Here is a 288,358-nt window from a genome sequence, read left to right on the forward strand (position 1 = left end):
ACAGTATGTGGAATTGTTGCCACCTGATACTTACTTTTCAAGTAAGTACCTTGTCAGGGTGAAGAGAAAATAAGAATCACTACTTTTGGCAAAAAATGTCCATACTTACCTTAAAATTAGAACTCTAAAATATGATAAAACATTGCAGGAATTTTAGTCCTCTTGGGAAAAAAATCAGTCATTTCCCAGCATCAATCAGAATTAAACTAATATTCATGCAAATATTAGAATCCAGGTGAAATATTTTCACCATATTCTGAACATGACTTGTGCTGAGGCTGGTTTTGCAGCTGGGAAAGCCTTTAGGGGAGCTTTGAACTAAACAAGAGTCTGCAGTATTCTCATTTGATGATATACGCATAAAAATGCTGGGAAATTTGAATTAGTTCTGAACTTGATTGAAACTTCTAATTTCCATTTCTCAGGCAACATTTTAATATAAAATTTATGCCTATGAGGCAGAAACTTTTTATAAATGCTATACATCATGGAATTTGCAAATTGACTCAGGAAAATACTTGGCATCTTGTGGGAAGATTTCACACTTTGTTTACACAACACCTTCATAATGTGCTTGCTGAAGCTTGCTAGAGAGGCAGAGACAGTAAAAATAAAAATTATCATCACCTTAGAGTCATTCCTCTTGAACTTTTTATTTCCTTTTCAATAAGGCTATAGTCACCACTTTAGTCAGTGCAATTGACTGTTTGCTAGAAACTTTGATCTGCTAAGTCACAACTACAACCAAAGCTAGCTGCATGATTTATTTGATTTACACTAGAGAGTACAGATTTTTTTTTTTTACAAACCACCACTGAATATAATAGACTATAGCTATGCCACTTTTGCTAGTTCTGAGCACACCTGCTCAGAAATATGAAAATATAGTTACTAGAATTACAATATTTCTGCCAGTGCGTAGCTGTTACAATAACTTCCTTCTCATCACCTGGATCATTGCTTCCATCACTGATAACAAATAGGGGCTTCACAAAATGGCCAGCAGCTCTATTAGTGCAATTGACAAACCATTTTGTCCAGATGCAGAAATATTGGCAATGTTACTGTCCAAGATCATGGCTTTGTGAAGTGATCAAGTACCTGTTAAAGGAAAATTGTGTTTTACAAGGAAAATAGAAAGCAATATCTTAGTCTCAATAACTGTCCAAAGTGAAAAGTGGTTTTATCATCCTAGAAATAAAAGGGTATACAAAAGGAGAGTACTGTCTTTAAATCAGAAGTAAAATAGCACTCCTAAAAATGGTGGCAACTGCAACAGAACTCTGAATCCTTTTCTGTTTCACAGTGGTCAGTAGAGGAAAGGGAGTGTTTCCTATGTTCACATCCATGAATCTTTTGTTAATATTGCTACTGCTATTTGTGCTGTGTAATGAAAGTCACTGATTTCTCAAGGTTTATTTGCTACATGGGGTGAACCCATGCTTTATTAATTGAAAACTCAAGAGATAAAACACTATGTCAAAAGATTACTTGTAGAAGACAGTAGCAATTGAAGAAAATAATAGTTTGAAAGCAGATTCTGATGGAGATTTTTGTGCCTCTGCTAGGATTGAGACAGCATTCTATTTTTTGAGGTGTTTGAAAATTGCCTGACCACATCTTTTTTATATATCATTGCTATTATCTTGATCACAGAATCATAGAATATCCTGTGTTGGAAGGGACCCACAAGGATCATCAAGTCCAACTACCGGCCTGGCACGCGACCGCCCCAAAACTGTACCTGTGAACATTGTCCAAATGCTTCTTGGACACTGCCAGGCTGGTGCTGTTACCACTTCTCTAAGCAGCCAACCACTCTCTGAGTGAAGAACCTTTTCCTAATATCTAAGCTAAATTTGTCCTGATACAGCTTCATGTTATTTCTTCTGCTCCTGTCACCAAAGATCAGTGTCTGCACCTCCACACCCTCTTATGACTAAGATATAGATTGCTATGAAGCCTCCCCTCAGTCTCCTCTTCTCCAGGCTGAACAAAGTGTCCTCAGCTGCTCTGCATATGGCTTCACCTCTAAGCCCTTCACAATCCTCTTGGCCTTTCTTTGGAAACTCTCTTACAGCTTTATACCTTTCCTAAATTCTAGCACCCAAAACAGAACACAGTACTTGAGGTGAGCACTCCACTGTTCTATGCCCACACAAGCTATAACACTTTTTTGTTTCCCTGACCCCTGATAAACAGAGGAGTATTCCAATAGCAAGTTCTTGTATGAAAGATGTTCCTCTCCTTTGCTTTTACTTTACTGAGATCATGCTTTCCACAGTCATTCTACACTCCAAATCTTGATTTTACTGAAGGGAAATAATGGAAAAGAAAGTACCAGAGGGAGAGCTAGAGGAAAACAAGTTTAATTATTAAAGCCCCTCTTGGGTCTGTGTCTATTCTAGTAAATTAAGCATTACTAGGGACACTTCTTAGGAATAGAACATGAATATTCTAGGAAGTTTTTTCTCTGGCAAAATTTGTTCTAATCCAGCTAATATTTTCCCTAAAATCGTCAGGTCCAGTTCACATTTCAGGGATATTTCTGTTTACTAAAATAGGTATTACTATGTCATTTTGAATTATGAGTCTGTTGCTTCTCAGGGTATCCTTCAATCTTTGTGCCTGCCAGGCTACACCCAAGGCCTCACTAGACACAAGCACTATGCTATAGAAGTGATTTTTATTAAGAGATGGCAAAGCTGCCTTTACACCTGTTTTTTTGGTTTTTTTTTAATCATGCAAGATGCTAGACTCAATCCAATATGATTTTAGAAGGCCTCCAGATGAAATATCAAGGACTCTGTACACAGGGAAACAGCACAGGATACATACTTGGCAGGTTCAGTGCTAGTCACAAGCGTAGAGTAAAATTATCTATTAGGGTGGTATATATATAAGAAAATAAATAAGAAGCATTGTAGATAACAAAAGACTTAAGATAACAACTTAAGAAATTTGCTGACCGATGAGGAAGATAGTGGGGCAACCATCAATTACAAATAAATAACAAAACTGGGGAATATGAAGAAAGATTAAACAGCTGTGGGATGTTAATTTGGAAGGATATAAAGTTGGATATGGTTGGAATTGTTTGGCAATATCTTTTAAGCAATCTTGCACCTGATGAAGACAAACAAGAAAAAAAAAATGTTTTTCAGGCTACCTGCATATGCCTTTTGCTGTCAAAGGAGAACAACTTGTTTCTGCTAATGCTGATTAAAGAATGCCCAGACAAGAAAGACTGAGCTTCTTAATAGTACCCTTCATATCAAAATAGTGTGAACATTGGTTGCCTTTCCCAAATGGAGGACTTAGGAATGGAGACCAATACCAACAACTTTTTATAATGCATACTGATCTCAACTTATTTTGTGGTCAAAAGCATCCATTGATTTTTTCTCTCAAGTAAGATGCTCCAACACTTAATTCAGCCTATTCCAAGTTGCCTAAACCGGGGAAGGGTAAAGCAAGGCAGCTGGGCAGTGGGATCCCTTGATTTTTTCAAGACTAAAGAGATTCTCTACTCATATGATGATACTGCTTAATGAAGTAAATGGTCCTAAATTTAGCTTCCCATTCTGAAAACATCTGTGCACTTCTGAGTCAGACAACAGGACCATGAGCTTCCTGGTTCCTGTCATAGTCCTGATTAAAAAAAGGCTCAAATTACATTGAGTAAGGATGCTATTGGTAGGGTGTGGGAGGTACTATTTAAATTTTGAGCCTCATAGTACTTTCTTGAGCTGAAATTAAACACTGCACCATCACTTCTGCTTAGTTATATATTTGCTTAAAACATGCATAGCATATGAAGTGACACTGAGTGTAATCTTGAAAAATTGTATGTTACCTTGCATGAACCCCAGAGATAGCTGAGAAGATCAATATTTTCCAGAGGAAAAGAAATTAAGGACTAAGAAATCTGAGTATTTTAAGAGTCAGGAAGTTTCCTTTGCAATGTAAACAATGGCTACCATCCCAATTGCGACTGCTGTTCTCTTTTACAAAATTATCTGTGTTCTTATTCTGAGTTTTCCTGCTAGCTATTTTAACTTCCAAAGTTGCTACAAGGTTATTTTCACATTTGATTTAGTAAAATAGATAGTAATAATCTGTGTTCAACATACACTATGACTTGGTAGTCTCATAGTATGTTTTTTCCATGATAAAACTGGTATGGCAGAAAAAATATTTGATTTTCAATTCCAGAGGAACTATTTGCTTCTATTCAAGCTGAAAATAAAATCCAAAGCTGCTGTTAGGTAAGCTGGGAAAAGTTCCTTGAGTATTCTACATTTGCTAACATAGTGTTGAAAAAAAGATGTTTAGAGAGTCATGGAAACCCTTTCCAGCATCCTACAGAAATTAATTTTCTTGGTGCTGTGTTCCTCACTGACTAAATTCAGCCTGAACATAGGGACCATGTTAAGAATAAATGCCTCACTTTAGGATCTATATACATGGAAGAAGATCAATTAAACTTATGATCTGTTCTTATCTGTTGTTGGGTCAACCTGATGGTTAGTGGTTAATTTGAGTGAAAAATATTGCCACTTCATTGCCACTCAGTATTTCTTTAAAATGAACAAATAAAATTACTTTTTCCATTTTCTTGTACATAAGGGGATGGAAAATGCGGTCATTTCCCATTAAAATGGAGGATGTGTTAACTTCAAACTTAGAACCAACATCAGTAGCATTCTATAAAGGGCCTTTTTTCTTTAAAAGTTTAGATATCCTGTTTCGGAAGGCGTATTTCAGTTGTTCAGAACATCATTTTTAAACTGCTGTTTTCTCTTCACTTTTCATTCAGTTTGCGTCATTTTTTCACCTTTAATCTCTGCCCTCTTACATGCTGCTGTTAGAGCCCTACTTAATAAATATGTAGAATTCCTATCAATTTCAGTGGGACTTCCTCCTGCCAAGGCTTCATCAAAGTTTTCAGTGTAATCTGTAATATATACTGAAATTAAAGAATATCAAATACACAGTTTCTGCCTGTAGTGTGTGTTCCACTGTGAAACAAATATATGTACTATTACCAAACATGCATAATTGTTTTATTTTGCCTATTTTGCATTTTATTATTTCAGAACTCCACAGTGACCTCTTACAGAAAAAGCAAAAGCACAAGCCAAAAAAGAAATGCTGTAAAATGAATGAGAAACTGCAATTCTGAAAGATTTTTTGTAATGCTAGAAGTTCAGTAATTCCACATCAAAGTATTCAAAATACACAGGTTACAAAAGGTACATTTAAAGTATATAAAATACACACAAATAAGAGCTATTTAAAGTAATGGAGATACTCATTTAACAGATTTTATAAAATGATTACTGAACAAAACAAGTTGCAGTTGCTCTACATTAAAGGCAAAAAATGTCACAAACTTTATTTTGAAAGGCATTCCTTACATCATTCTGAATGAAGGAAGTTCATGGGTCACCATATTTTGCGTTGCATCTGATGGTAGAATTTGAATAAAAACATTTTTCAAGCCAGAAAATTAATGTGACAGACCTAATCTCAATATTATTACATCCTAAAGTCATCTGAAAAGAAAATATGATATTTTTATCTATCTCTTAAGCTTTTTTACAATACTACATAGAGCTGCCTTGTAGTGGAATTCCTAGAACAGGGGAAGTCATTTTATGAGGCAAAGTAATCACTTAGTGTTTGCTGAGAAGCATTATAAAATGGAAATATCTTACAAGCAAGATTCTTGGTTTACTTACTGACATAGACAATCTAGTTATTTCCCACATTTTGATTGATTTTGTTGCTTTTCTCTTGCTAAGAAAAACTGCAAGTGGGATTATTTTCAGCTGTATTGATATAAGAGAAATATAGTTTATCTGCGAAACAAGTGAAATATACTTTCTTCAGGAAAAGGAAGAATCTTTTCCCAGTGCAGATATAGTTTCACTGCTTCCTGGGTGGCTTTTTGCCTGCATTAACATTTCCCTGCCAAGGCAGAATACCAAGATTTTCAAAATACAACCGTACTGTCTACATCCCCATGGGTTTTTCTATCTTGCTTTAACATAGTTTGGATCACTGCCTGCCCAAATTCCCTCTAGGTCTCTAAGTCCTTCTCTTGCTGCCCATATTGTGTCTCAAGTATGAAAATTTTACATGATGGCAAACTTTAAAACATGCCAGAATCATGGTGCCTCCTGTGGCCAGCTGAATTCCCTACTAAAGTTTGGTGAACCAGAGATTTTATTCCACTAGGACCCTCAACTAATTAATGGCCATGATCATTCCAGATCAATCAGGTGGCAATTCCCTTTTACAGAAATGTCAGCTTGTCTCAGGGCAAAATCTGTTCAACTTTGTTTTGTTAAGATTAGACAGGAAATGCAAACTGGTACATGATGAAATACAGTTCTTATGTGCAATCTGTTTTACCTAAATGTCAAGGCAATCGGTCATTACAGGTGTATTCAAGGACAGCAGGTAGACACCCCTCCTCCAGAGGCATCTTTAGATATCTTTTACAAAATCTTCATGTGGGATTGAACCCTGGTGTTAAGGACAGAATAAAGGCAGAAAAGTGTCCTCATCTGAACTGGTTCTGTTACAATTCTGAATAATCCCTCCCAAGGATGGATAGATTTTTGCTCTCATCTTTTACATAATACCAGTCTAGCTCAAGACCTAATAAGAAGTATAATAGGCACAAAAAGTAATCCTTCTCTTGGTTTCTCTGAGCTTCAGAATTAGCTAGCTCCACTCTTTAATAAGAAGTCAGTATCCCTTGACACTACAAGTCTTTTAGTTACAGCTTTAAAGATCTGTGTTTGAGAATTGGCCAGACACAAGTCAGCAACATTATGTGTCTATTTGGCTGTCTATGTACTTGCTTGATTAGCAAATACCTTTTGCTACCTCTGTAGGCTCTATTTTTTGCAAGGGACTTGAAAACACTTTGAAACTGTCGTCTCATTAAGGACTAAACAATTTACTTCTGAAATCCTTTGTGCTGGAAGTCCCATATGAGGAGTAACGCATAGTTGCCTTGACAAAATCACATTATTTGCCTCCTGTTTAAAGACTGTATATCACTATTAAGTTATCATTTGAAGATAGTAAGACTAGTTAAACTGCTCATCTTAATATGTGTGTACAATTCTCAGCAATCAGTTTTGTTTTTTTTTTTCTGTGTAAATCTGTCAGGAAGAAATTTATGCTCCTGAGGGCAAAGAGACTCTCAGTAGAGGGCAAAGTGACTCTCAGTAGCTGTACATCCCGCTGTGTATTTAGTGTGGGATTACCTCAGCAAATGCACTTCTTCCATGACTAGGACTGGTGTTAAGATAAAAAACTCATTTCAAATAAGATTTATAGCTATCTGCGAAATTAAATACATTTAATTTTATGAGGGTGGTAGAAAACCTGTTTCTAAAATTTTGCCATTATGACATTAGGCAGATCGACAGCCTTGACTTGAGGATGTTGAGTGGCCAGTGAAGCAGAACCATGCCAGTCATTGACCTAAAACCAAAACTTTGTCAGCTTGGCAGGATGGACCTATAAAAATTCCTTTTAGGAGAGTATAATAATTTCTTTCCTGCAAAACTCACCTGTACACTCAACATTCAGACCAGAATAGCCTACCGGGTTCTTGGTGTACTCACAGCCTTTGAGTTTTGTTTTCTGCTGTCTTTAAATGTGTTTTTCATTAGGTGGTATGGGAAATTGATGAATGCACTTCCCAGATTACATAGGTTACACCTTTGAGAAATATGATTGTAAAAATAATAAAATACTAGTTTAATAAAAAAGCTGTAAACAGAATAAATCCTCCCCTGCTCCCCAACACATTTTTTTTAATTGAGCTGAGCAATTCATAAACAAAGATGTCTAAAAAGAGAAATTAAAATCTTAATTGTGAATGTTTATTTTATTCCAGTCGAACCAAGTTCCTTGTCTCTGAATTCATTTACTAAATGCAGTTTTTATAATTCAGTATTAAAGACTATTTTCCAGGAGAGACCCTGCATTCACTATGCACTAAAGCAATATTGAAGCATTCATATAGATTTCGGCTCATCAGAACTTCAACCTCTGGGAGGTTTCACCTTCTCCAGTTATGCTGAGATTGTGCAAAACAGCAGTCAAATAACACAATTCTGGACTCCAGAGACAGCACAGTCCTATAGGACCTATGGAACAATTTTATGTCAGCACAATTTTTTTTCTGAAGCACTGTTATCCAGAGCTCTCTGGCAAGAGCTAATGCTTTCTCAGTGTCATTAGCTCATCATGTTCCAGACACCAGAGCCTGTCTTGAGAACTGTGATAATAATGTTCTGCAGCCTTTTTCGTGCACCTATTCTGACTTCTGTCAGTCATCAGTCTCTCTGGACTACAGCAACCTACTGCTGGAAAGGTGGCAATTGAGGTCTCTCAGGCTGTCAGTCTGTTCTCCCTCTTACAAAAGGCACCCCTGGGGAGCACTGAGTCACACAAACCTCCATCCTGACGCCAGATGTCTGGAGCCATTTGCAACGTTTTCATTCTTGCCCTCTGAACTTTCACTATACATACTAAAAGCATTCCTGCTCTATGGTCACACAAGGTTTGGGGGCCATCAAGGGAGATTTAATCATTTCAATGATAGCTTTATTGTCTGATGTCATGACACCCATGTTTTCTGGAAAAATGAAAAAATGAGGGATCCTAGCAACCTCATCTTCCTAAATGAATCAGATTTCTTAACAGTTCTGAATGCCCATATGAGTCCTGAGAAACTGTCTACCCCATGCTGGAGGGATAAGCCCTGGACTGCTCAGGTCACATGGGTTGTTCAGCCAAACATTATCTGCTTAAGGATAGAGGGAGGGGAAATGTGCATTTGGCCATCTCACTGTACAGTCTGGGAATGACATTATGTTCTATCAAATCCAATGATATCAAGCCAATTTAATTCTGCCTTTTCACTCTGCAAGGAAGTGAACTCTCTACCCAGACTATGCTCATTAAGAGCAAGTACTTAAGCTACAATTTTTCCTCCCTCCATTATCTTCTGCCAACAGTCACAGTACCCAGAATGTCATAAGCTCCTGATGCATTTCCCTCTTAGAGGAATGTAGGTTGTACCAGAAAATGCAGACATTTTTCAAATGTCCCTTATAGTGGTTTAACAATACTCCTATGATCCTTTCTCCCAGTACAGCTAGGGCTACAGCTACACATTTTAGCAAGCACTTTGCATTTTCTCCCCATGCATTTGAGAGAGCACTCGTCCTTGTTTGCTGACCTGTTGCTTCAAAGTTTGCAGTTTATTTCATAACCTGCTATTCCCATTTCAAGCCAAATCCTTGAAATGAGCATGTGCTATGTACACACTCACCACTAGGACTCAGCAGCACCAGCATGGTCATTAACTTTTTGTGTGTGTTTTTTACCCATCACTACTTAAAGCTGAGCTGACAACCTAATGCATCCTCTGACCTCTCCACGAGTAGAGACAGAAGCCTCAAGCAAATTCTGCCCTTTGGTACAAATCTGCTATATGGTGTTGAGGTCCTCATTCACAACTGAGAACTTTAACTTGGGTTTAGGATCACTTTACCATTTTTGGGATGCTTTGAGCTCTTCCATTTGGTAACCAGAAACCAGAGAGAACTTCTTGAGATGGAATTATGACTACATCTTCAGCCAAACTCAGGTTGTAATCTGCTGTCCTGTAGACACTCTTCCAGCAGAGGTACGGAGATATAAGATAACAGTGATGTTGCCAGCTGACAAGGAGAGACTGCTTCCTTCCACACATTGTCTCATCATTTGTTGCCTGGCTTAACACTCTGCCCTGGTTTGCTAGCTTCCCAAATCAAGAAGAAAGACACAGATGTCAGCTGCAACTGCAACCTAAGTGGATAGCTGCCTTTTAAAATTATGAAAGGACACTATCTGCAAGATAAAATTGTTTCAGCATCTGGGACACCTGTAATCAGCACTATTTGTACTAGGTCATGCTGGTTCCCTTCACCTCTTAAATCTGCAAAAGGGAATGGGTGATACTTGGTTTACTGTAGATCCTTCTAAGGGTCCTGATTGCTGTTCTGCAAAAGAATATTACACTACAATACAAATTAATCTGTAATCGACAATTTCTTCTATCTTAGGGAGTACAGAGGCTCCATAAAATGCATATGATCCAGAAATGAGTGTCAGCTGTGTAGGTTGGTGCCACAAATACCAGCAACTCCCTGCATTGTGCATAGAGGCCAATGTAGAAGAGAACTCTTATTGCATCTACACAGAATCTGTGTAACATTTTTATGATAGCATCCTCAGCAATAAGACACACTTCCACACAGGCTAATACATGCAGGTTTGCAACCTAAGCTGTTAAACTTTAAAACTTTCTTTTTCAATGGGTATAAAGTATCTTTTGCTAATTTATAGGATTTTTATGTATCTCATGATCTTGTTGAAATGAAACATATTTTTGCTATGAAATTTTGTTATTATTCTATGAAAGTAACCTGAAACTAAGATGGTTTTATTATGTTGCCAAATACAGTTATCCTGATAAGGCTTGTCATAGCTTGGACATTGGTAGGTAGGACATAAAGTGAATAACCAGGTCAATAGCATAGCATCAAAAGACAACAGGCTCCTGTGTAGCAGAAAGACAAAGGTACTTTCTAAGAAGCTGCATACTATCCAACAGAAAAGAAGAGTAGATGCCCAGGGGATTGTTCAAAGGATTTTTTCTGCACAAATCAGTAAACAAGCACATTTATTACCAGTGCAAATTACTAAAACATAGATTCTATTTTGCTATACACATATATTATATGTGATCATTAGCAACAGTTTCTGCTACCCCTATCTTTCTTTTGCTTTTGTCTTGCTCACCTAAAACCACACCTCTTATTGTAATGGTGCTGTAAAATACTGACAGCTGAGACCTTTAGACTATGGTGCTGAGGGTTTCTATCATTCTTGCAGAGCTGTGGGATGGGCTGCACTGTGCCGAGGCTCACAGCAAGAGTGCCTCGCATTATCAGCTCTTCACACATGCAAGTTTCAACCATCCTGCTGTGCTCCTCATCTGGCAGCAGAGAAGGATACTGGTAGTTAGCCTTTCTAGGCTGGAACCCACTGACTAGCGTGAAGTTGTCTCAAGAAGATTGTTATATGGGTGGCATTATGTTATTTTCTTCAGAGGCACCTGCTCAGCCATCCACTAGGCAAATGAATGTATATCAAACCACAGAGAGCTCAACTTTTGTTAATTAATTCAGCAAAGACAATGGGTAAATGTGTGACTAATTTTGTGTGTTTATTCAAGAGGTAGAAAAACTTCAAGGTAGCCAAAAAAGAAGACTGCAAACTCTGATAAAGCTCCAAAGGTAAAAACTCTGACTTCTTACATTGCATGTCATCGGGTGTAGTTACATTTATACCTTGATGGAGGCATACCCAAAGTAAATACCAAAACTAAGAGTGCCACTGTGACAAGCACTATGATGGGGGAAAATGCAACTTTTCAATATGGAGCAGACAGTTAAATATCCAGTATGTATTGCTAGATGCCAAAAATCCCAAGCATTAGCAGATGTATAAAAATTCTGAAAGAGAGCCGAACTTAAAAATAGCAACTTGACTTCCAGAGTGATCTAAAATATGTGATAATCACATTGCTCATAATGTGTAATGGAGAAACTTGAATGCACTGGCTAACATCACATATGTATCACTTTAGGGATTAGTGAAGCATCAGAGTATCTAAAAGAATTATCAGAGAGCTTATACATGCATGCCTGTTTAAATGTTTCATGTTTACATGGTGTGATATCATTATTGTCATTGTACTGACAAATTCATACGTCAAAAAATATAATGGCTGCTGTTACTTCATTAACATAAACAGTCTCTGTCATGTTTAAAGCAACCTGTTCAATGCTTTTTCTATATAACAATAAATAACATTTATAACATCTCTTTATAACAATAAATAACATTTGTTATTTTTTAATAATAAATATTGTCATATTAATTTGTCCCCACAAAATTCTAATTGGTTTCTATTTGTCTATCACCCTAATTGTTCTTGTTAAAAGCCTTTGAAAAACCAGTAGGTACTTTAAAAGATAGCAGTACAATGTTATAAGATACATTCAATAAAGAGAGGACCTGGAGGATGTGCAGTGACATGTGTGGTTTAAAATGTCCTTCAGTTACACTTCCATGTTTTTCACTTCTTTTTAAGGAAACAGGAAAAAGCACAGGGAGGGACTCTAAACTAAACATTTTTCATTTTGGAAAAATACAGAATAAAGTAAGTGTGCTGTCTGTTTTAGAGATTTTTATGAGGTTTTTTTCAAGATACGAGAAAAGGTAAATGCAGAGTTTCCAGAAAAGAAACTTACTTACACACACCTTCTACAAACACTGATTGTGTTGTACTGATATGTTCACAACACCTTCAAGAATGAGTAAATCAATATGAAGCAGATCTACTCAAGAACAGCTGGAATGACTGGAGGAGTGCAGCCTCTAACATTTGATAACAAATTAAAGGAGCTAATCATGTGTAACCACAAATAAGAATATGTCAAAGACTATTTTGCTCTGGAGTACAAATAGGTGAATAAAGGGTCTCACCTACTAACAAATGTAAGTGTAAATTACTAATGACTAACTTTATTTCTGTAATTAGGAAAGTCTGCTAAGTATTCAAAGCCAATAGGCTTCAGAGAAAAGTTGTAATTAACAACAGGATAGAAAAAAGTACATTTAGTATTGAACTGGATCTTGGTCTTAGAATTTACTAACTTAAAGCAGTGCGTATCTTAAAACTTAAGAAGCAATGCCCTATTGAAAGTAAATTAATCCTAAATTTAGCTAGACTCTTTGTAATTAGACAGTTTGACACAGAGTTACAAGACATACCCAAGTCCTTAGTGCAAGGTGCAAGTAAAAGTACATATTAAACCAATGAACTTGATCAGACAACTCCTTGGCAAGCCTATTTTAAAGATCATTAATGCCTTAGAGAATGACTGTGGATAAGTTTCACACATTCTCATCATGCACTCTACTGCATATTGTACTTTAGTGACTGATAGAGCTTATATCAGTAAGCCCATTTTCTCAATAAAAGGGATGCAGTTATGGGAAAAGGTTAAACTACATATTTCAAGGTTGGCTGAGTTTTTAAAATTGAAAGACCTATTAACAATAAGATAATTTCCCAGCAGTTTTGGAGAAGCAGATCTCAATAATAAATATGGAAGGAATCACAATCTCTTATTTAGAAAGTAATGAATTTTCTGCATGTCTCTGATGGTAATGTGATGAGGCTTTCAGTGTTCTGGGGAGGGAAAGGTGTAGAAGAATTTTTGGTTTAATTTCATTGTTTTCATTCCTTTTGATGTGATCTGACAGGTGGGAAATAGTGGAGCATTAGTCACTGAAATAAGAGCTGAGAGGGTACCAATATAGTTTCTATGTCTTATGGATGGAAAATGGAAAACTCTACGACTGTTTAATAGCCGCCATGTCTCTCTGTATTATTCAAAACTTTCATCCATCGTTAGAAACAGTCTTTCAAAGTTCTGTTTTGACTAGAGTTTGCAATAGGGGCTGCTATTCAGTCTAGGTGTATGCGATTATTCATTGCAGTTGAGCCTTCAGCTGAGTTAAATGAAGTGCACTTAAATGCTCCCACTTCCCCTGTCATTAGCTGCTCTACGGCAGCCTCTAGTTAGGTCCTATAGATCAATGTTTCTCAAACTGCGGGCTAAAAAAGAGCTCAAAGGGGATTTCCAACTGTTAGACAGCAACAGTCAGCAGCAGTTCAGTTCCCTAAGTCTTCAGTAGATCTTTTTTCACAGTAGTGGAGAATAAGGAAAACATTACATACTGGCTGCACACATTTATTCTATCCAGGAAACTGCTAGCTACCTTTGGCTGCTGTCAGTGCCTAATTTCCATCAGAGTAGAGTACATAATAGTGGGTTTTCAATCTCTTGCTGTAGAAGAACTGATCTGTTATGAACTCTGGTGATTATACTAAAACAGTAAACTGCAGATTCTTGACATATTGTATTGAGTGTGGATTCTAGTGCCAAAAGGTTTGGGAAGCAATCTGGTCTTTAAATTATTCTTGGAGAGAGTGCAAGGCTTTCTCAGTACTACTTTCACCACCTGGATGTCTCAGGAGTCATTCAGATTACTCCACATTTCTATTTGAGTATTCAGAAACTCACTTTCCTTTTTTGTTTAATTTTCTTCCAATTTTTTACAGCACACTTCCCCTACACAAGTTTCTTTGTTTCAGCGTGCTGCAAATAGACCACCCTCCTTGCCTCACAGGGCACCGCAATCTGCAGGATTGTAATATGGTCAGGATCTTCTTTCCTGCTTGGAAGTGAGCTCAGTGACATGCGATCTTATTCTTTGGTCACCTGTGATTCTGTCAGTAAGTGTATTGACATTTTGGTGAGAAAAGCAGTGCACTGCACTGCTTCCCCAGGAAATTTCCAGGCTGGGATGACCAGTTCTGCTTTCTTCTCTCTGGTGATAAATCCCACAGTGTAGGTTTCTCTTTCTTTCCTCTAACTGCATTCACCTGGCACATTAGCCTGCAACTCCAAGCAGACACCAAAAACAGATATGTCTTTAACCATCATGTTGCAAATGAGAATATGCTCATAGCACAAAACTTCTTGAATTTTAGGCCTGCAGCTATTAACACGATGAAGCACAAGGTGAAACTAGTACTGCCTGCAAAAAGAATAAAAGTCTGTGAGGGAGTGTGGCTTGTAAGATAATCTGTTGTGACTAATAGGAAAAGGTGGAGAGAGATGGTCCTTAATTACTCTCCCTGAAAGGAGCCACCTGTGGGTTGAGCACAGCGTGTCCCCATTAGAAAGCAATCACAGTGGGAGCAGGACACCTGCTTCACTGCTGTCTGGAACGAGATCGTTTGTCCTCTGCCAAGACCAAGACCTGAAACAGTATGGGGCATCTGGGGACGGCAGAGGGATTTGAATCAAACTAGTTCCAGATGAAGCTGCGAGGTTAGACGTGGAGTGCTAGCAGAGCAGCAAACAGAAATCCATCACCAGCACTGGCAGAGTCTGCCGGAGCTGAGCTGTGCTCTCCGCCATCCTTCAGGCTCCAAACCTCAGCATGTCTTTCCAAGGGCTTGCATTTGCTTAACCTCTGGTGCCCATCAGTCTTTGTACTGTGGGCATGCTGGTGCTGTAGGTGGCAGCCAAATGGGGGGAGGAGGTGTGAGCATGATCATGGTACAGCTTTACTAGCGTTAGAAGCAGAAAGAATTGAGAACCAGCATTAGGCATTTATGAGTGTCAGCTTCATTCTATCCAGGGAGTTGATTAATGCCCTAATTATCTCAACACAGCAGGATTCCTCTAGGATTCTCCCTCCTGCAGCTGAATAGCTTTCACATTATTTCAAGGTTTCCTGTTTAGTACTAGAATTTAAAATTATATTTTTTTCCTCTGTCAAAGAGGAGGGTAAAAACCTTAAATCCATGCTGAACATAAAAGATTCCTAAGAGGTTCTCTATATGCATTCAATAATTCTTCTAATTGTTCTGCCACTGAGATCTAGGATGGATCTCAGAGGTTTTTCTGAAATAGTCATACTGCTTTTTTATCTCATTTGAAAAACATGGAGTTTTCCTTCTGAGGAATTTTACCATTTTCCTCATATTCAAGCTTGAAGATCTGAAGATTCTATTATTCTTTATTCTTTATTATTTTCTAGCATTGGCTAGAAAGATTTAGGGAACATGGGAAAAAGCTTTTCCAGGTTTCCTTTTTCTTCACGTTGGCAATTGTGGTACTTCATTCTTGCAGTCTAGTTTCAACATTCACACTATTGTTTTGGATTACAAATTTTTTTCCAAAAGTTTTCATTGCCCTTTTCTGGACATGGCACAGAAAACTGTCAAAGATAAGTTGTCCTTGAAGACAAAGTAATGCAACGTACCAGTCTGGATTACAGGAGTAAGGAAAATGGCCAACTTCAATTTTTCAGTAGGGCAGGTTATTTCAATATTTTTTTGTTTAAAAAATTCTGCTTAAGCTTATCTTCAGGGGTTTTTGGGGGTTTTGTGGTTTTTTCCACTTACAGTGAGATAAAATGAGAGTCCAGATATCACATTTTTCTTTCTTGCAGATGAAGATGTACAGTACTGAGAACTGATTTTGACTATAAACCTTCCATATGGCATAAATTAAACATAAATTATTAACTTCCAGAAAACAACTAAAGCAGATATTGAGCTCTTGAAACATTTATTCGTTTCCAAATTACAGTAGTTTTCACTATTTTTTGCTATTTTTTTCTAATTTGAATCACTATACCAGAGCAACCCTTAAATTAAAGAAAAAAAATCCAAAAACCCAAAACCCCTAAACAAAACCCACAACCCTCCCAAACAAGCAGAAAACCCCACAAAAAAACCCAGTAAAACCCAAGCAACCCACCCCCTCCACACACACACACAGCCCCACAAAACACTCCAAAACCACAAAGATTAAGAAAAAAAAGGTACCAATTTTTTACCCATGAAAAGGTGCAGAATAATAGTTCCTCACCTTAGGTTATTTGGCCTGTGTCCTCTTCTGCAATCTTGTTTTACAGAGTACAATAATGACATGAAGGATTATCAATCACTTTAGGGTTATTAATCACTGATCACAACTAATCTTTTATAACTTATTTTGATGTGGTTTTCAGAATTAAAAAAAAAAAAAATTTGTACTGATTAATTTTGGCTCCAATCTTGACTTTACTCTTCTGACAAAAGACTGATGGGAGTACCCAGAAAGGTACAACAGCAAATTGTGAAGCAGGTAATGGATTATTGTAATAGTTGCTGATACCAAAATTGATCTAGATGTACATCCCTGTTTCTTTGGGGTGCCTGAACTGTCAGAAGCATCTGATCACTGTAGTTTATCTTTCAACAACTTCTCTTTTTGGAAATAAAGAATTTTTCCTGTTTGTAGAGATATCCTGAACACTTACAAAACCAGTCCTGTGTTTGGATTAGCTCCTCAAAAGTCTGCCCAATAATTCATAACTAACTCCTGTTTCACAGAGAATCTCAGTTTCCTCTAACAGATCTTCATTTTCACTGAGCTTAATTCCTTGCTTACTACTCCTTCATTTTCTATCCCCCAAGTTGTTTTTCATTTCTCAGTGGGGCACTGCTGATTAAGAGCTCCCCTGTGAATCCAATATAAAACCAGCCTGTCTTTCTAATTCCCTCTTCAAACAATCCTTAGATTATTCTTAAAAATTGCTGACAGTATTTGACATTATAACCAGCAATATTAAATGCATGGAATTCATTTTTCTGTAGTTTGTATGTTTAAGGTACAACAGAAGCCATAATGCTGTTCTTGTGACCATTCCTGCCTATCCCTCATATATTTGAAACAGAACAGTAGCCTACAAGCAATTATGTGCAAAGAAGAAAGAAAAAGATCACATTTTTATCTCCAGCACCTACATCATTACCCATAGCGAGGGTTTCTATTCAACAATGCTGAAGCTCCATTGATAAAATACAGAGATGGAATTTCATCAGAGCTAGGACAAATATTGATTCAAGCAGACAGATCCAGGCTGCATCCATCAAAGGCATCCTGAATAGGACAGAGACGTGATAGAGCAATTCCCTGCATGGAGCCCTTCCAAAAAGACTGGTGACTGAAAGCCACTGCCCTCAAGGCACAAGGAACAGACCATCATGCAGGGACTTTAAAGCACTTACAGAGCAGACACTGACCAAAACCCTCAAAGTTAAGGGCTCAGTTACAGCCCTGAAGATTGCGAGATGGGGAAAACCGACTGGCACAGATGTTTAGAACAGATTCAGCATCAGGGCAGAAACCTCTTCATCAAGCTTTGCCTTTTAAATAAATTTTTCTATTTAATAAGCTCTACATGTGCTGCCTTTTCACTCAGGCTGAATTCTTTATCCCCCAAATCTCTCTAGCTCTCAGCCAAATCTCTTTCAGGTTATGAGGAGCACCTGCTTGTTTTCTTGTTGCAAGTGTATTATAACTCACTCTAGTTTCAAGTCTAGAGGCCTCTGCAGCCCTCAATAATGTTCTTTTCCTTACTATGGCATTGGGTGATGCAAGCCATAGGCTGAAGAGGAATGAAAGGATAATATGGGGATGAGACTGCAAGCTTAGTGCTGGGGAACTGAACCAGAACAGGCATGCAAAATATATACAGCATTAACTAAACTGCTAATGGAAACACTTTTTGGCATGTGCTGGGAATTGTTTTGAAGCATTCAGATACATCAAACTAGAGCCAGAGATTGCTGTAACGTTTTATAAGCAATTGTCTTTCTTATAGACAGGAATTGGACACTATTTAATTTACTAGTTTAGAAAGAGCCTAGTTTAGGAAGAGCCAGAGGAGGTGGATCATGCTTAATTTACTCTGAATATTTGATATTCTTTGTTGCTGACACATGATGGTTACTGGTGAGACAAATCAGATGGTATCCTGGATTAAATGGTCTCTAATTGATAACAAAAACTACTTTTTGGGTTGAATTTAAAACTCCTTTTGTAAACATTCATACTGCTAATTAATACCTTGGATATCACTTTTCCCCTTCATGTAAATGGCTCATAAAAGTTTTATAAACTATTTGTCATTTTAAAGGCATGATTGTTACATAACTTGTGTACGGTGCCAGGCATGATAATTCTGCATGTGGAATGCTGCAGAATCTCTTCACCATAGCAAAGAACCAGATGAAATTTCACACCCAGAATACAATGAGAATTCTGCCTGTCTTCAGCAGCTTGGTTGTCAGAAGTTGCACCTTAATTCAACTAAAAAAAAAGTATACAGGTGGATTTTTTAAAGTTTAGTAGGACTGGCTGACATGATTAAAGTTTAGCAATGGGAATCAGTATATTGCTGAACCAGGGCCTCAGGGGATATAATGGGACTTCCTTGATTATTTGTCTTTATGTATACAGATACTGTAGATTGTTCATGACTTGTTTGCCCTGCTTAACAAGAAAGAGAGGATAAATTCCCATGCTAGAGATCTTTTGGTTTGATGTAGTACACACTTTATTACCTAAGTTCTTGCAATAATTAAAATGTGTATCAAATGCACAAGCCGGGTAAGGTTTTCTTTTTCCTTTTTCTTCTAAATGCATGAATTGGTTAAGCAATGTTTCTGTACTTTAATTAGACAGTAGAAATCTATGAGATTGCCTTCATTTGGCTTTCAGCTGTTTACTTTGTGTCAGTAAAATCCATATACTTTAAAGGAGATCTCAACTATAATTAAAAGTGTTATTGAACTAAACACAATTACCAATGTTTATCTCATTATGTAATGCTGTTGGCACAAAATGCAGAATTCAAATGTGCTTTCTCTTTGGCATTGTTGTTTTGCAGAGTTTAAAACAATGCCTGTAATTTAATCAGGTAATGAAAAATACTGTTGTCAGTCTTGGGAAAATTTGGTGCCCCTTAAGTTCACATTTTAAGCTATACTCTAGGTATTGACGCATGTCGAATTTCAAAAAGCACAGAACTTGGAAATTAGACCCAAAGATATTTTTCCCCAGTACATCTTCTACTGGAATTTGACATATGGAATTTTTATTCATTTATACAAAAAAGACAAAAAAAAACCAGGTAATTTTCTGGCTGCTAGAAATGTTTCACCGAATTTTGCAATGCGAATTGATATATATAATATCGTATGATGCACTAAGTTCTTTTAAGCTCCAGAAATCCATAAAAGCACTTGCATGACAAACATTTAGGTATATACAGCAAGTAGAAGTCAGGCACCTGTTCAAGATTTTCTTCTTTCCTCTTGTACTTATAATGCCAAGAACTATAACAGATATTAGATAATATGTAAAATACATAGAGTTTTCCTCTAAATTAAAATTTCTTTATTTTCTAGCTAGTTTATTGTATGCAGAATCTCCAGTGACTGGAAGCATTAAATTCCAGGGACACATGTCTAGCCAAGGTCTTCTGTAGATGCATCCGTTGGAGACTATCATCCTGATGGGGACCTGCAAGATTTAGTTTCCCTCAGTATCTTCTCCCCAATCTGTTCCAGTGCTCAGGTTTGGCCTGACTCATTCCAACTTTCTCATTTCTTGGTTATACCTCCTCTGTGTAGCTGGGATGTTACAGCAGCCAGCGCAGCCCACACTGGACCCTTTTCCTGTGCAACAGCCCATTGCACAGCAGTGCTAGGTACAGGGAAGGTTAGGACTTAGGCAGACAAAAGATAATCCCCATAAGAGCATTTCAGTAGCCTCTTTGTCTGGTCATTTGGCAGAAGAACCAAATGAACTTCCATTCAAGTCAGTCGTGAGATCTTGAGTCAGACTTAAGAAAGACATGCAGACTCAAGCCTTACCTCACAGGAATTCTGGATTGCACTGCACACCTGCACAAATACTGGCAACAACTAAATTCTGTTCAGATATGAGAAAGGAAAAGGTAAATTTTTCTCTCATATTTCTCAAAATTTTTACTTCTCTTACAGCTGCGCTAATTTTTTGCTCATAGGTTGTTAGTCCTGACGATGTTATGTATGTCTTCACTGCCCTAAGAGACCTTAAAATTGACTCTTAGAGAGTGGCCTTTATGAAATAAATTAGTCACTCTTACTCAGCTGTGCATAGTGCAGGTAAGGACTGGGGTTGAAAGATTGTAGAAGTAGATTTAGATTTTGATTAACTAAGCTCAAAACATTTCGAGTTCAAGAAAAATGAAACCTGGTGGAAAGAGAGTTGAGAACAAAAGGTGGCCTTTTGGGCACTGGCAGTTATATGTACTGCAGAAAGTTTTCTCACAAGTTACCGACTGCCTTAGCTTGATTTTATGATGATACTTTATTCCCTGATTGTCTGCTTTATGCCCAGAAATGGCTGCTGTAGCTTTAAGATAAACCCTGTATCTTTAAGCAGTGGGATGGGGAGTGTTGGGCTCCTGCCTGGTTTTTGGTTCAAACTCTCCAGCATGCTCGGACTGCAGCATCAACCAGGATGTCACATTATTCCTTTTGTTGGATTAGTTTTCTTGATAGCTTGGAGCAAGAAGTGTTGGTTTGGGGGTTTTTTTATTATTTTCCCTAGCCTAGAGGCTGTGCCAGGAATCCTTTCCATGGCTTTTTTGTTTTTTTTCCTGGAACTATTTCAGCTTTGCTTTTCTTTTTGTTTTTTGCCTGTCCAGGGAGCTGGTGGGGAGGCCATCCTGAACTGCGACCTCGGAGATGCTGAACCAACACAAGAAAAGACACCAGAACCCACCAGCTCCTCTGCTGTGAGGAGGAGACTAGTGCCAGAAAGGTTCCCATCTATTCTGCCCAAGCAGCTGTGTGAACTCCTGGTCCTCAAAGACAAAGAGGGCAGCTGCCATCTTTGCCCCCTGGCCATGCAGTCTGGTGGAGGATGGGGGTTAAGGTTTAGAAATTTCAATAACTAGTATTTATTCAATCCTTTTCTGTGCCTTTTGGGCACCCTTTTTGTTTTGTGGGTATTTTTTTGTTGTTGTTGCTAATAAACCATTTGGGTTTTTTTTCACTTTCACACACTGGTATTCATTTCCCTCATGGGCAAATGGGATTATTTGAGCCCTTCTCTTTAGAGGAAAAACTCATTCCAAGGCAATTTCTCCTAAAATTTTTCTCTCAACCAAGACACTGACACACTCCAAAAGAGGCCATGCTAGCAGTGACACTTGGTTTCATAGGCCAGCCACAGCATGAGAAAATATCTCTTAGGAGAGAAACTGTTCTCAGCTCAAAGTCAGTAGTAATCTTGAACTGAAGCACCTATAAGATAGATAGGTTATACTGTTTTCTTTACTAATGTATCTCCAGAGCTGTGCAGACGTGCTGAACTTTATTAAAGGACCTTTGTTAACATGTCTCAATGGCCTATATTAATTGCTATATATTGTGTAAAGGGCGGACTATCACAGCAAGCTGAAATCTTACAGAATCATCTGCATCATTTCTCACTCGTATCTTATGTATACTTCAAGTGTCAGCAATACAACAGCCCCCCAAACAAGGAAAAGATAGATCTGCAACTTGTGGTAATGGACAGCCCTGAAAAACAGATTTGAACTGCAGATACCAGGGAGAAACTTCCATGTCTTACTCTCTCTCCTTCATCATCACAAAAGCTGAAGCAAACTCAGAAGCTTCTAATGCCATGAATATTTGTGCATGTAGTTTCAAATCCATTTTTATCCCAAAATGCTGTAGTGGCAGTTCTCACCCTGGGAGTGTGTAGGTACATCTGATACATCATGTCAAACCATTTTCAGATACCATGTTTTCAGGCTCTTGGAGAAATGGGCAAAGGGTATTTTTAGGGCTCTCTGGAGACATCAAAACAATATATCACAATTGGAAATTCTTCTTGCTAGACCATCAATTCTATGTATTTTGTGTATTTACTTTCATATGTAGCACTGGGAATTGGGTTTGGGTTTTTTTGTTTCTTTTTTATTTCTTGACATGGGATTTCCAGAACAACTCTTCACTTTTCCTTTATCCATTTTCAAACATCTGTGTATTAATTGAGTTCATTGAACCCTTCTGCACAATTTGAGAATTTATACAAAGTGTTTATTGTGAGAGAATAGTGATATTTTTCATATTTAATAATACAAATTCACGTGTGTATCCTGACCATCCCTTTTTTAGATTCAGTTTAGATGCACTGCTATTCAAAATATGATGCCTTTTCTCTGTTTGGGACTCATTATCCTGCTTGGTTTATGCTCCTGTGGCTACTACTAGTTGTTTGTGAAGCATTCCATTATTGTTACATAAGTCTTTGGAGCCTCATAGGTAATTCATACATCATTCACTTGTTCCCTGTGAAAATGATACTTTAATAAACATTCAAGAAATTTAGAACAGTGTATCTCTTTTGTGAGAAATGGATTGAAATAGTATTTGTATTTGCAAAAAAGTATACTTCTGCTGATGTAAACTGAAATAGAAGGTGGGATTTTGTGACTGTGGTTTTTAACCAGTAATTGAAATTATCATTAAGGCAACTTGTGAATGTATGTCAGGGACTTACTCATATATCAGGGACATTTTTGAGATCTGTTTTTAAAGTGGATTTAATACTTTGATAAATAATTTGTTTAAACTTATGAAATGCATGTTATGTTGTGTGTGTATATGTATGTATATATTCACGTTATAGAAGACTTCAGAGTGACTTCATCTTTTATGAAGATAAGGCTGATCATCCAAGCTACCTTTCTGAGAGAATCTGTCATGAAGTTGAATTTGTAAGGGCAGGTAGCTTGATCTGAAGTCTTTAAATTGTGCAGAATTAGAACTTCTCTTGCTTCTTCAAAGTAAATCTTACCAGGGAAGCTGAGCCACTCTGGTACCAGCAGGGAGGGGTCTTGCCCAGATGCTTTAATGGTGCCTGCTGGAAAAAACAAACACCAAAGACATTGCTTTATAAATCTTTGAGCCTGTACTTTTGTCATAAGGTAGTCCCATTACTAGACAGTGCAAGTGTCCCTCGACATATTTCTCATGTGGGACACACACAGTGCTGAGCTCCTCAGCCCCATTCAGGTCAAGGTTAGGGTTTAGAGAACCTCAAACTACAGCTGCAGGGAGATTGGGCTGCAAAAGGGATACCAGGGGGATCAAGGCACTGTACAAACATTGCTCCTTCTCATATATATTCTTTTTTTTTTTAAATTATATATACACGTATGCTCATATATAGTCATATAGCATACTAGACATCTCAAGCTGCCTCTAGGGTATGTGTTAGCTTTAGGGTTCAGAGAACCACAGTCTATAGCTCAAGGTGCATTGTGACTGCAAAAGGAATGCCAAGGGGTTTGAGGCACTGCACCAACATTGCTCCCTCCACAGCTTTCCCATCTGGACCACCCAAGATGCTGGTGACCTCAGTCTCTGACCCCAGCTGACATTGGGTTTGTGGTTAGAGTTCAGAGAGCCACTGTGCCTACAACTGCAGTGACCTGGGGGCTGCAAAAGGCATGTTTGGTTTTCTCCTTCTTCCTTTTGCCCATATTCATTCTACTGTTATTTTCACTCTATTCAGACAGTCAGTAACTTCAGCTATTGCAGGTTTTATGCATTGAGCTGAGAGGACAGCTTTTCAAGATGGACACGTGCAGATATAAGTAAACCTTGGAGACATGGTAGAAACTCAGGGGAAATAGCAATAATCATAAGCATTAAAACTATTACGCTTTTCAAACATGGTTTCTTCTTCACTGCCTTGCCCTGATGTTTCACAGCCTGGGAATTATTAATGAAGGCAGACCCTGTGTTCTATTTCACCACTAACTAAGCTACAGAAAGGCAGGATTTGGAAGAAGGCCAGTACAGAAATGCTTTTAGTGCCAGGGAAGAAAAAACCCTGGACAGTTGCTATTAAGGAAAAATGGTTCCTAATATAAGGTTACGTAGTGGGCTGGTTCCCTCAGCAATTTGCTGACTGCTTTCAACTTTCACACGTCAGTGATAATAAAACATGAGTGGTGTTGAAATAAAGGTTCAAAATAGCACCACAGTCTTTTTCATGAACAGAAGTAGCAGAAAGGCAATAAAAGATTTAAATAAGGGATGGATAGTGCTGTATAATTAGAGACATAGATTAAAAACTGCAGTGAAAGTCAGGAACTACTTCACAAAAAATAGCCAATGGAAAAGACCTTTTCCTATATATATATATTATATAAATACTTTACAATTTAATTAAAGACAATATCTTTACAGCCATCTATTTATTTATCTTCTTCTTTGCCACCTGTGGAACAATAAACCTTTGTCCTCACATGCTTGTGGGAATAAGGGGAAAGAAGTAAAGGCCCTTTGGGATGAAAAAAGAAACAAAAAATTACCACCCTCAAGACAGATATCATCAAACTATAACCACTTTCTTATCCAGTTTGACCTTGGAAGACAGACAAATGTGTTCTATAGGATACAAGGTACAATGTTTTTACTAGTAAGAATTTCTTTTTAATATAGTCTCTCTACTCATGATGCTTTAAAAACCTCAATTTGCTGCGCAGAAACAAAAATCAGTATCAAGTTTGGAGGAAGCAGCACTTCAAAAATAATGAGCAACTTAGCTACATGGTCCATTCACCATGTTGCCATCTGAGGGGCTATGAGTCTCCAAGTTGGAACTTTTTTTGTGGCTTTAAAATGAGCATATGGGAATTAGGATGCTTATCCATCTGTCCTGCCCAAAGGAAGCTCAAGTAAAGTACAAATTGACTCACAGCTGTATTCTTTGAGATACTTGTTTATTCAGATTTTTAAAAGTCTCAGAACTATGGCCCAGGAGTATGGCTCACAAAATACAAAAACAGATTGCTGTTTAGCCTATTGGCTCCAAGATTTTTTATCATACTGGGAATTAAGTTTAAAGGGTCTTTCTTCAGTTAAACCCAGGCCCAAGGGCTGTTCAGCTGCCTTTACAACATCCAAGCAGAGTATCCCAGTGCTGGAATGGTCAATAGTAGCAGAAAACCCACCTTTGTGACTTAGTATTTCAAAGTGGGAACAACAGAGATGGAGCAACTTGGAGCTTTATTTGTGCCCACAGCTAGAAAACTCCTGAAGAAGGAGATGGAGGTCTCAGTGTTGACTGACTCACCTAGAAATTAACCCAGGTAAAGGACTAGACATGCACAGAGCTAGACGTAGGACTTGATATTTAGGATATTGACTATAATAGCAGGAAAAAAAATCCTCAATCAGAAATAAAGAGCCACTAGAGAAATAGATATGCTAAGTTTATATGCAGGATGCTGACATTGAAAAGCAAGTGTTTCCAGATTGTAAACTCCTGTCAGGCACATCAGTAGGACTCCATAAAAAACCTGTGTTTGTAAAGAAATAATCACACTTTTTATTATTTTTTCTTTTTCCTGTCTTGATAGGGCTAAGAAGACTATGACAAACACTGAGATACTACAGTCATTGACAAGGCAGATGTGTGTGCTTCATGATGAAAGTGCAATATCCTAATTCAGACAGATCATGCCATAGAACCTAGAAATAACAATAGAGTTTTGTTTTGTTATTGGGACACTAGCTGTGAAGAAGTTTACTGCACAAACCAGGTAGTGTCTGACACTTGAGAACCTTTGGTATGGATGCAGGTCTTCCTTGGTAGCCAATGAATTTTGTGTATTTGTCCACCTAGACTCTTCAGATACCAGAAGCAGGAGGAATTACCAGGGAAGTATTGACATACTATGTGAAATTAGATTCCTTTCCATTCATCAGATTATTCTTAACCTACTTCATCCTGCAAACTGCTAAATGACTTAATTGCAAAAAAGTGATGAAGAGTGTTTTTAGATGTTGAAAGTTGTCCAGAAGTCTCAGTAGAAGCCTAGAAAGCAGAGGAAAGAATCTGTTACATAGTAAAAACACACTAATGAATGTTGGATTAGTAATTTTAGCAGAAGCATTGAATCCACTGGTGTATCTATTAGATTTTTCTCTAAAATGTTTCAATTAGCCTTCTACTGTGCAAGCACTATTCTAGGACATGCAAGATGACAGATTTTTATTCTGTACTTTAGATCCAACATACCAGAATTAGATATGGTTTTAAAATTCTGTAATTGTTTAAGTTTCTATTTCTAACAGCTCTTTTTTTTGTTGTTATCTATAATAAAAATTGGTCTGTTACATTTCTACAGAATGATATGTATTATATGTATTATATGTAAAACAATGATATGAATTCTATATTATATTATATGTAATTTGTTTTGAATGATAAGACATTGTCAAAGACTTCCTTTACTTTTAAAAATATTGCCTTGTGTTTGGTTGACAAATAAGCTATGCATAACATAGCCTGTTTAAATCATGTTGAAATTCCTATAGGATGTACCTGTCATAGAGTTCTTATATTTAATGGGCATAGCAGGAGGTACCCAGCATGGATATTAGCCATGTTCAGATGTTTAGTTTCTTCACTATATTTCACACTGATTGCTGTAGTTTGCTATAGTTTGTGAGAAATGTGCCCTCTCTTCTATTTTTACCCTTTTTCTGTTCTCAAAGTATTAGTTTCTTTTAAAAAATACCACTTCATTCAACATTTACATTATGATAGTTTTGATCTCATACTCAGTCTTTTAACTCTTTATGGATACAAGGGCAGGGAGTGGCAGATTCTGGGGAGGAGATATGGGGTCCTGGGCAGGATAAAGGAGTCCTAGGGGAGGGGGGCAGGGACAGGAGGGCCTTGGATGTCCCAATGACCTCAAGGCGCTAGGGAAGTGGAAAGTCCTGCAGCCACTCTGTTATGGGCACCTATGGCTTCTAGCCAATAGGAGAAGAAAATCATCACCAGAGCTCATTGATCTTCGGGACGTGGTAATACCAGAGTGCTGAGTGACAAAGGCACAGTTTTGGCAGAATAAAAGGATGTTTGATTGGGTGTGCAGAAAAACTGAAGCAGATAATTTCCTGATGCAGGCTCTTTGTATTCATTTTAAAACATATGGATGCTGATTAGTAGCTGTAATATCCTAATGTGTTACAGGATCTGCACCATAAATCCAAGATGTAAGTAAAGATAAGTAAATGCTACTAATTTAATTTACTTTTTCTTTTTAGTATTATTTTTGCTACAATTCCTGTCTATTTTTAAAAAGGGAACTTGAGTTTTTAATCTGGAGAGAGCTGTCTTGGTGTGGAAATGATTGAATTTTTCATAGACTGGGAAAGACATTTTTCAATACCTATATGAAAAATTTGGTTCACATAAATATATCAAGCTCCAAGTACTCAGCATTTGCAATCCAGATCCCCTAAAGATCAGAATGAGTTGACAAAATGAGAGTAGGGTTTTCTTTACAGCTTGGTTATATTTGCATTCTTGCATTTCAATCTTTAGCATAAATTGATTTATATTTGCAATATTTTCTACTTTCTAAACCTAGGATTATTGGGGTATGAATATTTGTTTTATTTTAAATAAGCTAAGATTTTTAGGTATCAAATTGTTCTTTCGGATACTGTCTATTCAATTGCGTGATCCGCTGTCTCACCTGACCTGGGGAAGCAATTGCTGTTTTCGTATGAATTCAACTTCTTAACGTAGGCAGGAGCTTTTTCTTATCCATATTTCAGTATTTGCCAGAAATTTGATTGATATTCTACAAATAGAAAAAAGGAACAATTCCTGAATTGAAAACCATACAGTGTTTTTCATTTTCCCAGAGTCTGATAGCATTTCCCATTAGCTGAAGCATCTTCTTTTCCTTTAGCAAAAAGAAAGATAGTATAGTGGCTACCCCTCCTTTCTCCTTAGATTGACCTTACTAATACACATTGGCTCATTAATTAATTTTCTTTGCTAATTCTGTAACTGCGTCCAGGCGATGCTTTCTTCTGGAAAGTTGCTGTTGTTTCTCTTTGCTGCTGGCATCTAACAATTCTTGTAACATTACTGAGGAATGCAGACCTGCCAAGAAGCAATAAAGGTGTCAAATGGTAGTTCCCAATACCAGCTGCACACACATGTAATCCTTCATAGTCCAACACATTGCCACCTACCTAGCCAGCGCCAGAAATTTTTTACCTTTAGACAGTTAACACTTCATTCTCTTTCAATAATTTCTCAGGCTTGGATATACTCAGCTTGGTTCATACTCTTGGGCAGAAAAATAGTGGTCATATTTAAAAGATATTTTTAAGAGCATCGTTTAGTGCCATGCCAAAGTGGAAGACCCGTACCATAACTCAGCAAATGTTTCATTTCAAATAGCCAAGCAGAGGGATTTAGAGCAGATTCACTTCTCAAAATTATTTAGTGGTTCTATTCATAAATAATATTTAAAACCTTTAGTTGCTGAAGTGGAAGGATTAGGTAGGTTTAGTGTCAGTAAATATAGGAATGTAAAATAATACAAATGTATACTTGTCCTGTGTCAAGTTTAAAATTACTGTGAGCAAGTTAAAACCCTACAAACTTCTTTTATTGCAGTTGAAGCATTATATAACAACAGATTTTAATGTTTCTTTATCTCTTCTCATTTGTTGTACTATGCACATAAATATTATGTAAGATATAAGAGCCTATCTATAGTAACTTTCAAATTATTTATTATGTCAAAGTCATATTTGTTCGTACAGCCTTAACTTAAATAAATTGTCAAAAAGGCACCCAGCACTTGATGCTTTTTTATTAACCAAATCATATTTTCATTTTATTTAAGGCCCCTGCTTCTGTAAGTGGATCTGAATACATGTAGATTAAGATAATCAGAAAACTTTACGTTGTTTTATTTCTCTACTATTTGTACATATAATACTTAAACTCACAATTTAACAGTTTATTTCTCTTTCATATTCAATGAAACTTAAAACAAAATTTACATGAGACTAAAATTTACATGAGACTAAAACTTCACTGAACTAGTGCCTATGCAATGATCACAGGATCAAATTGAGGTGATTCCACTAGCAGATATGATAGTTCATAGCTGGTAGGAAGAAGACCCTATGAAAGGATATGCTTTATTTACCTTTTCCATTTCACTATGATCAAAGATTTCTCTTCTATGTTTCTGATGCCACAGATGTAGAATTCAGGCACTTTATATAAAAACAAAAACCTAAAGCAGACTTTGTGTAAGGCTCTGCGTGCTCCCAGAGGACACACAGGGAAGGGCGCCCTGCCTCTGGTGCACTTGCTGTAGGCTGGCCCTGCTCCTGCTTACAAATCTATGCAGATCAACAGGGACTGGAGAAGTGATTGCCAGGAAGCACCTTCAGGCTCAGCATTTGGGAGGCAAGACAGCTATGGGCAGCCTTACCAGAAGCAGAACGATGCTTCTGAGTTATGAGGAAGGGATTCATGGAAAGGCTCAAGCAATTTGACTCTATGTGACCAACACTGCAGAAGCTAGAAAAACAGACAGTCTGCTTTATTGCGTTATAAATTCAATATGAGAACCTTTGTGTCAAAATTTTGGTTTTGTAAATTATAAATGGGTATCTTTGTGCCAAAAATTCTCAGGAACACCTTATGTAAAATAAAACTGTGAGTTTTTATCTGACAGTTTTTGGTCTAATATGCTGTAGTTCATCTCTTCTATGGGTGCCTGTGATTTTCAATGTAATTATACCATAAATATCTCAAAATAAAGGCAGAGGGTAAACTCAAGGGGAAACTTTTGAAAGTTATGCAGTTTTGTTGCTAATTCCTGACTAGTTAATGGCATTTAGAATTATTTTTTTTTTTAATTATTGTTAATGCAAATACTGATTTGAAAGTTCAGAACAAATGTAATATATTTCCCAGTAGTAGATGTGGTAAGCAGAACCATGGAAACTTATTTAAATAGTAAACAGTGTTTCATTGGATATTTTTTTAACAAATAAACATTTTTCGGTCTAATTGACTGCATTTGCACTTGCAATATTACTCCTGTTGGTTTGAATTGTGGTTTTGAAACAGACAGTAGCTAGTAACTCAAAGTTCTTTTAATGAGTTATACTGAGGATTTCCCCTCTTTTTGTGTGTTTACAGTTATTTGGAAGTTTTGATCATGTATAAATAATTGTGGACTAGCTTAAAACTGTGTTATAAAGAAACCTAGCAAAGTTTATCTTATGAAACATGCCCCAAATTAGATAAATTAGAGTTTATCATCAGAGAAATCATCAACTTAAAAATATTTGATGAAAGAAACCAACCATTGCTGCAGAAATTGCAGGGGACTGTTCTGTAATGATCACCCCTTTCTTGTAGGTTGTACTGCACTATCTCTTTTCTCAGTTTAAAGTCATGTCACAGGGAGAATGGAGATATTGTGAAAACTAAACTCTCTTATTAGCTCTTCCTGGGGATGATTTAATTTGTATCTTTTTTTGAGATAAATGTTGCATTAAGTAAGCTTATCTATCAGAATTAAATTCTCTTTTGCAATAATTTTTTTAATCTTCATCCAATGTGATTCCTAAAGTCATTCACCATAAAAGAATTTCATTCCAAGTGCCTGAACCTAGTTACAATTTGCAGTTTGCTGTTTTTCAGTAAATCTTATCCCTCAGCCTTTTCATACGTACTAATGGAGAAATGAGATGCTGATCTCAAGAAAGGCATCATATTTTTCACAAAGCTTTGGAAAGTGAACTTAGAATTCCCATTTTCTAAGAGCTTCATTCATAGTAGTTTAAAAAGAAAGGTGGGAAGATGTCTGGAAGTGTAGATTTTCTGGTTAATTTTCTATTTTGACTCAGCAGTAGGACAACTAGGTTTTTAGTAAAAATGACAGCTTTTTGTTGTTTTTTTAAAGTTTTTGGTTTCTTTATCTTTTTATTTATCTATTTCCTATTAATTGCTTCTCCCCCCTTTCTTTTTATTTTTTTCCAGAAGAATAATAACCATAAAATCTGATCCATATTTTGCATGAATTTTTTGGCATTGGAAATATAACTGTCTTTACAACAGGATTTTTATGTGAAGTAAACTTTCTAATCAGTATCAGTAAGAGACAATGCCCTGGTGCAGTTAAAATGATCTTTAACACATTTAAAGAACTTACTCAAGAGAATGTTGGCCAAATGATGTGTTTAAACACTGTGGCCAGAGATTAATGGATTTCCATCTCTGGCTAAGAGAAAAGATCAGGAGACATGCCAGAAGCCATCAGCCATAGTTGTTATCAGTAATACCCTTTCCCTTTGTGTTGCTGGAGGTAGAAGGCAGAGGAGATAACATGATAACATTGAAGTGAATCATGAGGGTAAACTTCTTTTCTTTTCTTTTCTTTTCTTTTCTTTTCTTTTCTTTTCTTTTCTTTTCTTTTCTTTTCTTTTCTTTTCTTTTCTTTTCTTTTCTTTTCTTTTCTTTTCTCTTTTCTCTTTTCTCTTTTTTCTTTTTCTTTTTCTTTTTCTTTTTCTTTTTCTTTTTCTTTTTCTTTTTCTTTTTCTTTTTCTTTTTCTTTTTCTTTTTCTTTTTCTTTTTCTTTTTCTTTTTTCCTTTTCTTTCCTTTTCTATGTTTTTTTTTTATTTTATTTTTCAACCTGAAATCTGTAGGGTACCTAAAAGAGATATTAAAACCCCAGGTGAGTTTTTACTCCCTGAAAGGTGCAAGAAGGTTAAGAAGAATGTCATTAAGGTTTTAGGAGCTGTGGGGCTAATGCTGAAAAGAAGAAATACCTCTTTAGAAGCAGAAGGAGCAGGTGTGAATCTTGGGGGTCAGGGCAAATCTGTATGGAATGCACTTCTTAGTGCAGCTTCTGCAGGATGTCTGAGGAAAGCACATCAAATGAAGGTCCCACAGCTGTCCAGATGCTTGCAGTTGACCTCCCAGGTGGACCAGGGCTGCTGCGATGGAGATCAAGGGAAGCCAGCAGTACAATTGATACCTCTGTGTGAGAAAGCACAGCATTGCAGTTTTGGCTCCAAAAAGTTTTTACAAGCTGTTGCCAGGAGGGAGATATGCTAGTGGAACTTCTAGCAGGTCAGTGCAATTTGCCCTGTGATGGCTGTACAAAGACTATCCAGAGTAGGGAGCAAGAAACAGCCTGGCTATTGCTTCTGTAATTGATACATACTTTTGAGACTATAAATAAAAAAAAACTTGTCCAAAATATTTTGTAGTTATGTAATTAAATAATCCTACAAATAGATAGGTCCTCTTTGTTGTTAGAGTGGGCAGCTATACTTCATTAAATGAAACTTACTAGTGAAGGGCTTTTTTTTTTTCTTTTTCTTTCTTTCTTTCTTTCTTTCTTTCTTTCTTTCTTTCTTTCTTTCTTTCTTTCTTTCTTTCTTTCTTTCTTTCTTTCTTTCTTTCTTTCTTTCTTTCTTTTCTTTTCTTTTCTTTTCTTTTCTTTTCTTTACTTTTTTCTTTCTGACTCCTGAATACAAATTTATTGTCACAAACTGTGATATTTTTAAGGTACAGACACAAATTTTGCAAATAGTAGTAGTAGTAGTAGTAATAATAATAATAATAATAATAATAATAATAATAATAATAATAAGAAGAAGAAGAAGAAGAAGAAGAAGAAGAAGAAGAAGAAGAAGAAGAAGTTGCACAGAATAAGGCTCTTTATTGTTTATATCTGTTAGCCATGTGGTCTGACTCTGGGTCAGAGAACTTGTGTGGATTAAGAGCAATGCATCATTCCAAAGTCTGGGGCAAAGTTTTTGATTGTATTTCTCTGACTAATAGATGATTGTCAAAAAAAAAAAAAAAAAACAAAAACATAAAAACCCCACTGCCATCATGATCCTCCTGCTACCATGACAGCTCTAATGGCATTTTTTACAGAATACTTTATCTTCATTGTTCTGCAAAAATGTAGACTGGGAAAATTTGATTGTGTGTAATTGCCTGGAAACCTGAGTTTGACTTCTCTCACTTACCTGAAGAAATTCATTATATGTTTTACATTGACCTTTATAGTTTCCCACTAAGAAATAGATTCCATTCATTAATGCTTTGTGTCTTTGGAGAATCTAAATTGTTGTTTTAAATGTAATTCAGGAGCAGACTGAGAGAAGAAATCTTCTCTTGCCCTTCTATTATCAAAAACCTTCATAAGAGAAGTAAAAGAATGGCATGAAATGCCACTAATGAGGTTAGTTGACAGTTTAGCATTAAGAATAGAGAAAGATATCTGTTCCTGAGCATGAACCGTAGAATGCAGAAAATTAATTGTTGAATTAATTGCCTATATTTGAAAGGTTGGCATCAAACCATTCATTCCTACATATTGCTTGGCGGATATAAATTACTAAAAAGTCTCTGTAGGTTGTAAATAAAGATCTCATTCAAAACTCTAATTTTTCTCAAATGTGATAATGATGTCTCTGAAGGAAGAAGGTTCAATTTCCTTTCAGAAATGCTAACAAAAATACATAAATACATAATCATGATTTTTTTCATTCCTCACTGTCTTAGAATTGGTATATTCCTTATATATGATGCAAAATATAATTTTTTTCTAAATACTCTTTTATATACTTAAGTTATTTTACTCTCTTAAAGTAGAGTAGGTGTACAGTGGAGTTTAGCTGAGTGAATATAGTCTGCAGAGATCTAGGGTGAAAGATCTAGGGAGATATCCTACTCTCAAAGAAAATTTTTGGAGCCTGTAATGTGTTTAATCAAAATGAGTAGTTAGAGCATAGCAATTATTTGCCTTCTCTGAATCTTAAAAGTATTTCCGTTCTGCAGGTGTTTTCATTTTGCATGGCAAATTGAAAAATTCCTTTGACTAAATTGTCTCCAGAAAAACTGTTTTGACTCTTGGATTTTCTTGGGTAGCTTCAGAAAGTTCTTAATGTATAGTCTTATTTTCTACATCCCATTTGTTTTCTTTTTTGTTTCTTTTTTTTTTCCCTTTTTTTAATGTGTTTGTATGCTTTTGTTATGATAACTATGAACAAAAAAATTAGAGCAATTTTCCTTTCAAACTATTATTCCTTATGCAGTTAGAATTCATTTTTTTAAAGTAATTGTTCTGAGTACTAGGTTTGAAATGCCTTACTTGAGACATATAAGTATGTCTATTACAAAGGAACTATGAAAGAAAATCTACTCCCTATAAAAAGGCCTGCTTATGCAACTTCGGGTTGCATGCCAAAGAATCTGGCCATTCCAGCATATAGGTTACATGTGAAAGTTCAAAACCCATCCATTCTGAAAGCTTCCTCCTTCAAATGCAGCATAAAAATTTTACTGTGTACCAAGTAGAAGAAAATTTGTTCACAGTATAATTCTTCCCATCTAAGTAATCAGAAGATGATAGAACTGAAGTGAGCATGCTGATGATGGAATGTAAAAAATTAGGATCTGTGGCCTCTGGACAACTGCAAACCTTCCAGGATACATGTCTGGTGTTCTGCTTGTTGTCAAATAAACTCCAACATCTGATGTTCAGCTGCATCATATCACCAGCTGTCTCACTCCCTTTTTCCTCTCTCTTGCCCAGCTCCCTCTTTCTCTGACTCCCTATCCCCAGTTCCCTCCCACTCTCCTTCTTCCTCTCTTTCTCATTAATTTTCCTTAGGAACACTTAATACTTCTTATCTATTTAAATTGTATAACACACCTGGAACTAGGAATTAGAGGGTTAGAAATTACTTGGAGGGATTTCAGTAAAAGGAGTACAGAAATAATTGGGTAACAACACAAAAAAGAGACATTAAATATTTACTATTTGCATATCATTGCACTTGGGGTATTTTCCCCACAATGAGGTTTAAAGGGACTGTTCAGAATTGTGGGGGGTAAAAGCAAAGGATTGTAGGTAAAAAATCTTAAAATAAGACATGAGACAGATTTGCATTGGTTGGCTTTACTTACTTTTTTCAGTATCATACTGCTGGTATGACAAGCAGGGAAGAGAGAGGGAGAGAGGGAGTTGTTTTCCTTCACAATGCAAATGAGCACCACAGTTAGGTGTCTGTTCTGATCTGCTTTCTGGAGAAGCAGATCCTTCTTCTTCCCTGACTCCACAGAGCACCTCATGAGTTTCACTCTGCATCTGAGTTTGGTGCCTAAACTGATGTCTAAAGATGCATGTTGGAAAGATTTTTTTCATCAGGAACCACCAAGAATACAGAAGATATCAGAGCAATGAAAAGCTATCCCTATTCTTGAAAAACAGGATTAAAGACAATCAATTGATACCTTTAATCTGTTTTTGTGTATTTATGAATTTTACACTCTTACCATTGATTTAGATGAACCCCTCAAAAACAATACATAAAGTTTATGTAATTATTATATTTTGGCTAGTAACTATCCAGTATTCATTGGTAGTTCTCAGCAGCAAAACAAGATATTCCTTGTTCTGTTGCATTGCTAAGTAGGGAATGGTAGCACTGTTGGAGCTCAGGGAATGGCTGGGCATCAGTTGTTTGGCAGGGAGCAACTGTTTTCATTTGTGTCACTTGTTTTTCTTGGACTTTATTCTATCTCTGTTGTTTTCATTTTCCTTGCAATATTATTTTCATCATTATTATGAAAATATGAGTTTTCTCACTTTTAAACATTCAACTCTCTTCCCCCATCCCAGTGAAAGGGAGTGAGCAATGTGAGTGGCTATCTGGTGTTTACCCAGTTAGGGTTAAACCACAGAAAAAGAAATATGGCAATCAGCACTATGCAAAAGAAAAGGTTATGCTTACTGTTCATCTATGCATGATGATGCAGGGGAAAGAAGACTGCAAAAGTGAGAAAGCATATTTATATTAAGTAGATTCAGCCACAAAGAAGAAATTATTGGATTGTAAAATTCCTTGTAGAAAGCTACGTGAATTTTTTCATTCATCAGAATTACTACAGAGGTTCCTGTTAATCTTTCAGACATCTCTATGGATGTGAAGGATGTCACGTTAGGATTAGGAAAAAAAAGCAGCTACAAGTGAGAAAGTAAGGAAAAGAGATTTTATTTTCCTGCTTTTGCATGAAATCTTCAGAAACTTATGATCTCTGTGTTCCAAAATGTATTGACTGGACTTCGGATGTGGAATGTGTTGAGAAAATATTGTACAATAAAAACGTTACGGCAAAAGGAACAAAACAACAAAAAAAATAGTAGCAAGATTGAATTGAGAGACTGACACTTTGAAATTGAAAGAAAACCCATGCCTCATCATTGCTTGTCTTGAGAGTTTTGCCTGAAGCAACTCTCGAGGGATCAAGGATGAATTCGATCTTTCTGATATTTTTGCTTTGTATCCAGCATTGCATCTGACATGCACAGGTACAAATTAGAGAAGAACTACAAGTTTTATCATGTTAGTGTTAAGAGCATATCAGAGGAAGACATCTTCAAAAGAAATTTGCCAGATCTCATTTGGAGTGCTTTTGATCTATGGAATATCTTTTATAATTTCCTTTTAAAAATATTAATCAAAAAATAATTAGTTTCTGAAACTCTTCTGTCTTTATGGGTTTATTATTTTTCCATCTTTCTTTCAGCATTCTACGCAGGACTCACTTTCTCCTTAAAAGATAAATTCAGTTTGCTTACTGTGAGAACTACTAGAAACAGATTGATTTGTTCCCATCACAGCTTTTTTTTTTTTTTGGAAAAACAACAATTTCATTGCCCTCAAATAAAAAACAACATTTCGTTGCCCAATTTTTTTTTTATAATTTGTGCATAAAATTGCAAGCTTTCTGTTTTAGTTTCAAAGAGATTATAGAATAATTACAGCTTTTATCAGTCATTAGTGGCCATTTTCTTACATCAGTGACTACTTTCTGTTTGCAAATTGATAAAATAGAAGCACAGTGCATATCTACTTCGTGAAGCTGGGTTGGGGTCCCTTCAGGATTTTGGATCCTAGTTTAAATGGTGTTTCTTTTTTACTGTCAAAAAATGGAATTCCTCTGCACTGTATTTGTGGTAGCAGTAAAGCCACAATCCAAAGCATATTTGGAATTAAGAGGATTGTCTATTTTTTTCAGGAGAATAATTCTTAGGCTTACAATAAATACTAATAATCTGCAAAAGAACAAAAACCTCGTTTCTTGCTTCCAGCTCCACTGAAATGTCTGCTTGGAAACAAGTTATTGTTATTCAAAAAAACAGGAATTAAGCTCTCAGGTTGTGAATATATGAAATGGAATTTTTTCTAGTCAATTGCACTACTTATATATGCATATTCTTCCATAATATGTTAGTGATAGAAATATGTGTTTGTTTCTTTCAATAACTTTAAGAACTTCAGAAGAAGGGGTGAAAAAATTATGGTTTATACTAGTTCATGCATTAAGAGTAGTTACTGATTTAGTTCCTTAATCCTTGGTATGCTAAATCATCCAACAATAAATTACTTTGAATTAGAATTCTAGCTTCAGATTTTGGATCCACCTTTTATTTATTTTTCATGAATACACAAAACATAATGTCAGAATTTGACATTATTGAAACACAATCAATATATAATTCTTCATTAACATTTTAACTCAAATTTTAGAAGGCAAAACAACCATTTCAAAGTTTAATTTACATAGTTCAATAGTGTTCACTCACAACACTTTTGTACAAAAGCCTTTTTCTAGAACTTCAATTGGAATCAGCTTTATACAATTATTTTCTGTCCGTCTTCTTCTTTCTCACATTTTAATTTCAGCTGCCATCATGAAATCAGACCCATTTGTAGTCATTTTGATTTCTGCGTGACTGAGATCTATCTTTGTTTGACATTGTTCATATTAAACTTCCTGCTCATTTATCCCTGAAATATACATTTTGTTCATCTTTTGAAAGGACTACCAGTCTTGAGGGGGAAAAAATCAGAGTTAAGTTCTGATACAATACTTTAGTTACTCATATGCTTTTTAAAAGAAATGCCAGAATTTGGTTTCATTTAACGTAGAGCTTTCATACACAGGAAAGGTAAACTGTATAGAGAACAAAACAGTTTTTATTTATATGTGTGTAGTGGAGTTTTGGAAAATTAAGTTTCTTGTGCTTGTATACACGTAAACTCACAAGGACACCTTCAAGATTTAGTGTTAATCATACAAGAGTCAGTGATAAAAAAATGCATAAAAACAATACATATTTTTTCCACTACCAACTTAGTTATTGGCAAAGATTTCAAAAGCATCCTATCTTGATCTAGACATATTGTCAGATAACATCACTAAATAACTGTGCTTAACAGCCTCTTTCTTTTTGTATATCCTGGAATCTATAAAGTGTAACTTTTCCACTTACATATTTAAAATTATCTTTCTCTTTGAAATTGTCATTTCCAAATGTTTTTGCATGTTCAGACACAAATATAACTCATTTTGAAAACTTTTGTTTCAAATATGGTTCATAATCCAACACACAAATTCAAGCTGTTAGTTCATTTCCATTGACTTATATTTAATTAGGATAAATCTTATAGTATTCAGCTTCTAAATGATGAGAAATGTCAGATTCTGTAGCATCTTTACAGTATGGAAATGAAGTGTGATAGCAAGCCCTGGAATAGCCTATTTTTATTTGTAAGGTATAAGTGAATATATTTAGAAGATGACAGAACAACAGCCTACAATGCATAGCACTTAAGGATGAATTCCAGTTAGACCATAGGCCTGATTTAAATAATTCTGTAAAGTTGAGAATAAATTAGGTAAGCAAATCTGTTCTATAAACCAAACTGTTTCAGCAGAAGCAATATGTACTGTGCCTGTTTAATCAGGTATATTTATTTGCATATGTATCGCTCTTTTGAGAAAGGGAAAAAAAAGGTTTTTACTGCAAATGTCCTACTTTTCCCCTCTCCTCCCTGTATGATAAGTTTGTATCCAGTTTACAGCTGGCATGGATGAGCTTCAAAAGAACGACGCTGGGGTCAAACTCTGTGACTATGTGCCTTGTTCTGTCCCCACACCTCCAACCTCCACACATCCTCTTCCAGCATGGAGAGAGATTGCCTGGGAGATTGCCTGGGAGATTGCCTGTGTCCAGGATGTCATCACTTCCCTATCAAAGGAGGCCTACAATCTGGGTATACATCCAACACGGCACAAAATGATACAACTGGGTTATAACAAAGCTACATATTAACTAATAAATATATTCTGTACAATAACCAGATGTTTGATTTCTTTCTGTTCTGATATGCTCTCTCCCCCAATCTACACTTGTACAGTATCAACAGGGTTTTTACTTTTTTCAAGGTCCTGCCTAAATCACTTCCAAATCTCAGCCTGTGAAGACATTTTTCTATTACTGATGGTGGTTGGCGAAGGAATATTAGACATGTTCAGTCCTTCAAATGGAGGGGAAAAGGGAAAAAACTGATGGTCTCAGGTCCTTTGACACCAATATTGTCCCTGATGATCCATATGCAGAGACAGTGGGAGAGCTCAGTCCTGCACAGCAATGGCCACCACCAATGGATACCTGGGAGGATGATGCCCAAAGACCTGTCAATGGGACTGTCATGTACTTTTGTGTCACCTGTAGTAGCTCCACTGGCACTGTGGCAGCACAGTACTGCATGATCCTCCAGATGTAAATATTGCTCTCTTCCACACCTAGTAGCTTTGAGTACTTTTTCTGGACAAGTTCATGAGTTGTCAGGTGTTGTGTTGTCTTTTTCTCCATAAGGTACCTACTTTATCTGCTGCTGCATGCTCTCAAGGAAGGGTATCCTAGGAATGGGTATCTTGGCAGACTTTTTTGCCCTTCTCTTGCCACAGCAGAGAAGGGCTGAGAGTGGAACTGACAGAAAGGGAGGTTTTGTCACTATCAGAAAATCACTTTTAAAAAAATGAAAGTAAGTATTTAAATTCTTGAGAGCTTCTAGATGTTTTCCTGCACTGAGTTGCTGTTAGCCATTCCTCTCACAATCCCAGGGACCCTGCCCTTCACCTTGTCAAACCTGATACAGTTGCATGGTGGAAACCATCCTGCATCTTTCACCCACTTAATGGGCCCTGTCTGGTACTTTTGTTCTGCAGTCTGCCTCTTTCACATTTATCTACTAGAAGGAGCTTTACAGTAGTTCACAGGACCCTGGGGACCTTCTTGTGCCCTGGAAATCAGCAGACAAGGGTTGTGCTCCTGGTAAACCTCGCTTGCATTAGGGTTAGAGAAGATTAGTGTCATGATCTGTGGCTGGAGATGGGATTGCTGGTTAAGGTAGGTGGATTTGTATTAGGGAATGGTTTCTAAACAGGTATAAGGGAAGAAACTGGATAAATGAATGGTCAATTGACACAGTGGTTTCCTCTTAGCAACCTCTTCCCCTGCTAAGTTTGGGGATTCAAGCCTGTTGGCTAGCTGAGTCCTCGCACGTCCTCACATGACATCTGTCTTCATATAGTGACAAGATAGACAAGCAGATCCTGGTATCTCATAACTTTTCCTATCTTCAGAAGTATCACTACCTTCAGCTCTTTGAGCATCTCTTCACCATCCTGGCTGCCCCCCTGCCAAAACGACCAGAAAAGGAACAGAAAATCTTCTACTCTTCTGCTAATTGACTATGTGCTGATGGTGTATCTTGAGATGCAGGCCCAGCAGGTCCTCCTACCGTGTGTACCCAAGAACTGAATCAGAACTGGATTTTTATTTTATATTTGCATGAATAGATTTCAGATTTGTATTAGCATTATTCAAGATTTATATTAACATTTCAGATTTGTATTTACATTATTCAAGAACCAAAATCACATGGAGTGAATGGGGATAAAGAGCTCAGATATTCAAATTATTTCCTTTTCAGACTGTACAGAGCTCTGAGGTAAGAATTTAAAGTAGGAAACACCTTAAGTAAAATAAATTTAACTATTTGAACAAATAAGTTATTTAATTCTTGTCTTATGCACACAGATTTCCCACTTCCTAGGCTGTTTGCAAAACCTCAGGACATGGCAGATTTAAAAACAAATATACAAATACTATTGTATTTTTTAGGATCAATGGAAGGTGTTCAGGATTTCCTAATTAAACTCCATTAATCTATTGTATAAGTTATATATATTTTAAATAAACATGCTTCCAAACAGTACACATCATGCCAACAAATTCAAAATCTGTTCCTTTCAACAATACACTTATTCCAAACAAGTTGTAAACTGATGATTGCTGCAATACTATTTTGTCTTGGCTGAAAGAACATGCCCGTAAGAGCTGTCTCACACTATGAACACAGCATATGAAATATCACACATTACATCATTCTAAAGAGTCCTTGTTCACTCTCTATGGCTTCGATCTCTGCTAAAGGGCAATCTTCTGAGACAATAGATTGAGTTCCGACTGAAAATGAATAGTAGCAAAGCAATATCCTGACCAGTTAAAACATAGAACTGATTCTTTGAAAAGGGTGATTTTACACAGTTGAAAACAGGGACAAAATCAAGTGGGAGTAAATACTAAAACATAAAAGCATGATTTATGATTGGGAATTATTTAAAAATACTTTATGAAATGTCAAAGCCTCCCAGAATTTTATGGTCATGAAAGAGTTCTTCAGTAAAATAACCACCTTAGTTAAAATTAGATGTGAAAATGGCAATAAAAACATTTTTTACAAAACTACAACATGCAGAAAAAGAGAAGCATTCAGAAAAGCCCAAAAAATTCTGGAATGCAGCACTACAGCCTATGTATATCCTTTAGAATTAATAATAATAAGAACGAATTTTATAAATTTCATGAGAACAAATTCAATGTAAAAATAATATCAAAATCTGATATTAACTAAAAGTGCTAAAATGTCTAAGCAAAATTCACAAATCATACAAATATTACATAAATATTCTACTTTGGTCCTTAAAAACATACAGAAAAGGAGAAAATAATGTGTCAGTTATAAGAAAGGTGTAATATCTAGAAGCTGAGAGAGCTGATAGCCAGCAATATCAAGTAAATGAGACCTAGGTCTCCCTTCAATAAGTACATAGGCACATGACTCTGGCAGCTCTGAAAAAAGCAACTAAGCTCTCTATTGAGAGCAAAAGAATGGGTCAGTCATCATGGAATAGAAATAAGAAAAGCTGTAAGTTTGTATGATTAGCTGGCTTAAATCACGTAATAGAAACTTTATCTCAGCAGCATCAAATCCTCTGGCACATCAAGGTTCTACCCAACACTATTGAAAAATGCCTTAGATTTCACTAAAATAGTGTCAGGGTGAAGTTTGGGGTGTTTTTTGACATATTTTTGACATATTTTTCAAGACCCTGTAAAGCAGCTTTATTTTTAAATCGTGTTTGGAGAAGTGACATAGTAAGAGTTAGGTGGCAATATATGACTACTTCCCAAACGGTGTGCATGTTTTATATAATGGCAGTTTAGTGTCATAACTGCAAATTATTTCTGTAAGGAAGCTTTGATTAAGAATCTGCCTCCTTTTTGGTAAACATTCTAATCATTAGGGTACCATTTTATGTAATTTTTCTCTCTTCTTACTGCCCAATTGACCTGTCATTATTTTATGCAAAGATACAAGCAACTTGACCTCAGTGCAATTTCTACAGTAATGATAAGAGTTTATTCCTTACAGAAGGATGACTTTGTTTACTGTTTTTAGGGAAGGAAGCTTTGTCTAGGCCTATACTGCTTAATAAAATAGGCTCAGAAAAGAATTTCTAGCTCCCAAGGTTCAGTGAGTGCATTGAGCTCACATCCATAAGATCACTTTCTCATTGCGTGCCCAGTGCTGGGTGGGCGTTCACCAGATTGCCATGAAAGCCAGTCTCTTACTAAAAAATCAAACTGTAGAAAAACCTTGAAGCTAAACACCTGTGTCCTGAACTCCACCTGTTCAGGAAGAGCCAAGAAATTGGCAGGTGCAAGGGGTCAGGGGACTGCTACTTCATGGGTAAACATATGAGTGGAGCTGATATTGAAGGTTAAAGATATTAGGAAAGTTGGGAAGTTTTGAGGGAGAATATGTCATGGATATTTGCCACATAAGACAATCAAAGCCTAAGAGCATAGCTTTCATTCAAGCAGTATGTGGTAGAAAGTGTTTCTCTTCTGTACAGTAGCTTATGTGCCCTAAGATGGATCCAGAAAGGATCAAGGGCCCCTTTGTAGCCATGTATGGCAGGAATATTCCTGCTTGGAGGGATGTATGTGCAAGCTGCACTGGGAAAGATGTATGAAAATTAGATATAAAAGAGATGTACTGCTTTTTTCTTAACCCAGTAATATCAGTATCATAGCTAATGTGATCATGTTCCCCAGAGATATACTGCAAAAACATTTCTGTTCGTGATGGCCCTTTTTTACAGAGAGAAGGCTCAGTGATGGTGACAGGTGAAAAATGGAAGCAAGATGCCATATAAATAGACATGAAGTGGAGACTTTTGGCAGACAGGATAATTAAACTCTCAAACAATTGTGCTGGAACATACTATAGATTTTTTAAAGACTCTTCAATGAACTACAGCTTTAAACAACTATGAGCTTCATACAGAAACTTCTAGATAAGGTGGTCCAGCATCTAATAGGCAATTAAGCTGAATATATGACCCTAAAGGTTCATTTAGGTTGTAAAAGCTAGGAAGGTGCCTCTTGAAACTTCTTACTTGCATTCAGTGGTCAATTTTCATCATGCTTGTCAGTCAGTGAAGGTGGAAAATTAAACTGCCCCTTTATGAGAGTTTTTTCCTCAACACCTCAGAATTTTCCACATTAGAATTGTTGGCTTCTCTACAGTCTCCTTGTTCTCTCTTTTATATCAGAGCTTGATAAAAGGATAGGTAATGTTGCTCCATCTCTCTTTGACCCCATCATCACAGGTTTATAATCATTCTTGCCAGCCTAGGGGATTAGAAGTGATCAGCATTTTTGTGGCTTGCAACAGTTGAAACACACTTAACAGTTAACACACACCTAACTCTTTCCCTGTATTTTTTTTATAAATACTCTCACTTTTATTAACAAAAATGTTAAATTGACTTAAAGCTACTGAATCTGATAATTTCTTCCCATTGGATCATGTCATAATTAGGCTGGTAACATGAATAGAAAAATTATTCCTTGTATTTCAGTTTTGGTTGTTATTCAGAGTTTTTATTCAAGCATGAAAACTTCTGTTAGGTATCTAAATGTCTCCTCCCTGAGCAGATGAGTGATTTTAAAGGTTTGTAGATGCTTGAGACACATTCATTCTTTTAAGCTGTGCTTATCAGTATGCACAACGATATAAAATACAAGCTATTTCCAAGGTTCAGCTAGTACCCCACTATATACAGTATAAAAAATTCTTCTCAACCTTCTGACTGTGATTTCATGGCTTTACACTCATGGAGGCCAATGGTATGTTTCCTTCTGAAATAAAAGTCAATGACAGGGGTGGTTGTCAGCATAACAACTTTCTGCAGGAGAAAAGCAGAAAATGCATCTTTTGTTGAGTATAAATTCCAATACAGAACTCCTCATCTATCATCTCTTCAGCTGAGGGCTCGGACCACTTAATGATTGCTCCACTCCATATTCTTCAGCCAGCCACCATAGTTTGGATGCAGTCCTGGAAGCCTAGTTAGTAAGGAGAAAAGATCGTAACATGAGATTTCCAGAAACAAGTTCAGGACTGAAGTTATTGCTGCAGCTTCTTTTCTCTCTCTGTTCTGTTTTATCTATTTATGTGAAACAGCTGGCTGAAACCATCTTCTTAGCGCAGTAAGACAAATATGCAGCAGCAGCTTCACTGCTGCAAATTCATTGTAGTGTAAATATACCATTGTTCAACTTGTTTTCTGGTAGTACAATGATGTTTTCTACCTCAAGGTGCCTGGTGTCTTCTAGTAACCCTGACTAAATCTCAATGAATTCTTTTATGTCATATCTTTTTTACACTAACAGAGGTTAATTCTCGAGGAAGTTCTCAAGTATATGCACAGCTAAGTTTTACTGCAGATTAAATTCGAGTGTATTGACAGTGCAGGCCTTGAAAATGATCTTAAGAGATTGGTCATTAGAGCAGTGGTCAGAAACACTAATCATCTGTGTCTGTCTTGTTCACAAACTCCAAGTTCAAAGGCAGCTATTGGTCTCCAGGGAATACTTAAATGTTGCATTGGAATCATAGTGGCTGAGGAATTACATTTTCTTCTCAGCCTGTTACTATTGCTAACCCAAATTCATTAAAGCATTCAAGAATAAAGTGGAAATCTACCCTCAGAAGTTGTGTTCTGGTGTCTTTTATAAAATTGACATGTAAGAACTGTGTCTGAAGTCCAATCATGGAGCCACGCAGAACTTACTGTATCTGCTTTATTTTTGTAAATACATACTTTGTTAAGGTGAGGGATAAATAATGTTTAAAACTATTCAATATATTTAATATTTGAACCATTTCTGAAAGGTTGATACCTAAGCAATTCCCCCATACTTACATTTCTCCCATCCTTAATTAAGACTGAGTTGTTTGCAAATTCTCTGACCATGATTCGACACTGCAAATTTGATAGCTGAAAAAAATATGGAAGAAAAACCACAGGCATACTAGAAGAAAATAGAACTTATTCTATTGCACACTGCTCCATAGTATGAAATATTAATCTTGTAAGTTCTTTATAATACAAATTGCTTGTGTTTCTTCTATTCTTCTCATAACAATAGACATTTTTAAGTAAGTCCACACGTGATTCTGAGCATTTATTTTCCATTTTACTGCTATTCTCAATTTTCTCTGCAGGCATCTACAAGGCATGCCACACATTTTCTGTCTTCTGCTGTGAGAATGCAGTAAACATGAACAAAAAACTATGGCACGTTTGCTCTGTATTACTGATCGTTGCATGATTTTTTAAGCAAAAGTAACCTGAAAAATGAAATGAGATTTGAAACTATAAAAATTACAACATACTTATTTTCAAGGTCCAGTTGTTTCTGACATGCTAAGCACTTGCTAAGATACCTAGGAACTTAGTAGTTATTATAGCTTACACTCTTTGGTTAGCAAAAATAATTTTACAGTTAAAAAAATAAATTTGTTCCATTTATTTGCACACTTAAGGGCAAAAGCCAGCTTGAAATTGTATTTTGGTATTTTATCTACCTATGTGAATTGCACAGCTTGCAACTCAAAAGTTAATGAACCACACAGGGCAGTTAGAAACCAATGGTCCGTAGGAACTTTAATATATTGTACATACAACCATACAGTTCCTCCTAATTCATTTATTTTTTGTTCTCTCAAGTGAGGTATTTCTGCATTAAACAGAATCTAAATCAGCTGTGCATACACAAACTTGGAAATATATTTTCAAGTAAAATAATGAAATAGATGTAGCCTAGCTGGATGTTAAAAGCATGCACATGTGAATTCAGAAGCATGCAAAAATGCAATGCATTGATATGATGCAAAAATACTTTTCTGCTTGTGTTCTCCCCTTCTGTCTTAAGACTCAAACATCCAACTACAAGCCATGTTGAGCAATATGTCCCAAAACAAGGATATCTCCCTGAATGCCACGAAGGGCTGGAATAAAACTGAACTGCTAATAGCTGATGACAGCTGTTTGCCTGCAGGTTTAATAAATCCCTGAACGGATGTTTCTTGGTGTCTGCTTCAAAACCTACTTGGCCTTCAGAGCTGACAGAGTAGCATCAATGGGAATATTACAACTGAAAAAAAGCAGTTCCAGCATACTAATGCAGACTGAATAAATCTCATTTCAGCAAAAGAGTTACAATGAAATCTTGCAAAAATTTCAGAGATAACCTGGTTTTAATACAAAACCATTTTGACTTTGGAAGGATCTGAATGACCATAGAGTTTTTAATTATGTTTATTAAGCAAATGCATCTTTAAAAATACTTTAAAAATTCTATCATATATCTATCAGTATGTGTGAGCTTACTGAGAGAAGCAATGGAGTTAATGTGCAGAATAAACAAGTGGTATGGAAATACAAAGAATTCAAAACTTTCTGATGAAAAAATTCCAGTTATAATCCAAATGACAAAAACAGAAGACAAGCATGGTAAGTTTGTAAGCCAAGATCTTCAGATTCTTAGACCATAAAGTTTTGAGAGAATTCTTACAGATCTACCAAAGTAGATAGCTAATAACAACATAGTATAAAAAAAAAAATCAGAGGATAAAGAAAGAAATACAGTAAAGTACTATACAACAGGTCTCTAAAAAGCAGTTTGACACATTTTGTAGAAAGGTGTTTGTAGACAGGTTTTAGCAACTCACAATCGCTGCTAAGACTGTTGAGCCAACACAGAATCAAAAGGAATGAATCAGAAGTAGTGTTAAATGGCTGATTTTAGGAAAGACAATGCTGCACACTACATGCACTTTGATACAGAAATATAGTAAAGAGATATTTCTTTGCTACCACAAAATTAGGTCATTCTCTGAGTAAAACAAAATATACATACATACGTACATACATGCCCACACACATACATGAATACACACACACACATACATATATAAAAGGAATTTTAGTGGTATTTCCAGTCCAGGGAATGATTAATTCAAATGTTGGCTGACACCAGTATATGCAGTTGCGTTGTTCTTAGTTTAATTCCTGATTAATCTTTGGGACAAAGCTTTAATTGCTATGCTGAGTGAGAGTATTCTGACTTACAGCAGCTGACACGTTACTGCATTTTTGCTCAAGTTTTCATTACTTTGCAATTAATAGTTAGCAATTAGTTAGCAATTAATAGTAGATGCAATTTTTCGTTTTTGGCAAAATGGGACAGCATTTTTGTAGAGTCCAACCTAAGTATTAACAGAGCTCTCAGCTGTTCTGTATTTTTTACTTTCATTTTAGAAAAATGTAAGGAACTTAGATTCTCAATGCCTTGTCTTTTATTTGCATCCTATTCTTTCAGCTATTTTACACTTCAAAATAAACCCAAGTGAATATAGTACAACAATTCACAAGCAGAAATGTATGGAATCTCATGAAAGTTGTCTAAGTGAGGACAAGATTTATTGTCCACATATTTTGCTTGATGAGTGAAGTACAAAGAGATCAAACTATCTGGCAGTAGTTCTGAATAGCAACAGCAGTTTGAACTCAAATATGATTTGCTGTATAGAGACTTTTAGACTGAAGATACTTTTGAAGAAACGCCTTACATAGAATATTTTTTAAATTTAAAGATTATCTGTTACTTTTAGAAAAAGAGATAAAGATGAAAATGGAAGTGGATTTGGAGAGTTTCAAAGAGGAAACAAAGCCGCAATAAATTTAGGCGCTGACATTCTACTTGAGGAACCAATTGTAATTCTGATTTAGTTCTGAATTTGTGACCAGAGCAGGAATGAGGTTTTCACAAAAATGTTGAGCTATGAAACTGGGACTGAAATTGCTATCTGATTTTCTTCTAGATATTTGCTCATACAGTGCAAAGACACTGTGATAGACTGAAATGTTGATGGTTAATGTCACAAACAATTGGCCATTTCCAAAGCAAAAGGGTGCTTTGCTGATGATGTGCAAGGAAATATCCAGGTGCAGAGGGGGTGTACACTCACCACTGGAGCTACAACCTGTGTTTTGAGCCAGATAAGGGAAGAGGAAGATAAGACACAGATCCTGCAAAATGAGGTCATGGTTTTTATCAAGCCAGTGTTCTCCCTTACAAAACTGGCTCCCTGTAAATCTCCCTGTACACCCCAGGGGAGGTATTGGGACATTTATACATAGACTTGAGGGTGTTCATCCCTTCTGATGAGGCATGACTGGCTAGACTAGGCTGGCATGAGAGGCAGTGGTCATGTCTTACAAGGGGTCATAAACCATCACATCAAAGATCCCTGATTATACACACATATCTGGGCCCCTCCACCAGAGGACTGCGCATGATCCACACTGTTTTAAGTGTTAAACTCCTCTCTTCAGGTGTTCCCACATGAACACGAGCATTTATTAACCCACTGAAGTTTGTGTTTCATGGACTTCTCCCACATCTAAAGTCTTCAACTGACATCAAAATTGGAACAATCAAGGCTTATCTTTGGGTCCACAGGTGGTGATAGCTTTCCTCTTTTCTATCCTTCTGCTCTTATCCTTTCTTTCTCTCTCTTTCTCTTCTGAATACATTTTCTTCATTGTTATTTTTATGGTTCTATATTGCTATATTTCTACAGACAATTAAAAAAAGGGCTGCATACCTCATTTTCACTGTAACCAAATTGTTCTTAAATTGACCCTACGTGTGTATATATATATATATATATATATATATATATATATATATACACACGCACATATTTATATGAAGGCACCATTCCTTCAGCATCACATCACTCTAATCTACCTCAAGAGATCTATTATCAAGCACAGTTGCCCTTACCTTCAGGGGCAGGTTGTAACACACAAGCATTTCAGCTTTAAAAATCAGGAAGAACAGGGCAAGGAAAATGTAGTACCTTTGAATTTATGTATGTACCAAGGCTTTCTTCAACACAAATATACTAAGTTCACTGAAATTATAGATGCCACAAGTTGCTTACTTGTGGAAAGATTAGGTGAGTTGAATCTAGTTTAATACTGTTTGATTTCATTTTGCTTCCTTGCACATAAAAACAAAGATTTTCTTTTCTTACAGTAGTACACATATTGGGTATTTCATATTATTGAAAAATGTCCAATCCGCTCATTTTTAACCAATGAAAAATTACAGGGATGTAAGATGACCAAAGCAAACCAAAACCAACAGAATTTCTACTATTTTGACTGTGAGTCAATCATTAGTAATTGGTGTTTAAAAAGTCAGTCATGCCATGGCTACATTTTGTGCATAGTGTTTCACGACGATGATGATGATTTCATTATACAAACTTTCTGGTGGTTATGCAATAAGAATGATCCACTAACGCAGTAGAAAAGCTTTTCCCAACTTTTGCTCCCAAATCTGGCCTGGACCCCCCCTTTTCTAAGAGAAAAGGGAAAATTAGCTCATGATACCAGCCTCCCTCCTGTGTCTGTGCTGGGAAACAGAGCTTAGGAAAAAAAATATCAACTTCAGACTTTCTTTTAGTGGATACTACATTTTCTTAGATGGGAGATTCATCCTCAATGAAGCACAAAGGACTACAGAAAACTTCTTGACCTACTGTCCAAAGTAGGTGAAGAGGTGCAGCATGTATGTCAATTAAAAAGGAGGAGAAACATTACCCTGCTGACCAGTGCAAAAGGGCACATCAGTGGATTACTCAATCCTCAACCTGTCAGTCAATTAAGGTCACTAGATTTTGAAGTGCTGTTCACTGCATTAAAGAGTACAAGGCTTACATGCACTTGCTCACTACTTTAGATACAAGGTACAAGGACATCCTTCTAGTTCTTTCCAGTTTTCGTATCCACGTTTTCTTCAGTTTTTGTATCCTTGCTTAGTCACAGCTGAAATATCCAAATCCACAAAACTAGGTATAAGCACTCTAATAGAAAAAACCCCACAAGGAGAAAGGAATATACAAAAATTTCTGCTGCCACATAGCTGAAAGCATTGCATCTTTGCTGATTTAGAATCCCTGGGTCAAAGAGGCTAGCCTGCAATACTCCTTCAGATCTTGGCCAAGTAGGCAGCACTCAGAAATAAGAAGGGTAAAGCATTAGACATACTGCAATGAGGTAGGGGAACTTTCTCTTACTGCCTACCTCATTGTTGACTTTTGAGTTTTGTATTCCAAAAGGCAGGACCTAACAATTACATCTCAAGGGGCAATTTTAAATATTACATGGATGTCTTTATGTAGAACTAATAAATATAAACAGAAATTCTCTGGATGAACTTGATTTATTTGGAGAAAAAAAAAAAAAGTTGCATCCTTTTCCCAAGATATTTATTAATTATCTTGGAATATTTTTTTCTTCAGTAGTCAATTTCTAAGGAAAATCAGTTGCTGATTTTCAGCCTTTTTAATTAAAAAACTTCAGGTGAAGGACATAATTGCTAAGTCAAGCAGTGGAATTTTTTTTTTTTAATCAGTTTCTAGAAATAAAGCTGAAGGTGCCTTAAAAAGTACACAATAAAATAGGAAAATATGGAAAAAAACCCTCATTTTCCAAAGCCTTTTCACAGTAATATCACTCCAAGCTAATTGTCTCAAAAGTAAAAAAATAAAATGTAATTATTTAATGACAGTAAATAAGAATAAGATGTTGCTATAATCAATGTCAAGAGAATGGACTGATTTGAACTTTCTTGAAGAAGAAAGTGTATAAAGAATATTAAAAGATAGATAAGCCAACCTATTTTACTTACATGGAGGATGTCTGTGTGTATGTATTAAATAATGGGTTTACATTATTATTCTATCCTAGGGAATGGAAATCTCTTTCAGCCCTTGAACATATTCCATGTATTATAATTTCCATGGCTTCAGACCTTGAAGACTTTTTTTTTTGTTCTTGGTATGAAATCCTACCTGCACAGAAATCTTCAACAAAGTTCCCATTGCCTCAAACTCTTTGAATATATGTATATTACACAATGAAGGAGATGTAGTCTGGAAATACCATAAGGGTCTTGGGAAAAAAGAATCCTAATGGTATTGGACCCTTGAGATAAGTGATAGTCGATTTGGGGTTTTTTGTTTGCTTGTGTACAATTATGCCTGAAGAACTATTTTTATACTTTTAGAATCCCTTTTGATGAGCACCTTATCTGTCAGACTGATCTGTCCAAAAATGCTCAAGCCAACTGTAAGCTTGTTTTGTATTCCTTCATCTTTGTATAGATGTAGAAATAATGGAAATAACCACTTTTATAATGAAAATGTCCACTCTTTTGGCAATTGTGGAAGTGCAGCTGTATGTTTGAAAGTTTACATATAAGTACTCTGAAGTTTACCTTGTCCTTGAGATGACAGTATCTAATAAAATATCTAATAAATAAATACCTAAAATAGCTAATAAATATTTTTCAGGTGAACAGACTTTTTTTTGCTTTTCCTCCTTAAATAGTATGAAGAACCTACAATGTTGTATTTTTCTTTTGAAGTTTTTTTGGACTTGCAAAAAATTTTAAAGAGCATTTGTTGTCTACATGTGCATATTCTTTTTGGTTGTTAAATCAGCTGAAATGATATTCAGTTACACAAGAACTTAAATTTCAAGACTGACGAAGCTGATTAAAACCTATTCAATCAGGCTGTAGTGTGATCAAATTTGGTCTGAAAGGTCAAGGCTAAAATAGCTTCCTATTTCTCCATCTGATGTTTATAATCTCTTAGGTCAAATCCATCTGAGAGGAATTTTCCTTACACAGAATGACATGCATAAGGAATGAAGAGGGTGGTAGATTTGCTTTTATGAGGAAATGCAAATGGGGGATTGGAGTATGATTTTGTTCTTCAAGATAAGCAAAGCAAGTGAAAAGGAGAAAAAAACTGAGATACTCATGGGAGGGGGTGGGAAGAAAATAACAAAACTGAAAAAAAGGGATAGACAGCTGGTTAGACCAGTTATTTGCATTTTTTTTTTGTATTTTGTTTCTTTTCTTTTTATTTGAAATAATCTGTTTTTCTTTATATCTATCTTCATAAATATTCCACCATTTTGCCCTCTGTTTTTTTTTTCCTTCTGCATTTTTCATGCCCTTTTGTCAAAAGCTATGTCATTTTGAGAGGAAAAATCTAGTCTAATCTATGCACCTTATTTTTCCTGCCTAAACAAGGAGCTCCTGGAAAATGAAGTCCTTGAGGGTCTTGAACAGTTTGAACCTTTCTTTGATCACTAATATTGGAAACATATTTAGCACTGAGTATTAACCTAGTAATTTACCTGCTAGGAATAACAGTTTGACCATTAAGGACAGGAAAGATTTTTTTTCCCCTTTTGTTCAGTGTAAATATCAATATTTATCCATGGGTTTTTTTTTTCCTGCATTTGTCATTTTTGTAATGGCTCATTACTGTACCCACATCTATTTCTGCCTTTTCTTGGAATTTTTTGTCTCCCTCTCCTCTCCTCTCCTCTCCTCTCCTCTCCTCTCCTCTCCTCTCCTCTCCTCTCCTCTCCTCTCCTCTCCTCTCCTCTCCTCTCCTCTCCTCTCCTCTCCTCTCCTCTCCTCTCCTCTCCTCTCCTCTCCTCTCCTCTCCTCTCCTCTCCTCTCCTCTCCTCTCCTCTCCTCTCCTCTCCTCTCCTCTCCTCTCCTCTCCTCTCCTCTCCTCTCCTCTCCTCTCCTCTCCTCTCCTCTCCTCTCCTCTCCTCTCCTCTCCTCTCCTCTCCTCTCCTCTCCTCTCCTCTCCTCTCCTCTCCTCTCCTCTCCTCTCCTCTCCTCTCCTCTCCTCTCCTCTCCTCTCCTCTCCTCTCCTCTCCTCTCCTCTCCTCTCCTCTCCTCTCCTCTCCTCTCCTCTCCTCTCCTCTCCTCTCCTCTCCTCTCCTCTCTTCTGTTCTTCTCCTTTGAAAGGAAGAAAAAAGCATTGACGCAAACTACACAAATAATTTTTAAATAATGGATATTTCCTATATTGTCATACCTGATTTTGTCTGCAGTGAAACTTTTAAATTTATCCACAAGCATAACTGCAATTTTCCTGTCTATCTTGATCAGAAACAATGAGCAGTATGACGGTGAGATGTTTTAATGTTCGCATTTGCATGTCAATTTTGTAATTAAGCATTTGTAAATTCACACTGAATACTTTTAGAATTAGGATCAGGAATGCTCTCCCTAGGCTATATGGCTCCAGCCCCCCTCCTTGGAGGGACTGCCAAATGTCAGAGAAGTCTGTTAACAACAGCTGAGCAGATCCATGGGACTCCTCTGCTTTGCCAGTAGCTTAATCCCCTGTGCAACATCTTTATCTGGATTTGTGTGAGACACCACTATTTAGCATTCAGTAAGTAGAAAAGGCTGTTCTCCTACAGTGATGACCTCCCTGACCTACTAGAGGAAACCAAAAATTACACTGATCCATTAGAAAGATTAAGACAAAGACAATAATAGCTGCTGTGATTTATCTTTCTGTTTTTATGAAAAGTTCACAAGTTTGCCAGAAATGACAGACAAGAATAGATAATCTCTGCTTTTTATCACTCAGATCAGACAACCTTAATGTTACCAATGAAAAGACAAATGCCATGCTTCTATTTGTGGAGGCCGAACAAAGAATAGATCATTCTTTTTCCCCTAGGAAACATAAAGTTAAAATTCTTTACTTTGAGGACCAGAGTAATAATTCAAGTGACATTTGGCAAGGTGAAACAAATAGACAGTTATTATTACTAATGTACATCTGTTTCAGTATTTGACACAGACAAGGTCAGAGAGCACTGACCATTTCCTCTACAGAAATTTTGCGGTCAATCAGTGTATGTAACTTTCAGTGAAATCTTTACTGATACAGGGATTTTGTAGGTGATATTAACAGCAAAATTAAATGAAGCTTTAATTTTTTATAATTCGTTGGAAATTTATTCATCCTTCTGTCAAAGCAATGGGGTCTGATTATAGAATTATCTGCTGCAATCATCACACCTTTGAGCAATATCAAGGCTGAGTAATTAAAAATAGCAAAGCTGTGCAAATAATTTACTAATAAAGATGAAATGATGAAGTTTTGTTTTAACCCACATAGCAAAGAGGTTAAAAAATGTGACTAAATGGTTTGGGATTTTAAGGGGGAGGTTGCTGAGTTTTGGGGGTCGTGTTTGTCTTTATTTTTAATATGCTGCAGAGATATGAATTTACATAGCTCAAGCCCAAGGGACATGACACCCTGCATGATGGAAAGATCAAGGAAGGAAAAGTTGGTATTAAACATGAAATCTCATATAGTCCCAATCCAATTCTTCTCAGGACTATATGGGAACAAGGAAATATTGGTTTGTGGTAATTTTTTAGCATTAGAAATAATCTTTCAGGTTCTATCAAAGGACAGACCATTAATCTATTGCTCTTTCTTTAAAATGTAAGAGCCTATAGTTATTCAATAAAATAATGTGCTTGAGTACGTTACTTTGTTAATGTTTTTCATGCAGTGTTCACCAGGATAATTTACAACACTAATAGTTTAATTGCTGAATAAGTGAGGCTGGGAAGTCTAATCCAACCCTTCTGCTCAAGGTCAGCTAGAGCAGAATTGCCCAGGACCATGTTAAGTTGTGCTTTAAATGTCATTGAACATAAGACTAAAATCTCTCCAGGCAACCTGTTCCATGTACTTTTGAATATCAGCACATATTATATACTGATTAAATTCTCTACTCCTGACAGTATGACTGAGATGGATCTGTGCCTGAATCCTCTTTTTTCATTTTGGTACTGGACACCTACTTTCAAGAATACGAAGAAATTTCAGGAAAATACCTTATACCTCAGTTAATAGTGAGACAACTACAAAAGACAGGCATTTACTAGCATAGTAGAAAACCTGAGGACATTCTAAATTTTATTTTTATAAAATAAAAATAAATACTACTAAAATGCTCTGTGTGCATATATATCTGTATTGGTGTTTCTTTTTTGCAGAAAAAAAACAAATCAAAACGCAATGCACAGTAATAGATAGCAGAGAACTAGTTTACAAGTCACTTAAATTTGTTGTTGCAAAAAAATGAACATAGTTGACCAGAATAACTTTAGACAACAATGCTTTAAAATATTATCCTTTTGACTTCTTGTGTCCTGGTTTGACCATTTTTTGAATGCGGAATGTAAATAATGGGATGTGAATAATTCATAGAATGACAGGATTGTAGAATGTCTTGTACTGGAAGGGATCTTAAAAATCTTTTCATTCAAACCCCCTCTTCCATGGGCAGGGATATCTTAAACTGGATCAGATAAGTGGTGCAGGGCCCCATCCAACCTGGCCTTAAAGACTTCCAGGAATGGGGCATTTGTTCCAGGGCATTGCCACCCTCACAGTAAAAATTTCCTCCTGATATCTAACATAAACATAAACATACCCTCTTTTGGTTCAAAGCCTTCATCACTTGTCCTATCACTACATGACCTTGTAAAAAGTCCCTCTCCACTTTTTTATAGCTCTTCTTTAGGTACTGGAAGGTGCTCTAAGGTCTCCCTGGAGCCTTCTCTTCTTCAGGCCAAACAGCCCCAATACTCTCATCCTGTCTTTATAGGTGAGGTAATTGCACTAAGCATTCTGAGAGGAGTAAGTTGAAAAGGAAAAAAAAAAAACAACTTCTGAGTAACATTCTGTGATTTCTACCTAATTATTCTCTACTGAGTTCATAAAAGCACTCTCCTGTGCATCATTGAACTTATTTGTTTGAGGAAGAGGCAATAAGAAACAGTAAGAATTACAGATTTTGAATATTGGTTTTAAGAGAAAATGCAGAGATTAAAAAACCCTAATGAATTCTCTGAAGACTCCACTGTGCACTTTTTCTTTACTTAATCTTCCATAGCCAAGAAAATTGACAGAAATAGCAACCCAAAACTACTTTTGTATAAAATAGATCTCCTCAATAACATTTCTATTATAAATTTTCACTTACAACACCATAAATAACATGAACACATGCTGTACATTACACAGAATTGGTATGCATTTTCTTTATCTCCTTACTACATCATAGAGGGAAAAAATCCTCACTTTGGAAAATAATGTATAGCTTTTAGCACTCAAAAGTTAGAGTGATTTCTCACTTCTGTGAGCAAAATAATTCTGAAATGTTGAACACTTTAGAAATACATTTTTACTTTATGATGATAGTACTTTAAAACAAGCAAGAGGGAGGCATGAACTTAATTCCAGACATGTTTGTTATAATGTAGAGGGGTTGCATGTAAATCCAAAGATGCATGCTAATAAAAAAATCACAAAGGATTTGGGGTTTTTCTTTGCCTGATTCTGTGGTCATGGGAAAAAAAAACAAAAAACAAAAAACAAGTCCTTATTTGTTTGGCCTGTTATTCATAGTACAGGAAAACAAAGAGCTAAACCATCTCCTGCAAGGCACTTTTATTCAGTCTGAGACATATATAGCAGACAGTTCCTGTCTGTACAAACAAGGAAAAAAGTCCTATTTAAAGCACAAACTGTTCTCATGATCCCAGTTTTCAATCTCTCAATTCACACCAGAGACAGACAAATTTTTGTATCCAGTAATAATTCTGCAGAATGTCATAAGGATTTTTTGGTTCAGACCCTGCTAACTTTTACATTCACAAGCTCATTCAATCAGAAAGATTTCTTCCTGTCCTACTACACAATGTGTTCTTGATCATAAATGAGCAATCACTGAAAGCATTGAACAAAATCTTCCCACGGAGGGTGTACTTCAGTGTTGCCAATGAACCATGCTTGAGAACCACTATTATATTTTTGACACCTTTATGACTGCTGCTAGAGAAATCAGAGCTGTAAGGCATCATTGAGTTAAGTTAAAACATCCATCCTTATGAGAGGAAAAGAATGGGGGGAAAAAGGCCTGTCCAGTGTGTATCACAGAAACAACTTTGCATCCTTTGAAGCTGAAGCATCTCTGACACTTACTAACCCTGGTTCTCAGTGATAATGAGTACCACAAACATGCCAAGGTTCAATGGAACACAGAGAATGGAATATTATTCTATTGTTCACAACATTATACTCCCTGTTTTTCTGTATGTGGGATGTGGGATTAGCCAGCAATGTAGGCTTTTTCTGTCCTCAACACCATCATTCATCAGTGTGGGCACTGCACAAATGTAACACGGCTGCGCCATCCCCCCACTTAGCAGGATTAATGGCCAACCCTGAACAACTGGAATGTGCAGGCAACCTGACTGCAGACTGACTACATTTGTAAACAGCTTGTACACAAGGTAAATTACAGGATTCTCAAATTATTTCTGAGAACCTTGTATTGTGCCTCCAAAAGAGACTATTGAAACTTCTTCAACTATTCTGTCCCCTATGCATGTTCTCCAGGTGACCATTTATTTTTCTTGTCTTTTCAAAATCTTTTCCTCCTATGTTCTTCATACCAGCAGTAAAGAGTGAAGGTGAAGGATGATGTCTGAATTAGTGCTGCTGTTGAAGACTATTCTTTAAAAGAGCTGTGAAAGAGACTTGCTCAAAGTATGAAATATGAAACCTAGAAGATAATTTAAGTGACAGGCTCCAACTTTTATGGAGGCAAATGGTCTCCCTAACTTTTCATATAATGAAATGGTCTTTTATTAAAAACAAAAGATATGTAATCTTCAGATATTTTTCTAGTTGGGCCATGCAGTCTAGACAGTTGCTTTGATTTCCTTCTTTGAGTTCAGGGAATTGGTTGAAAAAAGTGTCAGATTAATTGAAGTCTATTACATAATATGATTCATTTGACACAAGTTCTGTTTACAGTCTTTTTTTCTCCTAAGAACTCAAATTTTTCTCCATAAGATTAAAAGATCAGTACTGGGACAAGTACAGTTAAATGTCTTCATCAATGATAAAGATAATGGAATCAAGTGCATACTTAGCAATTTGTCTGATGACTCCAAACTGAGTGGGGCAGTTGACACACCTAAGTGATGGGATGCCATCCAGAGGGACCTGGACAAAATCAAGAAGTGGGTTGAAAGGGAATTTCATGTGGTTTAAAGAGACCAAGTGCAAGGTACCACACCTGGGTCAAGGCAATCCCCTCTATCAACACAGGCGTGGGGTTGAATGGATCAGAAAAGAAAATATTTGCATATAATAAATGCTAGACTACAAAGTCTCACCTGGTTTTGACTTTGTTCTAGAAGCCCTATTTATGAAAAATAAAGCCATACCTAGAACATACAATGTCTTTGTCTCCTGACTCCAACATTAAGGTAAATAGGCCTCAAGCTGACTTTTTTTTGTTGTTGTTTAAAGGTAATCCCTTTAGATGAGCATTGCTAGCTTCCCAACATTGACTGACTGAAGATTCTCAAGCAACCTTGGTGGCTCAGTTTAAGGAAGTTTAAGCTACAATGCTTGCACTTTATATTTGGAACAGATAAAGGGATTTATAGCAACAAAGATTTTTCTGATATCCTCATCCTGAATCTTTGTAAGCACAAAAACTTACTTTTTATTTTAAAAAGAAAAAAAAAAAGATGTTTGAAGACACAAAAGATGTATTACACTTGCACTGTCCTGTAAGCTGCAGTTTCTTATCACAAAAAGATTTATATCCCATGATCTCAAAGATGCATTGTTTTTTATAGATGCTATGGCAGCTGGGGAGAAGGGAATGGCAAATGGTTTTCCACCTCTGTAAAAGAGAGATAACTGGTTTGCTAAGTATTTTTGTGTGCAAAGTAATGGATCATATTAATCATGTCCACACTCAAAGTAGAAATTTAAGAGGGCTTTCACCTGATATATAATCAATTGAACTTTGTCATTGAGTGGTAAGACATACATGAGTTTGTGTGTGTAACTGTGTATGTGCTGATATACACATATTCACACATGGATTTGGAAGAAAGAAGGAAAGGGAAAGAAGAAAGTAAGGCCTCTCTTCCAAGTTTTTTTATTCTGTTCTCTAGGAAAATGTTCACCTGCTCATTGTTCTCTCAAAACACTGAATCATTTTAACAGGAACAGAGTCTTGCAGTATATTAACTACATGCTCAGCATCAAACCTCATTCAGCCTCAGAATGATAAAGGGTTATGATGAAATCCTTTCTTTCAGCACTGTGCAAGCTTTCTGCAGGTATTTTTTTTCCTGTAAACCTCAAAGTGTTTTACTAGGCCTTGAAGAAACCTGTCTGACAACAATTTCACATACTTCCTTCTCAATTAGCTGCAAAGGTGCATTGGCTGGGTTTTTTTGGTTGGTATGGTTTTGGTTTTTTAATTGCAACTTTGAAGTAATTGGGGAATAGGTTCAGGGATGTTCACCTGATTATCTGAATGTAAAGAAGAGTTGTCCTGCTGTCACTATAACTTCCAAGAAGATTCAAGAATAGAAAGAAATTTAGGATCTTTGGAGACACACATAAACATTTCAGCTATGAGACTTCATTTATTCCACTTCCCTCCTATGACAAAATAAGTCTCTTCTGTGGTGTTAGCAGAAAAAATGCAACTATTTGCACCAACCGAGCAATCTTTACAGTCATCTTAGATTAAGGAACACTGCCTCAAACTGCTTTTAGGAAGTGAGATTTGTAGCACCTAGCTGAAATCTTCAAGGGACACTTGACGAGAAAAATGCTTTTTCAGGCAGTGCATCACGTATTTCACATTTCTCACATATAGAGAACTGCATTTTATACTAAAATACAAAGGATTACTTTGAAAGCAGCTTGATTTAAGTTTTGTAGGAAACTAAGTAAAAAGCCTGATGCTACTAGCTTTTTTGTTTTCTCTTCCCTTCAGACCCACACTGGAGTTCTGTAAATTTATATGCTATATATTTGTATTGTGCTCTGATGGGTGATTTTTTTTCTCTTCCTCCTTGTCTAGTCACTAGCTTTTAGATTAAAAAAGCACAAATAGATACATAGAAGCTGTGAGTCAGAGCTTTGTCTAAGTACAGCTGAAAATTAGTGTTCCCAAAACTGCCCCCAAACAGAAACAGAGAAAAATAGAAACATGTTAAAAATACTTTGTTTTAAAATAGCTCTTTATGTTTCAGGAGACTAGAGTGGGGCAATATATATTACTTCTTTTATTTCCAGAAGTATAATTTATATTCCTATAGAGACAATCCAGCAAAGACCTCTGGAAGGTGAGATAAGCAAGTGACATTTCAAAATAAGGAATAGATTTGAATGAAGGGAAAAAATTATAAATAATAGGGAATTAGCCTTTTAAAACAGTTTGACTTACTAAGAAGAGAATATAAAATACATTGGAGTAAATGTCAAAACTTATCTGAACAAGAGATTATCTTATGTGAGCTTGATAGTATGACCCACTCAGTTGTTAAAGTCCCTCTAAGGAACAATATCATGCCTTATTGTAGTGATATAGCCAAGTGAGAACCAATCAAAGTTAGAGTATCTGTGTAAAAGGATGACTAACCTGTGTCTAAGGTTTGTGATCTATTTCTATATGCAGAATTTGAAACCAACATTCCTCATAGTAATATTGTTGCTTCCAATTAGACATTTACAAACTGTCTTTGACAAATTTACATGATGAAATGCAAGAGAATGGTGTGTGAACACATCATACACCACATCATGCTACTGAATTGTCCCTGTATTATCACAGTATTTAAGCTATTGTTTTAATTATTAATTATTGATTACATGAACAGCTTCTGCTTGCTGAAATACATCTGCTTGCTGAAATAAATCCCTAATATAGTAAAAGTTTAAAAATTGGTTGTATAGAGAGGTTTCCTTTCCACATTTTGTTGTGTTTACAACCTTTGCCTCTGTCAGAGATCAGGCATACTAGTTACACCTTCCACTTTGAATATAAATAATATCCAATCATAAAAAATATTATGGGGTTTTTTTCTATTATTATAATACCTTTACAGCTACATCTAAAATTACTCTTGTTCTGAGGCTGGTGGTTTTGCTTGGATTGGTTTTTTCCATGTTTTTTGTTTGTTTCTTTGTTGATTTTTTTGGAGGTGTTTTTATCTTTGTTTGTTTGTGGGTTTTTTTTGGGGAGGGTAATGGGATAGGATAGTCTTTGCATAATTTTATCATTATTACTTACTGAAATAAATTGAACTGTAGAGTTATTATATACTTCAACATTAAGTTTACAGGACTATTACCCATACAGCTGAATTCTGCTTTTGCAGATACAAATACTTGCAATGTGCTTTCTTCTATGTACGAAAGTCATCCAAGGAACCGAATAGGTTTGAGTTAAGCACATACATTATATTTCCTATGCTATACATATACATATGGAAGATATTTGCATACAATTTTAGAAACAAACTTAGATGCAATTTAATACAAAATGTTTGATTTGAACTGCGACTTCATACTCTTAGTACAATGTGTTTAGCGAGAAAATGCTACCGTGTCATTAAAAGGTTGCAAAAGCATTTTCATGTTAAAATGGGATTTTTCTTCCTCCTAAATTACTGAAACATTCCATTTTTGAGTTAAATTTATGCATTTGCTTGAAGGAAATGAAGGAAAGATGGTTGAGATGCTGTATATTTAATAAGGTTAAAAAAAAACACATTCTCTAGGCATGCCATGCAATAAGCGTAAACTCAGGAGTGGGGCTTTTAGTACTTTTGACCCCAGGGTATCTGAAGAAACTGATGTTTAAAGATCAGATAGCTTTGGGGCTTTAAAAAAAATTTATTCTGACTCATGTCATGAGAGTGCACAGTTGATTATGCACACTGATTAATTACATTGACTAATTTATTTAAAGCATAATCTAGAATTATGTTTTAATACTTCTTTATTGTAGATAGCTTGTGGTACAGGTTATCTGTGGTTCATAGAATCCAAACAAATGTTCACATTCCTTCTGAGACAAAATGTACCTTTCTAAAACATTTTCCAATCTTCATATATTTTTTACAAAGAAATATCTTTCAGTGTTTATGTCTGCCGAGAATCAAAAATAACTTTAGAGCTTCATACTCAACAGATTTTGCCACTTGGTATCCTAACTAAATTCAGTATAGCAAATTGCAAGCATCTTCTCTTTATACCTTAGTTTTTTCTCACCTGTGAAGAGCAGACATTAAAGCCTTTTTACGAGACATGTGAAAGTACTACCTGTGATAGTGCTCATGAAAATACTTAGATGCCTGAATGCTGATTGTTCAAATCACACTCCTCTAGTTGGAAAAAAATCCATAAATTTAACTATTCTAGAAATCTTTAAGTAAAGTAATTAAGTATTTAGATAGATGATTTCAGAATACGTAGAATGCACTAAAAAGCCACAAAATAGTAGATATGACCTACAGTCAAAATACTTCACAAATCAGAGTTCACAACACAGAAAAGATAATTTTTTTTTTAAGGAACTCTTGGAGCAAAACTGTCTTCTCCCCAACAATACAGGAAATCAAAAGGCAAGATGGAAAAAAGAGAAGATGTCCATATAGCTGGAAATGTAATAGTGCACTACTAAAAGAATGGACTGAAAGAATTTTTTTAGGAAACCAGTCCTAACACTATCACTAACAGGATAAACACTTGTTGATCAGCAAGAGTTAATTAATCTGTGGAAAAAAACAAATGTTCAATTGGATTATGCAGCATAATCTCCATGACTCTTTAGGATCAGGTAGGTGTGTTTAGCAGAGACATCTCTACTTTAAGTTTTATAAGATTGTCTGTGTCTGATCTCCTCTGGTCCCTTCTGGTGACCGTATTTACGCCATATTTATTATGTTTTTATGTGTTTGGCCTTTTGTTCTAAAGACCTTTAAGTGAAGAGAGGATTTCTCTGTGGTTTTAGTGGGTGGAGAGGTTTTCTCATCCTAAGGGTGAGATTTATCTTCCCTAAAATGCCTAAAGGCCTCTGAAGCTAATATTTAATGCAAGTCAGTCATTAAGGGTTCTTTTATCATCCCAGAGGAGAGATTTACCTGATTTTAGACAAAGTTTGGAAACTGGATAGGTAACACAGATTCTGGAGATCTTACTTGCTCATTGACTGAAGACGAGTGTGATTAGATGGCATTTTAGTGTAGATGCTTAACTTTCCAGTGTTTGAAATTATGACATTATGAATTTTGATTGAAATTATGAAAGTCTTTTTGTGGAGTTGTCTGAATAGATATTTGGGATCACAAAGGACAAGACTGGGTCGACATCCATACCGAGAAGCTAAATGTGCCATGAAATGGCTTTTCTTTCTGAAGTCTTCTGATACAGAAGAATCTGCACTCACACGAGGGACTAACAAAGAGACTAACACGAGAGAGGTTTTATGCCAGAATAAGTGCTCAAAAACCCACCAGCCCACATGTTTCTCTAACTGTTCCTGTAACCCTGTCATTTGCTGCTGATAGGAGACATCGTCCCACTGCATCAGTACCAGCACTCAACACAGACATGGTGTTGCAGAGGAATTATAATCAAGCAATGGTTGAACTTGGCAGGAAGCTCATGTGATGGAAAGTGTCTCCACAACTAAAGGTACAGCCTTGGTTTCCAGCTTGAAAGGTCAGCTGTTTGAACTGCTTGTTCAAGCAGTGCCATGTAGAGCAGAACCATGCTCAGATGGTTTTGGTAGATAACTAAAGACGGAAACTCTACATCCTCTCTGGTCAGCTTGTGCAGGTGCTCTGTCACCATCACAGTGAAAAAGTGTTTCCTTGTACTCAGAGACATCCTCTTGTTTCTGGTTCAAGACCTTTGAAAATGGTTCTGTCACTAGGCATCCCTGAAAAAAGTCTTCTCTATCTTCTTTGCACCATCTTTTCAGGTATTTATAAGCATTCATAGAAATCCTTGAGTCCTTTTGTTTTGGTGTGACAAATAAACCACTCAAAGAAAGAAAGTGGATATTCTCAGTTCAGTCGAAGAAAGAACACAAACAATTTCTCCCAGGCTAAGCCCAGGAATCTTAGACAAAAGAATTCGAACAGTCACTATCTCTCTTTCTGTAACCATTGCTTATAGTTATGGCTCTCCACAGCATGCTATTCATGTCACCAATAATGTGAGACGTTTCTACTTTGAGACCAATCTGGTCCCACTTACTGAGTGAGACTATAAAGCTCGCAACTTTTTGCTAATAAAGATTCTTCTTGAGCCTTCTGATCCACCTGGAGACTGGAGTCTTTCTTCCCGTCCCTGACTCAACAGTGTCAACTGACCACAGCTAATACAAAGGACACAATGTTTTCCCAATACAAAGGGGACCAAAACAGCTACAACAATTTAGTGGATCAACAGCTGGTACAAATATTAATCCCCGAGTTCATTAAAACAGTGTGAATATCTCCTTGAGTTGCCAAGACCAGCATGAGAGGAAGAATATATTCCTTTCTGGTGAAAGAAGACACACAGCATTGTGGCATCGAGCATATTCTCTGATACAGTAGTGAGAGTCACATTTGCATTGTGATTGAACTCTGTATTGCAATTGCTGTCATTTTCTATGGGTAACTTAAATTTGCATTGTATTTTCACAAGCAGTAAAACAGAAATCCTGGGTGACATCAACATTCTTCAGATAGGTAAATCTCATATGAAATATCATACTCCGCATTTCTGAAATACCTAAAATAGCCTGGTTAGAGGACTCTGACACACGGCTAAACAGCCTCAGGTCTCTTTCCCTTTCCTTACATGAGAGGTTGCCTAGTTCCTTCATCCTTAATAAATATAGAAAGCTACAGTGCAGTAATGGAAGCCAGGAGTTTCTCAATCAAATTTATATATTGATGGTTGACTGCAGTGATATGAATTGATCAGACAGGCTGGATGATAATCAGTCCCTGATGCACAGCTTGAGCTGAGGACATTGGCAAACCTTTTTAGTAGCACTGGATGCAGAAGGCTCCTTTATGTCTACCCTGGCATCACTCCCATTTTGTGATCTGGAAACAGAGAAGGGAGAGACAGGCATTGCATGTTCTAGATACAGGTTGTTTGGAAAAGGCTTTGGCACAAAAAAGTGAGTTTACATTCATAGAAGTATTTTGTTGATCGGATTACTTTTAGAATTAATGTAGCATATCAAAAATATGCTACATTATTTAAACTTGTCTCATTTGATTTCTACATTGTACTAAGTTCTGTTCCATTTTTATATAGTTATTTTCTGTAATTTAATTTCTAATTATGTAATATTAGCTTTGCATATTTTTCTAATTTCTAAGATAAGAAAAGCAACATAATTAAGTTATAGCTCCCTATAATAAACAAATCAATCAACACACTTATCGCAGGAGTTTTAATACATTTTAGTCAGGTAAATGAAAGTACTTTTGAAAGTATCTAAGACTTATTCTTCTCACAGGTATTGTGTGTTGTACACCCACATTATGTGTGATAAAAAAGTCAGAGATTAGACTTTAGATTAGATAACCCTAAAAATTATCATGTCTTGTTCTATGGGTCTACTTTCTATACTGTGATTTCTGAAAGCTTGAAAAATATTTTTCCTGGGGAAAGTTAGTCTCAAGACAAGAGTCTTGAGAGAATTTTGGATAATTTGTACAAGACAAATTATCCAAAATTCAAATCCAAAAAGCAAATGCAATCAATGATTTATGCATTTTGCTTAAAGAGACAAAATGAAATGGGGATGGTGCATTGTTGCAGTAATGAGTGATGCAGAGACCCCAGGCAGGTGCAAAGGAGTGCTCTTAATTGCCAAAAACCCGGACTTTTTAAGCAGTTAGCCTGTTTACAGTTTTAAGCAGTTGACCAGTTTACATAATTTTAAGGCACAACAAGCCCAAGTCCACCAACCACCATGCACCACGATGTGGACACGCGGCAGTCACACAGCATGTCTCTCACGTCTCTCACCTCTCTTTACCCCTATTCAAGCCGAGTCACTCTCCCATATTTTCCCTCTACTTAGCCTAAGTTACAGGCTGGAGCCATGCTACAAGGCCTTCCCTTACATGTTGCTAACAATTCCCCCTTCTTTGTTTATGCATTCCACAGCTAAAACTGCCTGCGCTGGTAAAGCCATTATCTAATCAAGATTACTGTTGATCATTCATTGCACACGAGATAAAATACATGGGATTTATCCCGCAATGATTAAGAACATGCCAAAGATAACTATGCCATACATTTCTAAGTGTTTAAGCCATGCCCCAAAGCCAAGGTTGTCGAGTCATGAAGACACCCCCCCTTAAATCCCATTCCCAATTGTATGCTATACAACTGAAAATAGGAAAGGTAAAGTTGGAAGAAAAATAGTAAGATTTTCTACTAAGTTCGGGAAGAAAGAAATTATCTCGGAGAGAATGAATCAATGAAAAGCAGGAATTGCTGCAAAAATTCTTAATGCAGTGAGTCAGGAAAGCTTAATTCATATCAAAATAATTACTTCAATTTAGGGAATTGAGGCACTGAAAGGCCTTATTTCCCTGAGAATCAAGTCATAAAGAAATAAGCACTTTAAAAGTTTTAAATGCAATTACTGTATCATTTTCATACTGACGTTATGAGTTTCCAGTTTCCATTAAATATCAACCTTCGAGAAACTTAAGTTTAGGAAATTTAAGGGAAGGACTCGATGTAATTTTAAAGAAAACTAGAATAATGTAGGTTCATTTTCCTGGATGGCGGGAGCAAGGAGTCTTACAATACTTGCTCCAGCACTCTGGTACTACCCTGTACTACCTGCAGCTGGACTGAAGTTACTTTCCTCCCTGTAGATATTTTCCCCAGAACAGGAGCACAGCAGCTACTCTGAAAGATAAAAAAGGAGGTAGGATTTTTTTAATTGGAAATTACTGTTTTTCGCCAAGGTAACTGTCCAATCTCAGATTTTTTGAAATTAAGAAGAATCTTGACTGGGATATGCAGTAGAATAGAGGACTGATAACCTGGAATGAGTGAAAGGATGCCCAGAGAGGTTAACAAAGCCAGTTGCATGAGGAGCATACTGAGGTCAGAAGATTTACACATTAAAGATTTAAACAGAACAGAGAGGGAAATGGAAATTCAGAACTGATTGTAAAACAAATGCAAAATGGGAAGAATGTCTCTGCTTTTTCGAAAAAGTATCAGGACTGTCATATGAAATGGGGAGTCTAGCTGTTTGAACCATCTCTAAATCAATCCATATTTTTGGGAAGATATTTTGTCTGTTGTAATTTAGAGAACAAAATCTCAGGATATCCATCCTCAGTATCAAAGACAAACAGATATATTTGAAACTACTCAGCAAGACTTAAGAAAAAGAAAAGGATTTTCCTTGTGTCATGGGCATTCCTCTCTATGTTCTTGTTTTCCAAAATAGAGTCTCGTTCTTTACGTAAGTCTGATGAATCCCTGAACTGTGTCAGATGTTTTATGATAATAAACTTATTTCCTGAACTATCTTGCAATTATTTCCAGGAATTCCACAGCCAAATGGAACATTATTGAATCATATGACACAGACTAATTTCTGCAGTCTTCTATCTTTGTTTACTTCTGCTTCAAAAAGAAAAAAACAGACACACAGAATCATCCCTAGCTTTCTTAAATTCCACATGTAGTAAAACAATGAATGCAGTACTGAGATTCAGCTTTTTTACGACTCAGCTTTCTCAAATGCTGGTGCCCTAAATATTACTTCTGTTCTACTTTATTGTGCGACTCTTTCTGAATGTGAGTATGGATTATTCATCAGATCCAATTTGGTATAGGAAAACATTCTTCTTTCTGGAAAAAGTGTCAATCTCTTTGAATTAAATATGTATAGGGAGAAATATTTTGTGATTTCAAGCTTACAGTTCCTCTTTGGAATTCCACTTACAGGAAGAGGTTATAGTTTGTGTTTTGTTCTCTTGTTTTACTTTTCTAGCTACGTAACTGTTCAAAAGCCGGATGCATACTAATCTGTAGGAAAAGAAAATAAATATTGGGGTTTATTGAGAAGACATGCAAACCAGAAGGGCAAGATGAACAAATTTAACTTTTACTTCCCTGGCAGCTGGAAGCAAGCAAGAAGTTAATTAAAAAAAAAAAAAAAAAAAAAAAAAAAAAGCCACACTTCATATTTGCAAGCTACTCCATACCTAAAAATAGATAGGGTAGACACATACTTTTTCTTTCTCAGACAACTTATTGAGAAGAAAAATCTTTCTCAGAATCATGATATGAAAGGGAAAAGGCACGTATATTGCATTCTTTAGTAAAATGTATTTCTTCTGTATATTCTCCAGAATTTTGCAAAAGGTTTCCACTTTCAGATACATAGTAGCTCATAAATTTGACAACTCTGTATCTTTAGAGCAACGTGAAATATTGAGCATTTTCATTTTGTGGTTTACCATTGAATATAGGATCAGCACAGTTTAAGGACTTGCTACTTACATTACACCTCCAGTGAGTAGATATTGCAACCTTGAGAAACTTATTGATCTCTTCCTGAAATTATTCTTTTTCCAGAAGGAAAAGGAACTTCAAGAGGGAGAAGAAATCTGGTATTCCTTTATTTCTGTTATGAATCAAACCAGCAAATTTAGAAGAAATTTAATGTATGAAAGAACACTACAACATCAGAGACACTACTCGTCACCATACTATAGTGCTTGTAAGAGCTCATCACAAGAGAAGTTCACCACAAAATGAATATTAAATATACTTTGTAAGTGATATCCTTAAGAAAAGTATATAAACCTGAAAGGATCTCTTTGGGATTATTGTCATCATTCTTCTTTCAAGACACAGATATCATAAGAATAAGAACTGACCACTAACTTCATATAAATCTGGTAGAAAAATGCCCCAAGAGAAATGCTTGATTAGTCAGCTTAAGATGACCTTCACTGAATGTGGAGACCTTGGAAAAATATATTGGAAAGAGGAAAGGAAGAAGAAAGAAAAATAAGTTTAGCTTGCACTTCCTGGGCCTTCTGCTGTTTCTCTGAGTAGTGATGAATGGCGTTTATGGGTAAGACCCAAGCTTTCCCAGCAGTCACGGATGTGTCCATACCAGAGGCTAAGGGTGAGGTTAGGAAATACCTGGTGCTTTCTGTGACTGATTCCCGTTCTTGTAAGATGCATGACAAATGCAGGCAGTTTCTAAGGGTGAGACATTCATTCCTGTGTCTGTCTGTCAGCTCCTGGCATAAATAAATCAGGCATACTGGATCCTCACAAGGAGTTCAATGGATCACTGCACTAGATTTTGGAAGAAAGTTTCTCCATATTGCAATATGCTGGGTGGCCTTTTTCTGTTTTGTTCTTGACATGCACAGGGCTTTTCTAGAAGATTTATGTTGTGATGCTGCAATTCTGGCAGATGATATCAGTGATTTAGGAAGGACCTGTTGGGGACGTAAAAGCTCTCCACTCTTAAACTGAAAAATCAATACTGGTGCAAGTCTACTGGGGATTTCTGGATGATTTATTCTTACTAATTATCAGTGTTGGAACCTCTATTTCCAGTTGTTTCCATGGCTGAGATTTCACCTAGTGTTTCCACATATAGAAAAACATGACTAGTAGGAAAATAGCTAAATGTGATGGTTGTCTACTTAGCATGCATTGTCTACTTAGCATGCAAAGGATCTGAACAGCAGAGGTGGAAAGACAGAACGTACACACACAATAAAGACCAAACAAAAACTAATTTAAAGGACAGAAAATTAATATTTAACACTTCTCTAATTCTTAACCCTGACTCGCTGTGACTATGTCTATACAGATGAACACTGCTTAATATCTATCCATCTCACCCAGTTTATAGAATATTAACTGGACATATCTTCTCAAAAGCCATAGACAAAATGAAAAACAAATCAATATTTCTTAAAATTAGTGGCAGCAGAATTCAAATTGTTTAGAGAACAGTCATGCAGCTAAGTACTTTCTGATTCAATTTACTGAATATTACGTCAAAACTTATGTGCATTTCCAAAATTGTGCTGGAAAGCTATAATGTAAAATAACATTTTTGTGGGGGATGGTTTTTTCTTTGTTTTTATACTTTTTTTTCCTTTTTAATCCATGGACTGAAATTAAATCAATGGTGGAAGGTTTTTTATTTAATTAATGTTACAACATGGAGTTCCTGGAACAAAAATTTTCACAATGAAATACCTTAATGTAATAACTAAGATAAAAGCCCAGGAGTGCCTACAATTTAATATTGAATTACATTTTTAAAAGACAGCCATATGTACTTTTCTTTTAAACTTCAATTTCTTAACAAATAAACAGATTATTCACAGTTTTCTGGGAAAAATCAGAGGCATCTTCCACTCTTTCTTGAAGACTGACTCCATTGCATTTCCAAGTTATAATTGCACAAAGAACTGTGTGCTGAAGAGAAAAACTGCTAGGTTCACACAGTCTAAACCAAGCAAGCAAATTTGACTTAAGAGTAGTAGTTCATAAGCCTTGATGAGGGTAACCACAGTTCTGAGGGAGCTGGCTGATGTCATTGTAAGGCAACTCTCAATTATTTTTGAAGACACCTGGATAGGTGTGTGAGGAATAGAAAAAAGAAAATGTCACTACTATCTTCAAGAAAGGCAAAAAGGAGGATGTAGCAGGAAAATACAAGCCAATCACATAAATCTTGTTTCCTGGGTAGGTGACAGAGCAGCTAATCCTGGAATTTATTCCTAGAGAGATGAAGGAGAAGCAGGTGATGAGGAATGGTCAATCTGGCTTTACCATGGGGAAGTTATGCTTCACTAACTTAATCATAGAATCATAGAATCAATGAATCATAGAATCATTTAGAATGGGAAAGGGTCATTGAGTCTGTTAACCTAACACTACCAAGCCCACCACAAAATCATTTCCCTAAGCATCCCATCTACACATCTTTTAAATATCTCGAAGGATGCTGACTCCCCACTTCCCTGGGCAGCCTGTTCCAGTGCTTTATAACCCTTCCAGTGAAGAAAATTTTCCTTATCCTCAACACAGACATCTTGGATCTGTTTCCTCTTTACCTGTACATTGTTACTTGTGAAGAGACCAACCCCCGCCTCACTGAAACTTACTCCCAAGTAATTGTAGAGAGTGATAAAATCTCCCTGAGTATCCTTTTTTGCAGGCTAAGTAAATTCAGTTCCCACAGATGTTCCTCTTAAAATCTGTGCTCCAGACCCTTCAACAGCTCTGTTGACCCTCTCTGGAAACACTTCAACACCTTAATCTTCTTGTACTGAAGGGCTTAAACCTGAACACAGGGCTTAAGGTATGATCCTACCAGGGCTGAGTACAGAGGTCCTATACCTGATGGCTGCACTAATTTTGATCAAACCAGGATGTCATTGTCCTTCTTGGCCACCTGGGCACACACTGGCTCATATTCAGCAAGCTGTGGATCAGCACCATTTTCCTCTCAGCAGTTTTTCAACCACTCTTCCCCAAACCTATATTGTTGCTTGGGGTTGTTGTGACCCAAGTACAGGATACTTGATAGCCTTCTATGAAAAAATTACTTGTCTGATAGGTGAGGGCAAAACAGTGGATACTCTTTACTTGGACTTCAGTCAGACCTGTGACACTGTCTGGTAAGATCCACTTAGAGAAGATGATAAAATACTGGCAGGATGAACAGTGAGGTTAATTGAAAACCATCTAAACAGCTAGAGCCTGAGGGTGGTGATCAGTGGCACTTCTGGAAAACCTCAGTACAAAAGAGATATGGACATACTGGAAAGAATTCAACAAAGGGCTACCAGGACCATTAGGGGATCTGAAGCTTCTGGCATATGAGGACAAGAAGAGACAACTAAGACTGTTCATCCTGGAAAAGAGAAGGTTTAGGAGGGTGAATCTCATCAATGTATATAAATATCTTAGGTAAATACCTAAGTGAACAGTGCAAGGAAGACAGACCTCTTTTCAGAGGTGCCCAAAAGCAACTGGCACAAACTGAAACACAAAAGGTTCCTTCTCAACACAGGAAACACATTTTCACTTTGGCAGTGGTAAAAGTCCAGCACAGGTTGCCCAGAGAGGTGAAATCTCCTTGTCCAGGGACATTTAAAAGCTATTTGAATGTGGTCCTAGGAAATCTGCTCTAGATGGTTTTGCTTGAGCAAGAGGTTGAACCCAGTGACCTTCAGAGTTTCCTTACAAGATTCATCATTATGTGATGCTGTGGTGCTGTGAAAGTAGTTTCTTGAATTATTAGCAGCAAATAACTGACAAGCAGCCTATACACAGGAATTTCAAGATCAGTATCTGAAATATACTGATAACTAATGCTACAGAACACTTAAATACCATTGGCAACCCCATGCAAGTTTCTGAACATTTATTGTAGATAATTCCCAAAAGCTCTAATCCCATAGGCTCACTCACACATAAACACACTCATAGCAATTGTGGGAACAGGCTCTTCTGCCTTGGTAATCCCCTTGGAACTGTTTGATCCTGAGGGTTGTCTTCCTCTTCAGCATTGTCAGCCTTGAGGCATACACCACCATATATAGGCAGTTTTACAAGGTTAAATGGAAAGGTAAGATCCTGTTCTTGTCCCACCATCTGCTGCTGCTGAGGCTATACATGAAAGATTGGAACATAACAACTACTGACAACGTTCATCCCTTATTGCATCTGTGTGGTAGCCTGTCACAGCTTACATAGCCCCAGTGAAGTAACTCTTCATAAAAGGGTATATTCCACAAATAAATCATGTGACAGCTTTCCTTGTTTTAATCAAAAATGAGCACTTTAACAGAACACATAAAGTGTATATACTACAGGACTATTGCTGGAATCAGTAAACAGCAGCAGGAGCAGTAGAGACAGCAGCAGCAGTAGTTTTCAGCTGCCTGAGACTCATGTAAGCGAGGTCCAGGGTAATATGATTCCACTGTATTTTCTAAACTCCTGGGGAGAAGAAAGATGACAAATTCTCAAGGCCAAGGTAGAAGCAGCTTTGATCATCCCTCTCCCTAATGAGGTTTTTAATAAAACATCCTATGAAAAAATTGTGCCCAAAAAACCCTCTTATACTATACCTTTTTTATCCCTGCTATAAGTAGGGTTAAAAAACTCTTACTTATACTTCAAGATCAAGCTTGTTTTCTTGTTGCCATTGCCTGACTTGTATCAAAGCCATGGAAAGCAATGTTTGAGCCTCACCATGTACCCTTGATCAATAAACTCAAAAAGAATTTGAAAGCAGTCTATAGTGGTAATTTTTAACCCGCTGCAAACCCATCAAGGCCAAAATCCTATAGCTTGGGATTCAATCTAGTGGGACTGCTAGAGGTAAAAGTTATTTTTCTGTGCTGAAATTCTTAACCATAAAGTGCCACAATCCTGAACTGCAGCTTTACTGACCCCTGTCCTGGAAGCCAAGGGCTTTGTGTCCTTTGTCCAAAGGACACTACGGCCAACAAATTTAGTCACCTCCAAAAGAGATCCACAGAGCCAGAGTGTTGGAAGTGTTGGGACACAGGCAGGTAGTTGGAACAACCACAAAACCACAGCTGAAATTTAAAGAGCAAATTTGTTTCACTACCCTGCTAACCAGAGGATCCCAGGGGTGATATATAAATGGCAACACAAGCACCATCAGGCTCAGTCAATCCTGATGGGGAGGTGGGCCTGCTGCTTGCACAAATTCATGTAGATATTTATCCTCTGAGCCTTTTTATGATCTCTGAGCTTTGATCTTCTCTCTCCTAAGACAGGGAGCTCAAGCATGTCCATGAGAGCGCCTCCAAATCTCTCCAAACATCCATGGTATCTTTACACAAAGATTTTACTTCTCAAAACAGAGGATAAACAGCAGTAGGCATGCTATATTGAGTTTTCCACACTGTTATTCTCCAGGCTTTGGCATTCTCAGCTGCAAGGTCACTTGAACAAATCTACCATCCTCCTCACCACTCTTCTACTTTTAATTGCTTCCTGCCAACAGGGATGAAACAAGTATTCAGCAGAGAGAACTGCTGATTACTTTCAATCTTATTGTTCTTGAGTTCTTATTGTTCTTGAACCGGCCTGGATTGAGAATGCAGCAGGAAAGACTTCCCTAGGAGTCCATTTTCCAACCCTCACAGAAGGGTTCTGGCAGATTTTTTTATTTTTTTACAGCCTTTATGTAAAACATGAAGACAATCTGTCTGGGTTTTTTGGTTTTTTCCCTACACAACGACAGAAGCAGTTAAATTCACTCACTCAGGATATGAGGCAGCCAGATGTAATTACTCCTGCAAATTTCCAAATGCTTGAATAGATATAGATAGCAATAAAATGTTATAGAATAGATATGAATATAAGAGGAGCAACACAAGCTGTGACTGTAGGACTGCTCTGAAGGTGAAGAGCCTCTCTGGTCTCTGCTACTATCAACAGAGTGAAAATTAAGCATTCAAAAGATGCAAACTCTGACTCGTCCCAGCTCTCCTTTCCCCATCTGAGGCTTCAAATAAGATCACTGGATGAGTAATTCCATGACTGCACATTTAGGGGCTTGTATAACACCCCTCACTCTCCAGAACTACTGAAGCGTCTCTGACTCTTCAAAGGATGCTGCAAAGGAAGGGGAGGTTGAGAAGTTACTCTGGGCTCTGAAAGCACATCTCTATATGTGATTTTAAACTGCCAATTTTTAAGACAAATTTAGTACTAAATCACTATCCCCTGGTCATAAAGTTTCTGGGGACAAATACAGAATCAGCAGATGTGCCAGAGAATGGCATGCTTTTATTCGGATTCTTCAAATTCCTGCATCAGAACTATGTACTTCTCATCCATGCATGTTCTGGAGAAAACAGATTTGTAGGGGAAATATTCTTAAATGTTTTTAAAACCTGGAGACACAGTAGTAAAGTCTGTATGCTACTCATGCTTTGGCTTCCTCCCCACCAGATATCAGATATACAAAAAAGCCTGACAAAATATATAGAATCAGAGAATCATAACATTGTTTAAGTTGGAAAAGAACTTTAAGTTCACCCAGTCCAACTGTTAACCCAGCACTGCCAAGTTCACCACTTAACCATGTTAACTCAGTGCTCCATGTACACAAATACCACCAGGGATGGTGACTCATCAACTTCCTCAGGTTTGAAAGCTCTTTTGATGAAGAAATTTTTCCAAATAGCTGATCTAAATAGATATGAAGCTGTTTCTGGATCTCTCCCAAAGATGTTACACATCGGTTTATATTCCAGAGTCTACACCACTTCCAATACTATTTCATTTCACAAGGCCAAAATGGAATTATGTAATCACAGATATGAGTTTCATTTTAAAAACTAAATGAAAGGTTTCACTGCAGTAGTCTGCAATTTGGAAAAAGATACATGTCACTAGTAAAAAGATAATAGCGTTTGGTGAGAAGCATTAGGCTAATCTGATTAAACTTAACTTTATTGGTTTTAAGAAGTAACATAAATCATTTAATCCTTCTCAGTAAAATAAGAGTGATTAACCCAACACTGTGTGTTGATGGCTTTCTAATCTATTGTTCACAGAAACAAGTAAAAAGAAAAGTAAAATTAATTTTTTTTTAAGGTTACCTGTCCAAAGATATGTTTGAAAAATACCTAGGAAAGTAATCATCTAAATTCTGGAAAATATTAGGTAAGACTGATACTTTCCTTGCAGTTTAGATAAATATTTGCCACTTTATTACACTTCTGTCTGACAGTGGTACTGCACTGTAACTATGATGGATGATAGCTATCTATTTATTTATCCACTGGGAAATATAGACTTACCAAATTGCAGTCCTGGGACAGGGAAAGGAGCAAAAATGAAAATTCAAGAACTTTATCAAATGTTCCAAGCTTCTTTTTTTTTTTTTTTTTACAACTCTACATTGGCATGGGACAAATAGAAAATATATGAACAAACTCGAAACACATATAATTTAAAAAGATCTGGTTTTGTAATGGATCAGATCAATCAACCTGGAAATTTTACCTTACAGAAAACAAGCCAAGCACAACAGACTGTGGGAGATGCTATGGCAGTGTGAGAAGTTCACATTCAAAGCATCACCGTAATGTTAAAACTTAGAACACAAAACTAAAATGTAACCCCCCCCCCCCCCCCCCCCATCTTCCCCAGCATCATCCCCAAAAACCTTTCAGGGCATTCAAAGAGACAGTCAGCATCAACAAGCACAGGAGGATTGTTGAAATAGGAAGAAATAGGAAGAAAAAGCTCAGAGAGCTCTGGACAACATATATGTGCCACTGGTATGTTGAATTGTTTATATATATAATAAAAGAGAAATCTTGGATATTTTTCATGGCAAGCTACATTCCTAAAATTCTTGTGTGCTAGTTAGAAATGTTTTTAATTAGTACAAATTACTTATATTTTTCATTAAATTAGCGAACACTCAGCATCAAGACCTCAACTGTTTACAGGAAAAGAAGGGTAGTTGCAAAACGAGACTCCTTTCCAGGGGAACAAAGGGCCCAATATGAAGACTGGACACAACTCACAGGGAAGTCTGCTGTCTCCTAGGAGCATGGATAAGGGACACTGGAAAACTCTCTGGTCCACCAAGGCTCTCTGATAACTATCCACTATTAGTTGTTCTAACTGGCAGCAATGAAATAAAAAAGACAAGTTCAGGGGCAATCAAAAGAGACTTCAGGGCCATATATGGATTGGCAGAGGGACCAGGAGCACAGGTAGTGATTTTCTTCGTTCTTCCATGAAAAAGGAATTCCTATTGATAGGAATAGGCAGACCTATCCAGTCAATTCATGGCTCTGAGGTTGATGTCAATGGAAAAATTTTGGGTTTTTTGACCATGGAATGATCTATTTAATACCTGCTTGACTGATATCTGAAAGGATGCACGTCTCAGAGGAGAAAAAGAGTTCTAGCTCATTGACAGAACTGTAAACTAGTTTGGAAGGGGAGAAGGGACAAAACCAGGCTTGCCAGTTAAGAGTGATGGCATGATGTGCCAAAATTTGAGGAAACAAGAACTGATGGGATCCCTAATCGTATCTGGTTGGAAGTTTAAGATTACCATTATAATTAAAAAAATGTATATATTTGTTTGTACATATGTATATATGCACATACATATATACATATACATATACATATACATATACATATACATATACATATGTGTGTATACATATGTGTGTATATATGTATATATGTGTGTGTGTGTGTGTGTGTGTATATATATATATATATATATATACATACACACACACGTAGCTTTGTATTCAGACATGAAACACCACCATCCACCATCCACAATCAGAAAATCTAGAATCCTTCTAGAGGTACTCACCTACAGACTCATGGGTAAAATAGAGAGGAAAAAGTAGAGAAAGAAGATATTAGCATACTATAAATGCATTTCTTGACATATCTGTGTCTTGACTTCTCTCAAAGAATTGGTTCAGGTTTTGGTTGTTTATACGGTTTTATTACCAAATAAATTTTATTCAGGTTCAGAATTGGTTTTTTGTACTGTTTTATTACTAAAGAAAACAACACTACTTGTTCCCATTACAGCTTTACCTACAATCATATGTGTGTCTCATTTCCCTTTTTTCTGTTTTTTATGTCCCTCTGTACCTGCTAAAATATGTTGATGGATACATTGTATACCATTAAAAATCATTGTCAATCTGTTTATAGACACATTCTGGCTGGTTATACTTATTTCTTCCCTATTATTTCAGTTTTGTTGCTTTGTAAGCTCTTTAAAGAAGAACAATTAACTATTTGGAATTCAAACCTGTATGAATTGGTGCTGAAGTACCAACATAATACATAACAACACCATAATATTCATTATATGTTTACTATTAAGAGAGGTCTGAACAGAACAATGTGTATCTTTTTTTCTCCATAGAGGAGTTAGTTAGTTAGTTTAAAAGAAGAAAGTAATAATTTGGGGTGAAAAATGATATCAAAAATAGAGACTTTTCAATTGTGATGAAGTTTTTTTTGTGGATACATTTATTTCTTTTGTTAGATTTCTGCCTTCAGACAGATGTGTGAGAAAAACGCATAAAACAATGTTAAAATACATTCAAATGCTATTTAATTTTTCAGTCAGGTTTTACTTGCACAATCTGTAACTGCTGGAATGTAATAACAGTTGTTTCCTACTAAGCTCCCTAGATCAAAAACCTTTGCAAAAACAGTCATTCCCAAAGATGTGTTACAACTTATTCTTTGAACAAAAGATTCTTTTTGTTGAGTTTATCATATGATCATTTAAAAGGCATAAATTGATACAGCATGTTAAAGATCTGAAATTAAGTCTGCAGACAGACCCCCTGTGAGGACTGTAAATGAATTCCAGATAGCTCTGCTTAACAGCTTAGTTACCAGTGGGGTCTCAGTTAAGTTAGAATAAAAATTCTTTTTGTATTGTTCAGTAAGGAAATGTAAAATAAGTTTTACTTGATACTTTATGCTCATTTTTCTAAGATAACTTACTGAAGATTAGGAAAAAATTACAAGTCCAAATTGAGCCTGATTCTTCTTATTTGGCCAAGGAAGAGGCTTTTGACCTATCCCAACCAGCAGTGCACAGGCTGAGCCACAAGAAGGGTTATGAAGCGGTCATCAGCAGGGAGGCAGCAGCCGGTAGCTACCTGTATCCCAGGCTTTAGTGATGTGACTTCTTGATTAGCCGAGTTTGGACATCTCCAATGAAAGAATAATAACTTCAAATTCTTTTTTACTTTGATTTTTCCTTATGTTCTAGCTATTTTTCTCCAATGTGTAAAAGTGAAACACTTTTTTCCATTCTCTCTGATTTTTTGCTACCTCATAAACTTCTTTCTTATTAAAACTGTTGTACCAGATAGCAGAGCTAGATTATAAAGCAAGGCTTATTAGGTGAACACTTAATGTGATCAAACCCAAACATTTTTTGGGAACAAATTTGGCAGTAGAGAGGACCCTCCAAGACATCATTTATCTGCTAAAGTGGGTCCTGTCATAGAAGCGGATTGTGGTCTCCTGTTTATCCTTCATGGGCTGCTACTCAGAACAGGAGTGGGCTGTTTTCCTCCTGTGAAGACTGGGGTGCAGGAAATACTCTGAGAGTAGTGCATATCACAGAATCCCAGAATCATTAGGGTTGACAGGGGGCCTCATCTAATGGACCTTAGAGATCATCTAATCCAACCCCTATGCCAAGGTAAGGTAAAGAAATTCCTCCTCATGTTGAGATAGAGCTACTTGTGTTTTAGTTTATGGTCATTGCTCCTCATCCTGTCACTGCACACCACTGAGAAGATTTGCACTTCTCTTAACACTCACCTTCAAGATATTTATTTGCACTAATAAGACCTTTCTCTCTCTTCTCTAGACTAAAGAGGCCCATGTCCCTCCATCTCTTCTCATATGAGAGATGCTCCAGATCCTTCACTGTATTTGTTACCATCCACTGGAGCCTCTCTCTTTAAGTCTTTTACTGAGGCCCAGAACTCCACACAATATTTCAAATGTGGCCTTATTCAGGCCAAGCAGAGAGGCAAGATCAGCTCCCTGCACCCCCTGACTGCCTGCTTCCTGCTGCACCCCAAGGTACCAGTGGTCCTCCTGGCCACCAGGGCACTGCTGGCTCATGGTCAGCTTGCAACCCACCAAGACTCCCAGGTCCTTCTCTGCAGAGCTGCTCTCCAGTAGGCTGAGCCCCAATCTGTGCCAGTGCTTGGGGTTATTTCTCCCCAGGTGCAGGACCCTGCACTGGCCCTTGTTGAATCTCACTGGGTTTCTCTTTGCCCAACAATTCAGCCTATCTAGGTCCTGCTGAAGGGCAACACAGCCTTCAAGTGCATGAGCCACTCCCTCCAGTTTTGTACCATCAGCAAATGTGCTCAGGTTCTACCTCTTTGTCCAGGTCATCAATAAACAACTTGAATAAGACTGGAGCCAGTATTGAAACACCCCTGACTACACACTTCCAACTTTTGCTTTGCTGATCATGACACTCTGAGGTCTGCCATTCAGCCAGTTCTTGATCCACCTCACTTTCCTTTCACCTAATTGCACTTCTTGAGCTTACCTATTGGGATATCATGGGTGACAGCGTCAAAAGCCTTGCTGAAGTTGAGGGAGACAATACTCTGAGCTCTGTAATACAGATACACCATGAAAGACTACAGAAAGCACAAAGACTATCCAATAATTTCATGACTGTTTTGTTTTTTTCCCGAAAGGTTTCAGTAAAATATCCTGCTCTTTGTAGCAGTGGTTTGTGAGACTGTAGAAATCTGGCTGAGATTGAGAATTTCACATTGAAATGTCAAATCAGAAAAGGTACCTCTATGCATTAGATTAAACACTATCTTGTCCCTCTCCACAGCATTTTCACTGTTTATAGCCTCTTCCTCCTCTCAAATGATGACTTTTAATTTGACTTGTAGACAGTTGATTTTTTTTCCCGGTAAAGGGAGTCCAGCTGCATCATTCAAGGTAAAAGTCTTCATTAGGGAACAAGGGTTTTGTCAGGTGATGTAGAGTGGATGTCAAAACATCTAAGAACAAACTCTGGTTATAACCATATGTTCCTAAAATAGTTCCAAATTCTGACTTAGTGCATAATAAGGAAATGGGTAAGACCAGTAATATAACAAAGCATGTTCAGTATGCATGTTATATTTGCATGCAATTCATGAGGACAATTGGTTTAGGATGGTGACTTGGCTCAGTGAAGGATGAATTTTTCAAACATTTATTTTTTTTTAACTCTTCTGATGACACTTAAAAATGTAGTTAGTGCAATTATCCAGCAAAAAATAATTCATAAATATTCTGAAGCACTTTTAGATTTGCATTACACATGTGACAGTCAACTTGGCTGTAGAATAACCCTGTAAATTCTTCTAATACCATGATGTGTAAAACATCACAGCGTTTCACATCTACAGAGGAATGGATGCTCTGTGGGACTCTGCAGCCAAGCTTTGCTTTCAAATTTTGTTATACCTATGCACTTGTTATACCTTTAGCTAGCTTACCTATGGTTTCCTTATAGTTTTGATAATCTAATGCATAATTTGTATTTTCACTTAGTATATTTCTTCCTTACATCTATATAGAAACAAGATAAATCCAGAATTTGCCTTTCCATCAATGCTATGGATTTCTCTGTGACCTTGAGAAAGAGACCTTTGTTTTACATCATCCACTTGTGTAGTAAGTGTAATAAATATTACATATATTCAGGAGAAATTCAGGAGAAAAAAAAATATTTTAAACTCAAAATAAACTTTGAATTGTCGGGATTCTTTTTCCTCCTATGATTTTACAGCTCCATGAGTGACATGGCATCTGAAACAGAAACATGGCTATCATGAATAACAACCAGTATGAACATCTGTGATGAATTCAGCTTTTAAGGTTGAATTGTGAAACTGACAATTTGACCGACCTCAAAGATCAGATAGCTTTGCTTCTCATTCTGGATTATATTTCTCTTACAGGCAATGAGAATTGCAAACTGAGAATATGGAAATAAAATGCAATACACATTTTTTTATAACATAAGTAATATAAATTTAAACAGTCTTAATTGCACATACATTAGTAATGACTGCAATTTGATGTGGATGTTCCCTGCAATGAAAAACATTTTTGTGAAGTACTCAGTGAATTATGCACATTATTGAGCATATTCTATAGTTTTGTGTTAATCTTCAGGGCAACAAAAAAAAACAAGTCAATTATTTCTTGCAAATCATTTGTTCAGATGATTTTCAGGCTTTCTAAAAATGTAAATTCTGATATTTTACAAGAAAATTTTTTTTCCAATGTATTTTTATCTTAGTTTTACATGGCATAGAAGGACTTGAAGTGTATTACTTACAATCAGAGCTGTAAATAAGAATGTGGAGATAAAGATACAAATGGGTAAATGAGCAAATAATCACTCAAACTTATCCTATATACATAACTCAAAAGTTGTGGGTTTTTTTTCCTTAAATCAGGTTAATGATGGCTATTGAAGTGTACCTACAACCTTTAAAACTTTCTGTAGTTATGCTGAAGTTACTAGTCCCTTGTTTATCCCTTTTCAGCGGTTAAATGGACTTTCTGTTGGGCTCTAGAGTACAAACAAAGTACAGCCACACTTTCTGAAAAAAATTTAGAGATTCTTTGTGCTTTTCTTTCTAAATTCTTGAACAGTTGGACAACACCTAAACCTTACTTCAGGTGCAGCCGCAGCATGTCTCCAGCCCCCAGCTCTGAGATCTGGGTCCCTTCCAGAGCTACATACCATCATCTCTTCCCTGAAGGAAAAAGTTTGCATAAGGATAGTGTGTAACTGTGTATTAACTTAATGTGGAGATGTGGCATCTGGCTGGGGGACAGAGAAGCAGACTCTTTATACCTCAAAGAACCTGCAGAATTTGAGAAGCAGAGGATAAAACTTTCACTGTGAAGAACCAGAGAAAACACTGGGGAAGAGCAAAATGTAAGGACTGCTATTGTCATCAGGATTTATAATGTATGTTACATATAATTTATACACTTTTTAAATTTTCCAGTATATACCTCCACATTTGTAACATATTAGCCAGTACATAGAAACAGCAAATACCACGTTTCTTTGAAAATTTGCGGACTATTCAAAATCTTTTGGTAATTGGCTGGTGTGAATCTTTATTCAATTAAAGGCAGAAGAGTACCAAGAAAAGAAGAGGACAGACAATTTTATATATCACTTTGTTTAAATAAAATCAGAGGACTAAAAAAAGGATCCTGTATATAAAAGGATAAAGGATCCTGTATAAAAAAGACAGAGCTTGCCAGACACATTGATAGAGCTTGACAGAGCTTGGAGGAGAGACGTTTTTGTAAAACTCTGATAAGGTAGAAAGACAGAATTAACCCATCCTTGTAATGAATGTGGACAGCTTCTGTATCTCTCTTTTGTTTTTATTGTTATCTAAGATTTCAAAATAATTACAAAATGAGGATCTGAAAATTCTTTATAGCTATTGCTTTCCTCTCCCTTTTGTATTTAGAATGAAGCTGCCAGCTCAGAGTATGTTCCCTTTGTAAACCTTCTGAGTTTGCTTCATGGGTGTGCACAAGAGACAGATTTAAAAATTTCCTATCTTACAGGGTAATTTTAATTAACATTGCTGTAATTTGGGACAGTCATGCAATATTGGTAATGTGATTATAATTATTATTCCTTTCTTTATTTGCCACTGAAATGCTGTCAACATATATCTCTCACTAAATGCACATGGCAAGCACATCCTGTCCCAAAAGGCTTTTCACTTGAGCTCCTACCAGCTTTACTCACCCTGCACATCACATTTATGCAAAAGGAGTCACCTTATTATGAAGTGATGCCTCATGGCAAGGATGCAGATGATGTTGAAAACCTGCAGCAGCTGAAAAGCCTGCTTGGTGAATGAAAAATTGGAGACTCCTAACTCATGCTGTTCCCACTGTTGTTTTTGGTCTGCTTTGGGAGTGAGTAGTTTCCCTCTCCCTCAAAATGAGCTGCCCTCTATCCATTTCATTCCACCTTTCTCTAATGCCCACAATTTCCTGATAGCTGTGCGAGCAGCCTGGGAGCCCTGTGCGGCACTGGGCACCACGCATAACACCTCCTCTGTGTAGCAGGGAGGGCGAGCAGCAACTGGCCAGGCAGGAGTGGCTGCAGCACCCTAGCTTCCTGCTGATGGGGATATTTAGACCAAAGTCAACCATTCTCTGAAGAAATTATCAGTGAGGAAGCTGACAATCAGCTGATGGCAGCGTGCAGCAACCTGTGGGACCTCCACCCCAGAGTTTGGGGGAGCAGGAGATTTCCCACCAGCATTTTGGTGGGTTCTGGACAGCTGCAGGGCCATATGCTAGTTTGGAGAGGCCTTGGAAACAGGAAAAATGGGGCAATCCATCCTCTATGGAGAAGGAACTGGGGTCTGTGAGCCATACCTGCAGTGAGGCTGTGTGCGAACAGGGGGAATGCAGAGCTCTGAGTGCACCTGTTGGATCAGAGCCTGGGTGGAAAATGCTAGAAAAATGCTTAAAAAATGGGTTTACTAACATTTTGTAAGAGTCTTGTAATCTGGTTTATCCACAGAATTGCAGAAATTGATTTTGAAACTATTGTTCACTGACTGTTTGCTAATTATGTGCTATTCATAGATGCAGAAATCAAGTTTTGATGTTGACTGGAGTCAAAGCATGTAAGCTGAACATTTTTTCCCTGAGATTCATGGCATCTCAGTGAATAACCTGTGATTTCTGTGACAGTTTTCTTTCTCATCTTCACCAAGCCCTTCCTGTTTTATTGAAGTCATGCTAAATCTCTTTTTGACTTCCTCTTTTTAAAATAATATGAGTTGAAGGTACCATCAAAAGGGCTTTTTGTGCAATTTGCAAATACAAGTCCCTTTTGAGAAAGTATACGCAGCTATGTAAGTGGATGTCAATTTCCACTTTTTCTAGATGTGGATAGCTAGGATATTCTGTCTAAAAAGATGGTAGCTGGATGTCCCACCAGGTATCCTGTTCCTTTAAACGCTTTCTTTCTGTTTTCCCAAAGGAGCTCCATACTCCCTGAGATGATGCAAATGAGAGAAACATGGAGAAAGAAGCATATGAGCTGAAATTTAGCAAAAGCTTTTAACATTTAAGTATCACCTTCTTGTATGACCTGATTATACAGTCACAGAAATGTCTTATTGTCAGAGACCTGCCTAAAAAGAAGGTCAAAAAAAGCAAATAATTTTTTCTTGTGGGTGAGAAAGGTACACAGTCACATGTGCAATTTTGTGTGCATCTTGGTAAAAGTAGTCTGCAAGTACATGTTGCAAGTCGTTCTGCAAAATAGAACATCCATACTTGCTCCAAATACACATTTAGCAGCTAAAAATGAAACCTTTTCAATTTTGGTGTGTGGAAACTTTTCACTAGCTCTCTTTCCAATTGTACTCCTGGGATAACATTGCTTGTGGGTCAATCTTTTTCACTTAAAGCACAGTCTACAATATGTATGCATATACAACAGTTCTCAGATCCCCAGACCTTGACAAACACATTTACTTCCAAAAACAAGGCTGTAGATTTTTCAGTGAGGCCTATGTCTGTGACAAATTTCAACTGTCAGACTATGGCAATTCCAGGAAATAATGCATAGCTTTAAATATTGATATGTTTTTGTTACTTATCCATTTCTATAATGAATAATATATGCTGAAATTCCCAAAGAAAAACAAAATGTAGGAAATGCCAGCCACATTGTCTGAAGTCCTCCACAAGGTTAAAAGTATCTGAGGCGGGTTTGAATGACAAATTTTGTCAATACTGCTATGGCACTTAAGAAGAACTCATGGAATATGCATATTTAACACATAAGCCCTGTGTTTTTCCAGGGGTAATTTATCTCTATTTCTGAGAGTACTTCCACATTAGCAAAAGATTGATCTTGTTAATGTGATCTACAACAGAGAATGTTACATGACACTTTATCACCAATGATGTATTAACTGGAGACTATAACCTGAAAATAATGAACACAGGAGTATAATTCCACTACCGCGTCATAAACTCTAGAAATTATTTTACTTTTCTCTGCAAGAATTGAGGGGTTTGTGAATTTAATTGCTATGCACTGCTTAGGCCTACATTTTATTTAACCTTTCTCACATGTTTACCTTCATTGACTGCTTGCTGTGTTTGAATACCAAGAGAAACTATTTAATCCACTCAAATATTTCCATTAGATTCTCTTTCTAAGTGGCACTATGGACAATTACACCTCCTAGTAAGGCAGGTACTCATTGTTAGAACAATGTCTGTTGTTACTGGAGCACAAAATAGTCTGTGTGGCTCATGAATTGAGCCAGATTCAAAAAGATTTTTAATAGCATTATAGTTCTTTAATGTTCATATTAAAATTTTTTTCCATTACCTAAGATCTGAGATAAATCCATTTCAATAAACTCACTGATACACTGAATAAGCCTAGAGTCAAATCTCATTTCTCTCTCTACTTGTTTGGATTTCTGATAGGGTTTTTCATGTTATTATGTTTTCTTTTGCAAGGTCCTTTATACATTTTCTGAGTGCTGTTATCTAACAAAACAATCTTTAATTTGCAAAGCATATCTAGCATTTTTTCTAGTGGTTTACTCTTCTTCTCCCTTCTTTTACAGAAGGCTTTGGACCTCTTCAACATGAAAGAGTTTAATGGTGAAAAGTCTCTAGATGCCTAGTGATGATGACAGCTGTTTTGTGATCTTAGAGAAAATTTTCTCCTGCTCAATTGCCACATTGCAGACATCTCACACCGAGAAAATTAATACTTATGACGAGAAATAGTATGATTCTTTCTATCCAGATGTACTTCATGAAGAGAAGTAATTAATTACTAAAAAAACTTGTGACTTCAGCTTCACCCCAAGGGTCTACTCCTTCTTAGGCCATCTCAGAAAAATTATGTTTCCTAATAATAGTGACATAAGGATGTCTAATCCTTTTCATTTCTAGAGGCTTTAAATTTTATTTTAGCAGCTTTGAATACTCCAGGTTTTTCTTTTCCCTTTTGAATTGGGCAGATCATTCTGATTTGCTAAAAAATTACATTGCAATGTCACAACAATATCTTTCCCGGGTTCTTTTCTGGTTTTGTTTTGGGGGGGGGTCATTTTTTTTTAAATGCTGAATTACAGAAACCTCATATGTTCTTACCTCTGAAAATACAGCACTGCCATTACATATTATTTTAAAAATTGAAGCCTGTTGGAAACCAGTGCAGGCATAACTCAGGTCACAACATAGAAACATTGCTGCAAGGTATGCACTGTTGTGTTTTTGGTTTTTTTTCAAATATATGAGAAAGGAAACAATGATAATCAGAAAGAGTGAAGTATGTTTTAGCGTAGGTGACAGATAATGAAGTTTTACATTGGCTTTTCCATGGAATGTTATTCCTTCTGGGGGATTGATGTGTGATTATAATTACACCCCATGAGAAATGGTTTCAAGCTTGCAATCTAGTTTGCTTTGTGTTTGTCATTTTGCAGCTATAATTTTAGGAGGCTGTGTGTTTCCTGTGACTGTTACACTTAGAATAAATTACATAGGTGGAAGAGAGATGCACTGTCAGTGCTCCGTGAAGAGTAATTTGCCTGGTATGGGCTCACAAGGCATTATCTTACAATGTTATAATTAATCAAGTACCTTCTGGCAAGTTAGTGTCAGCTGCAGAGCAAAAGACTTCTGTCACGTCATGACTTGCTAGTCCTCATTAGCTGTATAATAACCTTTAAAATTGCAGGGGCAGACTGACATTACTCAAACAACATAGGTTTTTACCCCTGTGTGCACATGCTCAGCTAAGACCTAGTCACTTCCATAAATAGGTACTTTGCAGTATTAAGAAAAGATTCATAATCTGGCCCCTTAATTATTAGCTTTTTGTCCTGAAAGGCATGGTTGTTCTGAATTGCAAATTTTATTTCTCTTGTTTCAGAATATTTAAGTGCTTATTGGTGCAGAACAGCAAATTACTGAATGAAGTAATTGTAAGAAATATACCTGCTTTTTACCAGAAAAAAGTGGTTTCATGACTCACCCACAATTTAAATGACTCCACAGTGTACAATAATATGTACTCAGGTAAGACTTCAGCTCAGTATACAACAGATTACATCTGACCTGGAGAACATTACTCCACAGCAAACCCGGGAGGGTTATTGACAATAGATAAAGAGTGGTGAAAATCAATCACACCACACAATAAATTCCCATGACGTGAATAGTAAGGGTAAAGAAATTCTACATCTGCATCTGAGCAACACATCTGAACAACACATCTGAACAACACATTTGAAAGAGATGCACAGGATGAAAAAAACCTGTATTAGAAAAATCACTGCCAGTGCTTCCTTCTTTTCTTGAGCAGAGAGAAGTAGCAATCATGCTGCAAGCTTTGAGCGTCACAGCTTAATCTTTGCTCTCTCTTTGATTTTGGATGCTTTCATTTTCTCATGCGCAAATAAAAGCATCTTGAGGTGATCTGAGAGGCATATTAAGGGCTCTTTATGAGAAGAAATGTTCAAGATTATGAAAACATGGTGTTCTGAGGAATATTAAACTGGATCTCAAGAACAGAGATGTATGAAATCAGAAGATATTTTCAAAAACTTTTGTCAGTAATTTTGTCTGGTTGCCAGTTAATCACTAGAAGGATGTCGCATTTTTGCTTTCCAGGTGCTCTCTAAAGGGACAAAGAAAAAAAATTAAAGAGAAGAGCAGTGTATTTTGTGAAGAGGAAAATGAGAGAATTAAATCACAGTGAGGTATGTGTGCCTAGTATTTGTTTTCTGATTCTCTTACATGTGTCTGTGATAGCTCTTTCATTTTAATGAGCTTCATCTTTCCTGTTTTCCTACAGTCAACGACAGGATTTTTCCAGTGCAGTATATGGGCCACTTGTAAGAAGTATGAAGAGTGGCACTCAGACCACCTGTGGCGTGGTGACCAGAGAATCACCAGGACAGAAGAAGGTCTCTGCTACTTCACCTGAGGAAAGATGAGCTGCAACTGCCTTTCCTCACCCACTGCAGACTCAGCTTTATGCTGTATGTGTGAATGTGTATGAGAGTGCCTGGGAGCTTCCCTCATTGTCTTTGAGGAGGTGATGTTGCACTTCAATGACACCAGGACAACTATGGGAGCTCCGACACTGGAGATGACTTAGCACATTTTAATGGGATTTTTGCATAAATATTTCAAGTTGCAGTTCAACTCAAGCTTTGTAATAACAAGAATGTCAGAAGGGTTTACACACACACACACACACACACACACACACACACACACACACACACGCACACACACAAAGCAGCAAACATCACAGTGCAATTCATAAATACTGTGCAAAGCTATTTTCTGAACTGCCTCTTTATGTAGATAAAAATAACCCAGGTCTATCCTGAGAATCTAAACACCAGAGGTCAACTAAAATAACTCAAATTAATTCCCTTGTTATGTGCTTTTAAGACTGTTGTTCATATCATAGTTTTCAATGTTTGATGTTTGCAATGTCGATCCTGCAGTTTTATTAACTCTCAATACCACTGGGTGACTAAAAAGTAAAGCAAGAACTGAGTGAAAGAGAAAAATGGGATTGAAGGAGGAAACAGTGTTAGTATTCATAAAACATGACAATCATATAGCCAAGAGAGAGCCTTTCAGAGATCACAGCCTTGGTATATTTATTTTCTTCAAGTTTATATGCTGGAAATTGAGGTAGAACAGAGTTAAGTACAGGGGCAAGGCAGGTTAGCAAAAAGGGCATAGGTCATCAGTGACAGAAAGTATCTGGAACATTTTTAACCACTTTTCCTCATCTGTTTCTAGGAAGAGAATGTTTAAATTACTTTGTTCAATTTACAGTCTGGAGAGCATATAAGTACACATTGATGGTTACTTTTTCTCCTTTCTTGTATTCAATACTTTTCTGACAGGGTTTTTTTTTTCCATCAGCCCAAAGCAAATGTTTGATTCTTATATAGGTTACTTAAACAATTAATGCAAATATTTTCATTTTTCATGACATAACATCTGTATTCTTCTTTGTTTTAGGAACCATTTACTTGTTTCTCTTTTGTTCTCTCTTTTTAACTAACCCTGATAACACATAGTGTTTCTCTTGCTAGAGGACTAAATTCAGAAAAGTTTCTGAAATAATGTCAGTATAAATTCCAGAGTAAATTTAGCAAATAGAATTGTTCATTTTTTCATCATAAAAATCTACAGAAGAAAAGAGAAGAGAATTGCAAAGTATCAGGTGAGGAACTGTTTTTGCATTCAAGTTATGAAGCCACTCTTATTTCATTGATAAACAAGAGCTAAAAATTTAAAAATCTCTACAAATAATGAGCTAATGGAATGGAGGCCCCCCCCATGGCATACAAACCAGCCAATGTGATGTGAAGTTATCTTTGAGTTGTGAGGATTTTTTTTAATCTTTCTATGTGTAGAGGATTTGTTCTGTATATAGTACACATCACACCACAAATGGCTTGCAGCACCTAGATTTATGCAGCAGTTTTTAATTTCTTATGTCAAAACTAAAAATTATGGCAATCATGGGAATTTTATCACTGATTCTATGATTTTGTGATCAACCCTTTTGGATGTTAATCCTTTGGTAAATTTTTTCTGACTGGAGTTGGTTTTTTTTTTCCATGAATAAGTAGATAATTTCCATAATTGTATATCAACAGACTTGTACTCAATTTGGAAAGTCTGATAGGTTCGCTGTTGTGTTCACCTCAAAATCTGTGGACTTTTTCAGAATGTAGCACAGGTGGAAATTGTCCACTTTTTGTGCATTAATATTATGTGACACATGATGCGATTACTGAAGTATTTAAAATTCTGTCCTGAAGTTTTTCATCCAGTACATTGATGGTTTCTATGTTACTTCAATGTAGGTATTAGCAAAAAGATTCTGACAATTCTATCTCAGTAGAAGCAAACAAAACACAAAAAAAAACCAACAAAAAAACATTTGCTGCATTAACAGAAAACTTTGTATCACTGATTTTGCCATGAAATGAAACTGAAATCTCATGTCACTGTACAACAGAACAAGACTATATACTTTGCTCACAAGATGCTCTCAAGATGAGCCTTACTTTTTCTCATACTCTGATGGAATAGTCTGCACCATCCCTCACCTGTGTATAGACTAACTTCGTATTTTATCAAGCTGAGCTGTAGTGGTCTGTGCTCTCTATGACAATGTTCAGTCTTCTCATTTGATTCATTTCACTGACAGAGAGCAGCTAGGAAGGACTTGCCTGTGTAGAAGACTGAAGATCTCTTTTTGCCCCACAGCCTTCTGCAGAGATTTTAATTTCAATCCTTTCCTTTCCCCATAAACGCTGGACTTTGAAGTGAACTTTTTAGATGCTAATGCTATGGAAGCTCCTTCTGTGGAGGTTAAGACTAATATTAATTTTATTCACAATAAGATACACTGGAGGAACCTGGAAGGTTTAATTCAGATTTGGTTAATTCAGAGACTGAGAAGTTTCAACCAATTACATGGGAACATTTTTCAGCGGAGGGTACCCTGGCTTTGGGCTGAATATTGTTTGCATCTCTAAACTGTAAATCTTATGCTTATGTACGATCCTTCAGAAAGTCTAAATCCCTTTACTGAATCAGAACTATCCTCAGTGTTCACACTGAGAGAATACCGTGAAAATATACTTGCTGCATGCTCCAACAGGCTGGTGACTAAAAGAGCAGAGCGGAAATTCACGGATTTAAAGGAATGTCTAAATATTTCTTGATGTTGCAGAAGCAGCTAAATTTGACGATAATTAAATAAAACATGCCATCTTTAATGTTGGCTTTTTTCAATGTCTTTCTGACTGTAAATTTGCAGGGAAAGAGGATATATATGGTAAAGTTGTCCAAGTCGGTAGAAAGAAGCTGATATGCCCATACCAATGACACACACAAACTCTAGTTTCATATTTTTGTGATTAAACTATACCTGTGTTTTCTACCTACATTTTATATAACATACTCAGTCTTAAATATTATTTGTCTCTTCCATACAACTATTGTAGATAAAATAAAACAACGTTGAAGTAAATTTGAATCAACTAGACATAATCACAGATGCAAGAAGGATAGTATAGAGCTAAAGTAAAAGAAGACTGAGAAAATCCTCAGATTTAAATATAATTACATCAGAATTCAACTCAGATTGTGAATATCCAACCTGCCATTGTTGGTCAAGGTCACTGTTCTCACAGATTAGATAGGTATTACAAGGAGAGATATTTTAAAATTGGTCTGCCATATTAAAATATTAAAAGCTGAAGATAAAATCCCAGCAACTGGAAGTCAAAAGTGAAATAGTTCTAGAGAACTGTAAGTATTACATATTCTAAGCACATATAGCAAAAACAGAGCAGTAAGAAAAAAATGCAGAGAACAAAACACACAATAGATTAGCCATCTAACTTCTACTTATATCTGATATATTACAACCATTTTTTTATAAAGCAAAAAATTAAAGTATGGCAAAATAAACTGCTATATTTCTTCTGTTGTATTTATCTGCAAATCAATATCTTGGCACTGCAAAGCAATGAAAACCTCAAAATCCCTTGATTCCACCATGACCAGAAAGCAGTCCCCGCTGACATCAGTGGTTGCCAGTCCATTAAATGTTTTCATGCTGTGCTCCTGAACCTAGCCAAACCTGAGGCTGAACTCAGCACCAAGGTGTAATTTCCTCCATCTGATTGTCTAAATAAGCAGCTGTACAATCTGCCTCTTGTGTGACTTGAAATCATTAAAAAACATCTTGACATGTCCAAGACATTTATACGTTTTCAAATATTGGTTTATCAAAAAAAAAACAGCTCTCAAGATCTATACTATATCAAAGAATGGACTGTTTTGAGATCTCCTAATTTTTTCTGTCAGTTATGTTCATTTATGAGCCTGTATGTAACTGCATCTGAAGAAGGATTGTAGACTGGAAACAATATTTTACTGATTTCTGAGCCTGGCTTTTTATAGGGCCTGAAGAGATGGAAAGCTGTTAGTTTCAGGACTGAAACTAGGAATGGTAATGTTTTCTTGTAAGTGTCTTTATCAAGCAAGAAGGACCAGTGCAGCCATTCAGATGATCTTATGAGCCTCACATAAGCTTTGCATGCTATTCTAGATAGGGAGAAAGATACTCATGGGTGGTAGAACAGGCTCTATCTGTTTTGGCTCAAAATGTTGATTTTTCAGTCAAGTAGTGAATTTCATTTTAATGGTGCAAAGATATTTCCTCCATCCAAATTAGGGAGAGTACATGACAGAATGGTTATGAAAACCAACTCTTCTGGAAAGTGTAGGATGTCATACAAGTAATAAAAAATCCCAATCTGATCTGCTGCAGCATTAGGCATTTTATTATCAGTGTAGTTATTCTTAGTGTAGTGGAAACTACAGGAAAGCTAATCTCTTTAAGCAGGTTTATGGGACTTCAACAAATTTGTTGAACGCATAATTTCCTGGAGGAGAAAAACTAAAAATGTAATTGTTTTGTTGAATCCTTTTCCAATAGTCCACTTCAGTTTTGGTATTTCTGATTTCTTGTTCAATAACAAGATACCATTTAATGATTGCAGAAGAAATACAAAGATTTTATTTTAGGTAAACACAAAGAAAAATGCTTTCCTTTTCTAAAATTTCCTTGAACTAGCTATCTTTGATCAATACCTTCTTTTTTATCAGTAACAGCAAGCAGTCAAAATCAAGTATTCACTTGCCACTACCCACCTCAAGTCAAATATTTCTTCCGTGACCTGTGGGATATTGGCACATTGGCTGCTGCAACGCTATTTCATATTGACTACATTTGAGTGAATAATTTAAAAATAATATAGTATTCCTCTGAGTTAGTTTCTTTCCCTTCTGCAACATGTCCATATCCCTGTCATTCAGATGTATTTTTTATCTGAATACATTTTAATGTATCCATATGCAATTGAGCATCTTCACTTGAATGCCATTGAAGGCTGACCTGCAGACACTCTTGAAGACTTTCAGAGACCAGTCTTAAAGCTTTGATATGCTTATTACGTGGTCATGGGAGCACTTACCTACTAGCTGATCAATAACTTTGTCACCTATTTTTCTACTAATCCAGCTTCAGAAAAATCAGGTTTCTAATTAAACGTAGAATAGCCCTTTCTCACCTAACATTGCCCTGTTTTTTTATTACAAATTCAATGGGCCAAGACTTTGTGAAGCGCCTGAACAACCAAATTCAAGGACTTTCTTAAATTCATGAACTTAACCTGCCTTTCCATTAGACAGTCCTACCCCATTAGGTGTTTAAAATATATCCAGAGATTGAAAATATACAAATTGAGCCATCGATTTCAAGTAAGAACATCTCTGTTTTACCTGTTTCTCATGATGGAGCTAAAACTATTTTCTCTCAAAAACACCTGTTTCTTTCATCAAGTTTAATACAACTTTACACTTTCATTCTATGCACTAAACAAGCTAAAATGTTGGGGTAAGCCAGGATAACTGTGGAAATTGGACATTGCTCAATAGCCAGAAACTTGGAAGTATCAGAAAAAGAATATGATAGAAAAAGATCAGTGTTCAGAGCAATATTCATTCTGTATTCTCAACACAAATCTTCTTGTTTTCCTAGTTTGAGTCATCAGGGTAAAAGATGGGGTCATTTTATAAAAAGCATTCCTTGCTTGAATACTGCTTTTTAGCCTGAAACAAAATGGGGACAATGTCAAGCCAGCATACACTGTGAGTGCAAAATTGTTTATCTCACTTCTTTTTGCTTTTAAAACAGAATAGACTTGCAGCTGTCTGTGGGGGGAAAAGAATTCTTTTTTCATAGATAGAAATCCTCTTTTCATAGACTGAGGGAGCACTCTGTAAGAGCAGTGAAGCTACCAGAGGTCAAGCAAAATGCGATATGACCAACTGCTTTTGATTTTCTAAAGTATGCTTCCATAGTGCTAACAGAAAGATTGACTGTGTTTCATTACATCTGTCAGTCATTCCTTTGAGTAGTAAGACACTACAACCATATTCTTTACAGGTATAAAAAATATTTACACTACTGAAATCTTAAAAAAAAATCAGTTCAAAACATCTGTTTTAATAGTGCTAGCCTTTGACTCCACTAGTCTTCAATATGTATTTACTTCCCAAGTTCCACTTGATCTTTTACAAGCTGCATTCATATTCATACCTTTTGACTGAGACTGTGTGATTTAGACACCATAAATGCTTTCTGCACTTCCCTGGTGAGTCAGTAGGCTTATTTTCTGCCAAGTGACCATTTTCTTTAAGCACAAGCAAAATGGAAAAGTTATTTAATGAAATAAATATTGATGAAAAAAACAAAAACAAACCAAATCCAAACCAAACTCTAAAACCAAAACAAAAACCAAACCAAACAAAAATATAAATTAATAATTTAATAATTTTCTTACTAGATGAAGACTGGCACTTTCTAAAGGCTTTTTAAAAGAAGAAATTAGCCTCCATTACTGCAGAAAGCCCCAGTTATACTGGCTTTTATGAAACTTCCCCTCCCAAAGTGAAGCCAGAGACAGAGAATGGCCCTTCCATGCAGAGAAAATTGTATCAAAGGTCTCAGCACTTGATGCCATTCCTCCCAAATTTGACTATTCAAACATCTTTAGGCAATGTCTTTTACTCAAGTCAAATCTCCAAAAGTGAATGTCAATATCTCCAAATTATCAGAACAGCACATTGCAGGGCAGGCTTTGGGCTCCTCCTCAGCACGTCACCTCGATGTCTGTTTGAGTTTGGTGGTAAATTTTTGGGAGCATCGAGGGAGACAGATCTTCCATCCAGTCAAAGTTCAGTGTAAAACTAATTCCTATTGGCTATTTAGTTATGAAATAGCTAATAATGGCCATGCCTCCTGTCTCATTTTTTAAAAGTTTAGGAAAGACCTTCAAGGCTTATATTTCATTTTTCATGGTAAACAAATTATACAGATTAAAAACACCCATAAGCAACTTACAGAAATGGCAACCTTTTGCCCTGCATCTCATATTATCCTATATTTTGTTTCCCACAGTTTTCTGTTTTATTTCATTAACTCTAACATTAAATAACTTCTATATTTTCTTATATTTATTCTGAAATACCAACAGTATTTCTGTTTTGAACCAGACTTGAATAATCTTTTCTTCTACTGAAGATAGAAATTCTTATGCTTTCATATCAAGGTTTGTTTCAATTAAACCACCCTGAGGTGTGAAAATACTTGTGGAATTTAGTACATACAGTTTCACTAAAGGCAACATTTTTTGTTATGTCCTATCTCAAATATATGAGAAAAAAAAATTGAGGTGTCTATCTGAAGAAGCAAAGGCTGCAGGATAGTCCATTAAACTCCTTCATTATAAAAAAATGGCAGGTTTTCAGTATTTTTTCAATTCTAATATATGTTTGCTGCCTTTCTGTTTATTTATAATAACAAAGATTGGTAAACAAAGGATAAGTGGATATAATTGTTGAATTTATAGCTATTGAAAACTAGCGTACACTGTGTATGTTTTAGGAAACTCTTTTATAATTATGAAGTCCCATTTTCTATGAATATAGAAATTCTATAATTATTGCTGTCACTATTTGCTCTTTCTATGCAATTTGCTTTAGTTTAAAGGAATTTGAGGTTTTTGGTTGCATTTAGAAAGTGATAGATGTTTACTAATTATTCCTCTGGGTTTATGCTAGTTGATTTTTTAATCATTATGAATCGATTTCAAATATTTTAAAAAGTGCCTGATTAAACTGATAGTATCTTCTTCCCAAATTTCTCATCCCATCTATATTTATACTAGATTACATTGCATTATATAAGACTATATTTTTACCTATTCTTAGTTATTTCTTAAGAAAGAGCATAATTGGCAATGATTGCTGAGACAACTTGCTCTTTGATTTTCTAGCTATAATGGTATTTCAAATATTTAGTGGGGTTGATTCTTCATTCACAGAATGACTCTACTCCTGCTGTCTTCCCAGCCTTGGCTATGGGATCTAACAGGGCTTCTCAGCTTTGGGATCTACAACCATGTTGTTTTATCCCCACAGGAAGATGAGGTTTGGGCTGACATTCTGAAGTTAGACCTACACTCTGGGCTGCACTTCAGCTTTTCTTTCGGTGAATAATGGGCAATATATTTCATAATTTTCCTTTTTAACTGCAAAAGTCAATTGCATTTTTTTTTAAATTACGCATAAGTAACTTCTCAGAAAGCTGTGGAAAATCTATGAATCATTTTCTCTTGGAGCAATACTTGTTAGAAAGACAAGTACCTTCATGACACTGCAGGAAGGAAAAACCTGAATTCTAACTTTGAAACCTATGCATGAAGGGCAATAGATGTTCACACAATTAATGAGGCATGCTTCATTGATAGCTTTGATATAAGAAGGCTTATAAAACTGTCAAAAATTATTCAAAGAGTATTTTTTACAAGACCATGACCTAAACCACACATCATGTGTTATGTTTAGTAGGCATTCTACACCTCAGTTATCAAAGGAACTATATATAAACTTAAAGCGTTCTTGCTGTATTGGAAACTGACTTGACTCCAAAATAAACTCATGAAAGGGAAGCTATAATATAATGTGGAATATAAGTTTATAATGGAGAAATGAAATATTGAGTTGATTCACTGACAAAACACCTATACGTTCATGAAGGCATTTACTGCCATTTAATACTTAGGTATGTAAAAAATATGTGGCAATAAACTAATAATAAAATCATCCTAAAATTCTAGCTAACCATCTAAGAAGCTAACTGAAATAATGCAAACGAAAATTTAAACAAGTTTTTATTATTGTTCTTAATCTATTTGAAAATTTGAGTAGGTAAATGATGGCAGGAGATAGATCACTTTGTCAGCCCTAGTTTCTGTCCTGACAATCTGAGATCTGGTGTCATCTTCAGCAGTTCTCTGAGGCTGAAATGACAAAAAAGATCTATAAATCTACCTCTCCAAACAGCTGCAGATCGATTCAGGCAAATATTTAGACAAGTCATCCAGTAATTCTACTCCTACTTCATTAGTTTATGAGCATGAATAAAAAAATAAAATAGGATTATATCAGCATGCCACTGTAATACAGAGATCAGTTATGTTTCCTGAAACACAGATCTTGATTTGATCTAATCTTCAGGGACATCTTGGAAAATATATTTACTTTGCTACAGGTATATTTATATATCTAAAAAATATGAAGCAGCAATTATCATTTTAAAAATACCTTTTTATGCCTAAAATCAAGTAATTTACTAATATTTTCTTGTCTTAAAGAATAGCCTGTAATGACTATTTAAAAAATTGAGTCATCATTAAATTTTTGGTATCAAAAATAGTGTCAACTCTCCATTATGTAGAGATGAAGATGATGAATTCATCTTCATCGTCCATTAGATGAAATCTGATCCTAAAAATGGATACAGCTTCTAGATATCAGCAAGCCATATAAAAGAAGCATTCCAAAGGAATTATTGCAATCTGAAACAATTGCATGGTGTGGGTATTTTTAAATTTTAATAAATAACTATTCATATTATTTTCCACAAAACTTGAGTGAATAAGAAACAGTATGTTTTAAAATAACTAAAAATTAGTTATGTATCAATGTCTGAATGTCTCAAATATATGTAGACATTGAAAAAGGAAAACTAAGTTTTTGTTCTCTATTACTAATGTCCCTGCCTGTATGCACATATGTCCTTTATTTAGTGGGAAAGGAAGAGGTGGAAAATAAATATATAGCTATTATTTCCATAATACTACATAGAGGAAACAATCAAAATTATATTTTCTCTTCCATATTCACCATATAAATTTGTATTTTGCTCTTGTGTCTACCCACAGAAGACAGAAAAATTCAGCTAAACAGTGAATTTGTGATGAGTTCCTATAAAAAAAAGTATTATAACAAAAATCTAATTTTGGGAAGGATATATCTATAAAACTGGACCAAAATAAAATGAAAATTTATAGGGAGCCCCTTGAAAATGGTCCTGTTTTAAATATTTCTACAGCTTACTAGCATAGGGAACTGAATGTGTTATCTTTCTCACACAATTAATTTTTTCTCTGTGAGGCTCATGTCTTTTCCAAAAATGTATGATACAAACAAGAGACGTATTTCATTACCTATTCTGAGACAGTTTTGGCCTTGTTTTTGCACTGCGACATGTGTTGGATATTAAAAAGTATTTCTCAATTGGGGAAAAAGCTTAGAAAGGGATTTGATCAAAACCTCTTTAACACTTACTGTTCTCACACTCAGACTTCAAGTCAGGTTTTCTGAGTAGTGTGAAGAACTGAATAGTGTGAAGAACTGAATGGTGTGAAGAACATACCAGAATCAATGAAAAATTTCCCATGATCTTCCTTGAGGACTATCGACTTCATTCACTGATTCAGGGTAAGTAATCCTGGAAAGGACAAGGCCATTTTCAGAGGCAATCCAGGTGCCTCACCCTGTTGGGATGCATATTCATGGGACAGTCACAAGCAGAAGGTGTTGGACAGTGGCTTGGTGCCGCAATGGATACTGCTGGCATGTGCTGACCCTCAAGGGTCCGTATTGGGAACAGTGCTCTGTGACATCTTCATCAGAGACACAGAAAAGTGATTGAGTAAGTTTGAAGATGACACCAAGGGGAGAAGGGCAGCTGACACTCCTGAAGGACAAGATGATGTGGACAGAACAAGATTAATTAGTGGGGCCGTGGTGCAAGGTGCTACAACAGGGCAACCCCCATTATCAATACAGAACCAAGAAATGCACATCGTTGGTTCATGTGCAACCTCTCATCACAGCCAGTGGATGAGAGGTTGTACATGACCCAACAATGTGCACGTGCAACCCAGAAAGTCAATTGTGTCCTGGGCTGCATCCAAAGCAGTGTGGCCAGCAGAATGAGGAATGAGATTTTGCCTCTCTACTTGGCTCTGGTGATACCCCACTGGGAGTGCTGCATCCAGCTCTGACATCTCCAGCACAGAAAGAACATCAACCTATTGGAAAGAGTCCCCCCCCACGAGGCCAATGATTAGAGGAAGGAAGTACTTCTACTATGAGAAAAGGCTGCGAGAAGAGAAAGAGAAGAGAAGAGAAGAGAAGAGAAGAGAAGAGAAGAGAAGAGAAGAGAAGAGAAGAGAAGAGAAGAGAAGAGAGAATAAGAGAGCATAATAAGAGAGCATAATAAGAGAAAGTAATAAGAGAAAATAAGAGAAAAGTGGAGAGAAGTTCTTACTGAGAATTTTCAGTACTTGATGGAGGCCCACAGAAAAGATGAAGACAGACTTTTTAGCAGGTCCTGTTGTGATAGGACTAGGGGGAATCCTTTTAATCTGAGGGAGGATATAAATAAATTAGATGTAAGAAAGACCTTATTTATGATGAGGATGGTGAAATACTAGAACAGGTTGCTCAGAGAGGTGGTGGACGTCCCAACCCTGGAAATATTCAAGGTCAAGTTGAATAGGACTCTGAGCAACCTGATCTATTTGAAGATGTCCCAGTTCATTGCCAGAGAGTTGGACTGGATGATTGTGACAGGGTCCCTTCCAAATCAAACTATTTTATAACTCCCTGCCTCTATACAAGATGTGTATCTACTGAATGAAAAGAAAATATTTCCAGTGGTATAATTTTTATCTACATATTATTTACTTACATGCTTACTATTTCTTCTGAGCATCATTTCCTTCTCCCTTTACCTTTAAAAGCATGAAAACATTAGAAAATAAAATTAATACATTTCTCATGTTTACGCCCCTGGTTTAAGGGTGTGTAATAGAGAAGAGGAGAATTCCAAAATGCTTATACTGGCCAACTTTGAAACTGATTTTTGTAATGGAGGAAACTCAAGTTGAAACATTGGGATTCAGTTGTGATAATTAACAGTTTGAGTTTTATTTTTAGTATAGAAAAATTTTCTAAATCTGTTGGAGCTTATAAGAAAATTACTAGGTTTGGAAAATTGACCACTTCATATAAAAAACCCTCAGACATTTTGAATTTCTTTCTTTTCCTTTGGATTCTTGGCACTCTAATAATCTACAATTATTATTTTTTTGGATCAAGAATATATCAAAACCAGAATTTCAAAAACTGCTTTAACATTTCAATCCTTTTGGGAAGAGCACACTTTGAAAATGTTTGCTTTATGTTTTTATGATTTTCTAGAGATTATTCAGTTGGGTCTTATATTTTCTCCTATCTACTGTGGATGCTAAGAGAGAATTGATAATAATATGAGGTCCTGATCTGGCAAAACACCTAAACTTGTGCTTAAATGAATATAGTTTGATTGAAAACATTATTGATTTCAAGAGGAATAAGTTAAAAGGAAATACACCTTGTAAACTAGCTAGGGAGTCATCTCAGCAGAAATTTTTTCTTCAGAAAGAAATTAGTCCCTTTCATAAAATCATGTAAATCTCTCCAGAAAATGCCGTTTGGTTCTATTTCTACAATTAATTTTGTCTTTCTCTGCACACAACCAGACATAGAATGATTACATGTACATTTACTCTCAACAGAGGAAAAAAGAGTCCAACAGAGGAAAAAAGAGGACAACGTTGTTCATTATTTACCTGTTTTGGACACATTCACAAAGCATTGCAAAACCCAAGTTAAGAGAAAGAGATTCATCTTTATTTTTAATGCCCTACTTTCCCAGGAAATTTCAGAGTAAAAGATGTCTCATCTAGGCAGAGAGAGGGAAGAAAATGGAAATGGAGAAAGGAAAAGGAAAAGAATGCTTCCATCTGTCACTTCGAGTTTTCTTCTACTACCTACTGATTTGTCTAATGACAGTTGCATAATTATCATTTCACATGTGCTTGGTAATGTTCTTTGTTTGGACTGCCAGTTGTCCTGATGGAGTACCCTCAATGGTGCTATTCAAGACCATAAGATTCCTATGTGGAACATTCATGCCTTCACTGGAAACGTATTTTGTAGGCTTTTAATTTTCCCTCTGAAATTGCCTCTGCTAGAAACCATAAATACACCAATAGCATCGAGATTTCCTTGAGTGCAGAAACATCTTTTTGTGCATATCAATGCAAGTGTTCAAGAAAGCCTAATTGTTAGACTGACATCCAAATTATTTTAACAGTGCTTTTTAAAAAAAGAGATAAAAAGAACAAACATACTTCACCATGGCTTTAATCCAAAGCTCATTGAATAGAAGCAATTATGCCTTGATCTATCAACAAAGATACTATCTCCATCCAATTAAGATTTATTTCTGAACACAACATTTTAATATTAAAGCATAAATGCACTCTTAGTGATGATGGAATCATTCCTTTGTGTAATTTTATAATGTTTCCACTCTCCCATGAAGGAAAATATCCCATATTTCTAATCTATGACAAAATTAACCTGAAGTCACATATAAATTCTTCACTCACTATCCTGTCAATATTCTTCCGAGAGTATCTTAGAAATACAGTGTTAACATTGAGCTATTTAATTAGAGCACCTCAGGAAGCATTTTGACAGTGTAACAAAAAAAGTTCTAGCATGCTTTCACCTTTCTGTGTTCCAGCCTATATTAGCTGATTAGAAAAGAATTAGCCAAAAAGTTCTAAGGAAACAGAAGAGTATATTTGTCATGAACATATTATTCAAAACTAATTCTGGTTTTTAGAACAACATAACAATTTGTTGGTTTTTAGGACGAAAGCATTAGCAAATTAGAATCAAATTAGGAAAAAAAATCATAAAGTAAAAGGTCTTTTAAAAGCTGTTTCATCAGTATCCAAAAAACAATACAAGATACAGACACATAATAGGGTAGCAGTATTATTCAGCACCTATGAAATACAGAGGAGTTTATTACAGATGCATGTTGTTAAGTATCTAAAAACTGAGCATCTTTATATAAGCTCAGGTACTGAACAAATCTGATGAGATTGGTTCTGAGCACTTTGTCTAAGGTAACTTTAAAAATCCTTTTTAAACTACTAAGTCTAAATTTTGCAAATATTTGTCTGGTATATATTGAAAACATTCTTATCAATATTAAAATTTATGCAGAAGGGATATGTAGACATATTCAGAGGTTAGTTTTTGCTCATAATTTTCTCCTCTCTGTAGATTCTCAAGTCACCCTCAACACTATAATGCAATTGCTTTCCAGTAGAGTTTTAAGCACTCTGATAACATCTGTCACATATAGTTCATGATCCCTCTCATCGTCTCCCTAGGGAGTGTGTGTAGAGCACTGAGTCATTTTGTTAGAGTTTGATTTGGAGGAATTTATTTTTTTATACATTGCTATATCATTATTTAGGTGTGCAGACAGTCTAACAGAGAGCCTTTATCTCATGAAATGATGTGTATTTAGTAGTTTACTAGATGAATATGAAACATGCTTTATTAAGTATTTTTATCTATTTTAGGGTAGTTGAACTGTAGCTGTTACAAAAGTCAATTGCTCAGCTAATGTGCTCAACAATATAAGAAATGGCTGAAAGCCTATAAGAAGGCTGCATGTCTCTTAGCACCTTTGGCATTTTTACAATGCAGAAGAGTGATTATAGTATAATTCCAGTCCTTTGACACTTCATTCACTATTAGCTTTTCTGGCTAGGTTACTGGTTTCCCTCCAACTTTTATGATATTACTAGTGATGCCATCTGTTCCAGGTATTTTTCCTCTTAAAGGTTTCACAACTTTCCCTATCCTCTTTTTGAGGGCAGAAGATAAGATTTTTTCTTCATGTCTCTTTATGTCATAGGAAGTGGTGAAACTTGTCATGTTTGTCTCTATGCATTCTTGTAGAGCTGCTGGTAAAGCTCATCTGCTCTCTGCAGGATGCTATCTCTCCCTCTGTAATTACTCTTTCATCACTGTCTGAGAGGGACATCTGGTGTCAATTATCTGTTTTCTTCTCATCTTGCTACAGCTGTTTCTTTTAAGAGTATTTTAAATCTTTTCTATGTTGCATCATATATTTGAATACTTTGTGATCTTCCATTTTCAAGGTCATGAAGAACTTGTAGTTGCAAGCAATCATTCTTTCTCTCTTTCAATTCCATTTCTTTTATCATGAGTGTCCTATATGCATTTGCACTACTAAACTGATCATGATGAACCACTGTCCTGATATCCAAAAGTACAATTATAAAGAAATTTATTTTTCAAAGAACTTCCTCGACAACATTTTCTCCCAGTACAGTTTGAAACTTAATTTCATTTTCTTGATTTTTTTTTCTAGTTTCATTGACTTCCATAGGAATACTTTTGTAATGTAGAAGATAACAAGGTTGAGTCTGAAAACTTCAGGTAAAATACACTGAGAGTGTACATGGAACCTGGTTCTAGCACATTGTCCCTCAGCCATCCATTAGCAGAGTTGGTACCAGTAGACCAGATGGGTGTCCTCTATACCTGGTCACAATGTCTTCTTTATGTTAAGGGTAGGATGCTAACCCTCTGCAAAATAATGTTGATGTATCTTATTCAAGCTGAGAAATTCTCTTACACAAAGTTGCCAGAAAATTCAGACAAAGCTGGTAGGAGAAAACCCCAAAGTGAAAACATTTTTAAGATTTAATCAAAACAGAGGTTTGGATCTAGAATAAAAGTCTGCTTTACTTCAGTGGGTCAGAAATTCACAAAGAAGTGATAGTAGGCATTCAAATCTTCCAAGCTACATGTGTAGTTGTAGGACAACTATTACCTCAAAATAAAAAGCAATCCAAGCTTCTCCCTTAGACAGATTATTATCTCCCTTTTGTCTTTTTTATTCAAATGAGGAAGCTTAAGATTATTGTTTTGATTTGGCCTTTTTTTCTTGTTCTTCTTCTGATTTACACAGTGCCAAGGACATAGGCTGCTTACATTTCCCATATTTGGTTGAAGTGCTATATAATTGCACTGCAGAATATGCTAGGGCAAAGAAGAAAGATTTATTTATTTATTTCAGGTAAGGACCATTTGCAGTCTTTTGTGTACCTAGAGGAGAATAATAAATAGCTGAGGATGTACATAATCTCTGGCCGTGAGAAGCAATGCTGTCGTGACCAGTGACAAGCTTGAGTAGACATACATATTTTCCCAAATCGGCCCTCTGCTGAGAGAAGTAAAGATGCTTAGATGTCTCAAAAGTATTCGTTTTTGTTTTGTGGTTTACAGAGTGCTATTTTAACTGAAATTTGGTTATTTGCTAGGTCCTATTTGCATTTTAAATCCAGCAAACACAGACTTTCAAGATGTGGTGGTTTTGGTCAGGGTAGACATAATTTTTCTTCATAGTAGCTGATATGGAGTCATGTTTTGGGCATGTTCTGGAAACACAGTTGGTAACACAGAGATTTTCTTGTTACAGCTGAGCAGTGCTTACAGAGACTTGAGGCCTTTTCCTCCTCTGACACCACCCCAGCAGAGACTAAGCTGTGTGTGCACAAGCAGTTGGGAGGGAACACAGGACGCTCCAACTGACCTAAGCAATGTTCCATATCATATGGCATTATCTTCAGCAAATAAAATATAAGAATGAAGAAGATGTTTAGATGTGACTTTGTTATGCATATCCCTCTGAGTTCCTAGGGATGGCAGAAAACTTTCCTGCCTGTGGGAAGTGGGGAATGAATTCCTTGTTTTACTTAGCTTGAGTGTTCAGCTTTTGCTTTCCCCATTAAAAAGGATCTTTATCTCAACCCCCAAGTTTTCTCACGTTTACTCTTCTGATTCTCTCTCCCATTCCACTGGTGGGAGAGTGAGTGAGCAGCTGCATGGGGCTTGGTTGTCACCTGGAGTTAATTAGAACATAGGAGAAATCAATTAATTCTCAGAAAGCTGAGTGCTCCCATATGAAAACCCAGATCTCTGACAACAGGATGGTTGCACTTTTACTGTATAGAAACTGGAAAGATCTGGATCTAACTGAGACTTTTATTAACATATGATAATCATAATTTTTTTCTGTTAATGATGAAATCAGGAGGATTATTTTGAATAAGTGATTTATTAAACATGCAACATTTCAAGAAATGGACCTCTCATTCAGGGGATGAGGAAATTCTTATTCTGCACTTCAGAAATATTATACCACTTGTGTCATGTATATTTTGAAATATACTTGAAATATACTCTCAACAAACACTCTAGTTAGTTTTCTTTCATTATTGTTGTTTACTTCATGCACTAAGACATCAACTGGCTTCTAATTTCAGATTTCTACTGCATTATGTGACATAGGATTCATTGAAATCTGTTCTATCTGAGTATTCATTTTTTTTTGCCTCAGATTTTACTGGCAATCACTCCTCCCATATCTCTAAACCTCTGGTAATAGAAGAAGAGCAGTTTCAAGATAACCTGAGAAACCCTAACATGCACAAGTCCATGGGACTTGACAAGATGAATCCCAGGGTCTCAGAGAAATTGACAGATGTAGTCATTAAGCTACTTTATCACATTTGAAAAGTCATGGCAGTCCAGATGAAGTCCCTGGTGACTGGGAGAAAAGAGACTATTACAACCACTTTCAAAAAAGGTGATAAAAAAGACACTGGGAACTACCAGCTTCATCTCTGTGCCTGGCAAGATTATGGAACAGATTATCCTGGAAGCTTTGATGAAGTGCACAGAACACAGGGACAAGGGAGCAGAGAAAACCAACACAACTTCACCAAGGTCGAATTCTGCGTGACTTATCTAACAGTGGCCTTTCAGGATGGCATGACTGCATCAGTGAACAAGTGAAGAGTTTTGGTTATCATCTATCTAACCTTCTCTAGGATCTTTGATATGGATCCCCACAACATTTTTACCTCTAGGTAGGGAAGACCTGGATTAGATGGATGGACTGTTAGATGGATAAGGAATTGGTTAGAATGGCCCCATTCAAAACATTTCAGACGATTTCTCAATGTTCAAATGGAAACCAGTAGCAAGTGGTATCCTTCAAGGGTCTATATTGGAATGAATATTAGATAAATTTTTCATTAATGGCATTTTTAGTAGAATTCAAAGCATCCTTAGAAAATTTGCAAATGACACTATGCAAAGCTGCTGCACTTGGGTCAGGGCCATGCCCAATATCAGCCCAGACGAGGGGATTGAGAACACGCTAGCGGAGAAGGATAACTTTGTTATAGTCACAAATCCACACTAACTTCATATCAAAACCTGTTTTTTGACAAAACCTTTGATGAATTTTTAAGCAGTGAAAAATGCTCACTTGTGATAGAGGCTTCATGGGTTTCAGTTTTGGTTTTTTGGTTCACAGTGCACACTCAACCATTCTTTGTGCCCAATGAGGTCTTTGAATCACAGACAACACAGAAAAAGCTGAGCGCCCCCGTGTTTTATTTAGGCCAATGCCACATCTAATAAAATCTTAATAAACATAATTACCTTTTGTTGTCTCAGCTTTCTCTACAGTTGTTTTTCAGAATGACCATCTTCATTTCACAAATGCGGAATTAGGGCACAGAAAGAGATGACATGTTTATCCAAAAAACCAGCAACAGAACTGGGAACAGAAGCCTAAGTCTCCTGAAAACTAAGTGAGTGCTTGCCAAAATCCAAGTTTCTAAATGACTTTTGCAGATTCATGCCCATAGCAATACTTGTGAAGGAAAATACAACATTTAAATAATAGATATGAAATTAAATCTAGAAAGGGAGTTCAGTTCTTCTAAGAAACACAGGAGAAATGATGTGCATCTCAGTATGTATTTCTTGTGAGTGTTATGGAAATGAGCAGGGAAATACATAGAAGAGATACAAAAATATGGTCTTTCCATAATTTCTAAACGTTTTATACTGTAATAGACAGGGACTTTTTAAAGGAAAATCATCCAAAGCCCAAGATTCTTCTTAGCTGTTGTGCACAGTAACCTCAGGAAACTAGGATGTTATAAAATTTAATTTCTATTTAAAGAGCTAAAAAAGTCATCTGTATCATCTTCCAGTTCAGCTGCTTTAAAAAAGAGGGCAAAATGTAGAAGTTGGGAAAGGTCTGCATAAATACTTAAGCTCTGCAAAGAGATACCTAAATTTCCCATTACAGAGTGAACTCTGAAAGTAGATGAAAAGAAACCTACAAAGACTGAATCTTTTTCACCCTTATGGCAGAAGGTGTTATCATTGGTAGTAGTGGGTGGATCACAACCAGAAAATCAGGCCAGTTAACTGGAGTTAGCAATACTTCTATTCAAACCTTAACTAATTTCTCAGATAAATGTTTTAGAAAGATTTTTTCATACCACTTGCCATACAGATGTGAGGTTGGTGAAGGCAAAACCTCGGAAGCAATTTTATTGCATTTCAAAAATCTGAAAAATACATAATTGGGCTAGTGTTCACTGGATGAAAGAGTTCTTTTTTTGAACCATAATTAGCTTTGAGACTTTCCTTCCCATCCCAAACACCATTCCCAGACTGGTCTGACTGCTGGAGAATGATACGTGTACAACTGAGATGTGGGAAGAAAAGAAGAAAGGGCTGGGATTAAGGTGGCTGACAAAATGGCATATGTACATAAACTGCAAATGCATGGAATTTCTGGGAGGGCTCTTTCTTGAGATATAATTGAGGTGCTAACTGGAGCCATGCACAGCAACCATTTGATGAGTAGGCCAGTTGTTCTTTTTAAAGCTTAATCATTTTAGAGAATGAATTGAAAATAGTAGGCAAGGTCAGAACAAAGGGTTATGTCTTTGTAGCCCATTTGGACACATTATTTGGAACATCTGCCTTGGAAAGGATGGGGTTGATTCTGCTGCGCTGGAAGTGAAGAGGTGAGAAGAGAATGGGGCAAAAGGGGAGAACACAATGGGAAAAGTGAGCTAAGACACCCCAACCAACATTTGACTTGTCTAAAACAGACAAGTAAAGCATCCTAGAACAAGGAAATAATATGGGTTTTATATCTGTTTTCCAGTGTGTCAGCCAGGTGTTGGGATATTGACATTCATCCCTGCCCTTGCCACACAGTCTATTTAGAGATGATAGGAGCAGCTCCATGCTTAAGGAGAGGAAAAGTGCTCGAAGGAAAATGGGAAGTCCCTTACCTATACAGCTTTCTTCTGTTACAAGGCCTGCCTGTATAATTTATAATTCCCATAAAACCTTCACAAAGGCTACTAGCATGTTTTGGTCAGGAATGTAACTTTAGTAATGTTAGTTAATAAACACTGCTTAATCTGTCTCCTTTTGACTGAATACCATCAATAGGATTTCACAGTAACAAATTTCACCAGGCTCAAAGGCATTGAAAAGTATATTAGACCAGCTCTTTAATGGTATATTAGTGCTCTGTTAATCCACCTATAGTGAATAGTCTCATAACACATAGGTAGTTTACACTGCCAGCATTTTTGGGATGTGATGTAGAGTTAGGCAATTCGATTGGATCAAAATTTAATTGTTCCAACCTTGTTATCATCCTTAAGGAGTAATATTGAATAGATACTGAGAACAGCTTGCTATACCACACTACAAGACTTGCAGCTTTTTTTTTCCTTTGAGTAAAATTTCAGCATTTTTTCTATGGAAACATTATTTACAGATTGCTATGTTGCAAAATACAGGTGATTTACTCATATTAGAAGTATGAGAAATGTGTATTAGAGTACCTATTAAATGGGGATTTTTTTTTTCCATGTCTAGTTGCTTTTCTTGTATTATTTTTTCTTTAGATTACAGTTATATGCAATTAGGCCCCCTCTTAGGAGAAGCCTTTTTTGCATCCCATTACATAGTGAAGTGATACCCCTTTTACAATCTTCTGCCACCAGTGCCCACCAAGTAGCAGAAAGTCTCTGTGATGTGAAGTCACTGCTTCATGTCACTCTCAATTATCTCACAGTGGGTGATAGACATCTACACACGAACAGAAACCTCCCAGAGGCAAATCTTTTCATTACAACTCAACAGCCTCCCGGTCTCCATCAGTCTACAAAGCAAAATTCCCGTTTGATCATGAACTCAGCGCTCTACAGGACAGGGCATATTGCAGCACTATCACACAGTGGTTCTACTCTGTGTTGTTGTCAGGAGTACTTTGGCTTTCAATGCATATTAGAGGAGTGGGGTTTTTTTGGCCTGCAATGCAGAGAGACTTTCTTTACTTTTAATTAGTCATCATCTGCAAATAAAGCCAATTTTGAGAGGTGAATGTTATCTATTTTCAAAGGAGTCTTTCTAATCCAGTTCAAATAATTAATCCTTGACTTTAAATAACCTCTATTGATCAACTTCATAAATATTCTTGTGTAGAGATTTTTTTTTTATTCAATTAGATCTTTGGACTAAATGAGATGGCATCCAAACCCTTTTCAATTTGTTGATCTAATTCTTCACTTATCATCCTCTCTTTGTCATCCACTTTTATATTCAGAAAAATTATTGGCCTGTGCTTTCCTAAACATCATATAAATGAGCATAAATTAAGAAAGATATTTGATTTCATTTTTTTGAAAAGCCTTTTAAAAAAGCAGACCTGTAGACATAAGAGAAAGAAGGGGAAAAAAGTATTCAGAATAAATTGAAAGGTGATTTCTTGGTTTATTTCATTAAATATCTTTTATAAACTGTTCTTTTTCAAATTATCATAGGTAGTAATGCAGCTGTTTTCAGTTTGCTGAATTTCCATTTCTTCATAACAGCAACAAAATCTTTTTGATTACATAGTGTGTAATCTCACCTCTAACACCCTTCCCACAACTCCAAAGCAGGTAAATTTTTGGCCAAAACTAGTAACTTAGACTCCTTTTGAAATCAATGATGTGATAGCAGAAGTTCTGGGTGTGATTCATCACACCTTGCTTGGAAAACCCATCTTTTGTCAGGATGAATGACTTTCAGGAAGAGGCCCTTCTCCATGTAGAATCCCAGAAGATGAGAGGCTAATTTGTATGTCCCAAACACTCATAGCCAGATGATGGTGGAGTTAACCAAAGACTCTTTTTAATAACAGACAAGAATTGTTAGCAATAAGAAAAGGCTGTTAATATTAACATAATATAAGAAAGAATAAGGTATGGCTGGAAAAGGGGGGGTCATGCAGAGATAGGGCAGCACTATTCTGGGACAAACATCCTGGTTCTAGTCCATACAGACAACAAAAAAAGGCAGTAGAAGTGTAGGAATGAGGCCAAGAAGGGGGAACAGACTGTAGGGAGATACCAAGACCACCCAAGAATCCCAAAACCTTCTTGGTCATTTCCTAGAACAGTCTGAAAGAATGGACTTCACATGATAATTAGTTGCACAGAAAGCAAGAAAACTTACCTTCAAGGCAGAGAAATCTACCAATGAAAATGTACCCCACCAAGCCTGAGTGGTGGCCCCAGGACCCTGCACATCCCATCAGTGGGACTGATGCAGCTAGATCCACACCAAAGTCAGGACTGACATCCAATCAGCTGGATTGACACTGAAGCCAGACAGACATGCCCTCAGCTGGATCAACACTGGAACCAGGACTGGTGATCTCTTTTTCTCTCTATTTTTCTGACTTTATTTCTCTTTTTCTCTCTCCCTCTTTAGTTCATCTGTTCCTTTCTGTCTTCCTTTTTACCCTACCCTTTTATTCAAAACCCACTGCTGTGTGTTTATATATATGGCAGGGACAAACATAGCAATTTCCATGCCGAGTGTCCAATTTACTAAAAAACTTTTTGATTGTTTTTGGGCCCTCTGACTTTTGTCCTTCCTTTCAGTCACAAGCATTTATGAATCTTAGGTGCTTCCTTCTGCTTAAGGATGGGACATCACACTTCATGTAATTGATCTTTGAATTTATTTGGCTAAAGGTAGATGGAATTAATCTTGCCTACAAGCCCAGTTTCATGTGACACAGCTATGTGACCTTCATTTAGCCTTTCTGAAGAGTAGTATTAACTTGCAAGAGCTTCACAGTACCACAGAATAGGTCAGGTTGGAAGGGACCAGTGGGTCATCTGGTCCAACCCCTCTGCCTAATGATTCTGGTCATCCCAGAACACAGGATTGCGTCCAGACAGCTCTTGACTATCTCCAGGGAGGGAGACTCCACAGCCTCTCTGTGCATTCTGTTCCAGAGCTCAATCACCTGCACAGTAAATAAGCTTTTCTTCATGTTCAGGTGGAGCTTGCTGCGCATCCTGGCTGTTACCTCTTGTCCTATTGCCAGGCACCACTGAGAAGAACTTGAAGACCTGATGCCTCGGGTTTTAGCTTTTATATTTTTCAGATTCTATTCCACTTTAGTGTGTAAGTCTAGGCTTCATATAAGGGGATAGTAAGCTCTCTTCAGTGTAGGTAGACAAAACAATTCCTTCTCTAGCTGGGGACCAAGGACAGCCAATCCAGATCTCAGGCCCGAGAGCACAAACAACGGTTGACCGAAAAGAGGAAACAAGGATGGGACTTCATGGGCCAAAGCTGAAATTAGACAATTAGCTCCAATATGTAATGGACCAAAACTTATAAAAGTGTGAGACCCCCTGACCTGTCATCCATTTTGTGGCCATTTCGGGTTGTGCTGCCCACGGTGGATCTGTTTGAGGCCTCTTAATAAATACCTACTTTATTCTTTAGCTCTGCCTAGTCTCTGTTCTAAGTCAGCCTTCACAAGGCATCAATCTTCTTGATACCCACCCTTCAGATATTACAGGGATGTTTATAGATGAAAGCCACGTAAGATGACAAATGTAAAAGCAAAGATAGACATGAAATAGTTCAGATAGTGGTAGTTGTGCTCTAAAAGACTTGTGATCTGGAGAAAAAAACATTGGCATGGAAATTCATTTAAAAATGAGAAACAAAAGAAACAGAATTGAAAGACTCAATTAAACAAGATTAGATCTAGCTCCAAAGAAATCCCAGAGAGAGTCAGACAGCACCATCCTCCTGAGACTGCCAAGTACAAAGACAATTGCAGAGTGCAAGAGGTCTAACCTATGTGCTTGTGAAGCGAATGTGTCTCAATGCGCTTGAGCTGGCAAACACTGGAGGAGAGAGACTGACTTCCTATGTGAGTGAGTTTACAACACTGATTTGCAAATAGCTTTTTCCTATGAAAAAATTGAAGCGTGGAGGTTAAATTAAACTGCCTTACTGACCAGGATACTTAAGGATCAGTCAGGAGACCAGCTATCTTTTGTCCTTAATTTTGCTCTTAACAGATTTACAAAGTTTATCCCAGCATGGAAATGACTGAACAAAAAAGAATCATTAGGAGAAGAAAAAAAACATTCAGGAAAAAATGTTTGGAGAAGTATGGAAGAGCTGAGAACCGTTGCCAGCACCCATCGCTGCTGGAAAGTGCCCACAGATCTGTTAAAAATTGCACAGCTGATCTGCTGAGAGGAATGAGCACAAGAGAGAGACAGACCTAGTCCCACAATCTCAGGGATCCTCAGGGACATTTGGACTTTTTTTGAAAGTCTCTGCCACAGTCCTGGCTGCATCCAAATGATTTACCTTTCTAGCGGTGTTTATCTTCTCACACCTTGCCTTTTTCTTGCCTGCATAGAGCACAAGGTGTTCAGATGTAATGTTTGTACCCCACTGTGTTTTGGCAATGCACAGCACAAAGCTCTTTCAATGCAATAAATTACTAATGTCATTACATAGCATAAAATCCTACTGTAAACTTACATAAAGTTCTGGTTGGCTCTAGAAAGTTCTAAAATCAATAGAAATGAAATAAAAAGAAAAATCCTGGCAGTTTCCTATAAAATAGCTGTGGATTTTAGGCATACAACAGTGATCTGCCCAGACTTTTCCTTATTAAGTACATTTAAGACTGAATCTGATTATTTATTTCTACTTTCATCTTTGCAGGTTGTTTTATATGTTCTCTTTTGTGTGTAAGCTATCTAAAACCTCAAGTCTCTGAGCAGCTTGACTACTGGAGTATTAATTCAGGAATGCAAGAATACATTCAACTGACTAAACAGAAAGAAATTAATTTATTATTGAGCTTTTTTATCTGAAAACAGACTGAATAAAGAGAGAATGAAAAGTTGCTACAATGTTTTGATTAATCTCCATAGTTCATTATGTGTGGGGATGTGTTTGGAGGGGTTTTCTTGGGGGGGATGATTCTGGAATTTTGTTTGTTTGTTTGTTTTTAATAATAGTCTTACTGGAATTCCCATAAGAAAATCCAAATGCATATTTGGTTTACAGCCAGAGGATGTAATAGTCTTGATTAAATTTTTACATCAGTTTTATGCTAGTAGAATCCCAAATTACTTAAACAGAGTTAGTTACAGACATGCAGTGGCAAGCAGACTTCAGTCTAAGATATATTCTATTGCTTGAAAAAGAATATATTAGTGATGAAAATTATTAAAAAGAACTTCTGTGCAGTGCTGTTAACCATACCATTTGCAGTCCATCTCCATCTAGGTATCTTAAGTGACCATTTTAAATCTACTTCAAGTCTTTCTGTAGCTATTTCCCACCACACACACTTTTAATAAAAATAATAAATGTTCTCTGAGCTGCAGCTTATTTTTGCTGCATTACTGTATTCAGCCCACAACATATTTTCCTTTGACATTTTTTCTTTCCTAATATTTGACATTTTTTCTTTCCTAGGATATCATCTTATACAAATGTATGGCTTGATGCTGTTCAAACAAATGGATAAAAAGATAATAAGGACACTTAAGACATTCACGAGAAACTGCAACACATGACATCACATCTTTGGAATTCCTAACCACTGGTTGGATTCCAGGTGAAATACCCTAGACATCACAAATAGCACTAAATAGTAAAATGAGGGTGACTGAAAACTCAATTATATTCTTAACCAAAATTTTATCAGCCTTGGGAGCCTCAGTGCAAATTTTTTTAGTGCTTAATAATTTTTAGTCTGAACTAAAACAGAACTACAACAGACAGAGACAGTCAAAACATAGTCACTTCTCATTCCTTTGAGCAAGGCAGCACAGAGCTACATTCACTTAAGAGAATTTTTACTCATTTTTCATGAGTGTAATTATGAACAGAAGATGTTGACATTAGATGGAATTAATTGTAACTCAGAGCAAAACATAATCTCAGTTTGATTCACACATGAAAAAAAGAATTTTTGGCTAAGAGAAACCAGAGCTCATACTAGAATTGCAGGTCCTTGATGGATCCTGGAACCAGGAAAAAAATATACATAAACTCTATTTTTTGTCTTCTTAAATGACACTCTAATTCTGTGCACAGAAAGCAAACTAGTATATTAGATATGTCATATGTTTCCTCCACTGAAATAAACCCATAGCAGCCTGGGTTAAACAAAGAAGTCACTTGCATAAAACCATACAAACCAGAATGGAGTTGGGCCCTTTCAAATATGTAATTTGCATTAGGAAATTAATAAATTTAAAATTCCCTTTTATATGAATTGTGATATCACAGTGGTTCAGGAAAATCATCTGATCTTTTTAATGGTATTTGAAATTTGACACCTGTAAAGGATTGCAAAGGCATAATGAAGAGATTTGCCATACAAAGGTTCAATTCCCTCAGAAGTTTACATTGAAAGCCTGGGATAATGGAACCTTAAAAAGCCCATGGAACTAAAATATAATCCAAATTAAGACCACTTGGGATTTCTTAACCCATCATTCAAAAACTGTCTTCCTCTGTTTTTAGCAGCATCCTAGTACTTACCCAGAAACTGCAACCCAGGATGTGTATATAGGCCATACCCTTTTAAACGTTAACTCTGCTGCACTTTAATTTGGCAAAGCCCTTTTTATTGACTCTGATTTTTCCTGCCAAATAAGTATTTTATAGTGTCTGTGGAAATAAAACAAACTGGTTTTGAGAAGGTGACTTTTGAAAGTATAACTTTTACCTCTTTAACAGCATATTTTTTTTGCCAGCAGACTCCAGATTCCAAAAGGCAGGATAAAAAGTATAGGCTGGAAGAATTTAATCACAGTCAATCAGTCATAAACTTTTTATCATAAACAGCATTAGGACCATCTAAATGTTAATAAACTCTTACTTGCACAAATACTACTGGAAAGCTGTTCTAAACCCTCACTGTTGTGATGATTAAAAGCTTATTTGTGACTTGCTGTGTAGTTGTATATAGCCTTTTTTTCTTTCTTGTGTCAGTCACCCTTTGTTTTCCTTCTGTCCTATTTTGGAATGCAGACCTGTCCTCTTAATGTAATATCAGTTACTATACATAGAAATATTTTTAATATAAAACTTTTTATTTAATTTTATGTATTATTATATTTAATATGTTTATTTATTTTTAAATTATTTATAATTCTTCTATAATTTTAACTTCTGATCTTAAAATTTGTAATGAAATAATATTGCTATTAGTCAGTAAATACATGTCCTTCTAAAAAAAATATATGAGACAACCTTATAGCTTTCAAAGCACCCAGTTCTTATACCATCCACCTCTCTTTCTCTATAATACCTTATAACCTTTTTCTATGGTACCTTTAAAGATCAGAGAAAGAAACACTCCTGTTTTTGTACAAGACCATCAATGAAAACTTCAACTAAAACATACTGCATCATGAGTAATATCTGTACTGATCCCCTGCAGCCAAACTGTAATCTATTTTATAATTCTTGAAAAAACTGACATTTCTCGACTCTGATTTATATCTTAGTCCATGTTCCAGCTCAGGTAGTGTGGGTGTGACTGCCAGAGTGGCTCCTGGATGACCAGACAGGGAAGTTTCTTTAACACTCCGTGGGGGACTGACGTGTTGATGGTAAATGACACAAAACAATTGGCCATTTGCAGAGACAGCAGCAAGCTTGGATGGGGGCAAGTTCAAAAGTCCTGGCCAAAGGGGAGGAGGGGAGGTTTTGGGTATGTGTTGGCAAAATTCTGATCGGCATATGGCAGACAGAATGAACTCCTACCACCAGAGACTACAAGCGGGGTTTTGAACCAGACAGGTGGGTCTTGAAAGGGCAGTGATTTTTATCTTGACAGTACTCCCTTACACAGCTAGCTCAGTTGCAAAACTCCCCTCTGGGCAGATACTGGGACATGCACACACAGGACTGAATGTGTTATTCCCTTCTGGGAGGGCATAACTGGTTCAACTGTGCTGATGTGAGAAGCAGCTGTCGTGTCATTAAAACGTGTCATAAAACACCAAAGACACCTGCAGCGTTCCCACACTGATTTTTGGGGCCTTCCCCAGGAGGACTGGGCATGATCCACAGTGTTGCAACAGACAGTGTAAAATTTCACCCCAGGGGAGGTACCTGGGTGTTTCCATGTAAACTTAAGTGTATTGAACCCATTGAACTCCGTGTTTTCCAAGCTTTTCCACACTCCCAAGAGATCAAGACAATGACCACCATTTTGACCAACTGATATCTGAATTGCAAGAAGCAAGTCTTGCTATTAAATCCACACATGGTGATATCTTTCTACTCTAATCCTTTGTTGTTCTTTCTTCTCCTTATATATTTTCTTCAGTTTTATTCTTTATGCCTTTGTATTGCTATATTACTATATGTAATAATAGCCAAAACACCAATCATTCAAGTTCATTTCACTCTAACCTGTCCCAATGGATCTATTAACAAGAACCTGAGTTACCCTCACCCTCAGGGGCAGGTCATAGCATACTCTTCACCCCTTTCTGGTTAGTAGGTAACTTTGATGTTAGATGTTTGGTATGGCATCTGATATTATGCCATGATGTGTTTGAACTAACACTTAAAAATGAATAATTGAATGTTGAGGTACAATATTTCCTCCTGATCTTAGGACTCATTATGAAAATTCCATTTAAAAGCTAATGAAGAGGTGGTAGGATGACATTTTTACACATATTATATTTAAGCCTTGAAACAAATGCATGTTGAATCAGTGATCTTATTTAATAATATTTGTATCCTTTTTGTTCCTGTTTAATGATGATATTTAACCTAAAATTTTGTAGATCAATACCTCAGCTTCAAACTTTATGATAATGAATAGCAAGATTACTGTCCAAGGAAAATTAAATTTTAAAAAATTAGATGCAATGTAGTAAGTATTAATTGAAACTTAAACAGGCTTTTCTACAGTACAAAGAATTATGTTTTTAATATATTCAGATAAAATTCTGAAATATCGAACTCTTATTTTTCACTTACCCTTTGTTATGTATTTTTCACAACTTACTGCCCAATATGTAAGAAGGGTTAATGTTGAACTTTGGTTCAGTATATAAAACTAAAGACGCTGGTAATCCAATGAGAGTGCAAAATCAGGGAATGTGCAAAACCAGCCTTAAGCAGTATTAAAAATGGGAAAAATCTGGTACTGGATAGACAAAACTTTATTGCAGCTTATCTTATAGCTCATTTCATTTCTACCTGAGCTTTCATAGGAAAAAAAAATTGGCCAACTCCAAATGTGTCAGAAATTCTGAAGACATCAGAAAATGAAAAGAAGACATCAATATTAGAAATTACTCTCCAGCCCTCTCTTTAAAGTTCTTGGCTAATGAGCCCTTGGCATCATCTTGACAAGTACAAAGAGTCCCCTTAGTGTAATAAAAGTATTTATTTCTATGGATAAGCCTCAAGATGTAAGAGTACATTACCTAAAGAATTTTTAATTTCTGGCATAGAAACAATGTAATGAGATGAAGAAGAGACTTCATCCAGAAAGCTGCTCCCACTTCAGAAATTGAGGTTAAATAGAGTAATGTCAGGGCCAAAATGGAAACCAGACAGGTATTTTTTCCTCAAGCAAATCCTACAAGAGTACACACCAAAACATTGCAAATAGAAATGTTTACAAGGTCAAGGAAATGGATATCCTGCAACACGAAAGATGTATCACCTTGGATACCTAAAGTTATCAGACTGTATCATAACACTTGGACAATAGTAGAAGAAATCAGATTTAATTGTTCACTATTGGTTTGTAATGTAAAGAATTGATATGTGTATGAGCTCTGTCAAAATCCTTGAGTGGTTGAATCTCACTCATATGCCAGAACTTGAAAGTCCCAGAACATGAGAAGCTTTTTTAACTAAGAAAGGTAAGAGCCTTATTACTGGCTTCTGAAGACAAAGCTCAAATACTTCTTAAATAATATATGTGACTTTCAGCAATATTTTTTTACATACTCACACTTAGGCATATACACATAGATGATTTTTAAAGCTCTGTTAGCCCACAGGATTTGCATAAGCTTCAGAACCAGTAAGGTTCCCCAGAAGGACTTTGTCATACAGTATATTGGGAACATAAATCATAGAGTTTGAGCTAATGGATGTAGTCACATTAGTGCTGAGTGAACAACAACAGGGTAAAGTGAGCTGATTTCGTGAAAGCTTCCCAGCCTTGTTCTATGCTAAGGACACATGAAAGAGGTTTGACGTTATTGCAGAAAATAAAACTAGATGACAGTTTTCCAGGATGAGCAAAGGAGTTTCATTTCAGCACCATGACATAAGCACATGGGGCTTTTTTGCATGAACATGCTCTCATTTTAATCCAAAAGGAACCATTTTTAGAAAAAGTAGGCCTAAAACAGAAGTGCCTTTTGTTTGGTTTGAAAAGTGTATTACAAACAATAAATGCAAAAAGGCATTTGGTATATCAAAGTTATCTTGTTGAAACTATGTTCTTGAGAGAGCAACACAATAGTCCATTAAATGTTCACTCTAGGTTACTACCCCTCTAAGAGTAATTAGCTGAAGTTTTTTTAAGTCACTTTCAAAATGAAGTGTCAGATACTGTAATAAGTCTAAGATTCTTACATAACTACCCTGAAACTTTAGAAAAAAAAGCTATTCCCCCATTCATTTTGGTTTCTCTGTTGCAAAAAAGAACAAGATTTTTATGTTAAAAAAGCCCTCTTTGGTGTAGAGGCAGCGTCCAATATATAAGAAAGACAAGAAGGCTTTGTGATAGAGATGTAAAAACCAAAACATACAAAAATATACTTTTTTAAATAACACCAAGAAAACTTTGTGAAAGATTATTCCATTTGTTTCAATATTAAAAATTTAGTTTCCACCTACACAGTAGTTTTCACTTAAATCTCTCATCACAAGAGGGAACAAGAAAACCTTATTCAGATTATGGCCCAGTTCTTTCCATTTAACTGTCAGGTTTTGACTCCTCCTTTTTTCCTCATACTTATTGCTCAAAACAAAATACTTATAAAATCGGAATTTTAATATATCACTGTACTCCAGAAATTATTTATTTAGAGAAACAACTTTAGTAGAGGATAAATTCACACAAAGCCTACTGATTTCAGAGACGTTTCTAACTATATAACTAATGTAGACGGCTGCTTAAAATTTTAGAGAAAAATGCCTGGATAATTCAGTTATAGTGCAAGATATAGTAAATTTGGGGGAAGGACATGATCTTCCTTCTCAGATATATAAAATTGGGTGATATGTCCCTGGAGTCAATATATGAAAAGAATTCACTTTTATAGAAAACACATATGTTGATGAAAGTTACCTGATATAGCTTTGGTTCATAATTTGTAGCAAAAAAAATCTGAAATGCGTTGTCAATGAATACACTATTTTCTGACTAATCCCCTCTTTTCAAAGACATATTGTGTTCTAATGAGATGTGTTAGCAATACAGGAACATGGGTTTCAAACATGATAAATATAAACAAAAGAAGTTCAAGAAAACACACTGCTTATTCACAATTCTTCTTCCTGAAGCTTATAGTTCTTTCTGTTAAATTCTTCCAGCATGTCAGAGAGCTGTCATTTTTTATGCTGAAAATTTGATTTTTGAAAATGCAGAAGCAACTAGAAACAGTCATACAGAATACAAGTAGAGCTTGTGATCTTAAGGCATTTTTCTCCTTTGAAATCTCTGTAGGTTCCAGGGAGGATATTTTCAAAATGCCTAAGGCTCAGTACTTACTGTTCTTGTGAGATTAAACTGGTATGTGAAAAACTCAGTGTAACCACATACAATTCAACTGAAGAAGCAGCAGATAAAAAATATTTGGAAATGAAAATTACTGCTGGCAAAGTTACCCTGCAGACAAACCAACATGCATGCTACAATTTTCCATAGAAACACACAAAAAAATGCGTCAATCAGTCAATAGCTGATATGGAAGTAGTTGAACACATGTTGACTATTTTTTGGCTGGGATCAAGGAAAGTAGAAGAGCCCAGAGTGTAAAAGAATATTTTGTAGAACATTTTTTTCTCTCATATTGTATTAACGTTTATATTTGTTTTCTCCTGCTTTCTATTGCTTTTGAGCCTTCAATTCTTGCTTCTTCTGGCCCATCCTTTGAAAGGCAAATAACATGCTTAGGAAAAAGTGATGCAGGATGAATAGTTTTTTGTTCAAGCTGTGATACGTCAGATATTTTGTATTCAGGCATTTTGAACTTCATTTCGTAGAAAAACTATCCCTCACTAGGGTACAAGATTTCATTGGTTCCAAGTTTTATTATGTTCAAAGAAAGAGAAAAAGTCCTTAGAAATATACCTGCGACATATTACTAAACTATTTCCAGTCATTCCATTTCAGAAGAGTAACTAACAATGCAAGCTGTGTTTCTATATCCTTCTATATCAAGAAAAGAACATGCATTATCCTTGTTAAAAATTATGAAGGGTTGTAAAATGAAAATCAGAGTAGTGAAATTATAAGTAAAATTAAAAAATAACATCATTGATAGATTTTAATGTCATTTCTTACAAAATGCATTAAAGTTAAATGGCTTGCTTTTTAATGTTTCATTGTTACTTTGCTTTTACTGTCACAAACACTTTCCCTTTTTGCATAAGAGTGAAAACTCTAAAGCTTCTTCAGCTTCAAAAAAATACTGCATATTAAGTGAAATAAATCCTGGCCTTCCAAGATCACACCAGCCCAGAAAAAAATCCTTGTTATTTTCACTGGGGTCAAGAATGAGTTACTTTCACAGGTACACAAGGAATTCAAAGTCTCTGATGCCTCAACAATAATTTGTTTTGATGAGGAGAGTTTTCTATGTTTCCATAATTTTTTAAGCAAAAATAATGTTGTTCTATTTTCTTCTAAAGCAGGCCTTCTTGCAAGAACCAAGGATCCCACCAGGTAATTTCCTGCAGAAAATTTTACATTCTCCTGATCTTGAAGCTCAATCTAAACTCCAGCTTTTACTTTTTTGTGACTTATTTGAAAGTATAATGTTGAATTAAATCTGTGATGTGATATTTGCTGGAAGTCCTGGTATTACAAAGTTGCTTTTCCACTTTCATACATTACAGAATAATTAATTATAAAATCTTTCATAAGGCATGACATTATAAAACCTTATGAAAGTATAACAGATATAAATAACTAGATGAAGTTGATTTAGGAAAAATCTTAATAGAATTTCTTACAACTACACTTACAACCACATATGTTTACATGCAGATATAGACAAGCCCTTGAAGTGTGATCATGTCACAAATAAATAAATTCTGCATTTATAATTGCAGTGACCTTTAACAGTTTTAGCCTAGTATATTGTTACATGAAACTCAGCTTTTGATCCTTTTCCAATTATATGAAATAAAAGGAGAGATTTCAACTTTCATGGAACATTCATGTAATTCTCCTCTTATATTATTGAATCACTGATTGTTACAACTTTACAGTCCTTTTCTCTAGAGAAAAATATGCCAATTTCAAAGCAGTGGAGCAATATGTGAGATTTTTTCAGCTGTAGTTTCTTGTGAGAGAGAGATGGTGTATTATAAGAAATAGCTTCTGGCAATGACAGCAACATGAAAAATATTTCTGTGCTAATGAGGAAGGGAAATTAGGGAAAGGGCAAATTTACAGTTATTTATATTTTAGTTCTGTATACCACTATTCTAATCAATATTTTTATTTATGTTACACAGTGAATTATTATCAGAGAAATCATTGGCATGACACCTGGGAAAAGTTTTATTCAAGATACATCTGTCAAGAGCTCGCTTTTCAGGTGGCATATTACATCAACAATATGCATCTGTAGTAGACAACTGTGTTTCATTTTATTGCCTATAGATCCACAACAAAAATTTGTAGTGATTTTTGCACCTATACCAGACAAAATCATCTGTGGTGAAAAATGGTACAATGAAGCTAGAGACAAAACTGTCATTGACTTGAATAGAGTACCCTCCCTGGCTTTTTCATATTTCAGCCAAAATAAGGATTTTTTTCCAGACTCGAAGCAGAGCAAGGGTATATCCAATGCCAAGTGAATTCTTTTTATCAACTAAATGCACTAAGACAAAAAAAATACATTCCCTTTCAGAATCTCCAAGCTCTTAGTCTCTAATTTATCTTTCTTTTGGTACTGTACTTCCTGAAAGTTACATTATTTGCCCATGATAGCTCCGGGTCTCAATGGACTGAAAGGACTTATGACTTCAGGCAGCTTTTTATAGAAACAATTCTCAATAACCTCTTACTAACTGTGAAAGGACTCTTCCAGAGTAAATTCAATCACTCTTTTAGAAGCATTTTTGTAATCCATGTAGAAATGTTAACAGCACCTTCCTTATGTGTTACTGCTGAAGTGGTATAAAGTTGTTGCTGAGATATGTCTAAAAGAGTTTAATGTTTTCTTTTTCTTTTTCCTCTGATGTAATTTTTGAACAAACTAGCAGTAAAACAACAAACAACTGCTAGAACTTGAATTCTAAATTTAGTTGTACCTTGAAGGATTAATTTTGATTCTCAAGTTCAAGTTTTCATGAAATTGCTTAGAAACCTATGTCTAAGGTAGCTGAATTTTGTTAACAACTGCATAATCTGGCAAGTTTTAGGAAAAAAAAAAATATCTTTGCTAATGCTATGTTCTAATATGTTCGCTTGCTTATTTAAATTACTTAATTAACCTTCTGTATCTCTGTATCAGCCACAGGGCCTGCAAGGCCTCCCTGGTGGTCAGTTGCCTAAGATAAGAAATGACTAGTCACGATGACTGGACCAAAAGAAGTCCCCCTTCCACCTCTGGACCCTTGTTATCTCTCTGTAAGATGATAGGTCCCTTTTGCCTTGACCCTTACTATCAGACTGTTTCCCAAAACCCCCATACCTTATATAAACCCCCATTTCTGCGCTGTTCAGCAGAAGAGCTGTCACTGTCACCTTTGCAGAAGCTGCCAATAAAGACACCTCTGTGGAACCTCATACAGCCTTCTCCTCCCTCCTGAGCCTGCAGAGGCACTTAGCAAGCAAAGAGCTGAAATCACTAAAGCGCTGAATTCACCAAAGGGTTGATTTCACTTAAGAGCTGAGCTGCTTGCTAAGATTGCCTGCAGTTGGGAGCCTGCCTGAGGAACCTGGATAGGTGGAGCTTAGCAAGACTTTACTCTCTGGACACCTACGGCAGCCAGGGTCGGAGAGACCCCAAGAACCCCTTGCTGTAATAAAAATATATCTCCATAAAATAAAACACCTACAGCATCAGGAATATGCAAAAATTCCTAACTACTATAAGTATTCCAAAAAAACCTATTACTGGATTAATAAAGTCTATTAATAATTCATCAAATTAAGTTAAAATGTATTATTTTGATAATAGAGAAAAATATTCACTGTCCCCCAGTAGGTGAAATTTACAGAGTTGGAGCATTGGGTATTGTAATACTCTGTGTCAGCCATCTATTTTCCCCACCTACAGGAGTGCAAGAGTTTGTCATTGTAGTGTCATTTGTGTAGATGATGGCCTGAGGCTCTATCACCAGGGTGGTGGTTTCTAAAGCAGACCTGTCAGCCACATCTCCTGCTGTGTAAGCCAAGGAATGGCAACCACTTCAGCCTTTGACTCAAATATCTAACTAAACATACACTGCCAGCACAAAATAATCTGTACTAAAAAAAAATTAAATATTGCAATTTTCCAAGTTTGTTCCAATGAGCTTTCATACTTTTCAGGCATATTCCCTTCCATATCACCACTTCCTATGGTTTGAATGATATTTATACTCTCATGTGTGTCTGAGTATCCAGGAGAATGAGCAAGCAAGCAAGAAAGCAATACTGGTATAAAAAGAGGCGGCATGTATTTTTTGTGTCATTTTATGGTATAATAAGAAAACTCACCTTCCTAATGTATTCAACTCCCCAAATACCCTTGTGGGCAATTAAAAAATGCTTTCTAACTGCCTTTGAGTCACAGCACACTTGACAAGTTTGGCAGATTCCTTGTCAGTTTGCTGAACCTGATAGAAGGGCAGGTAGTCCCAAGCTTACGCAGCTCTAGTTTTATAACTCCCAGAGTCCCTTTTTCCAAGAAAGATCTATGTGCATATCCATTCTAACAGCTTTAAGAGCTTGAACACCTGCTCCTTTTAAGTCTCCCATCTCATGCCATTATTTATAAATACTCTGAAACACAGTATATAAATCATTGTTGGTGTATCAGTGAAAGAGGTTAAAAAAAAAGCCCTAAATACACAAATAGGTGCATTGAATAAGTCCTTTCTTTCAGTAATCAATAGACTGAATTGGAACAACAACACTTTCAAAACAGAGGTTTTTTGCAATAAAACAGAGATTTGTTTTGCATGTAAGTTAAGATTAATTAAAATTCCAATGTTGAAAACAATTATCCTTCTCTGAGATTTCCTGCAAAACAGAAATATTTGTTGACCCAAGATTAGAATAGCAAATCCATTAACTAAATTAATAACCCAAATAATTTAAGATCTCTAAGATTTCTAGTGGGAGTTTTAAACAAAGATCTATTACATCTGTTTGACATTCACACTGCTGCTCTCATTGTGGTTCTTGGAAAATATGTACTTTTTCTGAGACCCGGCAAATAGCTGTTATTAATAGGCTAAGAAACAAAATGTAAATTGGATGGTTAACATCCCAGAAAGTGGTGTTATTGCAAGTTAGCATAAGCAGAAAAAGAATTGTCGCATTCTACCCACTTTCAGGGTATATGGAGAGTAACAGCATCAAGTCATAGCAAACTGAGGGCAATTTTTGGACAGAATGATAGGAGGAGAATTGTTCTTGATTTATTTCTGTGGCAGGAATTGTTTAGATTGAAATGGGTCTCTGAAAGAATGTTTTTGCTAGCTATTTTCAGGAAAAGATGGAATTTTGATTGCTATCTATGGACAGAAAATTCATGTCTATGTTCTTATCACTTTCCTAGCTATTGCACACAGCTACAGAGAGGCCTGCAGTTTTATTTACCTCCCCACACTGGTAAAAGACAGAGCATGAAGATTTGCAATGGCCAGAAAACAGGCCACAAGGGACAGTTTTTTTCTCAAAGAATTGCTTTACATCTAGGGAGGCTCAACACCATCAGTATTATCCTAAGCCACCCAGTCCTGGAGGTAGCCTAGGGAAGAGACAGGGCAGAGTACTGAAGGTGAAACTCATGGAATCTTGTATCAGCTTTCTCAGCATAAAGAATAAGCTGATAAAAAGCAGAAGCAGGTGAAATCCTGACAGTGTGACTTCACAGAGACAGCAAGCATCTGAGTCTAGCCAATATCATCTATATCCCAATGTGAATCATACATCAAAACCCAAATGCACAGCTCAGGAGGGTCATGGAGACAGTACCTAAAAGTCACACCTGTAAGGGGAAGAATTCAGTTCTATTCATCATATCCAGACCACTGTATTTGGACCTAGGACCTTGAAAGGCTTTGAATTCCTTTTAAATGCATCTATCCAACGAGTTATTTTGAGATTCAATGAATGAGGTTTGGAAGCCTACCTGAAACTAAGGAAATTTACAGTTGTCAGCAACAGCTAAAGTGAAAATATCATCTATCCCATTCTTCATCTTCATTATTATCGCCAGAACACAGTGTCATTATAACTTTTTTTTTCCCAATAAAACCCATATTCTACAAGCCAAGTAAAGTCTACATTAAAAAAACTTTGTTTTCTGATATACCATATGCTTTATTCAATCGGAAATGATTTTGAGAGACTTGGCAAGAATAGGAGGCACTTATATGTTTTTATGTTGCATAAATAATTCAGAAAGGTTATCAGATTTTCAAAATTAAGTCCTACCAGAATGAAATATCTAAAAGGATTTCCCATGTTTTGTGACCTTTTTTAACAGTTTTTGTCTCTCAAAATGGACATAATCCAACTTATAACATTGAATACATTTCTAGTGAAGAGGAGGTTTCAACCAAGTCTTTTCCAGTTCTTTAGGTCATTGCCATGATATTTATGATGATTATGAAACTATTTATTTCTTTTTATAATGTACCAAAAGAATATTCATTTTCATCACCAATTTCCCACTAGATTTCATGTAACACTTTGCTTAAACTTTTACCCATTTTCAAAGCGAGAACTTACTTTTAAGATATCTGTCCAATTCTCCTACCAATATTTAGATGTATATGGTCTTTCAAAACCCCTGGTGCCTATATAACTGAACAGCAGGTAAAGTTTATGGATGAAATTGATGAAGGAAAAAGCCCTCAACAACCATGTACATGATCCCAGTGTACCCCTCTAAGCTGAATTTTCACCTCTTTCACAATCTGTCAATAGGTCTCTGAAAACCCACTGCTTTAAATCCAAAGACAATGAATCCTCCAGATGGTGTCTACTGAATTTTGTGGGTTGGAGTTTTCTATATTAGAGGTATAAATTCCACATTTTCAAACTTCTTTTTTCTTTTGTCAACAAGATATGGTTGTTAAATGTAATCATTAAATGTTCTAGTGATATTTCTCCTATTAATTAGTCAACACATTCTGTGAGTTTTCCTGAAAAATGTAAACTGAGGTGCAGGTGATCCTAATGACAGTCTTTAGCCATAAGAGTGCATCACCAATTTTTAATTTATTTTTTTTTTAGCTATATTATAACACTGTTTTGTTTCAGAGAGCTTGTCACACCTATAAGAATGACCTGAATGAAAAAATAACATGGCCATCAGTAAGATGTGACTTATGGTCCAGTTGATTCTACATGAAACAGCTAACCTTGAACTTCATAGCAAATAAAATGTATTATATATATAAATTATGTAATAGACCAAGATTACTCAGTCATTCTTTTAGGAAGCTATTATAGAAAACTGTTCTTGATTTGGATAGCCAGATGAAAGAGAAATTAACTTTCCCTCTTATGTTTCCTAGTTTAGGGTCAAATACTATCATTAAATGATTAATAAAATTTTGTGGGCTGTTAATAAATGCAGTTGCTTATAACTTAAGAACTTCCTGACAGCAAGATAAAACCAACTTACCTTTCCAACAGACGTAAAATCATTATTAATGAAACCAGGGAACATGCATGAAAATCCATTTTCTTTGCTACATATCATGTTCTCCAAGGCCAAGGCTATAGCTAAGAGATTTTCCAGGTCAAGGTCACTAGTTTTTAGGAACTTCTCTAGACCAGTACCCACACAGAGTGTGAAGCCTCACCCACATTTGCAGTACAAAATCATACAAAGAATTGACCTAACTAGTGTTATCTCCAGATTCCCTTAATTCCTTGTCCATACCACCAACCATAGCCTACAGAGTTAAGCCCATCATGAGGATCATCTTTCCAGACTCCCTTGGGAACACATCCCACCCTTTCATCCATACTTGCCACTAAAACCATCAATGAGGTACCTAACTTCAGTATCCTCCAGTACATCCTGAATTACACTGATTTTTATCAGCTAAACTAGCATTCCCCAATCTCAGTGTCATCACCACTGGCCAGTGGTTCTTTGGGGAAGAATAGCAGATTTAAACATCAATTATAAATGAGGATTCATGTGACAATGGCTGAAACACTGGGATTTTCAAGTACTGCAAGGATAATTTCAGCCCCATCCACTCCTCTTATCTCTCCTTACAAAGATAAATATTTCAGAAGGTGTTTGTACATCTTGAACCATAAGAGGAATGCAGGTAAAATATGGTATATACATTGAATAGAACTCCATGTTTGTTTCAAAACACACAGGTAACCAAGAGTGCAGGACAATAAAAATGCTCAGAAAATAAAATATTTGCAATTTGTAGAAGTGTGTTTTTAATAAGATCTAGCTGACAAAAATAATTTTAGGATTATTATAAAATGTGCTACTGCGCCCAGCTCCATTTTTTACATATATAAATGGTCCACAAAACACTGTCATTGGGTATGCATGCTCTTTTGATAGTGATGTCTCTGCAAGGAAAGGCAAGAGAACATTGATTTCCAGGCCAAAACATCAATATGGATGTTTTAACAAGTACTTTTGACAAAATTGTCATTTTCTTCTTTCATAAAGGTTTACAGAAGGGTCTATTCTTTAACTGGAGTTGGGAAAAAAACCTTCTACTTCATGCTTGTTTTCTGATAATCTTTACACTACTTGCAGATTTCAAAAGATATAGTCCTTTGTGTCTCAGGGCTGCTGTCTGCTTTAGAGAATTTTCCTTTGAAATGCTTTTGAATATAAAACCTCTACTAGGAATGTTCCACCACTATTATCATCTTTCCCTAAGTTCCCAAAGTTCTTCTGTCTCTTTTTTTAAAGTGTTATTGAAAGGAAAAGACTTGTTTACATATTTCTCTTGCAGAAAGGGATGCCTACAAGTACATTAGTGTCAATAGTACTAATTAACACAATATTAATTTCTCCTACATCTGCATCCACATTTTAAATTAATTTCAATACACTTTACTCTACACGTAGCTTCCAAAGGATCTCAGCAATTCAAAAGTCTAGTAAGATTTTGCTGTTAAACTCAGAGGACTCTTTCTTGGCAAAAATAATAAAATGTATCTGGTTTCTTTACTTCAGATTTCAAATTGTCTCCCTTTCTGTCCCCTTTTTCTCAATCTCCATATGTTTCTTATTTTAGTTGCTCCCGTGGCTTGTGACTACATGTTGCATATAGGAAATGACTGCAAGTGTTTTAAGGCACTATGCTGGTTTTAAATTCAGCAGGGAAATTAAGACTCAAGCCTCCCACTCTTGACAGTGGAGGAAAAAAACACTGAGAAAGATCATAGACTGGAATCACAGTTTGAAGAAATTGCAATAAACACAACAATATTAATAAAAAAAAAAAGACTGTACAAAAAAAAAGATTGTACAAAAGAGAGAATGGTTTGGTCTCTGCTGAGTTCAGTTACTACCTTTCCACTGTGCTGGGGTGTGTGGAGGGGTGTGGAGGGTCCAGAATGAACAGGAGCAGGGTCTGGTGGGGAGGAGGGGATAGGATCCACTCATCCCTCTGCTGGAGCAAGCAGGGCAAAAAGAAATGGTGCAGTTCTGGTTGGGCACTCCAGCTTTTCCTGATGAAAAATCATTCATCTAGCAGTGATGTAGGTGATATTGAATAGCCAGCACTAAAAAAGTCCACCCCCTTCCCTTTTTAAATGTGACAGACACCATGCATGACAATATGCAGAATATTACATGTTAGGGTTCTGAGATGAAGAAAGGAGTGCAGCACTCCCCTGGGGGTATCTAAGTGTCCTGGGAGAGCTTTTGGACATTTTAGGAAGTGAGTTTGGACTGGGGATGTGCATTTAGGACTCCCTGCTACTTGGCACCTACTGCAAAGTGCATTTCTAATGTACTATGAAATCCCAGCACTGGGAAAATACTGTGCTGAACAACTGCTGTGGAGTAATGATACAGACACAAAACAGAGCTGCTGGGCTAGTTCTGTCAAAAGCTGAGGGGTTCAATACAAAATATTGCATCTTTAAAACATTGAGCTGTGAGTCCGGCCTCTGGGTCTGCAATGTGATTCTCTGCAAAGCAGAGAGGAATATTTGTGGTGTCAAACAGGATCAAGGAACTAAATGGGGAGTCAGTTAAATGCCTAGAGGAAAAACTGGCTTGAGAAATAGGCAGAATGTGTTCAAAAGTGTAAGAACATTACCTTAGGTTTCAAAAAGGCACTTACCTAAGATGAGATTTCATGATTCTGAGCTCTTAGGTCTCAATGTATGCCCCCTCTGTACACTCTAGGTACAGTCAGGAAATTAGATAATTTCCTAAGCAGCTTTATAGTTAACACAAAATTAACAGCAAATATCTGCCAGTAACAGATCTGAGGTCAAATCTTCTTCTTTATTAAGGTATTTGAACCTATTAAATTTTAACACTAATTTTTAATGATGTAAGTGATAGCATCTTAATTCAGGAACATGGCACAGGACTAAGGGACCTCCCTAGGGTTGTTTATAGATAGACAGGAAGGATACTTCTCAGGAAGGTAGAAAAATAGCTAAAATAGAAAGAAGTGAATTGGATTCCCTCCTGCTAATGTGTTCTCAAACCACAGTGTTGGATGAAACCGCACTATCATTTATCACAGGCAAAGCCAAGCTCAAGAGAGTCAGCAGTGAGAAGGCACTCAGGGTTTGGAACCTTGGTAATCTTACTGTGTGAATCTCAGTCATGTTTGAGGAAGAATTAATCATTTAGGTGGAAAAAAACACTGCTTCTGGGCATGAAGGGGAAAATACCTATAGGCAAGTGGAAAAGATTTCCAGCATTTAATTTAAAGCAAGGGGATACCTATCTGCACAGAGGAATAGGGAATAAATGCATCCATCAAATCTCTGTGACAGTAGCAGGGAGATGCAGCTATATTTAAGGGATTGCATAAGAAACTTGCAGATATCCTCATCCCTTTGTTAGAAATCAGCTCCAGTATAAAGCCGGGCTTTGTTTGTAGCACCTAGATCAGACTTAAATAGAAAAAAGGATTCTTCCAAGTGAAAGAAGGATTCTCTTACCAGAATATAACCAGTGCATGATAGGATGCACAGGGAAAGCTATCAGCAAATGCTTTGGTTTCTCTAGATTTTAGATATATCAGTGGCTAAACAACTGACAAAATATTTCTGGGGAACTTGTACATAAAACACTGATGAAATTAGAGCTGTAGATACGAGAAAAAAGGTTCTGTGTCATTGATCATTGATACACTTGACTTATAATGTAATGTGTATGGAAGAGTCAGATTCCCACAACACAGGCTTTTAAGTTGTTCTGCATGTACAGGGTGGTCTTTCTCTGGGAACACAGAATATCTGGGAGGTACCTAGAGCAGACAAAAAATCAAGTACCTCTTTTTCTACAAGGAAAAAATCTGACAGACAAACCCAAATAGATGTAGCTCAATCACAGAGCTATATAATTAAGAATCACATCAGTTATGGATTTAAAAGGTTTAATTGTTTTTCTAGAGCAAATCCACTGCAGCTGAAAGATCTGACAGAAACTGTATAATAGAAATTTCTGTGACTCATACTTCACATAATATCCATCTCCAACTAAGATGGGTGAGTCATAAGACAACCCAAGAAAAATTAATTATGACTCAAAAATTCAGATTAAAGCAAGATTGTTCCTTAAAAATCAGACCACAGACATATTTCTAACTTAGCATATCAGCTCCCCATGGCTACAGAAGTACCTATCTGATGACTTCTCCAGTACCCCAAAGTTTGTACTTTTTTTCTCATTCTTGTTAGGTATGAGAATCCCAAAAGAAGGACTTCCTTCCTTCCTTCCTTCCTTCCTTCCTTCCTTCCTTCCTTCCTTCCTTCCTTCCTTCCTTCCTTCCTTCCTTCCTTCCTTCCTTCCTTCCTTCCTTCCTTCCTTCCTTCCTTCCTTCCTTCCTTCCTTCCTTCCTTCCTTCCTTCCTTCCTTCCTTCCTTCCTTCCTTCCTTCCTTCCTTCCTTCCTTCCTTCCTTCCTTCCTTCCTTCCTTCCTTCCTTCCTTCCTTCCTTCCTTCCTTCCTTCCTTCCTTCCTTCCTTCCTTCCTTCCTTCCTTCCTTCCTTCCTTCCTTCCTTCCTCCCTTCCTCCCTTCCTCCCTTCCTCCCTCCCTCCCTCCCTCCCTCCCTCCATCTTGGTTTCTCACCTACCTTGCTGTAGGACAAACTTGGGGTTTCTCCTGTAGTTGTTGAGAGGTTTGACAACCTTCACTTCTGCTGAACGTGTGGTTTGGGCACACTTCAATGACATCTTCAGGCATAAACAGTACAGTGCAGTCTGAACGCTGGGAACTGAGTCACCGCTTGGAGAGAGAGTGAGTTTTCATCTACAGCCTAGAGAGGAAGTAGGAAGTGACACATTAAAACAGGATCAAAGTGCAGTCCTGTTAACTATTATTGGGTTCCATATTACGAGAATATGTCTTTCCACTGCCTCTAAATCAGGAAGATGATACTTCCAATTTAATAGTGTAAGCTGAACAATACTGAAGTCAGTGGAGGTTTCTCCAAACACTTCAGCAGGCTTTGGATGCAGTGATAATATGCATTACTGAGCTCAAGGGTAAAAACCTCTTCAGATCATAGACCAGTTAAAAGAGTTTTAAAAATTTCTTTTCTGTCATGTTGATGGTCCCACATATGCTTTCAAAGAGTAAGCAAGTGCACACTATAAATAGTATGTGTTACATCATATATTTCAAACTGACTGTTAGTTACTCAGAATTTTTGCCTTGTTACTATGATTGTAATTTAATATTTTGCTGCTTCTCACTTAGTTGAACTAATCACAATACAGCTTGTATTATGAAATATTAATATTACAACAGAAAAACCCATCAAACTCTCAGTCTGTTGGTTTTAGCTATATATGTCATGGTCACTGATGTATTAAAAATTAATAAACTTGTTAAAGAAGACACCTAAATTATTAGAAATACTAGAACTTACTTCAGTAATATTAATCACAAACCAAAAATTATTTAACAAGTTTGTCTGTAAACATTAACTAATAAAATTAATCTTGTAAAATGTCCATTCTCTTCTGATTCAGTTTATGAAAAGGAACATAAAAAGGCTAAATTCATCAAATAAATTATTCATCAACAGCTATTTGCTAAGCTCTGTTAATTAAGCAGTAGGTTAATTACAGAACAGAATTATATGTGAGGGGACAACTAGGGAATCCTGCTTGTGAGTTAAGTGTCCTGGGATTGAACTGAAGAAGTGTTTTCTCATTCTCTCATCAACTGAGAGATGCTGTTAATTATTCCATGTATTGAGCACTGTAAGAATTCAAAATCCAATAAAATACCAAGGAAAAGTCTTTCCATTAGATTTTTTCTTTTTCAATTAGCAGTAGACTGGGAATCCATGTAGTACCTAATCACTATTCATATTATCTGTTTTTAGTTTCCTCTAAGGAGTCATTTTTCTTCCCTAAACCAATTAACAGTCAAACCATTGCACCCATAGGTAAATGTAGGTCATTCTAAATAAATGGGAAAACTGCTTAAAATACTGGATCAATGTTCACTTTGAAATGCTTATCAAATCTCAGTACACTGTGCACCTTTCAGACTGTCAAGGCCAGAGTTTTAGGCAAGATTCCCAAAGGGATGCAGACAATTATGAGTTCAAGAAGTTTAAAACCTCCCTCACAGTTCTTCTTTTCTGCAGAAAGAAAAGTGAGCAGATTAATATAATAGATGAAGGTGTATATATCCTTCAGATATGGGTTACACCTCAAAAAAAAGATTGTTAAGAGGTTAATACGTGATATTGCTAGCAGAGTTTTTAAACAAAAACCTAACTCTGGCCTCCGCTATCACATAAACAGATTTATATGCTTCAACAGACACACACTGTGTGCACAAGATTTAGAGGATATTTTATTTCCATTATCTTCTTTCCAAATGAAACACATTTGTCCATTCTGACTCTTTAATCCTGTTAAACTGTTAAATAAGAAAAGTTATGCCTTTTTTTCACTAGTGTGGCTAAATCCAGTAAGCAGAGTACAGGCATAACCTACTGACAGTCTTCTGTAAGCAATGATGACTTTATTTAGTTTTGAATTCCTTCTATTGGAATTATAAGAATTATGTGGAATATTTAAAATATAAAAATAAAAGTAACAAACACAAAGTCTTTTTTTTTCCTCTGATTTATCTTCCTGTTGGTGGATTACATGGGAATTGATTTTGTCATCTGATTGACTAGTGCATACATACTTTTCTTTGCTGCTATTCCTTGCTACATAGCCCCAAATTGTATGAGAAATTACTTTTATTAACCTTCATCCTCATGTTATTGAACTTTGACCTGACAAAGTTTTCCTGCTTCTGCTCTTATAACCATTGCAATTACCTGGTTAATCCGTATGAATATCCTGATTTTTCATGCTATGGATGATGCTTCACAAATCTTCTCAAATCAGTATTAAAAATGTCACCAGTATTCCTATCTTTTTTAATTCTCTCTTAGAAAAAAAAACATTAAATCAGACTATTTTCAGGACTGAGACTTGAGGAATGCCATGACTAAACTACCGTCTGATGCCTATCCTTCACTAAAAAGACATGCAAAATCATATTTTTCTGAGTAATACACTGGGGGTTTTGTTTTGCAAAAGGTTTATTCAACATTGTTGATACACTTCTTACTAAGGTACACTCCTCTACACCAATTCTGAACTTGAATACAGGGCTCAGATAACTCGGGATGTTACAGCAGGATTCTATCAGCATCTACATACATGGTGAACTCTTACTGTTACTTCCTGTTACTTACTGAACTTCCACTTCACAGTCTATAGCCAGAAATAGTCTTCTCTCACCTGGAGATCCCAGTCAGTATTTGCTGAATGAAGAGCTCAGAAGCTTGTTTGGTTCAGCAACAGATGCAAGCAGAAAGCTGAATTCCTTCCAGCACTGTTTGGTACAGGGCTACTCTGAGTGCTCACTCAAAATAGAATGTAATGTTGTCAAAAATGTTTTGAGCAGTGCTGCCATGGATGAATGAAGGCAATGACAATTGTAATGAGAATAGGTGCTGATATTTACATGAATTTAAAATAAATTTAATTGATCAGAAAAGATTATATATTGTAGTCATTAATCTTAATTTAAAGATAATTAAAGGGTTCTGAAATCCCAGGCAACAGCCACAAGACCTTTATTAATTAATCTCATGAGTAGCCCTCATGCATATTGAGTGATAACCTTCTCTTTGGCTTCATTTTATCTCAGGCCAACGGTGGCTTAAACTTGACATTGCACTGCATGCTTAAACTACACAAAAGAAAACCCAAACCAACTGCTATGAGGTTTAGGATGGCTCTGAACACAGATTTTTTTTTTTTCATTATTGGTTGGAAACTATTATTCTGGTCTTCTGGAAAATGAAATGAAAACATTACTCATTTCACAGATGTCAGGGAGCTTCAATAATTCCTGCTTAGGACTGATACAAGTGGATTTGGATCATTCACCTCAACTCTTCTCTTAATTTCTCAGCTGTTTGGTCTGTTCAAGTATCACTTTAATTCTCTGAAAATATTTAGATGTTAGAGCTCCTGTAACATGCCTCAAATCGGTAGTACACACTATTAGCTTGTTTCTCTGCTGCCAAATGTTTGAAAAGTGTTTTCCTTTTGTAACCCTTCACATCAGTTTCTTGATGCAATAACATTTTATTTCAAGAAATGAGGGAATAGAAGAGAAAAAGAAGCTGCATATTTCAGAGACTTACCTTTCAGAAGAGGCCACTGAAGACCTCTAACAGAAAGAGGAATATGAGCTCTACGATGCATGCCCTTTTTTCATTAACTGTATTTACTCTTTCTGTTACCACTGGAGCTTACACAGTGGTCAGATAGATGAGCTTTAATGCAATGAAGCAGTGAGTAAGTATTATGTCTTCATGAAAGTATAAAAAGTGTAAAGAAAACAGTGTGGAAAGATGATCCTGGATCAATCATTGGATCATTTTTCATTTCCTTTAGTATAGATCCTTTGGCATCCTTTACTTGTCTGAATTGAAGCCAATGGATTGGCAGTTCAGATCTAGAGTTCTTGGTCTCTACCAGTCAGCATTTCTATGGATGTGCTCTGATTCCAGTCAAGTGTTGCAGCATCTGCTCATACTTTTTGATGTGCAGTTCTGGCATGTGTTAAACAAAAGGCTAAGCAATTCTTGTTTCAATAGTGCCTCAATCCTTTTTCTACTGTAAGCACCTTTTGTATCATCACTTAGAAATCCAAGGGATTCTTTCTTCTGGAAAATTTCCTTGGCCGGAAACTGAGCTACTTAGTGCATACAAGTCCATTAAGGTGATACTGATGGAAACTATATCGAGAAAAATTAAAAATAAGTTCTGACACATTTTCTCCACTAGTCCATAGACTACAACAGCTGTACATTCTAGAATTACTTAACTTCCAAAAATCTTATTATAAAATGGGTTGGTTTGTAAGATCATTCACAAGTGATGAGAAAACCAAGCAGTACTGGCAGCTGTCGTCATGCCCTGGTTGAATCTGTCTGTCACTTACAACTCAGTATTCAATGCAGTTTGGATCAGCTGCTTGTTTTCCAGTGTTCATATGTTCTATATAACCAGGCCTCCTCTGAATCTGCACACACAAAGTCTCTTGCCATCTGTTTCTGATCTTCTGGCCTGGAAGTTGTTTTGTTGCCCCAGCTTGTGTGTTCCACATGTTTTATCCTGTGTTCCACCTTATTGGGAATGCAATGAAAGAGGACAAACTATTATGCAGTTATTAGATAAAAATCAAATTTTACTCAAAAACCAAAATTTTACTCAAACTATATATTTGACCCAAAGCTTTGTGGGTACAGAGTTTTTCAATCCTTTGAGCCTCACAATTTCTCTTTCTCCTGAGCTGTTAAAGTCATCTGCCATGTGTAGATTAATTTTGCTTCTTATGCTCCAACAAGTTTGAAGAAACTTTCATTTATTATTGAAAATTAGACAACAAATACCAATGCTGTAATTTCCTCACCTTTTTCCAGAATGATGAAAAGAATTTAAAGAAAAAAAATATTATTAAAAAAAAATTGTACTGAAAATTCCTGGTTTTATATTTTAATCAGCTCTGTGATTTAGAAATTTCAGTCTTGAAAATTCTGATACCAAAAAATATGCATTTATACAACATTAAAAAAAAGATAAAATGCTAGCATCTATTGAGGTTGCTGATGTCAGTTAAGTAATATTGAAAAATATTGTGCTTATTGTTTGGTGGTGAGTATTGAGTTTAATTTATTGTCCTCATTCTAGACATTCCCCTTACTGATTTAAAGGAAATCAGGACTGAGAAAGCACAACTGTGAAATCCTTGCGCTTTCAAAGTCTGTAGTGACAACAGGGTTATTGCACAAGAGCAAGTTTTATGTTCTGTTTGTAGCTAATTGTTCAAAAACTAGACACATAGCTACATATCAGTTGTATTCCAACTTCTTTCTAGATTGCTACTACACGAATTTTAATATAAACATATATATATTTTTTTATATATATATATATACATATATATATATATATATACACACATACACATAGAAATGGTTTTTTAGTGTGTATCTATGCATATTTATCTCTTTATCTCTGTGTGGGAATATTTATTACTCTTCTTAGTAGTACATACAGGGTCCAGCTCTGGAAAACTGCTTGAATTCCCTTCTCACACAAGCATTACTGACAGAATTGTCAATTATTTCCAGCATGGAATCTTAATTGCCAATATGTGAGCTGGAAAGAACCCAGGTTTATTAGCAGATTCCAGGTTCAGTTTGCATATAATTTACTAGCGAAGAAGTTTCATCACTGTAGCTCAGACTGTCATGCTGAAAGCTCTGTTGTTCTTTCTTCTGGTCTGTTCTCTATTAGTTGTGCTGACCATCATGCAGAACAATTTTCAATCCCACTGTTACAGCATTTTCCCTGTCAAACCATGAGGAGACTATTAACACCTCTCTGTTGGAAGCACATAAAATAATCATGGGAGCTGTTTATGTTAATTCAGACTAACCCAGGTCTCTTTTTGGTTTTGGAATAATTACTGGTTCAAAATACCAGCATGTGTTAAGAAATCAGGATTAATTTGTAAGAGCTGAATGACAATATTTCCAATGGCTTATTAAACACTAATTAGATTTAAAATGGTGTGACTCTACACACACTTGTGCACATCAAGAAGTTTAAACATCTGTTTTATAAGTAATGAAGGTTGTAGGATTGCAAATTTTAATATCACTAGGGGATATCTTACCACAAGTGACATATTCAATTCTGTATTTTTTCAGAACTGGCATAAAGGATCTAGTTTACTCTGTTTTGTTTTGTTTTGTTTTTAAATTAAAGAGTTAACTTTAACAATATGGGGCTCCACTCATCTAGTTGCACTTTAAACCTTATAAATAACAGGATTTTGTTAAATGTCTGCCTGGGAACTAAGAAAAGTTAGAGTTCCCCAGTAAAGTGTAAAACAAAAAAGTGTAATGAATGAGAAAAATAATTATTTAATAGTAAAATTGCTGGAATTAAAATTTGAGTCATATATTCCTATGTCAGTAGTGCAAGTCAACGTAAAATGAATGGAGAAAGAAGAAACAGAGAAATTAAAATAGAGTTCAAAAATAATCCTAGTAAATCTGCTGGAATATACAGCATTAATTGAAAGCAATAAATTTGAATAATACCAACTACAAGTCTAAGTGTGCAGCACCTGAAAAGGTTATCTGTTACCTTAGCACCTAGAGCATGCACTGTCTTATGCCTGAGTTCAAGTCAAAGATAACACCGAAGACATTGCACAATGCAGTATGGACTGACATTGAGGGGAGCCCTAGTTAACTGCAGATGCAATGTAAAGTCAAGCAAACAAAAAGCTTCTGAAAGTATACATATTTGCTTAACTCCTTTACAAGGTTGTTCAAACCCAAAAATATTGTCTCTGCAACAGCAAATATATGCTCATGACCAGAACACTGACCCTTTTCTCACAGCTCATGTGAATTTAGCAGATTGGGTGCAAGGTACAGGTTCTATTTGTGTTTCACTCCCTTGGGTTATTTTGAATGGCAGAACTATATTCTTGCCATGCTTTGTTGATAAAATCTGATGTGAAACCTTCAGTTAAAAAAAAAAAAAAAGGGTTTTTTTGACATTTCTGCAGGACAGGGCTTACATCAATCCGGCCTGAGCTACTTCTCCATGTCACAGGTTTTGTTCAATATTTGATCTACTTATTTCATTTCCCAGTATGCACTATTGTTTTTCTACCTGTTTCTCATCTTTCTTTCTTTTTTTTTTTTTTTTAAACATGTGACATGATAAACACATCAGCCACTTCCTGCAGAAGTCTGGGCAATTACAGCTATCTGATGACAAGAAATCTGCTTAGCAGCTCCCTTCCAAATATCAAGCTTAAATAGCAGATAGACATTTATTTGCAACGCTACACTTATCAAATGAAAATGCACTGCGTATACTGTTCTAAGCACACCTTTTCTCCCACAGTTGAGTACAGTATGACTGCAGATTTGAAAGTATACTCTTCTGAGAGTGCTATTCTAGGGGGAAAAAAGAACACGATTTTTCCACTAGTCTGCTGTGTAGGTATATGTTGTTGGAGTTGATTGTACTTGCATTTGGTTTTGGTTTTCTTTCTTATAGCCTCTACTTGCCAATAGTCAACCAAGAGTAACAAGCAACATTTCTGCCCAAGCCTGTATTTGGTCTGACATTCACTGATGCATCACTCAGCATTTTCTGCTTGAACTTTTAGGATTTAATCTTAGATTTATTTATGTTTGTGGGAGTTTTGTCATTATATTTCCTAAGTCAAGAATTTGCCCTTAAAGATTTCAGTAATGTACAAAGCTAACGGGTAAATTATGGTACAGTCTGAATGAAATCTTGGTTCTGCTGAAGTGCGTTGGCATTTTGCCTATGAGCTCAAGAGAGACAACAGGAAGTATTTTATAAACAAAAATTGTCTGCAATTCTGCATTTCAGTGTGGCATGCTAAAGGTGTAAAATTTACATATATTTAAACAAAACTTAGCATTTCACTCAGAGTTTAGCTGTTTTGTCTCAAACTCAGCTGCATCCAACAAAAAAATTTCCTGTAATGACTTAAGTGGCATTTAAGGCTTGAAGTGTCCCATCAATTTATACAATTATGGTTATTATTCTAACATCACACTGGATATAAATCACCTGAGTTTTAATAATCTGTGTGTTTTATATCACTTACTCCCCTGCCATATCAACCAATGTGTATTCTACAATCTCTGGCAGGTAACTGTCTTCACTGGAACTTGACTACCTTAGCTAGGGTCACCGAAGTATGTTGTCACGCTTTAATTTGTTCTCTCTCATTACATAATTGTTCTTGTCCGATGTCTGGGGTACAGGACCCCACTGAGTCCCACCCTAAATCTGGACCTGATATAAGTCAGCATTACATATGTTAGTTTAGGTAAAACACATAGAATTCAGGGTGTTTAGGGCCCTCAGGGTGCCTTGAAGTATCAGATCATTTATTGAGTCAAGACAGACACGTAGAGATGATAAGAGAAATTTTCACCATCTAAAAAAAAAATTGACTTAATTCAAAGCTGTAAAAAATAGTCCAGATGGACTTCATCCATTGTCGTGTGACTGCTGGACTGTTGGATCCGTATGCTACCGCGTGTCCTAAATGCAGATTTTATCATTTTTTCAAGCCATAGTCACATACTACCTTGGAAAAGTAGTAGTGTTTCCCATCAAAGTTGTTCAGGTGTATGCTTCGGGTTTTGAGTGCTTGAAATTTTTATTTCTAATTTTTCTAGATGTCCTTAGGATTATAACATATTTTCTTTCATTTTCCTTCCATTAACACTGCAGATATTTTGACTGCCAAATTGTTCCTTTCCACTATACAATTCCTCTAAATATTTAATCATAAGTGTTCAGTGTGTGAGTTTATAGGATATTCAGTTCAAATAAATTATTTTCTCTGACCTTTAGCAGAAAAAAATAGATTAATTACTAAGAGGTGGTAATAAAATATGTGCAGTAATATCAGTAAGATAGATCTGAAAAAAAACTCCAAAAAATTATCAATTCTTAGAGAAAAAATTGTCTTCTTTATTCCTAAGAGCAAAATATAATTTTATTAGGTTTCAAAGCATGTTATACTACAACTTCCTACCTTTTCTATTAAGTAGCCTAAATTTTTTGTGAAATAATTTATAAGATTATAAACTATATTTATTTTAATCCCCCAATATTATATGCATAGAATTCCTTATTGTTAGAATATATTTAGTCATCAAAATATATATTTAGTCATCAAAACTAGTAATTAACAAGTAGTGACATTCAGTGGCTGATTGAAAGAAATACTTTTCAAATAGTCAAAGAGGATGTAATAAATCAATGGGTATAGGACTGCAATTCTAAATATAATCTCACAGGAATGTAATGAAAATATCAGTTAATGCCTCAATCAATAATTATGTGGTTTGTAGATTTTAGGACAAAACTCATCAATATATTTTATGATATAATGGACAATTTCTCATCTTTCAAGAGATCAAAACAGAAATTGATGGAACAGGGTTTTATTCACAGTATAAACCAGAATTGGAGGGGCTTTATGTTTCATAAAAGAATTTCTGCTAATGAATTATGAATTTCTAGATTGCTAAAATTAGTTGGCACTGCATAATCCTAATTAAATTCAAGGCCAACTCAAGCAATTCTAAATAAAGAATTGCATGACCATAGTTCATAGTCAAACCCATAGTTTTCCATATATTTTCTGTCTAAGCCTCAACTTTAGGCACAGGCATAAAATGGATTGGTATTCTCAAGAATCTGTGATGAGAGAGATGTAATTTGATGCATACACAACTACAGTAAAAAGGAAAAAGTCAATATGCAACAGGGAATAAATTGAATGTTCATGTGACATGGAAGACCAGCCTTTAGTAATTTTTAGATTTTGTGGCAATTCTGGCCTTTCTGATAATCAGCATTACCCATATAAAATTGAATAATTGTGTAATATTTCATTATCCTATTAATACCCCAGCAAGTTGTAGTCTAAGGAACTGGAAAGGGGACAAGCAAAAATGATGGCATTTTCAGTCCACTGGATTATGATTTACATTGATTTTATTCTCCTGCAATGTATTTCAGCACACCATGACTATGTACACATGAACATTTTGTTTCAGCTAATGGAGAAAAAAAAATTGGCATTTAGCATGCTATTTTAAGACATGTTAAATATTTAAAATATTTTTTAGTATGTGCATTGCAAAAGAACCAAAAACTCCACGAATGTACTTAGCCTAGTAGTTTATCAGTTCCTAATAAACCATAACACTTATTTTGTTTAAAAGCATAATGAGAAGAACCATTATTCTCTTTCCATAAATATCAATCTCAAAATCATAAACTTAGAACTTTCCTCCCAAAGAAATAAGAAGAAAATCAATTCCAAGCACAAATATTTGCTCTGATTTCTTGGTTTGTGATCCAGGGTTTAATTGCAACAATATTTTCCCTACATTGTGAGTAAGTCATTATAAATCTGCTCTATATTTCAGGATTTCAGAGTAATTTAGGTCCTACTCCATGCCAAGCAACCTTTAGAAAAGGTTTCTAGACAGTTCTGGGGCTGTTCTATTTTTAGAATCATTGAATCGTTAAAGTTGAAAAAAAATCCAAGATATTGAGTCCAACCTTTAAATGAACATCACCTTGACAACTAAACTGTAGCAACAAACGCCATGTTTTTTTAGAATAATTCCAGGAATGATGATGCCACCGACTTCTTGGACAACCCATTCCCATGCTTAACCATTCTTTCAGTAAAAAAATGCTTCCTGATGTTCAACCAGAACCTCACCTGGCACAGCCTGGGGCCATTTCCTCTTGTCCCAGCGTCAGGACAAGAGGAACAGTTGCCTGGGAGAAGAGTCTCACCCCCTCCTTGCTGCAACCTTCTGGAAGTAATGAAGTCATTTGCTTCCAGCTGCATGAGGAACTGTAGTCAAGAAATCCATGTTGTTTGGGAAGGCACAGCTTTGTTGCACCAAAGACAGAGCCTGACATCAGCTCTGTCTTTGATAGTGGTGACCATGGCCACTAGCTTCTGCTATCCCTGGAGGCAATGCATGTTTTGGACATGGGGCAAACAGCAGCTCCCTTCAGACTGGTGTGAGCTGCAAGCTGGAGCTGTCCTCAGCAGGGGCAGGATCTTGGCTGGCACTGAACCCAGGTCTGGGAAGCTCTGCCATACCCAGACTTCCATCTACTTCATCTCTGGATAACCTGAGGACTGCTTTCCTTCCTCTTTTTCCTCCTCCAATGGCTGTTTGATAGCTATGCAGCACTGGCAGGTGCCCTGGTCACTGCATCTAGAACAAGCATAAGCTGAACTGCAGCTGCACTTTGCAGGATCAACCCTATCAATTTCTTCAGAGAATTCCTAGCTTTGATACAAAAATGGTTTGTGAATTAAAGTAACCCATGGGTTTGGTTTCTATGGTTACTACTGCACTAAAGAAAACAGAAATTGTCTCATTTATTTATTGATTTATGTCCTATTAAAATGTTATTTGAAAAATCCAGAGACGGTCGCTTTTGGGACCGTTTTATGCCTGGGTTTTTTTGATGTTATTAGTTTGAACAGATATTAGTAAATTCTGCTTTGTGATTTTGCACAAACCAAAACCTGTGCTAGAGAATGGATCTGTTTATGATAGTATTAAGGCATTTGCTAAAGTTGTTTAAGCCAAAGCAACTAAAACACAGTACGATTTTAATCAAATATGTAATCTTATGGACACTTACATCACAAGTTCACCTTCTGTCTGCCTGACTTTTCATTGATAATCAATTTTAACTCCCCAGAAGGGAAAGAAGAAGAAATAATAGTATTTCGGTTCATATGTCCTCAGCTTTTCAATCACTATTTCATCCAAAGAAATATGACTGTGAAGAGCTATTTCATATTTTAGAAAAAAAGCTCTTACCTTATTTCAATTTTGCTTGAAAAAAAAATGAAGTCTAATGTTATAAATTGATAATGACATTCTTAGACTAATCCTTAGTTTTGGTTCTAAGTTTTAACAGCTGATCAATGTCCATCAAGGCCTCATAATTCCCTGTATATGGAACATGACAATGGTGTGATTTTTTTTCTCCCCTGAGTGAAAGGGTCCTTTCACATGCAATTGTTCCTCCTTTTAAGCTTCATGATCTTTCTTTTCCCCTGAATCTTTCCAATTCCTTGTATGTTCTTTCTATTAGATCAGGGGACTACAGACACAGAGTATCAAAGGAGTAGGTTTTTTGATTTGCCATGGATTTATTCAGTAGAATAATGACTCTATTTTATTTTCTGTTTGGTTTTTAATACTTTTTATCATCTGGAGTGCTTGCTAAGCCTGCTAAGTCTTATTGCAGATATTTTTAGGTGGCAGACTGTGCTAACACCAAGGTACAATTCCAGAATAACAGTCACCACTTTAAGATTCACCACTTCCTGCACAATTCTTTCCTTAGTTTCATTTCTTTACTTTCATTTCTTTACTTTCACCTACCATTTCCCTGCCACAGTGCAGGGAAAAGTTCTGCAATTCTTCAGCCACTGCCTTCATATCTGCTACTTACAACACATCATTGCATGATTTTCCTTCTTCAAGAATTTGGCTGCAGTTTCATTAATCTGTGGAAGTGAAGGTCTTTGTGTAGCATGGCAGCTCTTTCACATTTCCCATTCTAGTCCACAAAAACGGAAGAAAACTGTTTGAAATAGCCTATTTCCCATGAATAATTCAAAAATTTGTAGTTAATCTGCCTTAGACACAAAGACTCCTCTTTAGCCAGAGACACATAAACCCTCCAGTTATCAACTTGTTCCTTAATCTTAGACATCTGTCTGAAGGTTAAAGTTTTCTGGTATGATTCTTGGAACCACCTGTAATATCCACAGAGTGTGGATGAACACTGGGTTGTTAGCAGTTTGAGAGTCATCGTGCGACCTCATGTGTGAATCCTATTTCAGCTGGGTTTCACTGTTCTTTTAATTGGTCTGTAGGATGGTGAGGTATCAGCTTTGAATTCTGTTCCAGTTAAAACATTTAATTTTCAGACCTTTCTGGGGTGTTGCTAGTGCATTCAAATATTATATTGGTTTCTGCAGACTCCACAGTTTATTTATTTGGCTACAGCTCTATTTTTGGTGATAAACTGCCTGACGAAATAGATCACAACTTTTCATTATAGGTAGAAGCCACTACTCATCTAAAGTGTTAAGTGAAGGCTATATCTCAATTCACAGAACTGAACTGAAATATATGCCAGTTTGTTTTTAAAAACAAGATCAAAAAATTGCCATTTCAAAGACAAAAATCATGTGATCAATCCTTAGAATTCCTATTAGTGTAAGTCATACAATTATTTAAAAAGGCATGATTTAAATTCAACAACTAGCAAAATGAGAATGTTAAAGAGCTCTAAGAACTGGTCAGAACTCCCATAGTTCTTATGAATTAGCTTTCACCAAGACAGAGGAAAAATGCATACATTTATCTTAATGGAGTGAAATTTCTTGTTCAACCAGACTCTGAGAATAAAACAAAGCAGGATGAGAGAATTTATCTGTTAACTATAGGCATAGAGTGAGAATCTCAGTTAATATTAAATTGTCTGTTTAATTTCTGTCTAAAGACCTTCATCAGTTTATACCAAATAGAGATTAATTTCCATGTTTGTAATATGAAATAAGTTTTGAAGGCCATTGTATGTTTACAAGTTTTATTTCCATCCTTAACTGATATTTTTCTATCTGGTGATGTTCAAAGAAATCAGAGGGAAAACCAACTCAGACTCAGTATTATGTGTCAGGTATCTTAGACCTTGAGGAAACAGTTAGATCAATGAAAAATAGTTACTGAATAAAAAAGAAATAGAGGTGATGTTAGGGGAGACAAAAACCAATTTTAAATTAGCTTGTCTGATTCTCTTTGGTGATCAGCAAAGTCATGGCTTAGATGATGCCTTGTTTCTAGGTGCCTTTAGCCTAAGGATGAAAATTACAGGAGGTGTTTCTCCTCATAATGGCTAGTAGCTTCATTTCTAGGGAGGTAGATGAACAATAGAAAGTCATCTTTTTCAAGAGAAGGCTGGGCAAGAACTTAGAAGAAACACCTGCTAAGGATTGCTAAGCAGACAGGCCATATCAAGACATCTTGATCAGAAACCATGAAGAAAGCAGTTTGTGGCTTTTGTAGGGAGGAAATATTGTTGTACTGTTCTCATTATTTTCTGTCTGTCCATTATGGTTAATTATGATCTGAACAGCGTGGGCATTCTTGTAGAGTTTTTAATATGCAGCTTAAAATGTAATTACAGTAGGAGTAATGACCAAACAAGCAAATGGGTCCACTGTAAGATCTAAGCTGGAAATTTAGAGCTTCCAGACTCATTTCCCTCTTTAATTATATACCCTTTGAATGTGCTCATGTGCAAATCACTGAACTTATCTCCCACCTCAGTTTCCCATTTTCTGTAAAGAAACTATGCTTTTTGCATGTCATCAAGAGAAGATAGAAGAAAAAAATGCAGTACTGCTGCCTATTTTTTTATAGTTGTCTGATGCATACTGGTTGTGTTTCTGGGTAGCTTCCACAGCCTGGATTTGGAGACTCTGCACATGGCCATGTTGATCGATCAGAATTATACAGGGATCTGAGATTTTCCAAGGCTGATTTTACTGTCCTTTCTTCCATTTCTGTGCTCCATGCTTACAGGATAGCACAGCATTACACTGTTTCATGAGTGTCTAAAAAGATGGTGTTGAAAGGGGAAACATGTTTAGAAATAGTCTATTTATTAACAAAATCATATTTAAATTGACTCTAACACGGAGTTTTAGTGTCACCAGAGCCAACCAATGCCAATACATCACGTCTCCTCATTCTAACATGAAGATGGCATGAAGATTTATAGCTGTCACATGTGTCTACTTGTGGAGGGATAGAATGTAAGAAAATAGTGCAGAAGGTAGTGTCACACCTGAGGAGTTGCAGCTGTACTAGTGACCAAAGATTAGGAACAGGCCTGCCCTTAATAGGCCACAGCTGTGTCCAGTTAGAAGAGTGCTACAAGAGAGTGGGTTAGCTGGTTGAGAGGAGGAATGGAGTTTGTTGGCTGTGAAGAAGAAGGAGTCAGTGCTGTGAGGAGCTGCCCATGACAAATCACTGACAAGGTGTGGGACTTTTGAAATAAGGTGACAAAATCTACTTAGTATGATTGCTGTATTTATGTACAAAACTCTGAGCCACTGAGAAAAAATTCAGAAGGAACAGGGGCATTCATGAATTGCCCAGCCTAGCAGCTAATTCAGAGCTGTAATAGAGTTTCACAGAAAGCATCTTTCATACAGGTATTTTTAGCAGGCAATGGAAAAGGGGCTTCCACGTGGTTTCAGACACTATTAATCATTACCTGAGGCAAGAGGGATGGAAAGACTGTTAGACTGAAACCTTTTGGAATCATGTATGTCCTTCATTAAAAGTTTAACATGACTTCTCAGAAATGCCTGCTCCTCCATGAAATAAAATTTAGTGAGATGCTTATCCGAGCCTAATTTTGCCTTATCAAATATCACCTAACCCTTTTTAACACCAAAATATTACTATTTGCACTTTTTTCAGAACAGCACAAAGCATCAACAATAAGTGAGGACAGAAGGAGAAGAAAGGTGGCAGCCAACTTAGACCTGATTTCCCTGTTTCATGAGCTGGCAAACCCGATACCCTTGATCTCATCAACTAAAGACCATCACAGATGATACACATCAATGCTAGCTAGAAGGGAGTTCTGTGAATGTGTACTAACTGCTAATTTAGGATGGATTTGTTAAGAACAAATTGTTTGGGTACATAGTGATAATGATTGATAGCAACTGTCAATGTGTATTCTTACTGAATATTAATACAGTAAAGTGGTTATGAGGTTTGAAACAGGCATGATCTATCACATTTTAAGCACACTTGTCAGAACTGCCAAAAATTTCCTAAAAATATCTGGTTTGAAATGTTCCTGCAAGTGAAAGTAATGAGGCTGCATAAGAAATAACAGCTCCACCAGCACTGTTTGTGCATTGATTCACCTTTTGAATGGGTTTTCCCAGCTCTTCTGTCTTGAACTCTCTTCTTCCATGTCTTGTCTGCAAAGTAGGTCTAAGAAGTCTGCTTTTCCTGCACTGTAAAGCCAAACAAGTCAAAACAGTTTCTTTTCCTCTTCTATGCATTTTGAATGAGATGTACATCACAAAAGACTGACCACAGGGTGTAAACACATTTGAAAATTAAAAAGGAAGATGCCTAAGAGGATGCCACAAAGTAAAGCCAGTAACAACCAGTGCTTTGGATAGACTCCACATCACTGCTTTCTCTACATTTGAAACACGAGACAGTCTCTATTGAATATCTGCATTCTGAGACTCTAAATACCACTAAATTAAACAGTTTTCAATAGAATTAACTTGAAATTACATGGGCAAATATGTCTTTTATAGTGCACATTTCAGCAATAGGATTCAAACTTGTGAGAGATTGAAATTGTCTGCTTCATTGCATCATGGGAAGAATATTATCTAACCCATTCAAACTGTAATAGAAAACTATGATTTACGCACTAAAACCTCCAAACTACATAATGATGGAAAATACCTCTTACCACCATCATGCTAATTAAAGTGTCATTGAGGTTAGGAAATGTTCTTTGTACTGTGATGAGAGAAGATGCAGGCAAATTGAATTTCCTTTCTGATGGTGCTCAGTAAAAGATAATTGACCACTTGTTATTCCTAGGTGTCATGTAATAATAGGACAAGAAAAACCTAGTCTATAATAAATATATTGTCAGCGCAGATAGATTTCACCAAAAAAGAAGTGATAAGCTTAAAAAACAGTCATGAAGGTGAAAATATCCTCTCTTGAGTAAAACATTGCAATGAATATCCAGATTTACACCACATATACACACAAACCAACAGCAGAGTATGTTTTATTCCAACCTATTTTTCAAATATGTCAAAGCTACCTCCATGTACAAAGTAATATTATGTTACTTTACAGTTCTCAAGTAAAATGTGATTTTGTTTAACTGAATCTAAGAGGTGTTGGTGTTATGACTGAAGTACTACTTTTTAAATCCATGTGAGTACAGAAAGTTAGGGAGGCTCTAGTTTTTTTGAGAGTAGTAGAGAAAATAATGGGATTAAATAAAAGAGGAACACACAAATGAGATTATTATTGAGAAATAAAGTCTGTGTGTCTAGTTCAGAAATATCAAAGGACCTCAAACTGATCATTGCATTTTCTAAGGCTAAATATTAATTGAAGTGATTTGATACTTTATTTCTAAGATAAAAGAGTTTGGTACTATCAGCTGGCATCACAGAAGAGGGCACATAAACATTTTATCTCAAATGCAAAACTGCTTTTTTTAGCACCATATAATGTAATGAAAGGAGTGTGTGTACTCTACAGTAATCTGAAAAACATTTATCCTTTGCTGGTTTTTTTTTTTGGTCTTTTTTGGTTTTGCTTTGCACTTTTAGAGCATATGTTCATTTTTTAACATGAGTTGCAATGTTCATTTTTCAACATTGTGTGAAAATGATGCATCCACTTGCCATCTCTTTGGGGCAAGGTCTCTGTTACTGTATGTTTGTTCAGTAGCAAGGGCTATATGATACTGTAGAAACTATGGAAACATAGGTAAATAGAAATGGTCCTGCCCTCCGCTCACTTATATTTTCTTTTGGGTTAGCACAAATATTTGTGCATCTGGGGATTCATACCAAGAGAAAAAGAGATGAAGACACCAGAGACACTGAGGTCCAGCAGCAGGGCTATATTCCCAGCTTCAGATGCCACATGTGATCTAGACATTGTCTATACATTCCCACTGTGTAATTTTAGGTTCTTCATGCCTGTTTAAAATTTTTACATTCTTTATGTTGTTTGGCCAGGTAGCTGTTAATGAATTGAATATACTGTCAAGATCTTGAGAGAGGAGAGTATTTTCAGTCTTTTCAACTCCATCTTTTGTTTTAGGGAAAAGAATTCAAACACACTGATTTAATAGATTTTTTTTAGGTTTTCATAATAAATCATTTACTACTCTTTTGTAGGCTGAAAACAAGCAAGTCAGTTTAAGTACCCCACTATGTTTCCTAATAATATAAATTTTCATCTAAAAAAAAAAAAAAGAAATACCCTGATGTATGATTCAGAAATTGGATATGAAAACACATTTTGTCAAGATCTGAAAACATCTACTTCAGGAAATGGACAGTCAGCAAAGGTATACATTCACACATAGTCCACTGAATTTCTGTATTTTCAAATAGTAATTAAAAAAAAAAAAAGACAAAACTGTGGGAAAAGCAGTTAACTTGTTCAGAGATCACTAAATCTTTCTATGTGGAATCACCAAAGTTGACAATATCTGGCAGCACTGGTGAGACTGCCTCTAGACTGAGTATGAAAGACTGTAACAAACCTCACTGATCAGCAGAAGTGTCCCTCTGATTCCTAATCAAGTAGCAGAATTGGCCATTGATGTTTTATACTCCACCAATACTTTAGGTAGGTGTTACTACAGAGCTGTCTTGTAGTTGTGCTCTTTCATTGGACTGGTGCAGTTTTCTTCCTTTAAGGACCAGCTGTGAAATCTAGGTTCAAAACTCTGTATAGACAAACAGGGAAGCCTAAGCTGTAATTCTAAAGCATTTCTAGAAATGAAAGAAAATGAAGTGACATTAACTGATAGAAATTAACACACAACTTAGGTCATCCTGTGCAAGCAAATATGCTTTGCAGATGTGGGGTGACAGAAAAGTCAACCCCTAAATTACATCAGTGCCTGTCTAAGAAAACTTTTTGCCGTAAACGTGCTTTAGAAACATCCAGATCCTCAGAACAGGCAGGACATAGGCTTTTTTTTGATGCACTGTGATCCCTGATTTTTAACAACATTTTTGTCACACTGGCAATAAGCATGGGTAAAGCTGCCAGACAGGGCAGATCTGCAGGAGAGATGCAGCAGGGTCTAAAAGTCACCTTTACAGTCCTCTTAAATCAACTCCAGTGAATGCTTGCTGCCTGTGGCTGGAGACTCAGTGCCAATGCAATTTTGCATGGAAAATTTGAAGAGAGGGAAAACTCTGCAAAGCTGTTCTTGCTGAAAAATCTTGTCTAGGCATACTCATAGAATTCTGTGTCGGAATTCCATCTCTGTTAGTGATTGCAATTCGTCATTTATACCAATAATCTTCCTTCTAGAGATTATCTCCAGGTACTTTCTGCGAATTCCAGTGGTCACTGTTGAATTTTTAGCACCAACTTCAGGCAATGATAAGCTATCCAATGTGTTAAAAATTAAAAAGATAGCATTTTGGCTAAAATTAATGTGTGTCTCCTTTACAAGGTAGCCTTTTTGAAAAATGCATTACAGTAACATCATCTTTTTTCAAAGACTTCTTTCCCTCTTCCCATTTAAACACACATTATGATGAATAGATGGCAGGAGGATTTCAGTCCCTTTCTAGGAAAAAAAAAAAGAAAAAGGCAGATATTTCTAATTTTAAAAAAAGCAGTTATTGAGAAGATATAGCAGTAAATCACACCCTTTAAGTGTTGTCACAAGATACACCTATCAAAGATGAGGGCCATACTTTCATCCTAACATATTTTTTTCTGTGGAAGCTCCTGCTGGATGAGATACTGCTCTTCAGCTACAAACTGTGATAGTTTGATCTTTTGTTACTTAATTGCTGTGAGATCCAAAGATACACAATTCTACAATTTATATATGATAAAATTTTAGTGCTATCTATTGACGCTCAGACTAAATAAAAAGTTGAATTGCATCTCTAATGAGGGGCAAAACGGAACTGATCATTAACAACAAAACTAAAAATCCTCAGTTTCTGAGAGTCAGAAACTTGGTAGTACAAGGAATGTTAGATGTTTCATTCTCAAGGAGATTTATATTTGTACTGGGAGGCATAAAATACAGAAATTGTTTGAAAGAGCTCATTTTCCTGACAGTCTCCAGGAGCTATCATCTAAAGATGTTGTTTATAAGAAGAGAATATTCATTATTTTTATTAAACTGCAGTAAATGTACCTATACTAGCACATCTACAGTCCCCAAAGAAATTTTTGCCATCATTTCTAATTTGGCCAACCACACAATCTCAGCAAACAGGGTTAATAAAGCATTAGAAAAATGCTGATGAGTTTCAAGTGAATCCCAACTAGGCAATCATCACAAAAACTATTAGTATTCAAAAATTATACTATGTAAAATTAAGGTCCTTTCTCCTTCTCTTTCACCCTTGGCCAGTGTATAAGGTCTTCAGCATTAGGGATTCTAAACCCTATGCGCAGATCAACATTCTTCTAGTAATAATAACAAGCATTTTGAATAACATTTAGGATCCAATTAAATGTTTGTTTTCTATTGGAATTGCTTTAACAGTTAGGATTCTCTCTGTAAACCCATTCTCTGGCAAGGGCAAGAATTCATCTCATATTAAACAGTAAAACATATAAATCCAGACAACTTATTTGGATCTTCTAGGCTTTCATCTATATTGTTAAAATTTTTAATCAGCATCTGGAATTTCATTTTGCTCCTGTCCTTCAAACAGGAGACATTTAAGATGCTGTCAGTCTGCAGCAATTTGTTGCTGAAGGTGTTTTCTTCTACCATGACCACAATTGACAGTGAAGCAATTGTAGATGTTTAGACAGGCAGAGGACTCTAGTTTCCAATCCACCAAAAAAAGCAACATTCACAAATGCAAGGAAAGTTCCTAACTGTCTTTTTACATAAAGCAGTTACATGACTGTAGCAAGTTCCTCTTTTCTGTAAGTTTAAAGAAATTATTTAAAGACACAAAGAATCCTTTGCTTCATAGTACGTTGCCACTGCTATTGTTCCATTATTTACTCTTTAAACAGTCATAAGCAGAATTTGTGGTAGATTCTTCTGCCAGGAAAGGCCAGGCTGTGTTAGGCACTGAACAAGCATTCTCAGGGAGTGTATCATCCAAAGGCAAAAGTGAGAAGACAAATACAGGCTGCAAAGAACCAATTAGTTGATGAAGAGACTTGGATAGAATAAAATTTAGAGGATCACGAGTATGAATTACAAGCTGCCTTGTGCTTGGTCGTGCAATTCATTTTATTCATTGATGGATAAGTATATTTTAAAGGCACTTTTTTGAAGAGAATGAATAGTAAATACCAAGTGTCACATTTTTTGGCTATAAAATGCATTTTTAGGCAATAAAGACTAGTAATGAATTTTAAATTAATTAGTAAGACTATTTCAATTAAGATAATCCTGAAAATAAGGAAGTTACATCATATTTGCAAAACAAAAAAAAGTTTGATTGTTATTATTTAGCCTTATTTCTGCAATATGTTTATTTAGTTGTTTTATTTAGTCAACTAAATATAGATTGAAAACATAGCTTATTTTACTTTTTTTCTATCAGAAAATAGAAGATTCCTCAAAAATGAATTAATATCTTTTAGTTTAGTTCACTTTTACATGGTCAAGAGTAAATTTCTTTCAATTTTTTTCTTCCTGTGGGAAAGCTGGAATGTTGTTTCTGTTTGTCCCAAAAGAATTGCAACCAACCTAATTTTAATGTGCAGCTTCGCCAGTGAACCAAAACCAATACTTTGTTTCAATTTTTTTGCACTACTTGCTCTATGAATCTGATATTTCAGTTATTGCCAGACATTCTTTACCATTAAGTAAAACTGATTTCTTTTTGGTCTCTTGTGGTTTGTTCAGCTAGCCCAAATCTGAAAAACTCGTATACACTATTAACTTGTGTGTCTCTGAGATACACCATATTTCAGAGAAAAGAAAGGGAAAAATTCTATATCAGATGGAATTAATTCCTTACCTTCCCAAGTTATATAGGATACAGTTGTATAGGATCATTCAGGCTTAACAAGCAAATGAGTTCTCTCTCCCAGTCACCAGATTTCTTGCATGATTTTTTCTTACCCTTCTCTTTTTTCACTTCAATTTACTTTGATCATTTTCATGAGGTTTGTCTCTCAGCTGGTTTCTTAATATCCCATGAATTTATACCACAGTCTACCGCACAATCAAAAAATCAAGTACATCTAAATCTTTCTGTCAAGGAAAGATGAATTAATAAAAATGTAATTACATCCAGTCTGAAAAAATGCCCTGAAGTACCTTCAATCCCTCAAAGCTGAATTTCTGTGTGACAAGCTACTGTAGATATTTCTGAATACCAGCAGAGAAAAAAAAAAACTAAAAAGGGGAAAAAATATCCCACAATAAAAGCTAAACAAAAAACCAAAAAAACAAAACAAAACAAAAAAACTGTGGCTGATTTTTGTTCTATGACATCACAGTGGCAAATTTCTTTGTTAACTAAGCAATTTCAAACACTATCTCATTTTAATATACGCTATCTACTTAACAAAAGAAAAACAAATACTGATTTCTCAGTGTATGTCTGGAAATAGATAAGGCAGCTATTTGGATAGCAAGAGATTCGATCTGAAAAAAACCCCAGTAAATTCTGTGATATCTTAAAGAATCCTTTCACTTTTCTTAGTTTCTCACCACTTTTTGTGGTGAGATTTCACTATACAAGAATGATTCTCCTTTGACCTATGAAACTTATGCTCCTAATGCCTTAGCTTCTAACAAAATCCGCTACAAAGGAAGTTCCATGAAGCAGCTCTGACAAATTCAATGCAACTGTTGCAGCAATTTTTTGCTTAGCTGAAAGAAACCTCTTCATTTGTCTTTTTAAAGATCATTTGTCAAATACATTTGTGACTGCAGCAGCAGTGGTACAGGAGGATGCAAAGATACTGGAGGTCCTTATGGTATGTGCTGGTGTACTTTTACTGGGCTGATTGAGCAAATGTGGTCTGAAGTGTAATGCAGTTTGACAGCCCATTATAAAATGAAGCTTTATTAGTACAACAAGAAAGAAGAGTAACAATGTGCCCACCCAGAGCAAACATCGAATTAACAGTGATGCCAAGACTCCAGTGGGGTGACAGGGTCACTGGCTCATCTGGCAGCAGCAGCCAACCACACAAATGGCTATAGAATGCCAGAGTTGTGTTGCACCTTGGCTCGACCAACAGTGGAGCACTATGAGGGAATTATGCCTGGTGTGGACAGCAGGGGAAGCACACAGCCTGTGCTGCTGCCAGGGTCAGCCTGGGCAGGCTGTCAGGAGAAAGGGGGTCAGCAGCCGTCCATGGCCCCTCTCGAGGGACAAAAGTAGTATGTTCCTTATCAACTAAAGATGTCAGCTGTGTGACCTCTAGAATTATTGCACTTGAACAAAAAAGAGGCTTGATGGTTTTCAAATCTGGCAGCACTGGCAGGTCTAAACTCCTGTTGGTCTTTGGCACAGCAAAGAAGGATCTGCTGTCTGTGCAGGGTATTGTCCTGCACATCTTCATCATTTAAGGTTAATATTCTACTTAAGGTAGAAAATGGAGGCCTAGAAAATTATAGACCTTCACATCTTCTTTGTCTGACCACTTAATTCAGAAGACTCTCATTTCACTAAAAATATGCAGAAAGGCTTCTGTAAGGAATAAGAACTGGAATATGTGAGAGCTGGAATACACATAACCTTCATGCTCCTTACAGAAGTCTGGGCATACATTCTGATATTTTGCCTATGTTATTATAACAATACATCATAGGGATCCATGTATTAAAATTCTTTCTGAAAGTTATTATAAGCAGTGTCACTGATGTGAAAATTATCACACAACAGTGCAGGTACATGAATTAGCTTCATTAAAATGTTCTTGTAATATTGATCTAATTTGTTATGTTAAAGGAATTTTTATACTTCAGCTATATTAAATATGTGGGTGTTAGAATGGTAGGTGCTGCTGCCTAATTCTCGTCCCCAACAAACCTCTCCTGCCGAAAAGCAAGTTGAGTTAACAGTCAGGCAACGCTCTCAAACCTCAGCTCAACACTCACCACTACCAGCTCAGTGACTGAGGCAAGAAAAGCTCTTTTGCAAGGTTTTATTCCAGGGGAGTAACACAGTGCCTGAAGGGAAACCCTGCTAGAAGGAGGATGAACCACGTGTAGCAGGCAGCCTTAGAAGGGGAAGGGATAGGGGGCAGAGCTAAGGGCTGGGCAGAGGGCACTGGCCTCCAGGGGAAGGGGGGTGGCCACCAGGGATGCCGAGCCAGTCAGGGGACAGGGGAAGGAGAAACCAGAGGAAGTTGTGACACAAAAGGTCTGTTTGGGAGTCTGTTTTTCCATGCAGGAAGGCTAACTCTGTGGTAAGTAGTTAATGCTGTTTCCAAGCTGGGGAACTCGGGGATTGACCAAGAGAGTTCGTGGGATACTACACTATACAGTTCTGGACTTTTCTGGGCAAACGTCTGTGAAGAAGGAGAAGCTTCATGAAACTTTTATTCTATCCAAGACAAGAGATCTGGTTTCTCGAGACTTCTCTGGTTAAACTCCTGATTACTGATGGGTTGGACATGAGTCTGTAAGTGTGGTCACCTTGGTAACATAGGTGTGCTTCAGCACTGTTATGGCTGTGACCAAGTCTTTTCAGTTTCCTATCCAAAAATTTTCATTGTCTTTGGGAAAGGGAAAACAAAGCTTTTCCATGTAGGCAAGGTTTTTGAGACATAATGCTGTTTGCATTGATAAATGTTCATACAAATATGTTTTATATATGTTGCTTCAACTCTAAGAAGAAAAAAGAAAAACAAAAGACTGGCATATTTACTGAAGAAATGGGTCTGAGTCCTTCATTTTAGGTCTGGGTTCAGACATTTCAAGTGATTGTACATGCTTTTCAGGTTGATTGCTGCTCTGTTCCTGTCCCTATTTTCAAGACTATCATTTAGAAGGCACTAGCATGAAGAAATAAATGTTTGAGGATCAGAAACAAATTCACTCTTTCTTCTGTTAAATGCAAGAGAGTAACTATAATGCAGAGATTGGAAAGTGATGAAAAACAGTCAGGTACGCTCTTGCTGGAAAGATACATCTTCACTGGGGAAAGCTGTGTGTCACATTGATAATTATTCTATATACTAAACTTACATGGTTAAATAAAAAGATAATTCATACAGAAACATCATTAGTAGTTGAACATCCTTATTTCACAGGTAGAAAGCAGCTGCAAGCTAAACTAATTTTTCAATGGCAGTGCTTTATTTCTGGAGGAATATCAGTGATACATGGAGTTGTTTGTTCCTTTTCAACTTGAACATAACTGAGTTCAAAATCGGATTTCTATGTCCAGCTATAGGTCCATGAAGACATAAAACACCAAAAGTTTGTTGTTGTTTCTAACATTTGTGGGCTAAACAGCTGAGAAAATATTTGTGTTTTTCTAAATATTAAATGACATGTTCACTAAAATTTGACATCTCTTATCTGTCTTAGGCTGTGTATATGACAACTTCCATTTAGGCCTAGGAAAATCCCTAGTATGCCGGGATCACTTAAAGAAGTTAGAGTGGAAAACAAAGCAAAGATGAATGGTTTATTATTCCATTCTACGTTTTAAAGACATCATTCAATACATGAAAATGCTTCATATAAGTACAGCCACAAAAGGCTATTGTTGAAGTCATACATCTGGTTGTGCAAAGATTTGAAGATATCATGATTCTGAAAGGGACTAGGGATAGAACTGAATGAAAGCAGCTTTTCTGGAATCCTTAACATGCAGCATTTTCATTCTCTACTGTACTTCAGACACCTATGCTCATCTCTGATTTGCATTGTCGCATAAGATTAGTATCAGCTAAGGTACATTATTTTTCTAAGACACAAAAAGTACTGTGAGAGATGTCAGAACATTATAGTATGTGCAGAGCTATACACTGAAGCATGGATCACACTATCTTTTCAGTGGCAGTGAAATAACAAGATTTTTAATTATTACATCTTGAAAGTTGCATATAAAAAGTGATCTTTTCAGAGTCAGGGTTTGAACAAGCACATATTTGAATTCCTGGATGATGTCTTCATAAAGGCATTTTCAGTTATATTTTATTTATTCATTCCTGTTTGTGCTTGGCGGGGGGGGTTTACTCGCTGATATATCTGTCCAGAATTTTAAGCTACAGGTTTTGGGGCTTGTCTTTTTTACCCTATAAAAAAATTAAGCGTCTGATTTATAAGCAGAACACAAATCAACAAAATTCAGGGCTCTGCATTCCAAGGCTTGAGTTTGATTTTCATTTTCTTTTCAATGATCTTTGCTAGCTAATTTCTCAGAAATTAATTGGCTCATTTGCAGTTCAATCCATTTAAAGTAGTTTGTTTAGACATGCCCACAATATAACCAAAGTAAAAGTTATTGGTAAAAGAATTATATGCACATTGTCACAGCAAGATCAATCAGTATGTATGATAAGCAATCAGTTACAGGTTTCATAATTATTATCATTATTGAGGTCACATGACGAATAAAAATGGAGTATAAAAAAAAATTTAAAAGGTGAGAATCAGAACTACTAACATCCACTGTCTAAAGCCAGGATTCAGCCTTTCTTCCCTTTTCTATCCTGTTTACCTTCATTGCAGATTGGAAGCAATTTGAACTCAGATTTTACAAAGCCAAAGCAAACTGCCTTCTCACAGAAGATATTTTATTACTCAAATAATGAGCTCCATGCCCAATAGGGGGGAAGTGTAGGAGGTAACAATTATTTCATGTATGTCTTAAAACAAACAAAATTCTAGAAATGAGAAAACGGGACTTAGCAAAATAATTGGTAAAATGACAATGATAAAAATGTGCTGATAATGAAATGCATTTTTTTCCCCTGTGATAAATATGTTTCATATTGAGAATGGAGTAATACAAGTACACTTACAGTTTTCAAACTTTGCTAGTAAGGAAAGAACAGGAATGTTAAAATCATTATTGCCATTCTTTAGCTTATGATCCCTGTGCTTCAGTTTCTAGTCTAATCAATGGGAATTATGCTATAGAGTAGCTAGTGCATGGATCTTGGGCATTGAAAAAAATATGTACCTTTATTTTTCTTTAGAAATAATTTTTCATGCTTATGAAGCAATTCAAGGTCAAATGAAAGAGCATGCAATTTCTCATGACTTCACAAATATTTTTTCTCAGTGATTAAACTATTTTGGAGATTATTTTTTCCTTTTTGCAAGTACAAGATGAAAAATCCATGGACAAACCAGTATCAATATTTCTTTTGCTAAGCTTGCAACCTTTTTCCATTCCCATCCTCCTAACGTAACTGCCTCAATCTCATTAGGCTCTAACCTCTAATATGTAACTTCAATATGAAAAAGGTAGAGTGAAAGAGTGACCAGACATATGTCTCTCATTCTATTTCAACCTTCATTACCTTCATTACCTTATCAATAAAAATAAAATAGTGAGGGTCCCAAAATCACAAAACATGAAACAAAATAACGAACACAAATTAAAACTTTTTGTCAATTTTCTCCAAAGAACCAATGATAATTGGTACTGATAAATGCCACCAGTTTGTAGGGGAGATAGAGAGTTTGAATTTAAGTGGTTCAAAACAGATGAACAGAAGTTGTATTTCTCAGATTTTGTTGATGCCAGAATGTTCAGTACTCCGCAGAACAGGGATGCAAACCTTCAGACAGCAATTCTTAAATCCTTAGAACAGCTATAACAGCTATTATATTGGGAACCAATTTATTTTCTTTGGAAACAAAGTAAACAGCAACAACAAAAAAAAACAAAAAACCAAAAAAAACACCTCACACCAAAAAACAAAAAACCACTGACCAAAAACTTGTTGGGTGGTCTTTTGTTTCTTCATACTGGGAGGAAAATAAGGGGTTTGCTAACTGTGGTAAAGTAGTTCAGCCAGAAACTCAAATATAGCAAAACTACGAAATTAGAAGTAGTAGTTTATTATTTACCCAAGATTACTTTTGAGACAATAGAACAAACAATTATTAATTGATCATCATTTTTTCGGGTGGATGAGGAATAAATATTACATATGACTTTAAGAAGAGTTTTGATATATAGTATAGTAGATTATTAGAGTATGTTCCGTAGATAAATATTTGCAAAATGCATTAGCACCTGTTCTTCAGGATTAAATATCAAATAAATATGAATATCAATATTTCATAAAAAAACCAAACACTTACAATCAAGACCTTCTGTACATCTCCACTTGAAATGATAAGATATATAAATTACTATCATATATATTTCCCCAATATTCTCTTCTTAATATCCTCTTAATACCTCCATTTCTGGGAACCTGATAAAACAAATGAAATTTTCTTTCCACTTAACATCACCTTGTGGACCTCCTTAATGTAAAGAGAAATTTAAATAAGATTTTGACAATTCTGGGAGAAAGTTTGTCAATTTCATTTCCTTCAATGCTATCTCCATTCCAGAGTGTTCCTTAGTCATTCTTTTATTTTTGGCCTTAAACAGGGATCAATTTTGGCAAGCTTTGCAGCATGACCCTGCAGTTGTTGGCATGCCATGCCTTTTGATGGCTTTCACTTAAGCGAAGATTGCATGAATTCCTTAAAAAACAAAAAATAAAAATAAAAAACAAACAAACAAAAAAACCCACATTCTCCCTCATATCTTCCCCTCCAAGTTGTTTCTTCCTCCTTGATTTTTCCCCTGCTTTTCCGACATCTGAGAGGTTTGTTTTGGCCTGATTTGGTCCTTTGCTCTGCACTTCATTTCCTGCCAGACCAGTTTCTTTATCTCCCGATTTTTGGGATTTTTTCTGCTTTTTTCAATTGCATTTCATTTGGTCATATCTCCTTTCCAGAGTGTTTGTAGGTCTTTTTTTGCTGTTCCGCAAGATTTCCTTTCCCTTCAACTTTTACATTTGAACTACATTTTATGCTTCTTCACGGGAATCTAATCATTTTTGTGGCGTGTTTCAGCCATGCATTACTGGATTCTGTTCTTCCATGGGATAGACCTGAGTAAAAATATTTAGAAAATTCTGCTGAAGTTATACAGGAATCAAGAGATTATTACTGATATGCAACAAAGGGGAGACAAAAGTTCTGCAGTGTAAAAATGTCCGGACTAAACTGAGTAGCCAAGGCAATGTACTTAGAAGGAAAGAACATGTACATTATTCCTATAATCATCATTCCTATGTTTTCCACTGAACTGGTAGCTGAAAGAGCAGACGATGACTTCTAAGCCTTACCTTTTGCACTTTCCTCCCTCCCCTTTTTGGAGGTGATATCACTGTGGACATTTCTCATGAGGCAAAGTCAAATCACATTAAATTGTCACTCAGCTTTCCCTCGAGTATGTGGCAGTAAATAGTGAAAGTATATTAAATTCTAAACAAAATTGTTTAGCAACTTAATTTTGATTATCTGAAACAAACAAACAAAATAAAAGGAGAAAAAAATGACAACATTTTATATGTAATCTCCTTACAAGAAATGTTCATACTTATTGACTACCATAATTAGAAACACTTCCCAATTTATAAAGGAGACATAATGAAGGAAATTAGCAATGATTTCAATGTTCTTATGGAATCAAAACCTGATGGCCTTGCTGAGAGAGAAACCCAGCTGTGCTGTTTCATAAATTCTGGGTGGGGAAATTCTGAGAATTCTCTTTTATGGTAAATTGATTTTTTCATAAATGTCATCCCAGTTTAGAGATACTCATTTGTTTGGAAGAAAATGCAACTGCAAAACTCATGTCAGGAAGTGTGGGTTTTCCACATAAATGGAAATCTGGATTTAGCATATTTTTTTCAATTTTGTTAGTACACTTGTCAAAAGCAAAGCATAACATACAGAATAGCTACTAAATAGCCCTCTTTTTTTTTTTTTTTTAATGATCACACTTGCTTAGTCATTCCTTTTTTCATATGGATTCAGAAAGCAACCAGAACTTGAAAGGGAAGTTCAAAATCAATGGCATCTCTTTTTAGAGGATCTACGCTATAGCTTTGTCTAGCTATTTTATAGTTGCCTTCAATACGTGGTTGTGTCTTAAATTCCCTGGACACTAGTGCACACTTAGAAGCAACAACACCCAGGAAGCACTGCATCCTTCTCTCACCTTTGCTCCATATAAGCTAGAGTTTATATGCTTCGTTAACAAAAATTATTCCTCCTTAGCCATATGTACAGCCTCTTCTCGTGGCCAGTGTTATACTGAAGATAAAGGAGAGGGAGGTACAACTACTTAGATGGGGGAGGTTAATCTTTACTTGGACATCTTGTGACTGGAGTAAAAAATAACAACTGGAATAGCTCTATCAGCTTCTCATGTGAGATATTTTTCCCTTATTTATAATTATGAAGGGAAGGACTACTTTTTACCTTTCTTGAAACAGTATCATTTTTCAGTATAGAAGGGAATGAAAGAGAATCCTAATTTTCTCTTTTTAATTTTATTATTACATTGAAAAAAAAATCCTAACTATTCCTGAACTTTTAAAAATAATATGAAAGGGATGACTAGAAACTGAAGTGCCTTCCAGTCTGAGGACCAGATATGTAAATGTTAAAAATTTCAATTTAAGTGCTGTCATGGTTCTAGCCCTTAAAGGAAACATATGACAGAAGAGAGATTGAAGCATAGTTTTTCTGAAATGCAAGTTGATGCTATAGCTCACTTAGTCATCTTTCTTATTTCCACTTCTATGTGATTAAGAAAATATTTTTATATGCCTCAATATTGTTAAACCATGTGAAATCATGCTGGATAGTGGTGTCTAATTAAGTCCGTGAGGACATGGATGCTTTAGATTGATAAATCTTTTTAAAGGTCATTTTTTGAAAGTGTATAAAACCTTTAAAATATTGCCTTTAGAGCCCTTGGGTTCTGAGTTGGGCTCTTGGTGGCAGAGAAGTTATGTAATAGAATTTTACTGAATACCTTAAGATTTTAATTTTATTTATATTCTATTTTCTTTGAATTTAAATCCCTGTAGAATACCATTAGCTCTTGATTATGGCTTGGTTAGTGATCCTGATCAGAGTGGGAACTTTCTGATATAAGATAATCTTTGCAATCACTCCACAGTCTAACAGATCACTGAGACACACTGTTATAAAATCTTATTAAATATATAGGTTAAAGCATGAAAAAATAAAATTAATCAATTTTAAAACAGTACTGTTTGGTATGACTAACACTCCCACTGTTCAATGTGTGACCTTTGTGTATATCCGCAAATCACACAGGACACTTTTGAACATTCCAACATATATATTTATCTATATACATATACATGCAAATTCTATCACATTACAGTATTTCAATTGAAGATAGTAGCTAAATTGTATTTTCAAATAATATTCTTATTTCCCTTATTGACCATTTTTGATAAAGTTACAGATTAAAAGACATTTGGTCATATCATTCTTAAATGTCAGTCTTAAATTTTTCTGTCAATCTGTTGATGTCTTGATACATTTATTATCTATGTTAATAAGAATTTATGACTTTTTACACTAGAAACTGCAGCTTACTAGAGGTGATACCTATAGATTTACTGCAATTTTTATTGGTAAGAATTTTTGCATATTTACCCTCAGGGGCTTTATGACATTTCTTGTTATCATTTTGAGTCCAAGAAACATTGTGTCAAGAGTTTATCATGAAAAAATAAGTCAAGAGCCTACATGTCAGGAATATAAGCAGTAATCAAAAATTGAAAGAATCAAATGTGTAAAACTATTTCATTGGGGCATAGACAAGCCAAACCAAGACTTCATAATATAGATTTGGAAGAAAACAAGTTTCTATAATGGGAAGCAAGTAAGTGAGAAAAATAATTAGCACTTTAATATCCTACCTAGCCTCCATTGGAACCCTCCATAATGTCAGCCACTAACTGCAACATTATGTACTACTTTGTTGAGACTGAAATATGACATTGTGGTTCTAACTTTTGGAAAATAAAGGCGATTGAAGTTGGAGGGGCCTAAGTAGATCCTTACATGCAGGCTGCTGTGACAGATCCTGAAACCTCAGAAATCGAGTACTCCCGTCTGGACACATCTGCCCAGAAGAGGCGTCCAAAATATCCATGGATAGTGCATATATACACAGGATGCACTCCAACAACACTTTTGTTTTTGATCTATTTTCAAACTGACCTCATAACATCCTTGAAAGCAAAGCTTCCACTTCCTTCCTGTAGAGGAAATTTTGTGCGTATTAAGTAGAGAGGCACAACAGGAATCCCAGCATCCTGCTCTGTACCTGGGCTCCTCTTGCTGCAGATAGAGCACTTCTGATACTTTTTCTGTGATGTGTAGCTACCTTTATATCACAAAGAATTATGGGAATTTTTTTAATCAATAGTAAAAGTAGAGATAGCTCTCTGAACATTCAAAATTAGCTATTAATCTCACAGAGTCATTGTTTTAGCACTTAAGTGCTATTTCTCAGTCTTACCTAAGAATCCTATATATCACATTGTAGCATACTGTATCTGGAATGCTAATACAAATTACCCCATTTTCTTTTTACTGTTCTGCAAATGGTTTCTAAAACTCTACTTATAGGTTGTCATTAATCACAAAGAACTTGTGAATAGATTCACATTCCAGTAGATGTGTAGCTTTTGTGATTTAATAATTTTAAAACCCTTTTTTTTTCCCAGCTGGATGGGGTCATGCCACTTTGAGGGAGGACCAATCTATTTTCCAGATTAGAAATCAATAAAAAATAACAACCCAAGACACCAAGAAGTCTTCTCACATTAAGGGAAATACTAGGCACTGTGTATTTATTTGGTAGCAGGAAAGACAATATTACCAAAATAAAAAGCAGAATGACTCAGAAGTATTTTCTTAGGGCAATAGGCATCTATCCTCACTGCTTTAAAGGGAAAGTCTTTATCCGATATTCCAGTTTTGAATTAAACATCTTGATCATTTTCAAAATGAAGAATGAAATTATGCCTTGAGGACATGCCAGGGAACCTCTGCTGAGGGTTTCCATACCAGGCCATTCATTAGGCTTGAGCAGACTTGTAAATGACTGTTGGGGGTCCAGTGCCCTCATGTACTGTTTCATCACAAATACTCACGGATGTGAATGCTATCCTGACACTATGTAATCTGCCTACAAAATCTTCTCCTCTTTGTGGCCATTACAGAAATTTATGAAAGTATGTCTCTGCTGACAGGAAGGACAGAAGTCTGAGGATGCAAATCTCTCTTTTAAAGTAACTACAGGATACAAAGGAAAATGGTTTGCAAGCAGAAAATCATGTTATAAAAATCAGAAATCATGCCTAAAATATCTTTTTCTACTATTTTAGAAAAGTATCGTATGCTGCTAAAATTAATGTACACCTGGTGCCAAGGTATGAGGAAAGAGAAGTTCAGCCAGATGAAAACCAAAAAGAATGTTTGCCATAATTTTTTTTTACCCAGTTTTTATAAAATGTTTGGAAAAGTTTTTTTTAAAAAGTAGCTGATATAAAATTGAAATTTATCTTAGTCTTATTTTAATCAGAGATTGATCAGTTATAATAGTATAATCTTTTGTCAGTTTTATCCCATGTCAGGCTTATGGGTATGTGTTTTATATTTATAAGAGGATTTAACCTCTGTCTTTTTGTTATGTGTTTCTACAATCTTCTCAGTGTCATCTGCTGAGCTTAAGCCAGAATCTGGATACAGACATATCTGCTGTGTTCTCAGCAGGTCCTGTGGTTAAATAAACCTCTATCAGCCCAAATGACAGAAACTTGTTCCAGCTTTTACAGGTTTTTCTTTGACATTTATTTCTTATCTGGTTTAATATGCATCACTTCTTCAAATTCATCCCTTTGGAACTGTTCCACCATAATCACTTGACTCTCTTTGAGCTCTTTTCTTTACAGCACTCACAGTGATGAGTCATTCCTTCAAACCAAATGGAGCCATGTCCATGTGAAATTCCTGTAATTATGATTAAAATCAATTTCTAAACTGGAAATCCTGAGGGAACTTTTACACACACACCCCAACAGAGTCTGTGTTTTGAAAAAGGTGTTAAAGACTTGCCAATCACCTGACATTCCTTTGTGTTCTCAGTATGGCGCAATCTGCTACACAGCTCCACTGAGGACTCCTGGATGTGTTAATGTCAAACTTGCTATAGCAAACAACAGATGTGTGGACAGCTAAACTTGTACTGAGTGCCTTGGTGACTTACTTGGCACAGTATGAAGCATGTAGTACAAATATTGCTGTTCAGTTAAGTCAATATGTGACTAGTTTTTGAAGAGGCTGCAGACAGATGAATTCAGATGTTGCACTGAAAAAAAGTAATATTTATCCAACTTCTCCTGAATCTAAAAAGTCCTGATTCCCCTCCTTCAAAATAATAAAATTATATGGTTAAACACATAAACACACAGGAACTCAACTGAGGAACTTAGCAACATCCATTTCAAGAGAAAGAGGAAAAATATGTGGGAAGCTGAGCTTAGGGAATCTTTCATTTATCTACGATTTACTAGAATTGTATGCTGGATAATCTCATTTACCTGAAGCTGCAAAAAAGCTTTCCTGATTTTCAGTTTATCCACATTATTTTTAGAGAGTTTTGGTTACAAGCAAATAAAATTTTTGGTTAAAAGTCATCACACCTGCCCTTTATTCAAATAGATGCAGAAAAAACAAGGAGGCAAAATTGATCCTTTTTGCAAAACAAACAGAGCTGCTTCATTTATGCTTTCCTTTATTTGTATTTCCTTTGTTTTCATATTAAAAAAAATAAAATGTAGTTTTTGAAATTAAGCAGTATTTTCAGAAAAAATTTATTAGAGCTTTTTTTCAAGATAACTTTAATTTGTACCATACTTAGAAGAGGTGAGAGGAAAACTGTGGTATTTTTGGAGTCCCCCATGGCAGGAAGGAAATGATGAATCTGATTCCATGTTCTTAGAAGGCTTCTATTCTATTCTATTCTATTCTATTCTATTCTATTCTATTCTATTCTATTCTATTCTATTCTATTCTATTCTATTCTACTAAAACTATATTAAAGAATAGAGAGAGGATACTTACAGAAGACTTTGTAACAGTTTATTTGGGGGGTCCCTGGGGAGTCCCCTAAGCTGTGTGTTTGCTGGTAGCAGCAGGCAGGCAAGGAGACTCCACACAGTTTCTGAGGGTGCTAATTAGATGAGGGTTTATTGGGTGTTCCACCCCTTGGGAGCAGCATGGTTTCTGAGGGAGAAGGGGAAGGGGAGAGAGCCTAGGGAGAAAAAGGCCAAGAGGAGCTGGTGTCTCCCCTGCACAGCTTAACAGGAAGATTCAAAGTGGGAGCAGAATAAAACCTGGGCCAATAGGATTACAGATACATGATACTTGGAGAAAACCATACAGGAGGCTTGGAGTAAACCATACATTCTCAAGGGCTGAGACAGAGCATACCATTTAAATAAAATGTAATACCACAAGGCTGAAAAAGATGCTAATCAAAAACTGGTGACTCTCTAGAGGCTGGACACAGCTGGGTCATGATTGGTCAGTAAGTTAAAACAATTCAGGTGAAACCAATCAAACAATGACCAGTTGGTAAACAATGTCCAAACCACATTCCAAAGCAGCAAAACACAGGAGATAATTATTGTTTTCCTTTTTTCTCGGAGGCTTCTCAGCTTCCCAGGAGAAGAAATCCTGGCAAAGGGAATTTTCAGAAAATATGATGGTGACAGAAAACCTATTTCCAACATCACATGTGAAATATACATCTTTGTAATGAATCATCTCATTAAAAAAAACTTCAAAGCTTTTTCTCACAGAGTTTTACCTCCATGCCATAGTGTACCTTCATAAATGTATTATCATAAGCAAATTGACAAGCAAAGGAGAGCTCCACTGCAGTCAATTGTGTTCATTCTGCTAAGGCACAAAAAGAACATGTGGCCCATATAATTTACAGGTCACATTGGGAATATATCTCTGTCATGTTAAACCTTTCTCAAGGACCTGCATGTCAGACTCTTTCTCTGCAGTCAAAAATAGATCCTGCTATCTAGATAGAACTGCTGGGTACAGGTAAACAAGAAAGAGGCAAAAAGTAAAATGGAAACTATTCCTTCCTTCCTTCCTTCCTTCCTTCCTTCCTTCCTTCCTTCCTTCCTTCCTTCCTTCCTTCCTTCCTTCCTTCCTTCCTTCCTTCCTTCCTTCCTTCCTTCCTTCCTTCCTTCCTTCCTTCCTTCCTTCCTTCCTTCCTTCCTTCCTTCCTTCCTTCCTTCCTTCCTTCCTTCCTTCCTTCCTTCCTTCCTTCCTTCCTTCCTTCCTTCCTTCCTTCCTTCCTTCCTCCCTTCCTCCCTTCCTCCCTTCCTCCCTTCCTTCCTCACTTCCTTCCTCACTTCCTTCCTCACTTCCTTCCTTCCTCACTTCCTTCCGCCACTTCCCACCAGAAGTTGAACTTTTGTTAAACATATTAATCAGTTCACAGACTTATGCTTGCTGTTGGATGCTTGAAATATTAATGTTAACTCAATTTCCTCTAACATCTATTTTAAAATATTTGAAACATATTGAGACATAGGGCAGGGATTACCTAACCTGACTCACAGATCAGAAATTGGATCTGACCTCTGTCTTGTAAGATATGCAGTGCATATGCATGTGTAACATATGCATGCTTCATAGCAGGCATCACACTAAGTTTGGCTTCAACACAGGATAAAAAAGTTGGCAAAATACCCCTGTTGAGTTTAATCCTGACAGGGCTCTGCTTCTGAGATAAAACCAACTCAACTTTTCTTTTTCTGCCTTTTAACCTGGGTCAGATGCTGGCAATCACAAAGAGGACACCAGATGATCACAAAGTTACTACCACAGGCAACAATGAATAGATTCAAGTTGCTGAGACTGTTACTGTGCATGTTATAGCTGCTAACATCCTACATGTGAATGTGTTGATTTTTCTAAGCACTGGATAGGTGCTTTCTGGAGATTCCTAGTTTTTATCTTTATGGTTGGCTGGCCCTAGCCCTGCCTCTTTACTTCCCCCTTTATACCTACAGCAGTTCTGTCTCTGTTGTTATTCTGCTAAGGTGTCTGCAGTCCTTCTTTTAGAACAATTAATTGCACCTTAGACATGGGATTGTTTTTGCTGCTTTTTCAGAATGGAGTTTTTCCATTCCTTTTATTAATTGAGTTTATAAAAGGCTTTTGTGTCTTATGTTCAGGGGCTATTACCTCTGGGGTTGTTTGAAAAAAAATATCCAAATGTTAAATGAACTCAGAAATCCCTTTGGGACCAGTGTTTTGGGTCTTCTCTTTGGAAGTCAGATCCTGCAGATACTGTTGACAATATCACAAAATGTTTTCTAGGAATAAAGTGAAAAATTTAATTAACTGATCCTTTAGTTGATCTTCTTTTCTATTTGCTAAGCAGGTGATACCACACACAGAAATCTTCCTGCCTGTCTTGAGCAATGTATCTTTAGGAGGATTGCACAAATTTGACAGTGTTTTTGATTCTACTATAATTTAGGGCTCTGGTTTTGACTCACTTGAAGTTTGTTGAATGCAAACACAAATCTTCCGTAAAATACTCATCAAAGACAATGTGGATTATTTCTCAAAAAATTATTATGGTTAGAATTATGTACAATTTTATTATGATTAATGATTTTTCTTTCTCACTATATATTTAAGACACCTAAATATAATTTTTGCCTTTTAACTTTACAACTTAAATAACATACACATATATGCATATATGAAATGGTGCATGCACGTCTGCATGTATATATATTGTTTGTACATTTGTGTTAGGTAGATGTTTCTGTCTAGAACATTTCAAAAATCAGCAAAATTACTGGAAAATAAGGGAAATTTAGGAAATGATATGTAGGCATCTGTTTTTAAAATATGTATCTCCTGATAAAGTGTGTGGATTATATACGGTTTAGAAGGATAGTAACAATGAAGGCAAAACAAGAACATAATAAAATATAAACAATTTTTAAGCATAGTCAGTTCATATGAAAATGAGGCAAATAAAGGCAATTGCAAAAGAAATGTGAAAACCAGGAGACCAAGATAGATGTGATAGATTAGGAGGCTACAGCAGGGAATACTTTGAAAGGATTCAAGTTTAATAAACTCTCTCTCTACATGCAGATAAGACAGCACAGAGGCTCCCAGACCTGATTCCTACAAACCTACAGAGTGAATGTGAAAGTGTCTGTGTGTCGCCAAGAAGCAGTCAGGTCTCAAGTCCAAAACTAGAACTAGTTACCATTCAGTATCTGCACTCCTTACCTGGCATTGGGCTATCTTAATTTCTCAAAGACAGGGTTTCCAGGCCCTCTTTGTCAAATTTTGCAGACAGGAACAGGTAGATTTTATTGGGAAAGCACACTACTTTTATGAAAATCCATGTCTCCTAGCTGCATGCAATATTGTATTGGTTCTGTGACAATTTCAGCCCTGCTCACTGCGAGCAAGTTTGTCTAATATTTTGCTCAGTGAGATACAGTGTTTGGAAATCATTTTTTTAAAGAAAAGTAAGATTCTACTGCTGAGTCGTGATTTAAATAGAAGCTGCAGTCCTTGCAATTCACAAAGGTAAAGTCCTTCTTGTTTTGGGGAAAATGGAAGTCAGATCATGCTACTTAAGCTTTGGTGAGGCACAAGGGCTTGCCACAGATTCTGAAAGATTGGTCTTTGGGCAGCCACTTTAGAGGTTATCCATGAATACATGAACTTACTAAAAATCAACTCGAAACCCACTGCAGTAAATAGAAAACAAGTGAAGTTAAAGATGTCTCCAAATACAACACTGATGAAAACTATGTGGAAAGACTCATTTCAGTTTTGCTGTCCCTCTTTTAAACAAAAAAGTGAATATTTGGAGATACCAGAGAGAGAGAGAAAAGGCCCAGATGTGAACTAGGGGTTGGACAAAATATCTGATGAAGAATAAGCATTAAGCCTAAATGTACTTAATCTATCCAAAGTGAAGCTAAAAAGTCAACTTAATTATATGGTTTATACAACATCATCAGTGGAAAATACCCTGCACCGGCTAAGATGCCTCCTGAAAAGTGCTCTTTAATTAAATAATTTGTCTGATGATGAGAGAATGATATCAGATAAAATAATAATGCGGTTTCTCATAGAATTATTGTATGTGAGTTTGGGACTATACATTCTCACCGTCCTGCTAAACTGAATCAGAGAAATGCAGCTCCTCCTGAAATGACCTTTTTTGAAATTTTTAAACAGAATTTGATGATAGTTTAATTCAGCAGGAAGATATCCAAGGGTTAACTTGGTTAAGGGTTATCTCATTGAACTTGATGATTTTAAAGGTCTTTTCCAAACTAAATAATTCTATGATTCTAAATCAATAAATCATCTTACAGCACAGAGGGAAAAATATAGTACTTGGAATCTGAACCATTATGCGGTCAGTTTGACAGACAAAGATTTTATTGTATAGTTAAAATTGTAAAATATGGTGAAATTGTTTGAAAATTTAAACTTTTTATAGTTGTAACTGACCCAGAACTATTAACTTCATTAGAACTGTCCCAATTTCGATCCTCATTTTCATTAATATTCATTATACATTTGTTTTAATTGTCAGCACTGTTCAAAGGATAAACAACAAATTCAATAAACAGTTGCACAACAGTACTTCTCATCCCTCAAATAAACACTATTTTTAGCATTGCCACTGATTTTAAAACATTTTTCTCTTTTCTTTTCTCCTCTCCTACATTGTGGTAGTGAATTAAGTGATACAGTTTTGCATATGAGTTTCCTCTGCACTGAATCACAAATCATTCATGGAAGAGTGCTTTCCTATAAAGAAGAAAGCTGGGCTTCAGTGGTTTACAACAATCATTTAAAGAACTTTTAAATGTTGGCTTATCCACCAGTGCAGACTACATTTTCCAGTTAAGAGAGACAATCTACTGAGAGATAACAGTGATGTTTGTAGCTACCTGAAAATACTTCTTTCCTCATTCTGTGTGTAACATGGAACTTTGTGTGACCAGTTTTGCATGACCTAAAGAGCTTTTCACAGTACAGAATTAAAGAACAGCTGCAGAATATAGGTTTGCTGACCCTTCCAATTCAGAAAGTTCTTTGTGTGGTGTTCTTTCATTTGATCTGAAACCTCCAAAGCTCCTTTTTTCTTTTAATCTGACAGAGTAGGATTTTTTGCTGTAGGATAATCCATCACTGTCTCAAAAAGATTATGTTCTGGGAAGTCACTGGGAGTTTTGGCTTTGGCCTCAGAGAGGGACTACCCTGCATTTCACTTATCCTATTGCTCATAGGACCACATTTGGTTAGGCAGCAAGTAGACAGTCTGGGTTTCCCACAGATTTGCACATCTGTGGCTACTGATCAGCTGCTCAGTTCTTCTGACTTCAAACCTTGAGAAATGAGACACAGGCTATTAAACTGCTGGACCTCAACACTCACTGATCAGGACTGCTTTCTCTGTGGGATTACAGTATGTGCCCAGTGGATAGACATATCTAATGATATCCTCTGCTTGCCCTCAAACTACTGAGGATGTGGGAAGAAAGTATGCATGCCTGTAAGAAGGGAAGAACTGTAGGTGGGGGGTCAGTGGCTAAAGAATAATCCTGAACAATAGACAGAGCAGTCTTTTAATTGATTCAAATCACACTACTAATTTGATGTAGAATATTTCATTACTTTCTGAGAAAAAAATTAAAGGAAAACAAGAAGAAAGCATGTGTTTCCTTAGTAGCTATAAAAATATTCTGGGAGTTTCTCATACCATATACTCTCTCATAATTTCTGAGACTGAAGATAAGAAAAATTAAACTGGAAATGAGACATTTATTTCCAATAAGAACATTTATTTAACATGAAAATACACTGAAGAGTAGTTCTTTGCCAACGTTTTCAAACCTGCTGCTTAGGAGCAGACACTTTTGTGAAAACTGAACTCCAAAGGCTGTACCCTTTATCGTCTCTCAAGAGCTTTTGGAAAAGGTGAGGAGTAACTTATGTGATGCATTAAAAGTTCCGGAGGAAGACAGTTATAGAAATAACCATTGATAATTAGCAGCCTATGACCACTTTAGTGTGACAGTATGTCTAATAGCTCATTAAGGTTGCTTGCCCCTCCAGTTATACATGATTCTTTTTAACAACAAATAGTGAGACAACATTCAGAGCTCACTTCATGCATAAACTACATCTACTTTCTTGATGGACTATCACCACAGTGACTTCCTGATGCCACAGAGCCATAAATGAGCAATTCTCATCCTTTGCATACCATGCTAAAATGGCACGAGGAATCCTTTGAATGGCTAACCTCAGTTGAAAGAGAAACCTGATTAGGAAAACAGACATTTTGTTCCAAACAACCATGTATATTGATTGTAGGTGTTGGGACTTAGCTGCAAACAAGGATTCTCTTTTGCTTCATTTTGCTTGACAGTAGCTGCAGAATTTAAAAAGTCTTTTTTTTTTTGTCTTTTTTTTTTTTTTATTGCTTTCTGCACATGTAGTGGCTAAATAACAAGTAAAGGGAGTCTTGTGGCTAGTTTGTACAGGTTTAATAATAGCTGATTCCCAAGACAAGAATTTTTTAGAAGAAACTCTATAGTGACAGCATCACCCTCATTTGCCAATGAACTAATCCTCCCAGTACCACAGGTTGCAATTTTTACCAGTAGAAGTTGTTAAGATCTGATTATAAGAGAAGCCTCTTCCTGAATTAAAGTGCAAACAAGACCATATGCCAAAGTCAATAGCATGGATTTTATTTAACAGTAAATGTGAGGTAGAGAGAAAGAAATAGAAAAGAGGAGGAGAAGGGAGGGAAGAAGAGAGAGATCAAGTAGAAGACAGTCACCACCTGTGGAGCCAGCGGCATCCTGTTCATCCTTCTTCACCCTGGGCTTCTCAATGGTGGGTGGGGTCCCTGAGTCATTCTTCTGGGAGTACCACCTTTATGCAATCCAAGTTCTGGGTATCAGCAGGGTGGTCATTGGTGTTACTTAAATAACTTGGGGTTGTATGTGTTCGAGCAATTGCTTCATTCTTCACAGTTTGCCACAGTGGAAATTTTTTTCTGGATACCTTAAACAGGATGTGCTGACCAAATTTCATCTCCATCACACCTGGAATTAGCACCATCCTTCCAAAAATTTCTCCTTATCTTACAGCAAATTCCTTCAGTGGTCTCGATTTGAGACAGGCAACTGCTCTTTAAGTCCTTAAAGAAGGAACAGAAAATATGATTAATTGCAAGAGTAAACACTATTTTCTGTCATCATTTATTTTTGTGATACTGCATGTACCAAAAATAGATTAACATATATCTTAGTCCAAAATTCTCTTTGAAAAGTTTCTCAAAAATAATATACTTCTACAAAGATATTTCTCAAGGATGACAAAGCAAAAATATCAGCTGTACAATTAGATAAACTGCACAAGACTACTCAGACTCAGGTTTAGCCATGCCAGTGACAGCAGCAGCCAACTCAGGCATGACGTGTCCAAGTCATTCAAGTATAAATCATTTACATCAATTTCCAGAAAGACCAATATATCTTAGAAATAGCAGTTCAATTCACAGAAAGGATTACAACTCATTAGTTCACAGTACTTTTAAAATGTACTACCAAGACTTGTCTGACTGCTGGATTTTTTTTTTCTCTTTGAACTGTTAATAAATGATTGCAATTTGAGCATTACTTCCTCATTGCAGATTTTTGCAGTATCATGTTACAGAACACATTGCATATGAGGAAGGAGATACATCCTCAGCTTCTTCTTTTTATATTTGTTACTCACTGAAGTTTCACACCCATCAGAGGATCAGTTCTTATGCTTTTTGAATGCAGACATCTTTTTTTCCCATGGCCAACTGATTGATTAGCTAAGCTACCTGTCTCCCTGCTGTGCAGCATCAAAGCATATAAATGTACATGGATACTCATGAATTTGTAAAAGATTACAGAATAGATGAGTTGGATAGATTACATGGATATATCAGACACCATGAAAAAATAACAAAGGCTTATATCATATTGCTCTATGCACTTCTACAGTCCAGGATCCCCACAAAATTTACTGTGGCAGACAAAGTATTGGCATGTTGGTGGCCAGAAATAGATTCAGACATCAATGATGTTGGATTTAATTACATTCATTTATTTCTTAGCAATTTAATCTGCAGAATCCCGCAGTGCCAAGTTGCCCTCCCTAATTTTTAAACTACTGGAACACATGAGGACATTAATAGGCACCAGCAGCAATAGCAAGTGCATGTCAGGCACTTCTAGCTTACATTGACAAGAAACACTGACTGCATCATTTCCCAGCAATAGCACCAGGTGTAACAGCTAGAAAATGGATGAAAAAAAGTTGATGAAGGGTGAACATTGTCAAGAAATAGATTAAACATTCGTAAAGGAAGAAATAAGAAAGTAACTTTTCCATTATCTTCTAAACTTCTTTCACATTATCAATTTAAGAAAATAAATATTGCATCTATATAAAAACTGAAATAAAATGTTTAAAATAAAACCTGCAAAACTTTTAACCTACATAACTGCATCTGTGTTTATGCAGGAACAGATTTACATGGTTGCAGAGAGATGTCCAGTGCAAATGGGAAGCTGGGATATCCCCATCAGAAATGGCAAACATATTCTCCTAGGAGCCCTGCAGGCTTCTGGATATGCCCACAGAAACCAAGGGCCTTGAATAGCAATTAGACTTCCACCTAGCTGGACGCAATTTGCTCTTCCTCCACACCTGTCCCACAACCACATTGCCATTTAATTTAAGCCTGTAGCCAGGAGGGATACTCAGTTTATCTTCCAGCCAGCTTAAGGCTCTTAATGTGACCTTCAGCCTCGTGTTTCAGTGAGCCAGGTGCTGGTTCAATTTTGTTAGGCTGTCAAAACTCATAACAGGTAAGTGTATTGTTGAGATTGTCATAGGGGGCAGCTAAGGATTCTGGAGGAAAAAGACTGACACGAGAAAACCAGAATCAGAAGGTTGCAACTCAGCAACACTGAGGATGAGCCAACTTCAAGGCGCAACAAAAATCACATTTCACATCCCTAAGGGCTGTCTTACCAACAAAGACTTTTTGGGTCTGGAGGGTGAGAATATTCATGCTTCAGCTGGTAGTTGATCAGATCTAGTTGCTTTCTTTTCTTGTATATATTCGCCAAAAAGAAAACCACGTTATTTGTACTTTCAAGATGCACGTCTTCTTGTAGAGCCTCTATGTAGGAAAATTGTCAAAGGTTACTTTAGGATCCTAAAACTGTTTTTCAGAATTTCAGGAGCCTGCATTTCAGATGAATCAGACATTTTAACTTCTTGTTAACTTCAGCATTGTGTTTTCAGCTCGGCAATGAAAATGAATGAGCAAAATATTAAGATATGGAGCTTTGAAAAGATCATTGTAAAACCTGAGTTAGTAGCTCAGATAAGCCTCATCTTAATGAGGCTAAAAATTGAAGAACAAATGTGTAGAATTTCTCCCATAGCTTTGGTCCTGGTCAACAGTTGGACTTCATGATCTTTGGTCATGAGGTCTTTTCCAGCCTTAATGATTCTATGATTCAGTAATCTGACTCCAGAAAAAATCAAATTTAAGAAGATGTAACTGAAAAGAGAATTTTGGTATAAAATTGGGAAGCACTTTTAAAAGAAAATTCATTCAAAATGTAGCAAAACAGTAGGAAAATGACAATGTAATTAACACTTTTCACGTTTTGCTTTCATCTGTAAAAGCAAAAGTGGTTCTATGAAAAAGACTTATAGAGATCTTGAAGGCCATTTGTGGCAAGACACTGAAGTAGACCCATATTTCAAATGCTGAATTAGTTATTTAAGAAGGAAAGTTGCTGTAATTATCCACTGTTTCCACAAGATAATTGTTTGGTCAATATGGTTATATCCCAAAATAATCCTCCTTCACTTTAATGTCACCTGTAGGAGCCTAGTACAATTGGAGATACTGTTTCGAGCAGAGGTCATTATCCCAAGATATAGGCTATGAAATGCAGCAAGAATTTACTTGTACCCCCCTCCTTGGCTTTGTATGAATAATGGTCAAATGCTAACACGGCGCACTCACTCTACCCATGGTGTCTGCTGTGCTTACATCTGGCAGTTAATGACTTTTTTTGGTCTGAGCCACAATGAAAATTGGAAAAAGGTGTAAACATGAATATATTAAATAATGCAAATATAATCAACTTCAAGGGAAAAAAACTGTGAGAAGACCAGTTTAGAAAGTAGCATTCTGTTCTGGTTCCACACAGGTCCTGGTTAAGTAGATTACTATTTCATGGTGCCTGAAGTACTTCAGGGTGTATTTCAGCTCAGAGTGTTGTGTGTAAGGCCAAAGTAAAAGCAGCTAGAAACAGGCAGAATCTAAACTATTATCAAGACATATTCATGAAATTTTCATGCTCAAATTCTTTTCAAACTGTTATTTGCAAAAGGCATCTAAGGTACCTACTGAAAAATAATTCTAATTTATTGGCAGAACATTTATACATTTTGTGATGCTTTGTGTTTTTGTTTTTCTTTTACTTATCTTCTGGGGATTTTTTTAATAATTTCCTTCCACATGAAAAAAAAACATGGAACTATCATAAAATGCATGAATCAGTCATTAAAACGGGACATGGATGAAGCCTATAGAGATTTCTCTGACCATCATTATCTTTATAAATAAAAAAATACATGCTGACAAAAAGGGTTTCACCTTTTGTCTCATACTTTTAAATCTTCATGCTCTTTCAATTTTTTTTATTTTTCTCCTTTCCCCTTTTTGATTCAGACAGTCTGAGTACCTCCCAGTAGTACACACTTTCAGTGAGATTCATCAGATCAACATGCTTCATTAATTTAAACTTTCATTGAACTTGTCATGATATGGGATCCCAAAAACGAATGCTGCTGGTTTAAGCTTATTTAATCACTTATGCATTGATGCTTCTATTTGAATTTTGTTGTACAGTACTCTTCATTTATTTGAGAGTTTCAACATACCTTTCTGCAATATAAAGGCATTGGTAAGGCAGCCTTAGCTGTAGGTTCTAGCCTACAGCTGGATTTCTAACTAATTGTATGCTGAAAAATGAATACATAATGCATTCCTCCTACAATATGTCAATCTGTAGTTAACTTTCTTCTGACACTTACGAGGATGAGATTGTTTAGAACTAAGAGTCTCTTAAATAGGAGAAATCAGCTATATAAAATAAAGGAGAAATCCCAAATATACTTTAGTGTGATGTGTACACGTTCTCAACAATTCAAGAGAATTTCAATTCACCGATGTATCACCGATCACATCTTGCAGAATAATTTGATGGTTAGATTGCAGTGATTTCTCTCTTCTTAGTTCTTTAGATTTAGCTATATTTTTTGGTTGGTTGTTTCTAGTTCTCTGTAGATAATAGTACAAATAAACATGAAAATAGAATTCTAATGTTAATGCTTAAAATCAGCTGCTACTAGGCTGCTATAACTCCAGGAAGTAAGTTTTTCCCTATCAATCTGTATTTTAGAATGAAACTCACTGTTTGTCATATTTAATTTTTGTGTGACTAGAATGATCTTTAACCAGCATAGATCAAAGTATGGGAATACATGCATTTGAGCTAATCAATTACACCATATATTTTATATTATGCATAAATACAATATTGGCACATTTAGCAATGCATGAAAAGGCTAAATTGAAACATCTTAACAGAGTTTAAAATTATATTGTTACTATTGCTTTGGAAGTCCTGATGGTAAAGGAATGTGAAAGCTCCTTTATGGGTGAATGAATACCTTTAATTAAAGGGATAATTCATAAGTGTGGACTCTGTCGGTTGACTATATGAAAAGAAATTGCCCCTCCTAAAAATTTACCTTTCCTAAATGGCTTGCAAGAATGCATTTATTGTGCAATACTTCCATTCTGACTGCTACATTGTGTATAATTTTGTACATTGCATGAAATATATTAGGCTAGTTTGCCAAAAAACAAACAAACAAACAATAAATAAAACCTTCCATGTAGAATAATTAAAGTTAGTATATTGGCATTTACTTCCTTTGAGTAAAACAATATGTGAGTCTGTGTGACAGTATTTGTGCATGAAATCAGTAATCGATTTCCTTATTTCTTCTTGGTTTGTTTTTTTTTTTGACCACTTGGTTCCAGGCAATCTTCATTCCTCACTTTAATTGAATCTGGTATTTTTATTTACCATTAAATTATTCCAACTTATGATAATCATTTAGGTGGGGTGGGTTTGTTTGCTTGGATTTGGATATATTTTCATGTTACAGATGATGGCAAATACTTACCAGTTTAAAAGTGTATTTGTGTGTTTCTCAGGAAAAGTCAGAGAGACTTTTAAAACATTAAAACATTCAAATCTTGCTGTGATTAAAAACTAAGAACCAAATCCTTACATGGCATACATGACTATTGGATGGATGAAATTAATCTTGTCTACTCTAAAAATTCAGTGTTGTCTAGTCTGCTTCAGTTAATGGAGGAAAAAAACTATTTCCATTGGGTGATTCTGTGGTTTTGCTTGTAGAATTCCTTGTGGCTGAGAGGGAGTACAACTCTGGATGGTCTGTTTTTCTGTACTGGCTTCAGTAGCTTTTAGTAGCAGTTTGTCAGACAATTAGACACCTCCAAAATTTAACTTTTAGTCAGCTTTTGAATAATAGACACAGTGAATGCTTATTTTGATATTCATCTTCAAAAGCAAGTCCATTAAAATGTGCAATCTATCCTTCAACATCTCCCTTGAACATATTTAATTGAACTCTGCCCACAAATTCAGGACAATAATTTCTTAAAAGCGTGTCAGAGGACCTTTCACTTAATAGTTTTGTATTTAGAACCCAAGATATGAAAGCCTCAGGTAGAGAGCTTCAGGAATGATAAAAGAAAAAGAGAGGCACTGCCCCCACAACCCAGCTGCTTGTAAATTCTTTTTAGGACATGTTGATATATACAACTTCAAAGTCAGAAATGTTGGCTTCACTCCCAGAGGTGTTTGTTCCATCACAACCTCTCCATACATTAAATTCACATCATATCCTTTAAAAAAAATAGCTGGTGGATAATTCTTCCCTGACATAAGCCATCTAATGGAAGAATCAAAGTAAGCTGGCTATCTAAACTTGTCAAAATCCACTAAATTTTGCTATCTGCTCTCTGTCATCACAATCGTCAGCTTGATGAAACTGAGTAAAAAACCTACAATGGGATGATACTCACAAAAACCAGATTGAATTTTACATTTCATTGGTATCCTATTTGCAAATGCTTGGACTTGAACTTGTAAGACAAGCAGCAAGATCATGCGAAACTTGAATTAATTGTAGAACAAGGACTTTAATTCTCACAGAATTAAAGAAGATTACATTGGCATTACGCTTAGAGCATATCAGTCTGAGAGCTGAATCCTCTGCCTTAAGGTAAAAAATTCAAAGAGAAACTAACCAGAAGATGAAAAATATTATTAAAAATTAGTTGCAGAGAATGAGTATTTTACCTGGAGATTGCAAACCAAAATATTGTGTATTGATTTAGTTCAATGTGGAAGTTGGCATTGTATGTTTCTACATAAACTTATGAAGACAGGTATAGGTGAGAACATACGTAACTCTCTCACACACTCACTCAAAAACACATGTACACATACACACATTTCAATTATAGCTGTAATCAAAGATTACATATCTGCACACTTCACTGGTTCAAAATTAGATGAAGAAGAAGATCTTTGTCTAAGGGAAAAATAAAAAATTCCCAGGTGCGACAGCTGTAATATAGCTTGTCCTCTATTCATCTTTTCAGACTGGTTTGCAAATGTTTGTTGAGAAATGAGGGATGATATTATCAAAACAAACAAGGACTTCTGACAGGGGATACAGCTTTATTACTTACACTGTTTCTTTTCTGCATATTTTCTGGACAAAAATCATGATTATCTGAAACGGTCCCTAAATTCTGTGACAGTTTTGATTGAAACTCATGAGCTTCCACTTTGCTTTTTTTCATTGAAGGCATGTAGTCCTTCAAGTGATACTTGTCAGTATGATGCTACAAACTTTTTGGCGCTCACGTTTACCAGGAGCATAATACATAATTAAAGAAAGCTGCTGTTCAGCTCCCTGTCAAAGTTTCCTTGTATTCCAGCTCCTTGAAAGCTATCTATCTCTAGCAAATGTATTCTTTACAGCTTTTCATGAAAGCATCAGAGGTATACAGTGGGTTGTGGTAGGTGCTACAAAGTAAAGCTTTGAGCGGTAAAAATAAGGAAAAAAGTGTGTTGAAGCCACACAGCCAGACTTCAACTTTGGCAAAGGTATATAGGACTACAAAAAGAAGTGTGTGAAATAGGTCTAATAATATTTTCATCATCTCTGCTGGCATACTCAGTGAGGGCAAGTCTATCAACTGAGAGATTCACAGATGTCAATGTTACCCAACCAGGTGTTTATTACTAGAGCAGATGCTCTAAGTTAACTAGAGCAATGGAAGGTTTATGGCCCATTTTTATCTTGTTCACAAAATAAATATAATCATGGACAGTAAGGCCATAAAGTGCTCATGCAAATCGGTGTCTAAGAGACTGAAAACAGAGCTTATGGAAACCCAAAAGAAAAGCCTGAAACCTATACTGAGTAGGAAGCTGAGATTGCAAGCCACAAATCTTTGTGAAAATGCTTTGTGACTGGACAAAGTGTGAATGAAGTCAACTACTTGTATGAACCAAGTCAACTGTATGCTGCATATGAATTAGCTCATTATTGATGTGATTTGCTCTTCTGTTTGAAACTGTATTCAGCAGAGGCATACCTGAAAAATAAAAACTGAAAGCAAAGCAGTATCAATATAAAAACAGCCAGTGTACTCTTGTGAGCATTTTCCAAAATCAAATTGTTCATTACTAAAATCTGCAGTATAAATGCAAGTGCAATGAATTATCAAAATTAAGAGAAGCTTCTTACTACCTGAAAGACATGAGAAATCTTCTAATTTTTTAATTATTCAAGCTGAGATGGTGAACATTATTCTGGGGGTAAAACATCTTCATTTTTTGTACACTTTGGTTATTAATATTATTACTGTGCATTTCTTCTTCCATTACTTTGTGCTTTCAGTAAATAATAATTTCAACCCATAGCCTATGCTTTTGTACCTTCCCCCTTATGGGAAAGGGTAGGGGAAGAGAAGTGGCTTATTTGGAGTTTAATTTCCATCTGGTGTTAAAACCACCACACATAATTTATGAAAAACATAAATCTATGGTTTTTTACATTTTTAAAACCATACTATAAAACCAACTGTAATTAACTCTTGAATCTGGTAACAATTCTGGCTACTTTCCAGAGCATTTACATTCCAGTATGAAAATAGCATACCTTTATTATAGCCATTCAGTACAGGAATAATTTTAAGGATTTGTTTTATTATTCCTGGGTTTTGCTGCACACAACTAACAATATTGTTCAGAGATTTTGAATCAGGCCCAGTGAAGCAGATAAGTTCAGTGAAGAATTTTATAGTGTCTCTGATTATTGTCCCTCAGAATTTCAGTTTGTGACCCTATCACTAACAAAAAGAAGAAAAAAATCCTCGTCGTTGCTCCTCACCACTATTATGTAAAGAAACTATTAAATGCAGTCACATACCAAATAAAATTAAATGCTTTTCAAAATGGGAAAAAAAAAATTCCATGTTTAGCCATTACACATTTTACTAGTACTTTTTTTTTAGAAAACAGTCTACAACTATAGAACAGAAAGTATTTTGGCAGATAAATACTTCATTTAGGCTACCATTTGAATGGTCATTGAAAAGAGACACCTGCTGCTAGGGCATGTACTTCACTGCTGATATTTAGTAAAAAGAGATAAAAGGTCAAGAAATGTTGAGATCATTATCTTGTTATATCTGAATTTTATACTCAAGAATAGCTTTAAGTAATGGGAAAATTAATTTTTTTGTTCTGTTAAGTTGCTGTTAATTGTAACAATTCGAAATTTCTAGTACAGTAAAACTATTCTATATATATGAGGGGTCTCATATACATATACATATACATATACATATACATATACATATACATATACATATACATATACATATACATATACATATACATATACATATATTCTATGTATATTTTGAAGCTGTTAATGATACAAAGAAATTAAATTATTTGTTTTCTTTGGAAGAAAATAGTTCAAGAAGTAATAATTAAAGAGTGCATTGGTGTGACCCCACCATGATTTAGACTGCATTAGGCCGTAAAATTTATTTGAGTCTTATATACCTTGCATTAAAAATGGGAATGCATGCACCAAACATGCTGAAGCAAAAAACATTGCACACAGGAAGCTACTATGCACAATTTTCCTGCTTGAGCACCTGATTCAGTAGAAAAAATATGCTTTGCACGTATGAAAACCAGTTAAGGATGATGTAAGGAATGTATGATGCAACATAGAGTGTTTTTCCATTGAGTATTTTCCTACTTATTGTTGTTTCCAGCTGTATATATTTAAACTCAACATGCCTAAAATAGCCTTTGCAAAACAAGGTCTTTATAGATGCAGAAAATGTTATCTTTTTCTGTCATTGAATGGTCTAATACAGAATATATCAGTTGTGCTGCCTCTGAGGAAAGCCAAGTTTTTAATCACCTGAAAAAAAGTGTCTTCTGCAGGAGGTTGTTTAAATGCATGAATGCAATGTGATATAATGAAGGAAATGGAGCAAAATCAAAACCCTACAGACACTGCAGGGAAATTTACAAGTGAACATTATTGTCATTTGCCAGCTACTCAATTCCCTGGTATAAGAGAAACAACAAAGGGCAGTTTCTACTTTCTTTAGGTCACCTTAAACTGATCCACAGCCATGCTGTGGAAACAATACAAGGAAATTCCTTAAGGAAAAGTAAAATCCAAGGGAGTAAAAAAGCCCAAATATATAAGGAAAACTCTCTCCAGAGTTAACACCGGTATGTTCAGTATCACAACTGCAGCTTTAAATTCTTATTCTTTCTCTCATTTCCATCTCTACAAGGCATATAGAATGGCCATTAGGTTTTCAATTGCTTTGCACAGCTATTTCTCACTTGACCTCTTACTTTTGTACCTTCGTAATATTACACAAGAAAATCCAAATTATTTCTCCTGAGAATTATGTTCTTATTTTCTCTGTAATCTCATACTTATAAGTTTTGTTATAATTTTTTTTTCTGAAAGAAAAGAATTAATTTTTTTCTTTTGTTTCATTCTTGCAGTCACTTGAAAGCATTAAAGTGAGTTAGGCATTTAGTTGAATGCTTTGGTTCACAGAAAAAAAATAACTGCTATCCATGCTCAGATAACATACTCAGCATTTGAAAGTTCAAAAAAATGCTTGAAAATATCTGTGTTCTATTGGGGAAAACATTACTGACATTACCAGTGGCACAAAAAGTTTTTACATGGAGATTCAACCTCATTTTTTCAAGTATAGGTAGAAAAGTAAACACACACAATCCTTGTTTCTTCTCACATGTTTAAATACACGACCATATATAAAACAGAATTTTGATAAAAAGTCTATTGAAAAAAATTACATTAAATAGAAATTTCTGATCATAGGTTCCAAGAGGAGTGTTTTCTCTGCCATAGAGTATTATGTTCTATAAAAAAATATAGAAGGGGAGCTCCGTTGAAACTATATACAGCAAGTAATGTTGTGGTGGTAACAAATAAAGCTTTCTGCTAAAGGCAGTCTAGCTCTTAGTCCACAGAAAAAATACTTTCGAGAGGAAGGTTTAATAGAAATAGCTCCTTTACTCACAGATTGTTTTAAAATACCATCTCTATTTTTTTCAGTGGAAGCATAGAAGTGAGCTACTTTGTACCTCACCACAGAAACTATTTTTTAAAAACCAATCTAATATAAAAACACCCCCACCAGTCTTTTTTCCTTCCTGTTTTTTGATGCTTAGTGAGTGTTGGAGTGGACCCTATGCAAAATAAATTCATAAAAAGTATGCTTTTAAAAGGTTTCCCAACCCTTCTCCCAGTAGCATTTTTTATACCAATCCTCTATTATGTGATTGTAATGAAGTTTGAAATAATCTCTATATTCTTTGCAAAATGTTATAAATCCTAGTGGGAAGACTAGACTGTTACTATATGCAATATCCACTGAGACAGAGATTGTTTATCCTATTTTTTTTTAATTTAAATTGATTTAGACTAAAAAAAAAAAAAAGGTTCCCAATAGGAGAACTAAAGCACAGACTGTCACAGATCCACAAAAATATGTCTCCCAAGAGAGAAGATCTAGAAATTCCTGATTTCCTTGAAGATGTAAGATGGCTTCCATCAAAACATTGCAAAAGGAGTGGGTTTGCAACTAGACAGACAGCAGTGAGTATACTGCAAAGATTGTACTTAAAGACAGTGCCCAAAGCAGCACATGTGACATGACTGAGGAGTTGGGAGACAACTGGTGAGGACCACACCTGTCAACTGATGGTGTAGAGTTTACATTTTGGCAGGCAATGTATTCATGTCCTGGGTGCCTCATGTGATTAGTGCAGCTCATACTCTCAGTAGGAAAATGATTGTTTTCTTGAGTGTCCTCTGTATAGCTTATGCACAAGAGATAGTAAAAAAATAAGGGGTAAGTACTACAGTTTTAACTAACAGATATTGAAACTGTCACTAGGGTCTTTCTTGGATTAAACAGCATGGGTGATAGAAATCTGATTGTACTATCCACCAGCAGCAGAGACTGACTCATAGCAGGCTGGAAGTTTGTGTTGAGCCAGTCCCACTGGTCACCTACTAAAACCAGGAGGCATCAGATTTGACCTGAATGAAGTGAAACATGCAAAATATTTAAAACGTTTTCTCAAAAAAGAATTAACATGCATGACAGATGTGATTTAACCAAGATCAGTACTGAGATTAGACAAATTAGATGATGTTGCTGAGGAGTTGAAAAACCAGAAGAAAGAAAAAGCGTAGCATCAATTTTGTTCCTCCTCAACAGGAACTGTCACTTTAAAATCAGATGACAATAAAGCAACACAAGAGCTGTTGCAGGACAGAGGCCAGTTGACCTCAATATCAATGATAGTAGTAAAATGAAATTAAAATGAGAGAAAAAAAGTAGTATTTGCCTCAGTTACAGAAGTCTCATGAGTATACACTGTACATCTTGCTTGGACATCAAGTGCAATATGGACCAGATCACTGTTCCCTAGGGAACATTCCTGACAGCCTGATGCCCTCCATACTGAGAAGTCTGCAGTGCAAGACCACAGAATCACAAAGGTCTGATGTGAAAATAATACAGAATCCCAGAAGTGAAATTCCTGTAGCAATTTCCCTTGCACCATTTCACAGAAGGACAAAATAAAAAAAAAAATTCTGAGAACATAGATGCCTATGATATTAAAACATTTTCCAAGCACTTAGGCAGTAGAAAAGCATTCTCTGAACAGTGTTAATAAACTATAGAAAGCCCGCAAAAAAGGTTGGTCCCTGGACTGCTAGAAATTAGCGACTTAAAAGAGTAGTATGTGAATGATAGATCACCTCTAAGAGATGTATTATGATTCTCAGGATTACATTTGCTGCCATCCAGTACAACACAGATGGGTACAATTCCTATGTTTTTATGGAAGCACAGAATAAGGAATGGAAAGGTTGATGCAAGGTCAGGAAAAAACTAAATGCACCTTGCTCATGATACATCACACAAGGCTGGCTCCAGATCCCAACTCAATTAAAGGCAACACAAGCACAATCATGAGATAATACTATGGCTGCAGCTACAAAAAGTAAAATTCCAGGTGTACAACAACCCAAAACAAGCAAACACACAAACATCTTAATGCAGTTATTCAGCAGGAACATAGGTAATAACTACTCTAAACAACCTGTATTTACAGGAGGGATATTTTGCATCTCTCGGCAATGAAATGGAAAAACACTTTTCCTTTAAAAAGGGAAATTAAACCATGTCTGATATAGCTTTGCTGTCAGTCTCTCTGTTGACATACTCTGCTGAGACTGCTGGCAACACCAAAAGTCTTTGAAACACCTGTTACTCAACCTACTTAATTTTGCACCATATATCTTGTTTAATCCCCGCATTTTAGAGTTACTGTACTCTTTGGTTTATATCTTTTATATTTTAAACTAATTTTATTTTTATGTGGCTATGTTTTAATAGAAAACAGGACTAAAAATACTACAACTCAATTTTCCATCAAGAAAAGAGGAAAAAAAAAGGCTTCACAAGATATATCACTCAGACAATTATTTCTGAAATTACTATCTTACAGTGTCAAATGATCAACAGAAACAAGAAGACAATCAAAATCTCATCTACAAATGACTTTAATGTCAAGAGCTTTTCAGATAGTATTGACCATCTTTCTTTATTACTGAAGTTAAGTACAGTTAAGCTGTCAAGAACAATTTGTTGGAACCACATCCTGCATCCTGTCATCAGAGTCCCCTTCCAAACAGGTGTCCCTCTTCTATGCTGAAAAACAAATATTCATCCAGCGTGTTCTACTGTGTTCCAATAAGTCCTTCTGATCATGAGAGCAGCTGACTATGTGGGGCCAGGAAACTGGGTAAGCTCTGCAAACACTTGTAATTCACTAGAGAATATTAAATCTGGCTCTCCTATTTTGTCTCTACTCCTGACCTGTGTTTAGTATCTTCCCAGAATTTATTCTGTACTCTTGTTTTCCATTGTGATGCTTCATGTGATAAATGTGATATTTTCAGTGTGAAACAGACACAAATGCATCCTGAAATAGATTACAAATACAGGGAAACTGAAAAAATTCAATCACTGCAGCAAAGTGTACTATTGTACATATGATGGGCTGGATTGTTAATACCTTTTAAGTACTCAATACCTTTTAAGTACCTCAATACCTTTTAAGTACTCAAAGGAAGAGAGCCAAGGTACAGGAAACACTGATGTTCTACTATGTGGTTTATTAAGGAGACTATCCCCCTGAGTGTGTACTAACTCTACTCATTTCCCCCATGCCCTTAACCAAGAATTTCACTACACAAACCACAGAGTTTAGAAGAAAATTTTATTACAGAAACAGGGTGCCTGCTTTCACTGCTTTTCAGCTAGGCAGTCCTCTCTACTCAGTTTCTTTATTCTGACCCCAGGGATTTCTAGCTTAATGTAATTTAATGAATTACAGAACATGTTTATAAACCTGTTTACAAGTTATTGTGTTCAGACTATAGCAACATTTGAAGATAAGTTCAGACTACTTTGGAGAGTTGTTTTGTTCCTAATGTTAAGAAAAATATAAATAAAAATTAATCTGATTTTGATTAAGAAAATCAAGTTTTTATTCTAGTTAATAATGTGGCCTCAATATCACATATTTTGTGGGCTGAATTTTTTCTGAGCATTCTGGCTTATATATACCTTGTATATATATATGTCAAATAAGACTGACTGAGAACCAAATAATTTAGTATGGACTAAATTATCATGGGGTAAGATAACCCATGTATACAAGCCTATTCTGAGTGAAATAATGAGGAATTTCAGTCAGTGAGAAATGAGTAAACTCAGCAAGAAGACACAGACTATTGCCAGAGCTCAGACTCTTTAAATCTCTGAACCTTCCTTGCATTATTTTCCAGTTTAACCCTATGCAAATATCCTGGCAGACATCCTAATTCAAATGAGCACTTGGTCTAACAAAAAAACCATGGGCCTCCATTTGATTGCGGACCTACTATCTACTGAAAAACAAAATTTTTAGAAGGCTTCTTCAGAAAAAAATGCATTGAAAGCTGGCTGGTTGTGCCCCTCTGCTTTGTGTTAGGTTGGACATCAGGAGGAATTTCATCATGTAAAGGGTGGTCAGGAACTGAAAAAGGCTGCGCAGGAAGGTGGTAGAGTTCCCATACCCAGAGGTGTCCAAGGAATGACTGGACATGGCGCTCAGTGCTCTTGTCTGGTTAACAAGGTGGGGATCAGTCACAGGTTGGACTTGATGAATTTGGAGGTCTTTTTCAACCTGAGTGATTCTGGGATTTTGTGTAAGTGAGCAGGGCAATACAAAGTTCAGGAAGCCTGGAAAATATGGAAATCAAATAAATATGAAAGAATTGCAATCACATTTTGCAACACAGAGTAAAAAGTTGAAAGTTCTTGTTCTGACAAAAATGCACAGAGACAAAGACAGGGCAAAGATAATTTCTAAACTTGATTCTCATTTAAAAATATATTTTGATGCTGACTCATATCTATCATTTTACACTTCAAATTGTTTATGTCAACTTAGAACACTTCAAAGTATTTAAAGATGATTTTCACCTGTTCAGAAGCAAGTCTCAGCAATAATTTGTAAGAAATAACCAAAGTCCTAAGTTGGAGGTTTAATAAAGAATGTGCCTATGATACATCTATTAAGTGTATATTTACAATTTGCATTGGATGTTGGTTTCTTCATGAGGACATATTACATTACCCTGACCCTGATCATTCCAGAAATCTTTATGTTCTTTTTGTTCTATACTTTCAACTTAATTCATTTCCTATGGCTTTCTCCTTCCTGGTAAGATTTTTTATGAGGTTTTATAACATTAGTATCTGAATTCAAATCTAGCCAAGTTTTTTTGAAAAATTCCATGAATAATTGTTTTTGCCAATTATAGTAGTTTATAGATTTCAATCTAGAAAAATTGAACTACATACTAAATTATAATAAACACTAAAATGTCCTGCTTTGAAGTATCAGAATGTCTCAAGAACAATCCCTGGGTAACTAATAAAAATAAATCTTCCCTTACTCTTTTCTTATTACTTTTTTGTAATGCAGCAATGTTACTAAAGAAAATGAATATGCTGTGGGTTGTGGAAGCTATGCCACAAGAGATAGGATAAAGATAGCAGAGGACTAAAGATGTTCCATAAAAATGCAATGCATCACCACTTTTTCTATATAACTGAGCAAGATCTTTCTCATTCTTTCAAAAGTTTATGACTGAATAACCATAGAGAAGGAGCTAGAAATCAATATTTCTTTCTATGCCATAGTGAAGAGACTAATTTTCTTCAAACTACTGATAAGAGTATGAATGTGTACTAGATTTGCTTTGCCTGAGAACCTTTTGCTATTTCTTTTTGAAGTAGGTTCTGATGTCTGTCTTTTCTATCCCTCTCACCCATCTTGGCACTGGTCTGCCCTACAATGCAGCATCCTTCCATATCATTGCCCTCCCTAGATGTAATTCCCTTACTCAGTTTAAGCCCAACTAATCCCACTTAAATGAAGACAACCTGAAGAAGATAGAGTAAAAAATAGGTTTACACAGCCTGTTACTTCCATTTGAACTGCTTCACTTTGTTGAAGTCAGAACTTCAACTTGTGAAAAGTATGGGATCTAATATGTGGCCCAATCCATTCCATCATTACTTTTTCTTATGGTTTTGTAAGACTGTATTGGAAAAATAAATTCAGTTCTTTACAAATACAGAAAATATGGCAGGAAAAATATTAGGCAAAGGATTAATTCCATGGCTGGAAAAGAGAATCAGAGTATTTATCCTTCTCTGTGTTTTGTCTCCTGGGCCACCTGCATATGCTGACCTTATTATGCTTTATTTTAGAACTGAAACAATGCTTTTATCCTACTGTGCAACAAAGGCACTCTCAAAAAACCCAATTATGGCACTATGAAGATATAAGACACTGGTATAGAATTCTTACAGTATTATCACCTAATTACTTCTCTACATGTAAATAAAGCCTTCTGGTTTAGTAAAACCTGGGTTTGCCTAACTGCCCTTCCATACTGTACTCTGCCTGTGGCTGGAAAAAATTTCATATGCTATCTGAGGATTATACCTGTCATGAACTTTAGTGCTGCTTATAGAAAACGAGCTCCATAGGACGAGCCCCATCCCAAGACATGTCCGACAAAAAGTCTGCAGCAAAGCAAATTGCTAGTAGCAAAAGAAAGATTTTGGTGAAATGCTAAGATGGAGTGCTAGTCTGTCTCCTCTCAGTGACAGAGATGCTCCTCATCTGCTTTGTCAAAGCTTGACATGCATTAGTATGCCAGACACTCATACCAGCAAACTCAGCACAGGGTAGCATGTAGCATGTACCCACAGGTGATTGGTTAATATAATTTCCTTCATTTTCAATCAAGACATATTCAGTTTAATTTAGATACCTGTACCTTCTTTGCCACTGGGGCTTGTGTCAAGCTTACACAGGAGATGCAGCAAGCTTTATTAGCATAGATATTAAAGTCACTCATTACAAGTGACACAGCAGAGCAAGCAATCCAGCACTTGTTCAGTGTCACTAGGTAAAGCTGTGTTAAACTTGATCTGAAACTGCTCTTCTCTATCTGAAGATATAATAGTTACAGACTGTCAGTATCACCCAAGAGCAGCAACTTAAATGCATTAAATGTATTTGAGCTGATAATTTTGCCTGCAGAGATATTAAATATTAAATAAAGCTTCCTATATGTTTGTGATACTTAGTTTATTCTTCCTTAGCAAGAAAAGAAAAGTATCTTTCTCTTATTCATTGAAAACCTTTTTGTCTCTTCACAGAATCTTTGTTGTTATTGTGTAACATAGCCACAACAAAATACCTCAATCCAGATTAGGAATTTATTAACTTTATAATTTACTAGCATCAAATGCAAATAATGAGAGACAATCATGGCCTTAAAAAACTATAATTGCAGTGAAAAAAAATTTAAGTAACTAGGAGAGGAACAGAGTATCAAGGGGGTGAGATTATCTGCTTGAAGTTACAAAACAAAGCACATTCGAAGTAATAAAAGTCTTCATGTCTTCTAATTCCTTATCACTAGGTGAAGATGTCCTCCCTCAGCCTGAAAAAAAATGGCTTTGGCCTTCTGCATTTAATGTCAATCTGATCAGATCCCCATCCTCCAGTTTTGCTGTTGCTTCTTGGTGTGGTAAGGAATAATGATCTTCTGTAATATCTGTCAAAATGAGAGTTTCAGGACTCCTTTTGTTAGTACATATGAGATTAAATGATATGGCACCATTTATACTTGCATATTTAATAAGACCTTGCAAAAGCTGGAGACAGTATTTCTGCACACTTCCAAAGAGTGCTTGGAATGAAAAATGTGAGTCACAGACCCACCACCCAGTTAAAAATGACTAGCCTTAGTAGGGTGCCCACATTTCATGTTAACAGGAAAGAACTTAGATGTTTCTCTTAAATGAGGTTCTTTCCTTCAAAAAGTCCTCTTTAGAGTCTAAGAGTTTATGTTCCTGCAAAACTCCAAATCCAATCCTTATCTTGTTGCAGTCAATGTCTTGATTATGAGCAAAGAGGAAGCACATCTTATATATATATATATATCTTATGTATATTTATGGTATAAATAGATGCACACACACCAAGTCAAGGATGTAATGTCACTATAATTGAAGTCTTAAAATTATAATCCAATTCTGATCATTATTGATCTGGATCTAATTTTCTATTAGTCACTGTAAAGGAAATAATTCTGCAGTTGGAATGCTTTCATACAGGAAAAGTCTCAATAAGAGTAATATGGTTACACTTTTTATGTACATACTTTTTGGTTTCTGTTTCTTTCCTGGGATGGGGTCCAGCCTTCCCCTGCTTTGGTTCCCAAGGCCAGTGGTTTCATCTGATTGAAGAGGAAGGGGGTGGGGGTGAGGGTGGTTTGCAATAAATTAACAGTGGGTTATTCATCATCACTGAATTTAGATGATTACCTCTAAAACCAGCTCCAGGTCTGGATGTATCCACCACTCTCCAAGTTTTCTTGCTGTCTGAAATTAGCTTTGTAGTTCCTGGCAGTTTCTTTAGATAATGCCAGAAGAATTTACACTATTTCAAGTATCAGAGCATTTGGAACATTATATGAAGATAGTTGAGCACACACATCAATACAGTTAATATTTTTAGGGAGGTGATCTGTGCATCTGGTTGCAAGGGCAGAGGAGCTGCATTTTTCTATTTGAGTATATACCCAAAGCATCCTTAAAAATGGTATAAGTATCTTTAAGATTCCTTTAATCCAGTAAATGGTACAGTAACTTTACTGAATTACTTTAATGCTTTAAAATGAAGACCCAGATTGCTGTCTTCAGCAGAAAAAAAACCCCCAGACTTAGTTCTGCACCTTATTCTAGACATAGTTGCATTTTCTTTTCTTCTAAGGACAAACTGCTTATCTGTACACACCAGGTGAATTGTTTCCAAATCCTTTCCCAGGTGTGAATCTAGAAATGCAAGGTGATAGGTCTGGTCACAGTTAGTAACTTGCTTTCTCCCTCCTGCTCTGCAGTTCCTTCAGGAATCAATACATTGCAGATGATTCCTTAGGTCCAGCAGCAGTTTTTGCCCTTGCTTGTTCGGGCTGGATATTTAATCCTCTTGTCAGTGAGAGCAATTGAACATGTTCTTGTCCCTTTTTCTTTCATGATGAAAGAGGTCAGTTTGCCAAAATTCTTTCCTTCTTTCATGTTTCATCTGACTTTCTAATTTTTGTTGTGAGATGTGCGAGGCAGACACAAAGCTGGGTTTGTAAGACTAAACAAATCTTCTTTTTCTCTGCACTCTATAAAATGCCAAATCCTGGAGGAGTTGTGTTTTCCCTAAGTAATTCAAAGCTACGTCTATGTCATTGTGTGCTTAGAAGTACATTTTACCAGATACAGACTTGGTTCTTCCTCCCTGGAACTTTGTGCAGCAAACTGTAGGTACAGTGAATCCACCAGTCACAATTCACTCCACACCCTGCTACAGTGATTCCCACAAGCTGTGGTTTCAGGCTTACAGCAGCTAGGACTTCTGTTTTATAGTGACCCCCCTGGTTCTGGTTTAGAAGCTTACTATATGCATTAGATGTACATTGATAAGGACTTCTGGAAGGTCTGTTAAACATCTGTTCTTGACATTTTGGGTCTTTCTTTCAAATGAAATGATCAAAGATAGGAAGTTGTATAAACAGTCTAACAGGACACTCTAACAGTCACCAAACATGCAGGCATGTTACTTTTAAAAGTAGCTCACAGATAATTGTAATAATTAATCACTGGAAGAGTTATTGATTGACTGACTATTCTTCTATAAATGAGTTGACTAAAGAGTGTCAAAAATTTATTAAGCATGCACACTGATAAAACTAGAGTAATACAGATGCTGAGTAATAAGTATGTTGGAAAAAAAATTTGATCAGTTCTAGTCAGCAATGCCTTTGAAATATCAGAGAGAACTAGTGTCTGCCTCCCACTGGATTCCTATTTAGAGATCATTGGTTACTGACGCACCATTCTGCTATGCAGCATTTGGGCAAACAAACTGGCTAAAGCTCAACAGCTGAAGATGAGTTAATTTCGAATTTTGCTGATGCCAGTGGTGCATTCAAAAATACCAGCTCAGTAATAAATATTGTACTTCAAGTTATGGGAGATAGGAGAGAAATAAAGAGGGAAAAAAAAGGTTCTTCAAGTGTGAGAAACGTCAGGTCATCAAGGTATATTTTAAATCCTGCAGATAAGAGTATCTGTTTCTCCAGTCAACATTATACTCAAAACAATTGAGCATACAGAACTATTTTGTCAGATTATTTCTGGGAGAAATCCATGGTTTTTGTAATGTGTTAAACAATATTTCTGTATATTTTCTTGATAAATTAAAAAAAATATTACAGAAAGTAAGCCTACCCTGAATAATTGCAATAAACCAATGGAAAAGATATCTCTGAAAATTACAAAAGTCATGCAAGGTTGTGCACACATTTGGGTTTCTGAGTGACTGACTAATTATGGTATTGCAGCCTGTCCTGTGCCATATTGCATTATCCTTTGTTGCACAGGTACTTAACTGGAGTGACTGGTGCATGTATCCCTGTTCAACAGACATATGAAGTCATAACCTCATCTGAATGAAGATATGAATGAATCTAGAATACATGAAAAAACCACATGCTTCAAAGATATTTTGTATTACTCTGTCAATAAACCCTTCATAGACTGATTTGTGTTGGTATTAAATTACCATTGCGACTTTTTGAGAAGTAGAAAACCACTTTTTAAAAGTTTGGGGTTTTTTGTTTGTTTTTGTTTGTTTGGTTTTTTTCTTTTTCTTTCCTAGATATCCTGGTTTACTATAAAATTTGTTTATTTTGTCTTTTCTTGTGAGATTTCAAATACTCTGACATATCTGCACTCCTAAATTCTCAGGAGAGACACAGGCTCTGAGACTTGCTTCAGAAAGTTCCCACAGGGACTATAACTCCCCATGTCCATGCAGAGAGCATTTGAGATGTCATATTACATGTTGGGACATCTCTGACAGAAATCCAAATCTACACAGCCAATATAGGGGTTTCTCAGGTTTTATGCAGTATACAAATTTAAAAAGAATCTACACTAAAAAAAAAAAAAAATGTTCCTCCTACTTTAAATTCAGACAAAAGTAAGTCATGGTGAAGCCAAAAATAAAATGCGTATACTTTTGCAATCTGGAGGTGGTTGACTACACCTGAGAGAGGAAAAGAGTAAAATATTAAAAAATTAAAATTCTTCTCTAATTTGAGTGATTATTGGTTGCTAACTCTGTCCATCTTAAGCAATGCATCCATTTTGGGACATAAAGATTTCTGTAAAATGTATCTACCTTTTGAAAAAGTGAAAGAGAATAACACTAAGAGTCTTATTATGAGAGATTAGTGGGGAAAAGTTGAAGGACTGGTTTAGCCAAGCTAAATTAAAATCACAAGAGCCAAATGGTAAAAACCATTTATGGTGGAAAAGATTAAAGAAAGTGAAGAGTTTGTGCTGGTAGGATGCAAAAATTTAAAGCCCAATATGATGAAAAACTGGTGAGACAGTAGGAGAATTCAGAATATTTGTATCTTAGAATGCTTAGTGTGGTAATATTCTGAGTAGAAAGCCAGAAAAGCAAAACCAAGCTAAGGAAAATGAAGGGTTGCATTAGACAGTTAAGGAGGACTACAAAACCTGTCTGAAGGATTATAAACCAGATTGAAACAACCCTGACTATAGTTATCCTTCACATAAAATAAGGAGGGATAGGCTGGGTCATTTCTGAAATGATACAGGTTCTATGCAAGGAATAAGTGAAAATTTATTAACATGAATGTGAATAAAGGGAGCAAAAAGCTTTTCTGTTTCCTGGACTATGGTAAATTTACCTTTTTAAGCCATGTTAACATCTTAGCTGGCAAATGTTAAGAAATCATAGAATCACAGAACCCCTGACACTACATGAAGAATTTTAAAATTCCAATGCATTTCCTTAGTGATGCTCATTTTTTCATGGCCTTCTCATTTCTTAAGGATAAAGTGAGGTGCTTACCCTCAGGCTCTAGCCCTGTTACACCGAAGCAGTGCTGGATGTGACCAAGGTCTGTGCTTGAGCATCCCTGAGCCAGGGGGAAGCCTGCTTCCACCCAGTTCCCTCCCAGCCATCAGGGCCAGGTCCCATCACTGCATCTCAGATAGCTTGGTACCTACTACCAACAGCTGCTCAGGAGTAACTAACTACTCAGGAACGGTTGATATTTTTGTTTGCTTGTTGTCCCTTTGTGTTGTGTGTTTCTATTCCCTGATGTGTTATGATTTAAACCTTGCAGATGGTCTCCGATGTTCTCCAAATGAGCATTTGCCTACCATCTCCACAGTGGCCTGTGCTGACAAATTGCTGAAAAGGACTGCACAATGAACACCGTAGAAGTGCAACAGCAAAATGTGCAAGCAAGATGATAGAGCCCATGTTTATCTCCTTGAGTTGAAAAATTCACAGCGGAAGTTTGAACAGCTGCACTACTTTGTTTTGTCACCAGAGCTGAAGTCTCACACAAATTATTTTGAGTCAAAGAAATATTGGGAAATGTTTGCATTTTTAGTCAGTGGAAAAAGGGGGGGAGCGTTGGAATGGAAATGATGCTGTGGTACGTGCTGCAAGGATTCTGGGTGGTAGCACTTAGGAGTATATTGACAACCCATAATAAATAGAAATACAGATGTGATCAGTGAAGAATAATGAATAGCATTATGAGTACACCGTGAAATGTGCCTTGTTGTTACCCATTTAAAACTGACTTCAGGTTGTATAGAAATAAGTACATATCTGCTGGAACATAAAAGGAAAGACCAAGAGTGATAAAGGAATAAGAATGCAAAGACAAAATGCCCAGCCCTAGTACACTTACTTGTGTAATAGGCTATACAAACTCAATAGAATTAAGAAAATTTTGGGGTAAAAAATGACCCATTTTGGAATGTAATGCAAAATGTGAGAAGTTCCTGAATAGAGGAAACAACAGAATATTCTATTTTAAAAGGTATTTCATTTAAAAAAAAAAATTCAGTTTTTCTGTATTTCCTTTGTGACATGGAGGTCAGAAGGCCAGAAAGCCTTTGCTGTTTTCCAGATTTTTGATGGAAAGTTTGAAAAGCCTGAAAGCAGCCATGTCCTTCCTCAGGCCTCTGATCTGAGAGCCTAAACTCTGAGCCTAATTACATCCACATAAACATCTTTAACATAAAGCGACAGGAAATGTCTCTTTATGTTTCATAACATTGAGTCTGGAGGGTCACATGCTGATTGCATACAGGCTACCTACTCTTGCTGCAGGATTAACCCTAGAGCACAAGTAGTGGGGCAGGGGGGTTATTTTTTAAATGTATTACTGTATGAAATAATGCTACCAGCACTGCTGCCCCCGGAGTGGAGTAGATCTGGGGTTTCACAGCATTAATCCACATTGAATGCCTTGGGGCATTCAAAAGAGTATGCTTGAATCTCAAAAATATATTATGGAATAACAATGGAGTGACACACAAATTGAAGAACAATACAAATGTTAAAACTTGGCCATACCACTTGTTATATTGGCCTCTGATCTGGACACCTCCCCGACAAACTATTGCCTGCAAAAGTTTTAAATGTTGTGTGTTCAGAGGGTGCAGTCAAGAATGACCTCCGTTAGCTCTATTAGAAGCATCGTGGTTGAGCTGTCTGTTTGCAAAAATAGACACATGGAGCTGTGTCATGGGGCTGCTGGAGTCTTCATTAAATTGGCACATTTCACTGAAATGCCTTGCCCTTCAAAAGCCCAACTTTGCAAAATACCTTTTTAACCACTGTTAAAAAGGCTTATTGTTTGAGGGAAAAGAGAAGCTTGATGCTATACAGAGGAGAATAATTTCTCTGGGAAAATCAGATTGCAAGATGGTTAAATAAATCAAATTCCTTCTATATCTTCCTCATTGAAGAAATAGGCAGTGACAGAAATGATTAACATGGCATAGATTTGAGGCAAAGTTCTTTCCTTGCTGGAGATTGTTAGTCAACCAAATTTTCTGCTGTCATAAATTCCCAGATGTTAGTGACCCCAGGATTATATGATGGGATTGTATCACTTCACTAGGAATAACTGCACTATTACAGAGAAAACTTGTCTTTAATATAAAATTAAAGGATACAGAAATATCAATAAGAAGGGTAGTCAAAGCCTTGTCTGTATGTATATCCTGTATCCAATCCCCAACATTTTTCTTCCAGACAAACTATGAAGGTCATATGGCTTGAAGGTTAGCAAACTAACTCAACAAACAGCAAAGGACCCATACCAAGTCATTCACATCCTCTTGCACTTGCAAATAATAAATTCAACAGTAATCAAAATGGCCAGGAAGGAAGCGGAAGCATCATGACGGGAAAGCAAGAAAAATGTAGGACTGTCTGATCTTGCACTAACCATATATCTGAGGCTGATGAAGAGGTGTTTTTGGGGAAAAAATACAAACAAACAACAACCCACCCACAAGCAAACAAACAAATACATTCAGAAAGTGCTGAAGGTCCTTCAGCCACAGGAATGCAATGGAAAAAAATTACATTTAAAAACAGTACCAGGGACAATTTGACTATGTTGCTCTAGTTTATTTCCCATTTGGAAGAGAGTTAATTTAGAAACTCTTAATCCTTTATATTGCAGGAAACATTGCAAAAAGAGGCAGTTGATCACAAAGGCAGAACATTGTTTCACCCAAGAAACCTTTGTGCTGTCTACTCTTGCTTACGTTCAGTAGCAGAATTAGAATTGGATGAAAAAGTGGTTATTACTTTCCTTTAGTCTCTCAGCACATTTGTAACTGTATTGGTTTTTGCTACCTGTCTTGGGAATGTAGGACTGCACGTATCCATAGAAAGCAACTGTGTAATAAAAGTTGAATCAACAGAACTTGACTTCCACGCTACAAGACAATTAGAACTTAAAAGAACCCTATGACCCCATATTCCTTAGATTTTTTTTTTCCCAATGCTTTTGAAGTGCAGTAGGAGGGACTGTGGACGTGTTTGCAGTTTCTCCTGTCAGTCTGTCAGATCAGCCTGAGCTGTAAAAGGAGGAATGGAAAGGAAGGAAGAAAGAAAGGCATCTTGTATGGCTAGCAGAGCCAAACTTCCTCTTCAGGAGCCCAGGCTGTCAGTCTCGTCCAAGCCTACAAGTACAAACAAAACCACATAATACCTGTGGTTTTGTTTGTACAATACAAACAAAACAATACTCATAATACATATGAGCCAAGTCATAACAGCCAAGTCTGATAGATTTAAAAGGACAGACCTCCAACAAAAAATGGCAAAGCATAGATGGATTCTGACAAAATTTGAATTACTAATAATGACACCCATAACAATAATGATGAATAATAAACAAAAAATAACAGCAATAATAATAGTAAGACATTTTTACATTGTGGGTGTAATTATTACTACATGGCTTAACAAAGCTGTGGTCCAGATTATTAGAGCTTCACTCTTCTTTACATGCAGATAAAAAGTGTGGAGCAAAGCATAAGAGAGTGATACAAACAAGTGGACAATACTACTGTTCATTCTGGGATAAAGTACAATTGTATAAGGTACAATATGACTAGTAAAAATTGCATGACCTGGCCTAGTGTTTTGAAAAGATGTGAGGTCTCCCAAAATTTCTCTGATTGTATCCCTCCTAATCTAAATGTATGAACTGACTCATCTTTTCATGAAAATTATCAAGGCAAAATATAAAGAATATAATTGATTTCTTGTATTATTTATTATTTTTAGCTTGGGATTGAGTGAAGGACAGAAAATGAAAAACTTAACAGTTCTAAAATGTAAAATTTCTATACAGTAACAAAGAATTGTTTCCTCCCTTGCCTCTACTTCAGCCTAATGTTTAGACTGCCTTCACATCCAAATGCACACAAAAGTCTGCCCACTCAAGTGAGTAATGCAGACCTTTTTTTTTTAATTTGGTTTTTGATGATCCTAGCTTAAATATTTTTTCATTATTTAAAAAAATATTTTAGTAGACTTTAATCAAAGGGAAAAAAAATTACTTTCATTACCCTAGCAGAGATATCACCTTGTGTTATGAATCACTGTTCTAGGCCAATGTGTTGCACTTATGCTAAAAAAATTATTCATAGATAACTGTAGAAAATTCAGAGTGTTGTTTATTTGTTGTGATTGTTAATTTCCTTAGAAAGGAAATTTCTTTGAAACTGATTAAAACAGACATACAATATATATATATAAAACATATATGCTATTATACATGAGTATAGAAACGTGAAATGGATTCATAGAACTCGCTGTCATGATTCTGTACCTGTTGGCCTTTAAAAACGTGATTTTCTAATATATTTTAAATTAAAAAGTTGGTTTGTTGGGGTTTTTTAATGTCTCTATAATTTAGACATTGCAATTTTTTCCTGTTTGGCAATATTTTGCTTCAAATACTTTAAAACACTTTTTCCTACTCTTATTTTTGACATTAATTTTCAGAGATTTTTTTCTCCATTTAACTGTCAGGCTTTGTATGCCAGTGTTATACAAAATTTTCGTATTTGTTCTTACAGGAAAAATGCATAAAAGCAATACAGTTAATGTTGTCAATGCTTTACTTATGATCTCAATGATCTTTTTAAAACATCCTGCCATAAATCTATGGCTACTGATCAGTGTTTTAAGGAAAAAATATTTGATAGCTGCAGTTTACTTTCCTGCTATTCATTTAAACTGTGCACTTCCATGGAAACTTTTTTATTACTGTTATGAATGCTGGCTAGAAACAAAACCTGAGAAATGGGAGCTGAGTAACTGCAAAACTGTACTTCACTGAGTGTATTTTTTAATAAGATTGTTTCAAATAGTGTTACCTTCATAGAACATACTCTCTATCTTAATTTTGTACCATGTATTTGAAATGCATTGGTAGGAGGATAAAGTTAAGCAGCACTTTCTAGTTAATCAAAAAGTGATTTCATGTAGCAATAAAGGTTATTTTATACAAACATGTGTAAATGTAAATGTAAATGTAAATGTAAATGTAAATATTTTTCAGTTTAAAAGCATAACTTTGCTAAATTGAAACATATGAAAAAATTATCTTTTGGTATTTGCAAAAGATACTTCATATTCTACTGTATTTTCAAACTGTAGCTGCAAAAATTTTACTCTGAATTTTTACTTCAATTATGAAGCTGAGGTACTCGTTAAAGAATAATAATTTAATATTAGATGGCATAGATTGAGTTTTTCAGTGATTCATATTCATAGTGGTAAACTGAGCTCAGTCTTTTTTGACTGCAGTGAATCTATGCCAAATTGTACCCAGGCAGAATAAAGAATAACCAGTACTTTTATCTCGTGATTGGTTGGCAAAAAAGTTTTCTTATATGCATTGTTTCCTTAATTTCATTGGTATGATAGAGCACCTTTATAACCTACATTCTAACTCTGCTGCAAAGCACAGAACTTGGTGTCACATAGGTAATCCCCTGGGCATCTCTGTGTCAGCTGTTATCCTTGTTCATGCAGACACACTAGTGGGAGCAATGGAAGCATTTTTATTCCAGTATTCCACATGAACTAATAGTGCCATATGACCTTGAGCGGCTGCATTTGTCCCATTTGCATGACTTCATAAATTTCACAGCAGCCTGGGAAAATATTACTTGATTCCTGAAACGTCTGTATTTCTGATCTGATAAATGCATGTGTGAGTATATTTAATTCCAGCTCTTTCAAATATACAAGTCAGAAGATTCGACATGGTGAAGGATTACTGTCACCATCCCTTCTCTGAAAGCTGTCTTCACAGTGGGAAAATCTGAAAAGACCACAAATGGAAACATGAGAGAAGTTAGGGTTTTGGGATGGGGGTCTTTGAAGTCAGGATTGAAGGCACTTGAGTTCATGTTCGGACTCAGGTGTTTCTTATTTCTTATCAGTGAAACAGCCTCACAACCATGAATTCTGCAGCCTTTCATTAAGAAGGCACAAAATTACTATCTCTTTTTGCAAGGTCTTTTAAGACTAAACTATCCAATTAAGAAATGACACCTAGATTATTTTCCCTTTTAATCCAGTTGTTGATCCCTTGAAGCCCGCTATGCAAACTTTTCTATCCAGTTACAAAATACCACCCAAACCCATGAAGAAGAAGGAAGAAGAAGGTAAAGAACAACCTGCCTCCACCTTAAAACCTTGCTGCATATTATTTTTATATTCTAAAACTTCAAACTCTAAGTTTTCCACCCTGAGATATTACACACTTCTAACCAACTACTCACCCATAATCCCAGTGTTATTAATCAATTTTGGAAGCCTTCTCCACAGGCTCAGGTCAATTGCAATATTCTCTTGTGGGCCTGTGCCTTCAAGCACAGATAATATAAAATTCTCAGCATCCAGGGTTCCAACACTGGGAGGTTGGTGTTGGGTTTTTTGTGGGGGTTGTTTTGACTTATTGGGTTTTTTATGGGTAAGGAAAGATCTGCTCATGTGACTTGTGTCAAAGAGCTTCTAATTTTTTCCCAAGGTTAAAAGGATGGAACTAGTAGACTGCCCCATCTGCATATAGTATAATATAACTTGTCAAAGTTAATAAAAACCTCATGCAGTTTCCTGGCACTCTGTAATCATTACCAACTACATTTGCATTTCCCATCTGAGATGCACCCAAATGTGTGGAATTGCTAATAGTTTTTCAGAAATCTTTAAAAGTGAGATAGCCATGTTCTATTTATAAAATGAAATTTGAAAGACTGGCCCTGGATTATGCTTTGCATAATCAGCCTAATGGATTAAGAAGCTCATTTACAATATAAAGAATCTAAAATGGGTCTGATAAAGGTTTGATTACAGTTACAGTTACATCTGAAAGAGATGACATCTGTTTCTGCCTGAGACTAAACCTATGATTTGGACTCAGTGTGTAAAGGAAGATTCTGTCCTAAAACAAGTTAAAACAGTTGCTTTCAGGTTCTGTAAAGCATCAGCTCACAGATTGGAGCTTCTAGGAGAAAAAGTCAAAAAGCAACATTGGTCTGTTTGCTTCATTAACCATTTACCCCTCTAAAGCATTGATTTTCTATTGCTTCACATTTGCTTGTGGTGGAAAGTAAAAATGCAGTGTAGACACAGAATTCACTCACATGAAATAATGAACAGGGGAACTTAGGGACCTTTACTTATTATTTTAAGTCTAGTGAAATAAAGACACCTTGATACACAAGGAAGTATGAAGTGCTGCTTTTTCTCTCTAAAGTGTTCTTATAGAAAAAAAGTATTGAAAATTAATTGTTTTAAAACATCTGGCATGCACTTTATTTTTCATGTTTAAAGAACAATTTGCTGCAAATTGCCGTGCATATCCACAATGCTGGGTCTGGGTTTTCTCAGGAGGTTTTCAATTATCAATCTCCAATGAACACCAATCTCAGCTTTACAGGTAAACTCTGAAATTAAATTCTCCTTGGTAAAATTCTGCTAGTCACATATCAACATTAATCTATTTTTTAAATTTATATTACCAATTTTTAACCTCTCTTACTCTCTTCTCAAGATACAGCCTTAAGGAACTCTGAAAGAACAGAAAAAGGGATATAATATTTTAATTTGCAGAGAAATAGACATTTGTGTCTTTTTGTAATTTTGAAAATTCCATCTACTCAGAATGTTTGGTTTGGATTTGTTTGTTTTATTTCAATAAAACGGAGGGCTTTATTTCTTGATAATTGTCAAGAACAATTATCAAGATTTATTCTTTGAAAAGTTATGTTAGCCTCATCTCTCCACAAAATGTTGTCGAACCAAGTTTGAATCCAGACGTTTAAAATCAATAGATGGCTGAAGGGGACTTTTCTTTTAGCCACCAATTTCTCCCCAGAAGTTTCCATTTAAGGAAAATGCAAGGAATTTTTCAGTTGGTTTATTTGTCAAAAATAAAACACATATATGTCTGATGAAAAAAATCTTGTTTATATTCTTCAGCAATAGATGTTCATTTCTTGCTTAAACCTTAGACTGAATTACTATCCACCACCACATTACAACCTCCAAGTTCACAAGACTTTAGGCTAGACAGTCAGAAAGGTAGACCAGGAGATGAGGCATGCACTTAATTTTTCTGAATAGTCTTTCTTGAACACATTATTGCTCAAATAACTCTTGTGCTCATCATACACTACTTATAAAAAAGCTTCACATCTTGGAAGTCAAGTGTTTCCTTAAAAATTTGCAAAAGTACATATGGAAGAGAGAAGACTCAGAGAGAGCAGGGTACACTGTCTCAGTGATGAAGAATTCCTCAAAAGGCACAGAGCAGTGGCCTGAAGTTGTTACCCTGAAGGGGTCCTACAAGGTGCTAGAGATGCAAAAATGAGATTGTCTTTAGTCATTGCTTAGTCATTGCTCTTAGACTTTCCTTTTCTGTCATCTAAAGAGAGAAGCCATGGTGGGATTGGCTGCCAAGATCTGGTAGATAAGCAGAAAGGATGGTGTGAGTTCTGCTGGTCAGTCCTGCTGTGCCACATGGCCATTGGCAAAAAGGAAGACTTAGCCTCTTTGGTGCATGCACTGAGGCAGTATATGAGCAGCTGCATGAGAGAAGGGATGTTTAATCAATATTTACATTTTTAATGACATCTAGTGGAGAAAGGGGAGATAGTTGGAAATAAGCTTTGCTGCAAAGATTATGCTTCTGATCATAACCCTCTTGATGTGAACGCAACATTTCAGTTGAAAAAAACTATCAAAGCCTTAAATGTGAAAATACACTTACAGTCGATAATAAAATCTACCTTTTCAGCACAGGTGGTCTTAAGGCCAGATTTTATCAACTGGATGTCGCTGGAGACCTGCATTCAAAAGTTGCATAATAAGCCTAGTCTTCACACCACACTTTCCCATATGGCAGCTGAATTGCCACACCTTAGGCTTGTAAAAATTGTTCAGAGGAACAACATTGACTTGGGAGCATGCTGCCAAGGGTTACATTGAATAGCCTGATGCTCAGATCGCTCCTAACCCAAATTTGAATAGCAGATAATCCAAAAAAGAAGACATATTAATAAAAGTGATTGATATATCTTAGACCACAGTTAAAATTTGCAAGACTTCATAAGGCTTTTTTTTTTCTTTTTGCAATGGTAAAAATGAGAGGTGACAATGTTCCTTCTACACTTCATTTTGGAGTAGTTTTCTCTGAGTCTGCTGAGGAAGTTGAAACTTACATTTGGAAGCATTGACTTAGAACTCTTTTTCCAAAAGACAGCAGGAACTCTTTTTCCAAAAGACAGCAGTGATGTTGAGTATAACTTTTTCCTTTCCCACTGAAGTGTCACAAGATTTTCATTCAGATAATGGTTCACAGTTACTTGGTGCACAACCGTGGCACAGGAACTGCTTCAACTGCTTTTTGCATTGCTGGGACAAATATATTGAGTTTTTGAGTTTATAAACTGGCTAAGCCAGCTTGTTTGTTTTGGATCATCACTAAAATCTAATGCAGAGTACAGCTTAGCTTTGAAAATTCTGAGTTTGGAGGCAGACACGCCTTACAAAGCACAATGAAGTGTGCACCTCAAAGGATTTTAAGATTAAAGTATTATTCAGGTGATTATATCTTTCCATTAAATAAATTAAAAATAGTAAAAGGTAAAATATTTTAAATTAGCTGTATTTTAAATGGTTATTAAGAATACACTTAAATCTCAGTTGTTGCACCTCATGGTTACAACTATGTAGTATTTATAGGCTTTTGTCGACAAATTAGAGATTTCTTCTTGGCCAATATGAAGACATTGAAGTTACCGTAATCATTCAGTCTCTCTTATGTACATTTAATAACTTAAGGTGATTGTTAGAAGGAGTAAGGCAGTCCAGCACCTTATAAAGTCTAGATCTCAAAAATGCAATTTCATAAGAAATGTTAACAAACACAGCTCAAAACCAGCAGCAAATGTGCTGATGTCTTCTGTTTAAATTCCTTCCAGTGCAAAAGTGCTTTTCCTAAAAAATTTTAAATAACCAAGTGCAGGAACATACTGGGAGCATGTCACCTGATTCAAGACATATAAGCAAGAAATTCAGTAGCTCCCCACTGGCTTCCTGGAAAGAACAGGAGAAACAACAATTTATTTAATTTTTTGAAACCTGATGCAATTTATGTGCAGTTGCACTATACATATATTTTTGTATATATACATAACTATGCATTATATACTGTAATAGTATATGGTATAACGCAGCATGACATACATTTTCTGCTACATAAAAACCCCATGAAAACCAAAACCACAATGAATTGGAAACAAGTGTGGAAAGAAAACCTAAAACAACTAAGCAGGTGCTAATGCAGTACTGAGTCAAATTTAAACAAAAATTTTCTCATACCTGACCATTATATTTGCATCTTAATGTGAGGCAGGTGCTCTTTCTTTCTTGCTTTCATTTTTTGTTAAATAAAACCAATTTTCTTAATCACTTAGTCATGTATGGAATCTCTAAAGCAAGTATTGTCATATGTGATCATAGGACAAAATGGAGATCTGATAATATCAGCTGACCTGATATTAGGTCATTGTATTTCCAGTCTTTAGTTAGGGCAGTTTTCAAAATCTCAAACATGTACATATGCCTTCAGCTTTTATGTGAAAGATGTGAACATCCTTCAAGCAAAGTTAAAAGTAGAAATACATATTAAATCATACATTCATTTCTCTCCCTTTATCCCTCTTTTTCAATTCCAAGCATTAAACAGCAGATTCAGCAAAGAACCATTAGGATCAGTATTTTCTAATCTATTGGTCAGTCCTTTTCTTTTAGTGACCAGACACTCTCAGACAGTACGTTGTCTTCTATTCAACAGCCAACCTGGTACTGATTAGACAGTCACAAAAAGTCAATAATGGCCATCCCAATTGTTCTTACAGGTAATCAAAAACTAAAATATTCATTAATTCTTTTCTAGGTTGGATAATTAGAGAGATTTTTACTCCAACAAACTTTACCCCTTACACATTCTGTTTGAACTGGTAAAGATTGAAGGCAGTAGAAATTCAATTCATAAAGGTAAGTTCTTTGAGCAATCTTTTCTCCTTTCTTTTAATATGCATGTTAAGCCTGATGGAACTTTGGAAGAGATGTTCTAGCAAATGTCTGCCATTGCTCAGTTAAGAGTTTTTGCTTCGTATTTCCCTCAAGGCTTCCAGTAGTCATTTCCCGAGAACTATAAATAGTGCTTTACTTGATGGAAAGTGCAGAGACTTAATTTCTTTTGCAAGAGAGCTTTTGAGCAGAGAGGCTAACATCTCCATTCAGATTCACAGCACAGGCAAAAACAACTTCCCATCTCCATTCATATGGGAACTGCTTAGTTCTAGTTTCTTCACAGCAGACACAGAATGAATTGTTGCTGATAAGGCTCAGCTTTAGTTTCAGCTAAAAAAAATCCCTTATTCTGTTTACTTTGGAATAATTGTCTAACTTCTTTATAATAGCAATAAAGTCTTTCTTCAATGGCCAAAAGCCAGTCCAAAGTCCTCATTAGTGCTTTTCTTTAGTTATTGCCTCTCATAGTCTCAACTGTGGGCCTCTTTTCCACTGCCTGCGTTATCTTTGCTGAGCTCCTTGCTCTGTTATCAACTCACATACAAGGTCTGACACACACACATATACACGCACAGAGAGAAGTGTATATACACACAAGTTCCATCCCCTCACTTCTTGATTGAAATCTTTTTTCTAAGAGATTGTGTGAAGAAATCAATTCCACACTCCTATCAAACCTGAGCAGCCATGCAGCAATTTCTGACAAGTTTCCATCTTCTCTCTGTTATTTTAATTGCATTGTCATTCATTTCATGGCTTCCATTGCATGTTGTGACTTATATTTTCTTCTTTCAGGTTGTGACCCTTGGTTTTCTATTATGTATAGCTCTGAAGTAATTTTCCATATCTGTCTATAGTGAGAATCTGCTAAAGAGAAGGTTATGCTGAAGGAGTTGTACCAATTGGACTTACTTTTATTAAAGCTTCAATTTCCAGGCAAGAGTTAATTGACAGTTTTGGTGTTTTATTAATGTTTTGAATGTTGTGCAGCTCTAAAGTCAGAACTGTCAGTTCTTTTGGCAATTACAGAATATGTGAGTAGATGTCTGATGGATTTTTTACATTTCTAACATGGATCAGAAAACCCTCTTGCCTGTGAATCACTATTTTAGCAGTATCTCTACATATTTAAAAATGAATGCTTTTTGGGGTTTTTTTAATTTCTTTCTCTTTTTTTTTTCTGTTAAAGAAGAATTTTAATGTGTCTATAGATATCTTAGCAGAAATTTTACCTTGTAAAAAACAGCTCAGTAATCCCAGTTTTCCATCAGCAATCAGAAAAACGTTCTCTCAGCAGCTCATCTGTAAAGGTATTATTTCTAAATTTTATTTTTAAAACCAGGGGGGGACTATTTAATGAATTTTGAGCATGTGATGTCAGGAATATGTAATACAGTTCCCAATAATTGACTGATTTTCTTACTATAATATCTGCAGTCAAAGCCTGTCATGCAGTAAATACAAGTGGGTATCCTTTCCCTTCTATACTTGCCATTACTTTCAGAGTGCAGATCTATCACTAATTCCAGTTCAAGGAAAAAATCTGATTATAGCATCTGACTTCTTAGTGATCATTGTCATGTTGCAGCCTTGCACTCTGCACTCACCACATCCACGTATGACATGAATGTTTTACATTGGCTTAACTGTATACCAAATGTGAAGACAAATTGACAGAACTTACATTTTGACTTTCTCAGTTGAATTAACATTTCTTCAGTGTTGTCATCCTTAGACATTTAATAAGAGAATGTCTCATATGAGTCACAATAATCACATTAGATATTTTTAGATTAGAACGTGCTCTGAAAAAATGCTCATCTAGTTTTTTAGCTTCAGAGACAAAAGGAAATGTTTCTTATGCTTGCCTGATGTTGTCTGGTCAAATATAGTTAACAGTTCAGTGACAACTTTCTTGGGTGATTTAAGACAAGTCATATATATTACCCTACTAGTAAAAATAGTGTAGTTTTCTGGATTTTGAGAAGAGTTATAAGCTAAATCTGTTAAAGAAGGCCAGGCATTGAGTTACTTTGATAATTAAGACCATGTAAATACAGGAGTGCATAATTTTCTTTTCTCTTCTAATAACTTAGAGGATATGCAAATCCCCAATAATGCTTGATAAGACCAGTAGACCCTTTATAAAAACTAAAAAAAAATCTTTATGTTTCTGAATTATAATATTTAATAAATAAATATTGTAAAAATTATAAAGCCTGAGTGTTTAGAAAACAGAAAATTTCAAATTTTACCTTTCAGATTTGAGAAAAGTATGACCTAACTAGCACTCTGTTGAAAATAAACAGACATTCTTAACTTTCAAAAATTTCTTGCTATTTGCATGTGGGCACATTTGTACTCTACGCCAGGCACATCATAATGAATTTTCTTCACAAGTTATTGATCAAGTCAGATGATTCCTGAGATTTCAGCTCATGAGAACTGAAATGACTGCAGCATATTAGCAGGCAACTTGAGCTTCACATTGTGGCTGCTCAGAAATCAACCCAAGTCAATCTGTGCTGTGGTCTTAGATCAGGCAGCAAAAACAGAAGGACTGGTGAGTAATGCAGACTGGGTAATTGACAAAGCTGTCATGTAACCCCAGACACGTTTCTGCTACAAGGCTGCAAAAGTATGCTTTACCAGTTCTTTGCTTGTGAAAAATGAAGTAGGAGTCTTAAACAGATTAACAGAAGCTTCTGAGGTTTCTTCTTTCTTGTCTATTTTTCCTTTCAGTTTATTGGCAGACGTGCCAGTTCATTTGAAAACCGCTGTCTAGTGCAGCCTGAAGATGCTGATGGTCAATAAAGGATGTGCCAGGGAGAGCACAATGCCAAGGAAACCAGGCTATGAGAAAATTTCAGAGCCTCCTTGTTCTTTTGTACCTGTACAATTATTTTACTCCTCTCAATACCTATAAAACATAGTTGCAATAATCCCTTACTTCATAAACAGTTTTTAATATTTGCTTTTTTAAGGTATACCTGGTCATTAGGAAATGATCAGATTGGCAAAAAATGGGTGAGACTTCTCAGTTCTTCTTTATGTGGTAATAGGTTTGTCACATTTGCTATTTACAGTTTCACAGTGATTGTAGCCACAATCTAAAAACTTAAAAGAAGGTGAACTGGTTTTTTCACCTTAGAAGAGAGCATGTAAATATACCTTTAAGTAGGTCTGGGCAGGAGCCGGTCGGGACAGGAGAAGGCTATAAAAGAGAGCTAAAAGTGAATACTCAGGCTTTAACTACTTCACAACAAATAGCTGTCTCATGAATGCCCTGTTCTTAAGCATTGAAGCCTCTGCCTTATTGCTAATAATTTGGCAATTATTATTAATTTATTAATTTATTAATTGCTGGAGAATTTGAACCTTCTGTTTTGCATACTATGTAGAACTTTGCCTGTAGCAACACTGTAATTTCCCTCTCTACAAAAGATCTAATTTTTTTTTTTTTCAAGGAACATAGACTAAAGGAACTGAGATACACAGGAAACTCTCCATAATGCTCCGCACTGCTTAATAGTCTGTTAAAAAAGGAATGGGGGAAGTTTCCTTCTCTTGATCCTTTTTCAGAATGGTGTCTGATGAGAATATCCTCAAATCAAAGTAAAGAATCTGAGAAAATCAAGGTTTAGACAAAATAATATATTTTTTTAATTTTAATATATTTCTGGTTTGTTGAAAGACTTCAAGATTTAACATTCCAGAAATGTCACTGATCTCTGGCACGAGGGGAGGATATTTATCTGCCTTAGGGAAAAAAAAAACCAAGCAAAAACCCCAGCTCTGTATATTGACCTTAACAAATTAATCAGAGGAAAAAAATCCAGGAGTATCAAATGAACAAAGTATGTGGTATGGATGTGTGGGATCTGGATATTTCAGTTAAAAGAGTTATCATTATGCATTTCTAACATAACATTTGCTTTCAAATAAAATATAAAAGGATGTGTATTTTCTGAAACAGAAATTCTGTTAAAATGAAGACTCATATTAAAAGGAAATTGACAGAGCCAAACCCACCCATAATATTTTAGCAATTACCATGAAGATTGTTTGATTATATTAGAGGTTCGGAACTCTTGCATGAGGGTTATAAAAAATATTTCTTGATAAGCTGCAATGTTCTCTTCTTGACAGTGTTCCTCTCTGAATGCCTGTATGAGTTATTGACAGGGTTCAGAAGCAATGAGGTTACTTGAGCTCTCTCTGTGTATCTGGGCTTTCCTTCTAAAAAACCTTTCAGTGATAGAAAGTTCTTTACTAGACAGTCTCCCAAAATATAATTTAGGTTGTCAATGACCCGATATGCTGAAAATACTATTTAGGGAAGCTGACTTATACTGAGGAAGATACCTCTACATTCATATGATTGTATGGTTATCTTTTTTACCTTGATAAAGAAGTATTGAAGAATTTTAATTTAAAGAGCTAGGATATCTTCTATAAGTAAATTGTATCGAATATACACTATACATTTTATATAAATCAAGCAAATTCCTCAAAGAGCAACTGTATTTGGACATAAAGTTAATAAACTCATCAAGAGCTACTTACCAGACTGAGACAATATTAAGGTAGAGAGAAATGGGGAATAACTGAGAAAAGAAAAATATTTTTTAGTAGAATAGCAAAAGAAGTGCAATTTTTTTAATCAAGTTATAAAAACTGTTAGATAGCAAGATTATAATAAATATTTTCAGCAATTTAGCAACAACATCTTTGTGCTTCTATAATGTTTCTAATAAAAAATGGTGATGAGAACATACCCTGATATGAATAAATATTGTCAAAAATCTCTTCTGTCATTAAACATAAATATCTTGAATAATTTTTGAGCAATTATCTTCTTGAGAGACATCATTTTATGTAACAAGTTACTAAGTATTATAAAATGTCTGAACATCAAATGTCTGTGTTAGTATGAGAAGCTGATAAATCTTCATTAAGTAAATTCCAATTCTCTCTCAGAGGGGACGTTAATAACTTCCTCATCTCAGACAGATGAATTTATTGTCAAAATATGTAGCTCACTATTACAAAGTTTCGAACAAGAATGAAATGAGAGAAATCCCATGAAATCAAGTGCCTTGAAACTGTCTCTTAGACAATAAAATTTAATGAAAAATAGACTCCTAAGGTTAAAAAAATATTAGCTGCAACACTGCAAATTTCCATTTAGCATTTTTAAAGCATTTTTTGAAAATGTAAAAACATTCTCACTGCTTTTAGTGCCTATAAAATAATAATTTAAAGTCAACCTAATATGCAAATTGAAATCAAGATTTAAGAGTGGGCTGTAGCCATGACAGACATGAATAGCAAAAAAACCATCTCTTTCCACTAGCAAGAGAATATATCTTGCATAGACTACAGGAAAAAGAACTCTTTCAGAGCAAAAAAATAAAAAAGTCATGTAAATGTTTTGGTTTTCACTAAGGAAGCTCTCTAGTTTACTTTCCAGTGGTCATACATTTGGGCAGAGCTGTTGGGGGTAGTTTCAAAATTTTCATCTTCACAGGGCACGATGTTAGATGTGCATGCTTAGATACATCTATCAAAGTCATAACTGTTACCTGTAAGGATGGATCAGATAATATTTACTAGATTCCAGGAGGAAGACCTGGATTACCTTCCAGGTTCAGGTTGGGTAAAAGCACATTAAAAATCCTTTATCACCTTGACTCCAAATATCTCCTTTCATTCTTCCACTTTAACTGCTGTAAAGGAGACATAGAAGCACGTGGAACGCAAGGTAAATTCTGCACTGCAGAAACTACGACCAACTATATAGTAACTCCTTCAGTGGACTGATTTAGACATTGACTTTTGAATAATCTTGTTGCATTTTGTTATGTATTCTCCAGCTAGGTTCATATGTGGTTAAACAGCATGTTATAAATAAATTACTTGACATTTCTTTGCCTTGCCAATCATTCCATCAAAATTCTATGTGTCCTGGAAGGTTTTTTTTTACAATTCATTAGGTAATGAGGTTGGATAGCTGTAAAAGTCAGAGCAACACCAGCCTCTGGCACTGCTTGTTACATAAATGAGTCAACACAAATGTATTTTTTTAAGCAAACGCAATTTAACACAACACGGCATTATTCCCTAAATTGAAGTGATCTCCAAAGTGTGTGGATTCCTATTTTTTTTGGGGTTTTTTTTTCACTTTTTGCACTGGATTGCACTTTTGGGGATAAGGCACATTGATGTGCCAGCTATATGCAGATACACTCTCTCATGTGAACACCCTCAGTATTACGTTTAGCAATCAAACTGATAAGAACTTATGTTCTTGCCAGGTCTTGTTGTGTACAAGTTTTTTTTATGACCTTTTGCTGTAAGGATCTTTTTCTATAGGTCTCTCATTAGTTTTGCATTTGCATCTTCAAATATGTCCTGAATCACTAGATGAGGGATACTGATTTGTTTCTTTAGCTAGTATTCATTCTTCTATGTATTGTTATGGTCTCTAAAGTCAGATAAACCAAATTAACAAACCTTTAAAAAAGATTACATCATATTGTGACCTCATAGCATGTGTAATAACAGTATAACTGTGATTATTATTTTGATTTTTTTTTTAATTTTTGGCTAGGGTTAGGGGTTAGGGGTGGGTCAGGAGTTAGGGTTTGGGCTAGGTTTAGGGTTAGGATTAGGGTTAGTGTTTAGGGTTAGGGTTTGGGCAAGGATTAGGGGTTAGGGTTAGGGTTTTGGTTTTGAGTTTGTGTCAGGGTTAGGTTTAGATTTAGGGGTAGGGTAATGATTTATGTTAGGGTCAGGCAATATGCACTCACAGCCCAGAAATCCAAATGTGTCAATCCAAGTGTGTCTTGGGTTTCATTCAAAGTGGTTTAGCCTGCTGAATGTGGTAGGGAATTTTCCCCCTCTGCTCTGCTCTGCTCTGCTCTGCTCCGGTCTCCTCTCGTGAGTCCCCACCTGAAGTGCTGTATGCAATACTTTTTAGAAAGCTCTGGACTGTTCATAAGCAATATGCTCTCCTCAGTCAAAGCAGTCTTTAGGATGTACTAGAGACATCTAACTGTTTATAATAATTTTCATTTACAGTTGTCTACATCCTTGTTTTTCTATCCCAACTGCATTCCAGAAGATTCCCCCTCTTGTTTGTGTTTACATCTGGAGGTTGTTACTGTGCTCATATTCTTTTAACTCCTTTCACCTTGAGGAATAGAAGGCATTTGTCATTTTTAAGGCACAGCCCTTTTCCCCTCCCACTAAATATATCTTAAGCTATGTACGTTGCATCCTCTGACAGAAGCCTTTTTGGAATGAGCTTAACAGCTGAGAGAGGCAAAGCTGATGCCTCCAGTTTTTTCTGAGATTTCTTCTAAGTGAGAAGTAAAATTCTCAATGAGTGGCAAGATTTTTTAACAGGGAACTTGGATAGAATATATAATAACAGTTTTCTTTGAGGCTTGGGTGTTTTAATAAAGATTGAATTTCAAACTCCAGTATTAAAAATTTCTGCTCTCTCACATATGACTTGCAGATGCCTTTGATACATTCGAATATAAATTTCATATTGATTTCATTAGCTAGATTTTAATGGTTTTTTTTATTTTCACCGTCTATGAGAATTTTGTTATCTCATGTTCACAATATACTGACATAGTGATGGTTTACACAACTACAAGATTGTGATTCATTCTGATTCAACATTCTAAACAGTTTTGGTTACACAGATATATTTGCACCCAGGAAATTTATATATTTGTGGTTGAAATTTAAAATTAGACTTTCATCATGAATGGTCATTGTGAGATCAACTAATGTCAACATGAGAGATGTGCAGCTTAATTCTGACCATATTTGTCATACAACTGGAGGCACTTAAAAAGAAGAATGGTAAGCCTAAATAAATCATAGTTTTATCTTCTTTGCATTCAAACCTACCAAAGGTCATACTTCACTTGCCAGTTTTTACCTTTAATATTTTATTTATATCTATAATCATATATATATACATATTGGGGAACGTGTGTGGGGAAAATGTAAGTCATAGTTCTCACTAAGAGTACTCTTCCTTTAAGAATAATTAATCAAAAGGGCTAAAGTTCACAGTGTTGTGCTGCAGTGAGACAAATCTAGCACAGACCGTGCAGCAACAGTGACTCTAGGTAGGCACCCATCTTGCACAAATAGTAGAAGAGGGTTCTCCACATCTATTAACTCCTGACAAACAACCTGGTATAATCATTGAAAAACTGTTTTGGTCTGAAATGCTTAAAGACATCTTTGTGTTTGCATATTCAAAACAGTCCTTTGCATATGCAATCATAATCACCAATTGCTCAAATTTCCATGTAATTACATGCATATCAGGGTCTTCAACTGTTGGAAATAGCTTAGAAGCAAAACAGCTGTCAGAACCCCGACTCTACATACTTTATTTTTATAGGTCACCTTGGGTTTTCAAAAGGAAGTTTCTTTGAATCTATTTTGGTGGTTTGTTAAAATAGAGAGGGGGTGTTGATGCAAAAGAACTTTCTAAAAGTGATTTTTCTTTTTCAAGAAAATCACAAAAGTCATTAGACATATAATAGCTATATTTCTGTATACAGAACTTCTATGAATTATAATCCTGTTAAATAATCATGTACTTTGATCCTGTACTCTTGCCTTCCTTAAATCTGATGATGATGATTTCCTCTTTTGTTTGTTTGGCTGTTTTTTTGTGGAAGCGACAAATGTAAGAATTTATTCCCCCTAATGCCAGGCCCACTCCAGCAAAATTTTAGTTATCTTTTCCTTTTTTGCTCAGTTTTGTTTCTGGTATAGATTGAGCCATTAAGAAGGTGGAAATAGATCTTAAATTTTTTAAAATTAGAATATTATTTGCCATATTTTTGTGCCAACATTTTAGCCTCAGATGCACAGAAAGAAATATCCAGCATTGCAATATGAACAGGAATCCTTTCTGTTTGGGAAAAGACATACAAAATTCTATATGGCCCATAGAAAATGTTCTGTTATTTTATTATAATTTGATGTTAGATAATTATTTATTTATTAGTTTGTATAACCAACCATGATGCCCTGAAGGGGTACTCAGGGAGTATTTATTCAGAATCTCACAGCTACTTTAAGTACTGTTAACCAAGCTGTATTGTTTTCTGAATATTCATCATATCCTACATGATTTTATCCCTCAATGTTATTAACAGAAAGAAAAGCACCAACATTTAATATAAAATCATGGTTTATCAAGGATTATGAATTCTTTGTGATAAGTTCTAAAATTACATACAAATTTCTAAAATCATCTCATTCTATAGGTCCGACAATCTGAACGTAAAACAGAGTGAATTTAACGGAGAGAGTCGCGAAACACAAAATAAACAATGTGGGGTTTTTTTCTATGAAATAAAAAAAAAATTTTAAAAATCTCATTTGCAGTATGATGAAACATATTTTCCTTTCTTCTGTGCTTTGGAAAAGCTTATAATGTTACAACTGATGTAACAGTGAAAGCTGTAAGCCTACTGAAGAAAAGTAATGTACAACTCATATTGTCTATAGGGGGTCACAGTGCTTTGACACATTAGAAAGAAGGTACAAATTTTGAAAGCTGGTGGAAATGTGCATAGAACAGTGTAAAGCAAGATTAGGTGAATGGGAAATGTCTGTTATTAAATATGCTGGACTGCTTTTTCTGAACAAAGTTACAGAGCAACAAAAAAGTGACCAAGAAAACATGAGTTTTTCAGCAAATGCTTTGAGCATTTGATATGGAGTTTATTATTAGATAGCTTGAAGTGGACTACCCTGTACTTTTATGAGCTCATAGTAGCCTCCATCTATTGTTAGAAACACGAATGGAGAAGGGTACTGAATATTTTTTCAAAATCCCTAAATACACTTCCCTAAGGGACAGAAGTCTTTTACTAAATCATTTAATTGATGCAGTTAGAATTAGCATTTAACATAAGTGTTAGCCTATTATCTACACAGTGGTAAACAAAAATGTGAGGCCTTTTGACCCAACAGAGCCTTGCATAAAAAGAAATCATATGAACTTTGCTTGTCAGGAGTAATGAAGCTCACAAAGGAGTCAAGTTCAGAGGTTCTCTTATCTTTGAAATGTTCTCTTATCTTTGAAAGTCTATTGAAACATCTTTGAAATTGAAGGGATGATTGATTGACAGTTCCTTCCCATTTTTAATTTCATAAGATTTTTTTTCTGATTTTATGGTTAAAGTTCCCATATATACATAATTAATACAGAGTTCTTTGGGAGATATATCACTTTTACTGCAGTCTCTAAAAACCCTGAGATATTACTGCCAAATCATGATGATTAGGCTTGTAGACAAGATTCTCCACCCATTTAACTCCAGAAAACACTAGCAACGACTTCCTTAGTCATCATATGCAGTGTAGTATGCCCTACCTTTCACTGAAAATAGTAATATCATTTTGTTAGGAAATATATTTTTCACATTCTGGTTGCCTTTTAAAATGTCTCAGCAGCTTTCAAAAAAAAAAAGAGAGCTAGCATTCAGTGATTCACTGTTGTTCTGATGACAGCCCATAATTTTTTCTGGGTAAGCATTACAGTGTGTAATACAGTTAAACATCTTTGACTACTGAGTATGATTCTTAAAAAGAACTGTCATGCAAAAGTTCAGATTGTTTTACTTTACCTAGGGTGCAGGTATATGATGACAGGTGCTTCAGACTTCACAATATGTTTAAGACAGGAGATGTTTCTTACTGCTGCTCTTGAAGATGAAGCTTTTCAAAATCAAGACCTGAGAAAATAGGATAATCTGCTGCAAAAAGCAGACTTCTAAAATAACAAAGCATCAGCTGAGAATTATGGATATTAAAAATAACAATTTTCTTAAACTTGTTTGGAGTTAGAAACAACTGTGTTGATAGTTCTTTAACTTTATTGCAAAGCATATAATGAGCAATTATATCACACATGATAAATTCAGCAGTGAAATATTATCAGTTGGCAGCTGGGTCTTTTACAAACATAACAGAGTAGAAACATGAAAGGGACTAGAACTAACCATCTGCTCAAAAAGACTGCATTACAAATTTAGTAAAGCAAACCAACAAGAAAACAAAATAAAATTTAGAACGCAATTTCATTTACTTCTCCATATTAATCTTCTGGGACATGCATAAGGAGTATATGAAGTAGATGATGGATTGCAAAAAATGCATAGTTATATTTGCAAACCAGTTAGTTTTGGATTCATTGAACTGTAATCTTGATAAAGACTTAAGGTGTCTGTGTGTACTGATTGTTGACTTTAAGAAGGCAACCAATATTAATTTGACATCAGAATTTAACAGTCAGGCATTACCCAATATTGTTCAGAAGATCTGTGAAAATATACACTGGTCTCAGTCTAGGACAGGCATTCCAGCCAGAATAAAAATTCCCATGGAGATTGGGAGAGGTAAGAATCACCACTGACATCTTGAATGCCAGAGAGCTATACTGAAATTTTGAATGTGAACAAAAATGACTATAAATATCAATCAGCATACCTTCCTTCTTAAGAGAGCAGAACAATGTTGAAGATGGGGAGATTAATTTTGTATTTGCTTAAATGTAGCCCTTATAAACTCTTAAAGAAAGCAATATTATTTTTTATTAGTGGTAAAATTCAATGTAAGAGAAATAGCAGTTGCTGAAGAAAGCATCAGTCTATGGCGAGGCGAAGAGAGAGAGACATCTGAGCAGTACTATATCCTATGAAAAGTAGTGCTCAATCCATGGTCCTGATGTTGAAAATCCTACCAATACATATAGCTCTCTTTTATCAGATTAATATTCCAGAGCTGAAGGCATCCTCCTAATTGTCTCATTCAGTTGATGAAAAGTGCCCTCTGTGTATGTCTGAATTTGCTTATTCAAACCTTGCTCACGACCTTCCTAAAGTCTTGAATTTAAATTCTCCCCTGATTTCAATTCTTGGTTTTAGCTTTGAGATTAAATTTTAACTTGACATGCACTTAGCAAGCGCACCTGACATTTACGATAAATAAAACGCCTAGTCTTTCCCAGGTCACCTTGTGGAGAGAGCACGATAATGAAAATTACTCATACTTAAATAGCACCTTTTAAAAGTCCTACTGAACCTGATAGTTCTCTTCTGAGGTCACTGCACTTGCCTTGTACATGAAGTAACCCTTCCCACCCCCATTTCAAATAAAATATGTAAATATTTCTTAGAGCAGCATGTAATATTTCATAAAATATAAGGCTTTAATTTCATAATGAAACAGATTTTAAAATATTACATAAAAATTTCACCCACTTATTTAATTTGTGTTTAATGTGATATACTCACTTTTCACAGTGATATTAGCAAGTTTAGAAAAAATTTTGAGGGCCCATTCAGAAATTATATAAAGAAGAGTTTCCAGGTCTGCAAGACTCAAGAAAGAAGGACTTATTAAATTACAGATCCAAATGCTCACAGTATTTATTGCCTACATATTTACATATCAAACTAGAAACATCTGTAACTAATTTGCAAGGATATTGAGCACCCATAATTCCACTTACAGCCAGACTGTTAGACTGGCAAACTGAAAATCTGGCTCTATGGATACAATCCTCCAATATTTCTGTAGGTCGTGACCAGCAATGAGTCTGCAAATTTCCATATGCATTCAATAACATCCTTGTAGTTGTTATGGGTCTTTTTTTTCCTGCTGTGTCCTCATAAATGAAGTAAAAAATGCCTTTTAATTTCTTTAATTTTCAGTCAGTGCTGCAGCCTTATTCTCCCCATACCCTGGAGTGATGCTTACCAAACCTGAGAAAAGCCCAGGAAGCAGCTGAAAACTAATTAAGCCTTTTGACTCTGTGCAGCAGCAGACAGCTATGTTTTAGCTCAGATGAATCTCAGGTGTTGAGCACCGATGACATTCCCTTTCTCTTTCCACTCTACCTCAGGGAGCCACACCTCCAGCCCTTCCAGCTTCATGATAAACAGTTCTCCTTTTCTGCTAAAGATAGCATGTCTCTGTAATCTAGCAGATGAAGTGTAGAAAGAGACCCCTAAGTACCTGAAGCAAGAGTCCAAAATTCTGTTGACATTTTTAGTCCAGGTTTGGGGGGTTTTCTGATCTGTCAGTTGTAATTTGTGTGCGAACACCTATGAGGGAGGTAATCACCCATATTTCTTCAGGGATGGATTCAGATGGTAGCTGCGTGCCTGTGTAAGAATAAATGCACGACATTTCTCTCATAGCCGCAATGGGGTAACTTTTTTTTTTAAAAATCAGCTTTAATGTATCTTAGATAATACACTACTCTTTTAAAGGAAAGATGGTGCAATTCTGCCTCAGAGAAAAGTAGCACATTTCATGCAAAACATATCTATTACCACCAGGAAAAAGTACATTCTATCCATCAACAAACCTTCCAACACCAAGACCCACCATTATCTACAGTTTTTCATTATCTCACTGTTAATACCTATGACTCAGTACTCAGCCAGGAGGTCATTGAGAAGGACTAGTGTCTCTTTCTTGCGGTGGGGAGTTAAAGAGACATCAGTAGTGGCAGGTTTTGCACAAATGACAGAAGGTCCTTTGGAAGAAACAAGTTGGGAAAAGGAAGTTCTGTCTTTCACAGAAAGTTTCCTTAAGGCATTAAAATTGAGCAGACTTTCAAGTAATTCCTAAGATTTTTCACTGTCACCTTATAGGAAAAGCCAGCACTGAAAATATATTAGGTTTTTCATAGTTAGAGATTCCACCATAAAACACTAGCAACTCTGTTAATGAGAATCCAGGAGAAGAATGACAAAGGTGTTCTGATGCAAATGATATTTTATGACTTTAGGCATTATCTTTGTTACCAGGAAATTTTATTCTATATTCTACTATATTTTATCCTATTTTTGTAGGACCTGGTGTCTTCTAAATGCGTAGACAACACATCAAGTTTAACGAGCCCACTGTGTTTAACAATTAAAATGTACAAGAATTCTGACAGAGATGGTTTTCCACTACATCCTGAAACAGGAGATCAGAAAAACACAAATACTAAATGTCCCTTTCTCCTACTTTTACCCAGAGATTCATGTAAACATAGGGAACTTAAACTGACTTGAACTTTCCATCAGGAGCTGCTTTAAACAACTCTGTTCTCTTGAGAGCTACATAAGAAAGTGTGTTTTCCACCCACAACCTCCCTTTTCTGTTATCAGCAATAAACCTTTGACACTTAGAAGTTTAAATTGGATAGATTTTATTTTTTTAATGAAAATTTAAAAAACAGCTAATCATCAGGATCTTGATTCTTTGACTGAGACTAAGCCATACGTCCTCCATAGTAAATTTGCGTGTCCCTATGTGGCTCTGGCTGAAAGAACTTGACCCTAAACAAGGAACAGCCTTATTGATAACTCCACATTTCTGTTCCAGTATTGATCTCTGTAATTGTTTTCTCCCCAGGAATTAGCTTGGTGGTATTTTATTGACATGCTTCTATTTAGAGAGAATTAACACTCTCTTGAAACATAATAACTGTACATAAAGCAAAACCATTAAACAGCGGACATCCCTTTTCCAATGGACAATAATCAGAAAACCTCACTATTAATTTCAAAGGTGACCTGAAAGGCCCACTGGCAGTGTGAATTTACTATTGGGCTTTCAGAAATTCCATTTTCATGGATTCTTAACCCACTTATGTACCAAGCAAAATTACTCAGAACCTAATCAGAAGACTCTATTAGAGTTTGTGTGATCCAAGTCTGGTATCTTCATATGACACAGATTCATACATTCAGCTTCGAGTTCAGATGGAAAGAATTATTTGTGTGTCCCTAAACCTGCCTTAAAGTGAAACCTGCCTGATAAATGTCTAGCCATGGTATAATCAGATCATCCACACCTATTCTTATAATTGGACAACGCTGGGAATTCCTGTTTTCTAAGATCGTCCTTTAAAAATCACTAAATATTTTCCCATCCACCATAAAGTCAACCAGATCAGTATATTTCAACATAATCTATCCATGATTATGGTATAGTACTCCACCCGGCATAGGGTGGGGTTTTCTTGACAGAAGTAGCATCTAGATGTTAAATCTGTTAAATCTGACCCTTCATCTGACAAAAAGAACAATAAAAAGCAACCAAGAAAACCCCACACCAAATAAACAACCCCCAGGAAACCACTGTTACAAGGGCTGAGGGTTAAGTCTGTACTGACACAGAAAAAAATATCAGAAACTATTGATTATGTCATTGAATAAAATAGTGTCAGATATACACTACTTTAAATTTTGGTTCTTCATGTTGCATATCTATAATTAGGTATTTTAACATAGCCAAAAGTATCTTGTCAACCTAGCCTTATTGCTAGCACTTACATTTTCAACTTGTGGTCAGAATTCAATGAAACTGTAGACTGCTTGTAATAGATCCTAAAAGGTAGCTTTAAGAATTTTATTTTATACTAAATGATAAAATCTGGATAGGAAATTCCAAAAAGGAGATTGCCAGGGGAAAATGGCATATGTACATCTGTAAACTCAAAACATTAAAGTGCTGAAATGTAAACCCATTGAAATAGCCTATAAATGGTTTAGTATACTTTATGTATCACATGGACATAATTACAATAGTAGTAATAATAACAACAGCAAAAATAGCAATAAAAATAGAACATATAAGCAATAAATCTTAAACTAGTATTATATAGGCAATCTTTATTGATTTTACTGAGCTCATTCAGCTTAATATCAGTTTAGGAATTAATATTTAGTTTCTCCTTGTGTCAGGAAAGGCCTTGCCTGTGCAAGCTGGATGTGTTTGTGCTTTGACTAAGACCTGAAGTTTGTTTATCAAAAGAGGATCATTGTTTCCTGGTAATTGATGAGATGGCTGTAAATTAGCACCATAAAAAGGAATCTAAAATTAATATGGGGTTTTTCAGACTTAACTCTAAATTTAGAACATTTGCTGCCTATGTTCTTAAGTTTACTTAGAATGAAGCCTCACATTTAAATAACCATGTGACTGCAGAACCCCTTACTGACACCTGGCTCGATTTGATGTTGAAACTATTTAGAGCTTTCTTTAGCCATCTTCAGAGAAACCCTAAGGCTTAAGTAGAGCTTAGCAGATCATTTGTGAGCTTGTGTTGGATATCCAAACTAGCTGTTTCTCTTCCTCATTCTAATATGGGATTCTTTTTTGCAAGGTATGCTCTCAAAGTGTCAATGGATACTCCCAAATTATGCAATAAAACAAAAACAACTCCAGCCTCTCCTCTTGGAGATATATCACCGTGCTAACAAAATAATTAACACATTTTAGTCTTGAGAGGGAAAAGCATGAACACAAGAGGTTATGAACATGTTTCCAGATTACTGAGGGAACAAAAGGAGATAAAAAGAATTTGTAGAAAACAATGGATGGGATAGAAAAATAGTAGCACTAAAAGGTCATATGAAAATCCCAAAATGTGGATAAAGTGACAAAAGGAACACGTGTATTAAGAGTGGAAAAGAATAAGAAAGAAAATACAATATAAAGTATGAAATGGATATTTTTCTAACACAAGAAATTATATCCTTAGCAAATTGGCAGATGACACTAAGCTGAGTGGTGTGGTTGAAACACCTGAAGGACAGGATGCTATCCAGAGGGATCTGGACAAGCTCAAGAAGCATCTCATGTGAATCTCTTGAGGTTTAACAAAAGCAAGTTCAAGGTACTTCACCAGAGTCAGGGCAACCCACAGTACCAACCCAGCCTGGGGGATGAACAGATAGAGAGCTGCCCTACTGAGAAGGCCTTGGAGGTGCTGGTGGGTGGAAGGCTGGACATGACCCAGCCATGGACACTCAGCCCAGAAAACCAAACATGTCCTGGGCTGCATCCAAAGCAGTGTGGGCAGCAGGACCATAGAGGGGATTCTTCCCCTCTGCTCTTCTTGGCTGAGACTCCACCCGGAACATTGCCTCCAGCTCTGGGCCCTCCACCACAGGAACGACATGGCAACGATTGAGTTGGTGCAGAGGAGACCACCAAGTTGATTAGAGGGGTGGAGCATCCTTCCTGTGATGAAAAGCAGAGAGGATTCAAGTTGTTCAACCTGAAAAACAGAAGACTTTGGGAGACCTTACTGGGGCTTTCTGGTATCTGAAGGGAGCCTACAAGTAATCTTGAGATTGGAGAGGGACTTTTTACAAAGGCATGTAGTGTCAGGGTGAAGGGAAATTACTTTAAGCTGAGAGTAGGTTTAGATTGAATATTAGGAAGAAATTATTTACTGTGAGAGTGGTGAGGCACTGGAGGCCCAGGGAAGTTGTAGATGCCTCATCCTTGGAAATGTTCAAGACCAGATTGAATGGGTCCCTGAGCAACCTAGTTTACTGGTAGAGGGATTGGAACTAGATGATCTGCAAGGTCACTTCCAAGCCAAACCATTTTATCATTCTGTGATACTGAAAAAGTGGCCTTCTTTAATTCTGTATGTAACTATGCTGTTAGTTGTTCTACAAAAATTCTTATAGGTTTGTTTAATGTTTTTCTCACCTGAATGAAAGAGATTAAACCAGACACCTTATCTCAGAAAAAGTCAAAGAAACTTGCCATTTCCATATATAAATAGTACTGTTAATATTATAAGTGGAGTTGAACATAACAAACTAGAGAAAAAAATATTCTTATAATTATGCTGTCCAAATCATCATTCAAAACCCAAAGTAGATATGACAGTGTAAGTTGAGACATTGTGTTTTTGCTTTCTCACATCCCAAGTAATAATGCTGCATTGACCAACTGTAGAAAGTCCGGTAATGAAGTGCTGATGTAAGAAGCCTGAAACACTGTTCAGGAAAATAGTTTTGTGTTGAAGATTTCAAAAGGCTTCCCCAGAGCACCTGATTCTGAACAGTATTTAAAGGGACTATCTGATCTTAATGGTCTTTTAAGTTTGCATGGGGAAAGAAACAAGTGTTAATAATAGAGACTCATCTTGGGCAATGCAGGTGCAATTAAACTGCCCATAGGATTGACAGAATGTCCTCTTCCATACCTTGTCTTCATGAACTTGTGTAATTTATTTGGCAGCACTCAACCATGACCCTTTTTAGCTTAACTTATAAATCCATACCTGCTTAACAAATGCTTTTTACTGCAGGGCTTAAGGCTCAGGGGTTGAGGTTATAAACATTGGACATCAATAGCCCTGTATTTAGTCAAAAAGATTAATGCTGTCTGAAAAAAACAAGGGGTAGGAACTGCAAGGCAAAAGAAACTGGAAATAGGAAAAAATGCCACAAGTAAAACTGTGGAGAAGTTTGAGTCCAGGCTCTGATTTTCCTAGATGTCCCCAATTTTTCAGACTACTCAAAGGAATGAAGACCTCTCAGAAAAGATTGTGAAATCTTAAAGTAAGCTTGTGAATGGAACTGTTTAATTTAAATTTTGCAGTTTCTTTTTTCTCAAAGTAAACAGACCACTGCAAGGCAGTGGAATTATAAACCACTGCAAAAATAAAATTGAAAGAAAGTTATCTTGAGGTTTGGTCCTGAATCAGCATGCAGAAGTAGTCCAAAGCACAGCGAAGCACCTTAATCTATTCATATTTGATGGAAAACCAGCAATGATTACCATTTCTCATACTATCCTCCAAGGTAATCTGCCCTTGATATTCAAGAAAAAAGGTTAGTTGTATAATCTGTGTACTGAATCAGTTGATATAAAACTGAAATAAAACATATAAAACTATTCCCAGTGCCCCAGACTGACAGAACAGCAAAACATTTGGACATACTATTTTTCACTTGTTTGTGAGCTAACAGGTTCTTCTGATGAATCAAACTTGTTCTTAACCACTTGTTGGTCAGTAATGCTCCTACAAATGTCTTCTTGGAACAAAAGAGATACTGAAAAGAGAAGGACAAATATTCTTATGCTTCTCATGGTTATTCAGGAAATTTGTGCCTTTAAGTACAAACACCTTCATATTATTCAGCCCATTACAATAATTTTAAAGAACTTGATATACTTCTGATGTGATCTTGAGTACTGAATTTTGGAATTGAACAACTAGGGTCAGTACAGAACAAGCAAACTTTGCTTTTCTTCCTTAAGACTGGAGTCAATAGAGTGAATTTCCCACTAAATAAATTAAAAGAAATAAGTGCTTAAAATATACCTGAAAATCCAGAACAGTACCTTGAAAAAGCATTGTTAAACCAGTCTAAGATAATATGGTGCTAGTGTTAGTCCAATAACCTTGGAAAAATATGTTGGATTGATTTTAGCAGCTATTGAAGGATGAAGAAATGAAGGCTTAACTTAGTGCCAGTGTAGAATATTTTTATGGTTTGTAAAACATAAGAATGTCTAAAAAACCTCTTCAGATAGTAATTTTGAAACAGCCACGTGAAAAGAAACACTAGGATTAAAAAGAAGGTAGCTTCCCTATGCAACCATTATTTTAAAGAAAAGCAGTAATACTGAGCATCTTCAAGAATAGAAGTTAAAAGAAGAAGGGATTTATGCATGTTATAATTTCATAACATTTGTCTGAGTCCTAAACATTATCAGCAAAAATAGTCTTTCATAAAGTTCATTTGTAAAGATTCTTATAGTTGTTTTAACTAGTTTAATTAGGCTGCATGTATTATTGAGAATGTTTCCACTTTGATTATGTGTAGAGAAGGGTCTCTTTGCCTATGTAAAGAGATCAAATTGGCATTTTCTTCCTATCTCCTTCAGAGCATTCAGATAAGGATAATTGCATTAGTTCCTGTCTAAACAATGTTTCAGACTAAAGCCCTAGGGCCATAATACTAGATCTTAATTGGCTGCACTACTTACTCTAGTCATGTAGACAAATTAAATTAATTACAATATTTTGAAAATGCTTCAACAACAACTTTTAATCACAAAACAGGGAAAAGGCCTCAGGAATTCCACAGAAGCTTAAATAGAAGGTCTCTTTGGAGATACGGCTATGGCACTCTCTATAAAATACTGCTTTTGTAAATCAGGGGGGAGGTGAAAATAGTTCTGTTATTCCTGGATGATTTTGCATTAGTACAGCCAGTTTCATGCTGGTTTGAACATTAGGGTTTTACATTATGAGCACTGCAATGTCCTAATTTTTTCTACATCTCAACTAATTAGCCTATTCATGAGGCAAGTATCTTGTGGTTATAGAAATCTGCACCTGCACACTTGACCATTCCTTTGACATCATAATTCTAAAATATGCAAAATAAATATAATTTACAATGCTGCCTATTTTCACGAACCTGGGCTTTGCCAGACAAGTGGTATAGAAAGCCATAATTTTTATGTAAAAATCTGGAAAACTGATTTTTTCAGTTTATCTTAGAAAATAATTCCTAAGAGATATTTCTGAGTATTATACCATTAGATATCAGTAGTACCTGTGCAAATAAATGTCCAGATTTAATCTGAAAATTCTTGATCCTTTTATGTATTTAATAAATACATAACATATTGTTATGTATTTATTAAACATATCAGATGTTTCAATTATATGCTTAAAATCTAATTACATTTTTATATTTACTTAGGAATGTGAGACAATTTGATCCTGGTTTCTCATGGAAGCAAAATGTATGTTATCATCCTACATATGTGTAAAATTTCGACTCATTCTCCCAATATGTGAATCTGTTAATCAAATGGGGAAACTGCAGAGAATCCTCATTGACAATAAAGTTACAAGTTTTGTAAAAGAAGGTGGATGAAAACACTCATATGTCAGACAATTCACAAGGGAAATAAAACTTATATATTACCTAACACAAAAATCCACAACAGCCAGCTACAACCATGATATCATTAGCATCAATGCCAAGGAAACCCAAGACATGAGCCCATAGGGCATATGTTTAATTTGTTATCAGCTCAGGGAAATTCTCGCTCTCACTTTGATACCTTGTGAAATTAATACATGCATAATTTTCAGTAACACAAACTCACAATATTGTTGTTAAGAAGATGACAGGTGACTACTAATCCTGAAAGTCATGTGCTTCTTATAGAAAGCAGACAAAAAATCAGTCTACAAAAACATATCCTGAGTTTGTTCTGTCCCAGAGAAGTTCTCTCTACTAGCTTGTAGAAAATATTGTGAAAAGTTACAAAGTATAAAGAAAGAAGGTTAAAAAAAGCACAATTACCCAAGAGGATTATGGAATTTTGTTATTGAGTCGTAATAGCATAAGTCCATAAGCATAATGGAAAAACATCAAAAACCTGAGTTGCAAACTTTTTACAGCACAACTGATCTAAAGGTTATCAATCTAAAAGACCCTCAGAGAAGGATGTCTTAGCAGCTTGACAAGCAGAGAAAAGTGAATCTGTGATTTTAATATAGGACCCTGTTTTCATGAGCCCTTAAAACACACAAGTATGACAAAGTAGGGTGGTGGATTCTGTCTTTAAATGAAGTTAAGCAAATAAGTCAGCCTGGGAAAAAATGTTCTGGATAAAAAAAAAAAAAAAAAAAAGAAACAGGGAATATGAAAAGACTTAATATAACAGTTTTATTTCCTTTTTATTTTCTATATTACATCACATATGTAAGAAAACATTATACAAAGAACTTCAGGCAATTGATCAAGTGCAGCATCTTCCCCTTTAGCTTAACTTGCTCACTAGTGATAAGACCTAGTTCAAATTTCAGCAGTGTTCCATCATAATAATTCTTATCTTACTGAACAGAATTCACAGACATAGCTTAACGTTTATTGCTTTTATTTCCAGCACTAACTGCAATGGATGACTCCCAGTAGTGTCTCCCAGAAAGGTGTAACTAATCAGTTTTATAACAATTACAATATATTCTTAATAGCTTTAAGAGGTAGGATTCTAATTCTACAGTTATCGTCGGATCACAGAATATGCTAAGTTGGAAGGAACCCACAAGGATAATGAAGTCCAACTCCTTGCCCTGTGCAGGACCATCCCCAAAAGTCACACCATGTGCTTGAGAGCATTGTCTAAAGGCATTCTGTCAGACTTGATTCTGTGACCACATCCCTGGGGAGCCTGTTCCAGTGCCCAACTGGATGAAAAACCTTTCCCTGATAGCCAACCCAAATGTCCCCTGACAGAGCTTCATGCCATTTCTTTGTGACCTGTTATGGGTTATGAGAGTGAAGACATCACCAGTGTCTACCCTTTCTCTTCCCCTCACAAGGAATTGCTTTGTTACTGCAATGAGGTCGCCCCTCTCCTCTCCTCCAGGCTGAACAGACCAAGTGACCTCAGCTGCTTCTCATGTGGCTTCTCTTCAAGGCCCTTCACCATCTTTGTTGCCCTTCTATGGACATTTTATGATAGTTTAATAGTTTGGGGTTTTTTTCATATTGTGGCACCCCAAACTGCCCCCAACAGTTCAGGTGAGGCCACCCCAGTGCATAGAAGAGCAGGACAATCCCCTCCCTTGCGTGGCTGGCAATGCTGTGCCCAATGCCCCCCAGGACTAGGTTGGCTCTCCTGGCTGCCAGGGCACTGCTGACTCATAATTAATGTTCCATTGACCAGGATTCCCAGGTGTCTTGTGGAGAGTTTTGTGGAGGCCTGGTTGGAAGAGAGGGGACATGATAAGTTGCAGCTGGTTAAGCAATAGGGTCTTGGGCAAGGACCCTGTATCCTTGAGCAAGGAGTTGTACAATAACAGGACCACAAGCATCCTGAGTATGTACCAATAGAGGTGGAGCTGACCTTTAACAATAGACCAATGATGAGCTTTATTTTTGCAATATGTATGAGCCTTATTACTATGCCTATAAAAGTGTGCTTATTGCTCCAATAAAGTTGAGATTTGCTGATCATCCTCTGGTGTGCTTATCTCCCGTCGACTCCGACAGTCCCTTTCATAGTGCCACTCTCCAGCCTCTTGTTCCTCAGCTGGTCTGTCCATCCAGGGTTGCCACATTCCAGGTACAGAATCCAGAACTTTCTGTTAATCTTCATATGGTTGGTGGTTGCCCTGACCTTTAATTTTTTAAGGTAATTATTGTGCAGAGTTGAACTCAAGCTACTCTTGTATGTAAAGAATTCCTTCTTCAGTAGGCGTATAATAATTCTGTCTGTTCAGTCTGACAGAAATCTCAGGAGATAACCAATACAAATTTTGCAAAAGAACCCATAAAACTTATCAGATTCTGAGAGCTGATTGCAACAATGAATGGGCAACAATGAAAATTTTGGTACTATTTCAATCCTCTAGTTCCTTTTCTGACTATACATGAGATTAATTAATTTAATTAATTTTAATTTAAAAAAAAAATGGGCACAGACTACTTTCTTCTGACATGGTCATTTACCAAAATACATGACGTGCAAATAACATAGAAAAAAGTGAATGTCCTAGACTAAACTTCTGTGATCACTGTGGTTTTTGATGTGGATTTTAACACTTGAAAGAGCAGGTTGAAAGTACTTATTTTGTGTATCATGGTTACAGGCATTGAAAGAACTTTGAATGAACCCATATTTTTTAGTAAGTGCCTAAAAGTTGTAACTATACTTGAGAAGGAAATCATGTCACCAAACTACACTTGTTTAAAAGTTAGACCTCTAGTCCAGGTAGTTGTCTATATTCTCTGAAATAAATCAAGAAAGGAAGGCATACTTTCCATTCTTTTTCAAAAATACCTTCACAGGACAGTTGTATTTCACTAGTAAAGACAGAAACTTAAATTTTGGAGAGCAAAAGATAGATGAGACTGATTTTAATTTATATAGTCAAAACAGAGACCATGACTATAAAATATTCTTTGAATGAAACAAAGACATTAAGGATCTAGGGAGAAATAAAAATTTCTCACTTGAGGAAAACCATCACATTGAGTATAAATCTGTGCCTTATGAAAAAGAAAAGAAATTTTAGAAAAAATTACATGTTTAAAGGACAGTATTTAAGAGGTTTATTTACACTTTTAGATTACTTTTCTACTAAAGAAAATTGAAGTTATGGAAGTTATAGAAATATTTCAGCCAATAAGCTGGGGAGTGTGGGTACTGAAATCCTAGGAAGAGCTTAAAATTATAATTGAAAGGAAATGTGCCAATTGTATATGGTGCAATAATATTTAACCCAGATTATAAAATAAAATCCATTTTAAAGGTATTTTTACATGGCAGTTACCAAATTATATAAAATGAACACAATAGTTCCAAATTGTAAAAGAGTAACTGTAAAAAGGATGGCACTGCTTCTGATTTCATAGATAATTCCTAGCCATAAAATAAAAAGCCACTGCCATCATATTTGAGATTTTTTGCACTTCTCTCATGATATTTGATTTAAAACCTGTTTTATACCTCTTAAAAAATCAGTATCTAAGATCTTTTGATCACTTGAAAATATTAGAACCTATTTTGTGAGAAGTAGATTTTCATCTTCCTGCCTGCAAACAAAATCTTGAAGTTAAGAAACTTGAAGGTGAAAAACCAAAGGCAAATAAATGAAACCCAGTGGACTCATTAAATCCTCATCATTTGTAATCCAGTCTGTTGATATTCAGATGCTTTAGCTATGATTTAAATGTATGTGCAACTGCAGCACTGAGCAAATTTGTTTCAAGTATAGTAATTTCCTACTTCTGTTATAGGAGAATCCAAAATTCTAAAGGAATCCAATGGAGTGACAAAGAGGGGCCTGGGAGAATGCAGAATTATTTATATATTCTGGTACCTACTCCTTTAGTTGCTCAAACATTTTTGCCCAGGATTGAGAGTTTTGGAAAGGTCAGTTGTGAATCTCTTCAAGAAGCAAAGGAAGATAAATTGCCATGGTCTACATCCTGAATGCTCTACTAACTGAATGAATACAATTGAAAAGATACCATCCCCATGGGTTTCAGTGTGCATGTTTGCAGATCTCAGTCTAGTATAATTATAGATATAGGTTTTATAAGACCCACTAAGGATTGTGAGACAAATTAAAAACAAAACAAAAAAAGACAACTAGATCATGGAGACTTTTCTTAGATCCCTACTTTAGAAACCATTTCATCCAAAACTTTGAAATGGAAAAAAAATCAGTATTTGTTAGAGTTTACAGTGATACCACTCTAATATATATAGCTGGAGTATACAAGGTCTGGGCTTAGATGCAAATATAAAACAGTATCTAGATGCTTAAGTAATATTAATTCCTTTAGGAATATCATCCATAAGCAATAAAGATTGTATTTGCTTATATAACAGAAAAATTGGAATAACAAGATGTTTTTCTTATCTTTAACCTTTTGAAAGAGAAGATGCATTCTTCTCTTTGTTGCAAACATTAGCAACAACTAATGATGTAGTGGACTCAGCTCATTTCATTGTTCTAGTCATTAAAATCTGGAGATCTGCAAAACCAGCTCTAGCCATGTGTGTGCTTCTAATTGAACAGAGGATATTCTTATAATATCTATCTTCCAATTTGCATGCCTAGGTAATGGTGTCAGTTTTACACTGACAGTTAACAAGCATAATGTGATGTTAATTGAATGACCTTTCAGCAATAAGTGATTGAAGAATTAACTTCTCCAGCCTTAAATCACATTTTTACTGAATAAATTAAGTGGAGTAATACCTTTCCTAAGTATCTTCAAGCACAGTAGCAGTTTTAGTAAGGAGTAAAAGATCCTGCTATCTTGAGAACAAATCATTACTGTATTTTCTGGAATGGCAAGGATATGAGAAGAAATGCAGACCAATTACCCCCCGATAATTTTAAAAAACCCTAATATTCAAAAAGCAGAACAGAATTACCAAAATGAACACACACATGCGTACACATAAAAGCTGAGAAAATTTTTTCAAAGGGAATTCTTCCTTATGTTATCATAATGCAACATCATTGATATTTTTTCATTTGCCCATAAACCATTTTTGTGAATCCATTTTATTTCAGATCAGTAAAGTTTTGGTCGTATCTATTGCATTATTTCCAAAAAGCAGGCTCTTAAACAAATTCAAATAAATTCAAACAACAAACAAACAAACAAACAGAAGTGACATCCAGGAGTAGCATACCTCAGTCTCACAAATGCTAATGTTAATACTGTTATACTGTTTCTTCCTAAACACAGCTTACAACAGAAAGAAGAATGGAACATAAGCGCTTCCCTCCTCTTTTATATCCTCTTCTTTCTTGGTGGACATTAAGAGTGAAGTTCAGCTCACTTTGTTCTAGGTTGTTTCCACACCTTACCTGCCTGGTATTTATGCCACTCAGCTCCATTCTCCATGAAGCAATGAGTTCTGTAGCAGATTATAAATGAAGTTTTCTTGAGAAATATTAGTTGTAATAAGATATAAGGGCTTAGCTATAAGATATAAGGGCTTATAATAAGTTATAATGGGCTTAGATATAAACACTTTTTTTTTAGTAGGGTATTGCTCAGCTTAAGGAAGTAAGTCAGAATATATCTATGGGAAGAAACTATTCTAATCACTGAAAATGCTGGATAAAGAAAAATACATCAATATAGTGCTTTTCTATTTCATAAAACCACAGGCTTTAGCTAACAACAGTCATTTTACTGTATACAGATCAAGAAAAACAGTATACAAATTCTGCATTGATATAGGCAGATGATGCATTCATAAAATATCATTTGGCCTACTATACTTCCAGTCTGATATGTGTTGCAGAATATGGGTGAGATGCATCTTGCCAGACCATGCTCTTCAATGTTCTCCAATGATTGCTTGGTAAGAGGTTGGAAAAATTTTACATGTTGATACTGTTCAACCTATTTTATTCTTTCTGCTCTCAATTTCCAAAAAATGTAAATAAATATGTAATTGTGAAGAATTCTGATTGTCAGCAAGTGAGAATCTGACTCAGATCACTAAATATAAGGGAATACAATACATGATGCTTTTGAGTATAGTGCCTCTATGTGCTTTTCTGGACAGCTGTAGAAATGCTCATGCACAGACAAATATATCTGAAAAAAATAAAAGAAGGTCCCAGGCAGCATATTAGACATGGTGTCAATCATTAAAACATGCATCACCAAATCCCTCTATTGCAAAAGCTGTCCCAGATTGCAGTACAATTACTTTTTGGATTTGAAATTACTAATAAACTGAATTTCAACAAGTTGTTCTCTAAAGCATATTTCACAATTAATTATGAATACAGGTATTATAACATCTCTTTGCTTCTTGCTTATCAAGGTTATCTTGTATCTTTGGAGATGTTATGAAGAAAATGAGGAATTGTTAATTGAAAAAAAATTTCTCAACGCTTGCCGTAATCTTTAAATGTCATGTCAATAGCTATAGGCAATGAACTTCGAGAAACATTGTGACTCTACTTTTCTGTCATTAATAAACTGTAGAAGGTCACTCTATACTCTCAGCAACTGTTTGCATCTCTGGACCACTCTCTTCATTCTTGTTCACCATTAGCAATGTAAGTTTATAATTAAGGATGATCTATTCAAGGTCCTTTCTGCATATCAGAAATCCCAAAGCATAATTAATTGGAATGAACAGAGCATCTGGTTGCTTGTGATCTTATAGTTTCAATGTATATGATATTTAATTAAAATAAATGCCCTCCCTCCCTCTCTCATAGGGGAATTAACTCATTAAAATTTTCACATGTGAGAATCAGTCCTCCAGCAAATATTAACATTTGGGAAGGAGCAGAAGACTGGTTGGATAAAGCAACCTGTCCTCTGTGTTATACGTTTGTCCCTTGGTGCTGGATGACACTGCTACCACTACTCATTCATCTTAACCTTGAGGTATGAATCTTTGATGTTCTCTAACAACTGTGGGTTTTTACAATACTTTTTTTAAAAAAACTTGCGTCATGGGTCTTTTTGAATTCTCCAGGTGAGCGCACAGAGAACTACATAATTCTGTCAAAATTAATTAGTTACTATGCATCTAATTAGCAAATATTCATAAACTAGAAAACCTTCCTCTGTCTTATGGACATAACCTACTCATTAGGCTCTTAAGTATTTTGTACTTATTTCCATCTAGGCAGGGACACCCTGTCTCATTTGGGGAGCCTGCATACACATGTTGATGAGGGTAAGGCTGTGGATGGAATCTAGCTAGATTTTAGTAAAGCCTTTGAGACCATTTCCCACAGAATTCTCCTGGAGAAACTGGCTGGTCATGGCTTGAATGTGTGTACTGCTAAGTAGGTAAAAAATTGGCTGGATGGTCAGGCCCAGAGAGTGGTGGTGTTAAAAGGGTTGTCATGTCCATGGGTGTACCCTGGTACAGGCTGTCCAGGGAAGTTGTTGTATCACCATTTTGGAAGTACTTAAAAGACATGTAGATGTGGCATTTGGGGATGTGATTTAATGGATTTGGCAGTGCTGGGTGAACAGCTGAACTTGATGATCTTAAAGGTCTTTTAGAACCTAAATGATCCGATGATTCTGTGTGGTCTGAGTTGTCTGAATTCTTACTAATACATGTGGATTTTACACAGCTGGATGAGGACAGATCAGGCCATAATTCTATTGAATACCTTGCTGTACATGGGAATTCTACATGCATTTTTATGCTGCTTTCACTTTGTCTGCTGACATCCAAAGTGTCCTCTTCCTTTGTGCAGGAATGCCAGGACTACTGCATAGTCAGTACCTGAGATTTGAGGAACTGAGTTGTTCTTGTCCCTGCAGACTTAACTATAAGATGATCCTGCAGATTTGACCTTGAGGGGTAGATGAGGGAGCAGATGGTAATATCTGCAAGCCTGTTTCTCAGATTTCATCTGGTATAGTCCAGGCAGTCAAGCACAATACTCTGCAACCAGCTTGATGTCATTTGAAACACTGGAGTGTTAAACTGACTTGCCACATTTTTGCTTCCATCTCACTGAGCCATGAATTAAACAGACACACATAAGATTTGTTAGACTTGATTGATATCAAATAAACCCAAAACTGGGCTCAGATAGAAGATATCTAATACAATATAAAGTGCAATGATACCAAAACTTTGCTCACTTTTGATTACACTCATATGAACATGTCAGGAACTCTGCCATTTTCCCTCAGATTTGATACAATAAGTAAAACACTTCATAGTTTATTATTTTTATTTTTCCCAAGGCTCCCATGAAATATTAATTGTTAGGAGTTTCTGAATCTGGTAGCCTCATAGAGGCAGGACTGCCACATCCCAACACTTCAAGGTCCAGCCAGTAGTAGAGCCAAGCAGGAATTTCCAATAAGCACTCGTACAAAAGCAACATAAACAGCACGGGTGCACATGGCCAACAGGATCAACACAGACTCTCAGCATTTGGGCTAATGCCAACAACTCCAATACCATCATCCTGGCCCTCTCTCTGGCTGGTCATGATAAGAACATTTAGTGGGAAACATATACACCTATATAATAGAGATACCTCGGCTAACTGGCCTTAGGCACTCAGTCTACTGAGTAACTAGTCATTGGATTCTCTCTCCCTCACCTGCTCCACACACAGGGTAACACACATAAAAACAGTTTTCTCAGGCTTGGACCTCCTTGTTCCTCCAGTAGACTACCACAGACCACAGTCCATAGTATTTTCTTTCTGGGATTTGGGAACGCTATGTTCTATCAGAGCAAACTTGAAAGCCCACCACTAGACAAAGCTGTTTGGTAACAACTCTCTCCACAACTCAACTTGAAGCATTTCATATTGTATAGAAATTAAAAGCATTTTTTGAACAATTTTTTATTATCAGAATCTACAGCTGGGTCACTTTTCACTTTTCCAATATTTATGATGCCTTTTTTCCATGATGTTCTACCTTATGTATCTAGGTACCTGACCTGAGTTGTAATTTCCAGTAAGAAGTGGTACCTTAAAAATTCATTGATCTTAGCTGTGCATTGCTACATTACTTGCCTTTTATAAACTTACTCTTAAGTTACGAAGGGAGAACAAGAAATACAATCACAAAGTATATGAAGGAGTCCTGGTCAGAGCTAATATTAAAGTCATATCAGCTAGGGCTTTTTGTGGAGTGGTGATAACCAGCTATAAAAAACATCACCCAAAACTTAATCCACCCTTTATCTGAGATTTCAACAGTACAGTAAATTTATCTGGTACAGTTCCATTTTTCTCTCCTCTGCCATAGAATTCCAAGTCAGGAATGGCATTAAGAAGAAATAGTCAAAACCAATTTAAACAGTATTTTAAACCTGAGTAGAGCCTAAGCGAGATGTGGATCATGACATTTTTGTGGTTCTGTTTTAGTGCACATGGTTGTATACAGACAAGTACATGCATACATACTGTCAGGCGGTGGACTATATACAGACATATTAAAAAGGTACCTTATTAAAAGTGTTAACATATAAATGTCTACATCTAAATACAAAGATTTAGGTGACAAGTATGACTATTTTGACTTTTCCAATCAGTAAACTGAGTGTGCTGTCTTTTGGGAACTGCAGATCAATTTATATAATGATCAAGAATCTATCAACCATGCACACAGCTCTAATAACTTTGCCTGCCCCTTCTCTGTCATGACGCTCTGAGAATTACTTCAGTAATACTTTAAGGTAGTTACACAAGGAAAACTTTACTTCTGCCTAGACATGCAGCTTTAAAGAAAGATAAGAAAGGACTGCAAGAAGTAGCTGTTTTTTTCAAAAATATTCCCAAAACAATATTAGAGAGCAATAAGCAGAGATTTTTTTTCTAATGTTTCAATCATTTTGACGTTACTGTGTATTCACGTGTCGCATCAAAGTAAAACTGCATTGGAGATAGAATTCTAATATTTGACTTCAATATTTCAACATAGTTCAAAGGGAAAAAAACAAAACCAAAACAAACATTATTCAGTTGAACTTAATTCATTTCAGATCAAATCTTTGTCCTTTTCAGGTAAATTTAGCACCCCCATTTAAACTGAAATTCTCTCTCTGTTTTACAGTGACTTACAAAAGGATAGTGGTTTACAAACAGATATTTGTTTATACCATTGCCTGCTGTACCAAATCTTGAAAACTCATTCTTGCTAGTCGTTATTATTGCTAAGTGCATCCAATATATTCTGAATGAAAATTTCTTTGGATAAATGTTTTCGGTTGGTTTTTTTTCAGTAGGAGTTGAACAGAGAAAATTAAATTTCCTCTTTATAGCCATGTGAATACTTCTACTGGGAAAGCAGGGATTCAACTAGTTGAAAGGCCTCAGCATCTCTTGGCAAGCCCCAGAGTGCCAACTCCCCAACTTTTCATACCCAAAGTGTCCCCAGGGCAACCCATCCCTCCTTTACAGCCTGCTGACAAAGGTAGAAAGGCTGAAGGAGTACATCGACATATCCCTAAGTCTCCCTACAATGCTGGGTTGCAACCTTGTCCCACAAACATTCTCATCCCCACAAACGTAAGTGTATCAAACTTTGCTCAATATGCTGTAACTGGTATATAGCATAAAAATGTCTAGGGTTGTAGTCATGTGTTCTCACATCCTTTAATACATACATGTATATTGCTAGGATCCTAAACTTTTTTCTTCATTGCAAGCCAGGTAGTCTAAATTAGTTATCAAAAGACAGCAGTTTTTATGTTTCATTCTCAAAACAACTTTTCAGCACTAGTTTCTCTCTAGAGCTAAAACTACTTTGAGGAGGTCAACTACTGACATTCCCATAGCTTCTACTTTGCTTTAAAAATTCTCAGTTAAGAGTCAAGGTGATATATTCTGAGTATAATATTAGTTTCCTTCTCTCACTAATCATATTATCCCACTAAATATGTATGATTCAATTAACCATGCAAATACTGCAGTCCTGGGTGTTTCGTTTGGTGTTTTTATTACATTTTGATTTTACTAATTATAGACTACAGGGTGAGAATATTTGTAACATGTGAATAACTGTTGAAGACACAGAATAATAAGTTCACCTGCTGAGTAGATTACTACTTCTTGCTTGCTAAGCAAGTAATATACTGTGTAGATCTATATCTGCATATTTTACCAGATGTAGAATAGGTCTTTTTCCTTTCCAAACACCAAACAATATCTTGGCAGATCATTCTTTAATCAAATTAAATTTTGCTAGCCATCTTTTCTCCAAGGCAAGCTCATAGCTGTAAAATGGCCATCTTCATTACAATGTTTCCCAGAGCGTAGAATACTTCCCAAAACCGCCAGAATGTGCTTTTCTATTATCAAAATCCTGGGTGATAACATCATCTGTATGGTATCAGCATTAAGTACTTTCATACATTCATAGTGCTGAAAAACTGACTAATAAACAGTCATGTAAGATTCATATTATCAAGGAAATTTTAAAGAGTTCAAAAATCTTCTCCCTGCTACATTAGATAAAGCTTGTAAAATTGATTGAACAGTTACACCTTTCCAGGTTAGGTTTTCAAAGACACAAAACTGCTGTGAGCAACTTTGTGGGAGAATTTTGTACTAAGAAACACAAGAAAAAGTATGAGAAAGAAACTCTGCCTCTCAGAAATACAAATCAAATTATCAGATGCTGTATAGATACAACCTGAAACCCTATGTGCTCTACATGATGCTATTACTCTAGAAATAAATGTGGAATCCTGAGACTGAATTCTGATACTGTCCTGAATGCTCTTAACTGAAATGTGTGACATAAGCACTGTTATTTGTCTTGATTATTAAGCTTACAAAGAAAAGCAAAGGGTGCCCTTCCATTTTCCATTTGAATTTAAATTCAAATGAAAGGGTTAAAACCTGTAATTTTAAAAGCACATGCATGGATTTTCTGGGAGTCCAAATAAAGGTAAGAGATTTTAGGCTACATATTCTCTCTGACAAGAGTGAAGGTTAATACTTTATGTTATAGGACACTCTACCCTCAACATCACCTACAGCAGGTACTTGTAAGTTAATATTATGACCAATTAGGGAAAATTAATACAAATGATAGGACATATGGCTCTGTCAGGCATTTGGTTAGAATGCATGATTGGTCACAGAGCAACATGAAGCTAGCTAGAGAATTAATTTCAGTTAGGTAGATTCTTATAACTCTACTGATTTCTCTGTTCAAGGTCTCACAGCTTGTACAAGATTTATCAGACATACAACTGCAATTACCAAAGTATTAGGAAAGAGTAAATTCAGATGTTCACACTATCTGCTGTAACAGTAGGAGGCCCTCTTGGTACAAACAATTAGTACTGAAAGTGGGGTTTTTGTTGAAAAAATAGTAACTAATTCTGTGCCATATTCAGTTTGCTACTGCCTCCTAGATATTACCTCTTTTGGATAATTCAAGCACCAGGCATCACAGAAAATGAATAGAACTGACATTTTTTTTCAAAGGAAAGAAAATCTTTGAATCTCAGAGGAAAAATAGAGGAAAAAGATAATCTCTTTTGGCCTAGTGCTGAAGAAAAAGCCACAGGATCTGCTCTGCTATCAAAATAATCTGAGAAACACTGTCAAAATAACCTTTGTAGGATTTTTGCCCTGGAAAGTTCTTGTTCTTTTTTCTCTATAAAGGACTTTTACCAGCAAATTTTCTCTTGTCATTTATTGTTCTCCAGAGTTAATTGTGTCACACCACATTCCATAGTTAATATTACTATCAAGCATGGTCTTGGTGCTACTGCAATTATGGACAATATTGAAACAGTTAATTTGTTGGGTGAACCGCTTAACTATGGAAAGTTCTTGGTACTTCAGAGAATTGCTTCCTATATACATGTCCTTACTGCAAGTTGGAATGCCTTTTTTGTCTACTACAAACTGCATTAATAGAGTCTGAAAGTATTGGCATGTTTTGGAAAGGATGACTTATGTTATAGAGAAATTTGAAACCAGTTTCATTAAATCAGATGAAAGGCCTATCAGACATTATATCCATTCCTTGATCATAGCAAATACCAGAAACTTGCAGAAGGCATTATGAATTGAGAAGGCAGGTAGAAATACCAGTTCTCTGGTGAGAACTGCATCCTGGGTTACATCCATCTGAAGTTCAAAGATTCCATAAACCACAGGTCATATTTTTGCATTTAGAGGTCTGGTGTGGATTTTCTTCAGCAAGCTTTAGCTGATTTTTCAAGTCTTGAAAATATGTAGCACTCACAATATCCTTCAGGAAGGATTTCCTTGCCTTACCTACATAAAGAGAAAACCTGGTTTATTTTGCTTGTTTTGAATTTATCTCCTGCTAGTTTTTGTTTTAGGTTTCTATCTTTATTGTTCTTAAATAAATGAGACACTTTCATGTTTGCATGAAAACATTAAACAAAATCTTTTTGACTGTACTAGAAGCAGAACCCCAGCACCCCACCTGTGGTGTATTAAAAAAAAATGTGCTTGTTTGCAACATGGTTTGGACTCATAAGTAACCATTTAGGTACAAAGCACTGCAAGAAACATATACTTCATTTGACAGTAAATCAATATTAAATCCTGATATATTTGATACTATTAAGGAGCTATCTTTTTTTTCCCCATTTCATACTTCCACTATCAGGTTTCTGTTTTCTTGCCTACTATTTTTACTTGAGTATAACCAGTTGATGGATTTGCTGTCCTTTCTTCTGATGATAATGATATCTACTGATGCTGGCATTGCTTTTGCTAAGGAGATTAATATACATGAGGTTCTGTGGTTTGTCTTTGCACTATGAAATTACTGAAATAGCCATCCATCACTGATACATGTCTAATATGTTCTATGAAGCTTACTTTGGATGTACCAATGCCTCAGTTATGCTACAGAGGCAGTTAAATGATGCACGGCATCTTTTAGGAACTGCACGACAGTATTAATTTCTGATTAACTGTGGACAGTTCTGTCTCTCTGCTTCAATAATTGATTCTAATCAGTGAAAATAGGCCCCTGCAATTCCCAGAAACTTGTGAATCATCAGCATATGCATTTTGTCCATCTTCCTTTTATAGTAATAAAAGGAATGTGAAGAAAGATGTAGAGCATTCTTATGCAGAAATGTTTTCCATTTTGGGTTCATTAAACCCTCTTTTGTGCCGGAACTGTTTCTGCAGAATCTGCTTGTTTGGTGTGGGGGTTTTTTTGCTTTGTTTTGTTTGGGGTTTTGGGTTTTGTTGGGGTTTTTGCTTGTTGTTGTTGTTGTTTGGGTCTTTTGTTTGTTTGTTTGTTTTTTGTTGTTGGGTTGGGTTTTTTGTCTGTTTGTTTGCAGGCTCTAGCAGGGTTTCCCAGGACTTAGTATTTGGGCTAGTCCTGTTTCATATTTTTATTGATGATGTGGATAAAGGGATCAAGTGCACCTCCAGTAAGTTCACAGACAATGGTAAATTGTGTGAGAGTGTTGATCTGCTGGAGGGTAGGAAGGCTTTGCAAAGGGATCTGCACAGGCTGGATCCATGGGCTGAGGCCAATGGTGTGAGGTTCAACAAGTCCCTGGCTGCCTCTGCTTCTCAGCTTCTTAGAAAGAAAATCTGGAATGTAGTAGGAAACACAAGACAGGTCTTCTTATTTCCCTGTAAACTTACTATTGCCTCTTAATGTAATGAATAAATTACTAACATATATACTCCACATCTGAAGAGCAGGAAAATGCAGTCTCTGGGAGGAGGATGACCAGATGTTTTCTGCTTGTAGCAGCCAGCTACTCAGAAAAATTAGAGTCCACTTTATATTCAAAAGAACACATTCAGAGCTTGATCGTGTTGATACATGTTGCCAGTAGTTCTGAGATGCATTATCTCAGAACACTGAGAAAAATACTATGTCTCTGGCAGACAAAGTACTCCTAAAGGTATAGTACAGTACTGTCACTGCCCAATGCAGGAAATATCAAGGTATTTTTCCTCCTTCTTCCTCACCCCATGCAGAAGGCAGTTTGAACATGAGAGAGGAGCTCTGTGCATTCTATTTACTGGATCCTCCACAAAGTGTCAGGAATCTGCTGCATTTCGTTGCTGCAAAATCTATCTCAATAAAGTTAAATTAAAAATTTCACTGAGAATTTTGTGTTCATTTGTGTTCTGTTTCTGATATTTGACTTCCCATTTTCACAATTTAATTCCTATGATTTTTTTATAAAACTAAGTTCTTAGATGTTTATAACTTTGGTCAAATTCCTCTGCCTGGAATACTTTTGAACACTTAAATCTTACAAGCTGGTTTCATTGAGAAGCAGTTACTGTCCAGTTCTTTGTAACAGAGAGATGATTTCAAAATCTTTAGTCTAAAAAGAGACAGTAGAAAGTAAACCACAGTAGAATTTCAGTCACAGTAGAATTTGAGGATTTAGTCCTGTGTTGGACTGTACCAGCTACATTTTCTGCTAAGTTAGGAGCTCTTGTCTTTACTCTGTCTCCTCCAAATAAAATACTGATTAGCTACTCTGTTTTGTCTTTTTTCCTTGTCTGTGAGATACTTGTGTTTAATGAAGTGTCCTTCTGGAAAGGCCAGGAGTCTAATGAGTGAGTCTACTTGCCCGTATATATACCTATACTCACAATTTGATCCCAAAGAAGAGTTTGTCTTCAATTAGGAGGCAAAACAAATTTGGAAAACTTTACATAGAATCAAATATCTCAGATTGGAAGAGTCCCAATAGGAAGGGTCAGTAAGTCTAAATCCCTGCTTTTTGCACGACTGCCTAAGACTAATCCATGTGACTAAAAAGTGTCTGTTGTCCAGACACTTCTTGAGTTATGACCGACCTGGTGCTGTGACTTCCCTGGGGAGCCTGTTCCAGTGACTGGCCCCTCTTTTTAGAGAAGAATCCTAATCTCCAACATGAGCATCCTCTGACACAGTTTCATTCAATTTCCTCCTGCCCTGTTGGTGATCACCAGAGTGAGGAGATCAGCACATTCCCTCTGCTCCCCCTCTTGAGGACACAGCATGTTTGTGAAGAGGTCACCCCTCAGCCTTCTCCTCTCCAAGCTGAACAAGACAGGTTGTCCCAGTAAAGCAGAAATTCATCTCTGAAAATGCCTTCATAGGATGGAAAATTGCAAACATGTGTTTCAGTTTAGCTGTTTATCACTGATATATTGTTGTGCAGTAGATTTCAACACCTACTTTATAAAAAATCCCTTCCTTGCTGCCATGTCCTTGACTAGACTCATGAAGGCAGGGAAAGAGCGGCAGATCATCCCAATGTCACAGGAGATGGAGGTTAAGGTAAATAGAAGATATTTTTACTACTCAAATACTGGTATATGTAGAATGCAGGCTTACAACAGAGGCAGAAAAAAGTGATATAACATCGAAGATAAGTCATCTTTGTGGTGGAATTCTTACTAGGACAATGTACTAAAAAAGGTATGCCAAGGGTATACCACATGAAATAGGGATATATGCAACTATTTCCATGCAATGGAAAATTAGTCTATATTGCCAAAAACTAAAGAAAGACAACTAACCCAAGTCAAATAAAGCATCTACCATGAAATTTGAAAGAACCAAAAATGCATTTGCATCTGTAACTTGTTACCTTGCATGACATAAATTTCTAAAAGTTGACTGCAAAATCTTGTGGGCTTTCACCCTGAAAATTCAGAACATATTTGCCTTAAATATTTGCCATTCTTTATTTCCTTGTGAGTTATCATGAACACCAGCGATAGAAAATTAATAAAGATAAATCAAAAATTGTACAAGGAATTGCTAGAGTTAGCAACAAAAGATACCAGCTGAAACACAATGTCATAGCACTTGTATGTGGTAAAGGAAAGGAGGATGCTGGGAGAGGTGAAATAAATCTGGGATAAGCAGTTAATGGAGATACTATTTAGATTATTTGCGCTAATTTTCCAACATACCATTATTTGAAATTGTGCACAATTCAAACAATTTCCTTTGATTCTTCCTTCTGCCAAAAACTAAGTTGTAGCAAAATAAGATTCTGTTTTGTCTTTTTAATCCAAGCATATATAATGAATTTCTAAAAGGAAACAGTGAATGGCTGAAAATTGTAAGCCTATAGGACAACAAAAGTGTTATTTTTGGGGGGTTTTTCCACATATGACAGGTTAAATTGTATCTGTGTCTCTAAGTATCCTGTTTAAGGTTTTGCTCATCACTGCTGGGGAAAGGCATCAAGGCATCTCATTTAGTTGATCTGAGGGATAAATAAAGTAACCCAGCTCTGTTATCTTTTGTACACTTGTAAAAACTGTGTAAGTAAACCTTCCACACACGTGTGTGTGTGTGTGTGTGTGTATATATATATATAAAGTTTGTAGCAATTTCATGCTCAGATAGTTTGAGGGTTCTGTCCTTTCATGGAAGCTTCAAGTGAGACCCTTTATTTGCCTATGTGAAATTATTTTCTCGTCTTTCTTCTCAGACATGCATCAGTTCATGGTCAAAGTCTGTTTGCTGCATTGATCCATCTTTAATTTTAGCTTTGGAGATATTTCCTGTAATCCCTCAAAACTGTGTGGCTACAAAAATAGGTGTGTTGGTGTTCCTTTTGTTCAGCTCTTTGCTTGCATCTTTTTACAGCACAAAGACAGATAAGAGCTTTAGCACTATAAATATTTTATATGAGCACTATACTTCTTTACTTTCTGATTTTTTTTGTACTACTTCTTTTCCATATGGAGTATTTTGGGATGACATCAACTATGAAACACTAGAGACATAACAGATGATTTAGCAGATGCATAGTGTAGGTTCCTGGAATCAGAGCTGCTCCAACCACCAACTTTTATTTTCCATCAGGACACCAAAACTAGGGAATTACACCCTTTTTTTCCCCATAAATTTAAGGAAATTGGATATAATTATACATCTATTTTGCAATTGCTTCATTGTAATTAGAGCCAAACATCATAAAAAAAGACCTTACCAAAGGCATTTGAAATTTGGAAAGAGATCGCCTGTTGTATGGGGGAAGGTGATGAAAGATGGCAACAGTATTTCACAATGGGTTGGACAAAAACCAGAGAGAAGAAAACCCTGAAGTGCATGCTCCTGAAATATTCTGGGTATATACTAAATTTGTATTGCATTTATAATAGTTTTTCAAGTTAATAATATTTTTTAATCATTATTTTTGAAAAGAAATGTATGAATTTTTATTCCCCAGGTTCTCAATAAAGTGTGTAGCTGCTCATGAAGAACATGAAAAAAACATCATTTAAAACAACAAAGGAATATCATTAAAATCAACAAAACCAAGAAATATCATTTAAGATGCAGACAATTTTCTGAAAACTTGAAACTTTAAATATTTCAGGAAATCCATGATTTCTAGTTCTATCAATTACTAAGTATTTCAATGAGGTTGCCTGTGTATGAAAACTGTATTTTCATAACTAGAACCTAATTACATTGTGTTGAAACACATTTTAAATTCATCTTTATCCGTTTAAGGGGTTTTATTATTTTCTTTTGTTTGTCTGTATTTCTGCAAGGGGAAACCTGACAGGTGTCTCACACAGGGTTTTTTTCAGATGCATGATGGTGCAAAAGGACCACAGATGTCAGAATGGTGTCATTATGGAAACAAATTCTACATTTCCAGTGGAAAACCGCCTTGACTATGTTTTGCTCAAAACCACTGCCTGCTGTCTGCTCCAGCTTGCCTGAATAATCTTTTAAATTTCCACTGTGTCTGAGATAGCTTTATGTCTTCACAAATCAGTGTGCTGAGATTCAGTATGTTTTACCCTGGGCACATTTATCTTATAGCAACAACTTCCTGTTGTGAAGCAGAACCAAGGGGAACCATTTGTCTATGTGCAGTTAAGACCTTGAACACAGATTGCGCCACTCTCGGAGCCCCTACTTGTTTGTGAGCAAGGCCCCTGCTTTGCAAATTGTGACTTCTCTTTTTATAGTGTAATTTGGGAAAAAAATGTTGGTGAGTCATTTCTTAATTTATTGTACTTATTATATTCTACCACCAGCTGCCAAATAATTTGTAGAGATGCGTTATCTTTTTGTGAATGTGCCCTAAGAGAGAGACAAATGTAGAAAGACTGTTTGTTAAGTGTATGACAAAGAAAAACAAATACTGTCTTCTGGAAAGCAATTAAAATAGATCATCTCTCTGGTGTAAAGAATTAATTAGGGAAGAAGCAAAAGTAGCATTTTTATTTAACCTCAGGAAAAAAATCATTAATTAATACAATAAAAATCAATTTAATGTTTAATTACATGTGTTAAGCATAGTTCAGTGCAAAGCCTGGCTTTACCTTCAGTATCCAGATCCTCCTCCAGGACTGCCTTTCAAACACCTTCAAACATTTCTATGCCCTCCATTTTGATTTAGACTCCTCTTGATTTCAGGTTCTTAACTCAAAACTGGGGTGCTTCTGATTCAGGGACCTGTGTTTTACTCACTGATTCAGTCTTGGCTCTTGGTGCGTGGAAGGGAATCCTTAGGTATTTGTCTACCTAATTCCTCTGTGTTTTATTAGACATCCCATAATACATGTCAGGGTGACTAAAACTTCAACTAGTCAGGAAAAAGAAATGGTGGTAATGTACTTTGTAGAACACTACATGAGTACTCATTGACAAGAGAGGAGCTCTGAGCTTTTCTTGGTTATTTCACATAAATTAGGCCAAGGTGGTTGTAATACCAGTTTTGCAAAAATTGAGAGATCTTCTATGGTGAAACTCAACTAGTATTTGGGGGGCGAATGGGATATGTTGAATTCTCTTGAGTGCAAATTCAGAAACCTGATAGTTTAAATAAACAGCATAGATTAAAAAGCAGAATGGATGTGAATGTGGAACAAAAAATCCCACTACATCTGATAGCCCAAAAATAAATTAAATGAGGCTTACATGAGGTGTATCTCCAGCAGAGTTTCTTGGATAAACAGTTTTGCAGCACAATTTCCAAAAAGAATCATTATTCCTTAGGAAAATATAAGACGCCTTTTTTTTTCTGTTTGTTGAAGAAGTTGGTGTTCAATATTTTAGACTCAGATGTCTCCTTCAGAGACCATGGCATCACAGAAGATGAACATTGAAAGCAAAAAACTGAACTCTTGGAGTCTGATATGCTTTTAGTTCAGGAGCTGGATTTGATGATCCTTGTGGACTCCTTCCAATTCAGGATATTCTATGATTCTATGAAAAATGACTTTGTATAAAACATTTTTTTTTCTTTTGGATGAAGAGTGCCTGAAGAAAGGGTATATAGACTCAAATTAAAAGTTACTGAAATTGACAAATTCATTCTAAAATTGTACAGTATTATTAATCATCAATACCCAAATAACCTTCTTGTAACACATTTTATTATTTTGCTCTAGAAGGCAATGGTACTTTTGTTGTTTCCACTGCTGTAATAATGCTTATATTACTAACAAAATCTTTGCTTTTTAGGGAAATATCACCTATATATGTATGACTGAAAAGTATTTCATTACAGTGATGACTTTTAAAACCTAATTAGAAAGTTTAAGCTAGACCAGAGCAACTCTATTACTTTGTATTTCTTTTAATGAAATTTTTTTTCTCCTCATATTTCATTTCCATTGAGCCCAAATATAATGAGGGTGGTAAGAAGGCTTATTATTCTCTATATCTCAGTAATTAATTATCATAACTTTATTAGTGATGATTTAGAATCAATCTCATTATTTTGAATCAGTAATGTAATTAGTGTCAATATGATTTCTGGCAGGTGAACTCCAGGTTATCAAAGTCTTAACAGTTGTTTTTTTCTTTAATAGCTTAACATTTTCCTCTTTGTATTTCTGTACATGCGTTTTCTTTTATATTTACTTGACTGATCACTGCAAAAATAAAAAAAGACCCATTTAGATAGCTTATTTTACTAATATGGAAATATTCCTCTGGCAACAGTAACTTCATCAATGACCATTGAAAATGAACCTGTTAACAACCTCTTGCAAACAAACTTTTTTACCTGTAACATTAACAAGAAAATTTTCAAAGCAACATTTTTTTTTCTTGGTTGGTTTTTTAATCTCAAGTCATAAATAGATGTTATTTCACAACTATGTCTTCATGATAAATAAAAAAAGGAGACTGATTCTCCCACTTGATATCCAGTCTGGGTGGTTCCACCAAATTTTACAGAATGTCTAAGGTTGGAAGAGACCTCTGGAGATCATCTAGACCAACCTCCCTGTTCAGCGCCCGCCAGAGCACATAAATTGGGATTGCCTTCCAAGCAAAAAGGAGACAAATGCTGCACTAGCCACATCAGAAAACAATGAATCAATTCTCTGAATTTCTAAAATATTATATCATTATTTTTCTAATGAGGCACCTTTTTCCTTCCTGCACTGATCCATGGAATGAAGGAATGCATTTGGAAAAAATCCACTGTTGATCATATGGGAGCATCGTATCTCAGTGATTCAGCTATAACTGGGCTGCAGGATAAGTATTCTTGGCACATGTAGCCTGTGTCTGCATTGGTGAGGTTAATAGGGTCAATGAACAGATAAAATGGCCCATGGCATGATTTTTGGCTTGCTCAACCAACCTGGTCCCAAGTTTCCTGCAAGGTGCAGGAGTTAGCCCTGACAATGGACTTTCCCAGTGGTCAGTGTGGTGAGACTGATCTGTCATGGGGTTAAAAGGAACTTAAAATGATGGATACTGCTCCTGTGTGAAAGGTGGTCTCAGGGTCAGATAGCAAACATCTCAGTTAACATAGCAGTAACCTAGAGAAGAAATCTTATTTTCCTAATTTATTTAATCTCAGATTCATCAGAATGCTTAGAGAGCAAAGAAGTTCTTCTTTTCTGTCGTCATCTAATTTTAGTAGCCTGTATTGTCCTCTTAATTTTCCTCCTCCAAAGCCAACCAAGCTTTCAAAGGTTATTTTTTACTCATTGCTATAAAGTAAATTAGAAAGTGTCAGCACGATTTCTTCTTGATGTGATGTGAATACCAAAGACTGAACGATATTATGGTTATATTACTATGTTTGCCAGGAATAAATGAATGAGTTCTTCTCTGTGTAACATAATCAGTTTGACTTTGCTCTCACACCAAATCAGTGGAAAGCAAAGAATTTGAGAGATCTGCAGGCAAAACCTCTTCTGTTAATGACATCAGGACTCACTGCAGTTGCACCATTTTATAGGGTGAAAGCCACTAAAAATATTTTTTTGTTCAGGGGAGTTGTGGAGGGTTGGGGGTGCATGGACTTTCTTGCTTTTTAATAGGCATGTGTTGTCATGCCTATTAAAAAGTAATTTGATTTCGTTGTCTTCTGTATTTATTAGTGTTTCTTTTCAGAATTTAATGCAACAATAATCTTTTAAATATATGCATGATCTTTTCTTGTTTTTATACAGATTTTATTTATTGTTATTATACAGATAAGAAAAATATTTGTCTAACTGGCCAACATCAAAATGTAAAAGAAGCATTTATTTTTTCTGCTTTATAGGACAGAAGCCTTTCAAAGCATTATTGTAAACATTATGGTTGTGACCAATGTATGGTGACAAGCAAAGGATAAGAACAGGACAGGAAGGTGAAGGATGTTGAGAGCAACTGCCTTTAGCATTGGTTGATTGCATCCTTTGGTCTGTCCAAATAAGTGTTCATTACTAAGTTTTGGTTTTACTTCTACAATGATATAAAGACCTTAAATGTTGCATAAGCTCCCCATGGCTTGTAGAGGTGAACGTCAGACCTATCCTCACACTTTCTGCATGAGTTTCTATTATCCACATATTGTGTCATTGAGACTTCATTTGTTTTCTCTCTAAAGTAATACTGATTTGCTATGGCTAAGTTCTTCATGGCATATTACGCTTCAGAGTTTGGTTAATGTAATGCACAGAAAGAGCAATCTGGCATTTTTACAGTCTCAAAAATAAAAGTATATAGTCCATAGCAAAAAAAACCAAAAAAAAACAACCCAATAAAACAAATTATATGTGGACACTAACAAAGAGAATTATTGACTGAGAACATGGACAAAGAGCAAGATGAACTGAGAAAAAGTCCTTCAAAAACCAAAGAAGGAGGAGGAATAAAGACAATTCCTTCAATCATAGCAAATTGTCCCAACACAGTCCAATTTTTCTGATTTCCACTGTAGGATTTTGTCACTAAGATTTCCCAGGATTTAAGATAATACTGATCTTAGCCTTAACAAAAAGGAGGCTACAACTGCTTCCTGTGCTGGAAGTGCACAATAATCCTCTAACTACTTTTGTCTTACGATTGAATGACACCTTCCACTACAGCATCAACAGTGTAAAACTGAACGAGCAGCTTTCACACACTATTGTTCCAGTAACGTGTGCTTTAGTGCCCCTAAGGGTGTATTTATGGGGATAGGCCAAATGATTCCAGAGGAGCTATAACTGTCTTTTAAATCAATGATGCCTGCAGTGAGGAGTCCCTAGGCTCTCATTGACACTGTCATCCCAAACAGCTCCCTTGACACCTGCACTGAGGGAGATCTTCCATTTTCAATGGTAGACCGGGAGCCTGGCCACAGAAACCCGGCTACAGCATTGCCTCTGTTAAGTTGCAATCAGCCCAATATTACCACTGAATGAAAAATTCTACTAGCAAGTGTAGATTCTGAAAAACTTATCTACCATGCAGTGTCTGCTTTGTAGTGTGATTAAGGCAAGTAAAAACACTAACACAAAAAATCCTGGGATTTTTAATTAAGCAACATTTAAAAGATATGTCCCTCATAAGTAAGAGAAAAAAGGTAATAATTTTTTTAAATCTATCTTTCAAAACAGGTAGAACAATTATAATTTTGCCTTCTTGGAGATTATTAAAGCTCTGTCTATTCCCCTTGCTCTAAACTAGCTTGAAGGAGATAAAACACATGCACATGGCACATACACAGGAATTTTTATGCAAAAGACGATCGCAAAAGATAAATGCATGTCTCCTAATGGAATAAATTTACTTTCTTTGATAAGATATGAAGAGAAAAAGATATGAAAATCGCATTTACACAAAGGCATAAATAAAAATCTAGAAGCATTAGATATAAAACCACATTATATACATTCCTAAGTGATGCATGTCTATTTTGGTATTAGAAATGAAATTTTTAACACTACTTGTGGATCTTAGTAGCAAAAGCTGCTATTAATCACATTCTTCAGGAACTACTCAGGAATATTGTACAGCATAGCTGTGACAAGAGTGGAAGAAAACTATAGTTGTCCATTTTACTTACATTTTGTATTAAATAAGTGTTTTTACTTGCTTAAGGACAGCCTGCAGTTCTGCATGTCAAACCAGTGCCTTTTAGGAACATGACATATTGGAGAGACAAAAATTACACTGTGAAATGCAAGCGTCTGCTGTGTACACACAGTCTTGGACATCTCAGGTCTTTATTATAGTCAAAGGTCAGTTAATGTTTCCAAAGTGGAAAGTAAAATATTTGGTTTGGTGCTTTTTTAATTTTTTTTTTCCTTTTTTAATATTTACATGCAGAATTTCAACCAGAAGTACCCAATGTACCCATACAGGGCTCAGGTGTGCCATACAGCTTCAGGTGTCTCTGACAGACAAATATTACTTTTTTTGCTAAGCCAGTCAGATATGATGCGAAGTCTGGAAGTGTATCCTCCAGCACCCCCGGCTAAAAATCATTTCTGTGGTAGCACCCGGGAGTTAGCATCAGTTGTATCCAAATATGAGCTTTGCACTGCCAAAGTTCAAAGTTACATAACTTCTTCCTTAGATGACCACTTGAACTGCTCCTGTTCCTTCTCACAAACTGCACTGACAGGAAAAATCTCATTAGAAAAAAAAACTTTAAATGAAATCCTTCCAATTTAAAGTTTAGACTCTATGGTCAAACATCTCCTTCAAGAGACTGGATAAGATTTTCTGAAGAACAGATTTGTGAGCAGCCAGTTTCTAAGCCAGTTTTACTGAAATTACTCTGACTTGTACAAGTGCATAAATATTATTTGCAAGAGGAACTGAAACTTGAGAACCGACCTCCAAGGTGAATATCCTTATAGTTTATCTGCTGGAGCAGTCTTGCCCTTCCACCTTCCCAGGACATTTATCCTGCAAAGTCAAAAATTTTACGTGGAAAATTTCTGTGTAAACAGAATCAAACAAAAATTGATTTCAGCAAACAAGGTATATTTGCTTGCTTACATATTGGTATAGCACAATTTTTTTTTAATATTTGAAAAGTAATTAATTGTTCACAGCATGCAATTTTCTTCTAGTAAATGTAATTGTCTAAGTTATACCTGAAAATTCTATTCATTATAGTCCTACTAAATCAATGTCTTTTATGGATCACATACTTTCTAGTAATATGCTTGAAATAATGAATGCTTGTTACTGTAGTGCAAGGAGAGGGTAAGTTAGTCAGTCAAGAATGTTAACATCTCAGATGAATTATTTTTTATTTGCTTACAACAAATAAAAAGGTAGAGTTAAGCTTGTTACTTGCAGGGCACATTTAACAGACTAAGAAGATCTCTTCCTTGGAATCCTAACATGGCCAGAGTTCAGATAAAAACCAAGGCACCACGCAGTGTTAGGTTGCTATGTGCATACTTGCAAAAGGAAAATTCATTGCTATCTTGCAGTTTGGGGAAGAAAGAGATCATAAAAGAGTTCAGGTACGAAAGTTAAACCTATGGAAATCTTGTATGAAGGTCTTCAAAGGCTTTTCCCTCTGACTATCTATGACAAGCTCAGGAACATGTATATAAAATAGGCTGCTTCAGCAAACACCAAATGTGAGGGAAAATTATACTCTGACCACTTGAAGTGTCATATCTTTTGTTATTTACTGGCTCCATGTTTCCATTTCAGAAATCAATTTCTCTTGATGGAATTTGTGTATATGACTTTTTATCTAATGATATGTTTTTTAGCTTCATTTGAAAAATGCAAGAAAGCCTTGAGAATTTCTTTTGTCTTTTGTCATCTCAGCTTGAGGATGAGCGTCATTTTAATTTCCCTTTTCCTTTTCTCATTTTTGATAGAATGATTTTATCTTTCAGGACTAGGCCTCAGAATATTGCAAAGCTGGTTTTTTCAGAGTCTGAGAACAGTGATATTACTAAAATGCAACATTAGCTAATTTTTTAATGAACAATGCAAAGTGCAAGTAAAAAAAACCTTTAGACCCTTTAAAGCCACCTTTCGTGGTTTGGAGCAACAAATCAGATTTCACTTTTTAGAAGTGAAAGTCTCTTTAGAAGACTTTAGAAGTCCCTTTAAAACCAGATTCTATTGTGATCAGCTCTAGGCTGGGGAGGCAGCACATTAAGCTGAGAACCTTAGAAGAAGGAGGAGGGAAAGCACTTTACAAAGGAGTAAAACCACCTGCCTTAACATGCATAGTCAGTTTAGAGGTCCTAAAAGTCATTCATGCTTGCATCCTGGTCAAGACTGTACCCAAATATCCATTAGAATTTTCGTAATCATCAGTTGAGTTCAAATATTGGGTTGAATGAGCACTTAATGCATCACATCATCCTTGAGGAGAGATGCAGCAGCATAAGAAAGGTAAGTGTGCTGGTTTCAGCTGGGTAGAGTTAATTGTCTTCAGAGTGGCTGATATGGGGCTGTGTTTTGTATTTGTGCTGAACACAGGACAGCCCTGATAACACAGAGATGCTTTTGTGGTTGTTGAGCATGGTTTGCACAGTGCCAAGGCCTTTTCTGCTTTGGTACTGCTGTGTTGGTGAGGGGGCTGGGGGGATGCATGGGAGGTTGGGAGGAGACACAGCCAGGACAGGTGACCCCAGATGACCACTGGGATGTTCCAAATCATATGACATCATGCTCAGTATATAAAGTGGGGGGAAGAATGAAGAAGGGTTGGGGGGACATTTGGTGATGGATTTTGTCTTCCCAAGTAACCAGTAAGAGTGATGGGGCCCATCTCTCCTGGGGATGGCTGAGCACCTGACTGCCCATGGGAAACAGTGAATTAATTCCTCGTTTTGCTTTGGTTGTGTAGATTTGATTTCCCTATTAAACTGTCTTTATCTCGACATATAAGTTCTCCAGCTTTTGCCTTTCTGGTTCTCTTCCCATGTGAGTGACCATGAGGTTCCATGGGGCTTGGTTGCTGACTTGGGTAAAACCATGAAAAAAAGCTATTCAGATTTAGCTGTGAATTTCCACACTTCTGTGAAGGAAAAACATTATTATATCTACATAACTGTAGATATTTTTTAAAGCTATCAGACTTAAACACACTGGTATCACAGAATTAGTTTCTTTCAGCTGCTCATTATATGACTTAGTCTCCCAACTCTTCACCAGCTTAATTGCCCTGCTCTGGCCACCTCCAGCACCTCAATGTCTTTTTGAATGAGAGGCCAAAAACTAAACACAAGACTCAAGGTGTGGCCTCACCAGTGCTGAATACAGGAAGACATTCACTGCCCTGGCCACGCCTGCTCAGTCCTGGCTCATGTTCCATTCCAAATACTCTGCCCTCAGCCTCTAGTGCTGCCTGGGGTTCTTGTGACTAAAGTGCAGCACCTGCTACTCTGATTTTTGACCCATTTTGTTGATCTCAGCCCACGGATCCAGCCTGTCCAGATCTCTCTACAGAGCCTTCCTTCCCTTCAGCAGATCAACACTTGCGCCCAACTTATGTCGTCTGCAAACTGACTGAGTATGCAATCGATCCCCTCATCCAGGTCATCTACAAAAACAGTAAACAGGACTGGACCCAACACACATCCCTGGGGAATCCCACTAGTGACCAGACACCAACTGGATGCAATTCCCTTCACCACTACTCTCTGGGCCCATCCATCCAGGCAGTTTTTAACACAGAGAATAGCACACCTGCCCAAGCCATGGCCTGCCAGCTTCTCCAGAAGAATGCTGTGGGAGACAGTGTCAAAGGCTATGCTGAATTCCAAGTGGAAGAGGATTCTAAAATTAATGGCTTCTGGTTAACTGTCATCTGGCTATTATACATAATTATTGCAAAATGTAATGTTTAAAAATGGAAAGGAGAGAAGTGTACAAATCCTGTAAGATTGTAAAGCAGAGTAGGAAACTTGGAAATTCAAAGTAGAATTCCGAACATACTGGAGGACCACATCCAAGTACTTTAAAGGAAATTATTTAGGTTTCAGAAACAGAGGGCTTATACTAAGTATTTAAGAGTACTAATTAATAAGCATTGATGTTGACCTTGGCCAGAGTTTAAGAGTTTAATAGTGTTTCTTTCTCATTCATACACTAAAGAAAAAAATTCCAAGGCCTGATTGGACTTGGCTGCTAGTCTTCTTGAGGGAAGACTGACTCATATTTCTAAGTGAAACTTATGGTATGAATCTCGTCATCTAAATTTAGCCCTCTAAGAGATAAGTATCTGGTCCAAGCTAATCAACCAGTCAGTCATACAGTCAGGAGAAAGTTTCCATTTTAATGATGATTTATTCTATTTATGGTATGCCCTTATTTCAGTACTAAGCAGATATGACTTCAAAAATTCTTCTTCTCTCAGCACTGACTATATAGAAAATTCAGATCATTCCCTTACTCTAGATATTTCCTTTTTAGTTATACAAAATGTTAAAGAATAAACCTCAATTGAACGAAGTAAAGGCTTTGAACTACTGTCAGTTTTCATTAATCAATCCACAAGGTTTATATACAACCAAACAGAGAATGCATTGCCAGATCAAAAAACCCTTTCAAACTTCCATTTTTTTTCTCTCTACAATGCTGTTTTCAATGCCTGGTAGAAGCCCTTTCTCACCCCGATAAGCAATAGCCTGAAAGCTGATTCATTGTTTCTCACAGCAAACTCAGTGGATAGCTCAGTATAAATCATACCATTTTTGTGGAACTACTTAGTAAAACTTCTATGCATGAGTTGGATCTTTCCTAAATTCAAAGTTACTTTTCATGTACTGAGATTTGGGCTTCTGAGACATTTGTTGCCTGGAGGGTAGAGAAGGGATATGGAAAATCCGCCTTGCTTCACTACTTTCCTCTCATTTATATCAAAAAGACTCACAACTGAGTCTCTTCCCCGTTTGTTTGCTGTAGTACAGTGCTTCTGAAACATCTGCCAGAGCTACAGATATTGCAGCACCAGACTTTGATTTATGCCTACATATTGCATTAAACATGTTATGCATTGGCTTGTGCAACCCTTTAATCAGTCAGCAACTTAAGCAGAGTCCATCTGTATTCCTGTAGTGCATTAACTTGTAGGCTATTTCAGAATTTCCGATTTGGTCCTTGACCTCTCAGAGGGATAATTATGAGCTACAAAAGCACACACTAGTTTTCACATATTGCAATTTCAGGAAATTGGAGTTTTAATCTCTCATTAGAAATATAGCATCTAGAAATTAATAGACAAAAATTGTGGAATAGGACTACACTGGCATTTATGACATTGAAATATTTTTTTCTTTCACCTTTTTTGGGGATTTATCTCAAAATACTTAAATAACTTTTTTTGTGATCAGTTTTTATTGAACTTGGAAAACAAGCTTTTCTACACTTCAATCTACCATCCAATAAATGTGATTATTGTCTTACTCCTTGATTTTTTGTTTAAATTCTAAATAGATATAACTCATTATTTTGATTTTAACACTTGCATGATTTTGAAGTCCTATACATATCCTATCTAGTGAACAGAGCTCCCTAGCTTTGTCCACTATATAAATTTCACAGGCAAACCTAAAAATTCTATTGCTTTGAACAATTGATGCACAACAACATCTGTAGACATTCATTTCAGAATGCCATTAATAACATTACACAATCCTTTTTCATTTAAAATCTTCTTATTATCACAATATTGCTCAGGAATATATTTTACTGAATAAGAAATCTGCTTTCAGAGAAATCATTGTGTTCTGTGGACGGAAAATTAAATGTCATGGTCAATCTTGTCTTATTACATTTTCCATTTTAAATGGGAATGTAGCATGGCTATTGAATGAGATAACTTATTTTCAGTATTGAGTCTCAGCTGAGACCTTAGAGATAATAATGTTGTTACCCATACTAAAAATATTACAGCTGTAATTTTTGGGTGCAATACAGTACTGTGAAGAAGCTGAACTGATAGAGAGATTCAGCATGAAGAACTGCAGATGGTCAAAGTGTTAAGAAAACTTAAATCTACAAAGTGTTTGCAGTTTGAGCAAATAGGGCTGGAAATCTTCTACAGTAAGCAACATTCCAGTCAATCTAATATCAAAGAGTTTCAGTTACTGAGTTCACTGAAAAAAACTGATGCAAAATGAGAACCTTTAGGAGGAATAAACATTAAATCCAGCTAAACACTAGATCTTAGAACAGTCTACAGTCTACTTAGTCTTAGTTAGAAAATGCTTATCTCAGGAAATAGGCTGAGGGCACAAGGGATCCACAGTCAGAAAATCATTTAACTGTTCATTCAGCTAGAACAGTGTGAGTCTAGCCACTAAGATTTAAGCCCACATTTAAAGAACCTGTTTCACCAAAAACTAGGCATATATCAGTAAAAAAGACCCTGGGAGGAAAAGTCATGATTATATAAAAAATAAACAAAACAATAAACCCCCCCCTTTAATGAAATATTTTTTCAACTATTTAGATCAAACAAGGTAGAAAACAGTTCTTCAAAGTGCTTCAAAGTACTATAATTTGAAACTACTTTGAAAAACTATGCGAAATGAATCCCATCAGGCTGGTCCTATTTCTTATTGAAACACAAAATTGCGCTGCTCTACCTATGAGAATAGTTACCTTTTGAAACACTCTATCCAGATCAAGTTACAGTGTAATTTTGTTATGACTGCTACATTTACAGCAACCGATCATAATCAAGAGAAAAGGACAAAATAAAGGGGACTGCAACGTCACTTTGATTACCCCTTTCACACTCTAAACATGCAAGCATCTTAAGAGCAGTCAAGAATCATACAATGAAGACAATCTGGTTACTTTTAACTACGGAAAAATCAATGACAAGGAAAAAAATTACTTAAGCTGGGAATGCCTTAAAGGTCCCTTCCAACCCAAACCCTTCTGTGGTTATACGATTCTATATTTGATCATATCTGTTTAATGACCAAAGCCCCCACCACCACCCCCTCAAAAAAAAGCCCAAAACAAAAAACAACCAAAAAACCCCACAAAACCCCCAGACATAACATACTGTTCAATTTCACTTTCTACTGTCAGGTTTAAATTTGAAACTGCGTAGCATCACTATGAAGATTCATGCCTATCTTTAGGTGAGAAATTGCTTTGTAAGTATGGCACAAAAGAGCAGTGCCAGCCTACAGGTTTTTTTTTCATAAGCTACAGGCTCAACTGATGGAGTTTTATTAGGCATAAAGAATCAGCTCACATTATTTCTACTTCTACTAATTTTGTGGGTGGTAGTAATTAGCAGAGGATTTGGCAGACAGCTGGGGGCAGAACAGTAACCTCTTAAGTGGCCTTACATGATTCTCTAAAGCTCATTTGTCAGAGTCATTAAGCTTGTCTGTATAAAGACATCCATTAGCAGAGTCTTGCCCTAGTCATGCATCTTTTGAAGCACCTTTGTTAGAGATTTGCTGTCATGGTTCACGCAGAAATACACAAATGAAATCTACTATGATAATGACTAGATCTAAAATTAAGAGAGCTAAACCCACATTCGGTGTTACATGTTGCTTATTCTTGTGTGCTACTTGTTCTTTGGAGTAGAAAAAAAAGTGTTTTGGAGTAGGAAATGGTTCTTCAGACTGGATTTGTGAAATACATAGCACAGAAATGGTTCAGAATGACAACTGCAACCATTGCACAGTAACTGCACTTAAAGTTATCAGTATTTTGCAATGCACATTTGCAACAGAGAGGAGCTAAGGCCATCTCCAGCCCATAAATCAACATTAAAACATTCAGATGCAGTTTCAATCTATTCCAATACATGAATCATCTGTTAGGAAAGAAATGATGAGGGTAAGAGGCAACTGTTGCACAGGAAGTTCTGCCTGAACATGAGGAAGGACTCCTTTCCTGAGTGGGCGACTGAGCACAAGAAGAGGTTGCCCAGAGAGGTTGTGGACTCCTCATTGCTGAAGATATTCAAGAACCATTTGGATGCAATCCTGACCTGTGCCCTCAAGGACGACCCTGCTTAGGCAGGGAGGTCATACCTGTGTTTTCTGCAAGGTCTAAATTCCAGCTACTGGAGAATCACTGGTGGCCACAATGCCCCCAGGTCTAGCTGCCCAAGGTTGGAGGGACAGAGTGTGTATTGTACAGGCATTAAAAAGTACAAGCAACAGTGCATGGAGGAGAAACTTTGGGATGCAGATGCCATAGGAAGCAGTGGGAGAAACCAGGGTGTATTGGGGTGTAAGTGCAAGCAATGGGAGAAGGATCTGTCTGGGGGCAGTGTTCTACCTGGGGACACTGTTCCACCTCTGCCAGCCTGTGTGTGAGGCCATGCTGGTGGCGTCTGTGAGTGTGTGTGCTGGAAGAGGGGCATCTCCAGGTCCTGGAGGGCTTGAAAATTCTCACAATATTCTTAATCAGGGTTAAATTTAGCTTTCTTTTATTTTTCCCCCTGGAATCTCTTTCTAGTAAGAATATCAGCAGAACATCATGTCATATAAAAAAATGTATGCAGAACAGAAATTTTCCTAAAGCAAGACACAAATCCAAAATAAAATCAGAGATCACTTAAAACAAAATTACTTATTGCAAGTCTTCTTAAAGCAATAGTAAAGATACAGATACAGGTTCCAAACCACTCTAATTACAATTTTGCTTTTTTGAAATGCCAAATATTTCTATTTCATCTATCAATTTATTATCAATCATTTAAATTTATTTGATCTTTATTCTGACATCCTAGCAAGCAAATACAGAATAAAACTCAAAATAAAGTCACTAACTAATTCCTTCTGGAAGTGCAATTGGCATTTTTTAAACTATATTAATGTTTTTGCTTCCCTTTTCAATAGGGCAGACTGCGTACTTCAGAAAAATATCTGGTTGCCACTGATAAATATTAAATTATTGGACACTCAAGGATTCAGAGCATTTAATTTATATCTTGATGAATATCTGCAATATGTAGTTGTGCTTTTGAACTTTTAAAAATGGAACTTAAAAGGATTAAGTCTCTCCACTGCAGAGTACTACTTCATAAAGTTCCAGTAAATGTATTTAAATAAGAAGAATTTATCAAGGAGAGTAATTTCTAACTGATATTTTGAACATCTCATATATTAATTGCAGGGCAGTAGTTCAGACATCAGCTGACAATAGTTTGATTAACCTTTTGAGAAACACTGTCCTTTTATACAGTATATTAAATCAATTGTTTCATTCTGAGGAGGGACAAAATGTCATAATGAAACAATTAGGTGGTAAGTGATGAAATAAATTGATCAAGAATGTATTTGATACTAAAACATCATATTTCATAATATATTGAAGAAATATTGTCAGTGAACTTACTAATTCACGATGGGCATGGTATTATTTTGATTTTGGAAGGACTGTAAGGTATCCTTAAAATTGCATTTTTTTCTTGAAAGAGGAAATAGTTTGCAATGAATTGATACTCCCTTGGGTTTGTGCCTAGTATATTTGGAGTAATATGATTTATTAATTTGATTAATTTCATAAAAAAAAACAGCTCCAATTTTACAAAAGAGGCTGGGACCTAATACTCATTGACCTCAAATATCAATTATTTTACAAAATACATTTTAAATTATCTTTCTCTGATCTCATAAGGTACCAGCATCTAAGGGTATGCATTAGACTAGCAAGTCTGTCTGTAGGTTGGATTCAGTACTATGACTTTTATGAACAAGTTTCTAATGTTCAAGGTCGTGTTGTGTGGGGCAACATGAGCAAACCAGTCATGTGAAGGATGCTCCTGCTAATGGCAGGGTGGTTGGAGTAAATGATCTTTAAATTTTCCAACCATTCTAGGGTCTATGATAATGCTGGAGCCCGGGCTACAAGCAAGTCTCTGTCTCTGGACAAGTCCTTGAATCCTGCCTGGTCTCCTGACAAATCAGTCACGATGGGAATCCTGTCAGAATATGGGAGATATGCATTAGATCTTTGAAAAACAGCCTTGCCTTTCTTCTGTAGTTTCTGTCTACCTAGCCTCCCTAGACTGCAAAAAGAAGTAGTAGTTTAAAAGTAGTAATAGTTTAAAAGAAACATATCTATAAGGGAAAATTCATATTTTTCCCCAACAGTTATTAGTTACTTAACAGTAATTTCGCATTTGTGCCACTAAAATTTAGATTAAAACAAAACCATTTTTGTATATTAACCACCAATATCATATTACGGTTTTCTAAGACTCTCTGCAATGCCACTTTCAACTTGTAGTTTTAATCCAAATGTCTCAAATGACATTATTAACAGTTATGCTAAGATGCAGTGTTACCTTTTTGTTTCCTAAGCATAGAACTTGCAAGAGGAAAATTAAATAAGTTGATCAATACTTGCTGAAATTCCTACCTCAGATGTGACGCCAGTGCTGATGAAGCAGTGCTTTGAGCACAAGGAATCCTACAGTTTAAGGAATTGAATATTCCTGGCACTGAGCTGATGGAATAATTTTGCACCAGAAGAATGTGAAATAATGATAAATTCAAATAATATTAGGTTTCTTTTGTATTCCAGGACATGTAAGAATACAGAGATTAGAGAAGCATAACAAGAAAGGTGAAACAAATTCTGAATTTTAATAGGGACATTGAATAGCATCCAAATATGAATTTAGGGGTATCTTCAATCATTTTGTGGTATCATTTAGTTCATTAAGAGTCTGAACCTGCCTGACTCTCACCTCAAAACTGTCTTGAACAATCAAAATTATATCAACACATGATTCCCAAAGATGCATAATCCTGAATTTTTTAATTCATTGTTTTGAGACACCAATGAGCGACCAGAGATGAATCAAAGAGCCCTGCTGAAACACATGCTCTCACACCTGTAGTAGAAGAACAGAGGGAAGAAATCTGCGGTGGTATTCCATTTCATTTACAAAAGAATTAGGTCAGAATTACCATAGAATTATAATGGTTATCAAGGCTCATATCCTATTATTGTAGTAACAGTGACCATGTTGTACAGTGATTTTCATAAATTGAGTTCTGTCTTCAAAGTATCTTAGTTTTTCCTATTTCACATTGCTCCTGGAAAAGCTTTTCCCACACTGAACATCTTTTTGCCAAATAAAAGCAAATATTTTTTTTTAAGAAACTTTTTTTCCAGAAAAATTACCATCCCCTTTTTCACATTTTTCAAGATTTTCTCTAATTAACAGACTCAACTTTCCTTGAAAGGTTAAATGCTCACAGTAAAGTTCAAGATGTTTTAACTGCCTGCTCATTTGTATTTTGATGTTTTATCTGTATAAATACCATTTACTTCTCAGGTAAAAAAGGGTATCTCACATATATTGGCCATCACCTTCCACTGAAATCCATCACTTAAAACTACATCCCTTATGTCACATTTCCCTTTACCACACCAAGCATTGAAATGTGATTTGTAGATTTCCATGCAACTGTATGGCATTAGAGTTATTCCAAAGACGTGAAGATGGGAAATGTCTTTAACACATCCATAAAAATAATTAATATTTCTAGCTGACTAGAACAAAAGCTGGTTCAAATTTGCCACAATTTTGGATGATTTAGATTGTCTAGGGCTGCTGTAGCTGTTAGGAGAGAAATTGTTCTCAAAAGGAAATCAGTAAGTTTGTAACAGTTTGCAGAGGTGTTTCTACTGAACAAAAAGCAACTTAATAAATGTACACAGTAATAACATGTCATGTACTGCTATTCAATTTTGCATCTTGTCTTCTAATAGCCGTTTCATATTCTAAATTATATTTGTGAGCAAGAATCTCTGCCTTCTGAGTATTGCTACAGAAAATCACATCAATTATACCATCCACAAGGAACTTCTTGAAGTTTATTGAAGAAGAAAGTCTAAACTATTCCTATAGGTACACATTTATATTGCACTCCCTAATCTAATGTAGCTGCCAGCACTGTTAATTTACTTCAAAAATAGAGAGAGGGATCAAATTATTTAAAGAAAAACAGCAATGGGGCTTCATGGTATTGTTAACAGACTCAGTTATATTAAGATATAAGGACTGGTAATACAAAATCCTAAAAGGGGGCGAAATAAATGAATTTAATTACAGAAGCCTGTAATTAGGAGAAAATAAGATACTTTTAAAATGCAAATATATTCCAAAACCAGCCAGAACAGACCAAGAACTGAAAATGAACCACCGTCCATTAGAACAGAGGATTCTCTCAAGAGGTGTGGCGCCATGTGATGTGGAAAACCTGTAGCTATTGGTAGAAAATATTTCCACTTCTTGCATGAGTAACACCAAACCTACCTCAGTAATGTGGTTTGCCACCAAGATATAAATATGTCTTTTTTTAAACTTGTGAAGTTAGCAGAATGCCTGCTCATATTCCCTTAAATTTTTTCATAGCCATTTCTGTTCCTCATTGACTATCATGGTTTTGTAGACTTAGAAATTACTTTTCCCAATCAACTGCTCATCCTTGCTTGTCATTGTCCCAGATGTAGCATTTAGGACAATTAGGGCTATTTCACAGACCAGTTCTGGTGACAATGTGTTTCATTATCATGAAAGCAATGATGATGTCATAAGCGCTGGAGATGAACATTACTGAAAGGATCAGACAAAACACAGAGATATTTAATCAGCAATGAGGAGAAAAGTAATTCAGAAAAGGACACAATGTCTTCAAATGAGGCTTGGAAATTGCATTTTATTTTCTAAAAAGTGTACTGGAGTACAGAATTACCCATTAAATAGAAACCCTGGAGAAACATCCCCTGCAGTTGATCTGAACAGACAAGTAAAAACAGCCCAATCTGACAATGAATTTCTAATCAGTGACCTGACAGTTTGTTTTTTACTTGCCACAGATGTTTTTTGTAGCATTTTCTGCATATTCAAGATCAGCTGTGTCTGTGATTTTGCATATATTAACAAAAAAAACTTTTTCCGACTGCACTTCAGAATGGAACTTTGGAAGGAGTGAAAAAGTGTAGCAGGGAAACGGAATATGTTTGCCTTGACAAAGGTTTTTCCTATGTTATTGATTAGGAATAAACCTCTTTGATTATTGATTAGGAATGAAATTTCTTTTACACAGTTAGCTTTTATTCTTCTATTATACAACAAACTTTCAGTCAGGAGAATAAAGCTCAAATTCTATCTGCAGTAGCCAGTCCTCATTAGTGGTTTGTCATGAAAGCCCCTACAGGTTTACCTAACCCAAATCCATACCTTCTGCTTCCTGTTAACCCTAAAATATTTAAAATCCTTCCAGCACACTTTCTGAAAGATATATCTGTCTCTATAAGACTACAGAACCCATTGTGAGTTAAGAATCACACAGAAATAGCTGGGTGGCACCATGAAACATCTATCCAAGTTCAACATGTACTTCAGCAACAGTCTGAGGTAAATTTTCCTTTTCAGATTCTAAAATGATGTCCAAAAGTGACACGGTTTTGTTAGGGCATTTTCATTGTGTGAAAAGAAAAATATGTTCCTTCTCCCTAAAAACCATAAATCTCATAATTTTTAATACCTCTTTGGGTACAATACTACCTCTATTATAATTTACACTTCCAAACACAGAATTAGATTCACATAATGAATAATTACCCAAGTGTGAGACCCCACCTGCTGCATCCAACTCTGATGCAGAAAGGACATAGATCTTTTGGAACAAGTCCAGAGGAGGCTGACCAAGATGATTAGAAGGATGGCACACCTATCCCACGAGGAAAGGCTGAGACAATTTGGATTGTTTGGCCTGGAGAAGAGAAGGCTTTGTGGGGACCTAATTGAGGTCTTCAGGTACCTGAAGTGAGCCTACAGGACAGGTGGAGAGGGACTATTTACAAAAGCATGAAGTGACAGGACATGGTGGAATGGATTAAAACTGAAACAGAGTAGTTTTAGACTATATATAAGGAGGAAATTCTTTACTATGAGGGTGGAAAGGTACAGGAACAGAATGCCCAGAGACACTGTGGATGCCTCATCCCTGGAAATGTTTAAGGTCACGTTGGATCAACCTGATCTAGTGGAAAGTGGCCCTGCCCACAGCAGTGGGAATGGAAGTGGGTGATCTCTAATGTCACTTCCAACCCAAGCCATTCTATGGCTCTTTGAGTGAAGAGATGCATTCTTCCGAGTATAGCGCAATCCGCAAAAATCCAGATTGATCCTCAGACTGTCTGATGTCGGTCTCTGTTTCCCTAGAGAGCATCCCTAAGCATTTTACTTCCTTCTAATGAAAATAAATGCAATAATGTTTTTGTATTCACAGCTAGTTCATGCTGGCATCCCATTAAAGTTCATGGAAAGTTTTTGGTCTTGTAAGACGACTTCAGGCAGTTGTGCAGAGGGTACTAGTCAATGTTTTAGAAGAGTGGCAAAAGTAAGTTGTTATATAGAAGAAACAGTTAGGCTTAAGGACCATTTTCCAACTATCTGATGCCTCCTGGAAGTTTCCAAATTATTCAGCAGATTATATTCTATTGATGAGAAATTTTTCTTCTATTTTTTTTGAAGACCACTAAACTTCAAGGTGATACTTATCAGTCCCAGAAAGAAACAACAATCCCAAACAGACAAGATTTAAATGTTCTTTGTCCTGTAAAGAGAAAGACAACTATTGACCTTGTATTCCCCATTCTTACCGCTTTATATTAAGCAGTTCCCTGCTTTTTTGCTAGCTTTTGTAAAACATATTTGTCCTAGGGTGATCAGCCATAAAAAAACCCAGGAAAAGAAAGGAAAGCTATAAAACAAGGAGAATTCATAAGCAAGAATTCAAACTAACAAGAGTCTGGTTGGAGTCTGCAAGGAGAAGATTTAATATACACTATAATCATTATAAGTAATTTAACCTAAAAATATATTTACTTTAAATATATTTGCATTACATGCTCATCTGATCAAATGCATTCAAGGTTCCCCCAACTGTTCTATGAGAATAAGCTGTAATAGTTACTTGCATAGTGCAGAGTTTTACAGTTTCCAAGGTCTATATTTAAAAATGGGACTAGATTCATGTGAGAGAGGCACAGAGGTTCTGTCCCCTTTTTAGGAATGATAAAGGTACTTAAAACCACAAGGTGGATTGTCAAAAAATTATTGTCCAATATTTTAAGTTAAGCTGAAATTGCTGTTAATGTACCTTCAAATGTCATTAAAGTATCCCAATAAATTTATAATTTTGAACTAACTTCTCAATTCCACCTTGTAAGCAATCATCTGTTACTTTATTCTCAATATGTGTATGGCTTGGACCAAACCTCTACCATCTGTGTCAGTCGTGTTAATCAGCTCCCCACAGATCCTTGGCCAAGTGGTGCAGAAAGTTGATAGCCTTTATGACAAAGTCCATGCCCTTCAAGCGAGATTCCATTCATACTCGATATTACAAGAGTGCTCCATGGAGTAAGCATTAGTCTCTCTTTCTTTTTTACTTAAAAATAAATCAGTTTTAGAGAATTGCTACAAGTAAAAGGAACAAAATTCAGCATAGATCACAGGCATGGTGTATTTTGCACTTACATCAGTCAAAGAAAATACTCCTGACTAGCCTAAGTTTCTCTGCCTTGAAACTCTTGATTTCACTTGCAAAAGAGCTTGGGCATTAAGTACCACATAATGGGCACAAGTGGAGGACCAAGACCACAAACCAGAAAGTAATTAGCTTGATAGAATAGGTTTTCCCAGATGAGACTAAGTAGCCTGATCTTTTCATGCATGATTTGTACTCATCAAAGTGAGAAGTGTTACCATGGGCTGTTGTTTATTTTTATGGTTTTTATTATTTCCTCAAATCTTCCTTAAATGCCTCTGTCACTCTCAATTATATCTTCCTTCTCAAATATGACTCTTAATCTGAGGTTTTCTATTTAATTTGAGTACACTTAACATCAACTCTTTAGAGGCCCTGCTTGCTTAAATATGGTCAATTTAGCCTTTTAAAATTTTCTTCAGTAGAATAAAGCTTTATTTATAATAAAAGAGTGAGTGCAATGTGAATTTCCCAACTTGGAACAATACAAATACAGTATTTTAAATATGTGATCTCAGACTGTTGCAATTATGTAATAGCTCATTGCCCTCTCCCCTTCGTTACACGCAGATACCCCAGTCTGTGTAAGCAGGTTTGGCAGCAGAGTGACCTGCCCAGTAGGCAGAGTCCTGCAGAGTCTGGAGGCACTGCCTGTGTCCTGTCCTGCAGCTGCTGCCAGCAAAGCAAGCCCAGCACATCCCGAGAGTCTCCTTCCCAGGCAGACCCGGTATAGCCAGTGGCATGCAAAAGGCCGCCAGCCTCACCCACATTTTTGAAAATTAATTGAGGCAGAAGAATTTTGTGAGTGAGTAACCAGACCTGATCATAGCAAACAATCTTTCTGTGCATAAGTCCTTCAAAATTCCTGCCTCGTAATTTTTGCCAGTTTTAAAAGTTAATATGTGTATTTTCCGATGCATTTAAGTCTGCTTTCTGTTACTCTGCATCATTCAGAATGGTTCTTACATCCAAACCATACACTTCCACATATTAAAGTCATCTAAATGAATTGACAGAAATACACTTTAAGCTACAAATAGGGAGGTGATGTAGTGGTTAAATAAATTAGTAGAGAAACGCTGTTAGTTCTGCCAGTTTCCATGCATGCCTAAAATGTCTTAATCTTCTTTTCTTATCTGTGAGAAAATGAACTTCTTCCAGCGACAACAGTACATAAAAATTAAGTTGCTACCTTATCGGAGTATATATCAAGAATCCATATATTATATAAAAGTATCCAATAGATCCTTGCATGTATCAAAGTATGCAACACTGTTTGAAGATAGGACTGTTTGGTGAAGCAGAGGACTGGCAATGTGACCAGCAAGAAGAGATATTCTTTCAAATTAAATTGCTGCTTGAATAAAACTAAACAGAGGAACTTGGGAGTTACTCAGTTGAGGCCCTTGATCTATAGGCAATAATATTTTTTCAGACCCACATAAAGCAACACCTAAAAAGTTTTAATTTTTTTTTTAAGGTTTATACAGAACCTCACTGCCCAGATAATTATTTAAATCCAGATTAAAGCTATTTGTCCAGCTACTTTTCTCAGGTAACCCTTAGTTAAAGAAAAATAAGCATATGTAAAACTTATTGCTAAGATATATTGAATATAGGAAAATACTGTGTTAAATTGTGTAATGCCATAAAAAATGCTGTCAATTCATCATATGATGTTAAAGTGTGCTATACTAACAGCATTTCTACTTTAGATGTTATACTCGTTATACAAAATCCTTTAAATATAATTAAAATGGGAAAATTAAAACATTACATATTTTTGAAGTAAAAATTATATCTGAATAGGAAATCTGCGAGGCATTCTAGTCTCAAATAACTTTCTGTAAGAAATTCCAAATATGTAATTTTGTTCTGACTTGGAGTAAAAGTAAGTTCTGAACTGCTGAGTGGAAAATGTAATTATGAGTTTCAAACAGTTCTGAAGAAGAATAATTAATCTTCTTTTTTTTCCTCAAAGTAAGACTTAAGAATCTGCAATTTCAAGGTTGTGGTGTAAGCAGTGATATAACTCAGTTACTGTTTTTCAGGAGCAAGAAAGAATATAGATTTTGAGGAAGAAAAAGGCCTTAATTTCCTCAGCCAAATAATTTTTTGTTATTCCAAAGAACAAATCTATGCTAAGATGAAATAGAAAGGTTGATTCTAGACCTTGTCAATACAGGTTTCATGATGGATTATTTAAAAATGAATCGGGCAAAATGCAAAGCATTTTTTTTAAAGTTGGTAATCTTGCTTTTAAAATAACACTTACAGATCAGTAGCTCAGAAACTCAATATTTTAACACAGTGTACTGTGAAATCATAATGTTCCTAAATCTCATTACTGGAAAGTATCACTGAAATTCTGAATGCCTCAGGTCAAAGGAGAAAGTGATAAAAGCAGTAGAGGGGGACAAGTAATAAACTTCTTGCCTACATATAGCCAAGGCAATGGAACAAAATACTCAACAAGAGAGAAAAACCCTCTGAGATAGTGGGAAAAAAGCACAACACCTTAAAACTAAACAATATATCTGTACAGGGCTATGATGGATAAAATTAATGTCAATCTGTTACAAAATATGAAGTTTTTATAAATGACTATGAAATTGAACTGTTTAGAAAGTTTTCTTTTGTGTACACCCTTTTATATGTTAGAAGATTATTTTCATGTTAAAATACAACTGTGGTTTTTACAGCATTTAAAAAAAAAACCTAATTTGATCTTTGCCAGCAAACTGCTGTTTAAAGAATCTTATTGAAAATCTGCAACTTATTTTGATGTTAGTAGGTTATCACCTAAGTCTTGAAGGCATTCCTGGATCTTCAGTCCCACAAATGACTAAAACATTTCAGACATAAGTATTTTAAACGCAAATATATTTAATCACAAGTATATTTAAAGAGATTTAGGAGTGTACTTTTCCCTTGGACAGGGAAAAGCTTGCAAAGAACAAATCTAATTTTTCTAAAGGCCTGGACTGAGGGGGGGTTTAAAACACCTGCCAGCAAGAACAGCTTAAAATAAGTACATCCTTAAATATCTTGCTCAGCTAGAATTTCTAAAGCCACACATCAGGAAGCATTAGCCAAACAGCTGCTATATTTCATTATAAAGCCACTCCCTTTCAATTTTAGGACAAAGTGATTTTTTTTTTAGGGGGTGCTGTTGGGGTATTGTACTGAGTCCAGCTAAGTAACCTCACCATGAGTCTAGGGTCTGAGCAGGCAGAGAAGGAAGAGCCATCTTTCAGGGCACACCAGCCTTGAAAGACGTGGGTGTGAGTGGTCATGGGATGTGGAGTGTGAGTGGGCATCCACAATGTGTGCTTCAGTAGTGCAACACTTTCCTCCTCCCAATGCACATTTTCCCACAGACAGTATTGTAAGGGCGTGTGGAAGGAGAGCATCTGTTCCTTTAAGGGTTGGGTAAGGGACTTTCTTCACAGCAAGGAAGGACAAAAATAAAGGGAAGAAGCCACAAGCAAGAACATGCAGGGACCCAGACCTGACAGATGAATGATAAAGAAGGAAGTGATGAGACCTAAACCTGCTAGATATTAAAGGGATGACAGCTTGTGCAAGCAAGAGAAGGATTATTCCAGTGAGGTTATATAAGAACATGTCAATTGGGAAAAGAGGGGATAAGGGGGACACCAGAATCAAAATACACAGGGACACAGATCACAAAACAAACATGTAGACAACAACAAGAAACAAACCTCACCTGTCAGTCTAATCGACAGGCTATTAAGGAAGGCTCCACTTCTAGGAAGATCAGCTTGGATTTGTAACTGATAAGACTGTAAACCAAATACCTGGACTGGGAGGGGTGAGGGAATAGGGGGAGTGAATTCAGGGAAGAATGATGCGAGGGAAAGGCAGAAAGGGGTCAGCACAGTTGTCTGTCTGAGCCTTACACCTGATGAACACAGTCTGTCCTATAATTTTAATAATTCTTTTTTCAGTGATGTCTCTGAATAACCCCCCTCTCTGTGTATGAGCACCACGGAGACCAAGGACCAGACACTAATGAGACCTCTTTGTGTGTGAGTGAAAATTGCTGGCTGCTACTGGAGTCAGAACAGGGATACTGGTGTCCCTGGACCAACATCCAGTGACGGGGGGAACCTTCAGGAGCTGGATGGGTGAGAGTCTAAGTGTTGATGGTTGAAGCATGGCCACAGGTGTGCCCATGTGCCAGCTGTTAGACAGTGACTGTGTCTTCCACAGTCCTGGGGTGTAAACCTGTATTTGCGGGCAAACTAGAAGCTGGACCAGTCATCAAGTAACTGGGTGTCAGATCCAGGACAGAGTATTAGGAGGGTGAAGGATCTGTGCCAGTACATCTAGGAGACTTGTGAATGCGCATTGCAAGAGGCATGAGTGTCTGTATGTGTGTGTACGTGCGTCTGTGTCTGTGTGTCTGTGTGTGCACACTCGTGAGAGTTAAGCTGGACCAGCTGGAAGCTGTGGGAAGGGCTGGGATCTAGGCAGGTGAGCCAATCAAGCAGATGGATCATGCCAGTGGTTATGGGATCCACAAATATGAGTGTGTTTTGGGGAACATGGAGAGTATCCTGGGGTGCCGGCACTCGTGGCCTGTCTCAGACAGCTGAAGAGGAGTGGAACATGGCTATCTGGGCTTCTGTTTTATGAGCATCCTGTACATAGGCAGGATGAGGTGGCTTCTAGCATCCCTCAACAAGAATGAACTTCTGCTGTCAGATCGATGCAAGCATGACATTGCAGTGAGCCGAGAGCCACCAGGGCACCCTGACCCATGGTCTACTTTAATGCACAAGGCGGATCTCAAGGTCTTCCACCACTCATGACTAACCCACAGATTTACATCCTCCTAAGTCTTCTCAGTCAGGCAAAAAATTGTGACATCTAAAAATTATGTTTTCAAGGGTCCTGCAGAGAAAAACCAGACACCTAATATGAAATGAGGAATTAAGTTCCTAGCTCTTAGGTGTTGAACACAAAATATTTTAATGTTATCAATTAAACTAAGCTACTAATACTTCTCCTGATGATCATACCTGTATTATTTTTTCATGAGAATTCTAATAATCATTTACCATTTTTGGGGTCTGCTCTTTTTTTGCTTTGGATTTCATTACATGCTTGGATTTTACTGTAACTTAGTTGACTAAAAACTAAGTAACATAGCAAACCATGACATTATTAAACAAGTGGTAACTTATTACAGAACAATATATTAAAAGTGTACCAAATTATGAATAATTATGCAGTTATTAACTTTGCTTTTTAAAAACTATGTGAATAGTCATTTGGTGAAAATGTCACATCACATAAATTATGTTATTGTTCTGCTATATATTCTCTTCTGCTCTTAAAGAGCAGGTGAAGGTGCGCACCATGCATTTGCACAGTGTTATTTCTAAAGGCTTTAGGAATAATAAAAAACACAAAAAATCAGATTTCTTTTAGTGAGGTTAGACTTGTTAATGTACACAGCTCAAATGTTTCTGTGACAGCAAAGAAAACGTTCTTGCTTGTGTGGAGGTTGTAACAGATTTACACTATTAGACCTTACTGGAACAAAAGCAAAATTGACAGAGACAATAAAATGAATAATCCTTTTAAAATGATCTTTCACAACAGAAATTATGTTAAATGTATTATATGCAAAATTTGCAGATGAACATACTATGAGGGTTTTTTTCTGCACTAATAAAAGTTTTCTAGCCTTTCGTAAAGTATTTAGATTCTACTTCTGCATAATGTGAGGTGATGATCTTTAATGCCCAGTGGATGCTCAACATTTAAATGAGGTATGAAAAGAGTAGAAAAGTAAATATATGTTAAAAATTCATTTTTAATTCAGTCAAAGAACTGGGCAGAAAAAACTCAGATAAAGGGTACTTTCACAGTAGTACTGTGAAGAGTATGTATCCCAATTTCTAAGTATCCTTTCCATGGACTTATCTACTCTGTATTGTATTAAAGAACTTTAAAAAAAACCTGCTGGACAAAAGGAAGCTCAATCCATCACATTCCTACAAATTTGATATCAGGGATATCAAGAGACATCCAGAGGCTAAAGAGGGATTGCAGGTCATCAGGAGAACATCTGAAGAGCAGCACAGAGGAACTCCAGTCGCTCCTGACCATAAGACACATTCCTCAGGGGCCCAACCCAAATATTGCTATGGAAACACACTCAGCATGGGGAGTAAGCAAAAGGACTGAGAGACACATGCATGCCTGCAGAGCTGTCCTGTTATTGATACATGGTGGGACGGCTCCTGTGGCTAGAATTGATGGATACAGGCTCTTCAGGAAGGACAGGCATGGAAGATGAGGAAGAAGTGTTGCCTTCTCTATAAGTGCACAGATGGAGTGCATGGAGCTCCATCTGGGGATGGATGAGGAGCTGACTGAGAGTTCAGGATTAAATGGATAGGTCGGGATTAAGTGGAGGACAGGGACAGGTGACAATATTGAGGGTCTGCTATGTGTTGTCTAACCAGGAAGGCTGAGTAGATGAGGTTCTCTGTAGATGGATAGGAATGGCCTCTTGTTCACAAGCCCTGGTCCTCAAGGACCCTGACACTTCAACCACCCTGACACTAGTTGGAAGGGGAATACAGCAGGGCATAAGAACTCCAGAAGGTTCCTAAAATGTGCTGATATTAATTTCTTCTCCAAGAGACAAAGAAGCCAATGAGAAGAGGTCCTATGCTGGAACTTTGTCTGACCAGCAAAAAAGGTCTGTGAGGAATGTGAAGCTCAAGGAAACCCTGGACTACAGTGTCCATGAAATGGTGGAGCTCAAGATCCTTAGGACAGTGAGGGGGATGCACAACAAGCTCACTGCCCTGGACTTCAGGAGAATGAACTTAGGTCCCTTCAGGGATCTGCTTAGTAAACTACCATGGTATAAAACCATGTCAAGTAGAGGGGCCCAAGAAAGCAGATTAATATTTAAGGATCACCTCCAAGATCCCCTCCCATTCATCCCAACAGAGAAGAAGTAGAGCAAAAGTGCCAGCAGGCCTGCATGGATAAAGTAGGACAAACTCAAACAGATAAAGGAAGCCTACAGAGGATGAAGCAAACACAGGTAGCCTGAGAGGAATAAAGAGAAATTGTCCAAGAAGACAGGGATAAGGTTAGGAAAGTTAAAGCCCTGATGGATTAAATCCAATCATGGAAGCCAAGAGCAACAATAAAAACTTCTACAGGTTTATCAGTGAAAAAACGAAGACTAGGGAAAATATGGATCCTCCCTGGAAGGAATGGAAGACCTGTTTGCCCAGGACGTGGAGAAAGCTCAGATACGCAACCAACTTTGTGCCTTCGTCATGCTGCTCAAAGCATTCAGTGGTTCTTTGAGGGAAGAAACAATTAATTTAAATGAAATTTGTACACATTCATATGATGGCAGATTATGTTTCAATGTGATATAAACCGATGATGACACAAGTCATCAATAGGCTGTTTTTTTGTCACAGAACTGTCAGAGAAAAGCTGGAGTTACTGATCTCTGAATAAGAAAAAGGTAGAGATTCTGTTGCTGGGGAAGAATGGGAGGCAGCTGAAATAATTGTCATTGATGTATGTTTTTGCTAAAACAGTCATTAGTGCAATGAGAAGTGCCACTGGCAGTTTGTCATCATCATCTTTTCAACAACAACTCAATAAAATAAATTTGGAAAAGTTTCTTTGTTCCCACTTTTAGTCATGTTTTCATATTTGTCTTCATGGCCTTTTCCTTTTGCATCAAAGTTTAGATGATACAATATTCAATTCTAGAGAAAAATAAGATAAAATTTTTTTGGCCAGAAATGTTCTGAATTCTGAGCAGAGGATTCCCACTTACCCATTCGTTCATGCATATTGATTTTAGTGATAGTACTCATTTAATTGTTTATACCCTATCAATATAAAGAGAAAAAATTCTGTAATTTTAGTCATGGCTGTTAAGTTCAAGGTAACTTTACAGTAATATTTTAAAAAACCCCAAAAAACTAGGAAAACAATAAAGTCAAAATTTTAAAGAAAAGTTGTGTGTAAAATCTTTTCATCAACATGGCACCTGATCACTAGCAGGAGGAGCATGAATGCTGGATTTGACTCAAGGTTCGTGGAGAAGTGCCATCACTGCTCTGGGAGCAGCACTGGGGACATAAAGAAAGATCCAAGGACAGAGATCAGAAATTGAGGCTGAAAAATTCTCCACCTGAGCACAATGACAATGCAGGGTCAAGTATATGAGATATCATCACAGAAATGGTAAAGAGCATCAAGAATATGTGACAAGCCTAGACAAAGACTTCTGCAATCTCTTTCCCTAACTCCTTTGCAACTGAACTTCTCTGCCATCTCATACCCAGTACTTGATGTTCCCAGAAGTTTCCACCTGCTAGGCTGGAGCTTGTTACACACTGCTGTACCTTGTGACACACAGCTTGTGACACCACAGCTGTACCTAAAGAAGATTTTCTTGGCCTAAATAGGCATCTAACAGATTAATTCCCAATAGAGATTTAATTTTTTACAACAAAGAAACTAACTAGGCTGCATGTCGGTTTGACCAATTTGAAGAGGTTTCATGACCATGCTTTCACTACTTGTATTTGCATAAGTTCCCATCTTTCAGCATATCAATGGAAAATAAGAGTTTAGGTATTTCATTTATTATGATTCTAATCATATCACAAAATTATTTGTGTACCTCTTCTCTCTTCTTTCAAGACTCAAAGGTAGCAGCAGGAAATCCTCATGGAGTTTTGCTATTATTTCTAATTTTCTTCCTACATTAAATTACTTCCCATCCAAATTTGCCTTCTTTTTTACTCCTTCACATATCAGTGAATGCTCACAACTCACAACAAGAGCAGTGACATATTTGTTGAAGTCCTAACTCTACTTGCAGTTATGTGGTAGATTTTATCATCGCATCTGATTCAAAGCCCATTGAAAACAATACAGACTGCAAATTCCTTTTGTAGAGCTGTGTTTCAGTTTATTTTTCCTTGTGTACACTGTAAGGTATTTTTCTATAATGAAAATTTATTGTGCTTTCCTCTCCACACGTCACTTAGAAGTGGATGTGCCTCATTAGAGATCTGTAGATGTTCCAATTAAATCCCTTAATAATATAAAAATGTCAGGGTAAGTTCATGACAGCTATAAAGCATTGCATGGAATAGGACACACAAGAACAGCTGAAAAGGAAGGTAGAGCAGGTATGGAATTAAATGTGCTATTCAGTAAAACTGATGGCATTGCAATTTACTATCCACTCTCAAAAAACAAAAAGAGTATCTTTTGCATATAAGCCTGTATGTCCATGTACAAGTCCACAAGCAAATAAAAGTCTGCATAATACATGAATGAAAATATAATACTGAAGGACCTAGACATGTTTCTAGTACTTGTAGGATCTTTGGAAACTGAGAACAATAGTCTCTGGCTACTGTGACTTGAAAGAGAGTGCTTTCCACCTACATGGCAGAAGAAAGCCACAACAAATATTTAAACTGAGGCTAACAAAATTTCCTTGAAATCTGGGGAACCACTGTCATACACCCACAACCTTCAATGACTTTGGGTTAAAAAAAAATTTTCAGCTTATAGACTTGAATGTTAGTGGTAGGAGTATTGTTTTTAATCATATTAAATAGTGCTCTGACACCTTCTTGGTGATGTTTTTAAATTTTTTTTTTGTTTTTATAAATCAGTTCTTAAATCTGAAAAAAATACAAAGAAAAAATAGTTTAAAAATTCTCTCAACTTCAGTTTATAACAAATGATCAGCTTACTAAATAATTTCAAAGGAGACAATTGTCTTTCCTCAAAGCTTTTTAGCACTTATAGCAAGATTTGGAATCCCATTTCTAGAATTTAGTCCTTTTTAATGTTTCCCAATGTATTTTATTTTCTGTTTTCAGCAACTCAAGACACTATTACTAAAATAACCTGGCTGTTATTTTTGAAGGGTTTTTACACAAATAACTGTAGCATAAACACAGATTCAGGGCCTCACAAGGTTGTATGCTATCTGAATAGATTAGAATAACATTTTTCTTGCCTAAACAGGTGAAAACAAGTAAACTTTTTTTCGCCTATTTAGATAGAGAGAGAAATTAAAATTACTATGTAAAATAGGTCTCAAACCAAATTTTTATTTATTCTTTAGTTTTTCTGCTTCCAAGAGGCCCTGTGACTTGCGTGGGTACCTTTCCTGTGTGTATCTTTCTGTTGCAAACTTTCATCTTTTTGATCTCTGCCTGTTTCTCAATGCAAAAATGAGAAGACAGCTCTTAGAGCACACCTATAATATAAAAAAGAAGAAAAGGCTCAAGATACTCAGGTTAATTTCTTTCTATACTTTCCAAGTATGTCTCCACACTTTTTCTTCAACAGAAATTTTTTCTCCTACTTCAGACATGCCTATTCAAATGCCAATTCCAGTTTTGACCAAAATAAGCACTTCAACTTCTTTTTTCTGTTATGGAAGCAAAGAAAAAAGTATCCCAAGCTTGTCAATGCATGTCAAAACACAGGCTCTAAGCCAAGAGCTTGTATAAAAGCCTCAAAAGCAATAAGCATAGATACAAAACAATTGTGACAGTTTCTAAACCTGTTCTTCCCTTGCAGACTGCTATTTATGTCAGCTGCTCTGCTTCTGGCAGGAACACACAGTGGTTAAAAAGTGCTAATCATGCTGCAAATAAAAAACACCCTCTCTGAAAGCTGAAACAGGAAGTTTTAAGACTACATACTTTTGAAAATGACCAGAATAAGACTTAATTTGTCCTTTCCCTAATTAAATCACATTATGCATATATATCCATATCTCTCTCTCTACTTAATTTTCTATATTTTGAAGTATGCAGATTGTCTAAGCTCATTCTTATTCAAAAGTTTACCAGAACTTTTAATGGAAAACTACTTTATGGTCAGATGCTGGTGAGATTATAAATTTCAGCTGATGACAGTGTTGAATGTCTTCAGATAAAACAGGGAATGTGAGCCCATTACCAGAACTAGGATCAAGACCAGAGTTCAAATAGACTTTAATTACATTGAAATAGCTGGATTTTCTCAGATTTATCCACAGTTAAAGAAAATATGCTGTTCCCTGCAAAAGTAATTTTTGTATAAATGTTGTAAAAAACTTAAAAGTATCTGTCTGTCTTTTGTTGCCTTTCCTAGATGATGTGTCTTTCTAGTAAATCACACTGGGCATCACATTTATGACCAAAAATAGGTAGGTTTCATCATTTAGCAAACTTCTTTTTTTGACTATGAACACCTTGTAAAAGTCTCTTGAAATTAGATTTAGAATGTCACACCTCATGAGTTTTTGATTGTACTGAATAATGTTATTTCTATTAACTTCAGGAGAAACTAGAATTGTTCAGCAGCACCAGTTATCAATAGGGGTTTTAGAAAGGACCTAGGATTTAGTGCTAAAGAGAAGAATCCTAAACTTTAAATTGTTAGTCTGAACAGCAAATAAAGAATAAGTGTATTTTCTGTGCTTAGAACATCTGAAAAAGAGTTTGGGAAAACACATTTTGGTTTCTGATTTCTGCACTGACATTCTTGACCTTAGCTATACTAAGGAAAAAGTATTTCAATTCCTTGCTGCAACATGAGAATTTCAGTGTTTTCTATTCTCAGTATTTATCCTCTTGAGATGACAAACTCTCCAGGGCAGAATACAACTGTAACACCAGGTTTGTGCATTGTCTATGTATTATTGCAAGGTAAATAATGAATTAGATCTGTCCTAGGAGAAAGGGTGTAATCAAGTATGGAGCATTTGAATTGCTGTCTTTTGGAAATATCATGTTTTGATGATGAGAATAGTTATTACAGTTCTCTCCCTCACAGTCCGTCTGGTGCCCCAAACCATATGTAATTCACAATATTTTTGGTCTAACTTTAAGCATGTTAATTTCATTATAAAACACTTCATACATATTAAACTGTTATCTCTAGTATGAAAAATATGATACATAGATTTTGCAATAGATTGATATCATATTTCTAGAAAGAGATAAATTATACCACAAAGGAAGTATTAATTCAGCAATCCCTATAATTTGGATAAAAGGTAAATTAAGTATCTTTCATGTGTTAAGAGTTTCACCCAGATGAAATAGAAAATACAGGTCTAACTGTGTAGAGGACCAGACCTTAGCGTGTTTTGTCTAAAACTTTTGGAGTATTGCTACAGAAAAGGCGGTTGAAGGACAGGATCCTGTAGAGGTGGGGCAGTGCTGGCTGAGCCAGTCCTGCTCTGCCATGCTCAGTCAGCAGCTTTGATTGTGTGTCATGGCTTGTGAGTCAGCACCTTTGAGGAGTTTGTTTTGGGAGTTGAGAACTTATTGAATAAAATTAAGGGCTTGTTAACCACCACATTTTGTGCAAGAGCCCAGTGAGAATTTAAGGGCTTGTTAATCAACACCTTTTGAGTCCAAGCAGTGGGCTGGTTGCTGGAGTTACAGAAGACTGTATAATAAAACACAGAGAGCTCCCTGACACATGTCCAGTGTCTTTGTTCAGACTGACAAGAATTTATAATGAACATCACACCCCCCACTGATGGGTCATGAAAAACTGTAACAGGTGTTACCCCAGTAAATTGATAAACCTGCGTGTGAAACAAGCACAAATTGTGCATGAGCAAAAAATGTCTACTGTTATAAATAAGATTGAGTTGAATACGTCATTTGGATTTGGTTTTTATACAAATCCAGTTAGATTACACAGTTCATTCATGGTTATTCATACCACCAACCATGTCAGATATGAAATTTACAAAATTACTTCTATTACATGTGAGGGGTCATTTTAAGAAGGCCTCTGCCTGTCTTCTAATTATTTTCCTACAGTCCCTCTCAGTAGAAGATTATAAATCAGGATACAAATATTTTTAAAAGCAAAAGGTTTATAAAATCTACTCTGTTTACCATTATCTCTTGGGGTGTTCTCCTTCCATACTCCTGAAGAGAGTTTAGCCTCTGCTGCTGACCCTCTACGGACTCACATTAATCCTCTAACCACTGTAATCTATTTATTAAAGTACTGAGTCCACCTGCCTGGCATCATTAATAAATGTCAGCCTTGCATGGATAAAAATAGACCTCTGACTTTATGTCTATATTCTATTGCCTTCAAAAATTATTTCAAGTGAAAATTATATTCTTCATAACTTCCAAATGAAGGAAAATATGGAGAAAAGTTTAGAGGTAAAAGAAGAAACAGCAAATAATAATATTTTGTATCACAACACAAGTCAATATTTCTCACCTGAACAACTGAATTTTTCATAAAATACTTTTCAGCTGCCAGCAGATGTTAAGCTTGAAACTCTCAGTCCTCCAAAATGCTTCACTGACCTGAAAATCTCACAGACAATAGGTGACAATCAGAAGAGAAAAGTACAAAACATCTGCATGGGTTTTTTCTAGCCTTAAATGTATGGAAAAGCAAACTACATTTTACAGTGTATTATATAAGTATACTTCCCCCCCCCCCCCCCAATATGTCCATAGTGCATATGACAGGATTGCATTGTTTGTAAATTTGACCAGCTCAGTGCTGGTTTTGATGATTGCTCTCCCTCCATTTCCTCAACTTTTTAATGAAAAATTATTATATTGACATAGTTTCTATTAAGTAAAAAACAAGTGGAATTGCTCCTTGCTATAACATTTAGAGGAGATATAAACTTACTATAGAGCTAATAAAATAACACAAAATTAGTATAACTCTGTTGGTACAGTTTTAATAGAATGGAACCAGAACAGCTCATTCTCTTACCTGTAAAATTATTTCATTTTAAATTATTTATTTCACAGGTACACAATGCTGTGTCCTATCAGTATTTATATCAAATTATCAGTTTCATAAAAACAGCAACTCAGTATGAATTGGTTGACAATTTAATCAAAACCAACAAATTAGTGCTTCACAGCAATCCCTTTTTGGAATTCTGATTTCTACTAGATAAATAATTTGCAAAGTATATTTTTTTGCAGAGCAAATATATCCATATTTATAGTAAGAGTGAGTAAAACCAGAAAACCATGTGCTCAAAACCAATTTTTAAACAATTAATTTAGTCTCATAAATAGCTCCAGAGAACTACATCAAACACTTATTTTTCATAAAAAAGATCAATGCAATATCATATCAAGAAATAGCTGAATAGCATTTATTTTTCTCAACAGCCAAAGATTCAATCAATGTAATTAATGAGTAATTAGTTTTTGAGTTCATCATTATGTAGAGCTAAATTCTGAGAAATATGGAAACACCGTATGCCCCACAGGGGAGGAGGTCTCCCATTTAAAGCTTGCCTGTATTTCCTGGAGGACTTTAAGCCTCCCCTGAAGTAAGGCACTTTGCACAGCTGTGGAAGCAGAACATCCCAGCTCTTTCAGGGGATGCAATGTGTGTGTGTTGTGTATAACACCAGATCTGCAGCACTCAGGCCTAGAACGAGACCCTATTCCAAACAGTACTGTATTTCTCTTGCTCTGGGTGCTCTGCAATTTTTTGGAAGAAATCTTTCTATTGGCCCCAAGCAGAGTATGTACCACCTCCATCCAGCAGTGGAGAAAACTGCTGACCCTATTCTTGCTACTTTGCAAGCAATGTATGCTGAACAGCCAGGATTAGAGTTTTCCCAGGTATGCTAATAAAGCAGGTTAATAGTAAGTTCCTCAACTTTTTTTTTTCTTTTGAGTTTGGGATTTCACCATTTTGTTGAATCTTCAATATTACATAGTGACTGAGAGGATAAGGTAAAGATTTCCCTAGGTTTTATGATTCTATTCAGTCAGCTTCTTTGTAGTGTATATTTACATTTTTAAATAAATGAAATTTCAAAATTCCCTTCTACAAAAAAAAAAAAAAAAGTAAACTATAGGCAAGCTACAGGTTTTTTCTATCCAACCAGTAAGTTCAATGTCTCCCATGGCTTCAAATATTTTGTATGCAAAAATTGTGTTAATATCACCTTGTTGAGTCCTTAAAGCTAAGTCAGAGGGTTTAATTTGCAATAAAGAAATATAATTGCTCTCTATTTAGCAAAGGTGAGGCCTTTTTTTCAAGATAGTTATTGCTGTGGCTTTATTTGCCAGAGATTTCTTTACGCTCCTGTGGAAGCGAATGACAGGACCCATATTAAACTGCAACTCTGTGACGGAGAGAAATAAACTGCTTTACCAAGAGCTCCTGACTTCCCCTTCCCCAGTTCAATTCTAGTCATTTCAGCAGGGATCAGCTATAATAAATCAGCTTTGTGCTCATTTCAGCAATGGCAAACAATAAATCACAATAATTCTCTTACTGTTCAGAGAGATTTCAATTCTTAGGAGATTTTTAATCACAGCAGAGAGGCAAGAGTGTTAATGAGGTCTATAAATTACCTTTAAAGAGGGTAATTATGTCCAGTGTTGTAATAAAGGCTGAGACAGCTAATATCATTAAAGCAATTAAACACTTTTTTAGATTGTGAAGATAAATTTGAATTAAAATACTACTGTAAACAAGGGGGCTATTTATTATGGACCAATTGATTAGATAGTGGCCTCAGCTAATATTGCTCTGGCTTAAACAGGTCCTGTGAACTTCATTCAGATTTTGTAAAGTAACAAGGCTACATGTCACAAGTAGATTGTTAGTGCATTATCATCACATAAATCCATGAAGAACATCTTTACTTGCACTTTTAATTAGATTTTGTTGAATGCAATTATTATAATTTCTTCTCAGCTAGCTTCTGCTCATCTTTTTTTCTTGTCTAGATTTGTCCTTACCTTTCTGCTTTCTTTTCTGTGGTCTGCATTTCTAAAAAAAAAAAAAAAAAAACAAAGATGATAGAGGAACCTCACCATGAAAATTAAGTAAATTAAGTAATTAAGTAACTGGGCATTTCTGGATGTTAAAGAACAATCCATTCCATGGATGCATTATTCACAAAAACATTAGCATCAGAAGAGTTTTCATGATGAGCAGTCATAAAATCTGATTCCTAAAGGAACAAGTAAAGATTTACTATCTTCTACTTAAGGTATATTCAATGATAGGCTGAAATTAAAACCTCTGCTGCATGCATGCCTAATCACCCTTGATTTTGTGCCCAAAACTGAACTAATTTTTTTCTTATCCTCTGCCTTTTCAGAATGATGCAACACATTGCTTCCTTCAGCACAGTGGCAAGGTTCATTAGCAGAAGAGAGAAATATTCTTACACTAATTCATCCTGTAGATTTGTGATTACACTGTTTTTAGAAGGGAAACAAAGATTTTGACTTTTATCAGCCCAAAGATGACATAAAATATAATTTTCTGTGTAGCTGATCTAGTAACTCTAAGCTAATTATAAATTGTTTGATAGCAGGAAGCACATACCTAGAAGATGCAAGAGAGCAACAGCCCAGAAGAATGGCCTAGCCAGCTGTCAGTGGGCTAGTTAGGGAAAAAAAATCAGGAGAAATAACAAATCAAGGGGAACAGTGTGGTAGTGTCACAATACTTTACAGAAGACTTAAATATTAACATGGGGAGAGCAAGCAAACACAAATCCACTGGCCTAGCTCGAGAACAGAGACCTTCACTTATTGATGACAAACCAATGATTTAAGCAATCCCTGTCTCTCGGAGCTGTTCCCTTCCTAAGGTAGTGCCCAGACCCAGTCTGTGCAGCAGACTCTTAATTTTCTGGGATCAATGAATACTTAACTAGAACAATGAACTAGAGTTCATTGCTGGAAGAAATGCACTGAAAGGCTGGGTGGAGGATTTATACTGTGTTCCTGCATAAAATGGAGAGGAGAGAAGCATCATCTGCTAATAGTGCTTTATTCCATATTCATTTTATTTACCAATCTGGTTTTAAATGGTTCAGTAAATTAGTTCCAAAGAGTGTGGACACAAACACACCAATGCTGAGAGGTCCCTAAAACTGGAAAAGAAGTTGGCATTTAATAAATTTCTCTATTTTCAGTAATTTTTTTTTTTAATCATATAGTGGTTTCCTGCTCTGACTTTCTTTAATTTCTCCTCTGTCTGGTTTAGTGACCGCAGGAACACAACTTTAGGCTGACTCTAAGGTCCAAGAAGAAGATACACGAACTATGGAAGAATCGAATGAATCTTAGAAAACACCTGTGACCCTGAGTAAATACTGGATACATTCTTTTGTCTCCTGTTGTTTGCCAAGGTTACATCCAGCCTCTGTCAACATACTGGGGGATTTAAATGTTTTTTGCTCTTCTTACTTCTTTTTTTATATGCCCAGGAAGCTGCTGGACTGTGGATTACTTTTGTGTCTATTGTTTGCAAAATGTGCATTTTACTTGTACTGTAAAACTAAATAAATTCCTTTTCAAGATGAGATGTACATTTCAGTCCACATCTCAGTTTAATACCTCTTCTACATTTTGCAACAGCAGGATTATAAAAACAATACTGTAGGTGTTTTCAAGCCAACTTCTCCGTGGTTATATGTACATATCAACACAGTGTTAGCTTTTTGTTTTAAATGATTGCCAGAGGATATAATTAAGGGAAAAGAAACAGATATATCTCAAAGATATAATCTTAGTAGCTGTAACTGTAAATCAAAGCACAGGTTGAATACAAATGTCTACCTTTATCTCACCTAGTGTTTGACATATCAGTGAAGTACCCAAGGGAGAGATCTGGTAGCTGGGTACATCTTGGGTTTGTTGTTGCTGAAATGGCTCCCGAGGTATCAAAAAGTCTTTTTTCCCAGCCCTGTGATTGAGGAAGAAGTCAAGATTCCTCAGCTCTGGTTTTCAAGGTTGTTTATTTTCTCTTATGTAATACATTTTCTTTTGAACCTGCTGAGGTCTGTTCAGCAAGTCAGTTTGCGGCACACTGACCACCCTCGGGGTGGTGTTAGCTTTTTATACTAAAAACTATGTGTACTTTATTTACAATAATTTTCCAATACCTATCACCTATGTTACAGTCTGTCTCTATCCTAAACCAATCCAAAAGTGTCACCATCACAGCAGAAGATGGAGGACAAGACGAAAAAGAAGGAGGACAGGACACACCCGGTTTCCTCCATCTTGCCTGTTGAACCCCCATTCTAAAGCCCCAAAATTCTACATTCTCACCCGGTGATAAATTTACTATCATTCTACTCAAACCCTTGTGGCTTGTAAATCTTCACACAAAGTTGGTAATTGTTTCCATGGGCTAAGATCAAAGGCACAGGTGTTTTTGACACCGTGCCAAGGTCTCTGAGCCCCCTGCCAGGGTCTCGAGTCCTCCAGGGCAGCCAGAGGAATGCCCTGGGTTCTGACAGCTACAGACAGCAGAAAGAAAGGCACACATGAGCAGAAAAACCCTAAGTGAGCCAACCGCTTGCTCTACTCATTGCCTAGAAAACTGCTTAATGTTATGGGCTCCGAATTTAGAATTTCAGTTAAAGAGGAAACAAGTTTTTTCTAAGGAAAAAAATTGAAAAGAAACTAAGTTCAACCTTGAATTATCTTCTTAATAGTAAAGAAAAACAGGTGAGAGTAAATTATTTAGAAAATATATTTAAATTTGTTTTAAAAATGTGTGCATTTTATGCAATTGTCTAAAATTGCAATTAAAAATAGATAAATCCTGAGAAAACTGGATTTTCAAAAAGAAAATATTCCTCCTAATGTGTAAGAGAAGCATGCATTCTTTTTTTCTCTTTAACAGAGGAAAAATAATTATCTGATATTATTTGATTAACAAGGTAGATTAGCAACCACAACAATATTTCTTTGTTACACAGAGAAATAGTCACAATTTTGAAACAGATGCTTGTTTTTAGTTCCATTACGTGTATAGTTAAAAGGTAGCAAACACCTTACCCAAACCTCTTGACTATTACTTTTCCATTTCACATAATACCACAGATGTTTGAATGTGTC

Source organism: Fringilla coelebs (assembly GCF_963513975.1).
Source record: "Fringilla coelebs genome assembly, chromosome: 1".
Taxonomy (NCBI): domain Eukaryota; kingdom Metazoa; phylum Chordata; class Aves; order Passeriformes; family Fringillidae; genus Fringilla; species Fringilla coelebs.